This window comes from Capricornis sumatraensis, chromosome 2 (assembly GCF_032405125.1).
Source record: "Capricornis sumatraensis isolate serow.1 chromosome 2, serow.2, whole genome shotgun sequence".
In the NCBI taxonomy this organism is placed as follows: domain Eukaryota; kingdom Metazoa; phylum Chordata; class Mammalia; order Artiodactyla; family Bovidae; genus Capricornis; species Capricornis sumatraensis.
Window position 1 is genome coordinate 220,564,018 of NC_091070.1, and position 268,912 is coordinate 220,832,929.

A 268,912-nucleotide genomic window follows, 5' to 3' on the forward strand; every position below is an offset into this window, starting at 1 on the left:
TTTGCGCCTGTGGAGTGTGTGTGTGTGTGTGACTGTGTTTGAAATGTAATGCCCAGCGTGGTGGAGCCTCCTGTTAACTCCAAGTCTCCCGAAAGGGACGGCACATGGCCCAGGGAGGGCCAGCAGGCCTGTGCCTGGGACGTACAGCCTTGCGGGGTTCTGCCTGCCACTGGCCCCACCCAGACCAAGCGCGCCAGCTCTCCGGGGGGCCCAGGCCTGGGCATCTCACAAACTGTGAGAGGACTCCCTTGGGAGGCGGGTTGAGGCCCTGTCTGGGCCAGCCGTTCCCACTGAGCCTGGAGAAACAGTCCTTCCTGGGCACGTCTGCTGAGCACCATGGCGGGCACCCCGCTCCCATAGGCGCCCAGGTCAACCCAAAACTTAGCCCCGAAGTGAGCCTTTGCTAGGGTCCCCGGCACCTCAACCAGAGCAGGAAGTGCAACAGGGGCAGGGGCTCCCCCTGCACCCCCTGCAGGAGGCGGGCAGGTCCAGCAGGGGTCCAGGGTCAGCCTGGACGGCCACCCCCACGCCAGCCACCTCCCTGTCAGGGTGGGGTCCCCGGCTCTCCCCACTGAGGAGACAAACAGGAGCAGGCTTCTGCTGGGCTCCCCGCCGGGCTCCGAGCCCACCACGCAGCTGGCAGACGCTGCCCAGTTCCCACCGAAAGCCACACATAGAAAAGCACGTCCTCCTGGGCTCCTACCACGGGGACCAGTCTTCTGGCCCCTCTGCCCTCCGGTGACCCCGTGGGGGTCGTGTCCTGCCCCCTCCGTGCCTTTGCCAGTGAGGCTCAGGAGCCACCTTCCTGTCCCAGGAGGGCAGGGCTGCCACACCCCTCTTCTGACCTTGGCCGTGACCTCTGTGCTACTGGCCTCCGGGCTTCCCCCACCTCCCCACTCTGCAGCTGAGCCAGCGGGGCGCCAGGGAGGGGTTCATGAAAATCCCCCTGTGTGCCAGGGTGAGTGTGTGTGTGTGCCAGGGTGTGGGTGTGTGTATGTGTGTGTGTGCACCAGTGTGTGTGTGTGTGTGTGTGTGTGCGCGAGCGCGCACGCACTGGAGTGTGTGACTGTGTGTGTGTATGCTGGTGTGTGTGTGTGCTGGTGTGTGTGTGTGCTGGTGTGTGTGTGTGGACATGTGTGTGGGGTGTGTGTGTAGGGTGTGTGTGTATATGGGTGTCTGTGCTGGGATGCATGAGTGCGTGTATGTGTGTATGTGGATGTGTGTGCATGTACGTGTGTGTGTGCCAGCATGTGTGTGTATGCACGCTAGTGTGTTTGGGGGGGTGCATGTGTGTGTACGTATATGTGTGTGTGATGGTGTATATGTGCGTGTGTGCCAGCATGTGTATGTGTGCTGGGGTGTGTGTGTGTGTGTGGACATGTGTGTGTGCATGTGTATGTGTGTGTGTGTGTGCTGGGTGTGTGTGTGTGTGTGTGTGCTGGTATGTGTGTATGTGTGTTGGGGTGTGTGTGCGCGCTGGTGTGTGTGTGTGTTAGGGTGTGTGTGTGTGTGCTGGTGTGTGTGTGTTGGGGTGTGTGTGTGCACACTGGTGTGTGTGTGTGCGCTGGTGTGTGTGTGTGTTGGGGTGTGTGTGTGTGTTGGGATATGTATGTGTGTGTTGGGGTGTGTGTGTGTTGGAGGGTGTGTGTGTGTGCACTGGTGTGTGTGTGTGTGTTGGGGTGTTTGTGTGTGTTGGGGTGTGTGTGTGTGCGTGCTGGTGTGTGTTTGTGTGTTGGGGTGTGTATGTGTGTGTTGGGGGTGTGTGTGTGTTGGGGGTGTGTATGTGTGTGTGTGCTGGTGTGTGTGTGTTGGGGTGTGTGTGTGTGCTGGTGTGTGTGTGTGCGCGCTGGGGTGTGTGTGTGTGCGCTGGGGTGTGTGTGCGCTGGTTGTGTGTGTGTGCGCTGGGGTGTGTGTGTGTGCACTGGTGTGTGTGTGTTGGGGTGTGTGTATGTGTTGGGATGTGTGTGTGTGCTGGTGTGTGTGTGTGTGCTGGGGTGTCTGTGCATGTGTGCACACTGGCATCCCCCCACCCCCACCCCCGGCGCCCGCTGAGGGCCGTGTGACACCGGGAGTCTGCCCCCAGGGCAGGGCCTGCAGTTTGGTGTCATCTCTGAATTTCTCCTACAAACATGTACAGCCTTGGCCTTTCTCATCCCGCATTCCTTGGAGCAGCAGTTGTCCTGCTGCCCTGGGGGTCTCCAAGGCAGGAGCCTGACCCGGGGCCGGCCTCACACAACCGAGCAGGGTGGGGCTACAGTGGAACTGGAGGGACGGTCCCTCTCAGGGTGGTGCTGGTGGGGGATCAGCAACAGTGGGCGCCTCCTGAAACTCGGCACCTGACCCTGATACCAGCCTGGAGGGCACGAACATCACAGGGGTGCTGTGTAAGCCTGTGACCCCCAGTCATACGCTCACACACACGGGACCCCTCCACTAGCCCTTAAACATCACACTTAGTGTGCCTCGCTCTGACTACAAAGCAACACGTGCTTGTTGAGGACGCTTGAGAAAGTACAGGGGAGCGCAAAGCCGGGTGTGAAACGGCCCAGCCGGCGAGAGCGGCAGTCCTGCTGCTCTCTGCTCATCTCTGGGCCGCGCAGCCTGGCCTTCAGGGCCCCAGGCGTGGCCTGTGGTCACATTCAGCCCACACCAGGACCCACCGGCAGGGACAGGGAGAGGCGTGGGCTCCGGCCCTGCACTGAGGGCCCAGATGCCAGCCCCTGTGGGGACAAACACTCAGGGTCTGATTCTCAGGGCAGTGGGCCTGGCGGCGGGAGGAGGGCCAGGGTGGCCGCAGACTGGAGACAGAAGCTCAGTTGTGGGCCCTCCAGGTCCTGCCCCTGCCCACGCAGCATCGTGCCCGCAAGCCAGCAGGGACCAGCCACCCTGGAAGAGGGCTGCTCCCCCCAGGTTTTGCCCCAGACTCCCCTGCTGTGAGGTTGCCTTAGGTCCCCAAACTATCTCCACCAGGATTCTCCTGACGAGGCCACGCAGGGCGGAAACTTTTCTTCATGTCCTGCATTCTCCCAGGCCAGGTCCTCCGCTCATAAAACCGGATGGCAAGCCTCAGGGCTGGGTTGCAGGGTGGAGTGTGGGGCCAGCCTCTGGCCGCTTCCGGAGGAGCCCATCCAGGCACTGGCAGTCAGGGTGGCCCCTGATCCACGACACTCTGGCAGGACGGTGGCCAGGTCCCCTGGGGTGCAGGGGCCTGAAAAGGCCCCCCCAATCCCAGGGGAAACCTGCCCCCCAGGCCCAGTAACCCATGCAGGCCTGAGGGTCTGTTCCAGGACCGTTTTGTGGACAAGGCGCTTCCTCTGGGCTGGCCCCACGCGGGCGGCAGGGGACCCACGGAGGAGGAAGGGGTGGGCCGCTCCGGGGGCGCTGGGCGAGGGCTGGGCCCGCCGCCGGACTGACGCTTTAAGAGCCTCCTAATTTGCATGGCCCGGCCCCGGCCCCGCCCAGGCCCGAGTGACCGCCGGCTGGATATTTAAATCGCGGCCACAGGGGCGGGTCTGGCTTCCAGCGCGGTCCCGCCCGGCGCCTTCCTCCGAAAGAGGCGACCCGAGCGCGGCCCGGCAGGGCGGGCGCGACCCGGGAGTCCACCTACCGACGGCGCGGCCGCGCTGCCCGCACGCCCGCCCGGCCCTGCGGGTCACTCCCCACCGCGGCCTCGCTCCGGCCCCCGCTGACCGCAAAGCCCCGTTCCGTCCCCCTGCGTCCCTGCCTCGTCGCCTTTCTGTCCCCGCTCCGTCCCCGCTGTGTCCGGCTCGCGTCCCCGCTGTGTGTGTCCCCGCTCCGTCCCCGCCCGCCGACCCCCAGCGATGCCGCGCGGCGCCACCTGGGCGCTGCTCTTGGCCGCGGCCCTGGGGCTCGGGGCGCGCGGGGCGCGCGGCGCGGTGGCCCTCGCCGACTTCTACCCGTTCGGCACGGAGCGCGGCGACGCGGTCACCCCCAAGCAGGACGACGGCGGCTCTGGGCTGCAGCCGCTCTCCGTGCTCTTCCCGTTCTTCGGCGCCGAGCACTCCGGCCTCTACGTGAGTAACCCGAGCCCGCGGGGGGCGCCAGGGAGGGCGCTGCAGCCCGGCCGCTGCCCGCCACCCGCCGCCCCGACTCCCGCCGCCGCCAGCAACTTGGCACCGCGGCGGCCAGAGGTGGAGTGAGGACAGCGCTTCCTCCTCCGGCGGCCAAGGCAGGACAGCGGCCCGAGGGAGCGGCGGGCGGGGCGGGGATGCGAGCTCCGGCCGGCCACCTGGGCCCCGCCGCTGCCTCTTTCCCTGCCCGACCGCCCGGGGCTGGGGTCGCGGGCCGACCCTGCGCAGCGCGGGCCGTCGGCCGTCCTGCGTACTTCACCGACAGCGCTGCGGCAGCGGGCCGGCGCGCCCTGCATTTCCCCGTGGGGCGCGCCCCCCTTCAGCTCCTCTCTTGGCTGCCAAGGTCCCAGCCCCTCTGAGGACCGCACGGCCCGCGCGTGCTTGGCACCTGAGGCCCACTGCCCCGAGGCTCGGGCCTGCCGGGACCTTCAGGGGCGCTCTGGGGAACCGGCAGGCTGGTCCTCTCTGAGCCCGCGGTCACTCTCCTGGGCCTGGGGAGCACTCAGGCCGACTGTCACACCGGACACCTGGAGGGAGCGCAGGAGAGTGGGGGCCGCTAGACCCAGGGACAGCACCTCCGCTCCTGGGGCGAGGGGCCCAGGCCACAGAGGGAATGAAATGTTGCGCCTCACGGCTGCATCGAGCATTCACTTGGGGGACCCATGCGCCAGCACCCCACTGTCCCCCAAATCCTGGCTGGAAGAGTGCTAGGCGGGGCTGAAGTCCTGTAACCTCCCACCCCGGCGCCTGCCCGCCCTTTCCAGCACCCCCTCCACCTCCAGCCGCCCCCACTCACCCCCATCAGCAGCCCCACCCCCCCGTCACTCACCCCCATCAGCACCGCCCCTCTTGACCCCAGCTCAGCCCACATCCCCTCTTCCTCTCCCCTGCTCGGCTGCTCCGACTCCGTGGGTGGGAGGGGACAGCCATTCTCTCTCGGTGCCACCCACTGAACGTCCCTCTGGGCCCGGCCTTGGACAGAGGGGCCGAGCTGACCTCCGGAAGTACGGGGCGGGCGGGCAGAGCTGTGCTCCGGGTCTCTGGGAGCCAGGGAGGCCCATACACCCTAGAAACGGGAAAACCCATGCTGGCACCGTCTTTCCAGGGCATTCTGTCCAAGTGCTCCTTGAGCATGCGGGCCAGGCTCAGCTGCCTGGCTCCGAGTCACAGGTGAAAACATGATTAAAACAGTTGACTCTCTTAACCACCTCACCAAAAATACCTACCCCTGCCAAAACAACTGAGAGAAAGGAGAGCTCTGCTAGCAAGACCCGTGGGCTCAGGAGAAACCAGCACTGTGGTTCATAACAAAATATGTGTCTCCAGAGGCTCTCTCCCAAAACTGACATAACGCAACACCTGCCGTGGGGATAGGGAGCCCGCTCCACACTGCCTCTGCTCAGTGGGGAAGACAGTCGGACCCTCGAGGACGCCTTGCCTGAAATAACTGCCTGCGCCCCGTGACCGAGCAGGGAGCGAGGCAGAGGTTAGGACTGAGGGCAGAGAAGGGAAGGGACAGGAAATGAAGGCGTTTATTCTGAAGCAAGTAGGTCAGACTGCTGCGTCCGAGAGGACCCCGCTGGGCCAGCCCCCAGCTGTGATCTTTGTCTGGCTGGGCAGCGGCCAGCCTCCAGCCCAGGCAGTGGGCTGAGGGAGAGCCCTCCAGGGCTGGGCCCCCGCCCCCGGCCTCTGCCCCCTCATCCCCAGCCAGTGCTCCGCAAAGAGCCGGTGTGGAGTGGGAGCATGCGTGGGTGGGTGAAGGCAGGCCCCAGCCCCTGACGCTGCCCACACTGTGACCCTGCTTTCTGCTGAGAAACAGACCCGGTGCCGCTGCGTACTAGGTGGCCCCCTTCTGGGAAGCCCCCTCATCTTGCCACAGCAGCTGTAGGTGGCAGTTGTCAGGCTCTGAGAACTGTCGAGAGTCCTTTCTCAACACAGACCAGGCCAACACTGCCAGCGGGCATGGTGGTGGCAGCCGCCCGGCGGAGGGGAACCCTCCTCACCAGGAGCCGGACAAGAGGCTGCGCCGTGGCCTGCCAGCCTGGCCGAGGGGCAGGGCCCACTCGGGGAGGTGTGAGGGCCCGGTGGCAACCGGAGGCCCTGTGCCCCTGCAGAAGCCCCCAGCTGCAGCCCCCCGAAGGCCACAGAGGGAGATCTCGGCTCCTCTGGCATCAGGAGCCCACTGGTGCCTCAGGCCGCGATTCTTTTCCCTCCCCCGGGGGGAGTGGCAGGCGGGCAGTCTGCTGCCAGGTGCACTGGCTGAGGTGTGACGTGGGGTCTGGGCCATGTCTCTCAGACTGAGCTGTGGGGGGTGGTGCCTGAGGTGGTGCACCCCCTACCTTGGTGTGCCCCCACTCACCCCTCAGATGCTCTTCCAGCCCCTGCTGGCCACTCACCCATGGAGTTGTGACCCCCTTGACTACTGAATGCAGGTCTTCCTCGTCCTGGTCTCTGGGGCACCCTGGTGCCAGTGCCCGGGGACCAGCCCTGGGTGGGAGCTGGAGCGTGTGGGCGAGGCAGGCAGTGAGCCCTGCGAGCCCCAGGTGAGTCCTGCTGGCCGTCAACCTGGCCTGTGCCCTGGCTGGTGCCCCAGGAAGTGCTGGCTCCATGCCTGGCATCTTCTGGCCTGCTGGCAGCCCCCCCTGGGGCACAGTCCCACCCGGCCTCTCCCGGAGCACCCACCCAGGGAAAGGGCTTCAGCCGAGAGCCTGATCCCCCAGCTCTGCAGGCCTGTCCCGCCAGTGACAGGTGCCCAGCCGATCCTGTCATGGCGTCTGCCCACCAAACATCTGCAAGGCCCACCTGACCCCCAGACGAAACCAGTGAGACGGAGGCAGAGCTGGCCGCTGTTCTCTGCTTAGAAACGCATGAGCCCCCAGTGGGCAGGGAGGGTCCTGGCCGGGCCCCTCCCGATGCCCCCTTCTTGCTGGTGCCCGGGGAGGACGAGGAGCCAGCAGCGGTCAAGGGAGCGAGCGTTGTGGGGCAGCCCGGGGACCCCGCTCTGGATCAGGACCGCCAGAGGGCTGCCACACAGAGGGGCCGTTTATCTTTGCACTGTGAGGGGGGCGTTCTTGGAGGTGTGTGGGGACACCATGCACTGAGGGAAGTGCAGGCAGCCGTGACCCCCTGGCCACTCAGAGGCCCAGTGCCCGGATCCTGGCTCCCAGACACCCGCAGGAAAAGAAGGAAACGAATCTGGGAAATCTCCCTCCAGAGAGGAGGCGCGTGACCAACGCGTGATCAGGACTCAGCGACAGGGCACAGAGGCCGTCGGCTGGGGGCTTTCGGCGGCTGCAGGGCAGGGGACGAGTGAGGCGTTAAAACAGTGGAAGCGTCAGCCTTGAGTCTGTTAAGTAGGGAGAAGCAGCGGGTTCACACCGGCGGGAGTAAACGCGCGACGCGGCGTGCAAGCGGAGGACGCTCTGCATGCCCGGCGCTGGGTCACCGTGCGTGTCCTCGGCAGGGATCGTCCCTGCCGGGGGATGGACACACTGTCGGCTTCGGGGTGAAGCCGCCTCTGCTGCAAGCTCCTTTCACACCTGTCCGTGCAGCAGGAGACGGAACGTGGGCAAGCAGGCAGGGCAGAGTCCTAGCGTTTGCTGAGTGTGGATCCAAAGTGTGAGCTGTGTCTTGTAGGGTTCCTTGAGTCTGACTTTCTACCAGTCACCCCGTTCCCCTGGGAACGCCTTCCCGTGGGAACCCCGGAGCCCCGGGCACGCACCTTGCCACTCTCACCGGGAGGCAAGCCTGCCCGGCTTGGGAGAGCTCAGGTGGCCCTGTCCCAGCTCTCGGGGGCTGTGATGCTAACAGTGGCCAGCTGGCCACACTGCGCCCCGGACAACCCGCCGTTCACTCACTACGGACTTGTTGCTAATTCACTTTTATGCGTTCATCTCGAAACCTTGATGGAGCCCCAGAGCTGAGTCAAGGAGGGGACACAAACCCGCCGCACTGTTTAATTTTCAGTTTTAAGATGACTTTCGTCCTGTTTGTTCACCGTGCTCGCCCAGCCCCTGGAGGAGAGTTAGCTCCTAGAAGCAGCCTTGTAAATGTCGGCTGTTCATCTTCAGGACAATACACCCCAACCCCATCATCCCAAAACGAGCACACTAAATGTTTTGGCAAAATCCCTCCTGGTGTGTTGTCAAATATATCTGGGGCTGTCTGGGGCTGCCTGTCATGCAAGTTCCCATTCTGCACACTCCTTTCAGTGTTATACCATGAGCATTTTCCAGGGCCTCAAACTTGCTGTGAAAACCTGCTTCTGCTGACAGTATAATATTCCATCCTGTGGCTATGAGTGCTAAGTTACTTCAGTCGTGTCTGACTCTTTGCGACCCTATAGACTGTGGCCCCCCAGGCTCCTCTGTCCATGGAATTCTCCAGACAAGAATACTGGAGTGGGTTGCCATGCCCTCCTCCAGGGGGTCTTCCCAACCCAGGGATCAAACCTGTCTCTTATGTGTCCTGCACTGGCAGACAGGATTGTTATTGCGAGCGCCACTGATCGTAATTCTTGTAACCGGTTACGAGCTGTGGACTGTGTGGCGGCCTCAGTGTTTCCTGGGATGCTCGAGTGCACGTCCAGCTCACACACCTTTGTCCAGGCCTTTGGTCCTTCCCTTTTCTTATAACAAGTTCCTCATCCACACCCTCCTCTGGGGTGAAGGGGGCTCCTCGCCTGAACTGAGTCAGCCTGGAGGGCACTGCTTCTGGCCCCCCAGATTCCAGGCCATGCAGGGCACCTGTGGTCCAGCTGATGACGGCGTGGGGGCAGTGGGCAGGCCCAGGGACAGAAGCAGGAAGACACCACGCCTATAGCTCCGAGACTGGGCGGGTGCCCAGCTGGACACCCCCCATACCTCCTGCGTGGGGGGCCCAGCCTCAACACTTCAGGGTCTGTAATTAGCCCTCTACAAACTAGGCATGTCGCTCGTGAAATGCCCACTGTGTGCAAAGCAGTGCTCTCCTCCCAGCCCCAGGACTCAGTCTGAGCGCCGGGGGCTGAGTCCGGGGCCACAGGAGGGGCACGGTGTCCTCTGAGCTGCTCCAGGGTCTGAGTCTGGAGCCAGACACGCCCCCTTGGGCCCTGCCACCTGCTCCTGGCAGAGGGGGCACAGCATAGGCAGCCCAGAGGCCTGCTGGAGGTGGGGGCTGGGATCCGGAGGAGTGCGCTGTCCCGGGTGCACCTGGCAGGGTGTGGGAGCAGACACCCCAGGTCTGCACTCAGAGACGACATCTAGTGGGGGGTGGCTACGGAGCTCAGGGCAGCAAGGTCAGGCTGTGCTGGGTGTGGGCTGCTGTCCCCGCGGTGTCCAGGGCCCCCGGGGACTTGGGGTCTTGTCCTGGCGGACACCTGGCCGAGGGATGGCAGGTGAGGAAAGAAGGTGGCTTTGCGGGAGGAGGTGGAGCAGGAGCTATGGTCTGGTGGGGGGGATGGGGGCAGGGGAGGGGCGGTGAGGCCTGCGGGAGGCTCAGGACAGGGCCTGGCCCTCCTGAAGGGGCCACCCTGGTGGAGGGGCTCAAGGGCCTGGGCTCAGGGCCACAGGCAGGGCCACGAGGCCCGGGAGGAGACCAGAGGGTAGTCACAGGGAGGCCCTGATTGGCAGCGGAGGAGGAGCAGGGCGTGCACCCCAGCTGTCCTCCAACCCGCCCTCTGGGGGACTCTCTCTAACCCCCCACCCCCACGGGGCCTGACACCAGCCCTCTGCCCATCCCCAGCCCTCACCCTGGTTCCATGGCGGCAGCACTCCTGGGGCCAGGAGAGGCCCGCCCAGCACACGGGGCGCTTGGGGAGGGCCAGCCTGTCCTCTGCAGGTTCTGGTATCCAGGGCCCCACCTTGCCCAGGGCCCCGAGCCCAGCCCACACTTGTCCTGTGAGCAGGACCCCAGTCCCCAGCTGTGCTTATGGAAGGAATCCTGGTTCCCTAGAAAGCCGCCAGGAAATAAAAGACATGCCTACATTTTTCAAAACAAGCTTATAAAGGGCCTCGGGGCTTTATTGTTTTATTTCTGGCAGAGACGTCAAAGCAGGAACCGAGGCCGCGCCCTCTGTGATCTGATGTTTGCAGAGCTGGGTGCTGCAGCCGAGGGACCCCGGCTCCCCTCCAGGCCGGCCCGCCCAGCCCGGAGCAGCCCCTACCCAGCAAGGGTGGCTCCAGCCAGCCCCAAACTGCCCGGCTCAGGGACCAGCCAGACACACGTCCCACACTTTCAGCTGCAAGTGGCCTCTGAGAGAGTCTCCAGGACATTTCCGCTCCTTCCCCACTTTATCCAAGTCGGAAATGCCTCCAGGCGGTCTCTGCACTTTCTCCTGGGTCAGGCGAGGGCCAGCCCTGCTGCCAGCCCTCTTCCTGGCCATACGCACCCCCAGTCAAGGGCAGACCTCCTCCACGCCCCACGGGCCACCTTCCTGCTGCACATGGCCCTGGGTCTGTCCCAAGGGACCAGCGACTCCCCCACCAAGATCCTCACCTGCCAGGGTCCTAGGCGAGGAGTCAGCACCTGCGGCTGCCCGCTCCACGTGGTCGGCTCCATCCACACCACCTTCAAAGGGCAGCCGGGGAGCCAGCCCCACCCCAGGGGGCCAGTGCTCAGACCCCCCGAGAGGAGGACCCTACTGTGGCCAAGCACAGCAAAGCCAGCACTGCCCCCAAGGCCCGGGCTTGGGAAGACCGGAGGGTGGCCACAGGGAGGCCCTGAACGTCAGGAACTGCAGGGAAGTGGGGGGCAGAAGGGGCTTCGGAGCCAAAGTCCTGCAGGCCACTCCCAAGTGTCCTGCTCCCTTCCTGCCCCCGGGGTGTCTCCCTGCCTTTCTGCCAGCATCCCAAGGTGGGGGAAGCCGGCAGACCCCCCCCCCCCCCCGCTGGCTTCAGGCCCTGAAGGACGGTGGGTGCAGGACCCCCAGCAAACAGCCAGTTCCATGTTGGGTTTCTGATCCATCGGCGGCTGAGGAGGTGCGGGCTCTTGCAAGGGGTCCCGGTCGAATTCTTTCTCCTGTTTTCCTATGTCTGTTGTGTGTTTGACCAAGTGCTAGCGCAAGTAGAAAAATAATAATAAGACTGACCTCTTGTGGAGGCCCCTAAGAGGAAGAAACACAGGGTGGGGTAGACAGGGCCTCCCGCAGGGGTCCCCGCACCCCCGGACCCTGCCCCGCCCGGGGATGTTCTTCTCTGAACAAAGGAAGTCCGAGAACGGTCCTGTCCAGGTGGGAGCGCTGGCCAGCGGCCTGGCCGCTCAACACGGGGCCCGTGCCTCCCCACCGCGGTCCCGGCCCTGCTGGGCCCTGGCAGCGGAACAGGGCCGGCTTGTTCTGCCTCCTTCCTGGCCCACACCCCGTGGGAAGGGCGGCAGCCATCTGAGGCGGGCCGAGAGGGGAGCCGGAGGCGGCCAAGTGCTGGCGGGCAGGCCGGAGGCCTCTGCACACGCCGCAGGCACCTGAGCCCAGGCTTCAAAGGCAGGAAGGAGACTTGGCGGAGCGGTCGGCGGAGCCACGCGGCCGGGCCAGCTTGGGGGGTGCCGGATGCGGGCCGGGCAGGCGGGCAGGTCCTCCGGCAGGTGGCCCACCACCGGGACCCTGCGGCCACGGCCTTGGCCTCCTGCCCTCCTAACTGCGTCCCCCCTCCAGCGCGGCTCCTCACCCTGCATTCCGTCTACCTAAACGCAGGCACAGAGCCGGACCTGCGCCAGTGCGCGGCTCCGAGTGCAGGCCCCGCCCCAGCAGCCAGCCACGCCACGCCCCCACGCTCTCCACGCCCTCCAAGACCACGCCCCTCACATTCGCCCTGACCACGCCCCCGCATCCCTGCTGAGGTCATAGTGCTGCACCTGCCTTCCTCCAAATTGTTTAGGTTCCTCCATCCATATTCTGTCTACCTATTTATAATTAAAATACGTTCAAGCTACCGCACAATTGCACTCACCTCACATGCTAGCAAAGTAATGCTCAAAATTCTCCAAGCCAGGCTTCAACAGTATGTGAACCAAGAACTTCCAGATGTTCAAGCTGGATTTAGAAAAGGAAAAGGAACCAAAGATCAAATTGCCAAAATCCGTTGGATCATCGAAAAAGCAAGACAGTTCCAGAAAAACATCTACTTCTGGTTCATTGACTATCCTAAAGCCTTTGACTGTGTGGATCACAACAAAGTGTGGGAAATCCTTCAAGAGATGGGAATACCAGACCACCTGACCTGCCTCCTAAGAAATCTATATGCAGGTCAAGAAGTAACTGTTAGAACTGGACATGGAACAACAGACTGGTTCCAAATCGGGAAAGGAGTGCATCAAGGCTGTATATTGTCACCCTGCTTATTTAATGTATATGCAGAGTACATCATGCTTACTTGATGAAGCTCAAGCTGGTACCAAGATTCCTGGGAGAAATATCAATAACCTCAGATATGCAGATGACACCACCCTTACAGCAGAAAGTGAAGAGGAACTGAAGTCTCTTGATTAAAGCGAAAGAAGAGAGTGAGGTGGCTTAAAACTCAACATTCAGAAAACTAAGATCATGGCATCTGGTCACATCACTTCATGGCAAATAGATGGGGAAACAATGGAAACAGTGAGAGACTTTATTTTCTTGAGCTCCAAAACCACTGCAGATGGTGACTGTAGCCATGAAATTAAAAGACACTTACTCCTTGGAAGGAAAGTTATGACCAGCCTAGTTAGCATATTCAAAAGCAGAAACATTACTCTGTCAACAAATGTCCGTCTAGTCAAGGCTATGGTTTTTCCAGTGGTTATATATGGATGTGAGAGTTGGACTATAAAGAAGGCTGAGCACCAAAGAATTGATGCTTTTGAACTGTGGTGTTGGAGAAGACTCTTGAGAGTCCCTTGGACTGCATGGAGATCAAACCATTCAGTCCTAAAGGAAACCAGTCCTGAATATTCATTGGAAGGACTGATGCTGCAGCTGAAGTTCAAATACTTTGGCCACCTGATGCAAAGAACTGACTCATTGGAAAAGACCCTGATCCTGGGAGAGATTGAAGGCAGGAGAAGAAGCGTATGACAGAGGATGAGATGGTTGGATGGCATCAGTGACTCGATGGACATGAGTTTGAGCAAGCTCCGAGAGTTGGTGATGGACAGGGAGGCCTGGTGTGCTGCAGTCCATGAGGTCGCAGAGAGTCAGATACGACTGAGCAACTGAACTGATAATTAAAATATATTATTTAATATTTAAAGTAATATATTTTAATTATTAATACCTAGATCATCTTCAAATTGTTCATCAGTTTCACCGCGGTGGACTTTTGGGGTTGTTCCTACTTTTAGACCATTTTTACTGGTGCTGTTTGCAAAAATCCCTGAACACGTGTCCGGGTGCACGTGGGCGCTGGTGTAAGAGTGGGCGCTGCAGGGAAAGGGGCCCACCCGCCACTCCAACCCTGACCCAATGGTGTGGGTGGGTGAAAATGCGGTCCTGATGTCCTTTTTCATTCCTGAGGCTGAGCGCTGGATTTCCTCATTTGTAAATGCACTAAGTCTTTTCTCTTTTCTACTGAGTTTGCTTTTTTCATGTTACTGTATGGGAGTTCTGTATCTTCACTGGGTCACAATTGTTGCAAATAGATTTTCCCTTTTTTTCTGCACCTATTTCACTCTCTATAGTGGCATCTTGGGTAAATAGACACACTTGAGTTTAACGCGGTAAATGAACCCATCTTTATTTTTATGGTCTGTGCCTGATTTTAAAAATTCCCCGCAAGGCATGAATACATTTCCAGTCATCCTCCCACCTGCCAACAGCCTCACGGCTGTGTGGCTTGGTCGCTCACACCTGTGCCCCTGCACACGCACACATGAAGCAGGCACATGACTCCACTTGAAGGAAAGCAGCCCTTCGGTCGCCTCCCTTGCCCAAGCCTCCCTGGCCTGAGCCTCCCTGGCCTGAGCCTCCCTTGCCTGAGGGTGCACATGCCCGGGCACTTTTCTGTGTCATCTCCGATATTTTCAGGACAGTTTTATAATTGATGGCAGGGAAGACCTGCATGGTTTTTGTTAGGCTTACCCTTGAGGACGTGATGTTTTCTGTACTGTATAGATGGTGCCTTTCCTTCATTTCTTTTCTGCTTACTTCTGTTAATGCAGAATCTCAGTTGAGCTCTTACCTTTTCTAATATTATAGTTCAAACCAGACCAAACCTCTGATTAATTTCACCACCTTATCCAGATTCTTTTGGGTTTTCCACACTCGTGTTCATCGCATCTGCAGCTGGTGACTGTGGTGTTCCTTCATTCCTGGCCGTTTTGCACCTGGCCTCACTCTTTGCCTTGCTGTGCTGGCTGGACACCTGTATTCAGCAGATGCAGTGTTGGCAGGATCCCGAAAAGGAAGCGGCCCGAGTTTCACGACTAAACGTGCTGCTTCTTCCTGTTTGCTCTCAAGAGGCCCTTTTATCAGGTTAGGATGTCCTTTCATGGGCTTCCCTGGTGGCGCTAGTGGTAAAGAACCTGCCTGCCAATGCAGGAGACAAGAGATATGGGTTCGATCCCTGGGTCGGGAAGATCCTCTGGAGGAAGGCAAGACTACCAACTCCAGTATTCTTGCCTGGAGATTCCCAGGGATAGTCATATTCCTATTCTCATATTTGGGGAATTTGTATCACATGTGGATGTTGGCTATTACTAGAAGGCAATGGCACCCCACTCCAGTATTCTTGCCTGGAGAATCCCATGGACGGAGGAGCCTGGAGAGCTACAGTCCACGGGGTCGCAAAGAGTCAGACACGACTGAGAGACTTCACTTCTTCACTTCACTTCTTCACTTCACTTCACTTCTATGCCTACAGAAATGATTGATGATTATATGATTTTCACATTTAACCTGTTAAATCGGTCATTTAAATTAATATTTTGTAATGTAAAGGCACACTTGTATTCCTAACAAAAATCCAAGTTGGTAATGATTAATTATTTATCCAATTTATATATTGCTGGATTCACTTTGCTAATAATGCATTAATATTTCAGCAGATTTTATATGTGCAATTGGCCCATTATTGACTGGCCTTGTTAACTTTTACCATCAAGGTCATGCAAGCCTTGTAGAATGAGCTATTCTGTCTGGAAGAATCTGTGCGCCTCTGGGCTGACCTCCTAGATGTTTGGTAGAACTCACTGGAGCTGCCACCTGGACCTAGATCTTTCTTGGCGGGAAAATTTTGAACACTAATTAGATTCTTTATGATTATATATTAAAAAATAGGTTGTCTGTTTCCACTCACATGTGGTAAGCTGTTCTTCTCGGGGGAATATCCATTTTTGTATACAATTTCAAGGTTATTAACATGAAACTGTTGAGCTCTAGGGTCTGATGGTGGCTTCCTGACACGCCAGCATCGCCTGCCGCTGCTGCGTGGAGGCTGCCCAGGCCTCGGGCTCCCCACCGGCTGTTGGGGGCTATGGCGAAGCAGCGCACACCATGTGGTTCGCATTGGTGTCCCTGGCTGTCTGAGTCCCACGAGGCCACACAGAGGGGCCCAGGCAGATGGAACCCAGACTGTGGGTTTGCATCACAGCCAGGAAACCCTGGGCCCGGGAGCTCCACCTCTCTTGTGGCAAGCCTGCCTTTGTCCCCAAGGGAGACCACACTTTGTCCAAGGCCAATCTCTACAAAGACAAACTCAAGACCCAGCCCAGGCGGGCAGCAGACCGCCTCCCTCCTGGCCCACCTTTGCTCTGGCTCCACCCGAGTCTGCCCACCGGTCTGACTTCAGGCCAGCAGAGGCCAGGACTGAATCCAGGTCCGGTCTGACTTCAGGCCAGCAGAGGCCAGGACTGAACCCAGGTCCGGTCTGACTTCAGGCCAGCAGAGGCCAGGACTGAACCCAGGTGGTCTGCTGCCCTCAGGACTCCGAGCAGCGGGGCAGGTGCAGGCGGCGAGCGTGGACCCCACGGGGGCCGGAGTGCTCCGTGGCCAGGCCTCCATCCACCAGGACCCACGACTGCGTGCAGACCGCCTGCTGACCTCAGCCACCCTCCCCAGGGACCACAGAGGAGCCCCCCGGCACAGGCAGACCCCTGCCCACGCCCACATCACCATCCCTGCCTGCAGACCTGGGGGGACTCGGGCTCTCGTCCAGGGTCTGTTAAACTCGATTCAGACGTCCTGGCCCACTGGTGTGGCTAAGGACCGAGGCCATGTCACCCAGCACTGTGGCCTCAGCCACCACACACAGCGGACCCCAAGGCCAAGTGTGCGTTGCTGTCCGGAAGAGGGACGCAAAGGCGCACAGGCGTGCTTCCCGGGGGGCGGGGCCGGCTACACGGGGGTCAGCAGCCAGGCTGGGCGGCACTGTGGTCAGGGAGAGGGGCGCCCCCGTCGCCCCGGCCCCTGCCCAGAGGGCCACCAAAGGGAGCCAGACCATTCCCGGGGCCGCGTTCTGTGAGCAAACAGGGCCAGAGGGGTGGACGGGGCAGAAGGCCTTGGGGTGATCTTGAGGCGGCTGGCCGCAGGCTCGTGACACCAGGTGCCCCCAGAGGGTGGGGAAGCAGGGTGCCCATCGGACTGCTGACTCCAACCTCTGCAGAGGCGGGGGTGCCTGTGAGAAGCGCCCCTGTCACTGCCAGACACAGAGTTCCAGGGGGTGGATGGTGGCAGTGCCGTGGCCAGAGCAGGCAGGTGAGGCTGCAGGGCAGCACCATCGTGGAAGCGTATGGACAGCAGTGAGCACCCACCCTGGCCGCGACGGGCCAGCGTCTGTGCCCACAGGCCTGGCAAGCGGCGGTGGCTTTGCTGCCTGGCGTAGAGCCCTTCCTTTTGCTGGGTCCGTGGTGGTAGCCGTGTCTCTGGCCCCAGGAAGGCCTTGGGGCATCCCCACCAGTCCCGTCAGAGGACAGACACCCCCGGGGTACCCGCCCGAGGACCGCAGCCACTGCCACAGCAACAGGCCCAGGGAGGCCCCCTTGGTCCAGCAGCAACAGCCCCAGGACACGGCGCTGCAGACCTCTCTGCAAGGTCAGGCAGTGACCCTGGGTGTGTGGTGGCCGCCAGGGCTCTGAGCAGGCAGTCGTCATGTGAACAAGTGGAAACGCAGCTGGGTCCCCTAAAGCATGGCCACGGAACCCGGCCCAGGCCCGTCCGGTGCTCAGAGCGCGCTTGCCTTTTGAAAGGGCTGTAAAAGCAAAGGAAAGGAGCAGTGCAGCCCAGCGACGGAGACTGCAGTCCCGGATGAGAGTATTTACCGTCTGGCCCTGCGCACAAGTCAGCAGACCCTCCTGCAGGCCCTGAGCAGCCCCCGCCCCCCTACCGCCGCCGCGGATCAGGACAAACCCTGCGTGTCTGGACCCTCAGAGTACCCTACGCAGTCGGGGCTGGAGCGGGATGGGTCTGCCCATAGCCCTTCCCCAGAAGGGGCTGGGGCTGGATGGCTGCTGCCCCCCAGTGGACACCATCGGGTCCAGCTTAGCTGCACCGTGTGTGAAACAGGCAGGCTTTCAGGGGACTCCCTGAAACTCGAGGTCCCGCCAAGCCAGGGCTGTGCTCCGGGTGCTGGGGTGGGGCAGCTGCTGCTGTTCTCGATGGAACCAAGCCGGCCCTTGGCCCGTCCACCTTCCTGATTTGGCCACCCTGCTGGCCCTTCCAAGTCGGCCCGCCCCAGTGTGGGGGGTGGGGGGGACAGAGTCACAGACCCCACGGGTCACGCTCCGCTCCTGCGAGCTCTCACGGGGAGCGGCAGTGCCCCAAGTTTACACAGGATGCAATGGGCGCTGACTCGGGCAGGGGGCGCGCTGGGCAAGGACGTGGGTCTGCGCTGGGCTCCCGGCTCCAAGTCCTGCTGCTGCAGGCGCGGGGGTCGGGGTGGGAGGGGTCTGTGCAGCCCGCCAGCCCCTCTGCACGTGCGGGGCCCCTCAGAGGAGACCCCAGACACTTCCCCGACAGACAGACGTGCAGGGGCGGTCCCACGTTCGCACACGGAGGCCACGTGGCCCAGATCCACCCACGGGGTCCTGTCCCCGCTGCAAACCCGTCTAAGCCCCAGTAAACGGACTCAGGCATCTTCTGCTCCCTCGAGAGCGCGGCAGTTAGGGGCCCGCAGCGGTCCCGCCCTAACCCCAGCGCAGCGCAGGGGCTCGAGGGGGCGGGCAGAGCGCGGCCGCTGCTCCCCGCTCCCCGCGAGGCCGCGCCCCGCCTGCCGCGCCTCCGTCTCACGTCTCTCTCTCCTTCTCTTTCATCTTCACACTGAGGTAGAACTCACATACCCTACAGCCGCCTTCATGGAGCACAGGCTTGTGGCGAAGGGACTTGAGCGGTGTGTTCAGTCGCTCAGTCCCGGCTGACTCCTTGTGACCCCCTGGACTGTAGCCCGCCCGGCTCCTCCGTCCATGGGATCCTCCAGGCGAGAACACTGGAGTGGGTTGCCATTCCCTCCTCCAGGGGATCTTCCCGACCGGGGGATCCAACCCATGTGTTTCGTGTCTCCTGCCTTAGCAGATGGACTCTTTGCCACCGAGCCACCTGGGAAGCCCCGTGAAGGGACGCATGTAGCTCAGGGAAATTACGGCCATGCCGTGCAGGGTCACCCAAGCCAGACAGGTCGCAGTGAAGAGCTCTGAAAACTCATGGTCCAATGGAGAACGAAACGGCAATCCACTCCAGTATTCTTTCTTATTCCAATCCCAAAGAAGGGCAATGCCAAAGAATGTTCAAACTACCATATAACCACACTCATTACACGTTAGCAAGGTTATGCTCAAAATCCTTCAAGCTGGGCTTAAGCAGTGTGTGAACTGAGAACTTCCAGATGACAAGCTTGCTTTCAAAGAGGCAGAGGAACAAGAGAGCAAATTGTCAACAGTCACTGGATGATGGAGAAAGCGATCGAGTTCCAGAAAAACATCTACTTTTGCTTTCATTAATGACAGTAAAGCCTTTGACTGTGTGGATCACAACAAACTGTGGAAAATTCTCAAAGTGAAGGGAATACCAGACCACCTGACCTGCCTCCTGAGAAACCTGTATGCAGGTCAAGAAGCAACAGTTAGGACTGGACATGGAACAACAGACTGGTTCCAAACTGGGAAGGAGTACATCAAGGCTGTATATTGTCACCCTGCTTACTTAACTTGTATGCAGAGTACATCATGAGAAACGCTGGGATGGATAAAGCTCAAGCTGGAATCAAGATTGCTGGGAGAAATATCAATAACCTCAGATATGCAGATGACACCACCTTAATGGCAGAAAGTGAAGAGGAACTACAGAGCCTCTTTGCCGGGGTCCAGCCCCGGTGGATCCAGGGTGATTTGAAGGTGGGGACGGAATCGGCGTCCTGGAAAAAACTTATTTAATTGCAGACATAGAGGGAGATTAGAAACAGATAGTGTAGCAGGAGAATTAGTGGAGAAAAGGGGCTGAACACCTGGTTTACATGGAATACCAATCACCACCTACGTAGGCCACAGGCTTCTTTCCGTTCTCCCGAGGGAGAGGAGGCACTGAGGCCTCCCCGGTCCGATCTTAGAAGCTCCGGCAAAGTCAGTAGGCTTGGTGGGTACCCTTGTACCAGATGGGAATTCAGCCAGGAAAACAGGGAGCAAGAAAGAAATGACACGGGGGAATCAGTCTTTCCAGAAACTGATCCGATTTCTTTATTTTTCAGGTTTGTTTATATACCTTTCTGTTATACATAGGGATGAATACAGAGTCACACGGGGGTCAGCAGACCTGACCCTTGTCACAATCAGGTGCTTCATATTAAATTATACAAAGGTCTTATGAGTTTCATCATCTTCTGGCCATGAGGTCTGCTGACATTTTATGGCCCTTTCTGATACTGGTCAGTTAACCAGAAAACTTATTTTTCCAGGGGTGATTTTTTCTTAAATCAGGCGCCACCCTCCAAATAAAGTTGCATTCCTATAGGGTGAGGGTGTAGTGAGTTACAATCAAGAAAGGAATTTACTTAACCTAAGGTTTAACATGATTAATCTTAAAGGTTAATACTTATTTCTCCTATATGCTAGTTATATTCATTATAAGGGCAGGGAATATGGAGATTTAGCAGCAAACATCAGTCCAACAAATGAAAACCCTTCACCAATGTTTCCCTTAAGATCTATTTAGTCTTAAGATAGTGATAAAGTTACATTTTTGCATAGCATAGTGATTTATAACAAAGTACAGTGATCTATAACAAAAGAGAAGATTCATTAACTCAAAAAGTCTAGCATTGCTAACATCAAAAAACTACTATATTTCCTTTTCTATATTCCAAATACATTGATTAATATATTCCCAGGTGCCTAAGGATATGGAGGCCTGATGGCAATCATTGACTCATCAGTGAAAAAAGCCCTATGCTAATACTCCAAACTCTCTGTGCTGTTTATGGTTGAGGGGTTGTCACACAAGCTAGTCTGTCAGCAGAGAGGTTTGACCTGAGACATCCTTGTCACACCCAGGGCAGGGAATTAGCAGTAATTATTGGCAGGACAAATGAAAAAACCCTTCACCAATATAATTCCTAATAATCCTACTAATACTATACTAATGATCTTCTGACTTCTCAAAAGAGTCTGTATTAAGAAAGTCTTAAAACATCCCGTGCCTCTCACAGTTGGGAGGCTGTAAACAATCACATGCGGCCGGACGAGCCTGATCAGGCAGGCCAGAGAACCTCCAGAGTTCCTAAGTTGAAACACTCTTGTCACGCCCAGGAATTTTTATTAATTGGAGCTGCAAGTTAACTCCTTCTCTGAGAGAAATGGTTATGGGGGAGAGCTCCCCGTAAAATACTCTGGTTTTGGGGGTAGATGCTCGGGAACAGGGGGTTTCCTGAGGCTTGATCACGCCTTTGCGTATGCCAAGCTTCCTTCCTCATGACCTTTGCCATGGGCGGAGTTCCTCACGCTGACTCCCAACACCTCTTGATGAAAGTGAAAGAGGAAAGTGAAAAAACTGACTTGAAACTCAACATTCAGAAAACTAAGATCATGGCATCCAGTCCCATCACTGCATGGCAAATAGAAGGGGGAAACAGTGACAGACTTAATTTTCCTGGGCTCCAAAACCACTGCAGATGGTTAGAACAGCCATGAAATTAAAATCTACGCTTGTTCCTTGGAAGGAAGGCCATGACAAACCTAGAGAGAGTATTAAAAAACAGAGACATCGATTTTGTCAATAAAGGTCCATATGGTCAAAGCTATGGTTTTTCCGTTAGTCACGTATGGATGTGAGAGCTAGAACATAAAGAAGGCTGAGCACCAAAGAATTAACGCCTTCGAACCGTGGTGTTGGAGACCATGGACTCTTGGGAGGCCCTTGGACAGCAAGATCAAACCAGCCAATCCTAAAGGAGGTCAATCCTGAATATTCACTGCAAGGACTGATGCTGAAACTGAAGCGTGAATACTTTGGCCACCTGATGTGAAGAGTCAACTCATCGGAAAAGACTCTGATGCTGGGGAAGACTGAAGGCAAAAGGAGAAGCGGGTGGCAGAGGATGAGATGGCATCACCAACTGAATGGACATGAATTTGACCAGGTTCCGGCAGATGGCGAAGGACAGCAGAGCCTGGCGTGCTGCAGTCCATGGGGTCACAGAGAGGCGGAGGTGACCTAGCGGCTGAACAACAGCAAGCCTACAGCTCACCCTCTTACAAGGCAGCGGCTTTCCACGTCTTTTCAGAACTGTGTGTCCGTCACCACAGTCGCTCTTAGAGTATTCTCTTCACCCCTAAAGGAACCTTGCACTCCGGGTTACCGCCCCCAGCTTCTTAGCGCGCCCCTGACCTGGGCAACCACTGACCTACTTTGCGCCTATGGATCTGCCTATTCTGCATGCTCTGTATAAGCCGAACCACACAGTCTTTTGCGACTGGCTTCTTTCACGTAACGTTTTCAAGGTTCACTCGTGTTGTGGACAGTGTCAGTACTTCACCTCTTTAATTTGCCAAGAACGTTCCATTTATTTTTAATTTATCCGCTCCTTCAGTGATGCAAAGCCGGGCTGCTTGCTCCTTTGGTTGTTGTTAATAGCGCTGCTATGCACATCTGTGTACACACTGGTGTGCGGACATGTTTTCAGTTCTCTTGTATGTATACAGATAGAGTCCCAGGTGTAGAATCGCTAGGGCATGGAGTTATTCTGTGTTTAACCATACTATTTTTCCACAGTGGCTGCACGATTTCACGTCCCACCAAGGGTATGTGAGGGTTCTAGTGTCTTCGCATCTTCACAAACATTTGTTACGATCCCTTTTTTCCCCATGGTCACCATCCCAGTGGCTATGAAGTCGCATCTCAGCCGGGTTTTCCTTAACGTTCTACTGTTTTGTTTCTATTTATTTGGTTGTGCCAGGATCTTAGTTGCAGTCTGCAGGATCTTCCGCTGTGGCAGGTGGGATTTAGTTCCCCGACCAGGGATTGAACCTGGGCCCGCTGCATTGGGAGCACAGAGTTTAAGCCACTGGACCACCAGTGAAGTCCCTCTCACTGTGTTTTGAGTTTCACCTCCCCGACAATTAATGATGCTGAGCATCTTTTCATGTGGTTATTGGCCATTTGTATATCTTCTTTGGAGAAATGCCTAGTCAAGCCCTTTGACTTCTTTTACTGGGCTGTCTTTTTCTAAAGACCATTTTTTACAGCAGTTTTAAGCTCACAGAAAAACTGAGAGGACGGTGCAGAGACTTCCCATATGCCCCTTGCCCCCTCGTGACCACCTCCCTTTTATCTGCAGCCTCCACCAGAGGGCACCTTTGTTGTAACTGATGAACCTACACGGACATGTCGCTACCCCCCAGCACCCGCAGTTTGCATTCAGGCCACTGTTGGTGCTGGCGTCCTGTGGGTTTGGACAGATGTCTCGGGACGCTGTCCCTCGATTCGACGGCAGCATCCCTCCGCCAGCCCCTGGCGACCGCCGATCCTCTTCCTGTCTCCATGGTGCTACCTTTTCTAGAATGTCTTATAGTTGGAATCACATAGTGTGTTGCCTTTTCAGGCTGACATTTTTACTTAATATGCATGTAGGTTTCATCTGTATTTTTTCATGACTTCACAGCTCATTTCTTTTTACTGCTGAGTAATATCCTGTTGCCTAGATGGACCACAGTTTAATTATTCATTCATCTACTGAAGGTTATCCTGGTTGCTTCCAGGTTTTGGCAGTTATGCTAAAGCTGCTGTAAATATCAGTGTGCAGGTATTTGTGCGAACCAAAGTTTTCATCTCTTTTGGCTAAATTCTAAGAGCGACAATTACTGGATTACGTGGTAAGAGTACGTTTAGTTTTCCAAGAAACCGCCCTCCTGTGTTCCGAAGTGGCTGCGTCATTTGACTTTTGCTCCATGAGCAGTGAGAGAGAGATTCTGCTGCCCCACATCCTCCCAGCACTCGCTGCTGGCAGTGTTCTGGGTTTTGGCCGTGCGAACAGGCCTGCCGTGCTGTCTCACTGTTGTTCCGACTTGCATCTCCCTGGTGGCCTGCGAGGTGGAGCACCTCTTCCGTGTGCGTGTTTGCCATCTGCACGTGTACTTTGGTTGAGGGTCTCTAAGACTTCTGGCCCAGCTTTTGACCAGGTTGTTTGTTTTCTCATTGTTTAGTTTTGAGAGTTCTTTGTATATTTTGAATAAATCTTTATCATGTCTGCAAATATCCTCTCCAAGTCAGTCTTGATACTAGCCTTCACAGAGCTGAACTTTTTATTTCCTTTATTTACTGCTTTGGTAGAACTTCCGGTACAATGCTGGGAAGGACTGATGAGGGGGAAATCCCTACCTTGTAGCTTATCTTAGTGGGAGAAGGTCTAGTTTCTCACCAGTAAGTATGATGTTAGCTGCAGGTTTTTTATAGACATTGTTTATCAAGTTGAGCAGGTTCCCCATCTTCCTAGATTACTGAAAGTCTTTATCATGAATGAGTGCTGGATTTTGACAAATGCTTTCTATTCATCTATTAATATGATCATGTGATTTTTCTTTTTGAACCTCTTAGTTAGTGAAAGTCATTCAGTTATGTCTGACTCTTTGTGACCCCATGGACTGTATAGTCTATGGAATTCTCCAGGCCAGAATACTGGAGTGGGTAGCCTTTTCCTTCTCCAGGGGATCTTCCCAACCCAGGGATGGAACCCAGGTATTTCGCATTGCAGGTGGATTCTTTACCAGCTGAGCCTCGTAATGCGATCAATCAAATCAATTGATTTTTGAATGTCAAACTAACCTTGCATGCCTGAGATAAATCCCAGGTGTGGTTGTGGTATATAATTCTTTCTATACAGTGCTGGATTTGATTTCCAATATTTTGTTGAGGATTCTTATATCTATATCCACAAGAGATATTTGTCTCTAGTTTTCTTTTCTTGAAATGTCTCTGTCTAGTTTTGATCTTAGGATGATGCTGGCCTCATAGAATGCCTTGGGAAATATTACCTCAGCTTCTGTCCTCTAAGAGAGATGGTAGAAAGTCTGTATCATTTTTTCTTAAATGTTTGGGAGAATTCATCACTGCGCTCCTCTGGGCTTGGTGCTTTCCACTGGAGAAGGCTGTCCTCATTGATTCAATATCTCTAATAAACATGGGCCTATTGAGGGCAGGAGAAGAAGGGGACGACAGAGGATGAGATGGCTGAATGGCATCACGGACTCGATGGACGTGAGTCTGAGTGAACTCCAGGAGTTGGTGATGGACAGGGAGGCCTGGCGTGCTGCGATTCATGGGGTCGCAAAGAGTCGACACGACTGAGCGACTGGACTGAACTGAACTGATCCAGATTGTCCACTTCTTCTTGTGTGAGCTTTGGCAGATAGTGTCTTTCAGGAATCAGTTCATTTTACCTTACCGAATTTGTTGTTGTTGTTTAGCTGTTAAGTCATGCCCGACTGCCGGAGTCCAGCTCCAGCAGCCAGGGAGTCATCCTGAAGGGATGAGCGGTGTCGGCGGGGAATGATGCAGCCTCTGACTCGAGGTGCGGGGCCACATGTTTATTTCAAGCATCAGATCTTTTATCCTTTGACAAAAGCATTAGGTCAGAGGTCTGACATTTTCAGCTCCCCCACACCCAGATTATTGTCTCCTTGTTGCCCTTCAGAGTTCCTGCTTCAGCGATTCTCTCAGAATCGTGTGTACTTGTACAATGATTACATTTTCAGAGTTCCTGCTTCAGCGATTCCCTCAGAATCGTGTGTACTTGTGATTACATTGCAATTCATGCTAACGTCTGGGCTGCATATCACATTCCTCAGTTTATCTCTTATCTTTCTAAATCCTGCTTGCCCCTAGTATCCTAAGCTCACTATCTCCTAAAAAGGCTTCTAGCTATTCTTTATTATTCCTAAACCCTAAACTCAGCAAACTTCCTTTGCCATAAACATTTCCCTCACACACAGGTCCCAGATAACAATCCTTCCATGGCCTCAAGCTGCGGCCTATGTGCTCATCCTGGGACATTCTTTGTAAAAATCCTTGAACAAATGTCAATGGTTACTTTATAGATTAGTTCTACAGGCACAACTGTAGAAGGCTTTGTGCTTTCTCATGCTTCTCTCAAGAACAATAAGCACCTTAACATTCTTTCCAGCCAACTCAACTGAAGAAAGGAAAGAACAAGTCAGAATTATGAAAACTAACTCCTTCATCCCCGGACCGTGCCTGCGGAATGAGGAGAGGGGGTTAGGGCCGTGCCTCCATTTTGTCAGTAATGCCTAACGCAGCTCCCGACACCTGACTCTTTGCGACCCCATGGATTGCAGCACACCAGGCTTCCCTGTCCTTCACCAACTCCTGGAGCTTGCTCATTGTGACGATGACGCCATCCAACCATCTCATCCTCTGTCATCCTTTTCTCCCCTTGCCCTCAGTCCTTCCCAGCATCAGAGTCTTTTCCAATGAGTTGGCTCTTCACATCAGGTGGCCAAAGTATTCAAGCTTCAGCTTCAGCAATTGTCCTTCCAATGAATATTCAGGGTTGATCTCCTTTAGGATTGACCGGTTTGATCTTCTGCCTGTCCAAGGGACTCTCAAGAGTCTTCTCCAGCACAACAATTCAGAAGCATCAATTCTTCAGCACTCTGCATTCTTTATGGTCCAACATTCACATCTGTACACAACTACTGGAAAAAACATTACTTTGACTAGATGGACCTTTGTTGACCAAATGATGTCTCTGCTTTTTGAAATGCTGTCTAGGTTCCTCATAGCTTTTCTTCCAAGGAGCAAGCACCTCTTAATCTCATGGCTGCAGTCGCCGCCTGCAGTGATTTTGGAGTCTCTTGATCTCACGCTACAGTCGCCGCCTGCAGTGATTTTGGAGTCTCTTGATCTCACGCTGCAGTCACCGCCTGCAGTGATTTTGGAGTCTCTTGATCTCACTCTACAGTCGCCGCCTGCAGTGATGTTGGAGTCTCTTGATCTCACAGCTGCAGTCACCGCCTGCAGTGATCTTGGAGTCTCTTGATCTCACGCTACAGTCGCCGCCTGCAGTGATTTTGGAGTCTCTTGATCTCACGCTGCAGTCGCCGCCTGCAGTGATTTTGGAGTCTCTTGATCTCACGCTACAGTCGCCGCCTGCAGTGATTTTGGAGTCTCTTGATCTCACGCTACAGTCGCCGCCTGCAGTGATTTTGGAGTCTCTTAATCTCACAGCTGCAGTTGCCGCCTGCAGTGATTTTGGAGTCTCTTGATCTCACGCTACAGTCGCCGCCTGCAGTGATTTTGGAGTCTCTTGATCTCACAGCTGCAGTCGCCGCCTGCAGTGATTTTGGAGTCTCTTAATCTCACAGCTGCAGTCACCGCCTGCAGTGATTTTGGAGTCTCTTGATCTCACAGCTACAGTCACTGCCTGCAGTGATTTTGGAGTCTCTTGATCTCACGCTACAGTCGCCGCCTGCAGTGATTTTGGAGTCTCTTGATCTCACAGCTGCAGTCGCCGCCTGCAGTGATTTTGGAGTCTCTTAATCTCACAGCTGCAGTCACCGCCTGCAGTGATTTTGGAGTCTCTTGATCTCACAGCTACAGTCACTGCCTGCAGTGATTTTGGAGTCTCTTGATCTCACGCTACAGTTGCCGCCTGCAGTGATTTTGGAGTCTCTTAATCTCACAGCTGCAGTCGCCGCCTGCAGTGATTTTGGAGTCTCTTGATCTCACGCTGCAGTCGCCGCCTGCAGTGATTTTGGAGTCTCTTGATCTCACGCTGCAGTCGCCGCCTGCAGTGATTTTGGAGTCTCTTGATCTCACGCTACAGTCGCCACCTGCAGTGATTTTGGAGTCTCTTGATCTCACAGCTGCAGTCGCCGCCTGCAGTGATTTTGGAGTCTCTTGATCTCACGCTACAGTCGCCGCCTGCAGTGATTTTGGAGTCTCTTGATCTCACGCTACAGTCGCCGCCTGCAGTGATTTTGGAGTCTCTTGATCTCACAGCTGCAGTCGCCGCCTGCAGTGATTTTGGAGTCTCTTGATCTCACGCTGCAGTCGCCGCCTGCAGTGATTTTGGAGTCTCTTGATCTCACGCTGCAGTCGCCGCCTGCAGTGATTTTGGAGCCCGAGAAGACGACATCTGCCACTGCTTCCACCTCTCTTCTGTGTGCCATGAAGCGACGGGGCCGTATGCCATGATCTTTTTTGAATGTTGAATTTCAAGTCAGCTTTTTCACTCTTTCTCACCCTCATCAAGAGGCTCTTTGGTTCCTCTTTATGTTCTGCCATTAGCGTGGTATCATCTGTATATCTGAAGTTGTTGATATTTCACCTAGCAATCTTGATTCCAGCTTGTGCTTCATCCAGCCTGGCATTTCATGTGATGTACTCTGCATATAAGTTAAATAAGCAAGGTGACAATATACAGCCTTGTCATACTCTTTCCCAACTTTGAACCCAGGCCATTGTGTCATATTTGGTTCTAACTGCTGCTTTTTGACCTTCATATAGACTTCTCAGGAGACAGGTAAGATGGACTGGTAGTCCCATCTTTTTAAGAATTTTCCACAGTTTGTTGTGATCCATACAGTTAATGGGTTTAGTGCAGTCAATGAAGCAGAAGCAGATGTTTTTCTGGATTTCCCTTGCTTTCTCTATGATCCAACAGATGTTGGCAGTTTGATCCCTGGTTTCTCTGCTGTTTCTAAACCAAATTTATGGTTATAGACTTTTTTCATATTGCGTGTGTGTGTGCTCAGACATGTCCAGCTCTTTCGACCCTGTGGACTGTAGCCTGCCAGGCTCCTCTGCTCATGGGATTACCTAGGCAGGAACACTGGCATGGGTTGCCCTTACCTCCTCCATGGAAACTCCTCGACTCAGGAATCAAACCCACATCTCTTGCATCTCCTGCATTGGGAGGTGGATGGGTTTGTTTTTTTTTCACCACTGTGCCACCTGGAAAGCCCCTATCTCTTTATTATCCTTTCAATCTCCATGGCCTCTCTACTAATACCCTCTCATTTCTCATATCTGTAATTTATGTCTTCTTTTTTTCATAGATAGCCTGGCTAGAGTCTTATCAATTTTATTCATCTCTTCAAAGAGCCAGCTTTTGTCTTTGTTGATTTTTTAAATGGATCACCCATTTTCAATTTCATTGATTTTCCCTGTAATTCTTATTACTTCTTTTATTCTGCTTCTTTGGATTAAATCTGCTCTTCTTTTTCTAGCTTCCTAAGGTAGAAACTTAGATTATTGATTTTAGACTTTTCTTATTTTCTAATACACATTCAGTGCTCTAAATTTCCCTCTTGGTACTGTTTTCACCGACTCTCACAATTTTTGATAAATTACATTTTTAAATTTTCATTTAGCTCAAGTATTTCTTAACTTCTCCTGACATTCTTAATGCCCCATGTGTTGTTTAGAAGGGTGTTGTGTAACTGCCATGTAATTGGGGCTTTTCCAGTTATTTTTGCTATTGACTTCTAGTTTAATTCCAATGCGGTCTGAGAGCAGATATGTAGAATCTCTATGCTTTTCGGTTTTTTAAGGTGCATTCTATGGCCATGGATGTGGTCTGTGAACATTGGTGAATGCTCCTTGTGAGCTTGAGGAGAATGTGTATTCTGCTGTTGTTTGGGGAAGAGGTATGTTGATTATATCTAACGTTGATAGTGTTGTTGAGTTTGGTTAGGTCATTTCTGATTCTCTGCCTGCCAGATCCATCCATTTCTGGCAGAGGAGCATTGAAATATCCAGCTATAATGGTGGACTTGTCCATTTCTCCTTGCAACTCTGATAGCTGTTGCCTTGTGTAGTTCAATGCTGTGGGGTGTGCACACATTCAGTTCACTTCAGTTCAGTTGCTAGTCATGTCTGACTCTTTGCGACCCCATGAATAGCAGCTCGCCAGGCCTCCCTGTCCATCACCAACTCCCGGAGTTCACTCAGACTCACGTCCATCGAGTCAGTGATGCCATCCAGCCATCTCATCCTCTGTCGTCTCCTTCTCCTCCTGCCCTCAATCCCTCCCAGCATCAGAGTCTTTTCCAATGAGTCAACTCTTTGCATGAGGTGGCCAAAGTACTGGAGTTTCAGCTTCAGCATCATTTCCTGCAAAGAAATCCCATGGCTGATCTCCTTCAGAATGGACTGGTTGGATCTCCTTGCAGTCCAAGGGACCCTCAAGAGTCTTCTCCAACACCACAGTTCAAAAGCATCAATTCTTCGGCACTCAGCTTTCTTCACAGTCCAACTATCACATCCATACATAACCACTGGAAAAACCATAGCCTTGACTAGATGGACCTTTGGTGGCAAAGTAATGTCCCTGCTTTTGAATATGCTATCTAGGTTGGTCATAACTTTTCTTCCAAGGAGTAACCGTCTTTTAATTTCATGGCTGAAGTCACCATCTGCAGTGATTTTGGAGCCCCCAAAAATAAATTCTGACACTGTTTCCACTGTTTCCCCATCTATTTCCCATGAAGTGATGGGACCGGAGGCCATGATCTTCATTTTCTGAATGTTGAGCTTTAAGCCAACTTTTTCACTCTCCACTTTCACTTTCATCAAGAGGCTTTTTAGTTCCTCCTCACTTTCTGCCATAAGGGTGGTGTCATCTGCATATCTGAGGTTATTGCTATTTCTCCCTGCAATCTTGATTCCAGCTTGTGCTTCTTCCAGCCTAGCGTTTCTCATGATGTACTCTGCATAGAAGTTAAATAAGCAGGGTGACAATATACAGCCTTGACGTACTCCTTTTCCTATTTGGAACCAGTCTGTCGTTCCATGTCCAGTTCTAACGGTTGCTTCCTGACCTGCATATAGGTTTCTCAAGAGGCAGGTCAGGTGGTCTGGTATTCCCATCTCTTTCAGAATTTTCCACAGTTTATTGTGATCCACACAGTTAAAGGCATTGGCATAGTCAATAAAGCAGAAATAGATGTTTTTCTGGAACTCTCTTGCTTTTTCCATGATCCAGCAGATGTTGGCAGTTTGATTTCTGGTTCCTCTGCCTTTTCTAAAACCAGCTTGAACATCTGAAAGTTCACGGTTCACATATTGCTGAAGCCTGGCTTGGAGAATTTTGAGCATTACTTTACTAGCATGTGAGATGAGTGCAATTGTGCGGTAGTTTGAGCATTCTTTGGCATTGCTTTTCTTTGGGATTGGAATGAAAACTGACCTTTTCCAGTCCTGTGGCTACTGCTGAGTTTTCCAACTTTGCTGGCATATTGAATGCAGCACTTTCACAGCATCATCTTTCAGGATTTGAAATAGCTCAACTGGAATTCCATCACCTCCACTAGCTTTGTTCATAGTGATGCTTTCTAAGGCCCTCTTGACTTCACATTCCAGGATGTCTGGCTCTAGGTGATTGATCACACCATCGTGATTATCTTGGTCATGAGGATCTTTTTTGTACAGTTCTTCTGTGTATTCTTGCCGCCTCTTCTTAATATCTTCTGCTTCTGTTAGGTCCATACGATTTCTGTCGTTTATTGAGCCCATCTTTGCATGAAATGTTCCCTTGGTATCTCTAATTTTCTTGAAGCGATCTCTAGTCTTTCCCATTCTGTTCTTTTCCTCTATTTCTTTGCATTGATCGCTGAAGAAGGCTTTCTTATCTCTTGTTATTTTTTGGAACTTTGCGTTCAGATGCTTATATCTTTCCTTTTCTCCTTTGCTTTTTGCCTCTCTTCTTTTCACAGCTATTCCCAGACAGCCATTTTGCTTTTTTGCATTTCTTTTCCATGGGGATGGTCTTGATCCCTGTCTCCTGTACAATGTCACGAACCACATTCCATAGTTCATCAGGCACTCTATCTATCAGATCTAGGCCCTTAAATCTATTTCTCACTTCCACTGTACAATCATAAGGGATTGGATTTAGGTCATACCTGAATGGTCTAGTGGTTTTCTCTACTTTCTTCAATTTAAGTCTGAATTTGGCAATAAGGAGTTTATGATCTGAGCCACAGTCAGCTCCTGGTCTTGTTTTTGTTGACTGTATTGAGCTTCTCCATCTTTGGCTGCAAAGAATATAATCAATCTGATTTCGGTGTTGACCACCTGGTGATGTCCATGTGTGGAGTCTTCTCTTGTGTTGTTGGAAGAGGGTGTTTGCTATGAACAGTGCATTTTCTTGGCAAAACTCTATTAGTCTTTGCCCTGCTTCATTCCATGTTCCAAGGCCAAATTTGCCTGTTACTCCAGGTGTTTCTTGACTTCCTACTTTTGCATTCCAGTCCCCTATAATGAAAAGGACATCTTTTGGGGGTGTTAGTTCTAAAAGGTCTTGTAGGTCTTCATAGAACTATTCAACTTCAGCTTCTTCAGCATTACTGGTTGGGGCATAGACTTGGATTACTGGGATATTGAATGGTTTGCCTTGGAAACGAACAGAGATCATTCTGTCCTTTTTGAGATTGCATCCAAGTACTGCATTTCGGACTATTTGTTGACCGTGATGGCTACTCCATTTCTTCTGAGGAATTCCTGCCCGCAGTAGTAGATGTAATGGTCATCTGAGTTAAATCCACCCATTCCAGTCCATTTTAGTTCGCTGATTCCTAGAATGTCAACGTTCACTCTTGCCATCTCCTGTTTGACCACTTCCAATTTGCCTTGATTCATGGACCTGACATTCCAAGTTCCTATGCAATATTGCTCTCTACAGCATCGGACCTTGCTTCTATCACCAGTCACATCCACAGCTGGGTATTGTTTTTGCTTTGGCTCCATCCCTTCATTCTTTCTGGAGTTATTTCTCCACTGATCTCCAGTAGTATATTGGGCACCTAATGACCTGGGGAGTTCCTCTTTCAGTATCCTATCATTTTGCCTTTTCATACTGTTCATGGGGTTCTTAAGGCAAGAATACTGAAGTGGCTTGCCATTCCCTTCTCCAGTGGACCACATTCTGTCAGGCCTCTCCACCATGCCTGCCCGACTTGGGTGCCCCCACAGGGCATGGCTTAGTTTCATTGAGTTAGACAAGGCTGTGGTCCTAGTGTGATTAGATTGACTAGTTTTCTGTGATTATGGTTTCAGTGTGTCTGCCCTCTGATGCCCTCTTGTAACACCTACTGTCTTACTTGGGTTTCTCTTACCTTGTCGTGGGGTAACTCTTCACGGCTGCTCCAGCAAAGCGCAGCCACTGCTCCTTACCTTGGACGAGGGGTATCTCCTCACTGCTGCCCCTCCCGACCTTGAATGTGGAATAGCTCCTCTAGGCCCTCCAGTGCCCACGCAGCCATTGCTCCTCGGGCGGGGGTAGCTCCTCTTGGTTGCTCCTGCGCTGTCGCAGCCTGGCACTCTCAGCTGCCGCCCCTGACCTCGGATGCCGGATAACTCCTTTCGGCTGCCGCCCCTGACCTGGGACCCGGGGTAGCTCCTCCCGGCCGCACTGTGTGCGTCATTGCAGCCGCCCACACACACATTAAGGATTGTTATGTCTTCTCGGAGAGCTGACCCTTTCATCATCATGGAATGCCATTCTTTATCCTTCATAACTATGCTTGAAGTCAGATCTGTTTGGGATAAGCACAGCAACTCTTGTTTTCTGTTGACCAGTGTTAGCATGGTGTAACTTTCCCCCATCATTTCCCTTTCATCTATATGGTCTTCACATTTAAAGTGTGTCTCTCGCAGGCTGCTTGTGGCTAGGCCTTGTTCCTTGGCCCACTCTGGCGATCTGTCTTTGCACTGGCGCTTTTAGACTCCTGATGTTCAAAGTGGTCACAGGCACGGCCAGCTTAACATCTGCCACGTCTGTCACTAGTTTCTATGTGTTACCTTGGTTCTTGGTTCCCACTTTCTTTTCCACGCTGGCTTTTGTGTGTGAGGGTTTCTAACTGAACGATTGACCTACAACAGTGTTCCTTCCATATGCAACATGGTGACTCACTATTTCTGTACATTACAAAATGATCGCCACTGTACGTCTAGTTACCGTCTGTCTCCACACCAAGTTATCACACGATCGCTGACTGTGTGCCCCATGCCACGCATCTCATCTCTGTGACACGGTACTTTGTAGTGGAAATCTGCACCTCCTCGTAGCCCCCTCACCTAAGCCACTCATTGTCCCGCCACGCCTCCCCTCTGTAACCACCAAGCCTCCCCTCTGTCCTGCCACGCCTCCCCTCTGTAACCGCCACGCCTCCCCTCTGTCCCGCCACGCCTCCCCCTGTCCCACCACGCCTCCCCTCTGCAACCGCCACGCCTCCCCTCTGCAGCCTCCTGTTTGCTCTCCACGAGTCTGATCATTTAGGGTTGTTCATTTGCTTCTTTTTTTAAGTTCCACATACAAGTGAGATCATACAATATTGTCTTCTAGATCTGACTCAATACCCACTAAGTCCATCCACGTTGTAACAAATGGCAAAGTTTCGTGCTCTCTTGCGGCTCAGTAATGTTCAGTCACATACGTATCTAATTTTCCTTCGTCCGTTCAGCTATGAGTGGCTAGTTTGCTTCCATCTCTTGTCTACTGTAAGTACTGCTGCTGTGAACTAGGGTGCATTTATCTTCAAATTAGTATTTTTGTTTTCTTTGGGAAAATACCCCGAAGTGTAATTGCTGGATTACATGGTAATTCTATCTTTAATTTTATGAGTAACCTCCACACTGTTCTTCATAGTAGCTGCATCAGTTTAAGTTCCCAGCAGCAGTACACATGGTTCCTTTTCTCCACATCCTCACCAAAACACTTTATGTGTTTTGACAACAGTCACTCTGACAGGTGTGATGGAGGATATCTCACTTTGGCTCTCTTTGGTCATCAGTGAAGTTGAGCATCTTTTCGTGTCTACTGGCCATCTGTCTATCTTCTTTAAAACCATCTATTCAAGTCCTCTGCCCATGTTTTAAATCTGGTTTTGTTTTTTGTTTGATTGTTTTCAACACTGAGTTATGAGGTCTTTGTATATTTAGGATATTAACCCCCTTGTTGGATGTACAACTCGCAAGTATCTTCTCCCATTCAGTAGGCTGCCTCTTCATCTCGCTGATAGTTCCCTTCACTGTGCAAAAGCTTTCTAGTTCAAGTCCCATTTGTTTATTTTGGCTTTTGTTTCCCTTACCTGGGAAGACAGAGTCAGAAAAGAATCACTGAGACTGATGTCAGAGAGTGTGCTGCCTGTGTTTTCTTCTAGGAGTTTTGTGGCTTCAGGTCCTGCATTTAAATTTTCACTCATTTCGAGCTTATTTCCATGTGTGGTGTGAGAAAGTCTCACTCATTTCAAGCTTACTTCCATGCGTGGTGTGAGAAAGTGGTCCAGCCTGAGTCATCTGCATGTAGCTGTCTAGCTTTCCCAGCATCATCCATTGAAGAAGCTGCCTCTCCCCTGTATTTCGCCTCCGCTGCTGTGGACCAGTCGGCCCTGTGTGTGTGGATTTATCTGGGGACTCTCCACTCTACTCCATTGATCCGAGCGTCTGCTTCTGTGCTAGTACCATCCTGTTTTGATCGCTGTAGCTTTGCAGTGTAGTTTGAAATCAGGGTGTTTGAAACCTAGAGCTTTGTTCTTTCCAAGTTTGTTTTGGAGATTCACAGTCCTTTGTGTTTCCATACACATTTTAGAATTACATGATCTGGTTCTGTGAAGTTTGCCATTGCTGTTTTGATAGGAATTGCACTGAATCTGTAGATTCCCTTGGGTCATGTAGTTATTTTAACAATATTAATCCTTCCAATCCATAAGCACAGTATGCCTTTCCATTTGTTTGTGTTGTCTCTAGTTTCTCTCATGTCTTATAGTTTTCAGCATACAAACCTCTTACTTCCTTGGTTAGATTTGTTCCTGCCTATTTTATTCTTTTTGATGCAACTATAAAGGGGATTATTTTCTTAATTTCTCTTTCTGATGGCTCATTGTCAATGCATAGAAACACAACAGATTTCTGAATATTAATTTTGTAACTTTCATCTTTATTGAATTACTTATAGTCCTCATTGTTGTGGGTGGCATCTTGAGGGTTTTCTAATATACAACATCGTGTCATCTGGAAACAGTGACAGTTTTCCTTCTTCCTTTCTGATCTGAATTCCCTTTATTTCTTTTTCTTGTCTGATTGCTACGGCTAAGACCCTCAAATACTGTATTGAATAATAAGGAGGGAGTGGCATTCCCTGTCTTGAATTTTGTCAAAAGCATTTTCTTCATCCATTGAGATGATCATATGATTTTTATTCCTCAGTTTATTAATGTGATGTATCACATCGTGTTGTTCGCTGATTTCGAGCCATGCTTAGGTTTTGGTTTGCTTACATAGGCTGCCAAGACATTAGAGCCACCTCAATCTAATGACTTCTTTGTTTAATTACTTTAAGACAACTAATCCCAATATATGTTCAAATAACACTGTAGTACTTCTCAGAAAGTGTGAATGCTTCTGTAACAACAAAACAATACTAACCGTTCCCCCCCTTTGTATCATTGCTGTCGTACCTTTTACATATTATATGATTGAATACATTATTGGTATTATTATTTTAGACAAACTGTTGTCTGTCAGATCCGTTAAGAGTAAGTTTTAATTTTACCTTCATTACTTCATTTCTTCTTTATTAAATATATTATTTGAAAATATTTTTCTGTTTTGTGGGTGGCCTTTTTACTCTGCTGATAGTATCTTTGACGCACAAAATGGTTTTAATTTTGATGAATTCCAGTTTGTCTATTTTTTCTTTTGTCGCCTGTGCCTTTGGGGTCATTGCCAAAGCCAACGTCATGAAGCTTTTGCCCTACATTTTCTTAACGAGTTTTATATTTTTTAGCTCATATATTTGGACCCTTGATCCATGTCAGGTAATTTTGTAATGGTGTTAGGGAGCAATCTAATTTCATTCTTTTCCATATGAATATCCAGTTTTCCCAGTACCGTTTGTTGGAAAGACCGCCCTTGCTCCATCAGATGGTCTTAGCACCCCTGTTGAGAATCACAGGGCCGTGCACGTGCGGCTCTGTTCTGGGCTCTCTGTGCGGCTCCCCTGATCTGTCTGCCTGTCTTCATGCCGCTGCCACACTGTCTTGATTACTGTAGCTTTGCAGTCAGTCTTGAAATCAGAAAGTGTAAATCCTGCAACGTTGGTATTCTTTTTCAAGATTATTTTGGCTAGTCTCTTGATGAAACTTTAAAACTTGCATTTTATTTCTCTGAATATAGTAAAGTTTGCTATTTTAGAGTCTCTGTCTGGCAATTCCAGTGTCTGCTCTTTCTCCTCCTTCTGCTTATTCCTGTTAGCAGTGTCTCACTTCCTTACATGCCTGATCTTCAACTGTGTCCTGGAGTTTGTATTTGGGCAGATATTTACAGGAGCAACTCAAGGCCTCAGATGATGCCATCTTCCTAAAGGCAGAGTTTTTCTTTACTCCTGCCAAGAACCTGGTTCCCTGTGAGAGGCCGCCCTAATCTAAGCCCCGGGCTTGCAGTGCCTGGATGGCCCAGGTGAAGGGAAGGTGGAGTGAGTGCCTGCATGGGGGCCATCCGCTCTGGGCTCACCCTGATCATGACGAGGGCCTTAGAGGCCCCAGCCTCATGTGGGGTTAGCAGACCCCTCACCTTGAGCTGGCTCTGTGGTTTGGCGCTTTCTCCTTCCCTCCACGAGGCTGCAGAACTTCAGGCATGGCTTCCGTCTGCTGCTTCCACAGCAGCAGCTGCACTCACCTCAAATGCCGGGCTCACCTCCAGCCTCCTCTTGTCCCAAACTCGGAATCGAAACACGTTCCCTTGTTCACTCTTTCTTGCCTTTCCAAGGTGTATTTATTAGCATTTTTGGTTGATGTGGGTTGCAGAGCCTGCCCTCACCCCAAGGGTTGTTTCTAAAGGCACAGTTCTGACCTACGTTTCCCAGGACAGGTCGTGCGGGTGGACAGCATACTCTGTGGTCATTAATTCACTCATCTTGCCCAGCCCAGCCTGAGAGGCCAGTTCAGTATTCACACCGTCCTACCGGTCAAAAGCCAGAGCACAGAGAGGCAAGGCTAACCTGCCTGCTGGCTGCACAGCTAGGGAACGTGGGGTTAGCACCGGACCCTCTTGTGTCTGAGCACAAAGATGCCGCTGTGCACCTCCTGTGTCCACCGTGAGGAGTCCTGAGCACAGGCGTCCCCATCTGGCCATTGAGGCCCTCCCACCCCTGGCCTCCTTCTCGCCCCTGCAGACCTGCTCAGAGTCTGCCCTGGGCTTCTGAAGCCCCTGTCGGCAGTGGGACCAAGGAGCTAGGGCCACTGGGCAGGTCTGAGCGCCCCCCCCCACCCTCCCAAAGCCAGGGCACACGCTGGAGGCTCCCCACCCTGCACTGACAGCCCCAGGCAGGGCACCATCGGCAGCAAACAGGTCAGAGCCTGCACCCGAGGAGGGCATGGAGCAGGCCCGGGGGCCCCCGGTCAGGAGCCAGGACCTGTCGCCATCCTAGAAACGCCCACGCAAGGCTGGCTCAGCCTCAGTGGGTGCCGGTGGCTGAGGCGTGGCCCCCCTCGCTTTCTGCCCCAACAGGTGAACAACAACGGGATCATCTCCTTCCTGAAGGAGGTTTCTCAGTTCACCCCCGTGGCCTTCCCCATCGCCAAGGACCGCTGCGTGGTGGCGGCCTTCTGGGCGGACGTGGACAACCGGCGCGCAGGGCACGTGTACTTCCGGGAGGCCACGGACGCGGCCACGCTGCGGAGGGCCACGGCGGACGTCAGGCGCTACTTCCCCGAGCTCCCGGGCTTCTCCGCCAGCTGGGTGTTCGTAGCCACTTGGTACCGCGTGACCTTCTTCGGAGGCAGTGCGTCTTCCCCCGTGAGTGCTCCATCCTGCGGGGGGAGGACATCCCTCTGGGGCCCAGGGTCTCCCTCCAGGCCCCTGCCTTGCTGGGCTGGGCCGGATGTCAGCCCCTTGCCATGCCCAGAGGGGACAGTGGGGCTCAGGGACAGAAGCCACTTGCCCAGGTCACAGGGCCAGGCTGCACGGCAGAGCCAGGACCTTCCTGGCCTCCTGGAAATCACCCGCGTCCAGGAAAAGGCCCAGTGCCCCGACTCGGCAGCTCACATACCCGGGAGACAGACGGTCTGTTGGGGCTTTTAACAGGAGCATGATGGCGATTCAGGAAATGTGCGCTCTTTTCTGTAAACATTACTGCGAAAGAAATTTCACACGAGTGAACTTCTGTTTACAAACGGCCCATTTACATTTCTATACTGCCTTTGTCTCTTATCACTAGTTTGTAAGAAAAATGTCTTTTTAACAAGAAGTAAAGAATCCACAACCCCGCCAGCAGGGCAGAGCCATTCAGTGTGTGCTGTTGTGTACGGACCCGCAAGATAGAGAGCAAACGGAGCCACTAGAGTCTGCCGCCCCGCGAGCGCCTCCTGCGGGCACTCTGCATTCTGTGTTCCTGCGCGTGTTTGGTTATAGCTTCACCTCCGCAGTCATTTCACCTATTACCTCTCCACCTGGGAGGAAGGAGGCGCCCAGGGTCCCTCCTGAGCAGACGTTCTCCTCTTTGCAAACCCAGTCTGTTCCAAAATGCTTGTCTTGTGAGACAGGGACCCGAGACTCTGGGCTCGGGGTGGAAGTTGGTCTGGGAGCTGGGAGACAGGAAGCCCTCCTCCCCAGGGGCAGCTGCGGCAGCAGGTGGATCCGCAGAAAGTGACAGTCCGGCTTCAGGCACGGCCTCGTCCTCCTCAGACGCCTGGACCTGCCAGCCTGCAGACCCCCTCCACCGGTCTCACCAGCTGGGGTCCTGCCCTCCAGACCTCCCCCCACGCCGGCCAGCAGCCGGCCCGTCTCCTCCCTGACTTCCAAGGCCTAAGTCTGCCTTCCTGAAGGCGAGCGCTCGGTCTCCATGTCACCTTTCACCGTGGGGCTCCCCACGTGCATGCCCCCCAGCATGGTGGCACCTGCCCTCAGGTGTCCCCCAAGCGTGCTGCACAGCCCCCAGTGGGTCGTGAAGTCAGATCCTGCACCCGTCGCTAGAAGGGAAATGGCTGCCCGCAGAAATCTAATCTCTGCTAAAAATGTGCCCAGTCACGCTCGTGAAAGCCACAGGCTGGTGCAATGCCACAGCCCTGCACCCGGCCACACGCACTGCTAGTCCTTGCCTGCCACCCAGACAGGGTTTCCAGCTCTACGCATCGTTGATTTCTAGCAATGGTGACTCATCGGCTGCTTGCATTCGACTGTGATGTTTCTGTTCATACCCGTAGCCAGTTTTCCTGTCATGTTTTTGTTCTTTTTCTTATTGATTCAAGGAAGTTCTAGTTGAATTAAAGACCCACCAGTGCTTCTGCCACATGTATTGTAAAAACATTTTTCACTTCACTGTTTGTCATTTGGTTTGGCCATATGGCACTTTTTTGGAGTCAAATGTATAAATCTCCTTTTTGGTTCTTACAGTTAACAAATGTCAGGCTTAGAAGTCCTTTCCCGAGATGCTCTATGTATTTGCCTATATTTTCTCCCAGGGGTGCCAGTGGTTTCATTTACAACCTTACTTGATTTGGGATTTATTTTCCTAAGCTAAGTGATGTAAAGCTCTGATTTGTTTCTCAGTGTTTCCTATTTGTCCCGCGATCTTTTCTTAAACAGTTTCACCCTTTGTCCAATCTGTAATAGAACCTCTTATGTATATTTTCATGGAGGAGGATTCCATGAAAATCAAGAAACTTAATGATTAAAACTGCTTTTCCTTGTTTCCCCTTTTTTGTTTTTACATTTTTTCTCATTCCACACGCGGTGCTTTGTAGGTTTGGTCAAGCAGGCACGACCCCTCAGTGCCCCCAGGCCTGCAGGCACAGGGCCTGCTCCCCACGTCTGTGGGCCCCCACACCCCTCAGTGGGCTTCAGGCCCTCGGGAGGCGTCAGGCCGATGGGGGCGAGGTCTTCGGTGGGCCAGGGGTCCAGGCCCCACTCAGGCCCCTCTTTGCAGGTCAACACGTTCCAGACGGTGCTCATCACGGACGGCACGCTCTCCTTCACCATCTTCAACTACGAGTCTATCACGTGGACCACGGGCACACACGCCAGCAGCGGGGGCGATGCCAGCGGCCTGGGGGGCATAGCGGCCCAGGTAGGGGCCCTGCTCCCCACCGCCAGGGCTATCACCCCTCCCCGCACACACACCCAGGGCAGAGCCTCTCAGGACCGGAGGCACTTGTCCTGGCCCACACAGCCAGCCTGACAGCACTAGCTGCCGCTGAGACAGAGCTCTGTGCGCCCCGCGGCTCCAGGGTGGCCTGGCCAACGGCCCTGGTCTGAGGGTCAGTGGCCAGCAGAAAATCCCAGGCGTGGAGGGAGGTCAAGTGCAACCCGCCAGGGTCTGTGAGCTCCGCCCTCTCCTCCCGGCTCTCTTCTTTCTTCTAAGATCACACTGGCCCCTGGCCCCAGGGGAGGCCCAGAAGCCCAGCAGCGAGCAGGAAGGGGTGGGGCCGGGGGGGGGGTGGCTGCCAGGACCCGACAAGGTCAGCAAGGGCGGGACCGCAGGTTCGGGTGGGGCCGGCTGGGAGACAGGGAGGCGAGGACACCCCTGACCCCTTAGCGCTCCCAGCTCGAGGCCGCCACGCGGGAGGCGGGCCTTGGGGGCTTTGGGGAGACCTGCAGACCTAGCCCGCCCCCGCCCTCCTTCTGCAAACCCGCCCGCAGGCCGGCTTCAACGCAGGAGACGGGCGGCGCTACTTCAGCATCCCCGGCTCGCGCACGGCGGACATGGCGGAGGTGGAGACCACCACCAACGTGGGCGTGCCCGGGCGCTGGGCGTTCAGAATCGATGATGCCCAGGTGCGCGTGGGGGGCTGCGGCCATACAAGTAAGAGGATGGAGCGAGCGTTGGGGTGGCGGGCGGGGCGGGGCGGGGCCTGGGGGGTGCTGGTAGGGAGAGAAGGGGCGCCCCAAGCGCCGCCCTAGGAAGGCGTGACTCCGGCCACCTCGGTTCCCCGCGACACCCCTGAGCCTGTCACCCTCGGGAGACTTCCTGCCTCTGCCGCGGGGTGGGGGAGGTTTGCTGGAGACCTCGGTTGGCAGTGTAAACAGGAGGCGTGGCGGTAAAGTCTCCCCAGGGCGTCCTGAGCGCCCTGCGTGGACGCCTGTTTCCTCAGGGACCCTGGGAGCAGTCCTTTTCCCACCCAGTCCCCAGCCTTGCTTCTTGGTGGGACTTGGTGCTGGGCGGGGTGGACGGGTCCCCTGACGGAACTCAGACAGACGGGAGCAGGGTCCATCCCAGGGTCGAGCTCGTGGCCAGTGGAAACAGCGGGACTGACCACAGAAGTGTGTGTTCCCGCCACACACCTCCCCCCAACTGTGTGACCCTGAGTTGCAAATCCTCCTGCAAACCTACTTATAAATGGCAAGGGCGGGGCGGGGCGGGGCTCAGACGACTGGTTCAGCCCCTCCAGCATCCATGGAGGGCTGTTGATCACTGACCCTGCCAAGCCTGGGGCCGGTGAGCCAGGTGCTCGGACCCCCGCCCCGCCCCCCCGCAAAGACCACCTCCCACTCCCATGGGGACCAAGGGCACAGAGAGGGGCTGCTTCTCCTGAACGCTGTCCCAAGGACAACCCTAGCACAGAGCAGCCCCAGACCCGCCATGGGGGCAGGAGAGCACCCGGGGTGGGGCTGGGAGGGGGGCAGGCGCGCACACACGGTTGTGGGGGCTGGGGCAGGAGCAGGCGCGCGCACCCGGGGGAGGGGGCTGGGGGGGCAGGCGCGCACACCTGGGGGGGTGCTGGTTTGGGGGGAGGCTCTGACCCTGAGGAGTGGGGTCCTCAGAAGAGGGTCCATTCAGTCCGGGGACCCTGTTCCCATGTGGAGATACTTACCCCCCATCCCAGGCCTCTGTGGGCAGCAGATGCGGGGGCCATTGCTGGGCCCCGAAACTCACAGGTGCAGAGGCCCCAGGAGTGCAGTGCCGTGAGGGTGGGGTGCAGGGGACCAGTCCCCTGGGGTCCCCAGCACACCTCAGGTCCAGAAGATGAAGCTTGTACCCATCAGTTGGGGTCGCCAGGAAGGGAGGGTGGTCCACCCCTGAGAGGCGGGGCATCCACCCCCGAAGAGACGGGGCATCCACCCCTGAGGAGGCGGGGCACCCACCCCTGAGGAGGCGGGGCACCCACACCAGGCAAAAGGGCCGGCCCAGAATCGGCTCAGGCAGCCAGCCAGCAACTGCCACAGGGCAGCCGAGCCCCACTTGGCCTGAGTGCCCGGGCGGCTGGAGAATGGCCAGCGGGGAGGGGCGGGCCTCGGAGACACCCACAGCCTCGGCGGCTCTCGGGACCAGAGGGCCCTTCCAGGAACGTCCCCCTGTCTCTGGACGCCAGCTCTCCCTGGGGCCCTCCTAGTATTGGGAGAGCAGAAACCCTGGGACACTCCTGTACCTGCACATGTGTGCGTGGGCTGGTTTTTTTTTTTTTTTTTTTTTGGCCAAGCTATGCAGCTTGCAGAATCCTAGTTCTCTGACTAGGGACTGAACCTGCGCCCCAGCAGTGAAAGCACAGGGTGCTAGCAACTGGACCGCCAGGGAAGTCCCCGAGTGTGCTTAGTAATGGTGGGTTTTCGTGCCTTGCCCCTGCAGAGCGTGGGGTCCCCCAAGCTGAGCTCTGCCGGCTGCCTGTCCCCCAGGCCGGGGAAACCGTGGGTGCTCTCTAGGCAGCTGTGGACAGCGCAGCACCTCCCCCAGGAGGGGCCCCGGGCGGGGCTGACGCTCTGCCCTCCGTGTGTCCGCAGCCTCCGTGTGCCAGGCCCTGCGTCCGTGCCTCAACGGCGGCAAGTGCATCGATGACTGCATCACGGGCAACCCCTCCTATACCTGCTCCTGCCTCTCAGGCTTCACGGGGAGGACCTGCCACCTGGGTGAGCTTCTGCAGGACCCCCCCATACCCCGCCCCTTGGAGGGACCAGCCCCGGGAGGAACCCCACCCCCCACCACCACCCCCCCCGCCCCAGAGAGACCACAACCTGCGGCCCAGGGTGTCCGTCCCCGTGTCCTGGGTGGCGTGCACGGATACCACGGGGAAGCCAGACACAGCAGCTCCACGGCCATGAGCACCGCCCAGCCCTGGCGGGCCCGGTCCTCCCAGGCGTCCCTCCACTGAGGCTTCAGCCGCCCCGTTTTCCAGATGTGAACGAGTGCGCTTCCCACCCGTGTCAGAATGGCGGGACCTGCACACACGGCATCAACAGCTTCAGCTGCCAGTGCCCTGCCGGCTTCAGGGGACCCACCTGTGAGACAGGTAAGAGGAACCCACCCGGCCCCACGCACCAGGGGCCACAGGGCGCCCGGAACGGTCCTGCCAGACCTGGGGGGGGGCAGGGCCATCAGGTTAGCATGCTGCAGGGGGCCTTGCCCCAGATGCGGGTGGCCGGAGAGGGGGGAGGGGGGTGCAGGAGCCCAGAGCCCAGAGGAGGGGCCCCGGGGTGCGGCAGGAGCACCGAGCACAGCACTCAGCCCTGCGAGGCCTGGGAGCAGGGTGGGGCCTGGGAGCGGGGCGGGGCCTGGGAGCAGGGCGGGGCCTGCTTCCAGACCGTCACTCTAGGACCTGTGCCCCCAAGCCCCCCAACCCCAGGGCTGCTGGCAGGAGTGGAGTCTGGTTCTCCACGGCCCAGCCGTGGGTTGAGGTCTTTCTCAAGAGCCTCCTCTTGCTCCCAAGCTGCAGCCCACACTGCGGTTTGCTGAGCGATGGTGCACACCCCCAGTTTCACCACGGGAGGCTGCTAGGGCAGCCCAAGAGATGGAGCCCTTAAGATCAGAGCGTGGCGGCCCCTGACCCCCATCGGCTCAGCCAGAGACACTCCCCCGAGACCTTCAGGGATGTGAACTGTTATTTAGAAACACAACACTGGTAAACGGGTAGCACCCTCAGCTAGAAAAACGTTCCTGACGGAGACTTAGCGCCACAGGGCACATTTCCAAGCCTCTGACTCTGGTGTGTAGACACGTATCCAGGCCAGCCAGGCCCCCGGGGAACTTGGGGCAGCGCCGGCAGCCCGCAGCCTTAGCCTCTCCGTGGCCAGCACAGCAACACCTGCAGCAGCGGCCCTGCCCACCAACAAGGCTCCCTGGTCTCCAAACCCGCCTCGGCATCCAGAGTCCATGCCAGCAGGGGCACCGGGCCGCGTCCAGCAGGGACGTGGGTGCTGGCTGCCTCGAGTCTGCCCACTCCCACCAGCATCCACCCCTGCTCTGGTGGGGTCAGGGTCCCAGCGACAGGGATGCCCCAGGAGGCTGGGAGTTGGGCCCCTTCACCCCCGTGCCCCTGCCATCTGCTGGGGTAAACCCAGTTCAGACGAGCATTCAATGCCAGTGGCCGGGGACGGCCCTGCACTCCAGGGCCCGCTGCCCCCTGGAGACAGCCAGGTCCACCCACGTGCAGCCCGAGGTGCGGGGTGGGGCTCAGCGGGAGACTGGGTCGCACAGCCAGGAACCCCCACGGCCTCACACACTGTGTGCCCACAGCACAGTCTCCATGCGATGACAGAGAGTGTCAGAATGGCGGCTGGTGCCAGGCGGAGGGCGGCCCCGCAGCTTGTGTGTGCCCGACCGGCTACACAGGGGCGGCCTGCGAGACAGGTGAGCGTGCCCTCGGCCAGCGGTGGGGCGAGGCGGGGTGGGGGGATGCGGGGGGGTGGGTGGGCAGCGTGCCAGTGGGGCAGGGTGCGGGGTGGTCAGAGGCTGGTGTGGAGCCGAGCGCCCACCTCTGCCACCCGCAGACGTGGATGAGTGCAGCTCTGACCCCTGCCTGAACGGAGGCTCGTGTGTCGACCTGGTGGGGAATTTCACCTGCCTGTGTGCAGAACCCTTCGAGGGACCTCGCTGTGAGACAGGTAATGGCTGTGTCGCAGCTCCCCGTGGGTGACGGTGGTCAGCTGCCCCCCCTTCCTCGGGTAGGCTCTGGTCTGGGCTCTGCTGTCTAAGTGCTGGATGAGGCCCAGGGAGTCTGCTCCCCTCTCTGAGGTGGATGGCCACACTCCCCAGGCCCCGCCCCCTCAGCAGATTCTTGCCTGTTTATTGCCCCGTCTTCCTGCCCCAGAGCCCTCGCCATGCAAGGAAACAAACCTTGGGCTGATCTCTACCACACGTGATGAAGTCTGCTCATTTCTGTTCTGTTGCATGTTGTTTTAAATGCTGGTTGCTCCTTGGAAGAAAAAATATGACAAACCTAGACAGCATATTAAAAGCAGAGACATTACTTTGCCAACAAAAGTCTGTATAGTCAAAGCTATGGTTTTCCCAGTGGTCATGTATGGATGTGAGAGTTGGACTACAAAGAAAGCTGAGCGCCAAAGAATTGATGCTTTTGAATTATGGTGCTGGACAAGACTCTTGAGTCCCTTGGACAGCAAGAAGATCCAACCAGTCAATTCTAAAGTCAATTCTGATCAGTCCTGAATATTCATTGGAAGGACTGATGCTGAAGCTGAATCTCCAATACTTCGGCCACCGGATGTGAAGAGCCAGCTCATTGGAAAAGACCCTGATGCTGGGAAAGATTGAAGGCAGGAGAAGAGGATGACAGAGGATGAGATGGTTGGACGGCATCACTGATTCAAAGAACTTGAGTCTGAGCAAACTCTAGGGAATAGTGAAGGACAGGGAAGCCTGGCGTGCTGTAGCCCATGCGGTCGCAAGGAGTCAGACATGACTAAGCAACTGAACAACAACAACAGGACTCAGTAGGTCAAGTAAAAGACCAGCTAGATTTTATGTCCCACAGAATAAATTATGACTTTGGCATCTGACACCCCCTGGCCTCCCAGGGCCTCCACCCTCGAGCCAACAACAGCTGTGCACCCGTCTCCCCGGGGCTTGGGGGTGCTCAAGACAAACTCGTCAGAGTTACTTTGAGTCTAAAAACTTAAGAAGGAAATGAGGTTTTGCCTACAAGTAAGGTGCAGGTGGGCACTGTGCCCTCCACTGGCCTTTCACCAGCAGGCCACACACAGGGCAGGCTGTGTCACAAAGGGATGGTGAGGCTTCACAGTGCAGAGCGTGGGCAGGTGGCAGCCCTAACTGTGGCCTGAAATCATCGTGCTGCACAGGACTGCCTCGATTGGCATCTGAGCATCAGCGTACGTAACTAAACTCGTGTCAGAAAACAAAGTGATTTCAGAAGATTTTGCAAAGAAATCATGTTTTGTACAAAGAGTAATGCTAACAAAAGCGAACTGTAAGAAACAACCACTAACATGTCTACCCCAATACAAGCTCGTGGGCCACATTTCAAGGCACAGCAGGATGCTGGCCCCACCCGGAGATCATAAAAGAACGTCATGCCTTCTGCTTCCGGCCAACAAGGATGGACCACTCCGGGACTCTCCCTGTCACTCTCAGCAAGAAAACCAGACCAGACACAGGAAACAACTGTCCTCAGCCACTGGACAGCTGAAAGCCATGAACTTCATTCCTGAGAGAAGAGAAGGAAGCCAGGTGGAACCCACAGCTGCCTCAAGGCTGTGTCAGAGCCATTGCCAGGCTGCCCTGTGGGTGGGGAGGGGGTTCCAGACTCCAGCAGTTCCTCTGAGTCAAGGAGCAGAGATCCCAGTTCAGTGGCTGGAGTTTGTGCTGGTGCCACCGACAAGGACAGAACTACTCGGGGGTGGCAGGGAGAGGAGAAAGCGGGAGACGAGCCCTGGACAGCTGCACTGGGGCCCCTTGACTCTGGGTGGGGTGAGAGCTGCTGGGCTGGGGAAGAACCACTGGGAGTGGTTAGTCAGTTACTGAAACTCAAGCCCATTCCTACCAGCCAGAGTGGAGCAGGCTCTTCATACCCAGGGCCAATACTGAGTAGAGTCCCCAGTAGCATCACCTTAGTGGTGGGGATGAATACATGCTAAGCTAATGGCAGGTCTGATCTGCCCCAAGAAAACTTAAAAGAAAGCTTGAAAGGACCAAACAGATCTGTTTAGTCAAAGCTATGGTTTTTCCAGTAGTCATGTATGGATGTAAGAATTGGACCATAAAGAAGGCTGAGCACTGAAAAATTGATGCTTTTGAACTGGGGTGTTGGAGAAGACTCGAGAGCCCCTTGGACTGCAAGGAGATCCAACCAGTCAATCTTAAAGGAAATCAGTCCTGAATATTCACTGGCAGGACTGATGCTGAAGCTGAAACTCCAATACTTTGGCCACCTGATGTGAAGAACCGACTCGTTGGAAAAGACCCTGATGCTGGGAGGGATTGGGGGCAGGAGGAGAAGGGGATGACTGGAGGAGGAGATGAGATGGCTGGATGGCATCACCAACTCGATGGACATGAGTTTGATTAAGCTCTGGGAGTTGGTGATGGACAGGGAAGCCTGGCATGCTGCAGGCCATTGGTTTGCAAAGAGTCGGACACAACTGAGTGACTGAACTGAACTGAATTTAACCATATGTCAGAATAAAATCCTAAACTCTTTAGATGAATGTAACAGAATCCAGGACCCCAAAATACCCACCCAAAAGTTACCAGACATACAAAAGGCTGAGAGTATATGACTTACCGCCAGAAGTAAAATAGATCAAAAGAAGCAGTGGCCAGAGATGGCCAGAGAATCGGCAAATACAAGTGATCGGTCATCCATCATGAACACGCACGTGCCACACGTTCAAGACTGTTGAGGGAAAAGACAGAATGAGAAGTGGAGGACGCAACAGAAAAAGTTTCCAGAGATGAAAGCCATGATATCTGAATTAAAAAATAAAGCCACTGGATGGTGCTCGCAGCAGGTTAGACGCTGCAGAAGGAAAGGTCAGTGACCTTGAAGAGGGGAATGGAAGCAGTTCGACAAGCAGCCCAGAGAGGCGGAGCCGGAAGGGCAGCAGTGAGGCGGGGCCTCTGCAGGGACGCTGTGCGCCCACCAGGTGTGACCCTGCTGTCCCTGCAGGAGGGATGGTCTGAAGGGGTGCAGGAAGAGAGTGTGAGAAAGCAATGGCCAAACAGTTTCTAAGTCTGATGAAAATGAAAACCCCAAATTCAAGAAAAACATGAAGAAAGCCATACAAAGCCCAACATAAATCAAATTGCTGAAAACCACTACATGAACCGAGGAGTTCCAGATGCACAAGCTGGATTTAGAAAAGGCAAAGGAACCAGAGACCAAGCTGCCAGCCTCCGCTGGGTCACAGCAAAAGCAAGAGAGCTCCACAGAGACCAAGCTGCCAGCCTCCGCTGGGTCACAGCAAAAGCAAGAGAGCTCCACAGAGATCAAGCTGCCAGCCTCTGCTGGGTCACAGGAAAAGCAAGAGAGTTCCATGAAGACATCTACTTCTGCTTCATTGACTACACTAAAGCCTTTGACTGTGTGGATCACAACAAACTGGAAAATTCTCAAAAAGATGGGAATACTAGACCACCCTACCTGCCTCCTGAGAAACCTGTATGCAGGTCAAGAAGCAAAAATCAGAACCAGACATGGAACAACAGACTGGTTTAAAATTGGGAAAGGTGTGCATCAAGGCTGTATACTGTCACCCTGTTTATTTAACTTATATGCAGAGTACATCACATGAAATGCCGGACTGGATGAATCACAGACTGGAATCAAGATTGCTGGTAGAAATATCAATAATCTCAGATATGCAGATGATACCATCCTTATGGCAGAAAGCAAAGAGAAACTAAAGATCTTCTTGATGAAGGTGAAAGAGAAGAATGAAACAGCTGGCTTAAAACAACATTCAAAAACTAACATCATGGTCCCATCACTTTATGGCAAATAGATGGGGAAACAACGGAAACAGTGACAGACTATTTTCTTGGGCTCCAAAATCACTCCAGATGGTGACTGCAGCTATGAAATTAAAAGACACTTGCTCTTTGGAAGAAAAGCTATGACAAACCTAAACAGCATATTAAAAAGCAGAGACATGACTTTATTGACAAAGGTCCACATAGTCAAAGCTGTGGTTTTTCCAGTAGTCACGTATGGATGCAAGAGTTAGACAATAAAGAAAGCTGAGTGCTGAAGAACTGATGCTTTCAAACTGTGATATTGGAAAAGACTCTTGAGAGTCCCTTGGACTGAAAGGAGATCAAACCAGTCAATCCTAGGTGGAATCAACCGTGAATATTCACTGGAAGGACTGATGCTGAAGCTGAAGTTCCACTACTTTGGCCACCTGATGTGAAGAGCTCACTCATCAGAAAAGACCCTGATGCTGGGAAAGATTGAGGGCAGGAGGAGAAGTGGATAACAGAGGAGGAGATGGTTGGATGGCATCACCAACTCAATGAACATGAGTTTGAGAAAGCTCCCGGAGATGGCGAAGAACAGGGAAGCCTGGTGTGCTGCAGTCTACGGAGTCACAAAGAGCCAGACCCGACTGAGAGCGTGAACAGTGACAGAGAGGAGACGTTAACAGCAGCCGTAGAGAAAAGACGCAGAGACACAGGAATGACAGCAGACTCCTCGTCAGAGTCAGTGCAGGTTGGGCGACAGTGGGACGGCACCCTTAACGCCCTGAAAGGAATGAGCTGTGACGCCAGTGCTGTGCACCCAGAAACACCGTCTTTCAGAAACTAAGGCTACACAAAGACACTCTTCAGACGGCCTCTCGGCAGCTCCGAGGACACAAGCACAGGGACCAGCCAGGATGCAGGGACATGTGAAGCACTGCTGGCTGACCCAGCCTGACTGATATTCACAGAGACCCGCGTTCCCTCCAGGGCTGGCAGAGCCTTCACCGTGACAGATGACCCCACCGGCCATAAAACGAGGCTCAATAAACTGAAAAGGGCTGTGTTCTCTGACTGCAGCAAAATTAAACTAGAAATCAACAGGAGACAGATACCTGGAAAACCCCTAACATTTCAGTAACAGAAGTGCTTGACGAGCACTGCTTGGAGCCTCTGGCCTCAGCCAGGCCCTTGGTGCACCATCGGCCCCTCTGCGCCCCGGCTGCTGCTTCGGCTCCAGAGAAGGGGTTCAGGGCTGAGGGCCGCTGGGGGCCAGTCTCCAGGCGCTCAGCACGAACAGCAGAGGTTAACACGCCTCCTCGCTGGCCCAAGGCCCTGTTAGCCCTTTTCAGAGGGCCAGGCCTTGGGTGACCACTGCCTTTCTTGCAGGACACCCCCCCGTGCCCGACGCCTGCCTCTCGGGCCCTTGCCAGAACGGAGGCACCTGTGTGGATGCAGGCCAGGGCTACGTGTGCGAATGCCCTGAGGGCTTCATGGGCCTCGACTGCAGGGAGAGTGCGTGTGGGCCGGGCCGCCGGGGGGGGGGGGGTCCCCTGGGGTGTGCATGTGGATGCCCATGGAGGGCAGCTGCGAGTGGGGAGAGGGGCTGCACGGCCGGTTTTATGGGACAGTGGTCAGGAGGGTGCCCCCATACTGAGGCCTCTCTCCCCTCTGTCCGTGGCAGGAACCCCCAGCGGCTGTGAGTGCCGCAATGGTGGCAGGTGCCTGGGGGCCAACAGCACCCTCTGCCAGTGCCCACCAGGCTTCTTCGGGCTCCTCTGTGAGTTTGGTAAGTGCCCAGGGTTGGGGCAGGGGCTCCCGTCCTGCCCTGCCGTGAGAATCCCTGAAACCACAGCAAGCCCCGGGTGTGGAGGGCACCCCCGCCTGGTCACCCTAGGGCTCACATGGTCCCTGGGCCTCCCCCTCATGTGCAGAGGTCACGGCCACGCCCTGCAACATGAACACGCAGTGCCCCGACGGCGGCTACTGCATGGAGTACGGCGGGAGCTACCTGTGCGTCTGCCACACCGACCACAACGTCAGCCACTGTGAGTGGGGCCCGCCTGGAAGCTGCCAGGGAGGTGCTGGGAGGGCCTGGGTGCAGCAGGAGGAGGCCCGCGAGGGGACCTGGGGGTGGACAGCTTGGCCACACACCCTGCTCCGCCCGCTGCAGCCATGTGTGGGCATCACCTGGTGCCTTCCAGCTCAGCTGCTGGGACGTGAACGCCTGACAAGTGCCCGCGGAGAAGCAGGTCCGCCGGCGTACGTCAGTGCAGACACCGAGTGACTCGGGTAGTGAGTCATCACGTGTGACGGTGGTGACGTGCTATCGGGGCCCTGATACCAGGACTCCTGTGACCACAGCTCAGTCCCAACTCAGTCCCAACTCACGGGAGAGCGAAGGCAAAATCTGGAAAATTCAAAAATGTGATAGAAGAGGTTCTAGGGGGGCCTCCGAGCCAGCGTGAGGATGCAAGCCTGGCATCAGTTCTGCCAGGACGTCAGGATGACCGCCCTCTGTCCCACAGCACTGCCGTCGCCGTGTGACTCCGACCCCTGCTTCAACGGAGGGTCCTGTGACACACATGGAGACTCCTACACATGCGAGTGCCCGCGGGGCTTCCATGGCCGCCACTGTGAGAAAGGTGGGGCGCGGCAGCTTACGGGGCGGGGCTTCCACGGCCGCCACTGTGAGAGAGGTGGGGCGCGGCAGCTTACGGGGGTGGGGGGCATCCCGCCTGTTACAGCGCGCCCCGCGCAGTGCACTCCCCTTCCCGCTCACCGTTTTCCCCATGGATTTTAGAATCCCTGATTCATAAAATAATTCAGTCTTGTCCAGTCGCTAAGTCGTGTCCGACTGTCTGTGACCCCGTGGACTGTAGCACGCTAGGCCTCCCTTTCCTTCACCATCTCCTGGTGTTTGTCAGATTCACGTCCACTGAGTCGACTTTATAAATGTAGTGCAATTAGAGAATGTCGACATTTTACAACACTTAGCCACTTAAGAACGTAAGCGCTCTTAAGCAAATACACTGCGGGCGTCATTGTGCTCACCTGGCCCGCTCAGTTCAGTCTTTCCAGCAGCTAGAAGCAGCAGTCAGGACTCTTTTCAGTGACCCAGGCATCCCCTGGTCAAGGTCCAAGGTGCTGGCCGCCTGGCCCCTATGCCCACGTCTGTCCTATGCCCAGGCTTGGCACCTGGGCCCCGTCCAGCCCTCCTGCTGCCTCACGTGTCCAGAGAGCTGAAACCTGAACCCCTGCCTCTGCCGCTCCCACAGGGCCCTGAAACTGGGCCCCTGAGGCTCCGACCACAGCGCCCACAGCCTCCACACCGCTTCGGGGGAGGGCTTTCCAGAGAGCAGGCTGATTCTGTGCAGAGCCACCGAGGTCCTGCACCCTTGGCCAAGGCATCCCCAAGAGTGGGCAGAGGGACATGGTGGGGGGTGGTGGCCGGAACCTGGACAAGCGTCCTGTGAGGCCCCACGGGGTGTTGGGGGGGAGGCCCCTCCTGCCTCACATTCCCCCCAAGAACGTCAAGCAGGCCGAGGGTCTACACTGCTGGCTGAGCTGTGAAGGTGCGACATCCACCCCGAAGACCAGGGAAGGCCCCCAGTGCAAGAGGGTGATGGGCCCTGCGGGCCAGGGAAGGCCCTCAGTGCAGGCACATAAACACGCAGATCTGAGTGGAAGTGCCTACTCAGCGGCTCCCCACTCAGCAGGAGGGCAGCAGTGGGCAGCGCTCCAGCGCTTCCCCAGCAGAGCCCAGGCAGGGCAGGGGGACGGCGGGCACAGGGGGTCTGGGCGGTGGGCGCAGGGCCCCCGGGCCAACTAGGGAGCACCTGAGGGGCTCGGCCCTGGGCAGCAGCCTCAGGGGCTCCGCTGACCAGCAGCCGTGGCCTGCGGGCGCTCTGGGCCGGGAGGCTGGCCCCAGCTGACTGGCCTCTCTGTCTGTCTGTCTGTTCCTGGCAGCCCGGCCGCGCCTGTGCAGCTCTGGGCCCTGCAGGAACGGAGGCACGTGTAAGGAGGCGGGCGGCGAGTACCGCTGCGACTGCCCCTACCGCTTCACTGGCAGGCACTGCGAGATCGGTGCGGGCCCAGCGGCGCGCCAGCCTGGGGAGGGTGGGGTGGGGCTGGCCTGGGACCCCTGCCCCGCCCCCTGCATCTGCTCATCAGGAGCACCCCACAAGCCCCCTACCGCCCCTGCTGAGGGTGTGGAGGGACGAGGGGAGGGACCGGAGTGGGGGGTGCATGCGACCCCCCGGCCCTGCCCTATGGGTGCCTGTGTTTCCAGGGAAGCCAGACTCGTGCGCCTCGGGCCCCTGTCACAACGGCGGCACCTGCTTCCACTATATCGGCAAATACAAGTGTGACTGCCCCCCGGGCTTCTCGGGGCGGCACTGTGAGATAGGTAAGGGGGAGCTCCCCACAGCCCCGTGGCCCGGAGGCACAGCTGGTGCGAGAGGCAGGACGCCTCTGCCGCCCAGAGGCCTCAGGGGGGACAGTGACGGGCAACGGGGTCCCCGTGCCCTTGCAGCCCCCTCCCCCTGCTTCCGGAGCCCGTGCCTGAATGGGGGCACCTGCGAGGACCTGGGCACAGACTTCTCCTGCCACTGCCAAGCAGGGTACACAGGACACCGGTGCCAGGCAGGTGAGCAGGCCGGGTCAGGGGTGGGGCGGGGCAGGGCCCAGCAGGGGACTGGGGAGGGAGGGGAAGAAGGAAACCTTCGAGCAGCCCGCTCTGGGGGCTGGTTCTGTCACCCTGGGACAGGCTGCACGAGGAGCAAGGGGCCCGGGTCAGAGCAGCGGGAGGCCAGGCAGGGGCCGGCAGTGCAGGACGTGGCTGCCGTGTCCTTGCAGAGGTGGACTGCGGCCCCCCCGGCGAGGTGAAGCACGCCACCCTGAGATTCAACGGCACCCGACTGGGCTCGGTGGCCCTGTACTCGTGTGACCAAGGCTACAGCCCAAGCACCTCCAGCCACGTCCGGGTGTGCCAGCCACAGGGCGTCTGGAGCGAGCCCCCGCAGTGCCACGGTGACCGGGGCCCTCTGTGGGGTGGGGGGAGCCACGCCCCATTCCCCTGGGCCACGCCCCACTCCCCTGGGCCACGCCCCACTCCCCTGGGCCACGCCCCACTCCCCTGGGCTGAGCAGGAGAGCAGGAGCCGCAGTTCTGACCCTGGCCTGTGTCTCCTCTGTGACAAGTGAGGCCAAGACCTGGTGCTGATGGTGGTGACGACCAGTCCCCTCCATTCTGGACCCTTGTCTAAGGGCTTCCGGTCCTCAGAGCAGCCCAGAGCATGAGGCCCAGCACCCACAAGCCCACTCTGCAGAGGAAGCCGCAGAGGCCAGGAGGCAGCCCAAAGGCAGAGCCCTGCAGAGGCAGACCAGGGCTCAGGTCTCAGTCCCGCTCCCAGGCCTGCCCAGGCCTGCGGGACCAGACCCTGCATTTGAACAAGGCCCCCACAAGTCCCCATGGGCATTCAAGGGGTGTTGCCCTGCAGGCAAGGCCCCCCCTTGATCCAGGCACCTGGAGATAGCGATGCCAGCAGTGCATTAAGCCAAACAGAACATTCCAAACTGTTCAGCCCATCTGTGTAATGGTAACACAGTCTCAGAAGACAAAGAGCTTTCAGCCAAGCAGCTTAGGGACAGGACAGCATCCAGAGAAGCGAGGCGCAGAGCACACCGCCCCCTCCCAGATGCCCTGCAAGGCGTCGGGCCTGGGCGGCCCTCTCAGGGGCAGCACCCCAAAACACAGGTGCGGTCACCTGGCCGCAAGCCTGCTCCTTTACGCCTGCCCTTCCACACCCCCCAGGGCTAGTGGTCACTGTCTAGGAGGCCACCCCGGGCCCAGTGTTGCTTTTCCTCACCGTGCCATCAGAGGAGGAGTGGGGAGCGCCAGGGAGCGTGAGCCCACGAGCCAGGACACCAGGACACTCGAGAAATATGGCCACCTCAGAGACAGTAGCAGAGCCCAGACAACATATTCTCCTGGGAGGAGAAACGTAGAAGATGAGTGAGAATACAAACGAAGCAGGACACTGGCCATAAAATAGAATCAACAAGTAATGTTTAAAAGAAGGCAGGAATAAGATGATCGAAAAATTGTAATAGTGGAAGTAACAGACACAACTTACAAATGGGAACAGACAAAGACGAAGCTAAGGAGTTGGAAGATCAGTGTAAGGAGTTGTCCCAGAGAGAAGAAGGGAAATACTCATAAATTAGAAAGGAGATGTAGGCTCTGAGGAGTGTATAAGTGCTGACACTGAGGTAACAGGACTCCAGGAGTGACAAAAATTAGGATGGAACGTTGCAACAACTATGGAGCTAAATTCCCAGAACAGCTGATAAGTGATCAGAGATTGAAAGGGCCTGCAGAATGTCCAACAGGAGGAAAGAGAGACATTAGACACATTATGATGAAATTTAAGAAAGTCAGGAAGAAAAGATCCTTAGAAAAAGGGACAAGAAGCCACAAAGGAGCAAGAGTCAGACTGGCACCAGACTTCTTATGGAGACATCAGGAGTGAGATAATAAAATGGCATTTTAAAGATAGTGAAGCGACCCATTCAGTTAGGGTCTGGACAGTGAGAAAACACCATCACTCTCACTGTAACATCAAGGAAGCTCCAGAGAGCCCATAAAATCGTACCTTTTAACTCATTTGAGAGCTGAGGATGCAAAGTTTTCTCACAAGGAAGCACCAGGCCCAAACAAGTCCGTGGGTCAGTCCCACCAAACTGCCAAGAAGCAGACTGCCGCAGTGTTACACAGGCCCTCCTGGGGAGTAGAAACGAGTGTGTGCCACCCACTCCACGAGGCCAGGACAACCTCAAACCAGCACCAGACATGGGCAGGTGGAGAGAGGAAAGTTATGGGTCCATTCAATGTGGAAACAGATGCAGAATGCCGTCTATCAAAACTATACACCATGATGGGGCTTCCCCGGTGATGCCAGTGGTAAAGAAGCAGCCTGCCAGTGTAGGAGACCCAAGAGACGTGGGTTTGATTCCTGGGTCGGGAAGATCCCCTAGAGCAGGAAGTGGCAACCCACCCCAGTATTCTTGCTTGAAATGGCAACCCACTCCTGTATTCTTTCCTGGAAAATTCCACGGACAGGGGAGCCTGGTGGGCGACAGTCCCTGGGGCCGCAAAGAGCCAGACACAGCTGAGCACGCACACCATCCTTAAGCTGGGTTGTTACAGAAAGTGTGATATTAGAAACATTTGCTACACTGACCAACTAAAGGAGGAGAGTCATATAAGAGTCTCAATGACTGTATGATAAGCATCTGATAAAATTCACACCTATTCAAGTAACAAATGCCTACCAAGCACGAACTTTAAAAGTACTCCTTATCCAGATAAAAATAATATGACACACACACACCTTTCTAGTACCAGGTGGTATAATACAGGATTTACTGGAGGGAAGACTTAGAAACAGCAGAGCCCACAGAGCCCCCCAGGTGTTCATTAGCCCACAGGGAGATGCGCTCAGACCAGGCAGAAGCCAGGCCGAACACACAATTACACTGAAGCACACCTATTATACTCCACGTATTTACAGAGGAATGAGGACAGGTTACGTCAAGAGGGCTACGGGATCTGCCTGGCGCTCGCGGTCAAGGCTCTGGGCTTCCACTGCCGAGCGCACAGGTTCAGGCCTGGCCAAGGAAGTTCTGTGTGCTGCATGGTGAGGCCAGGAACAAGGAGAGGAAGCTGTGGGCCAGCGCTCCCTGACCCGCATTGTGCAGGAGGGGGGTCTGGAGTGCAGAGCTGCTCTTCCACTGAGCTGACTCAGACATGCTGAGCTGCCGACAGGAGGAAGGGAAGTAGCGTCTGAGGCAGTTTTATGGTGGGTCTCATCTAACCTAGAACAGTCATTATCCTAAGTGGAGAGACATTCCCTAATAAGGATGCCCATTATCACTAAGTCTAGTCAACATTACATTGTCAGTAATAGCCTACGCAATAAAGTAAGAAAAAGAAAGTAAATTCATGAAAATGCCAAAGGAGGAAGTAAAAATGTTAGTATTCACAGCCAATATGGTTGTCTTTCAACCAAAAGAAAACTGTATAAATGATAGGAAATGTAATATGTTTGGTGAATATAGGTTATTATAACAAAATCCATTGCATTTTTATATATCAACAATAAATAATGATTAAATGACATATTTTTTTATAATTTATAATGAATTATAAAAAAGACATGTGCAGATGAAACCAAAAACTGGTTCCTTGAAAAGATCAATAAAAATAACAAGCCTCTAGCTAGACTGATCAGGGAAAAAATAAAAATTAGCAATATCAGAATAAAAAAAAATATCACTAAAGACTATATGAGCATTTAAAGGGCAATGGGATATTGTGAGCAACTTCAGGCCGACATATCTCACAGTTGAGAACAAACGAAGAAAGATGCTAATGATCGCAACTGACATGAGAATAAACAGAAAACGTGGAGAGCCTCCTATCTGTTGAGGGAATTTACCTTGCGGCTGAAACTTCCCTGCAAAGAAGATGGCAGGACCAGACTGCTTGACTGAGTTCTGTCAAACCTCTCAGGCTCCTTCAGAGAGTGTAGGAGGAAGGAACCCTCCTCAGCTCATTTTATGAGACCAATATCGCCTTTATACCAAGACCAGAGACACTGCAAAAATGAAGTGACAGGCCAACAATATTCTTCATGCGCAAAGCACAAAAATCCTAACAAGACATTACTAAAATCCAACCCACTGTTACATCAGAAGGCTAATACAGCCTGACCTAGAGGGATTTATCTCAAGAACAGTTTAACATTTGAAAATCAGTAAATGTAATTCAGCATAGAAGAAAATAAAGGAGAAAACCATATGATTGTCTTAATAGATGCAAAAATAGTCATTTGACAAAATTCAGCTATTATTTTTAAAATTCTTAAACTAAGCGTAGAAGAAAATTTCTTTAACCTGATCAAAGGGCATCCATGAAAAAAATCAACAGCTAACAAAGTGCTTACGGGTGAAACACTTCCTGCCGTTATCAGTAGTCAGGCAAAGGTGTCCGTCCAGTGCCTTCCACCATTGTCCTGGAGGTCCTAGACCACGCCAGAGGCGAGAAAAGGAAGACAGCACGTCTATCGGGCAAGAAGTAAAGATGACACGATCGTGCACACAGAGGATTCTAGGAAACTCTACAACAGAAGCAACAGGACTAATAAGTGAATTCAAGTAGGTTACAGGACACAGGGTCAACACACAGGAACAATTATATTTTCATATTCCCGCAGGGGAGCCTCGGAGAATGAAATGAAATAACGCTGTGTAAAATAGCATCAAAATGATAATTTTTATATATGTGAAATGAATTATAGACATCAGTGTAAAAGTTAAAACTATAAACTTCTGTAAGAAAACATATGAGAAAGTCGTCATGACAGCTGGAATACAATGGTTGGGTACTCAGAAAATATCACATCGTTTCTCCACGTCTCACCACACCCAACAATTAGTCCCAGATGTGTTAAGGACTTAAATGGGTTTTTTATTTTAACTATGTAGTTTTGTGTAGGAAATGTAGGTTAACTATCTTTTTGGCCTTAAGGCAGGGAAAGATTCCACAAAAACCACTAAGTATAAAAGGAAAAAATGGACAAATTGACTAGTTAAAAATTAGGAACTTAAATTCCTTGGCCTTAAGAAAGTCGGGCTTCCCTTGTGGCTCAGCTGGTAAAGAATCTGTCTTCAATATGGGGGACCTGGGTTTGATCCTTGGGTTGGGAAGATCCCCTTGAGAAGGGAAAGGCTCCCCACTCCAGTATTCTAGCCTGGAGAATTCCATATACTCTCTAGTCCACAGTGTCACAAAGAGTCAGACATAAGTAAGTGACTTTCACTTATGTATATATGTTATATCTTATGTATGTGTGTATATGTTACACATGACTCATGTGTTATGTGTCATGTATATGTTATATGTACATATACATACGTTACATATAAATGTATACACACATGTATGCATGTAATCAGCCCAATGGGTACAACGCGTGAGGAGGACTTTCGCAGTAGTAAACAACACCCCGTTTGTCAGTGCTGTGCAAAACGCAGGCCAGTGGTACAAGGAGATACATTCAGTTAGCAAAACTTCTGAAGTCTAAAAAGCCCATAAATTGGTGAGAATATGGATAAACAGGATTTGTTCCAAATTGCTGGAGGAAGTGTAAACTGGTCCAAGCACTTTGAAGACAACGTAGTAATTTGTCAAGTTGACCCCCTTCATATAAACTGTGTCCTAGCAATTGTACTGCTCGATAATTGCAAATCTAGGGAAAACTCTACACCAGGAGAGGTGAAGGACACAGAAGTTTTGTTTCAACAGCAGGACATCTAAGTCCAACCCCAAACCCTACCAAACGAGAGAGAGAGAGAGTCTGGTCTAACCACACTGGGGACCATCACACAGCAACGAGAGGAGCGACCCACCGCACAGAGCACCTAGTTAATACGGCGCCCAGTGACGAAGCAGTGTGTGGCCGCAGCACCTCTACCAGAGTCCACAGCAGCAAATACTGCCCAGCATACTGATAAACACTTAAAGACTGCGGAGGCGCAGAGGGGATGGCCATGGAAATTCAAGTCACAACAACTGGGATGTGCGTGTGAGCAGAGGAGCCACCATTCTTAGCCCCTAGGTCAGGCGCAGCCCCCAGGGGTCATTCCGTCAGTACCGTTTATTTACTTATTTACATGCTAAGCATTAAAAGTAAACTGTTTTAAGCTGAACATTGTTAATTCAGGAGCAAAATTTCCAGTTTTTAAAAACTTCACAGTGAATATTTCAAAATGAAGGGCTAGCCCCCAAGTGTCTTGGTTTCATACACGATTGTCACCCAGTGGCGCGGTGGGGTCCTCGGGAGCATCCCCAGCCCCTTCCCAGAGGTGCGCCTCTTCCCCTCCAGGGCCCTCCTTGGGTTCTGGCCTCTCGCCGCACCTGAGATGTCGTGGACTTCTGTCCAGAGCCTCTTGTCAAAGCTCATGTGCGTCCCTCTTAGTCCGGCTTCGAGTCGTCCCTGCTAACAGCGGCAACACTGCTTTATTCTTGGGGTCTCTCCCGGCGCCTGGCACCCGGGCTTTCCTCGCTCAGAAATCGACGAGTGCCGATCCCAGCCGTGCCTGCATGGGGGCTCCTGCCAGGACCGCGTCGCCGGGTACCTGTGCGTCTGCAGCCCAGGCCGTGAAGGCGCCCACTGTGAGCGGGGTAAGAGGGCCCCAGCCCTCCGTGGCCCGGCCAGTCCCGCTGAGCTCCGGCGCCCCAGCACCGTCCCCTTGCCCAGCCGCTCCTCTTCCCGCGCTGAGGCCTGGCTGGGTGCTGCCCGCTCTCTCAAGCCCCTGCTGGCTCTGATGTCCACAGGGACGGCAGCTTATAGCTACTCTTGCCTCTAGGCCCCCGGAAGCACTGAGAGCGCAGCCGGCAGCCGCTAACCATGACCCTCCTCCCCGCCTCCTGCAGACCCTGGCTGGGGGCAGGCGGGGGAAGGTGGGGGTGAGGGCCCAGGGGCAGAGAGAGTGGGGTGCAGGGCGCAGATCCCAGCCCTGCGTCCGAGCCGGAGTAGCGGCGGAGGCTCCATGAAGCCTGCTCCCTCACACCTGTGCAAGCCAGGCGGCCAGAGAGTGAAGGCAGCAGGGGCCCGGACAGGCTCTGTGGGCAGAGGGAGGGCAGGGGAGGCTGAAGTCTGGGGCACAGGAGGCCCCGGGGCGGCGGCCATGCAGCCTCACGTCCGTGTCCCTCTCCTCAGAGACAGACAAGTGCCAGGCGCAGCCCTGCAGAAACGGAGGCGCCTGCAGGGCCCTCCCGGGGGCCTTTGTCTGCCAGTGCCCCCCCGGTTTCATTGGAGTCCAGTGCGAGACAGGTAGGGGCTGCTCTCGGGGTCCCCACGTGCCGGGCCCTCACCCACACTCATGATACCCTGGATGCCTGGGAAAACCTGTTGCCAACAAGCACAGACGCTGGGCTGCTCAGAGCAGGGGGCAGGGACGGTGCCCGGGGACAGGCTTCGGCGGGGGGGAGGGACCCCAGCAGGGAGGATGAGGGGAGGACCAGGCCCCTGCCCGCCCCCTGCCCCCAGCGACCTCGCCCCGCCGTCCTTTCCCTTCCTCCCGCTGTCCTCTCCTCCCTCCCCCAGACACCCCCTTGCTGCCCTGGCCGACTCTCTGGGTGTTCTCCAGAGGTGGACGCCTGCGACTCCAGCCCCTGCCAGCACGGAGGCCGCTGTGAGAACAGTGGCGGGGCCTACCTGTGCGTCTGCCCAGAGGGCTTCTTCGGCTACCACTGTGAGACAGGTGGGGCTCCCCGCTCCCCGCACCCCCGTCCACCCGGCTCCATGCCAGCCACAGGCCGTGCCGCCCCCGGACGGGCCAAGCTCACGGCCACCCCAGGGGCCTGCCGCTCCCAGTTCCTCACGGCGAGAGCCCCTCGCTCGTGAGCCTGTTCGGGCCCCTTGAGGACCGGGCGAGGGACAAGGCCTTCCCTGGCCACGGCCTGCGGCAGCGCCCACCGCACCGCCTGCCGCCCCGGCACCCTGTCTCCCTGCTGTGCGTCTCCCCAGGGTGGGGGCCTGACCTGCGCTGTTCGAGTGTCCCCAGTGTCCCCTAGGCTGGGCCTGACTGGCACCGCTCAGATGTGCAGGGTGGACAGGTCCTGGGCTCCGGCCCCACCGCAGGGCTTAGGAGCCGGCCCAGTGACGAGCGTGGTGTGGACGGTTTGTGGCCAGAGCATCTCTCCAGGGCAGGGGACCCTGTGGGCCCTGGCCTGGAAGCCCGGGGCTGGGCCCCAGCCCCAGCATACACAGGCTGCGGAAGGGCTGGTGTTCTCAGCTGCCGCCCAGGAGTGGTCACCTTGGCTTGGCTGGGAGGGGGCCAGCCTGGCCTCTCCGTGGTGCCTCCGGCAATCCCTGCCCCTCCCCCGGAGTGTCCCCCATATCTGCTCCCCAAAGGGCCACCTAGGACTGCCCACCTGCATCCCACAAACACACCAACACGGGACCAGCCCAGGGCCATCATCAAGGGCCCGGGGGAAGGCGCCTGCCCAGACATCCACTCACTGCTGCCTCCCCCAACAGTGAGTGACCCCTGCTTCTCCAGCCCCTGCGGGGGCCGTGGCTACTGCCTGGCCAGCAACGGGTCCCACAGCTGCACCTGCAAAGTGGGCTACACCGGCAAGGACTGTGCCAAAGGTGAGGTGGTGAGGGCGCCGGCGTGGGGGCTCCCCTCCCGCCCAGGGGCTGCAGACACCCCGCGGAGCATGGCAAAGAGCCGAGCGGGCCCCAGGCCCAAGGGCCAGTGGGCCAGACACCCACCTGGGGGCCGGGACTTGCCCGGCCAACAGCTGACACCCCCCCTTCCCTTGTTCTTGATGGAAACCCTGAAGAGCTCTTCCCACCAACGGCCCTCAAGGTGGAGCAAGTGGAAGAGAGTGGGGTCTCCATCTCCTGGCGGCCTCCTGAAGGCGCAGCCGCCAGGCAGGTGCTGGACGGCTATGCTGTCACCTACGCGTCTGCGGACGGCTCCTACCGCCGCACAGACTTCGTGGACCGGGGCCGCTCCGCGCACCAGCTCCGGGCCCTGGCGCCCGGCAGGGCCTACAACGTCTCCGTCTTCTCGGTCAAGCGCAACGCCAACAACAAGAACGACATCAGCAGGCCCGTGGTGCTGCTCGCCCGCACGCGTGAGTGACTCGGCTGCTCCCCGCACGCGTGAGTGACTCGGGCTGCTCCCCGCACGCGTGAGTGACTCGGGCTAACCGCCCGCACGCGTGAGTGACTCGGGCTGCTCCCCGCACGCGTGAGTGACTCGGGCTAACCGCCCACACGCGTGAGTGACTCGGGCTAACCGCCCGCACGCGTGAGTGACTCGGGCTAACCGCCCGCACGCGTGAGTGACTCGGGCTGCTCCCCGCACGCGTGAGTGACTCGGCTGCTCCCCGCAAGTGTGAGTGACTCACGCTGCCCGCCCCCTGAGGGCCCCACCATGGCGTGCCCCCAGCAGGGTGGGCGCCAGCCAAGTCACCCCCAGTGCCCAAGCCAGCCGAGGGCCCCTCCTCTGGAGGAGAGAGGCGGTGACAGGGTGAGGGAGGGGGCTGGGGAATGCAGGGGGGCCCCCTGAGAAGGTGCTGGGACTGCCGTGGGGTGAGGACAGAGCGTCCCCACAGGCTGGAGCAGAGGCACCCGTGGGCAGCAGGGAGGCCATTTGGGCATCCTGCCCTGAAGGGAGTTGTGCGGAGAGGCTGGGCTCGGCTGGCTTGTCTGCTCCTGGGGCTGTGCGGGAGGGGGAACCCCGGAATACTCCCATGATGGTGAGTTGGTGGGGGCTGGCCCTGGGAATCAAGAGATGGGGAGGGGAGGCTGGAGGATGGAATGAGAGCTGGGCAGTGGCATGACCACTGGGCATGTTGGGAGCCCCTTGAGGGTGGCTGGCAGGGCGGGGCGGGGCAGGGGGGCACAGGTGGGAACAGGCTGGTGCATAGACACAGGTGGGCATATATGGACAAGTGAGCATAGGCGGGCAGGTGGGCACGGCCAGTCATGAGAGCAGGACAAGCGAGGCAGGCATGGCCTGCCGGCCAGGTGAGCAGGAAGATGAGGGTCCTGGGGGGCAGAAGGGAGCACTTCTCAGGTCCCTCAGAAGTAGTGTGGCAGGCACCCTGCAGCCTGCGCGGATGCCCACAGCCAGGACGCTGACGGCCAAGTGTGAGGAGGGACGAGGCCTTGGGACGGGGTGTCCTGGGGAGGGGCAGCACAGGGGCCAGGAGGGTGGCCCCAGCATGTGACAGAAGAGCCTCGGGGGCTGGGGGCAGGCAGGGCCATCCTGCTTCAGAGCTCAGCTTGAGCGAGAAGCACTTTGGAGGCTGCTCAAGGTGGGCTCCGGAAGGAAGACAGCCCCCCCCCCGTGCCAGCGGGGTCGGGGTGAGGCACCACCTCCCGCAGACCAGGGCTCAGAACTCTGGGGGCTGGGGCACCCTTCTCAGCTCCCTCGGCCTGGGGTTCATCCCCTTCCCTGGCGTCAGCGAGGCCTCTCCTGGCTTCTCCCTGGCAGGCCCCAGGAGCCCCCAGATGGTGCAGAGTCACTGTCAGTGCCACCAGCCAGCCAGGGAGCCAGGAAGGTCCCACCCTGCCCCCTGGCAGGCCAAGACCACGCAGGGCAGTGCCTACAGCAGCCCCTCTGCAACGCCCCCACCCTGAGGCAGGGGTCCAGGGCATGTCCACCTGCGCCCGGTCCCCGCTGGACTGAGGGGCGCCTTCAGCAAGTCCAGGCTGGACGGGCGTCTCTGCAGAGGCCACTCTGCAGGTCCCCAGGGCCCCTCCCGAGCCCCCTCTCCAGCCCCGGCCCCGCCCCCCGGGGTGAGGAGGGGCCACACAGGCTGCTTGCCCGCTGTCCCCAGGACCCCGCCCCATCGAGGGCCTTGAGGTCGCCAACGTGACGGCCAGCGCCATTTCTGTGCAGTGGGCTCTGCACAGGATCCGCCACGCCACAGTCAGCAGTGTCCGCCTGTCCATCCGCCACCCTGAGGCCCAGGAGGAGCAGTCCACTGACGTGGACAGGAGTGTGGACAGGTTCACATTCAGGTAAGAGCAAGGGCGCCCTCTCCCCCCGCCCCACCGGGGTCCTGCCGCCCTCTCCCCCCGAGCCCCTGGAGGAGCAGGGCTGTGCAATCAGTTCCGGGCCGCACCGCGGCCTCGCCTCCCGCGGGCGCCAGCATGCCCGAGAGAGCAGGGACGCTCTGAGCAGGGACGCGGATGCCACCCTCTGCAGACAGAAGAAAGGCCACCGGAGGCCAGCCCAGAGTCCCTCCAGCCCAAGTCACCAGACTCCCTAGAAAGGGAGAAGGCAGGCACCCCTGGGCTGCCTGACATTTTTACTTTGTTCAAATATGTTCAAACCTTAAACTGGTGAAGGACAGGGCAGCCTGGCGTGCTGCAGTCCATGGCGTCACAGAGTCGGACACGACTTGAACAGCAGAACTGAGCTCAACTGAAATTTCTTATGCATATTACACATTATATACCAACAGAACTACAAAATAAAATTCAAATGAACATCAGTCATTCAGAATGACTGACGACTGAGACAGACGTTTCAGCGGCGCCACAGGGAAGCCTCAGATCCCCACCCCAGGCCCCCAGCTCAGGGACGCTCCCAGACAGCGGCCCACGGTGGGCCCGCGAGCCACCTTCTGAGCCAGGCAGGGAGGGTGGGCAGTGCTGGAGGGCGTGAGGAGGGAAGGCAGCAGCTGTGACGTTCCCACCACCTTCCTGAGCCTGGGACCGCAGCTGTGGAGGTGGGCTCAGGCACAGCTCTGCAGCGCCCAGCCTAGAGCAGCCACAGGCCACGGCTGGGAGGGGGGCTCTGGAAGGCGGGCAGGCCACCGCGTCGCCGCACCAGCACATTTCCGGTTTGCAGTCTTCTCTCCACCATGTCTCCTGTGCCCTTCTGTCCAGCCGGATGGCCATCTGTGCTGGACACCACGCCCCCTCCCCTTGCCTGTGGCTCCTTCTGCCCACTCCCCAGGAGCAGCGGGGCAGAGACACAAATGGGGTCCCCAAGGCCATCCCCACATTCCCGAGGGGGTTCCCCAAGACTTAGGAGATTCAGGACAGAGAAAGGGTACAAAGCAACATCAATGAAAGGAAGAGGGGGGCGGGGCAAGTCACAGACCACGTGCGAGCTTCCACAGCCCCTCCCCACACAAGACAAGCTCCCCCCACATCCCCAACATACCCCATCCCTGCCACCAGCCAGCAGGTACTTTCCTGGGGAGCCACGCAGACAGACAGCATCCAGGGCTTTGACTGGGCAGGAAGGCAGGTGGAGTCACGGGCACCTGAGCCTGGAGAAGGTTCCAGAACCCCAGAGGAAGGGACGCTCAGCTGGCAGGAGCCTCTCTGTGCACAGACATTTAGGGGCAGGGAGACCCTCTCCCCCTGAGGGCACTGGGGACCCTCAGAAGTCCCACCCCAGGGCCAGCCTCGTGGGCAGCCCTCCCCAGGGCGTGGGGGGGGGGGGGCGGCCTGTTAACCCTTTTCCTTCAGTTGCCCTAAGCTGGCCTCTGCTGTCTGAGCACCAGCTTCCGGCCACACTGCAGCTACCCTGGGCCTGCGTCCTGCCCAGCACTGGACAGACAGGCCAGGGAGGAGCTCAGCCCAGCTCTCAGGCCACAGCCTGGCCTCTGTGGAGGCTGCCTGGCCACCAGCCCTGGGATGACTCCCACCCGGGTCACACCAGCCAGGGGACGCCCCCCACCAGCCCCAGAACACCCCCCGCCCGGGTCACACCGGCTCCAGGACGCCCCCCTGCCCGGGTCACACCGGCGCCGGGAAGACCCCTGCCTGGGTCACACCACACCAGCCCCGGGACGCCCCCCATCCAGGTCACACCGGCCCCGGGACGCCCCCCGCCTGGGTCACACCAGCCAGGGGACGCCCCCCACCAGCCCCAGAACACCCCCCGCCCAGGTCACACCGGCCCCGGGACGCCCCCCCGCCTGGGTCACACTGGCGCCGGGAAGACCCCTGCCTGGGTCACACCACACCAGCCCCGGGACGCCCCCCATCCAGGTCACACCGGCTCCGGGACGCCTCCCGCCTGGGTCACACTGGCCAGGGGATGCCCCCCACCAGCCCCAGAACACCCCCCGCCCAGGTCACACCGGTGCCGGGAAGACCCCTGCCCGGGTCACACTGGCCAGGGGACGCCCCCCACCAGCCCCAGAACACCCCCCACCCGGGTCACACCGTCCCTGGGACGGCCCCCACCTGGGTCACACTGGCGGAGCGGCGGTCTGAGCAGAGCCATCCTGTTCCTCTCCCCTGGCCTCCGTTCCCCACAGGGCCTTGCTGCCAGGAAGGAAATACGCCATCTGGGTGACGGCCCTCAGTGGGCTCGGGGGGCAGGAGCACCGCACAGAGAGCCTGGCCTCGGCCCCAGTGCACGTGTGGACCCGTGAGTAGAGGGCGGGGCTCAGCTCCCTTCCGGAAGCTCCCCAGCCCTGCACTCGGGCTCTGAGTGGCCGCAGCCCCAGAAAGCTGTCCTGGCCACCGGTACATGTGCCCAGAGGTGCCTGGGAAGGCAACTGCAGGGGGCTGGGCAGGGCCCCTGCTGGGATGACACCCCCTAGGCCGCCCTCACTGTGAGTGCTCCCGGGCCCCTGCCAGAGCAGGGTCACTGAACAAGGGCCGGAGGAGAAGACCGCGAGGATGGGCAGGCTGTCCACCCGGGCGAGGACACCCGGCCCTCACCGCCCCCCGCTCCCCAGCACGTGGGCTGTCCAGGCACAGGAGGGGCAGTGAGCGGGGGTGGGGAGGGCAGGGCCTCGCCTGGTGGGACAGGCAGACAGCAAGGGTCAAGTCCTCACTCTGACCCTGGGTGTGGGGTCCCTGGCCCACCCTCTGCCCATCTAGCCCACTCCCCTACCTATATCCCGGGAGAAGGTGTGCGTGGCCAAGCTCAGGGGGATGGAAAATGCCATGCCGGCGGGCAGCCTGATGGAGTGAGCTTGGGGGGTGCTTCACAGGGTGCCTACTGTTGCCGGCCCTGAGCAGCTGCCAATGCCCCTCCACCCGTCCTCAAGGACACAGTGAGGTCTGTGACAACGCGGTCTGGCTTCCGGCGAGGCTTCAGCACTCCGCGTCAGATCTTTAGAGTGTGCCCTGGGCAGAAAACCCCACCAGCCCCCTTCACTCCCCTCCCCTGCTCCATGCTCACCCAGGGCCTCTGCCGCCAGCCAACCTGACTGCCGCCCGAGTCACGGCCACCTCTGCCCATGTGGTCTGGGACACCCCCAGTCCGGGCACCTCTCTGGAGGCCTACGTCATCAACGTGACCACCAGCCAGAGTACCAAGAGCCGCTACGTCCCCAGCGGGAGGCTGGCGTCCTACACGGTGCGGGACCTGGCGCCTGGGCGGCGGTACCAGCTCTCGGTGACGGCCGTGCAGGGCACCGGGGCCGGCCAGGTGCACAGCGAGCCCGCCCGCCTGCACTTCATCACCTGTGAGTGTGCCCGCCCCGGAGCGCCACCCCCCTCCCCGGCCCAGCCGCGCTGCTCCAGGCACGGACAGGCTGCCCGGGGACAGGCTGTGCTGGCACGGCACTGCGCGTGCACGTGGGGCAGCCCTGCACGGCTGAGCTGGTGAGCTGGCCAGCGTCCCGCCTCCCCCCGTGCTGCCCGCCCCGGTGGGCCCCGGACGGTGGGCAGTAAATACAGGCCTCACCAGTGGCAAGACCCACCAGGCTGGTGGCGTGGAGGTGGGCCTGGGGAACAGCACCCCAGGGAAGAGGGCAGGAAGGGGGCGCATGTGGACGGAGGGAGGCGGGAGCAGCTGGGGAGAGAGGCCCAGGGCCACGGTGAGGACGCGGGTCTGCTCTCGGGCGCCCGGGAGGCCCGCCTGCCCCACGGGGGTCTGCACAACCCCCTTACCTGTCCCAGCTCCCTAAACAGTCTGTCTGGACAGTGAGGTGCTGCAGGGAGGTGGGCAGCAGGCTGGGCTCCCTTGTCTCCCGACCCAGCAGCCTGCCCGTGGGGCACGAAACACACTTGCCCTGAGACACTGAGACCAGCTCAGCCCCAGACCCACCGCCAGGCGGACAGGGGAGGTGGGGCCCTCTGTGGGCTGGTGGGGAAGGGTGTGCAGCTGAGAGGGCAGCAGCCCGGGGCTGCGGCGGGTGGCACCCACCCACAGAGGAGCTGCCCCCTCTCTCGGGGTGTGAGGACTGTGGGCCTCAGCCCAGGTGAGTCTGGACGGGGCCCCAGGGCCTTGCCTCACCCGCAGGTGAAGAGCCTGGGCCAGGGTGAGGGCTGGAACCAGCGCCTGGACAAAACCCAGGCAGCAACCACAGCTCCTCCGTGAGCAGAGGTGGGGCTGGGCTGGGGTGGGGCACCCCCTCTTCAGCCATGCACAGGGGAGCCCCAGACCAGCCCACACGGCCACCCCTTCCTCTGCCCGCCCGCAGCCCCAAGGGACAATGCTGACAGACGATGGCACCGTGACAGCCTCCCCCAGAGGGCGCTGAGAACCCGCCCGGCCCCCGCACGCCTGCCCGAGCTGCGCCTGCTCAATGACCCCGGTGCCCCCACGACGCCGACCCAGGCCCCCAGGTGCCTGCCTCAGCTGCTGCCCCCAAGACCCCGGCCCAGAGCCCCTGCTGACCCGTGCTGACTCTCGCAGGTTCTCAGAGCTCGTGGACGGCAGAGGACGAGTGAGGGCCAGGTTCACCAGCTCACCCAGCAAGCGGGTCACTGTGAGATCACGTGAGTGGTCAGGCTGACCCGGGTGGCCTCCTGTCCCCAGCTGGACAAGGGACGAGGCCCCTAAAACCTGGGCTTTGAGACCACCCCCAGTGCCCAAAGTGTCCCCAGCAGGGGGACCCAAAGGGGTCAGAAGCCCAGGACTCCAGGGCCTGTGTGAAGAGCCCATGCCATCCGCAGGCTCCCAGGGAGCCTTCCCAACACAGCTGTCCACGCAGAAGGGACAGGCTGCCCGCAGGCACTGGAGGGGGCAAGAATCCTGTTAGGAGCGCGTCCGCATGAGGACAGCCCCCAACGGGTGCTGTTGCGGGCGTGCACGGTCCTTCGACCACCGCACCAGCCTCACAGGCTCTATCAGGGCCGAGCACGTGGCCTGGCTCGGGGCAGAGAAGATGGGGAGGAGGCGCTGTGGCCCCTAGGGAGCGGGAGGCGCAGGGAGAGGGGAGCAGGATGCGACTGAGGGGCCTCAGGGTGAGGCAGCACGCTCAGCTCTCTCGAGCCGCAAGTGACCTTCAACCGGCAGCGCCTGCTGAGGACGGGCAGGACGGGCTGGGCTCCACCCGGAGAAAAGCTGATCCTACCCGAGGCGGTGCCGAGAGCCACTCGGTCCCGGCCACACCAGGCCCTGCGGACATCCCTGTGCCCTGAGAGAAGCCCCTTTCCAGAGGGAAGGCGGCCCCAGGATGGGCCTGGCCGCCAGGCAGCGGCTTCATGGTCAGCACTGTGGCGTCCTGATCTCTCCTAGAGCCCACAGCTCTGGTGCAGCTGGAGAACACGGATGCGGTCCCCACGCCGGCCAGCCTGGCCCTCCAGCTCCCCGAACGTGGCAGTGACAAAGACGTGGAGAGCAAGTCAGCAGGAGCGGGCTACAGGGCTGACCACCCTCAGGGGCCTGAGGACGGTAGGTGAGGAGGGGGCTGCCCACAGCGAGGAAATGGCCAAGCACCCCACCTGCCAGGGGACCCAACACAACAGGCAGGCAGACGGGGCTGGGCCTGGGGACTGCAGCCGCTTGGACGCTGGGTGCTCTCTGCAGAGACGCCTGCCTCCCCCAGAGATGTGTGTGGGGCAGACGGCAGGAAGCCAGCCGCGGGGCGGGCTCTAGCTGGAGCGTCACCAGGAGGCGGCCGCTACCCGCGCTTGGCAAGCAGGGCCCATCCCCCCGGGCATGCATGCTCACAGGGTAGGCTGCGTTCCTTCCTCAAACCCAGAGCCCCACTCTGCCTGTCCTCCGGCTCTAAGCGTCGGGGCTGTGTCCCTCTGGGGACAGCTTAGGGGCACGGCCCTTTCTCCTGGCCACACCACAGGCCCAGACTGGGTTCACCCATCAGCCAGCGCTCTGAGAAGGCGGAGCGCCAGGTGCCCAGGGTGCCGAGGGTGTCTGCCAGTGGAGGCTCCCGGCCCCACAGTCCAGCACTCACCCGATGAGGCCTGGGTGAGCTGCTGAGAGGCGGTCTGTGGCTCAGACGCAGAGGGAAGACACTCGTGTGGCTGGTGTTTTCTAAGTGAAAAACATTTTGCCCAAGGGTTTCTGTTGTGTCAGCCCTTTTAAATATTAGATGCTTCATTTCACAAAACTCAGAAACCAGAGGGGCATGAAATGGCCTCTCCTGGGTCCCCTGGAGGAGACCAGGGTGCTCCAGGCTGGCCCCAGATGCCACTGCTGCCTGCAGTGTTCGCTGACGTGGAGGACGAAGCCTTAAAGGTGTGAGATGCTTCCAGGCGACAACAGCGCAGAAGCTCGCCAGTGGCCTCCAGGGGACAGAACTAGTCCTGGTCTCTGGTTCCCCGGTGGCTCAGACAGTGAAGAACCTGCCTGCAATGCAGGAGGCCTGGGTTTGATTCCTGGGTTGGGAAGATCCCCCTGGAGACAGGCATGGCAACCCACTCCAGTACTCTTGCCTGGGAAATTCCACGGACAAGAGCCTGGTGGGCTACCGTCCATGGGGTCGCACAGAGATAGACAGGACTGAGTGACCGACACTTTGGCTCCAGGCAGGCTTATGATCAGACAAGGCCAGCCCCGTCTCAGTGAGTCTGGCTGGTTAGCTTTTGTTAAAATAACGGCCGTCACCCCAGGCACCCACCTATGACCCAGAGCCCAAGCTGCGAGCAGCCTCCTGCTGCCGTCCTCCTGGGGACCCGCGAGCCCCGTTCCGTGCTGCTGTCCTCTGCTCTACCAGAAGCCAGGTGGCAGGGAAGGGTGGGCTCTCTGCCCGCGTGGTGCCTCAGCACAGCGGGCTCTCCTCGGCGGTGGCATCTCGCCCGCCTCCCGCGCACGCGCCCTCTCCACCCAGCACCTGGCCCCCCAGGAGCTCACTCCAAGGGCTCCGGGCCGGCCTGCTGCTGCCAGCAGCTGCTCTGGGCCCTGCCCACGGCTCCTGCCTTGGGATGTGGAGGCGCCCATGTGGAGAGCCTGCGCAGTCTTCTGAGGGGGCCACTGGGCTGGCTTCCGTCCAGCAGTGGGCAGCGGGCAGGGTTGGCTGGGTTTTGGGATCCTGCCGGCAGGCTGGCTGTGAGTGCACACTGGGCCCTGGTGGGTCTCCCCAGGGCCGGCACGGTCAGCGGCTCACCACGGCCCCTCCTGTGTCCCACTGCCTGTCTGCCCTGGGCCTCTCTATAAAAGGCTTGCTGTCCCGTGGGGCCGTCTGGGCACTGCCTGCGAGGGCCTGGGCTGTTCCTGGCGCTCTCAGCCTGCCAAGGTCCACGTGGAACTTTCTGTGGAACTCTACAAGCCCCCGAGCCCTCGGCCTGGAACACACGCGAAGGCCGGTTTCCCTGGGTGCAGGACTCGGGGCTCACAGTCCCCTCTCGGCTCTTCGGCCATCAGTCCACAGACGTCTGTGCTGTCCGTGCTATCAGCTGTGCCCTTGCCTCCTTCTAGAATAATCTGCCCGTTCTCTCTGGAAGCTGTCAGACTTCTTTTTCTCAAGGAAAGGATGCCAGGTGCCCAGGGTGCAGCTCTGGGCACAGCTCAAGCCCGTTTGGCATCTGCTCACCAAGCAGATCTCCAATTCAGGGCCCCTCCTGGAAGAGTCCCAAGATGGCAACCTCCCGTTCTGGGAACATGGAGAGAATGTGGGGGCTGGTTGGTCTTCCTGTTTCCCGCTTCTTGCCCAGGACAGCTTCTGGACTGTGTGGGTCACATCCCACGGGAGCCACCTCTGTCCCACACACCGGTGGTCTGCGGGCAGGACCTAAGCCTCCCGACTCCGTGATCTGTCCCTGTACAGGAGCCCACTGCCCCACCGCAGGGCACAGCCGCGTCCTCGTCCCTAGCCTGTTCAAAACAGCCTTCACTTTATTTACTTTAGTGTGTGAGATGATGAACTCGGGAGTCAGTAGACCGAGGTCACAGAAGGCGGGACTCTGGTGAAAGCCCCTCTGCTGCACACAAGCCCGGGCCCAGGGTCCCAGGCATGGCACAAGCCTCGGCCAGCCTCTCAGAAGCAGGCACGCGGTGACTCTGCCACCTGGACTTGGCAGCGAGGAGCGGCCGCTGTGATTCTATAGCAGCAGCGCTGTGCTTACGTGAGAAGTCACAGTGTCTGTGTACTAGACGCTTGCTGACGCATTTACAGGTGAAGTGGCTTCTGGGAACTGCTTTGAAATTCTCCAACTAAAGGCAGCAGATAGAAAGCGGCAGTAAATGAAGCCAGCCTGGCAGATGCTCCTAGCTGAAGTCGAGGAGCGGTCCACAGGGTCCTCCACGCCCGCAGCTCCCCTTAGCGCACCCGGAAAGACGAAAGAACGTGGAAAGCTGGAGGGCAGAAAGGGGCAAAGGAAAGTGAAGTAGACCCGAGGGGGAAGGGGAAGCAGCCGACAGAACCCAGGAGGCCACGGCGGGGGGAAGCGGGGGGCGGTGGGGTCTGCCCAGGCAGCACCTCACGGGGAGGCTGCTGAGGGGACAGCAAGGGAGCGGCTGGATCAGACGGTGGATGCTGAGGGGGCAAGGCCAGCTCCGCCCCTCCCTGGCAGCACCACTGGCCGGCCTGCCTGCAGCTCCCGCCATGCCGTGCCGTCAGGAGGCAGACAGTGGCCGCGACACAGAGGCTGCCTGGTCGGAACTTGGGGACATGCACTGGAGAATGAGGAGGGCTCTCAAAGGTTGGCCTCTGCATTCCAAGCAGAAGAGTCCCAGGCACAGGGTAAAGTCGGTGGAAACATGGGGCGCGGGGCACAGACCAGCAGGGGGCAGAAGCCTCTCTGGAAGTGAGCAGAGCCCAGCCGTGACGGGAGCCGCGGGCCCAGGCTCCTCCGTCGTGCGACAGCTCGGCACTGAGGCCAGAGGAACCGCTCCGCCCTGCCTCCTCCCCTCCCCGGGCTAAGGGGCTCAGGGCAGGCTCCCCTCGGCGCTGAGCATCCCTTGGGCCCACTGCTGTCAGGGACAGCAGGAGGCAGCAACGGTGATTCTTCCTGGCCCTCCGGTGGGGCCCGAGGCTAACAGCTCATGACCCATTTGCAGACGCCCCTGGGAACTGCTCAGAAAACCCCTGTCAGAACGGAGGCACCTGCGTGCCCGGTGAGGATGCCCACAGCTGTGACTGCAGCCCAGGGTTCAAAGGCAGACACTGTGAGCTCGGTGAGTTCAGAACCGCTCCCCCTTGCCTGTGGGCCACCAGGGCCTGGCCTTGCGATGCCTGTCACAGTCGGTTCAGACAGGGGCCCAGTCACAGCACCCAGACCTCCAAGTGCACGGGCAGTGAGCCCCCAGGCCTCCCACTGCCCAGATAGCAGGGGGCTCCTGGGACAGTTACTCCGCGGGGACGGGAGGCAAGGGTGGGGGAGAGGGCCCTGCCACCCTCAGACTTCCGGGAGCAGGACGAGAGGCGGATGGACATAAGTTCCCACACCAGACACACAGACCTGAGGCCCATCAGGCCGAGACTCTGGCGAGCCCAGAGGGAAAGCAGCCTGCAGGCTCCCAGGACCCCAACCCAGAACAGCACCCGCAGCTGCTAAGCAGCCGGGACAAGGACCCAGCCCAGAGAGCCAGAGGGCAGAAGCCGGGACCACAGTGGCTGCAGGGCGAGGGGACGCGGCTGCGAGCTCCTGGTGAGCCGCGGCCCTCCTCCTCTGTGCCAGCAGCCTGCACGAAGGTGCCCCAGCCCTGCACACGGCTGTTCTCAGAGACCAAGTCCATGCCGGTCTGGGAAGGAGGCGTCTGTCGCCACGTGTAAGTCCCTGCTCCCCGCCTTCACCACGCCTGCAGCGTGCTCCTGGCCCTGAAGTGCTTCTGCCCCGTCCTCACAGCACCCTGAGCTCTAACACGTCTGACACTGGCCCCTTGCAGGTCATACCATTTGTGAACACTTCCCCCTGTTCCACAGGCTGTCCTTTGGTTTTGTCGCTCGTTCCTTAGCTGTGCAAAAGCTTTTAAGTTTGACTAGGTCCCATTTGTTTGTTTGCTTTTATTTCTCTTGTCTTGGGAGACTAAGAAAATATTGTTTCGATTCTTGTCAAAGATTCTTTTGCCTGTGTTCTGTTTTAGGGGTTTTATAGTGTCGCGTCCTACATTCAAGGCTTTCAGCCTGTTTGAGTTTATTTTTGTATGTGGTGTGAGGAACCGCTCTGTGATTTAAATGTAGCTATCCAGCTTTAGCAACACTGCTGGCTGAAGAGCCCATCTTTGCCACTATCTGCTCCTGCTTCCTTTTTCATACATTAACGAACCACAGTGGTGTTCAGTCACTAAGCTGCGTCCGACTCTGTGACCCCCGTGGACTGCAGCATGCCAGGCTCCCCTGTCCTCCACTATCCCAAGTTTGCTCAAACTCACGTCCACTGAGTCGGTGATGCCATCCAACCATCTCATCCTCTGTCCCCCAGTTCTCCTCTTGCCTTCAATCTTTCCCAGCATCAGAGTCTTTTCCGAGTCAGCTCTTCACACCAGGTGACTAAAGTATCAGAGTTTCACTTTCAGCATCAGTCCTTCCAATGATTATTCAGGGCTGATCTCCTTTAGGATGGACTGGCTGGATCTCCTTGCAGTCCAAGGGACTCTCAAGAGTCTTCTCCAACACCACAGCTCAAAAGCATTAATTCTTCTGCACTCAGCTTTCTTTATGGTCCAACTCTCACATCCATACATAACTACTGGAAAAACCATAGCCTTGACTAGACGGACCTTTGTTGTCAAAGTGATGTCTCTACTTTTTAATACTGTCTAGGTTTGTCATAGCTTTTCTTCCAAGGAGCGAGCATCTTGGAAATTTCATGGCTGCAGTCACTATCCACAATGATTTTGGAGCCCAAGAAAATAAAGTATCTCACTGTTTCCCTTTTTTCCCCATCTATTTGGTTGAAGTGATGGAACCAGATGCTTGAATGTTGAGTTTTAACCCAGCTTCTTCACTCTCCTCTTTCACCCTCATCAAGAGGCGCTTGAACTCTTCTGTTCCTGCCATTAGGGTGGTGTCATCTGCGTATCTGAGGTTGTTGATATTTCTCCTGGCAGTCTCGACTCCAGCCTGTGAGTCATCCAGCTCGGCATTTTGCATGATGTACTCTGCACAGAAGTTAAACAAACCAGGTGACAATATACAGCCTTGACGTACTCCTTTCCCAATCTGAAAACACTCCATTGTTCCATGTCCGGTTCTAACTGTTGCTTCTTAACCTGCATACAGGTTTCTCGGGAGGTAGGTAAGGTGGGCCTGGTATTCCCATCTCTCGAAGAATTTTCCAGTTTGTTGTGATCCACAGTCAAAGGCTTTAGCGTAATCAATGAAGCAGATATTTTTCTGGAACTCTCTTGCTTTTTCTGATCCAGCAGATGCTGGCAATTTGATTTCTGGTTCCTCTGCCTTTTCTAAACCCACCTTGTACATCTGGAAGTTCTTGGTTCATGTACTGCTGAAGCCTAGCTTGAAGGATTTGAGCATTACCTTGCTAGCATGTGAAACGAGTACAGCTGTACAGTAGTTTGAGCATTCTTTGGCACTGCCTTTCTTTGAGATTAAAATGAAGACTGACCTTTTCAGTCCTGTGGCCATTGCTGAGTTTTCCATATTTGCTGGCATACTGAGCACAGCACTTTCACACCATCATCTTTTAGGACTTTAAACAGCTCAGCTGGATCCCGTCACCCCCACTAGCTCTGTCTGTAGCGATGCTTCCAAAGGCTCACCTGTCTTCGCACTCCAGGCTGTCTGGCTCTAGGTGAGTGAGCACACAATCGTGGTTACCTGGGTCGTGAAGCCTTCTCTGTACAGTTCTGCTGTGTGTTCTCGTCAGCTTGTCTTAACCTCTCCTGCTTCTGTTAGGGCCGCACCGTTTCTGTCCTTTATCAGGCCCGTGTTTGCGTGAAATGTCTCCTTAGGATGCCTACTTTTCTTGAAGAGATTGCTCTCTAGTCTTTCCCATTCTACTGTTTTCCTCTATTTCTTTGCATTGTTCACTTAAGGCCTTCTTATCTCTCCTTGCTATTCTCTGGAACCCTGCATTCAGTTGGGTTTATCTTCCCCTTTCTTCCTTGCACCTCTTATCAGCTATTTGTAAGGCCTCCTCAAACAACCACTTTGCCTTCTTGCATTTCTTTTTCTCGGGGATGGTTTTGGTCACAGCCTCGTGTACAATGTTACAAACCTCCATCCATAGTTCTTTAGGCACTCTATCAGATCTAACCCTTGAATCTATTTTCATTTCCACTGTTTAATCATAAGGGATTTGATTTAAGTGATACCTGAATGGCCTGGCTGTTCTCCCTAGTTTCTTAAGTCTGAAGTTCACAATAAGTATGTGTGTGGGCTCACTTCTAGGTTCTCTATTCTCAACTGGCCTGTATGTCTGTTGCTGTGCCAACACTACACTGATCTGATCGCTGCAGCTGTAGAGTGTAGGCTGAAGCCTGGGTTATACTTCCAGCTTTGTTCATTATTCTCGGGATTGCTTGGCAATTCTTGTTTTGTGGTTCTACGTAAAGTTCAGGATTATCTGTCCTAGTACTGTGGAAAATCTCATAGATATTTTGAAAAAGATTACGTTGAATCTGTAGACTGTTTGGGGGAGTATAGCCATTTTAACAATATTAATTCTTCCAATCCAAGAGCATGGGATATGTGTCCAGTTCTCTGAATCATCTTCAGTTTCCTCTATCACCGTTTAGTTTTCAGCGTATAGGTATTTCATCTCCTTGGCTAAGTTTATTCCTGGGTGGTTGTTGTTTTATGATTTTAAGCAGGTTTTTTTTTAACTCTTTCTGATATTATTAGTGTAAAGAAACACAGAAGACATCTGTGGATCAATCTTATATTCTGCTGCCCTGCTGAGGGCATTTACTGGTTCTAATAGCTTCTGTGTGGAGACTTTACAGTTCCCTACAGAGTGTGATCTTATCTACAGACAGGGGCAACTCCCCCTCTCTCCTTCCAACCTGAACACCGACTTCATCTTCTTGTCTGAGTGCTGTGCCCAGCGTTTCCAGTACTGCGCTGAATAGGAGCACTCGGAGGAGGCCGTCTGTGGCTCCTTTATTGTCTGACTTTTGCAAGGCAATTCAGGCAGACCCTTTGAGGCCTGTTTTAGGGTGGCTTTAGCACAGCTTTATTCCGGGGTTCATCCTGCCTCACTTTTAAAGCAAGGCCTTTCCGGGGTTTCTGCTGCTCTGCAACAGCCTACTGTTAATCCAGACCTCCCCACTCTGGCTCTGGGACTGTCCAGCTCCTCCGTGTTCCCCACTGCCCACCTCTGTCCACCCTGTGCACGCACAGCTTCATCTCCAAGGGGAGCCCTCTCCAGAACTCTGGAGCTCTTCCTCTGCACAGCCCCTCCTTGCTGGACTCGGACTCACAAGTTCTTGCCATCTCTGCTTCCCCAATTCCAATCTCTTGTTTCACCAATTCAGTGCAACCACTGCTTGGATTCCCCCTCAACCCACCTCAGCCCAAAAGTGCCCGCAGGCGGAGTTTTAGCACAGCCACAGCGCTCGTCCGCCCCCCTTCTCTCCAGGCCAGTCCTGCACTGCTCTCTAACATCCGAGAAGACTTACTTCCTATATCTTGCCCAGTGCTTCAGTTGTTCACACGTGGTTAATTCCAGATCCTGCCACGGCCAGGTGACTGGAAATGGAAGTCTTAGCTAAGGCTTCAGATCCTAAAGGCTCTCCTAGACTGAGCTCATGAGCTGGGGTTTCACCCACTGAACTCCCTGGATCTCTTTCAAACAGCTCCAACATTCCAAAAGCTTTAATGTCTCATTTGTTGTTCTCTATAAACTTGTCACAGAGGCAGGATAAGCATCCCGTTTTATCTGAAACAGGCTGAAGTTCCAGAGGCATCTCAGAGTACACTAGTTACCAAGGCAGGGCTGGGGTCTCCTGTCCTACATATCGCCCACAGCTAATGCCTGCATCTCCAAGGTTTCTCCATCAACTTCCCAGAAGAGGACAGTCTTATTGTCTCAAAGCTCTAGGGCCAAGTAGCCTGTCTCATGGAGAAGGAAATGGCAACCCACTCCAGTATTCCTGCCTGGGAAATCCCATGGACAGATGAGCCTGGAGGGTTACAGCCCATGGGGTCACAAAGAGTAGGACACAGCTTAGCAACCAAACAACAACAACGCCGCCTATCTCAAGCAAGACAGGCCTCTGGAACAGCAGGCTCCGTCTCCTACATGCCTCTGTCAACACTCCTCAGGATGTACACTTAAAATGGGCGTATCTTATTTTATGAAAATTATACCTTGATAAAGTGGTTTTAAAATTACATAATTGTTATGCTGACATCTTAACACATCTACAGGAGAAAGTTTTATTAGGAATGAACAGCGTTCCTTAGTAACAGCCTTCCTCGGAGGCCTGCCCAGTTCCTGGGGGCTGGTGCGGCCCAGGTGGAGGAGCTGGGCAGCATGCCACTGAGCCCCCGGCTTCACAGAGCTCTCTGGTGACGCAGGTATAAGAGAGTCTACAAGGTGCACCCGGACACCTGCTTCAAGGAGAGCTGTGAGAGCACCCGCGCCAGGGCCCCAGACAGGTGCGTCCCAGGCAGGGGCCGAGCTGTGCCCACGGTGGTCACTAAGCAATGGGGCCAGGGTGGCCCTGCTGACTGGGGCTGGGGGATGCCACAGGCCACGGCTAAGCCCGGCTGCCAAAATGTAAAGCCCGGCTATGTGCACAGCAGCACAGAGATGGGCGCCGTGGGCATGGGGCGTGCTGGTGGGTCACAGGGCGGGTGCTGTGGGAGCTTACATGGTGGGTGGGGGTTGGGAAGATCACAGGGCAGGCGCTAGAGGGAGGTGCTGGGGGAAGTCACAGGGTGGGTGCTGAGGCATCACTCTGGTTATGGAAGTTCACACAGTATCTGGCACTAGTATTAAGAAGTGTTACTGACAAGCCCAATTATATAAACACAGTAAATCTCTATTTACTTTTTATTCACTTTCACCCAGGTCTTTCCCCAAAGGGGTCAAGGTAGCCACAGAATTATTATACAGTGCACTGCCTGAGCAGACAGCAGAGTCCAAACGTCAGCCACATTCTCCACAGACCAACCAGGCGCCACAGGCCCTGGGTCTCGCGTTCTTGAGTCCAGGCGAAGCCCCGCTGCCGCCTGACCCGAGCGCATCGCCTGCCTCCCAAGACCCCGTCCCCCACAACCCCATTCACTCAGGCCCAGCAGGCCCCCGCCTGCCTTCACTCCACGACACCCACGCCAAGCCAGGTGGGCGCAGAGAGTAAGACGCTAACCTGTGTGCTCAGCTCACTGGCCGCACTCCCAAACTGCAAAGCGGATGAGCTAAAGACAAGACAGTCTCAGGACCGAGAGCCGCGGCTGAGGCAGCTGCCAGGTCACAGGGACACGCTCTTTTTCATAAACCACATTTCTCCAATTATTTCAGGAAACAAAGTAACAGTCCTACACTGAAGAAACCCTAAGGTATGTTCCCTGGGCCCGCAGAGCTGCTGGGAAGTCTGAGGAGCGTCCCCAGCACTGGGTCCTCGGGCGGGCTGCCATCTCCCCATGCAGCACTGTGTGAGAGACTCTCAGACCATAAGGTTCCAGAGCTCCCTAAAGGGGCTAAGATGAGTGAGGAGAATAATCCTTAAGGCCTCCCAACAGACATAAATTTAGCCCAAATACACTGAACCCCTCTGTCTCGAACAGCAGACACACGCCCTCCCCAGTCACCAGCAATGGCAACGGAGGGCTGGCTGAGCTCTCAGAGGCTGAAGACCACCTGCCTCCGGGAGGGAGGACCCCGAGGCGCAGCCTGGAGCCAGAGGTGGAGGGGCTCCAGAGCACCCAGCCCTGCAGGGGCGGCCGCTGGGGGGACCTGACCTCACAACGGGGGCTCTTGCACTGGGAGCCCAGGGCTCGTGCACGGGACCCTAAGCGTCCAGAGAACCTGAGACAAAAGGGACCTTCTAACACTATTGTTATTTATGCCAGCATTTTCCAACCTCTTTTGGCAATTCAGCCCCCTGCGACTCCCACCTCCCCACATGGAAACTCTGAGCAGGTCTTCTCAACAGTCTAGAAGATGCTGGGCTAACCCAGAGACCCACCCAGCGCCTGACACAACTTCTTGTCAACATGACGCCACTGGGAATGAAGGAGGCATTCTGGCTGGGCCAGGGCAGCTCGGCACTCGAGAAGCCCGTCTTCCCGGTGATGCAGGAGAGGTGGGAGGCAGCCGGGGCAGAGCAGCTGCACACACAGCCGCCTGTTACTCAGCGGCCTTTCCAAACACCAGGAGCAGCAGAGCCCTGCAGGCCCAGGCTGACACTAAAGCAGACCGTGGAGGGAGGGGCTGGGCCCGCGGGCGGGGCAGCCGCACGTGAGCAGGAACACGTGACCTCAGGCAGGCGTCCCACTACCCCCTCCGCCACAGACTCAGAAGATGCACTCCAAGGCTTGCACAAAGTTCACCACCCACAGATACAACTGGAGTGTGAATTATTGATACTGCAATAAGTCACCTGAAAAATAATATATTGTATTAGAACTCATCCAATGAATCCATTTCTATAAAAACAAATCAGAAATCCTCAACTATTAACTTATCAGATACTAGCTTTTAGAATACCTATTTTTAATACTATTCTTAGAGGCTTCCCTATAGCTCAGACGGTAAAGGATCTGCTTGCAGTGCAAGTGAGCTCGGTTTGATCCCAGGGCAAAAGGAGTGAGAATCCACTTCAGCCTTCTTGCCTGGAGAAGTCCATGGACAGAGGAGCCCGGTGGGCTGCAGCCCAGGGGTCACAGAGCGTCGGACACGACCGAGAGACCAGCACTGCACCACACGACCACTGCTGTGCTTAGCACGACGGGAAGCACACCGGAGCAGGGACGTTTACTCCTCTGCCGCAGCCCACTGGGCTGCAGTCCAGGGGGTCGCAGGGCGGGACACGACTCAGAGACTCAACCACACAATTCACACACAACAATTCATCCGAGACCCAAGGGCAAGCACTCATTTCAACAGAGAGAGCAGGGACAGCCCATCTTCAGAGGGGATCACGGCATCACCAGCTGAAGGGAGCAGCCTGCAGACCTCGGAGCCGAGCTGTCCCGCACACCAGGGCGCAGCCGGTCCTGCACAGGCCTGCCCCACCCCCCACGTCAGAGGGGACAAACCCCACAGCTCGAGGCAGGGAGGGGCGAGCTCTTTAGGTCCTCTGGGGGCAACGGCCCAGAGCCTCTGTGTGAAGAGGAGTGAGTGCAAGTACCTTCCTCCTCACACCCGGTCTGTTTTCTCTTCTAAGGACTCAGGATGTTCCTGCTGCATTCCATCAACCTCACGCATTTCTAAAGCCCAAGAAGATGAGGTCTAAAATCGGACTGAAAACAGCGTCCTGGCTGGAGTCAGTGGCCTGAGCAGCTTCTCTCCTCTGGCCTCTGGAAGACAGTCGGCCAGGCCAGGCAGGCATCAGCCATAGGCAGGGAGACCTCCAGGACAGACCCTCACCAGACAGAGCCCAAGCTGCTCTAAGCAAACACTGCACACACGTCTGCCCCAGGGGAGCAAGGCTGCCCACCAGGAATGCTTCTGCAACCTTCAGAAACCAGCTTTCAGATTCCAACATCAGAAAAGGATTCTCCCCTTAGGAACCAACCACCAAACTGAGGAGGAACTGCTATCTACAGCTTCCAAAGCAAAGACCACGGTGCTGGGAGGAGGCGCAGAGGTGAGGCACACTGGAAGCCCTTTGGCCGGCTCTCCCCGGCCAGCAGTCTGTGCTGACCATTTGCAAGTAGTGACCCACCGTATGGACCAGCTGATTTTGAAAGAGAAAATGATAGAAAACATTAAGGTGGAGTTTAAACACTTTTTATCTACAACTTTTTCCATTAAAGTCAGACAGTATTTCGGGTCTGCGAACCAGACGGTCACTGTGGCAATGACTCAGCTCTGCAGCTGCAGCACAAAAGCAGCCACAGGCGTGTGACTGATGAGGGATGGCTGGGTTCCAATAAAACTTTATTTACAAAAACAGGCAGAGCCAAGTCGGCCCAAGGGCCATGCTAAGTTCAGCCCTGGTCTTTGAGGCCATAGGCTTCAGCCTATCCCTAGGATGACAAGTCCCACCCAGGCACCAAAGACCTCAAGGGTTGCAGGGAAACCTCAATGTTTCAACCCCACTTGGAAAGCCACAGCAGCATGCCCACCAAGCACAGTGGGGCTCCTCCCACAAGCCAGGCGATGTGGAGAGGCGCGGCTGGGGAGGCTAGACTAGATGCTGGGAAAGGGCCCCCTGAGGCCACGACTCAAGCAATGCCATTGGGGGCTACCAGGCAGTAGGCACCATGTTGCACGGCCTCCTCCTTCACACGCCGACCACCGCGGCATCCTGTCACCCCGCTCTCCAGCACACTCCTGACCTGCACTCCTCCTCCTGCGGATGAGGTGAAACCAAAGCCGCAAAGCCCACCTCACATCCTGCTATGCGTTCTAACAGCCAACCCAGGCTGGAGCTCAAGCCCCGGGCACCTCCCAGTGACTCGGCTCTGAGGCAGCATTACAGCCCAGAAAGGCCTCCTTCCTTCCAACTTTCATAAAAAGCTTTTCACAGAGCTGTATTTTAGCCTCTTAGTCACATTAAAGTTCTGTGTGCACACGTCTGCGTATCATGCATTCTGTCATTGTCAGCAAGGACGGCTCCACTGCACTCCCGAAGGTGCCCCGTCTCCAAGGCCCACCTGGGGAAGACGGCGGAGAGCAGTCCCAGGGCCGCGGCGCCGGGAGAACCGGGAGGAAAGCGCACACGCACTGCTGACCTGCGCTGGCGCCGGGCCCTGCCGCTGCGCCCACAGAAGGCACGGCGCCACACACCAACGGCGAGACCACTGGCACGTGCATGGAACGCTCCACGGCCACGGAACAACCTCAAGCCCCTCAGCCACAAGGCCAACGTGCTTCTGTTCTGACCTTAGAAGCCTTTGTTCCTACAAGAAACAGTCTACTGAATCCAGAGCGTGGTGCTGTGTTCTTATGATTAACCCATTTTTATGTCTTATAAATTATATCTCTAATAGAAGACTTCCTGATGCTAAAGGAATTATAACTTATCCTTGAAACATTACAGATGAGCCACTGCTTTTTCCCACATGGCTCCTTCGTCAAACTCTAATGTCATCCTTGGAAATCCTCAGAGTCCACCCAAAGAAATGAGTAAAACGGAATCAGAAAACTGTCAGGGGCATACACAGTTCTGTGTGGACATAAAAGGAGCAATCATGGGCTGCAAGGCAGTCTTGTGTTAATCAAAATGTGGATCAACTGACCACACAATCGAGCTTAAATTTAAGATTCTGTTAGCCCCAAATGGGGAGCACAAGAGCAACCCCCCAGGTTCCAGGGACAGAGCCAGCCACCAAAAGGCCATACAGCGCAAGAGCACAGGAAACCTCCTTCCCACAGCCAGAGACGACGGTAAAGACAGAGCCTCCCCTTCCCCCTGCACGAGGGCTGACACGCTGCAGATGGGGAGAGTACGCAGCACCTCGCTGCCCCCCACCGGCACCCCAGTAGACAAGACTCCACCCAGCGTCAGCCAACCTCCGCAACTCTGCTGGGTCAGAACTGCTGCCGCCGCTTGCTGCACTCCCGTGTGGAGGAACTCGCGAGCCGCTGGCCTTTGCAGAAAGCGGCTCTGTGCAGCCGTGCTCCGGCACGAGCCTGGAGGCACAGCCCTCTGCTCCAGGCGCCAGTCCCCAGAGTAAAACGTGGCTCCAATCTCCCAACGACACCCCAGCACAGGGCGGAAAGGAACTGTCGTAAAAAATCTTTTACATAAAAGAGAAACAACACAAGCAGCCCATTTAGAATCTTAAGTTCTCACTAATCAACACAGTCGCGTTTGCTAGAGGCGTCCTGAGAGCAGCATCTGAGCCTCAGCGCTACTGCCTCTGGGCTGGCTCAGCCTGCTGCGGGCCTGTCCTGAGGCCGCACGCACGCCCTCTGGTCCTAACAACACAACTGACCCCAGATGGTGCCAGGCCCCCCCAGGAGTCAGGATCACCCCAGTGAGGACTGCCACCCGACAGGACTTACAGTCTCTGCAGGAAAAATGAAGCCAAGTACCACGAGTCTCAGGTTTGGGGCACATCGCCAAAAATGTCTTTTGTAGCATCAATCCTGTGCCAGCCAGCCCGTCCCCAGGGAAGGGCCCCCAGAACATGTAGTGACCCCCCATTAACCCCTCGCCAAGCTTGTGCCCCCAGGGCTGGGCCTCTACCTCAGAGATGAGCCCTGGTGCATACACCCAAGCCCATTCCCCAACCCCAGCTCTTCAAAGTTGCTCCTCAGAACCTCTGGTCTCCCCGAGGGGCCACCTCTGGTGCCATGGAGCTCCCTGCAACGATGCCAAGCCCAGACCCCAGCCCTGGCTCCAGACCCCAACACCCCACGACCCTGGCAAGCGCGCGTTCTCCTCTGGCCTCAGAAGCCCCATCTGCACCGTGTGCTGGCATGCTCCAGGCCAGCACTCCAGAGCTGCCGGAGACGCCAGGACTGGATGTGGCCCCGGGACCGAGCTGGCACAAAAGCAGGTTCCTCCACTGGTCAGAGACGGGCCTGTTATTCAGAAATGCAAAAAGCGCCCCTTCACAGTGCCGGTATCAAGAAACTGTGCAGAACAAACCATATGTCACCAGTCAACTTTCTTTACCCTGCTGTACACTGAACGCAGTTACAAAGCAATAGTTTTATTTAAAAACATGAGTATTTTTGTGGAAAATCTGCTACTTGTTGTCGTTAAAATAAAGTGTTGTGATGTACTAAAGCTTCACTGTCTTCTAACTCTTTGTCACTAGAAGGATGTAAAACGACTCCCGAACCAGAAGAAACATCCCCACCCTGTCACAGAATTATCACCAACAGATGACAGAGAAACAGTAAACCCCTGACTTCAGGAGCTCCCAGCCTGTGACTCAGGATGGAGCGGGCCCTCCACACCAAACCCGACCCATCGAGCAAGGCATCTGCTGCTTAGCTTGGCCTGTCTACCTCTCAGCTGATGGCTAAACGTTCTCTCATCAAAAGACCAGTTTAAGAATAAAAGATAACCTGAGAAGAATGAAGTGAAGCTCCCAAGAGCTTTGAGGAAATTAAAATACCCTCTCACCTCTCTGGGCTCCCTTCACTCCAGTCCACCCATCACAGCTCCTGCCCCTCCTCCTGCCCCTCCTCCTCCTCGTCCGGACTCTCCTCGTCAGCCACGCAGCCCTCAGACTCCTCTTCCTCCCGGGCCAACAGTTTCTTAAAAACCTCAAACTCCTCAGCAGAAGAAACCGCTGTTCTGGCCAGAAACTCAGCTTCTGAAACTCTGAGGATGTCCTTCAGTAAAGGGTTGGGGACCTGTGTCTGCCCCTTCTTGTCAGGGGTCTGGTACCGGCCCAGTCGCTCCAAGAACACATGCCTCTGCTTGGTCTTGGTCACGGGGTACTGCAGCAAGTCCGTCTTCACGATGTCCACGTGTTTAATCCCCATCCTGAAATAGGCATACTGGAGACACAGACGTGGTTAGGAAGGCAGCTGCAAAGAGCCTGGTAGGTTCCTAAAGCGCAGCCAACTGCAACTGTCCAAAAGCACTCGGAGAAACCTGACTAGTCCACAACGGCAGAGCACTATGATCCCCAAGATCTGCCTGATGGCCGACAGCTTTCAAAGCATTTTCAAATTTATATCAAGAAAAACGCAGTAAAAAATAAAGGGCAGGAATGAGAAATTAAGTTCCGTTTTTCTTCATGGGGTAAGAAAAACGGGGAGCATGAAAAAAATAGGTAACCAATTCAGAAAACATCTAGGATCTGACCTAAGCCATCAAAATTGTTACCAAAAACTTTAGAACAACCTTCATGCTCATGTTACTAAGATCAACACGCAAAACAGATCCGAAAGACAGAAAGGCTCTAGCTGGTTTTAAATCAGGTATTTCAAGCAGAGGTCTCACGAACTCTAAGAATGGGCTTGAGTCTCCATTATTAATGGCAGAAAAGTAGCAAAAAGGTCTTTTACCTGCAGCAAAGAAGACTCAAAACTGCATTCTCTGGCTGGTGTGAGCCAAGCGGGTCTAATCTTGACCTTGTCCGCTTGCCCAGGTGAGTCAGCTGACCCTGCCTACACTGAAAACCTGCTGCTACCCATCACACCGCCAGTCAGTCTTACCTGAAACTTGTACTCCAGCTCACCAGGGTCCTCCCGAAGAACATATGGGCACCTGTGCAAAATCTCGGTGACTTGCTTTACAGTGAAAAGGCACTTCTCCTTAAGGACCCCAACGATGCCTTCGATGTCCCGCTGACGCATGGTGAAGACGTCAGGGCAACAGTAAAGCATCCTCTTTAATTTCCCTGAAGATCATTAAAAAGGGCAAGTACATCATTTTAGGATATTCCAGAAACCCAAGGGGCCAACCACACCTAAATAAGCCAGAATTTAAAAAACAAACAAGGGTCCTCTCCTCCACAGAAGGAGTGCCAGCTTCAGATATGTCTTCCCAGGAGCACTGTGGAAACAGAAGGGGCCAGAATGACTCAAGCCCCCAGTGACGCCCTCTCACTTCTCACTCCCCAGCCCCCTCGGGGAGGCCTCTTTCTGGCCCCCAGCTGACAGGCACCTGCTTCATATGCTAGGGCTCCTCTTGCCCTCCTCGCCTAGAAAAGACTTTCACAGGGATGCACTGGGAAAGTCAGACAGGAGGGTGAGACAGCAGTTTCTCCCACGCTGGGGCTTTGAATTCATGTTTCCTCCTGCAATAAAATAGTCCTTGAAACATTCACAACCAACATCTTTAGACCGAGGAGCTGGAACGCAATGAAAAGTGGTTCCACAATAATAGTGTAATAATAACAGTAAGAATCCTGATGCACAACCACAAAGACTGATCTCCAGGTTAGCAGAGTGATCACAGGTTTTATCCACACTAAGGCACTTCTGAGGGACAGAGGCTCTGTTAGTAACTGCATTAGGAAAATCGGCGTAAACTGAGACTATCCCAGGCAAACTGGGGCATGTGACCGTCCTATAGATAACTGAGTAAAACTCAGTACCTAGAAACTGGAAACCACTTAAATAAACTGTTAAATCTCCCTAACAGTTGAGTCAATGTCTTGATAAAACATACTCAGGAATGAATTTCAGTGTTTATCTTTGCAGCTTAAGGTCACGCTGAGCTTGCTAACTGATAATGAAGGCACGTAAGGTGTTAGGATTTCCCAGGTGGTGCTTGTGGTAAAGAACCCACCTGCCAATGCAGGAGACAAGAGATGCGGGCTCGACCCCTGGGTCAGGAAGATCCCCTGGAGAAGGAAATGGCAGCCCACTCCAGTATTCTTGCTTGGAAAATCCCATGCACAAAGGAGCCTGGTGGGCTACAGTCCAAGAGGTCGCAAAAAGTCGGACCTGACTGAAGCAACTGAGCGCAAGGATGGTGTTAAGCCGAGCCTTTCAGATTACACTGCAGCAGGTACTCTGTTGGGGGAAACACACACCATTCCCTTTTGCTCATCTTCTAGAGAAGAGGAGGCCTGTAGAGATCCTCTGAAATCTGGATTCCCAACCTTCTCTCCCCTTTCCCCATCCCCAACAGTATTTCACCAACAAGAGACAAGAATGAACAAAACAGTGGAATTCCTCTGATGAAAGTAGGTAGGGGTCCTTGGAGATCCTCATGAGCCCCTACCCTCCTCCTCTAGAAAAGCCCAGAAAGAGACCCAATGGGACTTCCCTGGCGGTGCAATGGATTAAGAATCTGCCTGCCAATGCAGGGGACATGAGTTCAAATCTGGGAAGATTCCACATGCCTCGAAGCGACTAAGCCTGTGCGCCACAACCACTGAGGCTGCGCGCTGCAGCCTGCACACCTAGAGCAGAGCTCGTGCTCTGAAACGAGAGAAGCCGCTGCAATGAGAAGCCTGCGCACTGCAGCCACAGAGCAGCCCACGCAGCGGCGAAAACCCAGCGCAGCCAAAGAGAAAATCAGTCAATCAATTTAAAGAGAGAGAGGGAGCCAGTGAACTTCTAGGATTTGGGGGGAGTGAATTCTGGGGGCGGGGGTGGATGGTGGCTGGGGAACGGCCACTCCACCTGTGTCCCAGGAATCTGGGAAGATTTCACATTTCCCATTAAATGGAGACACCTGACTGGAATCCAAGCCTTTACGGGGAACTCTAAGTCTCTGGCTTCATATGACAGAGACACAAAGCACTAAGCCCACCCCGAGTCAATTAAGCACCAAAGAGCACATACAGACACATGAGCCAATGCCACACCTTAACGTGTGCTGGGCCCACACCACGCGCCCACCACCGTTCTAGATGCCAGAGCCCCCACAGTGAACGCACCAGACAGGAGTCCAGGCGGGTCACTCAGCTCCCCACTCCCTCCTGTAAGGCCCTGTGCAGAGGCCACTCTGCCTCCTCACCTCTAAGCCAAATCACACATTCCTCTCAAGGACTTTCTCCCTGCAGAAACCTCCTCAGTCCACCTCATCAGGCTATTCAGACTCCAGCTCTGACTCCTCAGCACTACATATAAAATCCCCACCACCTCATACCTTCTCCAAGGCCCAGCTTTCGCAGGTAACTGGAGCGCTTCTTCATTTGCATCACAGGCAGTTTCAATAACTGAGGACTTTTCTTCAAGGCCACACACACAGGCTCTGGATTCAAACCCAAAAGTATTAATTCTGAAATGATGTCCAGCATCTGTTGAGGGTGAGTACCTGGCTGTATGCTGAGCAGTTCATTAACATGGACATCACTAAAACCCATGTCCAGGAGGGAACTGACAAACTTCTCTTGCAACACAGGAGTTTTCTGCTTCTCGAGGAGGCGCTGAATCAGCCCTGTTCTGTGCTCTGGTTTCTGCGCACATTCTTGGGGTTTGACAAAGGATGACTCCTCAAGGCCCCCTCCATTTGAGACTGTCATTAGTTTACGCAACAAAAAAGCAGTCGTCCTTTTCTGTCCTCCAGGCTGAAGAGTCTGCCTAGTGAGGAGGGCCCAGGTAAGGGGGGTCAGGCGGCGCCAATCAAAGACCTGTAAGACACAAAGGGAATGAATTCCTCATCACGCTACTGCAACGGACACCACGGGGTTTCCGGGTCAGGGTCTTTAGCTCCTCGGTCCAACACGAACATAAGTTTTTATCAGCAATCTGCAAAGTTGTAACTGAACTTTAAAAGCCTGCAGAGAAAGAAGTTCATGTACAGAGAAAGAGTTTGCAGAAGCACAGATTTGGTTTTGCTGCTCTGAGGGCACAGGGACAAGGAGGGATGGGGAGAAAGAACAATCTTAAGGCCCCCGGGTAAAGTATGCCTAGAGGGGTGGGGGGTCCTCTACCTGTTCAGCGCCTTGTGGGGGAGGGGGGTGGCTACAAATTTAGCTGAGAGATTAACAAAGAAAAAGTTTACTTATATGCGTATGTTGATTCAGCAAGGAGGTAGCTCCCTAAATGCCTACAGCTGGGGGCAAATGGGGGAGGAAGGCTTCTAGGAGAAGAGCAAACGGGAGGGCTCTTCGGGGAACAAGTGGGAGCCCAGAAAGTCTGTGACAATGTTTATGTTGATACCAGGGGTCGTCCCTCTTTTTTTTTCCTGCAAGGAGGTAAACTCCCCAGCAGAAAGGCTCTACGGCGCCCTCACTCCAGGAAGGCTCTGCGTTTAGTGAGATAAGGGCCGCTCCAAGCAGGCTTCTTTCAGTCTCTGCTGAATCTCAAACGTCTTTAGTTTAAAATCATTTCTGTGCCAACGCTGGGGTCCGAGTCGGTACCCACACCTGAAAACTCGGTATCTCGTACTAGTCTCCAGATTCACCTAACTGCATTCGTTCCACAAACGGAATGCTAACCCTGTCGGCAAGCTACACAGAATTCCCGTTGGCCTCAGAACTCTTCAGGGGTCAGGCCGGCGCGCCACCAACGGGGCCCATCCCCAGGTCCTCAACGCCCCTCAGGACGCGTCCCAAAGCCCCGCCAGCGCCCTCAGCCAAGCCCGCCCGCTCGGAGCGCCCGCCGCCCCTGCCGCCCCTGCCGCCCTGCCTGCGGGCCAGCCGCGGCTCCGGCCCAGCGCCGGCGGCAGGCGGGGGGGGGGGACAACGGGCTAAAACCGCACCAACGCGGCGGAGAGCGCCGGAGGCCGGGGTGCCGCTCCAGGTCGGCAGCGCACACGTGCGCGACCCGCCAGGAGCCCCGGAACGCGCCGGGCCCTCACCTGCCGAAGCAGCGCCGCCATAGCGCGGAAGCGGCGCCGCCCCGCGGACGCCGGAAGCGGCGCTCCCAGGAAGCGGCGCCCCCGCCGCGGCCGCCCCCCGCGTCCGTCGCTTCCGCCCTCCCCCCCCGCAAGCGCGGGCGCGAGGGAGGCAGTTCCGCCCGGGCCTCCTCCCCCGGTGTCCGGCCGTGGGCTCCCGGGCCGCGGCTTCCCTGCTTCGTGCCCGCTCTGCCCGGCTTCCCGCTTTCCGGAGCTCCCGGCTGGCACACCAAATGAACAGCCCCTTCCCCACGCGCTCGCCTTCCATAGAGAAAACTGTAACCTCGGCTCTAACCGGCCGCCACCCTGGGCCCGCAGTAACCTCCTCGGAGAAAGCAGGCTAACGCAGAGACTGGGCGGTCTGAGTAAAATGGAACCGTCCCAGGCGAAGTTATTTAAGATTCGATGTGGAATCTGTATCCAGTAAGAATATTAGTGTCGAGTTGAAATGAGGATGGAGTGACCACCAGGTTCACATGGGGTCTGGGGGCCGCGGAGGACCGGGTCTCAGCCCACCTCCGCACTTCTGAGAAGTTAGAACTGGGCCAGACCCAGGGACGCCCCCGCCTTTCCAGAACAGCGCTTGCCAGGAACAGCCTTATGGTCTCAGGAGTTCCCCTTACAGCCGCAGCCCGTCCTTTGTTGACAAGCACCCTGCCTTCTTGCCAGCTCGTTATAATTCTTGATAAAAACACACATATTCTAGATGTGTTTAAACTGTCCAAAGGAACTCCAGAAGTCTACGGTTTTTCTTTCAAAAAGTTCCTCCCAATAGAGGTATGGTTTCCTTCTGGGATGAAATCGTTGCAGCCTAATTTGCATTTGTTCTTAAATTTTGGATATAGACCTGTAATCGTTCAAGTATAGAAACTGGGCATCTTTCAAAAGGGGATAGTGGTGAAGAAGAAAAAAAGGGTGTACTTTCTCAGCTGCCTAAATTCCATCAATTTTAAGTACAAATCTTAATTTGTAAGCATTTCTTGTTTTATCTACTTGTTTCTGAACTGAGGAAAAGAACTTGATTTTTGTATGGATACAGTTTATACAGTACCTGCTCTGGGCCAGGCACCAGATGGGGTGCTAAAAATATATGTTTTCACAAAAGGATTATATCAAAGAAGAGGAAGGTTGTAAACCGTGTGGAGCTCAAGAAATGGTTCTGTTTCTGTTGATTTGCTTTTTCACCCTGGTTTTCTCCTTGAAATATGCAGCTGTCAGCACTGCAAAACAAATCATGTTAATGCTTTTACACCCAAAGTCTAAGAACATCCTTGTGTGCCTCTCTGGAGTCACAGAACCTAAATAGGAGTCTAGGCCTAGAAAGAGTAGTGGCTGGCGTGCAGGGGTCACTCCAGAAAGTTGGCAGCAACGTCGCTGCTCTGAGAAAGCCTTGCTCTTTGGAATCTACTGGTAACATGGGGAGGCAAATTTTTCAGCAGCTGCCTCAAAACTTTTCTGCCTGGATTCTTTCTGCAGAGAACACTCTCAAAGTGTTCAGACTTTCCTCTGCCAACAAATCAGGTGAGTTTTAATTATTTTTCTTATACAGAAGTAACAGTTCTTGGAGACCTAGAGCTTTACATTTTCAGCCCATTGCACACCTGTCTGAAAAAAGCATTCTGTAACAACTTCTGTTATTATAAGCATCATAGAAACGACAAAGGAAAATATTTGGGGTTTTTTTAACCTTTGAAGAGTTCTTAGAACATCATAAGACTTACTTGATTCTGAAGAGTAAATGTCACTAACTTACTACAGACTTAAAAAAATACACTTCTAAAAGTCCTGCCTCTACTATCTCTGCTGAACAGAGGAAGGGCCCTCGTCATTCTCTCGAGACATCAGAGAGACTCAGGCAGCACTTCCTAAAGGGAAGGGATGGTGACATCCTATATCCCGGAAGTTGAGAATAAAATGAACTGTCATCAAGACAGCCGCATACCTCCGACACGAACACTGGAAAGTGGGCGCAGGATCACACCAGGGGCAGGCTGGCCCTAGGCATCTTCTCGGTCCTCTGGGCAGGAGCCCCGGCCCGGCAGAGACTGAGGACACGTGGGAAAGGGTGCTGGGGCCTTGCGTTTGGCTTTGTTTCCTTCCTGCTATTTGAGCAGGGGGAAAAATGAAAGGTTTCCTTCTGACCCCAACCACTCCCCTCCCTCCAAAACAGATACAAAATAGAGGCTGAATTTCAGGTTAGGGTGGATTGGAGCCTAGAGGGGAGAGGTTATCTGAGTGTGTGAGAGCTGCACTGGGTCCTGATCAGGACTGGGAGAGGGACACTCAGGGCCGGACGCCCCTACATAGGCACAGGGGGCTCCCTGGGGCCAGACGCCCCCACATAGTCACGAGTGGGAGGTCCTGGGGCCGGACGCCCCCACACAGTCACGAGTGGGGGTCCCCGGGGCCGGACGCCCCCACATAGTCACGGGTCGGGGCTCCATGGGGCCAGACGCCCCCACATAGTCACCGGGTGGAGGAGACAACCCCCACATAGTCATGGGTCGGGGATCCCTGGAGCCAGACACCCCCACATAGTCACGAGTGGGAGGTCCTGGGGCCGGATGCCCCCACATAGTCACGGGTCGGGGGTCCCCGGGGCCGGACGCCCCCACATAGTCACGAGTGGGAGGTCCTGGGGCCGGACGCCCCCACATAGTCACGGGTCGGGGCTCCCTGGGGCTGGACACCCCCACATAGTCATGGGGTGGGGGAGACAACCCCCACATAGTCACAGGTTGGGGGTCCCCAGGGCCGGGCACCTCTGCATAGTCATGGGGTGCTGAGGCGCTGGGAGGGGTCAGGGTGGCAGCAGAGCAGAGACAGATGATGGGCCAGCCCTGCTGAGCTCTGCACAGGAGAAGGGGAATGGCTGGCACACCATGCCCTCCAGCCTCGCTAGACTGGCCAAGCTTCAGAGACTTGCTGGGCACACCCACAGGAGGGGCCCCCAGCTGACCAGGGCGGAGCCTCTCTCCGCCTGTGGCGCACGGAGACGCACAGACAGGAAAATAAGGAAGTGAAGCGCTTCCCACACCAGCGCTGCCGAAGTCACATGGTCCAAGTCAGGGTAACTGTTTCCTAATAAAACTGCTTTAATTTGGAAAATGTTCAAGGACATAAACAGTTTGGCCATTTGGCGAACAGCTCTCCACACTCCACGCAGCAGACCGGCACACGCCAAGTCAGAGGAGGCAGAACGCAGGCACGTATACAGAAGTACAGAGAACTGAGAACCTCCCACGCTCCTCTTGCAAATTCACAAGTGAAAAGCCCTTTAACAGTACAGAACTCAAGCACTAGCATGTTTTCTCAAGGCCATGAAAAACAATGAGTTCCGTGTCTACTGTGTAACCCTAAAATAGTACAGCATCACTGGCTTTGGTTCTAACACATGAGTTTTTAGAAAGTGAGCCAGGCCTAATTCTTGAGCGCTTACTCTCTGAATGGAAGGGGCCTGAGAATGCCATGCTCCCTAACCGAGCGCCGGAGAGCAGCAGGGAGCCGGGTCAGCCGGCGCTCTGGGTCCCGCCCTGCTGCACAAGGGCCGGTGGGGCTCTGGGGCTCCTGCCGTCCAGCTCCAGACCGACGGTGGACAGAGCTCTGCTGTCTGAAGGGAGAGAGAGGTAGGCCACGTCACCTGCCCGCGACAGCGTTCTGAAACCCTTGGCTTCCCTGTGGAGGCATTCTGAAGAGCAGAAGGCACCAGAGGAACCCTGCAGAACCCACCCGGCATCATTTGAGGCTTGCTGGACCCCGCCGCTGTGCCAGAGCTGCACGTCCATAGCCACGGACACGGCCCCTGAGCAGCGGGCTCCGGACACACAGGGCCGCCAACTGCCCCCCGCTCTCCCCCTCCGCTTCAGCCTGCTCTGGCCATAGGCAGCCGCACTTCACAAGCCCTCTCCCTTGGCCTCCACCTCATCTGTGGGTCTGTCCTTGCCACGGGCACCCACGGGCGTTCGCCCACCTTCTGAGGCCCCTGGGGTGTTCAGGGCCTCTGGAGTCCGGCTCACAGGCAGCAGGCTAGCCCTGGGCCCCACCTTGGTGTCCAGGACCCCCTCGCCCCGCGGTGCACAGGCTGCGCCGCTCACCTGACTTGTTTAGCCGACACACCTCCTCCCAGGTGTAGTCCGCCAGGTTCACGGGCTGTGTCACCCAGGGGTCTGTCACCAGCTCCTCCAAGGTGGTGCGCTGCTCGGGCACAGGCTGTAGCAGCCCAGACATGAGGTTCATGAGGTCTGGGGACAGAAGGGCCTGTGGTCAGAGGGCTGACGGTGGCCCAGCCTGGGGGCGGGTGGCGTGCACTGCTCGAGTGCCGGGCCTGGGCCCCCACTTCTGACCAGCACCGCGGGGCTTCTGGAAGGCAAGGTCCCCAGCCATGCTTCCCGAAGCGCTGCGGGAGGTGTGTGTGGCCCCTGAAATGAAAGAGCGCTCAAGCTCCCACGCCGCTCACGACACCAGCGGGCGGCGGCCCTAGCGTGGGCTGCCCTCTGGGGCTCTGGAGACACAGAGCCATGGACACAGGCATCGTGTGGCAGGAGGGGAGGGAGGGGGCCAGCTGCGGAGCCCCGGCCTCTCCCCACGGGGAGCGAGCACGGGTACTGAGAAGAGCCCTGGGCCTGGGTCTCCATCTGGCTCCCACTCTCCTTACCGGTGTGGGCGTCACCGCACCCGGGGCCACTCCAGACCTCAGTGCCCGGGTGAGCGTCCTGAGAGCCCAGGGGCAGCCCACGCCCACCCCGCCGCTGGTGGAGCAGCCCCCCCAACCCCAGGGTGGACCAGCACCCCCTAGCCCCAGGGCGGGGCATCCCCGGAAGGTGGAACAGACCCCCAGGGCGGGGCGGCCCCGGAAGGTGCAGCAGCAGGCTGCAAGAGCCCCGCTATCACAGGATCCAGAACGTCAGGAAAGGTCTACAGCTCTTCAGGCCGCTCTGGACTGCACTGTGCCCCCCCTGCAGATTCCCCGCATGATGATAATAGGAAGTGCGGCCTTTGGGAGGTGAAGAGGGTCAGATGAGGTTGTGCGCCCCACCCCCCCAGCATCAGTGCCCGTATCAGCAGAGGCACCAGAGGGCCCGCTCTCTCCTGTCTCTGCCCCGTGAGGACACAGGAAGACGCAGCTGTCTACCAGCCGGAATCCGCCAGCACCCTGACCTCGGGATCTCTGCCTCCAGACTGTGAGAAATAAACGTCGGTGCTGCAAACCCCGGCCTGTGATGGGCGGGCATGGCAGCCCGAGCGGACTGGGACTCGGGCCTCCAGCCTGAGCGAGGAACCCAGGTTCAGGCCTGACGCCTAAGAGCACGCATCACCTCACCACCTGTGACGATGAATGACTACTCTGGGATCACGTGGCACGACTGGGAGACCTCAGAACCCCGTGGCCCGGCTCCCTGGAGCTCCTCCAGGCGTGGGTCTAAGGGGCCATGCAGGCCCGCTGGCAGGGGTCGCACAGCGATGCAAGCCGCTCTGGTAGCTCTGCAGGAAGCCAGCTCACAAGGGCTCCAGGAGGGACAGAACCCTGGTCCCACACGAGCGGTTGGGGACTCAAGTCCATCCTCCCACTCCCAGCGGCCTTGCTCAGAGGCTGCCAGTGTCCCTCAGAAGACAGCCCGTCCAGTCCAAACTTCCCTAAGATCAGTCACGACATCAAAGTCACCTCCAAATCGCCCTTCCATTCAGAGCAAAGTCTGAGAGGAACGGAAGAGAGAGTGAGCCGGCTGTGCCTGTGTGGGTGACACCGTGCGCTGCTTGGAGACGGGAGCCGGCCCAGGACATCCGCCCGCGCGAGCTCACCTTCCGAGACCAGATATGGGGGGTTTATCGCAGCCTCCATGGTCTCCTCCAGCTCGCAGAAGGGGTTCTCCTCGAAGATCAGTGTGTACAGCGTGACCCCCATGGACCACATCTCCAGCTCTGGCCCCCGGTACCTGCCAGAGGAAGAGGAGGCACTCGGGGCACTGGGCCAGCCCCACAAGAAAGCTGGACCCCGCACGTCACCCAAGAGCAACTCCCAGCGGGACGTACCACACTCCTCGACCACGTCCGCCCTCCGCCAGGCGCCCACCACCCACTGGGGATAAGGCGACAAGCAGAGGCCCACTCAGCAGCTGAGAGAGCAAGTCAGCAGGTGGCAAGGGGCCAAGCACAGTGTCCCCCGGGGGGCTTCCTGGAGGAAGAGGAGGGAAAACCCGGGAGTGCAGGCAGCACACAAGCCCCCAGGGACCTGGGGGGCCACGGCGGCTTCAGAGCAGGGCGGCCCGCCCTTCAGAAAAGACCTGAAGGAGCCCGAGGTGAGACTGGCACAGGCGAGCCTCTGTAAGGATGAAGCAGCCCTCAGCAGCGGGAAGGAGGAGACGCTGGGCAGTGGAGTCCAGGCGGCTGCCGGCGGGAGCAGCAGGCCTTGGGGATGGCGCCCCGGGGTGCTCTTGGTTCTCCTCTGTGCTTACAGATCCCCTCCTCCCAGCTACTCTTCCTGGGCTCTGAGAGGCCGGCGCTCTGCCAGCCGTCTACATGGTTCAGCCCTAATGCCCACAGCAGACCAGCAGGGTGAATCCACCTTTGTCCTGCACAGAGGGCCAGGCCCCATGCTGCCAGCGTGCTTGGTCCCTCGGGTCTGGAGCTGTGGGTGGGGGCGGGGGCAGCCTGGCCCCCGGAGCCCTGGGGAGCAGCTGTGTTCATCCGACAGGAGTGCAGACGCGGCGGCTGAGGGAGCCGGTGAGCAGAGGCCCAGGAGGAGCCCTCTGCCTTCCAGGGGCCACAGAGGGCCAGGGACACCAGGAGGCAGAAGCCAGGGGCAGGGGGGCAGGAGGCAATCGTAACGGCAGACCTCAGGGAAGTGAGAGGAGAGAGAATGCCAGAACGAGAGAATCAGACTCCCGTAGAAGGAGACTGCAAGGAGTCTGGAGGCCAAGGAGAAACTCCCGTGGAGCAGAGCAGGGCTCAGCACACCTGCTGTAAAGCACCAGTGACTGGCGCAGGCTGGGGCCGCGTGGCCTCTGGGCACTAGCCCTCGCCGCCACGGCTGCACAAAAGCAGCCGCAGACACCCGGGAGCCCACAGGCGTGGCCCTGGGCCAACAGGACTGTCCCTGTGACAGCAGTGGGGGCCCGTCTCCCACCCAGGGACGGAAGGGTGTGGCAACGAGAGGGAAGACGCGTGCAGAACCCACGGTGAAGGTCCTGGATGCTCTAACCACGAGCTTGCCTGGGAGACACGTCAGAGCCACGCTTCTCCAGAGGACGTGTTAAACAGGTACAGTGAAGCACCCGCAGTCAGACCCGCCTGGAGCTCAGCTCACACGGGTAAAGACCAGTTCCATCGTATGTGGACAAGACAGAAATCTACACATTCGGGGCGCAAACACGGAGCACCATTCCCATGCTCGGTGGAGCCCTACAACCCCTGAGCTTCGTCTCTTCCTTCCCTCTCCTGAGCTCCCTGAGACCAGGCCCTGCCCTGGCCAGGCCCCCAGCACAGAGCTGGACCCGCTTCTCATCTCAGCAAGAGCGGGGGGCTCACCCCGTGCCCAGCTGGCACGGAGGCGAGCAGGTCAGCAACAGCGCCGCCCACAGCAGCGGGTGCGCTCCAGCACAGGCCCCCTGCGTTAGCGCTCCATGACTCACGCGGCCAGCCCAACCGCACACTGCCACACTAGACTGCTAGTGCTGGCATCGAGATAAAACAAACCAACTAAAAAATTCTCTTCATTCCTTTGAAGAGTCCCAAATTCGGGGACTCTTTATCTTCTCTTAACTTTTGATTATACTGAACTCCAAACACAAAAGGTGAGAAGACAGTCTAGTGAACCCCTGGCTTCCCTTTCCCTGAGTTCCTGACTGAGCTTCCTTTTCCTGCCCACTGACCTCCCAAAGCATACTTTGTCACTCAGCACCCTCATCACAAAGAGGCACAACCTGAAGCCGCTTCCCTCTGCTACTGCGGAAGGTGTGAGCACAGGCTGCCAGCCCGGGACACCTACGGGTTCCCCATGAGGACCTCGGGCGCGCAGTACTCGATCGTCCCGCAGAAGGTGTAGAAGAGCTTGCCCCGCTCCAGGTAGGCGGCCGAGCCGAAGTCGATGAGCTTGATGGAGAAGTCCTCGGCAATGACAATGTTCTCGTCCTTGATGTCCCGGTGGACGATGCTCTCGGAGCGCAGGTACACCACGGCCGCCACCAGCTGGAAGAGGGGCCACCGCTGTGATAAGGACACTTCACACGAGGCCTCAGGGAAAGAGAGTGAAGCCGACTCTTTGTGACCCCCCGGATTGCAGCCTGCCAGGCTCCTCCATCCCTGGGATTTTCCAGGCAAGGATACTGGAGTGGGTTGCCATGCCCTCCTCCAGGGGATCTTCCCGATCCAGGGATCGAACCCGGGTCTCCCACGTTGCAGGCACTCTTTACTATTTGAGCCACCAGGCCTGCCCCTCGGCAAATCCCCAGGAATGCCAAGCGGCACCGTCAGCTAGAGGGACCGCACGTACGGCAGCTCTGCAGGACCCACTCACCCGCGGCTGTGCCCTTCCAGGGACGCCCCACATAAACACAGCTTCTCAACAGTTTCTAGGTCTCGGCCTGTGTGCCACCAGTGACCTCCCCGGCAGACATTCACTCACCCCACGACAGGCAGAACGATCCTCTAGGGAGCACAGACACACGGCCGCAGAAGCCAGAGGGCGCATGGTGGACGCCTGAATGAGTGTGGGCTGGGCTGTGTGGCCAGTGGCCCAGGAGAAGGCCCAGAGGGGCAGTGATTTCCACAGAGCTCATTGGGCAACTCGAGCAGGACTGGGAGCAGAAGCCTAGCTCCAGGCTGCAACTTCCAGGCTCTGACAGCTTTTCAAAGAGCAGCGCAGAGTGGAGCCGTGCTTTCCCCATGCGTGCAGCCTTTCAGCGGCGCAGCCTCAAAGGAACTCCCCGGGAAACGGGCCAAGCGCGGTGTCCGCTGTCTCCACCGTGAGAGGGTAGTTACTAGGATGTGCCGCTGCCTGCCCGCACTGCACGTGTGGTGAGGGAAATCAACAGCAGTAGCAGCTCAGTGAAGTTTAAGTAAAATTAGTACGACTTCTGACCCCACTCATAACGTGGACACCAGCTGTACCGATCAGCACAGTGATTTCATGGACACAGTCGTTCACATCGTTAGAGACAATTTTACATTTAAAAATGAATATCTTTGAGTCAGAAGCAACAATTAATGGCAGACAAACTAAGCTGAATTAGTTAACTTTAAATAAATAAAGAGGGCTTCTCCACTGGCTCACCAGATAAAGAATCTGCCTGCAATGCAGGGGACACAGGAGACACAGGTTCAGTCTCTGGGTTGGAAAGATCCCCTGGAGGAGGAAATGGCAGCCCACTGCAGTATTCCTGCCTCGAAAGTCCCAGGAGCCTGGTGGGCTACAGTCCAAAGGGGCGCGAAGACTCAGCACGAGCAAAACTGAACGTTCTATTGGCTTGGCCAGAATAAATGAACGAACGCATGTTTACATACACATACATGCAAACGTGTGCATGCCTGCACATGTGTGTACAGACGACATGTGTGCAAATGCACGTGCAACGCTGCACAGATGTGCGCGCACACACACATTCACATATACACATACACTCACACGTGTATGTACATACATTGACATACACACATGCACAGTACGTACGAGGCTCCAAGTGGGGAGCAGAAACCGCACGTTGCACTGAATATCGACGACTTTGAGGGTTATTAACTACAGAGAACCAACGAGCCCGGATGCGAGGAGAAGCTGCTCACCGTGGAGAGCCGCTCACCGAGGGGGCCGCGCACCGCGGAGGAAAGCCGTGCACCGCGGAGGCTGCTCACCGCAGAGAAGAGCCACGTACCGCGTAGGAGAGCCGCACACCACGGAGGCGAGCCGCACACCGCAGAGGCGGGCCACGCACCGCAGAGGCCGCTCACCGCAGAGAAGAGCCGCACGCCGCGCAGGAGAGCCGCACACCACGGAGGAGAGCCGCGCACCGCAGAGGCCGCACACCGCGGAGGAGGGCCGCGCACCGCGGAGGCAGGCCGCTCACCGCAGAGAAGAGCCACGCACCGAGGGGGCTGCTCACCGAGGAGGAGAGCCGGGCACCGCGGAGGAGGGCCGCGCACCGCGGAGGAGGGCCGCGCAGTGCAGAGGCCGCACACCGCAGAGGAGAGCCACGCACCGAGGGGGCTGCTCACCGAGGAGGAGAGCCGGGCACCGCGGAGGCAGCGGGCCGCGCACCGCGGAGGCCGCACACCGAGCAGACGCGACCTGGGGCTGGAGGCAACGCACACGCTTACACGGGACACTGCCGTCCTGTGGAGCCCTGAGGCCATATTTACACTTGATGCCCACTGTGCACACTGATTTACGAAAGGGCCGTGGAGACTTCCTGCAGAAGGTAAGCAGTGCCGGTCATAGAGTCAGAGGCATCAGCAGCCCTGAACGGCAGTCGGGCAGCAGCTGGGTAAGCGAGCCCACATGCCGTGTCACACGGGAACCTGTTTGCCAGGAAGATTTCAGAAGCAGACCTCCACTCTCGAGTAAAGGAGACGCCTATATACCCTTCCAGAGGAGGACGACAGGCAGAGGTGGCATTCTCTGGACAGAACTGTGATGCCCAAAACTTACAAGTAGGTGCCTCAGAAATTTAATTTCAGAAATCCAGTGATTTCTGGGCGTTCATAGCTTTGGGGAAGAAATATCAGTTCATGGAAGCTGTTATTAGAAACCAAGTCAGCTCCAGGAAACCAAGAGCAAACCTGTGGACTGGTCACATCCCCCTACTCCGCACCCCCTGGCATCCCTCCACCTTTTCCAGGGAGCAAGGAATCATCTGGAATGAAACTCCCACATTCCCCAAACCAAAGAACTGTTGTCTGCCCCCGCCCCACCCCAACACCCAATTTCTCTCTCACAGGACACCTTTCTACGTAGCTGGCTACTCTCCCTTTCCAAAAAATAACGAACAGACTGAGATCAGTGCACGGAGAGACACGAAAGAAGCCAAGACAGATACTCAGTGTAAACCGAGATGGCCAGAACCACAATCTTTGCAGGTTAATTAACTGGACAGCTCCATCCACTCAGCACCTCCCGTGCGCCTGCCTCGGGCGTGCTGCACAGGGGCCTCTGCACTCTCTGATTTAGTCCCAGCAGTCCTGTGAGACGCTGGCTCGATGAGGTCCACATACAAATGAGCAGGGTCTCCCCGTGGTGGACAAGGATTCAGATCAGATGCACAGCCTGCAAGCCCAATCTGAGAGCTACACTGGCTCCTCTTGAGGCTGGGTGGGTATCATCTGAATATAAATACACTTTAATCTTCACCCCACATCCTCGGTCACCCCAGGGTGACGCCTGGCCTCACTCTTCCTCCCCAACCCCAACCTCACTCTCTCTACTTCAACAGCAGAATTCTCTTCTCGAAACACGTGTCCTACTCAGTAACATCCCCAAACCGGAGGCTGGGTCCAGCATCACTGACTCTGGAGTCCTGGGCCCAGGCAGCCAGGCCTGTTCTTACCTGTCGAAAGATGTAGCTTGCCAGGGGCTCATCGAGGCTGGGATGGCGGTCAATGAATGCAAACAGGTCCAGGCCAGAGCCGTGCTTTTCCATTACCAGCTGAAAGAAGCCTTGGTTCTCAAACACGTCCAGCACCTGTTGAGAGAGAGAGACAAGCTGGGTCCAGCCCTGCCAGGACACCTCCAGGGCAGCGCGCTCAGGCACAGACATGAGACAGCACCCCACCTTGATGATGTTGGCATGCTCCACCTTGCACAGGATGGCTATCTCTAAAGTGACCTTCCCAAGCTTGGGGTCCTCAATCCAACAGTCCTCCAAAACCTTTTCCTTCTTAATAAACTTCACCACCACCTACGAGAGAGACAAGGGATGTCACTGCAGCCCTTCCCACTGGCCCCCCAGCAGCTGTGGAGCCTTCACCTCCAACCTAACCCCCACCTCCACCCCCACGAGTCCTGGGACGTGAAAGAAACCTAATAACAACCGTCCAACGTGAGGGGCCCAGGAGCAAGTCAGAAGCCAGCCCGAAGTCCCGAGTGGACCCGCGCGACCTGCACAGCGGGAGGATGGGGTAACGGAGGAACCGGGCGGGCTGATGACAAGACCAGCCCTTGCAGGTCTCGGGGCGGGTGTTCCCCAGATACCCCATGTCACCCCTATTTCTCAACCAAGGACTGGATGTCCCGGCCAAGAAAATGAAATAAGAGGCCTGAGAACTGGCAGAAAATGAACAAAAATGTCAGTCATGTTGGTTTTGAGAACTAACCAGAGAATTCCACAAGATGGGCGGACACAAGACAAATACGTGGAAAAAATGGTGTGGTGCAGCCACAAAAAAGAAAAAGGAAGCCCACAGTGCCCACTGGATTGCTGACGAGAATGAGATGACCGCCCTCAGATAAATAAAGATGGCAACAGAAACTTAACTCGAGTCCGCCAAGAAGCACGCGACGCCCGGAGCAGTGTGTCTAAACCTCTAGGAGGTGTGAGCCCACTCAGAAAACGCCACACAGCACAGTGCTCAGTATTAAGTCACAGCTTAGAAACACACACTCAATCCAAGAAGCTAGAAAAATAGCGAAGTTTACAGAAAGTACCAGAAAAGCAACATAAAGAAAAGAAACGCTTGATGAAAAGCGTGAGCAATTCTCTGGCAAGTCCGGCGAAGAGGAGAGCGCGTGCACACGAGAGTGAGGTGAGCAGAGGCAGCAGCTCTGGCCAGGAGCACCTGCGGATGTGACGCCACGGCACCAGCCGCCACCGGCGTCCCCAGCTCCGCAGGCCCCACAGGACTGATGCAGACGCACGCATATAAATGAGAAAACCCCAAACAGAAAGGTTAGCAAGCCCAGGGGCTCCCCTGGTGTCCTCGGGCTTAGCCTCTGCACTCCCAATGCAGGAGGCCCGGGTTTGACCCCTGGCCAGGGAACTAGACCACAAACTGCGACTAAAAGATCACACGCTGCGACTAAGATCCAGAGCCGCCAGACAAACAAATATAAATATTAAAAATACGCATTAGCAAGCCAAGTTCAGCAACACACTAAAAAATGTTATAAGGCAATAAAGGATTGAGTCTATGTATAAGAGTTGACTGTGGTTACTCACATATTAATAAAAGAAACAAAACATGATCATTGCAATAGATGCTGAAAAGCCATTTGGCCTAAGTCAACATTTATTCCTTAAATTTTAAAAAAAGTGAACTGAAAATGAAACAGCCTCAAACAAAAGGTATCCATCAAGAGATGGAAGGAGTCACTGGAGTGGGCAGAGGACCACCAGGAGGCTGGGCGGCATACCTGTTACTCCTCACGGCTCTGCAGGTCCGAGTCAAGGTGACGGCAGGAAGGAAAAGAAGGCGACGAGATGTGAGCAACAGAGAGAGGGGCACAAGCGTCAGTGCCCACAGAGGGCCAGACAGAGCGACCGAAAATCACTAAAACCAACACAGCTTTGACACAGACTCCCCGGCTGTCAGCCAAGCACGCGGCTGTGGCAGATCCCAGCAGTGATGAGAAGAGTGGCGGCAGGTCCCACGTGGGCCCTCCCAGGAAGCAGCGGGCCAGGCCTGGGGTATCCGGGCAGCCTGGGGCTTTGCAGGGACAGGCAGCATGGTCCCCAAACACCCCGGCAACTACAGGTCTATCCACAGTGGGACTGGGAGGGAGGCTGCGAGTGCATCAGAGCCACCCCCAGCACCCAGAGCCCCCACCTCTCAGGAGCCCAGTACCTCCTTATTCGCCTCCTTGTCCACCGCCGTCCACACGAAGCCAAAGGCCCCGCTGCCGACCGGGCTGAGCGTGCTGTACTTGAGAGAGTACGCCCCCTCGCAGGCCGCCAGCCCCTCTGGCTCCACGGCCTTGGGGGGCTCCTCAAACCAGGGCTTGGTTCCAAGCACCTGCAACCACAAAGGCAAGTCTGAGGGACCACACGCAGCACGCTGAGGGAAGGACAGTGGAGGCGGCCGTGGCCCCCTGCCCGAGAGCGGCAGCCACTGCCCCGCCCACTCCTCAGGCCCCTGGGGTCCCCAGCCCGAGACTGCTGTCCAGAGGGCACACCCAGGGCCTCAATGTGCCAGTCCAAACTGGCGCTCACCCGGCCCCACTGTGCGCATGGAGCACGCGCAGAGTTGAAAGCCCACGTGCGGCTCACGCCTCACCCAGGAGGTCGGACAGCAGTGTGGGGAGCCACGCAGAGCCACTGCCGCCCTGGAGGGCACGGGGTGCTGACAGGAGGGGACAGCAGGCGCCGTCCGCAGACACCCACCTCGCCCAGGCTGGCCGTGGGCAGCTCGCAGGTGGAGTGGGCAGAGCTAGGCAGGCTGGCCAGCAGCAGGCGGGTGCGCAGCAGGTCCTTCACCAGCCAGCAGCAGAAGAGGGTGGCCGGGCCCTGGAGCTCCACACGCCGCACCTCGAACTGCACACCTGTGGAGGGCGGCAAGACCGGGCCCCCACTGAGCCCCACAGCTGCGTGGGCAGGGCCCCCGTGCCCGCAGAAGGGCATGGCTGAGGCCAGCAGCCACACCTTCCCGGCACAGGGCCCGGGGCCGCCCTGTCCTCCAGGGCAGCCAGAGGCCAAGCAACTCGGGAGACCCGCCCCTAGCCACCAATGCAGATGAGCCTAGAGAAGCTGCCCCAGCGCCCTCCACGCACACAGCCACGCACACAGGTGCCACCCGGCTCTGTACACTGCACGCCACAGCACACCACCGGGGCACAGGCGTTTGCTGACACAGCCTCCTGGGGACACAGCAAAGCAAGTGTAACTGTCTTCTTCCCGGCAGGGGGTTTACAGGTCATTTTACTTTCTTCTTTTTAGTCTTTCATTTCTAGTATTCCTACAAATAACATATGTTACTCATAAAACTCTTTTAAGGTTAGGAAAAAAGCCCTGTAGTCAACACTAGGAAATTGGCAATGAGGAAAACAACTGGCTGAAATACAGCACCGCTGGAAAATTAGGAAAATAAGGGACAAGCTAAAGGGCTGACTGCCAGCCCCAGAGTGGAGGTTCCGGGAAGGGCAGCCTCCTGGCACACGGAGCACACGCACACTTGAAATCCCACACCTGGCAAACCTCACCCAGAAAGTCAGAAGACAGTGTGCAGAGCCACACAGAGGCCCTCCCCACCCCGGGGGACATGGCGCTGACGGGAGGGCGGCTCGGTCCTCACCCAGACCTGGCTGCCCCTGAAGCCCAGCAGCCTGCGGAGATCCGAGCCCCGCCTCCTCGCCCGGCGGGACTGCCGAGGCCAGGGCTCTGGGGCCCCACCCCCTGCTGCACTGTACAGAGCGGCCGGGACCCCGGGCTCCCCCCAGCACGCGCGCTTGAGGCCCTTTCAGGAGGCAAACTATAACTTCAGGTTCTTTTCTTAAAATAATTCATCATTTCTGCCACACTACTCTGGGGATGAAGCCCCCAAGACACCAGGAGGAGGAGGCCCCCCACCCCCACGGAGCCCACTCTGGGGGCAGCAGGGCAGCAGGGCAGCAGGGAGCAGGCCCCACCAGCCCCGCCCGCCCACACATACTCAGCTGCGAGCCGTCGCGGTGGTAGCAGCTCCCCGCGTAGGTGCCCTCCTGGATCTCCGGCTGCAGGTCGGCCGCCCTGAGGGGTGCAGGGCCGGGGCCCTCAGCTCTCACGGGCGTGGAGGTGACGTGGAGGCTCAGCCCAGGTGCCTCCAGTGGGCACTCATCCTCAGGGCCGGCTGCCAGCACGGGGAGTACACAGCTCGGGCTGTCGCGGCCATTCGCATCCTGGTGCTCGGAGGACACCAGACAGGTCTGGGACGGCTCTGTCTCCTCCAGGCCCAGGCGGCTCTCACGGAAGCGTCGGCCCCCACGCAGATCAACACAGGTGCCGGTCAGCAGCAGCAGCTCCCGGTCGTCCAGCACATCTGACCGCTGCCTGTGCAGGACACCCACGTCTGCGTCCGAGCCCACCAGCGAAGGTGAGGGTGTGCCCCCGAGTTCAGACGTGGCGCACGAACAGTTAGAAGAAGTTCGGTCTGTCCAGTCCCTGAAAACAAGCTCCTTGAGGTTCCAGGAAAACGAATTCTCGCTAGCCTCTGGGACCTCCACAGCCTCCAGGGCGCCGGGCAGGTCGGTGGCCAGGGCATAGCAGGCCGAGGAGCTGCCCGAGCGGCCGCCCCATGGTTCTGTGGCTCTCAGGTCCGACAAGGACGCAGGGGCAGAGAGCGGGGGCTGCCCCATCAGGACCAGCTCAGCGTAGGAGACGCCCCAAGGCCCCGCGAGGCTCGAGGCGGACAGCTGCTCCTTTATCAGGCACGTATGCAGCTCCTCTCTGTCCTGCCGCGCCTCCAGCCAGGGCTCGTCCAAAGGCGGCGTCGAGGACAAGAGCTGCAGCGTCCCCGGGGAACTGGGGGCCAAGCGCGGGCTTCCTGGCAGTGCGCTCTGCTCCCCCTGGGGGCCCTGCCCAGCCAGACGACCCTCGGTGTGGGGCACGGCCGTGGCCATGTCAGGGCCCTGGTCTGAACCGCTGGCGCTGCCCCACTCCGCCCGTGCCTCCTGACACGGGCCGTGCGTCTCGCCCCCACTATTCCTGTCTGCACCGGGGATGGCAGCTTCTGAGTCTTCCTGGGAAGCAGACAGCTTCGTGTCCCCCAGCTCGGATTGACTCCCCCGCTGAAGGCCCCGGCTGAGGTGCTCCGCTGTCGCTGGCTGCTCTTGCTCTGAGACGGAGCGCTGCTGGCCCTCGGGTGACGATGGGCCACTGCGGGCGGATGGGCCTCCCTCAGGCACATCTCGCGGGCGCTCGGGCGGTGACCGGCTTCCTCCTGGGATGCTTTTCCCCCTGCAGGTTGTGATGCGGGACAACACAGTCACTTAGGAGCCACAGAGATCACATGGATTCCCCCTCCAGCAGAGACCAGCACAAAGCAATTACCACCGTGAATAGGACAGGAGAGAAGATGAACTTCTATAACAAAGTTAAAAAATGACACACGAAGGCACATGTTCTCCAGACAAATCCACTTAGCAGTGGTTCACGCAGGCTCAGTCGGAGCGCTAGGGCCCTCTGCACAAGGCTGCGGTCCCCCCGCTCGCCGGGCCCAGGCTCAATCGGAGCACTCGACCCTGTGCTCATGGCCGCGGTCCTCCCGCTCGCCGGGCCCAGGCTCAATCGGAGCGCTAGGGCCCTGTGCGCAAGGCTGCGTTTCCCACGCTCGCCGGGCCCAGGCTCAATCGGAGCACTCGACCCTGTGCTCATGGCTGCGGTCCCCCCGCTCGCTGGGCCCAGGCTCAATCGGAGCACTCGACCCTGTGCTCATGGCTGCGGTCCCCACACTACCCGGCCCGCGGGCGGCCAGGCGCCCCGCATGGCGGGAAGCATGGGGAGAAAGGGGAGGAACCGTGACAGCCACAAACGCCACCAGATCCACAGCGCAGAGCGGGAGGCCGAGAGGAGTCGGGGCTGGGAGAGCTGGGCGCAGGGTCGTGGGAGCCAGAGCACAGAGGCGCAGCCCGCTGGGGACGAGGGGCACAGAGGAAGAGGCCACCACGGCCCCAGGTGACTGCGGAGCCACGGGCAGGGGTCCAGCCCGGCCATTAACACCCACACAGCAGTGCTGGGCGCCGCCCCGGGTCAGCCCAGGCCAGACAGCAGCCCCGAGGGCAACAGAGAGTGGCCGTGCCTGGCCTGGCTGGGGTACAGGCATGCAGCGATGGGTAAGCACTGCAGCAGAGGGCCAGGAAGAGGCACCGAGAGGCAGACCCCGCTCGAGGACCGCCGCAGGGGAGGCAGCTGTGAGCGGGATTCTGAGGAGCTGCAGGACTCTCCAGGGGAACCAAGGAGCAAGGGGCCCTCCCCTCCTTGCCCCGTGTGCGTGAGCGCTCAGCCGGGACTGATGGGAGGGGAACCAAGGAGCAAGGGGCCCTCCCCTCCTTGCCCCGTGCGCGTGAGCGCTCAGCGGGGACTGATGGGGTCGCGCTGCTGCAACTGCCGAAACGAAGCCAGAAGCCAGGGGCGGATGCAGACGGCAGGGGCTGCGTCCGCAAGCCATGGTGCTACGTGAGGGGCAGGCTTGCTCTGGGGATGCACGGCGCCTCCAGCACGTGCACACGTGTGGGAGGGCGTGTCCGAGAACACACATCTGTATAGCGAGGGCCCACCCTCAGGGGCACAGGGAGGTGGCCTGGCAGGAGCTCGTGGCTGGCAAAATTGGGGCACTTTTGCTGCTCACCATTTTTCTTCAGTACTTAAACACACACATTCTCATAGCACGACTTTAAAACATCATTTCAAGAAAACCAGAAAACTGTGTGGTGTCCATAAACCCCACACAATGGCTGGCAAAAGAAGCCGGAGGCAAGGAAGTGCATCCGGCCGAGCTCAGGACAGGCCTGCTGCCCCGTGTCCTGACCCCAGGGCAGCGAGGGGCGCCGAGCAGAGCGGCAGCAGCCCGTCCCAGGGCAGAGGAGACAGGCCCGCCAAGGTTGGCGCCTTACTGTACATTCAGTCTCAAAGTGATTTTTCAAAATGAGAAACTGGTTGAAAACACACCAAAACACTGCACACAACACAAGGGGACTCTCACTTCTACTTTCCTGAGTTTTCCAAACTGAACCCTCCTCCTCTAAATAGAATACTATGTTATTTAAAAACGTACAGCAAACAGAGTCGAGTGATTTCTGGGACCAGTTCCCTGGATCCTGCCTAAATGCTTCCTTCCCCGAACAGCAGGCCAGCGGCACGGCAGCAGCAGGGCCATGCCGGGGCGCCGGTGTCACCTCCATCGTTGCGTCCAGAACGCCCTCCCCTCCCACGCGCACCTGCCCCTCCCTCGGAGGGCTTACCTGGGAGCGGGCGGCGCCAGCGGGCAGGCGGGGAGGGAGCCCCCGGGGGCCGTGGGGCATGTGTCCTGGCTCTCTGCTGGCTTTGGGGTCTCGGTGTCCACCTTTGGATCTGGCAAAAAAGAGTGTTTCCCACTGGCTTGCACATACCACTGAAAACCACCTCCTGCCCACTGGGCAGGGGCCTGACCTGACCGCAGAAACGCTGCCAGACTCACGCCCACAGTGCAGCCCTGGCTCCCAGCCAGGCCTGGGCCCCTCACTGCTGACAGCCCCCAGGAGCTCCACTCTCTGACTGCGGGGGAGAACCAGAGGCCTGCGGCCTGAGGCTGCTCCTCTCCTCAGGGTCACTGGCCTCCCCGCCATGCCCAGCCTGCTCCCTTGCCCAGGAGGCCGCCCGCTCCTTCCGGCCTGGGGGCCCGAGAAGGCAAGCATCCCCCCTCTGCCTCCCTCTGGAGCGCAGGGTTTTCTCCGCCTCATTGCTATACTTGCGCCACCTGGCTCTGCCCAGGCTCCAGAGGCCAGATGGAGTGCCAGCCTACAGCAGGGCCGGGACACCACAGTAACCGGGGCGGCAGGGGCGCAATGTCCGTGCTGCTCAGCAGCCTGCACGGGGGAGACTCCCAGGAGGAGTCTGGCCCCCACGGGCAGGAGTGGCGGACAGGCACCACGAGCAAGCGTGCGATGCCACAGGTCCACTCTAGAGACCATGAGGGCAGAGCTCCTGTGAAGCCGCCCATCCATTTCCTACAAAGAACACGAATCACACACACACTGAAAGAACTTAGATTCTGGAAAAAGAGAAAAAAGTATCGGTGACAGAGAAAAAAAAAAAACAGAGAAGAAAAAAGGAATCTTTCCAGAGAGAAAAACCCAGATACAATGAAGGAAATCGCATGTTAAGAAAAGGGGTCACTCAGAGAGTCAGTAGCCTGACAAAGCACCTTTTAAAAAACAGAACACCAGGGACATCCCTGCTGTGCAGTGGTTAAGAGTCTGCACTTCCAAAGCAGGGAGGTGGGTTTGATCCCCGGTAAGGGAGCGAGATCCATGCGCCACAAACCAACTAAGGCCACAACCACAACTACTGAGCTTGTGCACACTGGGGCCGGTGTGGCACGAGAAGGGAGGCCCTGCACTACAGAGAACCTGCATAACACGGGAAACGCCCCAACACTGCAGCCGAGGCACGACAAACACCCCTGACAGGGAGAGCTCATGTCCCGTCAGACGCCACAGAGTCACGCCTGAGGCCGGACACACACCACCTGACAGTGAGCACTCACGTCCTGTCAGACACCACACAGTCACACCTAAGGCTGACACACACCATCTGACAGGGAGCACTCACGTCCTCTCAGACACCACACAGTCACATCTAAGGCCTGACACACAGCATCTGACAGGGAGCACTCACGTCCTGTCAGACGCCACAGTCACTTCTAAGGCCTGACACACACCATCTGACAGTGAGACTCACGTCCTGTCAGACACCACACAGTCACACCTAAGGCCTGACACACACCATTTGACAGGGAGAACTCACGTCCTGTCAGACGCCACACGGTCACACCTAAGGCCTGACACACAGCATCTGACAGGGAGCACTCACGTCCCGTCCGACACCACACAGTCATAGGTCCCCTCACTGACTGTATTAAACCCACTGGTGTTTCCTCCAAGTCCAGGTCTTTCCACCGACTCGCCCTCAGGTGACAGCACCCGTGGGTGCAGGCCTGAGAGGGCCCCCGAGCCGACACTGGGGTTGCCCGGTCAAGCCTCCTGGAGCAGAAGTGAGCCCCCTGGAGGCTGCTGGAGCCTCCGCTGGCCTTTGCTTCCCAGGGCTCTACCTGCAGAGAACAGAGAAGGGTCCACACAGTGGGAGCCCCACACTGCGCCCCAAACACGGTCCTGCAGCGTCCCAGTGTGGACTTGGGGCTTTTATTGGCATCATCTTAAATGCTGAGTTAAAAGCGCTGGAAGGCCTCCCTCGTGGCTCAGGGTAAGGAATCCGTCTACCCATGTAAGAGACGCAGATCCAGGGTCTGGGGCAAGCCCGCGTGACGAGGGCGGTGAGGCCGGGCGCCACCGCTGCTCCCCAGCAGAGGCCCCTGCAACGAGAAGCCCTCCACCTTGACTAGAGAGGAGCCTCTGTCTCCACAGCTAGAGAAAAGCCTGCCCGGCAACAGGGATTCTGTCCAGCTAAAAATAAGTAAGTCAGTTAAAAAGAAACACTGGAAATGGACGAAACTAAACAAATCCTACGAGACTGCCCACTCAGGGACGGATCTGACATCAGTCCTGCCTTCAGCTACTTACATAAAGCTACGTCACCTACTCGCACAGAAAGACTGCCAACTAGCCGTGGCGCCGGACGCAGGCCCACGTGACTCACTCGGGCATCTCCTGGCCTGCGCTCTGCACCAACACAGCTGTGAGACCCACACAAGCGTCCCATCCCCTGGGAATGTGGAAGGCCCACAAGAGACACAGAAGACCACCAAATCCACAGAACAGGGTCCCCACGCCACCACCGGCCCCCCATCACGCCCACGCCCACCCCCAGCTCCAGCCCCTCTCCTGTGGAGGGGGTGGCCCAGGAGGAGGAGGGGGCTGTCCTCACCCTGGGCTGTGCCGGCAGGCTCGTCTCCCCTGCTGACCCCAGGCCCACTCTGGCTGCCAGCGTCCAGGCAGCTGGCCAGGTCCCGCAGAGGTAAGGAGCTGTCGTAGGCAAGGTCCATTTGGTGGTAGAAACCGGGAATCAGAAAGGTGATGTTCTAGGAAACAAAGGGTGCTTCAGAACTCAGCGAGGCCCCGCCTGGGCAGAGAGTGCAGAGGACGTGAGCAGGCCTGGACGAGGTCCGGAACAACCCCAGGTCAGGCTCTTCTCAGCAGTTCCGAGCACCCCCGATGCCCATCATGGAAATCGTAACTAGGTCCTCTTTCCCTTAGCAAACCCTAACCAGCCTGCGTAAACATACTCCCTGCAAGGACTCGGTGTCCCCACGCTCCTGCAGGAAGCCCTTGTCCAGAAAGTACTCCAACTGTGTGATCACCGACTTCAGTTGAACTATTTCATTTAATTCAAACTAGCATTGCTGTTAGAAAACAGGGAAGGATCTCTTTTGAGGCTCTGGTTAAAGTTCTGGCGGGCTGGCTGGCTGGCATGCAGTGCTGGCCCCAGAGAGGGTGGTGAGAGGGGATGGCTGCCCATGGGCATCAAGGTGCTCAGTGGAAAGTGTGGGGAGCCCAGGCCAGCACCCACCTCAAGAGCCGGGCCAGCCAGGCGTGGGGCAGGGGCAGGGGGCTGCTCAGATGTCGAGTGACACGGCACACAGCAGCCTCTCCCTCCAGCGTGAACCACCCCCTCAACCAAGTGGGGGCCCGCGCCCCTCCCCAGAAGCCCTGGAGGACCGCTGAGACCACCAGGGAGGCCCCTCTCAGGCGGCCTGAGAGGCTCGCCTACCCGCAGAGTCCAGCCCAGTCCAAGAAGGAGGTTACAGAGACGCCTCCTCCAAGCCGACCCACAGCCGCCCCCAGATGGTGGGAGGAGGCGTGGAGGCTATGACACCACCCTGCAGTAACTCAGACCAGACCTCGTGTGGGACAGGCTTTCAGGCAGAGCCCCTTCCCTCTCCTGGGGGGCACCCAGCAGGCAAGGGCTCTGCCGGAGGTCCAGACAAACGGGCACAGGCAGGGCATGGGACCAAGGCAGAGGTCCCGCTCTCTGGGCCCAAGTCCCCAGGGAAACCGGCCCCCGCAGCAGCAGGCACGGCGCACAGGCCTGTGGGGGTCACGCCTGGCCCCCCGGCCCACCTTGCCCAGGAGCTCAGCCCTTCCGTAACCAAACAGCATGAGGGCAAAGCTGTGGTTGATGCCGTAGATGGTCCCGTCCGGCAGGAGCGTGATGAGCCCGCTGATGGTGGAGAACACCCAGACGGACGCTGAGTAGCCCCCGCTGGGGGCCACCTCGCCATCTGCAGCCTCCTTGCTGCCAGGCTGGGACTTCAGCTTCAGGCTCACAGGGAAGGTGGCGCCATCCCTGGCTCTTCCAACGGACCTCTGAATCTTGAGGTGCTGGAAGAAAGACACGTCACTGTGCCCACTGCGGCACCTCTGGTAGCCCAAGCTGTGAGGCTTTGCAGCTCGGCGGGCACCCCCGGGACACCCACCCTCCACCCTGCTCTTCCTGCCTCATCTCCCCACCGCCCCCCAACCCTAGTGAAGGCAGAGACCTGACCAAGAGCCGCGGCTGGGCCGGGACCCAAGCCAGCACGGCCGCTCCCCACTCCAGAACAGCCCAAACACGGTGCACACGGGCCGTCAAGCCACGCTCCAGGACCAACCTGGCCCCTCTCCCAACCCTGCAGGAAGCGAGTGCCTGCCCGCTCCCCACCTGGACCACCAGGCCCCTAGCACCCGCCTCTGCAGCCATGGGGCGGGGGCTCCCCAGACTGCTGGCCTCCGGGTGGTTTGTCCATCTCCACTCTCCCTCCACGGCCCCCCATCATCCACACAACCAAGTCCTCCATCATGGTTCTCTGCTTTAAATACTCAGAACCTGTCCGCTCTCCCAAGCAAATCGCACAAGTGTCTAACAGGCTTTCCAGGTCAGCTCCTTTCTGCTCTCGAGACGGCCGGTCCCCAGGCCTGTGTCTACCTACCCCTCACCCAGTGCTGCCTGCCTCCTTTTTAAGGGTTCCCCCCAAGATCTGCAGAGGCCCGAGGCTTCGAACATGGGGGAGCTCCCTGCACCAGCCCTGCACCCTGACCGGGGGCGGAATCAAGACCTCAGGCTTCCCCGGCCCCCAGTGAGCCCTGAGGAAAGAGGGGCACAGCCTCTTTTGCGGCAGAGGTGACAGGTGGATCCAGCATAGAGCTGCTGGGAGTGCGCCTGCACATGCCTTTTGGCACACACACACGCGCGCGCGTGCCTCCTGGCACACACGAACACATGCCTCCTGGCATGCACACCTCCTCTGGATGCGTGCCTGGGGTGGGGCAGAAGTGTGCTTATGTTCAGAGTTAAGCAAGGGCTTCCCAGGTGGCGCCAGCGGTAAAGAACCCACCTGCCAATGCAGGGGCCAGAAGAGACGTGGGTTCGATCCCTGGGTCGGAAAGACCCCCTGGAGGAGGGCATGGCAACCCACTCCAGTATTCCTGCCTGGAGAATCCCATGGACAGAGGAGCCTGGGGGCTACAGTCCACAGAGTGGCGAAAAGTAGGACACAACTGAAGCGACTTAACGTGTCCAAAAGGACTTACGCCAGCACGCCAGAGTTAAGCATAAGAGGCTGCCGAGCAGTCCCCTACAGTGGTTGCACCAGCTGAGCTGCATAGCGTCGGGCTTCAGGAGGTCCGCTGTCTTAGGACAGAGCAAGGGGCATAAAGAGAGGAAGGTGCGGGAGGGGAGGCTTCCCGTCAACCTAGAGGGACTGAAGCCAGCACCCCATTGCCCAGGAGGGCCCGGCTCTCAGCCGGAAGCCAGAGGAGAGCCAGGGAGAGCTCACGACGCCCCGGCAGGGTCCATCTCCTGCAGCAGCAGAGCCGACCTCACCCCAGCTTGACCACCCGACTGTCTGACCCTGCAGGCTGTTGACTGTGACACCCGATGAATCCCAGCAGCGCGATCACTGTGTGAAGGCCGTGCACTAGTTGTAAAACAGGGCCCCTGGGGACTGGGGGGTCTGGCTGAGGAGAAAATCACCCCTGCCCGAATCCCCACCGCCCTCCAGAGCTGCCGAGCGACCGCCACCACCTGACCCACAGTCCTGACTTGGGCGAGACACGACGCCCACCAGTCACTCCTGCTCCTTGAGCCCCCAGACCTCTCAATAAAGAGGCCACAACAGGAGCTCCAGGAAGGGGACCAGGGGCAGGAGTGGCCAGGCGGGCGCCGCAGAGGCTCTGAGCCTTGGTCACGACTGCAGTGCAGACACCCCTGCTGGCAGGCCATGGAGCTGGGCCTGAGAACTTGACCGACAGGGGCCAGAGAGACGCCAGCGGCCACAGGGCCCAGCCTCGGCCGGGCAGCACCGGTGGCCCGGGCCCTGCCCTGAGGACCTACCGTGGGGACGTGCTCGCCAGGAGCGGGGAGCTGCAGGGAAGGGATGAGGTCTGTGATGCGCTGCCCAACCACCTCCTCTCCAGACGCAAAGCCATGCAGGTGTGCGAAGAGCCCGTCGCAGGACGTCACGGTGCCCTGGGGGGAAAAGCCGGTGTTGAGCCTTGTGACCCACGTTTCCTGCGCTTCAGCTTTCAACCTCACTGAGCCTCCGTGCCTTCCAGCAGAAGGCAAGGCTGTGGATGCTCCCGCCGCCCCACCCTTGGAAGTGCAGGGGCAAAGGGAGCCGCCCTCAGAATGCCATCTCCCGCCCCCTGTCAGATATTCCCAAACGCGTGTTCCCCCAGGCACCCGCAGAAGCCCGGCTCACGCTGGAGGCTCACGAACCACACACACAACCGGCACACCTGCGCAGGCCTTGAGTGCGGCCTGCGTGTCAGCCACCACCCAGGGAGCGATGTATGACTTTATCCAAGTGTTAACACCATCCTGTGGGGGCTGGGCTCATATCCCACGTGTATAGGTGAGGGAACAGAGGCCAGGGAGGCCGATGCCCTGCCCAAGTGCAGCTACCAGGAGGGCAGCCGGGCACACCCTCCAGACCCCAGGCCCTCTTCCTGCCCAAAGGCCCCGGGGGACACCCCGTGCTGACGTGCTGCGGTGGGGGGGGCCCCGAGTGGCAAAGTGACACACAGCTGGAAACCCAAAAATGACTCACGTCGCTCCGGAATGCCACCCAGGCTGAGACCCGCTCCACGGGCTCCAGCATGACCACACAGCAGAGGCTGCGCTCCTGCTTCACCCTCTTCATCCACACGGAGACCGGGGTCCTCTCCCCGCTGCGGCTCACAATGTCCACCTGGGACACAGAGGGGCTCAGAGTGGCCCGAACCCAGCCCGCGGGCACACCTGCCTGCTGCTCACCCGCCTCCCGTACGGAAATTAATCAAAGCGCAAACAAGGCCTCCAGCGCCTGAGCGTACGGTCTCTAAGTGAGTGGCCTATCAGACATACTCCACTCCGCGGTAGTAAAGCGAGGGGAGTGTGCGGCCAGGCTTCAGAGGAAAGTCACCCCACACGCTGAATGTTTACATTTCCTTCTCGGCACTCGTGCCGTGGACGGGTGATTTTCTGGGTGTACGTGGTCCTACCTAAGGTGTTTCAGGGCCTGAGGCTCAGGGCTCAGCATTTAACACGCAGGTCAGCCTGTCAACGTCCAGCCTGGATACACACACACGGGAGAGCCCACAGCTCCAGGGAGCCCCTGTAGCCACGCCAGCCCCCCCACCCCACCACACCAGGGGGCATGGAGACGGAGATGTGGCGACGGAACTGCAGCTCCCGGAACCCGGCCTGGGCCCTGCAGGCTTGCCAGTGCGCTCCTCCTCAAGGAGCACCAGGAAGGCGCAGCGTCTCCACTCTGACGTGGCCTCCCCCATGCCCACCCCGTTCCGAGCCGCGCCCTACGCCAGGGCCAGGGGCGGGACGGCCGACCATGAGCGCCGGCAGCCCAGAGGCCCATACTCACCACGGAGCCGAACGCGACGGCGGCGTGCCCGTCGGCCTCCACGTGCTCCTCACTGAGGGCCTGCACCACGTCGGGGTCCGGCTTCAGAAAGAACTGCGTGAGCTTCTGCCCGATGAGGTCGTGGCTGCTGTGGCCCAGGAGCCGGCAGGCCCTGTCGTTGGCCACCAGGATCTGCGGCCACAGAGAGGAGGGCCCTGAGTCGCCAGCAGCTCCTCCGCCCCCAGAACAGCCGAGGGGAAGGCGGCGCAGGCCTCCCTCTCCGCCCTGCCGTTGGCAACTCTCAGCAGAGCCGCTCCGGCTCCTCCAGAGAAACAGAAACCACCGCTGGCAGTGCAGCAGGCAGCAGAGAGACTGCAGCCAGGCCGGCTTCCCCCAGCAAGACGGGCGTGGAGGTGGGGGCCAGCCCCACACCCACCCACCTGAAAGCCTCAGCTCTGTGCACACAGACACGCATCCTGCAAACGCATTTGCTTTAAATCCTGGCTCTCCACGCTCGGCAAATAAGATTACACGACGCACTACCCCTCTCCTTGAGTCTCTGCATCAATGGGGAGATTTGATCTGTCCAGACAGAGTCACACTGAGGTCTCCTAAGTCATCGCTCTCGCCGCTGCAGAGGCAGACCCGGCCGCCCTCCTAACTGCACTGGCACGCTCGGGCGCCCGCCTGAGGCCGTAAGCTGAGGCCACAGACCCCAGGCCGTGGCTGGGTCACACCCCGAAGCACGCACCTCTGTGGTCTTGGCGTCCACGGTGAACACGGCCTTGTTGGGGTTGCACACGGGGGCTGGGAGCAGCAGCGTGGACCACCCCGAGGACCAGGCCCGCAGCAGGGAGCAGCAGGACGTGCTGCCCAGGGACCCCGTGAGGTCCGCCTGCCCGGGCGCGGCCGAGCAGTGCAACTTGCTCGTGCAGATGTTCTGGGCGGCCAGTGATGACAGGCAGTAGGAGCTCCACCTCTCCTCTGGAGAGCAAAGGGACACGTTAGACCCCACCCGGCCCCCGCCTCGAGCTCCCGCAACAGGGCCAAGGACGAGGTGACTGCAGGGATGACGAGCACTCGGACATGCATCCCAACACCCCCTGGGGTCCGCCAAGACCCCCACACGGCAGCATGAACGCTGAGCTCCCCGCTGTCCCACTGCCCTCCCCGGCCCCCCGGCCGCAGGGTCGTTCACCATCACTCCAGAAAGTCCACTCCGGCAGCGGGACGTTCTCACCCAGCCCCTCCAGGTCCTCCTCTGCTTTCCACACCTCCCCGCCCAGCCTAGCCCGCTCCTCCAGCTCCAGCCAACTCCCACCTGCCGACCCCCAGGAGGACCCTCCCACAGGCCTTTCCCGCTTCCCGTCAGAGCAGAGTCGCCAAGCGAGGAGGCCAGCGTGGCCCCCGTCCTGCACAGGCGCCACCTGGCTGGCGGAGAGAGGCTGCTTACCTGACAGCGCCATGCGGCTCTGGCAGAGCTTCGATAGCCCGGTCCTCCTGCTCACGTGTCTGTGGGCTGAGGACCCGGACTTGCCGGGCTCCAAGGCAGCGGGCGCGGTGGGGCCCTCCGGGGGCACCGGCAGGGAGGGGCCCCCGCCCGGGCCCTGGTGGTCCTCCACGGAGGCCGTCGAACCCCCGTCCTCCATGAGGAGCTAGCGAGCCAGCAGGACCACTGTCCACCAGAACACCAAGGACACTGACCAGCGTCTGCCAGGCAGGGACAGAGGCAGCTCAGCCAGCGCATTCTATAGCTCAGCCCCAAACAGCCGTCGGGGGTCAGAACCTACGATGCGAGGGCCGTCGGAGCAGAGAGGAAGGGGTGGGAAAGAGAGAAGGGGAGAGAGGAAACCCGAGCGGAACGGGAAGGACCCAGGAAGGCTGCTGCAGTACGGACCCACAGGCAGGGGCCCAGCCAGGGGCCCCCAGGGCCAGGGCGCCGTGCCCCTAGGGCCAGCACCCCACTTCTGCATTACCGCCTTGGCGTGCAGAACCAAGAGCTGGCAGCCAGGGTTACAGGAAACAGCCTCTGCTCCCAGAGGCCGTGCACAGACCTCTCACACAGTCTGAACTCCAGCAAAGAGGGGCCTGGGCCGGACCATCTGTGGGTCCCCGAGAGGCTCCCAGAGAAGCAGGCGGCAGCGGGGCCCTGGGGGCTGGGATGCTGGCTGCAGTCATTTCTGTGATCTCGATCCCGGGGCTGACACCAGGGCTGGTGGGCACAATCCTGGAACCCTCCCTCTAGCCCAGTAGCACCAGGGGGTCTGCCAGCCCACCAGTGTGCCCACAACAACGCCACGAGGCAAGGCCTCCCAGGCAGCTGGGCTGGGTCCAGTCCTGCACACCAGCACACCCACAGCAGCCGGCCCCAGCGCGACAGAAAGGTGCACATCAGCCCCACAGGAAACAGCCCTGACGCCTCGGGTCCTGCTGCCAGGGCGGGGCATGCTGTTGGGCCCCACAGGACCCCACAGGACATTGTTCACACAAGGCCACTTCTGCAAGGCTAGGAGACATAACCAAGCTACCTCGTATGAAGAAATAAAGGTTAGCAAGATGAAGAGATGGAAGAATATGTTCCAGATGAAAGAGCAACGGAAAACCTCAGAGAAAGAACGTAACAGAACGGAGATGAACAGTCCACCCAGCTGGCTCAGTGGTAAGGAATCCACCTGCAGGCACAAGAGGCCCGGGTTCGATCCCCGGATCAGAAAGATGCCCTGGAGGAGGAAGCAGCAACCTGCTCCAGTATTCCTGCCTGGAGAATCCCACGGACAGAGGAGGCTAGTGGACTACAGTCCATGGGGTCGCCAAGAGTCAGGCGTGGGTGACCAAACACACACACCACCCACCTGATGAAAGGGCCCAAAGTGTGAGTCACTCAGTCGTATCCAACTCTTTGTGACCCCAGGGACTGTAGCCCCAGACTCCTCTGTGCATGGGATTCTCCAGGCAAGAAAACTGGAGCGAGTTGCCATTCCCTTCTCCAGGGGATCTTCCTGATCTGAATATCGAACCTGGGTCTCCTGCATTACAGGCAAATTCTTTACCAGCTGAGCCCCCAGGGAAGCCCAAGAGTCCAAGATCATGACCATAAAGATGCTCACAGGATCCAGGAGGGCAGAGGGATGGGCACAGTGAGAGCATCCACTAGGAGGTGAAAAGGGTGCGAAAGAACCAGTCGGAACCAGAGGAGACGAGAGGTGAAAACACGCACCGGAAGGAGTCAAGCAGATCAGACGACAGAGGAGCAGACCGAAGGCCAGGAAGGCTGAGGAGCAGAACAGGGACCGCCCAGGCCGGGCAGGAAGAATACGCAAGAGTCAGGGAGAATGAGACTAGCTGCAGGGACGCCCGGGACAACATCAAGCACGGCAACATTCAAGTTAGAGAGGCTGCAGCAAGAGTAGAGAGGGAGAGAGAGCAGAGGACTCACTTGAGAAAACAGCAGCAGAAAGGGGCAGACCTCCAGGCCCAGGAAGCACGTGGCAGCACAGGAACAATTCTGTGGGGTGACAGGCAGTTCCCAGACTCACTGCGGAGATGGTTTCCTAAGGTGCATAACAGTCAAACCCATATGATGCACACCTGAAACCAACTCTGTAAGTCAACTATATTTCAACTTTAAAAAAGGAGTAAGGAAAATTGGCCAAAGACAGGAAGAAAAATTCCACAAGAGAATATCCTGTAAACCTATGACAAGAAGCTGAATCATGACATTTGCAAAACCATGACAACTTGACACCTACTAAATCAGCAAACATAGAAAACTCAGCAGTGGCCACAGGACTGGAAAAGGTCAGTGTTCATTCCAATCCCAAAGAAAGGCAATGCCAAAGAATGCTCAAACTACCGCAAAATTGCACTCATCTCACACGCTAGTGAAGTAATGCTCAAAATTCTCCAAGCCAGGCTTCAACAGTAGGTGAACTGTGAACTTCTAAAGATTCAAGCTAAATTTACAAGAGGCAGAGGAACCAGAGATCAAATTGCCAACATCCATTGGATCATTAAAAAAGTGGGCGAGTTCCAGAAAAACATCTACTTCTGCTTTATTGACTCTGCCAAAGCCTTTGACTTTGTGGATCGTAACAAACTGTGGAAAATTCTTCAAGGGATGGGAATACCAGACCACCTGACCTGCCTTCTGAGAAATCTGTATGCAGGTCAGGAAGTAACAGTTAGAACTGGACATGAAACAACAGACTGGTTCAAAATTGGGAAAGGAGTAGGTCAAGGCTGTATATTGTCACCCTGCTTATTTAACTTACATGCAGAGTACATCATGAGAAATGCTAGACTGGAAGAAACACAAGCTGGAATCAAGATTCCTGGGAGAAATATCAATCACCTCAGATATGCAGATGACACCACCCTTATGCCAGAAAGTGAAGAGGAACTAAAAAGCCTCTTGATGAAAGTGAAAGAGGAGAGCGAAAAAGTTGACTTAAAGCTCAACATTCAGAAAACTAAGACCATGGCATCTGGTCCCATCACTTCATGGCAAACGGATGGGGAGACAATGGAAACAGTGAGACACTTTATTTTTTGGGGCTGGATGGCATCACTCACTCGATTAATGTGAGTCTGAGTGAACTCCTGGAGTTGGTGATGGACAGGGAGGTCTGGCGTGCTGCGATTCATGGGGTCGCAAGTCAGACACAACTGAGTGACTGAACTGAACTGGGGAAGTAAAAAGTGTCAAAAGTTGATAAACCAAGAAGTGGCCTCAGAAAAAAACCACCCCTTCTCCATTCGCACCTTCTGTCCTGAGCACAGTCTGTGGAGCCAGCTCAGCCTCACACAGCACATCGGGGCCACAGCCCCAGGGTGGCCCCTGAGGGCACAGAGCCCAGCTTCACGAATCCTTAGATCACTTCCTTTCTCACCTGTTCAAGTTTGACTCAAACTCTAATCAGAAATGCCTGCAAATCTAGGCCAAGGTTTTTGGAATAGGTGGGGTGGTTTTTAAAGGGGCAGGGGGTGTATGATTGTTCTGCTTTGTATCCCCTCTGAGCAGAAGCCACAGGAAGCTGGACACAGACAGCACCTGATGGTGCCTCAGAGTAAGCCTGCTCCTGGTGCTGGTCCTGATTCCAGAAGGTGTGACGCTCCCCACCCCCAATCAAACAGAAGAAGAGGTTTGCGGGGAGCTTCTGGAAGAGTACTCCTTGCTCTTACAGGTAAACATCTGGAAGCAAGTGGCTTTCTCTCAGGAGAACAAACGCTAGGAGACAGTTGGTTCCAACTGCTCCCCCCACTGCTGTACAAGCAGAGCGGTGCAGCATGAGGCTAACAGGCTGGCGGGCAGAGCTGAAAACGGCAAGATGTCATTTTGAGCCACAGGAGACCCTACCCTAACACCTGCCTTCCTCTGGACGTCAGGTGTGGGGCCCATCCTGAGACGGTCTGTTTCTCGCGTCCAGGCCCCCTCCAGCATATCCAGGGTGACGCTCCTGTGATGGAGGGTGTGAGCCAAGGGCGCCTCTCAGACCTGAGAGGCCAGCACAGGCATCCAGGAGGAGGCACCAGCAGAGCTGAGCCAGCAAAGCAGAGTGAGGAAGCCTTTCAGGCAGAGCTCGAGGTAGTCCCACAGGGCCCCTGGGGAGGGGTCCACCCGTAAAGACGGGTCTGGAGAAGCTGGGCTGACTCCCAGGGCCTCCTGTTGCCACAGACAGTATGGTTCTTATCCCAAAGACTGACTTTCAAGGCCTGCTTGGAAGTGACCTGACCAACAGAGGGGAAGGGGGGAATCACAGTCATTCACGCAAGAAATTATAAGGTCTTAAAGCAATAGCAGGAAGACACAGAGGGGAACCCGCAAGAGAAAGTAAGACACAGAATCAACATAGGTTTACTTTGCCAGATGTAGAAGGTAAGGGAACAGAAGGCATCAGACCGCACCGCAAGGCCACAGTCCCTGTCTAAGAAAAGAAACGCTTGCGAGGAGGTTAAAGACAAAGCCCAGGTATGCAGTGGGGACGTCGGGCAGCATGGATGAGGTGCTACAGCTCACGGCTCTCCGCACACACGTCCACTGAGGGGCTCCCGGGTGTCAAGCTCCGCGAGCCTCCTCCTGGCCCCTTCCAGTGGTGGGACAGGCACAGTCCCTCTGCGGGCAAGGACCGAGCGCCGGGTGGGGCCAAGCCCAGGCCGAAACCCTGAGCGGCGCTGAGGGGCGGGACCGGCCAGGAGCGAACAGCCACAGGGCCGCAAGGGGGCCGCCACCGACCGGGCGGCGCGGGGCGGGCAGTGGAACAACGTGGGGAGCTGAGCGGTGCTCCCACGCGGGTGGCTCACCTGAGGTCGCCCAGTCACCCGCCGAGCTCTCAACGCGCCGGGAAGGCGCCAATCCGCGCCGCTAGCGCCACCAGCCAATGGGAGAGCGACGGGCGCCGATCGACAGGTCCCAGGGGCCAACCGCCAGCGCCTGTGGGCGGGGACCCAGGGAGCCCGCGAGGAGACGCCCGCGCTGACGGTTGCTAGGGACGCGCCGAAGTCCGTCTACGGCGCCTCGGAGGAACCAAAAGAGACGGCACCTCCGCCAGCGCGGTCCCCGGACGCCGTTTCCTCCGGTCTCAGGATCGAGAAGATTGAGGACCGCGGACCTCGCCTCTCGGAGGCCTCGACCTGAAGGCGCGGAGCAGAGGGCGGCTCCCTCACGGCCCATGATGCCCGCGGGGCCGGGGGCCTTTTCGGGCTGCGGCTCCCGCAGTAGCTAGATCGGCATCCAGGTCCGACCAGCTCTCCCGGACCCGTTAGCGGACAGGCCCCGGAAAAGAGAGCGGGCGCCCCGCGCTGAGCGTTAACTGGAAGCGGCCCCTCTGTACGGGCTCAGTCCACACCGCGACAATATCTGCCCAATTCTGCAGACGCCGCCGCCGAGGCTCGGAGGGACTGGGGAGCCGCCCCTCCGTGTCCCGCCACCAGTCCACGAGCGCAGAGCGACCCCAGGCTCCTCTCCGCTCGCCTGCAGGCTCGGCTCCGTGCTTGCGGCCCCGATCATCCCTGCCCTCATCCCGCTTCCCGCCTCCAGAGCCTCCAGTTCGCCCATTACCTGCCTGGCGGGCGGGGAGACCGGCGGCGCGGAGGCGGAGGCCCGCGCGGCCTCGCGGGTGAACTACAACTCCCATGAGGCTCTCGAGCCGCGCAGGAGCGCAGGGCCCCATTGGCTGGGAAACTTCCGAGCTGGGAGCCCTGATTGGCTGAGGGGCCTGAGGCGACAGATTCCGGAAAGGGAAAGAGCAGCCAACATGGCGGCGGAGCGCGGCGCGGGTCAGCAACAGTCGCAGGAAATGATGGAGGGTGAGCGGCCCCGCGGGGCGGCGACCGAAGGGCCCGGCGGGCGGGGGCGGGGGCGGCGGCCCGTGCCAGTCATGCCCGGGAGAAACGGGGCGGCCCGGGCCCAGCCCCGCGCGCCCCGTGACATCTGCCAGCCGGCAGGGCGGGGGTGGCCCCGGACAGCCGGACGCGGACCCCGGTGCTGAGGCGGCAGTGGCCGGGAGGGCGCGGGCGGCCGGGGCGGCGGGGGCCACAGGGCCGGGGCGAGCGGCAGGAGCGCCGGGCTTGTGGATGAGGGCTGAGGGCGCGGCGGTCCCGCGGCGCCCTGCGCCCGCCCCAGCTGCTGGGAGCCTCGCACCGAATCCCTGAGCTTGACCCGCGAGACAGGTCCCCAGGCAGCTGACCGGGAAACGAGGCGCGGGCTCGCTGGGACCCGCCCGGGGCAGCTCATTGGTGGACGCGGCGGGGGTGGAGAAGGGTCCTCTGGAAAGCGAACCGGTTTAGGGGAACGGCTGACCCCAGGCGAGAGCTGAGTGATAGAATCGACAGGCTCCTGTTTCCAAAGCTATAAAGACTAATTTCAACTCTTTGGCTTTGTAGAAAACCAGTCTGCATGCGTGTTATGTATGTATATAATTACATGCACACCCAGCCCCAGTGGAGAGCCAGTCGTGTCTTTGAACGCTCATTGTACTTTTGGTTCTGCTTGTTTCCTGAGCGCTCCCTAAGAGAAGCCGGGGTCTCCAGTGTCAAGTGTTAGGGAAGGGGTGGAAGAGGCGGCAGCATGTTTGGGAGTGATGGCTGCAGCAGTCAGAACCAGCTCCCTGCTGCACCTCGAAGGATATACCAGTCAGCCAGGCTGGAGACCAGGGTGGGGCGGGGGGCAGGAAAGAGCAAAGGCTGCCTCCGGTGAAGGAAAGCACACACAGGCATAGGGGTGTGAGGGAGTGTGACCTGTCAGAGTGACCAAGGGTGACAGTGGTCCTGGAGGGGAGTGTGCCGGGTGAGGCAGGCAGGGCACGTGGTGGAGGGCCTGGGTGGATGGGAGGCGCTCGGGAAGGGCTTGGACCTGGAGACCTTTGGGTCTTTCTAAGCAGGGAGTGACCAAGGGTGACTGGTCCTGGAGGACAATGTGCCGGGTGAGGCAGGCAGGGCACGTGGTGGAGGGCCTGGGTGGAGGGGAGGCGCTCGGGAAGGGCTTGGACCTGGAGACCTTTGGGTCTTTCTAAGCAGGGAAGCACCTCTTCTTATCCGCCTTCTCCCCGCCCTCCCGCCTTTGCCGCTTCCTCTTCAGCTGTCTCCCTGTCTTGGTAAATGGCAAATGGGAGGAAGCCTAGACAGTTCCTTCTCTCTGGCGGCCGCCCATTCCACAGATCAGCAAGCTCTGCGGCCCCCGCTTCCCTAGTATCTCCCAGTATTTGCTGCCTCTCCCGTCCCCCCTGCCAGCACCTTGAACCAGGCCACTGTCCCCAGGGCCCCACGGTCACCTGGTGTGCTGATCTGCTATCCCACATGTCACTTTGGCTGCCCTTCATGAGCTAACCCCCTCCTACCCTGGGCTCAGCTGCACCAGACCATTGCCCAGCAGACTTGCTGTCCCTTAGCCTGGACCGCAGAGAGGCTGTGCCGGGTGACGGCTAATTCATTCCATGTCTTCGTGCATGTCATGCACATGCTTTTGTGCCTGACAGTGACTCTGACATGTGGGTACTATAGTGGCTCCTCCTACTCATGAGGAGACTGAGGCTTCGAAAAGGAAACAACGGGCCAAAGCTGTGTCTGTCGGGGTAAGGTGCAAACTCAGGAAGAGTCACGGGCCTTCTAGACATTTGGGGAGTCAAAGATCAGATATGGATTCTGGGATCAGATCAAAGTCTCTGGAGAATAGATTTAAACAGACTGACAAGCCACTGAGACCAGTTAGGAGGCCAGGCAGGAGCACAGACCACAGGCAGTGAGTAGCTGATCCAAGACAGTTGCCAGGAAGTTTCAGGAAGAGGGAATGGGTGTGGTGGTGTTAGAGGTGAAGTATCAGGACTTGGCCAACAGCCTTTCCTTGGTGCTGCTTTACTGATCCCAGTGGAAGACTTGGAGTTGAAGCAGCGTCCCTCCCCACAGAACGCACACCCCTCTGTAGATGCGCTGTGGTCACAGAAGAGAGGATCCTTGCCCTGTGACTGATGATGCCACGCGGCCTGTGAGTGCTCTAGCTCTTCCAGACAGGCTTCCACAGAGGTTGCAGACAAATGAAGAAAAAGGAAAATTGTCTGACAGTCTTGCCAAAAGGTTTTCACCAGTCAGCTGTATTCAGCTGGGCTCCCCAGGCGGTGCCAGAGGTAAAGAGCCCCGCCTGCCAGCGTAGGAGGTGTGACAGATGCGGGCTTGATCCCTGGGTCGGGAAGATCCCCTGGAGGAGGGCACGGCACCTGGCTCCAGTATTCTTGCCAGGAGAGTCCCTTGGACAGAGGAGCCTGGTGGGCTGCGGTCTGACGACTGAGGCGACTCAGCCCTCAGGACAGGACTGCGCTGGGCTAGCAGTGCCCTGGTGCCTGGGGCCGTGACTCGTGTGGGGCGTGGAGCGCTGCTGGCTGTCTTCTCCTTTTCTAGAGCGCCCCACTGCCCACAGTCTGATTTGAGTTAGTCTTGATTTCTTTCAGAACGTGGGCCTGTGAACTGGGCTGGTTTTCTTGGCCAAATGGATAGTGGAGCCTGGATGAAGGTATGTGGCGGGAGGGTCACACGGTCCCCTCTGTGTGGATATCCAGGCAGGAGGGCGCGGACAGGAGGTGCTTCTCTGCGTGTTACCATTAGCACGTTCAGCCACGAGCCACCCAGGCCTTCCAGATACCTGGCGTTTCACGAGTTCCTTGAGAGCAGGAATAGTGTGCTCCTCATCTTTGTAACCCGTGGCCTCCCTGGTCTACCCTCTTCCCAAAGCCCAGCCCCCCTCCTCTGGGTGCCTCACATGGTGCCCAGGACACACCTGGAAAGCACTCAAATGTTTGTTGACCTGAATTCAACAAAAGTTCTTGAATGCAGTCCTTCTGACTTCCGGCTGGATGTCAGTCTGTTACACGTTCCTCACAGAGCCCCCTGGCGTGAATGTGCGTTCTTATCGGTGTGTGTGGGTTCAGTTGACAGGCGGGTTGAATCAGAAGAGTCGGGTGACGACGAAGGGAAGGCACAGAACAGCGGGATGGTGGCAGACCTCAGCGCGCACAGCCTGAAGGACGGAGAGGAGCGGGGGCAGGAGGACCCAGAAGGTACCGGGCCGAGGGGAGAGCCCGAGACCCGCTCGGCCGCTGGCTGCAGGCTCTGTCGCCTGTGCCCAGCCTGGGGGATGGGGGAGCGGATGCCGCCTGGCACATGCTCAGCCCACTCTGGAGGCCCACAGGGCCTGGTGGGCGAGGGCTCGGAGCAGGGCCCCCTCTGAGGTGCTCGCTGAGTCAGCTCCACAGTTAGGGCCCTTGCAGGCTAGATGGGTGGCTTCCTGATTTCACGGAAGGCAAATGCAGCCACTAGTGATACTGGTACAGATGTGTCCTCTGGAACAGAACCAGGAAATCGCTTATTCCCACGTGTTCAGAAAGTGAGATGGAAGTGCAGTGAACATCGTGTGCCTTCCTTTCCTGCCTCGGTCACGGAGACTAACTGTATCTCAGAGAAGTCATTTCTGAGTCCTGGTCCACCATGCTTGTAAGCCTGAGGATCAGCTTCTAAATTGTCTTCTTAGTGATTAAAAACAGCAAAATGAATTTAGAGGTGAAAAGAGTGTTCTCCGCCTGTAACGGTGGCTTTTCACCCCCTGAACCATGATCTAAACCTTTTTTCTTTGTTTGCTTAGAAAATCAGTTTCCATTGAAAGAAGTGAGAGAAACCATACACACAGAAGGATGTCCAAAATATATTAGGTGAAAAAAGCAGATTTTTTTTTTTTACAAACAATGTGCATGTTAAAATCCTATCTTTGTTTTTTAAATAGTGATAATAGCATGTAGTTTTATCCACTTGAGAGAGAAAACTCACCCAGTGCTTGGGGCGGGGGGTCTCTGAGCAGCAGGCTCGAGAGGCTCTTGTGCAGCCTGCATTTTCTGGGCTTGCCTCCGTTGTGTGGGTTTTTAAGGCGCCAGTATTCGTGCACTCCCCTTACGGTAATGAAAGCAAAACTAATCTTCAAAGTAGCATCGTGCTCTGTGCCAGCACAGATGCTCGGTAACTATGGCAACCTAATTTCAAGGCAAAAGGCGACTACCGCAAAAGTACCAGTCGCCTTATTTAGGAACTTCAGAGGCAACATTCTGGAAGCCACGTGGGTGGAGAAGCGCATGGGAGGGATGGGCGACAGCCCTCCCTGCGGCTGAGTCACAGGAAGGCCGGGGGGAGCGCCACCTGCCGTCACATCCTGCCGCCTGGCGTGCCGACCGGGCTGGCGTGGGCGCTCCCCCCGGGCTCCTGCCTCCAGGAACCTGGCTCGCAGTCCTCCAGGAAAGCGCGCCTGTGTAAGCCCTTAGCGGCCCGGGCCTGCTCCTTCCTGTGCTTGTCTAGGTCTTTAGGTTCCAGTGGACAAGCTCCTACCTGTCAGCTGTTCCTTTCGCTTGTTTTCTCTAAGTTACTGTTCTAACACTTGAAACGCATGCGACAGGTTCAGGAAGATGGCTGGTAGCTTCTGTCTCACAGGTTAAGCAGGTGTGTGCTACGTGGATTACAGGCAGAGCCCTTAGCCGTGTGGCCGCGTGTCCGGGTTTGGACCCCAGCTGGCCTGGCCACCCTGCCTTTGTGGTGGCATGTGTTTCTTTGCAGCTTTGAGTTCCTGGTATTGGCTGTGCTGCCTTTTGAAGACGGATCATTTGGGGCAGTCTCTTGGTTTTGCCCAACTCCTTTTATTTAATGTTTGGATTTGTTGACATTCCATGAAGCTGTGGCTGACCTAGAGTAAATGGCATGTTTTTTTTTATTTTTTAAGCAGCCATTGTTGACAGTGATGGAAAAGGTGGTCCAATGAAGTTGGCCAGTGTGGGGCCAGGAAGTCTCTCAGGCTGCTCCCGAGTTGGGCACGCCTTTCCGGGGCCTCCAGTCCAGCCTGTGAGCTGCCCGTGCTGGGGAGGCGCCGGGGCTATGAAGCCAGGATGTGGGCCGTGTTGCTGAAGGGGAGACGCAGAGGCAGGAGGCCGCTGAGCGGTGGTGGTAGCCATCGTCCCTGGGGCGCAGGCCAGACAGCAGGCGCGCCCACCAAGGACCAGGCGCTCTGCGCGCAGGCGGCCCAGCTTCTTCAGCAGCAGCTTGTGAGAGCAGAGGCAGGCTCCACAGAAGTGCTCTCCGGTCGTGTGTGTGGCCTCCTGCAGGCCCTGATGCCCCTGGCAGGCTGGGAGAGCGGCTCGCCCTCCTAGTCAGACACACTGGTCCGGACCTGCCCTCCTCGGCCCCGCCTGGGCCCTGGAGACCCGCTCTCCAGGGCGGGCTGGCTCCCAGCCTCCCCGGCTCCTCAGCAGGCGCTGTGTTTCACTTATTTGGCAAGGCTCTTTGATCCTGTCGGTTGGACTGAGCCTCATTTTGTTTTGCTCTGTGCAGAGAGAGGTGTCTGTAGATGCAGGGCCATTTTCCAAAGCAATGAAAGACACGTCCTAGAACATCTGATGTGCCTGGCGTGACCCACATTCAAGTGGCCTGATTCATTGCCGCAGACCAGAAGGGAAAAACTGGGGGCAGGCTGCCCCCAGGTGCCGCTGCAGGCCGTGCCGGAAGGTGGCGATGGGTGGCTTCCGTGCTGCTGGCTGCGGTCACCTGAGGCTCGCTCGCCCCCACGCCCTTCTGCCAACAGCTTCAGACCACATTTCCTTTCTTGGGGAGTTATAGGACGTAGGTGGAGTCTTGGAGACCTTTGCCAGTAGCTGAATTCAGGACCCAGAGCCTTGAGAGGTGCCGCTTGTCAGGTGTCGGCCCCACCGCTTGGTTGCCGCCCTTGGGTGTCGCCTGTGGGATCCTCCTCTGTTGAGCTGGCCGCGCGCTTCAGGCATCCCGCCCCAGCTGGCCCCCAACAGCCGGGCACCTGCTCCTGGAGACCAGAGCTCTGAATGGGCTTTTTCTTCTTCCTTCTCCAGAAGGACAAGAGTTGCCTGTGGATATGGAGACCATTAGCCTGGACAAAGACGCAGAGGTAACGCTGCCTGCTCGGCCACCCCAGGGGCCTGGTGGCGGAGAGCCCTGCCGTCAGGCCGTCTTTTATGAAGGTGCCAGATTAGTAGGTGATTCCCTAGAAGCAGCGGTGGTCGGGGCCTCCCTTGGCTGGTCAGAGTCCTTGTGTTCTTACTGTTTTTAACACCAGGGCTTGGTCTCACGTGGCGCTGTACACACCGAGAATTGTGTGGCAGAGGCAGCCGTGACCGCTGCACATGCGTCAGATGATTTCATCGTCCTGGTGTGAGGAGGAGCCGCAGGCGAGGGCGGGGCAGCCCCCAGGGGTGACGGGGCGCACGCAGGCGAGAGCAGGCTTCTCGCACCGCTAGTTCAGAGGGTCAGTCTCACGTCAGGCCGCTGCCTGTCACGGCAGCTGTGCCCGCGTCAGCTGTGCCCATGACTCCGGGCGGCACTGCTCCCCGAGCCCCGCCACCTCCCGGCCTCCTCGTGGCTCCAAGCCCGGGAAGCGCGTCTCCAGGTGCTTGTCTGCAGCTGAGCTAGGCTTTGTCTGTTTCAGGATGTTGATCTGAATCATTATCGCATTGGAAAAATTGAAGGATTCGAGGTGCTGAAGAAAGTGAAGGTGAGAGGAACTCGTCCCTGCATGGGAGGGGCCTGTGTGACCCTGCAGAGTGCATCCCCCCACCGGATGTGGATAGACCGGAACAGATCAGTTCTGCGCGGTGACCGTGCTCGGGAAGGTGCCACGCTGCAACGGGAGCGTCCCTCGGGCGCTCTTGATCCTGAGCCCTGCAGGGTGATAGGCCAGACGCTCGGCTAGCTGGCTCTCCGCAGGTTCGCGCGGTGGCTCAGATCTGTGGTGCCTCCATCGGAGCCTGCCTGCAGCCACATGCAGCCCAGATTCTATGTGCTTAGCTCACTGCAGTTCAGCGAGTTCCCTCTGCTGGAAAACAGCACCCCTCCCCTTGCCCAGCACCTCCCTCACACAGCAAGAACGCTCATCAGGGCCTCCCTCCATCCCCGCGGGTATCTGCCCGTCCTCTCCAGGTCAGCACCATACTAGAAAACAGGAGGAAAACCACGTCCCCACCCAGGCCCCAGGTGTGGAGGCCGAGTCTGGGACAGCGGGCACTTCCTACAGGCCTCCCCATCGCCTGTGTCAGCTGCCCTTTTTCTGTCCCCCAGACGCTCTGCCTCCGGCAGAATTTGATCAAGTGCATTGAGAACCTAGAGGGGCTGCAGAGCCTCCGAGAGCTGGACCTTTACGACAACCAGATCCGGAGGATTGAGAACCTGGACGCGCTGACAGAGCTGGAGTGAGTTGTGAGGCTGCAGGGGCCCTGGCAGCCGTCCCGAAACCAGCCCTGCAGCCCGAACTCGGGCCCGAGGAGCCCCCGCCCACGGTCAGGCCCCTGCCTGGCTCCGCGGGGGCACCGGCTTGCCCACAGTCCCAGCCTGCACGTGAAGCCTTTGACTGGAGATGTCAGGCTGAGCTCCTTGGGGAGAAGACGGTTTCCGTCCTCAGCCTCGTGCTGGGAGCCGGGGCAGCAGGCTTTGGGGGCCCTATGGGCTGCCCGCCCCGCCACGTTCCCCGGGCGGGCTGCTGCCTCTAAGTCAGCTACGTCCTGAGCTCGGCGTGACCTGTGCTCGTTAATAAATGCTTTGCCTGTTCCCAGGGTTTTAGATATTTCTTTTAATCTACTGAGAAACATTGAAGGAGTTGATAAGTTGACACGACTGAAGAAGCTCTTCTTGGTCAACAACAAGATCAACAAAATTGAGAACATAAGCAGCTTGCACCAACTGCAGATGCTGGAGCTGGGGTCCAACCGGATACGGGTGGGTGTGGGCGCGGGGCGCGGCCTGGAGGTGTGCAGGGTGTGCAGCTGTGTCTCGTGAGACCGAGTGCTCACTGGGGGTCGGTGTTAGTGAGAGCATGGCCCTTTCTTCCACACGCAGCATTCTCTTGCTCCTCATTCGAGTCACGATGTAACTCTTAGCAGACGCATTGCACTCTGCCCGACAGCAGCCCCAGCACTTTGCTTTTGAACATGCTGCTGGGTGTGGTTTTAGACGCACCTCTTGGCACAGCAGGGGGATGGGCCCCCACTCCGGCCATCGGAGGGTGGGCACAGCCTGGTGCGTAGTGGGCCCATCCGCCCCTGCTGAGTGGCTGAAGGCAGGGTTTCTGAGCCCTTCCTCCACCTGCATGCCAGAAATGCCCCTCCAACTTTTGGAGGCTTCTAGCACACTGGTCAGCTCAGGTTGGCCCTTGTGAGCTAGACAGGACGCAAACCAAGGAGAGTGTTTACGGCAAAGGGCTTCTTGTGACCGTTGGTGGTGGTGGTGTGGTCGAAAGTAGCAAAGCAACACGTGTGAAACTCGGAGTGGTCCAGGCATCAGCGTGTTCCGCAGCATCCCTGTGGGAGAGAGGGGCTGCGTCACAGCTGACGCAGGTGACGGCAGGCGGGGCTGCCCTGCCTCTTGAGTCCTCGTCCTCCCGGACCAGCCCCGGCCCATCCTGCTGTGAGGACTGAACAGGAGGCTCACTCTGCCCTTGGAGGCCCCGCTGCGGCCCCTGTAGGAAAAACGCAGCTAGCCTGTTGTGGGAGAGTGGTGTACCCGGGAGGCGGGGACCTGAGGCCTGCCAGGGGCGCTCACTAGCGCAGCTGCCCGTGGGGCCCTGGGGAGCACGGGGCAGAGCAGGGAGGAGCCTGCAGGCGTCCCAGGCCCGGGGCTCCCGCAGCTGCCACCCGCGGGACACCACCAGCGTCTGTTCTCAGGTTGCAGTCTGAAGTGAGGGTGCCTGGGGGATCCCAGAGTGGGCAGTACCTGCCCGACATCCAGGCAGCTCCGTCTGCTCACCCGAGGGGGCGGGCCCTCTCCCCTCCCGTGACTGCTGCCTTGTCCTGGTTTTCACAGGTGATTGAAAACATTGACACATTAACCAACCTGGAGAGTTTGTTTTTGGGGAAGAACAAGATCACTAAGCTTCAGAATCTGGATGCACTCACCAACCTGACTGTCCTCAGCATGCAGGTACGGACCGCCCAGCCTCCTGCCCCGTGGGCCCCCAGGGCAGGGCTTGGCTCCTCCACTGTCTCCACGCTGGGCAGCGCTTGGCTTCACTGTCAGTGAGGAGTGGAGACATCACACTGCACAGATCTGCAGCACACGTGACCCACGCGGGCCTGAGGTTTCCTTCCGTAACACGCCACGTGTCCTCTAATGAACACCCAGGCGGTGTTTAGCCAGGGCAGCTCGTCTCTCCACAGCTCACGCCGTGCTGGGCTCCTGGTGGGAGTGACCCCCCCCGTCCTGTCCCGTCCGTGCCCAGGAGTGTGCCACCTGGGCATGGTTGGGCAGCACCCACGTGGGGTGGACAGTGCCCACATGGCTGCGGCCCGGCTCCTTTCATCAGGAGCAGGTGCGCGGTGGTGGGCCCAGGGGCTTTGATGGCAGGCCATGGGGACAGGAACCCCAAGACCACCCATGCCTCTCGGAAAACAGATGTCGTGCAGATCTGTGTGAGAAGCAAGCGCTGTGCTCTAACTCGAGTTACGATGGATGCCAAAAGAAATGAGAACTAAGTGATTTTAAATATTCTGATTTTGACATTTTTGAGTTAATTAAATTATTTGAGGTAGACCTTTTTCAAGTAGATTTTGAAAAGTGAGTTTCGTGCATCAAAGCCTTTGGCCGTGTGCACGAGTTTGGCCCAGGACAGCGGACGCGCAGGGCCCTGGTCTGCCTCCCTGTGGGCCAGGCCCCTGCAGCTGCTGTGGGCGGCGCCCTGTTGTCAGGAGCCCTGTGTCCGCTGCCCTGCTCCCAGAAGCCCCCGGTCTCACGCGTTCTGACTCTCCCTGCAGAGCAACCGGCTGACCAAGATCGAGGGCCTGCAGAGCCTGGTGAACCTGCGGGAGCTGTATCTCAGCCACAACGGCATCGAGGCCATCGAGGGCCTGGACAACAATGTAAGAGCCCGCCGGCCGTGGGGCGGGGGCGCAGGGGCCGCGGCGGGCGGAGCCGGGCTGGCTGTCGGGCCGTTCAGCGCACGGCCTGCGGGCTTGGGGAAGATTTCTAAAAAGGAAACCCTAGGGACTTCCCCCTTGGTCCAGTGGTTAAGACTTCGAGCTCCCAATGCAGGGGACGCGGGTTCGGTCCCTGGTGAGGGAACTAAGACCCTGCATGCAGCGTGGCATGGCCAACAAAAATTAAAATCTTTAAAACGGAAACCGTGGGTGTCCCTGTACCGCGGACGACTCTCAGTTATCAGCTGCTGCTCTCTTTCTGCCCCTGGTCACCGACCTGTGGCCCCACCCCCAGCCAAGGGCCCAGATCCTGTACCGTCCTCGCTCCCTCCCCTCCCCTCCCCCCCCTCCCCCCTCCCCCCCTCCCTCCCTCCTCCCCCTCCCTCCCCACCGGCCCTGCCCACCCAGCGCAGGACAGCCTTAGGAGCACTGGCCAGGGGGGTAGCCCTGGCCCTGAGCCTGCAGGAGGCCCCTGCCCTCCTCAGCTGCCGCAGGCCAGCCTGCTCTTCCTCAGCGCAGTATTGGAGACAAATAGAGTGCTTGAGCTCACTCGGCTTCCCTGGGCATTTCTCCTGTTTTAACTGCCAGCAGGTGTGGCCCGTCCGGCTGCCTGGGGAGGGCTGCGCTTCAGTCCTGGCGAGGGCTTCTTCGGCGCTGGGCCTCATCGACATCAGTGAGGTTTTAGAGGAAACCCGCTTTATGGATTTTGTTTCACCACCATTTACAGAATTTTGGGAAAGCTGGTGGAATTTGCATCCAGTGGGTGTGGCCACCTTCCCCTGCCTTTCACTCGGGCTGTTTGCAGAGCTGGTGTGTAGCCTGGGTGCACGCCTGGGCGGTGCAGAACAGGAGGTTGAGGCCAGGCTCTGAGAGGCGGGGCTGGGCAGGGCCCCCTCGCCACACCAGTCCCCTCACACAGCTGCAGGGTCTGCGCAGGAGAGGGCGTGGCCCCCGGGAGCAGCAGGACAGGGTGGGAGCCTGGGAGCTGTCCCAGGAGGTGTGCTGCAGTCGCCCGGCCCAGCCCAGCCCAGTATTGGACCCCATGTGGGCCTTTTCAGCTAAACAGAACAAAAGAGTTGTGGCTTTAAAGTAATTACATTTTTGTAAGGTCTCCCTAATCAAATGCAGTAGGTTTTATTCAACTAGAGAGCAAATATTCTCCTGTATTTTCCTCTGAGCTGCATCTCCTAGCTTCCCTGGAGTTTCTCTCGTGGTGCGAGGCCAGGCAGTCAGTGATCTTTCTCCCAAACGGAGAACAACTGCCCCCCCAGCGCCCTGGGGCCGCCCTGCTCCGCGCTTCTCCAGGTGCCAGGCCTTCCCACTGGTCTGCCGGGGGAGACTGGGGTTGCAGGCACCGCGGTCTCTGCGGAGCTTGCTCTCCCCGCCCCACCTTACCCCCATCCCCCTCCTTACCTTATTTTAAGTAATTAGTACTGGTTTGCTTTTGAATGAGGTTTCAAAACACTGTCCAGCTCCCCAGAAAATCTCAAGGTAGCGTCAGGCACGTGACGGGGTCCTAGTGCGGAGGTTTGGGGCCATTCTGGCCGTTAGGCGCCCCGGCGCTGGTCTCCGCACGGGGCTGCCACAGGGACACGGCCTACACATGCCGGAAACACTGCAGCCCGGCCAGGTCCCGCCCTCGCGCTCCCCACGCCACCCAGCCTCTGAGGCGGGCACAGCAGGCCTGGCTGGGCATCCCCCCCACCGTCCCCAAGCCTCCTTCTGCGAGGTTCTCTTGAGTCCCTTTCCGCCCAAAGCCCCCGCACCCCGCGGGCAGGTGCCTGCTGGCCTGCTGCAGTCAGCAGCCATCTGAGCAGCACTTGGCAGAAGCAGCCCCTGCCCGTGTCAGCGCCCAGACGGGCTGCTCAAGCGCTCCTCTCTGCGCTGGAAGCAGGGCCCCTTCCAGAAGGGATGGTGTGGGGTCTGGCCCTTCCCCACCCTCGCTGCCATAAGTGAAGAGGGAATGTTTCAGAATCATTTGGGTTTGGATGTCTCCTTGGGACAGGCACTAGATAAACGGTGCTGCACCTGTTGCCCTGCAGGGCCCACCCCAGGGGCCCAGGCAGCCTCCCAGCCCCCAGGCCTCTTCTGCTTTGGCAGGGGTTACCTGCCCATTGGGGTCCTTTGGTCCAGGATGTGGGAGTCTGGGTTGTGGAGTCTGATGGCACTAGTTTCAGACCCCAGTGACGAGCTCAGTGAGGCAGCGGAGAGGATTCGGTGTAAACTAGGCAGGGGGCTGCAGGAGGGGGCAGGGCCATGCCCCCCACCCCTACCCGCCAACACCCCCTTTCCTGTGAGGGCAGAGGGCAGCTCACCTTGCACTGTAAGCCCAGCGCCCAGCACGGTGTGCGTAGCCACACAGTCACAGCAGAACCGAGGTAATGCAGGAAATTTTATCTCCTCGTTCTAGAACAAACTCACGATGCTGGACATTGCGTCAAATAGAATCAAAAAGATCGAGAACGTCAGCCACCTAACAGAGCTGCAGGAATTCTGGGTAAGTACAGCGCATGTGCGCTTGCTGGCGCCCAGCTGAGCGGGTCCCGGTTCCCGGAGTGTGTCTGCAGTGGCTCTGGGGGCCGGACCGGGGACCGAGGGCTCGGGGGGCTGCAGACGCGGTCCCCACGCTGCGTGTGGCCCTCCAGCACCAGCGTCACCAGGGAGCTGGGTAAAGTCATGACTGTCAGGCCCTGCCCCAGCCCAGAGGCAGAGCGGTCAACGGCCAGGCGCGTGAGAACATGAGAAGCCCTGATCCATATGGGTTCGTCCCAGGATCGCCGTGTGGCTGGAGGGCTTCCAGACGCAGCCCTGGGGCCATGCTTCCTGCTCAGATGGCTAGAACCACGGGAGGAGGTATGGGTGGGCCTCTGCGGTTGGTCACCTGGAACGCACCAGTGTTGGTCTCATGGCGATGGATGTGGTTCCTGGAGCCCACAGATGAGGAACGAGGCATGAGAAGCGGAGGTTGCAGGTCGACGCCCAGCTGAGATCCGCAGTGTCAAGGTTCCACACGTGTGTCCCAGGCGTGACTCCTGCAGGGAGTGCCGTGTGCAAAGCATGCGTCGTCAGAGATCTGTGCTGTGTCCACAGCCTGCCCCTTGCTTGGCCGGCCGTTCTGCCAACCCTCTGACGTCCTGTGTGTTCTCTGCTCCCCGTCTCAGAAATGACCCAGGCTTCCCTGACACACAGCGGCCCGCTGTGAGGACGCTGCTGCCCCTTAGTGACGGCGCTGGTCTTGGGTGCCATCAGGGCATGACGCCGGGACTGGCCACTGAAGGCTGGGGTGCTGAGCGAGCTGCGGGAACTGTGGTTTGGTGTGCAGCCCAGCCCTGCAGGAGGGCGTGGCCGGGGGTCGGCAGAGGATTGGAGCAGAGGGATCCGGTCTGAAGAGGCAGGGAGCCGCACAGCCAGAGCAGGAGCCCAGAGCCGGGATCCTGACCGGGCTCACCCCAGCCCGGCTGGGTGCCAGCCCTCGTGCCCCGGCAACCCTCCTGGGAGCCTGTGCTGGCCTGAGTGATAGAAGCCCAGAGGAGGCAGGGTGCCCCCATGACAGGGTCGCGAGCAGACTGGCTGTGTCTGGGGGGCTCGCGTGCTCTCGGACCCCTAGCTTTCTACGAAGTGACAGACTCCTAGTCTGATGCCAGCAGCCTACAAGTGATTTTGTTGCGTAAGAAAAATAGCTTGAGGATTCTCCCAAACCTTGGTTTTGTTTCAAGCGTTGCTGAATTTGAGGGCAAGTGAATGTGAATTTTGAATGTAAATGTCAACCACCAGAAACTACTGGAATAGACTCCGGAGACCATGTGCCTGGAGCGCCCTCCCAGCTGCGTCAGCAGCAGGACCCCAGCATGGGTTCAGGCAGGACGCTCACGTGCGAGCCCAGGATCACCCGCCATGAGTTGGCAGAGTCGTCGGGGTCACCGGTGTGCCCACGTGATCGAACATGCCCGGGAGAGAGACGGCCACAGGCTGCCGTCCCCATGCGCTCCGTCTGCGAGGGGTGCTGGTCAGGACTCTGGGGGGACCTCCGCTGTGTCCACGTAACGCAGTGGTCGAGAGTGGAGCGGCTGGAGAACAAGCTCGTGGCCACGGGGAGCAGCCTGCTGCATCCAGAATGTGGGCCCTTCTGCACGACCAGCAGCCAGCTTGCTTTAAAGGTCACTTCATCTGACAGGAAAAACTGAGAAGGAGGCGGGAGACAGTCTAGATCGGAAGGAACTAAAATGGTGCTTCCAGGAGGTTCTTTAAGAAGATGAGAGCACCAGGAGCTCACTCCCCACACCTTGCTCCTTCACGCCTCATATGGGAGAGCTCAGAAGGGAGACATACAGACAACCCCCCCCACCCCCCCGCGTGACCCTTCCAGATCTTCTAGAGTTTTTGTGGAGATGACACAGGTGAATGGTTTTGGGTTTCATTTTGAAAAAGCACAAAGACGCGTCTGGGAGCTTCCTTGCCTAAGCCGTCCTTTACAGCGCACTGTTGGCGCTGTGCAAGACCCCTAGGCCCACCTTACTGTATCCCAGAGAGACCCGCCCGGGGGCTGGCCGTGCTGTGGAACGCCCGAACTCATAAGACATGGGGCTTACGAACATAGTAGCTGCTGGGACAGCAGTGTCAGCAGAGCTCTGAGGGCTCCCGTGGGAAGCCTGTGGGGTGTACGTCTGGCTCGAATGACTGGAGGGGCGAGGAGGCGCGGGCGAGTCATGGACACCACCACCAGCGACACAGGAAAGGGGTCGAAGTAGATCCCGCTGCCAAGACCTCCCCTCTGAATGGGAGACAGGGCTCGGTTTGTTCAGTGAAGGTGTCTTTTCACTTCTGTGAACGTTATTGACACTCACGTGTCACAGACCCTGCGCTTAACACACCTTGCAGCGCTCCCCAGTTGCTGCTGTGTTTTGTAGCAGAAACACAGAAGCCATGCTTTTTAAGGGAGAAAATACAAAAAATGCTTATAAATAGACTCTGTTTTGCCAAAAAAAGGTAGAAAGTTGCCGGAGTCCAGCCCTGGTGGATCCAGGGTAATTCGAAGCGGGGATGGAGTCGGCAAGGAAAAACTTATTTATTTAGAAATATAAAGAGAGATTAGGAAAGAATAGTGTAGTAGGAAAATTAGTGGAGAAAAGAGGCTGAATAACTTGGTTTACGTGGAAAAGCAATAAAGTTCCAAGACAAGGAGTTTGCACCACCTGCGTTAGGCCACCGGCGCCTGCTTGAATAGCGGAGGGTACCCCGCCTTGGGCTCCCTCTCTTGTGGGTCTTAGAAGCCAGGGCAAATAAGTAGACATGGAGAGCCTCTGCATTCCAAGGGATCTGCCTGAAAAAGGGAAGGAGAGGGAGAAAGAGAGAGAGTCAACTCGGGGGAGGCCAAGCTTGTGCAAAAACCCCATAATTTTAGTTTTGAAAGGTGTTTATATACCCTGCTAAGTCACTTCAGTCGTGTCCGACTCTGTGCAACCCCATAGACAGCAGCCTACCGGGCTCCCCCATCCCTGGGATTGTCCAGGCAAGAACACCGAAGTCGGCTGCCATTTCCTTCTCCAGTGCATAAAGGGAAAAGTGAAAGGGAAGTCGCTCAGTCGTGTCCGACCCTCAGCGACCCCATGGACTGCAGCGTTCCAGGCTCCTCCGTCCTTGGGATTTTCCAGGCAAGAGTACTGGAGTGGGGTGCCGTCGCCTAAGTTTTACATAATGGAAGATACAGAGTCATGCGGGGGCAGCAGTCCTGACCCCTTCTGCATATCTTCCCGTACACAAAAGGTCTCCGGTGATTTACATTGTCTTCTGGCCAAGAGGCCTGTTAACGCTTTATGGCTCTCTTCCTTAATGGATGTTAATCTCATTTCCCCTGAGGTGTTCTTTAATCTGCATCTCCTTAAAGCACTAAATAAAGCTACATCTCTGTAGAGCAAAGGCGCAGTGGGTTACAACAAAGAAGGCGCTCACCTCAAAGGTCTATGTTGCTGCTTGTTTTTTCTATATACCAACTATATCAACAAATAAAAGATATGACAGTTTGGCAGCAAGTATTGGCTCAACAAATGAAACCCTTAATCAGTCCTGTTCTAATGATTTTGACTCCTTGGAAGCCCCTACATTCCTAGGATGTTTTAAGCTTCCTGTGCCTCTCGCAGTCCGGAGGCTGCAAACAGTCACATGCGCAGCTGTAAGAGTCCTGTGGGCAGGCTAGAAAGCCATCAGAGGGGTTTTTGGATTGAAACAGTCTTATTATGCCCGGGAGACTTATTATCTAAAAGCTCTCAATTAACTTTTTCCAGATAAAGGTGGTAGGGGGACAGCCCCCTGTTAATGTCAGAGGAGTTGGTGAAAGCATAATGCAGTAAGGTAGGCAGACTCTGGTTTTGGGGGTAGATGCTCGAGAATTTCCAGGGGGACCCCTGAGGCTCGACCCCACCTTTGCGTATGCTGAGCCTCCTTCCTAATGACCTTTGCCACGGGCGGGTTTCCTCACGCTGGCTCCCGGCAGAAAGTGCTGCTTAAAAAAAACCAAAACAAACACTAAAGACCATTTGGAGAACAGACCCTTCTTTCTGTCCAGTCTGGAAGGTGTATGGCACATAAGCTGTGGGTCCAGGGCCCCCCCAGGCCACTGTGGGAGCCAGAGCAGAAGGGTGGAGACAGCCAGTGCTAGCGTGCTTTCCAAGGGGCACGTGTTGAAGGCGTGCACCCTGTGCTCACGCAGCTCCGCTGTGGCAGCTCCTGTTGGCTGGCCATGGCCTCCTCCTGCCATGACTGCACCTGGCGGCAGTGCCTGGACGGCGCTGATGGACACATGGGCGGGGCACTGGTGGATGGGCGGGGCCTGATGGATGGGTGGGGCCTGGAGGGCGCAGGTGGACTGACGGGGCGGGCCTGATGGACGGGCAGTGCCTGGAGGGTGCTGGTCACAGCTCCTCCCGGAGCAGCCCTTGTCCCTTTGCGGTAGAGGCATCGGGTTCCCCCCCCCCGCCCCGCCCCCCTACTGGGAGCAGGCCTCAGGGCCTCCACAGCCTCCGAGTTCTGGGAACACGGGCTTCCTTAAGCAGGCGAGTCTGAGAAAGCCTGCCTCCCCGGGGTGGGGGCGGGCGCTGTGTGTCGGCTCCTTCGTCCCTCTGCGGACCCGGACATGGACTTAGCGGCGTCCACCGGGTTCATCCCAGGGGATGCGGCCCGGCCAGCACGCGCCCAGGTGGACGGCCGGCCTCTCTTCTGCATGGGGCGGGGGGTGCTGCTGTGGGGTCCTGAGGCTTCTCTTGACGTGCGCCTGTTCCCCCAGATGAATGACAACCTTCTGGACTGCTGGAGCGACCTGGACGAGCTGAAGGGCGCCAGGAGCCTGGAGACAGTGTACCTGGAGCGGAACCCCCTGCAGCGCGACCCGCAGTACCGGCGGAAGGTCATGCTGGCCCTGCCCAGCGTGCGGCAGATCGACGCCACCTTCGTCAGGTTCTGAGGCCCGCTCCTGCAGAGCCTCCCGGCCACGGTTTTAATCCACCCGTCGCTCCTGCAGCGTCACTGTATCAGCAGTCACAAACCCACAGGCAATAAAAAGGCGCTGAGTGAAGCTGTGTGTGCAGGGCCATCCGCGCTGGCCGGGTGTGGCCCCCCTCCGTGCTCCGTGGCCCTGGGCCCTGCCCCTGGCCCGTCTCTATGTCCTCCCCTCAGAGGGGGCTCAGAGCCCCCTGCAGGGTGAAACAGTGAGTCTGGGAGGGTGTCCAGGACCCTTGGGCCTTTCTGCCCACAACTCTGCAGTCTCTTCGGCCGGTAGATGCCCATTTGTAAACTGTATGTATTAGCAATAAACTGCAGGCAGAGGGCACCTCAGCCCCCAGCGCCCTTGGAGCGCAGGGGCCCCCATCGGTCCCCACAGCTCTCAGGCCAGAGGAGCAGCCTCCCCACGCATGGCATGGGACCTCTGCAGGGTCCAAGCCCACCGGGTCTCCACAGGACTGTGTCCAGGGAGCTGCCCTCGTCGCCACGCTTACATTGCCCCTTCTTACCCTATCAGTATGCTTTTCTGTATAAAACTCACAGCCACAGTCACCCTGGGTGTGACAAGGACCTTGTCATCTCGTGGGGCCTCAGACTTGCCCTTCTGTAGCCGGAGAACCAAACCACATGGTCCCCGGGGCTCCTCCTGCTTCTGAGGCTCAAGCTGAGCAGCCAGCGTGGGCCCCTCCTGCCTTGTGTGTCTGCGTCGGTTCAAGGTTAAGTTTGTTAAAATGGAATTAAAACTGCATGTCCTCGGCTGCTCCGTAGCCACATCTCACGGGGGCAGCCAGTCCCCGTGGTCACAGGGAGTCCTGCAGGCACGCTGCCCAGGAGCTTGTCACAGAGCCGGGCATCCACATGGGGGTTGGGAACTCAGAGGTGACCCTGCTCAGTGGGTTGAGGGTGAGGTCACGTCCAAGTCCTCACTCAAATCTGGACCAGAATGGGCCGTGTGGCCTGGATGGCCGAGCAGGCTGTGGGCCAGGAAAGCAGGCTCAGGTGCACCCTGAACCCAGAAAGAGCATGCATACTGTGCTGTGAGCCTGGAGCCCCGCCCTCAACCAGGCATGGTCTGAGGACCGAAGAGAAGCGCTGGAGACACACACGGGTTCAGGGTCTGAGTGCCCTTGCTGGGAAATGTGGAGGAGCCCATCCAAGCTAAAAATGAGCCCAAATGAAGAATCTGCAGCAGCACCGAAACCAGAAAACTCTGTAAAAGCGAGTACCTGGCTGGTGGCAGGTCTTGCAAACACTAGGACACAGTTGCCGACAAGACATAGAACTTGTGCCTAAACAACCATGAGTGGCCTGAACCGCGGCTTCAATTTAGTTCAGTCGCTCAGTCGTGTCCGACTATTTGCGACCCCATCAGTCGCAGTATGCCAGGCCTCCCTGTCCATCACCAACTCCCGGAGTTCACCCAGACTCAATGTCCATCAAGTCGGTGAAGCCATCCAGCCATCTCATCCCCTGTCATCCCCTTCTCCTCCTGCCCCCAATCCCAGCATCAGAGTCTTTTCCGATGAGTCAATTCTTCTCATGAGGTGGCCAAAGTATTGGAGTTTCAGCTTTAGCATCAGTCCTTGGAATGGACTTGTTGGATCTCCTTGCAGTCCAAGGGACTCTCATGAGTCTTCTCCAACACCACAGTTCAAAAGCATCAATTCTTCGGTGCTCAGCTTTCTTTGCAGTCCAACTCTCACATCCATACAAAACCATAGCCTTGACTAGATGGACCTTTGTTGGCAAAGTAACGTCTCTGTTTTTGAATATGCTATCTAGGTTGGTCATAACTTTCCTTCCAAGGAGCAAGTGTCTTTTAATTTCATGGCTGCAGTCACCATCTGCAGTGATTTTGGAGCCCCCAAAATAAAGTCTGACACTGTTTCCACTGTTTCCCCATCTATTTCCCATGAAGTGATGGAACCAAATGCCATGATCTTTGTTTTCTGAATGTTGAGCTTTAAGCCAACTTTTTCACTCTCCTCTTTCACTTTCATCAAGAGGCTTTTTAGTTCCTCTTCACTTTCTGCCATAAGGGTGGTGTCATCTGCATATCTGAGGTTATTGCTATTTCTCCTGGCAATCTTGATTCCAGCTTGTGCTTCTTCCAGCCCAGCGTTTCTCATGATGCACTCTGCATAGAAGTTAAATAAGCAGGGTGACAATATACAGCCCTCCTCTTTGGAGCCAGTCTGTTGTTCCATGTCCAATTTTAACTGTTGCTTGCTGACCTGCATATAGGTTTCTCAAAAGGCAGGTCAGGCGGTCTGGTATTCCCATCTCTTTCAGAATTGTCCACAGTTTATTGTGATCCACACAGTCAAAGGCTTTGGCATAGTCAATAAAGCAGAAATAGATGTCTTTCTGGAACTCTCTTGCTTTTTCCATGATTCAGCAGATGTTGGCAATTTGATCTCTGGTTCCTCTGCCTTTTCTAAAACCAGCTGGTACATCTGGAAGTTCACGTATTGCTGAAGCCTGGCTTGGAGAATTTTGAGCATTTACTAGCATGTGAGATGAGTGCAATTGTGCAGTAGTTTAAGCATTCTTTGGCATTGCCTTTCTTTGGGACTGGAATGAAAACTGACCTTTTCCAGTCCTGTGGCCACTGCTGAGTTTTCCAAATTTGCTGGCATATTGAGTACAGCACTTTCACAGCATCATCTTTCAGGATTTGAAACAGCTCAACTGGAATTCCATCACCTCCACTAGCTTTGTTCGTAGTGATGCTTTCTAAGGCCCACTTGACTTCCCATTCCAGGATGTCTGGCTCTAGCTGAGTGATCACACCATCGTGATTATCTGGATCGTGAAGATCTTTTTTGTACAGGTCTGTGTATTCTTGCCACCTCTTCTTCATATCTTCTGCTTCTGTTAGGTCCATACCATTTCTGTCCTTTATCGAGCCCATCTTTGCATGGAATGAACCATGGCTTACTGTTTTCTTAAAGCTGGAGGTGAGATCAGGGCACAGAGGCAGAGACCATGCAGGTTTTCACTTCGGTGTAAAAGGGGAGCGAGAACCTGCAAGTGAAGTCGGGGGAAATAGGGGCGGCTGCTCACGCCACACTCAGCCACTCAGGCGTGTCTGACTGTGACCCTGCGGACTGCAGCCCCAGGCTCTAGTCCTTAGTACTAGTCGCTCAGTCGTGTCCACCTCTTTCTGACCCCATGGACTGTAGCCACCAGGCTCATCTGTCCATAGGATTCTCCAGGCAAGAATACTGGAGTGAGTTGCCATTTCCTTCTTCAGGGGATCTTCCCAACCCAGGGCTCAATCCCAGGTCTCTGCATTGCAGGTGGATTCTTTACCATCGAGCCTCCCGGGAAGCCCATAGAACAGATAAATAATCAAATATCCAACTCACAAGTAGGAAAACACAAGCTTCAAGCAAAGAGGACATGATAGAGGGGCACACAGAGGTCCACAGGCAGACATGCGGACAGGGGCAGAGCTCGCCTGCCACAGCCCCTCAGAGGGCCGCAAATCCTGGCCAGCATCCATTTTTTAATAGAGACTTTCAAAGTTTTACAAAAAACAGTAGAAGGGATGGGAAAGCTGTGCTAAACCCAGCGCAATCCTAATGAAAATGCTATCTGATTTTTTTTAAGAACCTCCTTAAACGCTAAGATTTATGTGGAAGAGAAAAGATCCACATTGAACCTCGAAACTTTAAATAAGTTTAGTCAACTTTGAACACTAGTCAGGAGACATGATTCCCTTCCAGGTTCTAAAGCCTACAACCCCGCCCCCCCCCCTTTAGGAAGTGTACGGGCCAGCCGGCCGTCCCAACCCCTGGACAAAAGACCTGTGTCCTGGGCGGGGCTGGCAGGGGCCACGGCAGAGACTGAGCCTCTGTGGAAGCAGCACGAAGGCTGCTGGGGGCGCATTCACCAGCTACCGTGGCAGGAGAGCCGCTCCCCCAGAGCACAGCCAGCCACGCTTACAGAGAGGAGAAGCCCGGCAGACAGAGCAGATCAGGAGATTCCCGCCGAGCTGAGAGCCGCGAGGGCCCGACGCTGAGCAGCGGGACGCTGTCAGTCAGAGGGAAAGAGCACGGGCCCAGGACAAGCCGCTCAGAAGCCCAGGGCAGCCCCGGGGGGCTGCGGTCAGAGGGGTGCGGTCAGGCCAGGGGGCCAGTTAGCTCACGAAGCCCCTGCTCCACAAAAGGGAAGCAATGAGAAGCCCGCACACCACAATGAATGCCCCTGCTCGCTGCAACTGGAGAAAGCCCTGGCAAAACAGCAAACACCCACCACAGCCAAAAGCCTAAATCTTGAAAGAATTATTAAACAGTAATCTTAGTAAGACAGTGATATAGCTGGAAGGTGATCGGTGCTTTGGAAGAACGCAGAGCATTCTGGAGAGACTCACGGAGGAGTCATTTGGGAGCAAGAGTGGGGCGACCCTAAGGGGGGCCAGAGCTCAGGCCAGCACCCTGGGGCGGGGGCACACCTGAGGAGCGGCAGCCAGGGGAGGGGAGCAGAGAGAAGCTGCGGGCACAGCAACCTGAAAGGGTGGGGAGAAAGCAAAGGAGGCCTGGAAACCCCCAGTTCTCGGCTTGGGGCAAGGAAGGTGGAAGGACCGGGGGGCAGGGAAGGTGGGGGTCCCGGATGGGCCCAAGAGGAGGTAGGGGACACAGGGGCAGAGGGACAGGTGCCTGGACACACTGGATCCTGGGCTGAGGCTGGGGGACATGGGCGGAAGTGCCCTGTGCAGGCAGAGACCAGCAGGCCCGGTGGCTTCCTGGAGGAGGGTCCTCACTTTGGGCAGGGAGAAGGTTTGGAGGAGTCAGAGGAGGGTTCTGGGGGGCAGGGAGCAGGCTGTGCGAGTGGAGCCTCTCGTCAGGGCGTGGGAAGGCGTGAACATCTGTGGCCCACCCCTCAGGCTGTGTGCAGAGCAGGCAAGTGTCAGGGAGGCAGTCCTCCCCAGCCAGCACTCACTACAGCAGCCACTCGCCTCAGCTGTTTTGCTCAGATCAGCAATGGGTCCACACCCAGGGATGAGGTGCACTTGTTCCAAGCCAACTTGATGGATCTCTTGACAGACTGTCTCCTGGCCAGGAGTGGCCTGAGACTCATGCTGAGCTGATGACACCTGCTTTCCCGAGAAGAAGGGCCTGTGCAGCTAGCATGACACCTTGAATGTGGACTTGGTGGCTGGACCTGCTGCAGCCTCCTGCAACCATGAGGCAAAGACCCGGCCCTGACATCCACCCCCGAGCCACTGAACCAAGCTAGGTGCCAGCTCCTCCCTACTTCTTGTGAGGTGAGGAAGAAGACCTTCTGTGTTAAGCCACAGCAATTGGAGGCTTTTCTTTTCCTCCTTCCCCTGAAGGTATTTCTGAATAGTATATAAACATGCATTAAAAGTCATGGTCAAATAAAGCTGGCACGGCAGCCGATGCCCAGCCCGGGTCTGTCCTAGCACCTGGGACCCTGGGACACACCTGTGCTAGTTGCAGCTTGCTTGCTTAGTTTTTTAAACTGCAAAAGTAACCCAACTTGAAAAGCTTTCAAACCGTAAAACATTGTATAAAGTGAAAATTAAAAATTACACCCAGCAGCGTGCAAACCTTTATGCACACGTGTCTCCTGCCAAGGCCTCCAGCCATGCTGTTCATCAGCCTCCGGCAGCCTGCCCCCACGGCTCTTCCTGGGCGGACTCGCTGGGGCCCCCAGAGCTGCCGTGCCCCGAGAGTGGGGAGCCCGGGGCCCTGCGGACTGGCCGCTTCCTAGACGGTCCTTCTCAGGAGCTGCCAGCGCAGAGTGTCCAGTTGCCCCGGGCCGGGGCACTCAGCCGCGCCTTCTTCCTACAGGCCCTGCGGGGTCAGGCCGAGGCCAGCCTCTCCACGGACTCCTCCCGGCCCACCAGCCTCACACTCCTGTCCTGTGTCGGTCCCAGAGCCAGCAACCCACTCCAGGACCCCAGACCGTCCTCTGAACAAACGCGCTCAGGCCTGCCCCACCATCCAGGGTTCCCTGGGAGGCGTGTGGGGACTGGGGGCTCCAGCCAGGACAGGGGTCTGAGTGGGCTGGGACCCCCTTCACAGCCGAGCCCTGAGTCCCGGGATGCACCCAAGGTCACCCTGGGAGGTGGCGGAGCTGGTTCTCAGCCTGCCCCCCCCCCCCCCCACCGCCGTCTGCAGCCCCGCCTGCAGCAGGCGTGGACGCCCCCCTGCTGCCCTCTGCAGAGGCATCGCCTGCCCCAGGCCCCAAGCAAACACAGGACGCGGCGGGAGGCGGGGCGGGGGGGGGGGGGGCGGAGGCGGAGCCGGCCTCGCCAGACAGCACGGGCAGAGGGTGTGTGACAGCTGCAGGGCATGCCTCTGCAGACAGACCCGCGCCCCCTTCTCTGACAAGGGCGGGCCCTATGCGCAGAGGCCCTGTGCTTGCCCTGGCTGTGTCCAGGATGCACGGGGCCCTCGCTGCCTGGGCAGGGCCGTGAGGACAGGGTCCCCCAGCTCTCTGCCCTCAAGGCTGACCCAGACTCGGCGGCCAGACCAGGCTGCTGCTGGGGGGGTGGCCATGACCCTAGAGTCCTCTTCCGGAAGCCGCTGTGCCAGGTGGGAACCCATTCTGTGACGCGGGAGCCCCAGGAGGAAGTGGGGAGAGGGGTTCGGGGAGGCTGGCAGCACCCAGCCCGTGGAGGCTCCGCACCCTGCGGCCTGACACACGTGTGCCCCTGGCCAGTGGCTCACTGGGCTTCCCACAGGGCACCCAGCCTGGGCACCTACGCTCTCGCCGGCCCGCCGGACGCACCGCAGGGCGGCTCCCTCTGTGGCGCCTTCGCAGCTGGGGTATCCGTCTGCCAGCTCCTACCCCTGCTGCAGGGGGCACTGGGGAAGGACCCCCGCCCACCCCAGCCCCTTGCCACAGCAGGGGCTGCCGCCCTCCCAGAGCCCTCGGGGCCCCAGGCGGCCTGGGCGGAGCGGGCGGCCCCCCACCATCTGTGGCCCCTCCTGGCCCCCAGCAGCCCCCGCTCAGGTCCGCCACCCCTCCCGGCTACGGGCCCCCCACAAGGAGAGGGACTCAGGGTCTTCAGGCCAGGCCATCCTCCCGTCCCACCCAGGACCCTCAGGAGAAGCCTGTCTGTTAAAAGCCAGTCTGTCCTCCTGCGGGCGAGCAGAAGGAGGAGGCCTGTGCTTTAAGCCCACCCTCAGGGTCCTCCAGGCCCTGCACCCTGCCCAGGCGGGGTGGGGCAGGGCGAGGCGGGCACTTCCTGCACCGGGGGACAGACAGACAGACAGCTGCAGGCCAGTCTCCCGTGTTCCCCCTCCCTCACCTGGTCTGGAACCAGGGCCCGATCTGGGGGGCTCCCCGAGACCCTGCTGCCAGCCGTGTGCTCCCCTCAGAAGCGGGCTCTCTGCCAGCTGTGCAGGGAGGCAGGGGCCAGCCCTCACGGGACCCGGAGCAGAGGAGGGGCGGGCACCGCAAGGCCATCTCCTCCCTCTCCCGCAACCCCAGACCTCGCCTGTCCTGGCGCAGGGGAGAGGGAGTGTCTTTCACCCCTGACGGAGGGCAGAAACCCCTAGGACAGGGTAGGCGAGGCCAGGCGGGGTCCCCACCAAGGGGGGAGGAAAGGGGACACAAGTCCTGAAAGTGGGCACGCGAGCACCACAGAGGCGCCCGGTGCCGGGGCCTGCTTCTCGGCTCGTGTCCACTTCTATTTGCCAGTTTGTCAGAACCCAGAGGGAGCGGGCACCCCTCACCCCACAGGAGGGAGCCCGGCTTTAGAATCAGGCTCAGGGTCGTCTGTGCGTACGTTCCGGTTGGGTGAGGTGATGGTCAGAGCTCTGCACGGCTGAGGTTGTTGATTACAGTCAAGACCAGTGACAGGGTGGCAGTTACGGTGGTACAGAGGCCTGTTACAAGGTGCCAGAGTGGGACCCCCAGCCCCAGCTTGTCTCTGCTTCCGGCCAAGCCCAGGGCCCAGGTCAGCCACTCTGCGGGCCGCACGCCCACCTCAGGCTCAGATCCCCGGGGTCAAAGCCAGAGAAGGAAGCACCGCCCAAGGCCTGCAGGGAGCTCCCCCTGCATACACCGCTGAGGGCCCCTTTGCCCAAGCCCATCTCTGGGGCTCCCACCCCTCCCCTCGCAGACATCCTGGGTGAGGCTGTGGGGAGCTCCCCGTCCCACAGCCTGAGGGTAGACAGGTGCCGCCCTCCCTGCCCACTCGGCTGGAGCTCCTGGACCGCCTCCCGCCCGCCCACAGGCCACAGCACGCTGAGTGCCCCGGGTCCTGCCCCCTCTGCCTGTAACCCTGACTGTGGCCCAGGCCCTCAGAGTCCGTGCAGGCCCCCGGGGGGCCGCCCTGGCCCAGGACACACCTGTGCCCTGAGGCCCTGGGCCTGCGGGGTCAGATGCTACCATCCTGCTCCAGCGGGATGCCGGGCAGTGCCAGCAGCAGGGAGGGCCCCCCAAGCCCTGGACCCGTGAGCCCCTGCCTGCGTCTGCCAGCCCATGTCAGTCCCAGGGGTGGGGACCCAGACAGGTGCCCGGGGGTGGCCGGGGGAGCTGGGTCCCCCGCCAAGCAGCACCAGCTCCTAAGCCGGCCTGGGCCAGCCGTGCGCTGAGGGGAGACGGCAGGGAGGGGGCACCGCTGGCCGGGGCACCGCTGGCCAGGGCCCCAGGGCAGGGCACCCCTTCCCACCTGCTCTGACTCTGCCTTCAAAGTGGATCGGACCCCCTTCCCACACTGCTCTCCCTGCGGCTCCAGCTGCCCTGAGCCCCGGGATCCCGCCAGAGCTCTGACCCGTGCGCACCACGCTCCCGGGTCCGCCTATGACCCCGCTCTCCACCCAGCGCCAGGATCACAGAGCTAAAACCGGCAGGTGCCCTGCCCTCACACCCATCGGAGCGGCTCCTGTTTCAACAAGAACAAAAAGAAGGACATGGGGAGACCGGAGCGCGAAACGGTGCGGCTTCGAGGGGGCAGCATGGCGGTCCCGCAGAAAGGTGGACAGAGCCGCCGCGCGGCCAGCAGCCACGCTTCGAGGCCTGCGCCCCAAACAAGAGATGAGGAGCGCTTGTGTGGCTTCCGTTTCCAGGGGACTGTGGCTCACGCAGCAGTGAAGTCATGTGCTAAGAGAAGCGTCCGTTCGCGGGGAGGGGAGACGGGGACCACTGAGCGGAATCCCCACGTCACACAGCCACTCCACTTCCAACTCCCTGAGGCCCCACTGCTGCTTTCGCAAGTGACCGAGCCCGGGGTCCCCGGTGTCCCGGGACCAGTGTGGTGCTCACTGCTAGAGCCCCGGGTTCAGTGCCTGCTCGGCGAGCTAAACCCCGTAAGCCACAAGGTGCAGCAAAAGAATTTTTTTAACTTTTAAAAATTAAAAAAAACCAAGTGAGCCTATTTTATTTTCTTTCACTTTGCTGTTACTGTTGCTGTCCAGGCGCTCAGTCGTGTCCGACTCTCTGCAACCCCGTGAATCGCAGCACGCCAGGCCTCCCTGTCCATCACCAACGCCCGGAGTCCACCCAAACCCATGTCCATGGAGTCGGTGATGCCATCCAAGCACCTCATCCTCTGTCCTCCCCTTCTCCTCCTGCCCTCAGGCTTTCCCAGCATCAGGGTTTTTTCAAATGAGTCAGCTCTTCGCATAGGGTGGCTGAAGTATTGGAGTTTGAGCTTCAGCATCAGTGCTTTCAATGAATATTCAGGACTGATTTCTTTCAGTTCAGTTCAGTTCAGTCACTCAGTCGTGTCCGACTCTTTGCGACCCCATGAATCGCAGCACGCCAGGCCTCCCTGTCCATCACCAACTCCAGGAGTTCACTCAGACTCACATTAATCGAGTGAGTGATGCCATCCAGCCATCTCATCCTCGGTCTTCCCCTTCTCCTCCTGCCCCCAATCCCTTCCAGCATCAGAGTCTTTTCCAATGTGTCAACTCTTTTGCCAAAGTACTGGAGCTTCAGCTTTAGCATCATTCCTTCCAAAGAAATCCCAGGGCTGATCTTCTTCAGGTTTCCTTTAGGGTGGACTAATTTGGCCTCCTTGAGGTCCAAAGTCTTTTACTGCACTTTATTTTATTTTAACCATGCTACGTGCCTTGCAGGATCTTATATCCTCCAGGGACTGAACCCGGGTCACAGCTGTGAAAGCACCAAGTCCTAAGCACTGGAGGCCGAGGAACTCCCGAGACGGTACTATTTTAGAAAACAGCAGCAACAAACGAGAGTTCCAGTTTCCCCGCGTCTGAGGCAACACTTCCTTCTTGCCTATCTGGGCATCAATGGTGGGTACGGGGTGGCCACACCCATCAGGATTCTGACTTGTATTTCCCTAAAGATGGCTAATATTGAGCATAGTTTCCTGAGGGTATTGACAATCTGTATATCTTCTTTAAAGAAAAATCTATTCAGAGTCTTTGCCTATTTCAAAATCGTGCCATTTGTCTGCTCCTCGCTGAGCTGCAGATTTTCTTGACGCCCTGGAGGCGAGTCCTGCATCAGACACACGGTTTGCACAGAGTTTTCCTCCTGCTTTGTGGGTTGCTTCTTCACGTCCCTGACGACGTGCTTTGACGCAGGTAGGTCTTTAACGCTGATGAAGTTCGTGTTACCAATCTTTTATTGCCGTGCTTTTGGCGTCATGTCGAAGAAATCACTGCCTAAACCAAGTCATTAAGACTTACAACTATGTTCTCTCCTAAAAAGCTTCATCATTTTAGCTCTTACACCTAGGTCTGTGATTTTTTTTTATTATCTTAACTCCACTGTAATTTTTATATATGGTGTGAGATAGGCGGTTCAGATTTATTCTTTTGCAAGCGGAAATTCACCTGTCCCAGCATCATATACTGAAATCACTATTCTTTTCCCAATGGATTGTGTTGGCCTTTTTTAAAAAAAAAAAAAATTGATGTGAAATACGAGCTTTTTTCTGAAATCTCAGGGATATTCCGTTGTTCTGTATGCCTCTCAAGTCAGCGCTGCTCTGTCTTGATTACTCTTTCTGTAGTAAGTGTGAAAACTACGCATCCTGAAACTCTGTTCTTTTTCAACAATGTTTTGGCTATTCTGGGTCTCATGTATGTCCATGTGAATTTTGAACTTGTCAATTTCCGGAAAAAAAAAAAGCCAGCTAGAATTCTGACGAGGATCTGCCAGTCAGCTGGGGGTCGGCGTCTTCACCGTGTTGTCTTCGCATTTCTGCACGTGGAATGCTTTTGCCTTTATCTGGAGCTCTTCAGCTATTTCAACAACATTCGGCACTTTTCAGTGTATTAAGTCTTGCACTTTTGTTTGTTAAATTGATTTGAGTTCCATCTTGGCACTGCGGTAGGTGGGATTATTTCTCTCCATTTTATTTCCGGCTGGCTTCCTGCTAGTGTACAGAGACACAGGTGTTTTGTATGTTGACCTTCCAGTCCTGCCAAAACGGATGTTAGTTCTGATAGTTTCTGTAGTGACTTCTTTCGGATGCTCTATATACAGATTACGCCACCTGCACACAGACAGGGTCCTGTTTGTGTCTGCCTGTTCATTTCGCCTTCCTGGGCTGTCTGATCGTTCTTGCTCATCTGCGCCTCCACCTGAGAGGGCCTCCCTCAGCCCGGAGAATTCCCTGTAGCATCTCCTGTGGAGCACGTGCGTGGGACTGACTCTCGGATTTTGATTCTTTCCGCCTCATTTCTGAAGAACACTCCCGCTGGGTAGAGAATTCTCGTTTGCTACTCACCCCTTTCGTCCATCCTTCACTCCTCTTGGTCTTTAGCTCAGCAGCTGCCACTGTTCCACAGTTCTCTGCCAGCTCCACCGTGTGGTTCGTCTCTGGGTCCGTCTCTTGCTCTGTCGCCTTGTACGGTGGTGAGATGGTTTGGGGAGGAGGCACCCTGGACCTGCCGAGCGCGGTCTCGGGTGTCAGCTCAAGCCCACAGCGGTTCTGCGCTACTCGCCAAGGGGCGCTTCTCACCCTCGCGGTGAGGCCCTTACTCCCACGGTGTCGCCCAGCGGCCTCAGCTGGGAAGCCAGGAGGCCCACCAACCGCTCCCTCCCTGGAGGAGCTGCGGCGCTGAGCTCCTCCTGAGGTTCTGTCGGCCCCAGGCTTCTGGCAGCTGCCTCTGGGCGTGACCAGCTCAGGAGCTCCGAGCACCCAGGGGTCCCCTCAAGCGCGAGGCCCCTCGGCAACCCTGAAGTCTGACCTCCGCTCCCTCGGGCTCTGCTGCCCTGCCCCGCAGTTTGGAAAGCGCCCTTTGGGAGAGAGCAGAAGTGAACACAGGGCTCACCTCACAAGGGTCCCTCCTCTCGAAGGCCTGGGCTCCCCAGCCAGGGACTGAACCCGGGCCCCCGGGAGTGGACGAGCAGAGTGCTAACCATGGGACTGCTTTGTCCAGCCTTTCCAGTTTCCAGGGAGGGAGCTAAGGCTGGAATGACTCACACACGGAGGTGACTCCAGAGGAGCTGGGCTTCGCCTGCAGGGGTGGGAGCCTCGGGGGTGCCGAGGGCGACCCCGGCCCCTCCGCAGGCCTCCCTGTCCCCCTCGGCCACTGCGGGGCTGTCCCAGAAGCTCCCCTGGAGCCCTCCCACCCCGAGTGGAGGCTGGGAAGGAGACTGAGGAGGAGCCCAGCGCTCAGGAGCCGGGGAGGACTCCTCCCTGGGCTGGTGTCCCCCAGATGGCCCATCCCCGCCTCCAAGCCTGTCGGTTCCAGCAGACTCTGTCCTTGTTTGGAAGGAGGACCTGAAGCAGGGTTGGCTGCTGGACGCCACTCACAACAAGACCAGCACACGCGGGGCCTGGAGGGACAGACAGCTTCCTGGGCAGCCTTCATGCAGCCGGACTACACCTGGACCCAGTGCCAGGGGGTGGCTGTGGAGCCCAGGCTCAGCCTTCATTCCGTGACCTCCGACCTCACCCCACAGGCCTGTGGGCACAGTGCCCAGAGCCGCGGGTCAGATCAAGCCCCAGCACCTCTCTGGGGGCCCGGCCCTCAGTGAGCCCCAGTGGCTGCGGAACCACTGACCACAGGCTGGTGTAATCAGGCCCTACCTGTTGCAGGAGGCCAAGCTCCTCAGGGAAGCCAGAGCCCGTGGCCCCTGGAAACTCAGGAGCAACCCTGCGTTCACCCCCCCACCTCCGGCATTAAGACGTGACACGTCACCCTGACTCTGTTCACAAGCAGTCTGTCAGCTCTAATACTCGGTGTCACTTAGATGCTCCAGCCAGGTGGAGGCAGCTGTGTCCAGCTGCAGCACCCTCCCCTCACCCCCTCTGCCCCCACCCCCCGGGTCGCACCCTGGCCCTCTGCCCTCCTTTCCGACCACCGGCCTCTGGTCCCCGGGGCAGGCTCTGCCGTCAGAGTCACCGGCCCCGAGGTCAGCCACATCCCTGTGTTTCTTGGGTGTCTTTGCACACATTTCACGCCATCAAACACCACAGCCGGCTTTGTCTGTTTGAACCTGATGGAAGGACTTGGTGCCACGCCTCCTGACACGGTGGCCATGAGACCCACGCGCGTCGCTGGTGTGGCTGCGCTCACCCGCGGTCCTGGGTGAAGCGCCTCCGTCTCCCTCTGTCCTCGTGTGCACAGACGTCTGACCTCCTCCCGACGGGGGCTGCTGTGAGTGCTCACGTGTGCGTGTGCCCGCAGGGCTGGCTCTGAAGGGTGGGCTGGGCCACACCGGTGCCCGGCTGCGCTCCGCTGTCACCAGGAACCCCTGTGGGTAGTTGGTGGCCTCAGTCCCCAGTCTGCCGAGGGAACTGAGGTGCCGTCCGCATCCGCGTGGCCCCGATTCCTAAAGACGTGCGAGGTTTCTGCACACGCACGGGCTCTGCGTGTGCCCAGGAGTGGGAACAGCCTTCATGTCTCATCTGCACCTTTGCTGCTGGGCCATCCAACTTGTCATCAATACTGGACACTGGTGTCCTGGACGCTTCCGGCCTGGCCGTCCTGGGCACCAGCATCGCGCTGTCCTGGCTGATGGACCACGTGGCGTCCCCTCCGCCTCATGTTCTCTTTCCCACCCTCTGGAACAGGAAGGTGCCCCCACTGCCCACCGCCCCCCGCCTCCGGCTGGCCACACTCCCTTCCAGAGCCGCGTAGAAGCCAGCAGACACGCACGGGGTGGGACTGGGGCTGAGACGCCCCCTGGTGATGGGGACCCACTCGACAGTCTGATGAAGAGGGGATGAAAAGCCGCCCTGTGTCATGGGAACAGATGGCGCACAGGTATGATTTTCCTGGACCTCCCTCCAGACCTGTCGCCCCGAGCGGGCACGGGGGACCCCACGGGGGCAGCATGGGCAGCTTCCACCACCCGCTGCCCAGCGCCCTCAGCCCTCAGAGCAGACGGGGCCTCAGCTTTCAGCACACGTCTCAGCCAGCGGGGACGCGTGTGCCCACCTCCGGGCGCCTGGCCTGAGCTAGGCCTTGGCCTCAGCCTCGGGGGAGCCCTGAGGGCTATGGCGGGAGCCGCGGCTGACACTCACTGAGCGGGCCGTGTGGTACAGCCGGGGTGCTCAGCAGGGATGCGGGGCCCTGGGGTGGAAGGTCCCCAGCTCAGGGCTGCAGGAGCGCCTGGGACTCCTCTGCACGCGGCCACTGCCACACCCTTCCCTTCACACACACCCCGTGTGCACATTTCTTTCGTGCTTGCGTGACGTCAACACATGCCCCGTGGCTTGTCGAAGGCACAGGCATGCGGCCATTACCCGTGGAAGCTGGTTTTTGCCCATGAGATCAGGAGTGCTGGTGGCCCCCTGGCCTTGCAGGGACTGTCCTCGCTCAGCAGCTTCCAGAGGCAGGTCCACAGGCCACGCTGCTATTTATTACATAGGTTTAAAATGCCGCTGGTGAGTTTTTACCACAGCTACAGAAACACCTTTTTGTTCAGTGTGAATGAACACACACATACACTCATGCACACCCACAGTGCACCCACACAACAGGCATGTACACGTGTGCACTCACACATGCAAAGATGCCCACACGTGCCACGGGCACACAAACCTGTGCATACACGTGTGCACCCCAGGCTCTCACGGAGCCCGCGGTCCCCGCCGCGTGGTGTCCAGGACGAAGCTGCACGGCGCACCACCTCCTCCTTTGCACCCCCGCGCCGTGTTCTGCTACCACGCGGAGGACCTGCGTCGGAAGCTGCCCCTGCGGGTACGGGACGCCCATGACTGCGCCCCACGCTGCTGTTCACAAGCCTGGGGGCTCCTGCTCCGTGTCCTTGAGGGTGCCTGTGACCCCCTCCCCCGCTCCACAGTGCTCCCAGAAGCCCTGCTGCCAAGTCGGGTGAGGGGCGGCGCCCCCCGAGGCAGGACTGGGGAGGGGCGGGCAGTGTGTGCAGCGGCCAGGACCGCCTGGACCCCCGGCCTGGAGCCCCCAGGCCTCCCGCTGAAGGCTGGCCCGGCCAGCAGGGCTCGGGGAGGGGCACGGCTCCCTGCCAGCCTCGGGAGGGCAGGCCTGGGGCTGCTCTGCAGCCCAGGCTGTGGGCGGCCCTGGACCGCCGTGATGGCGCACAAGGGGAGGCCGCCGCTCTCTTGCCCCTCCCTGCCGAGACAGCTCTGGGCCTCACCTGGTCTGCACAGGGTCCACAGCCGGGCCAGGGCGGGCGGGAGCAAACCCACACACCCCCACAGCGCTGGCGCCCACGTTCCCTCAGGATGGGGGGCAGCTGGCCGTCCCTTCTAGGAGACGCCACCTGGGCCTCCACTGGCCGGCTGGCCTGCTGCAGTGGCTGGGTGCCGACAGCCCGCTGAGGCTGTGCCCGACGTGCCCGGAGTCACACTCCTGCCGGTTCAGTGAGCCAGCTGTACAGTAAGGGGCTCCGCCGGCCCCCGACAGCCTCAGGCGGGCCCCGGGTGGGTGAGAGAATCACCAAGCGGGTGAACAAAACCTGCCGCTCTCCCCGAACTCTGACCGACGGTGAGTCTCGGTGAGTCTTGGGCTGGCGGGCTTCCACCCACGTCATCTGCATCAGACAGGGAGGCTGTGCCGGGGGCTCATCCCCAACCAGGCCCTGGGTGCTAGGCCCACCCCCACCCAGCTCCGAGTCAGCGGTGGGCGGGCGGGCGCGCGCCTAGGGCTTCCTCTCACAGAAAGCGCAAGAGGCCGGTCCACACTGTTCTGAGTCCTTGCCTTGGCACGTGACTCCCCGAAGCCGGTCACAGCCTCACCCCGCATGCAGGTCACGGCGGCACCCAGGCCTGGGGGGAACCCGAGTGGGTGCCCAGCACCAAGACCCCCGCGCTGAGGACACCTCCCTTCTGGGCTGGGGGGCAGACTCGTGCCCCCTCCCCAGGGCTTCCCGAGGTTCTGGGTCCAGGGCAGGCCCTGCGGTCAGCCACCAGCCAGACACCGCCCAGAGAGAGGCCTTGGGCACTGCGCTTGGAGCTCCCGGGCACACAGACTGCCATGGGCTCGTCTGCCCAAGCACCGCCACTGCCCTGCCCCGGGGGTGTCCGTACCACCCAAGCACCTGCCGTGACCTCAGGAGAGGAAGAGCCCCAAGCAGAAGCCACCCGTGTGGCCGGGGGCAAGGCCGCCCTGTGGGCCCAGCAGAGGCCCAGGCAGCTGGGCCCCGACCCTTCATACCACAGGTCCCTAGGGGGGACAGCCAGCCCCCTTTCTTCCCCAGCACCCACGGGCACCAGACGGTGAGTGGGGGGTCCCAACCCGGCTCAGAGCCTGTGGCCCAGACCCAGGGCCCCCAGCAGGCAGCAGAGGCCCCTGTGGACACGGGAAGGCTGGCCTGTGCTGTCCAGGGCAGGGAGGCCCCGCGGCTGGGAGCCTGTCCCCACCTCGCTGCTCCAGGCCCGCAGGCCCGCAGGGCCCCAGTGGACATCACTTTCAAGAACTGGAGGGACTTGCCAAGGCTGTGGGGCCGGGGCAGGTGTGGGTCCGGTGGGTCAGTGAGGACGGAGGCCAAAGGGGTAGCAGGCCCACGGCAGCAGCGTCCCTGAGAACCGCGGGCAGGGGCGGCCGGTGGCGGGGGAGGGCAGGGCCACGTGGGCTGCCCAGCAGGGGCTGGGCCCCCCTCCCGACACAGGCCTCCTTTCGGGGGAACGGCTGCCCAGAGCGAGGGGCCCACGCAGGCTGTGCTTGGCAGGGGTGTGAGGTCAATCCCAGGCCAAACGCCACGAGCCCAGCCTCCCAGCCAAGGCCAAGGCCTGCCAAGTGTAAGAACACCCCCACTGGGGCTGGTGCCCGGGGAGCCCGGGAGGTGGCCGGTGCCCGAGGAGGCCAGGGGGGCCGATGCCCGGGGAGCCTGGGGTGGGGCTGGTGCCCAGGGAGCCGAGGCGGGCACGTCCTCACCTCTGTCACCAGGGCCCCAGGAGGCTGTCGTGGGCTCAGCCCGGAGGACCCGCGAGTCCCTGCTGCACCGTCACACAACCCTTGACAGGCCTCCCACTCGACCCCCAGCTGCGCGAGATCCTGGCCAAGGCCTCTCAGGGCCACTAGAGGAAAAGCCTGTTTGGGATCGACCAGCTGCAGAGGCGGGGGTCTTCAGCTCAGCCTCCCCTGAACTATGTGAGTCCTGGGGGCTGGAGGCAGGGTCAGGGGGCGGGTGCCAGAGGGGGAGCTTCCAGGCGAGGAGGACCCCAGGTCCTGCCCCGGGGACATGCAGCCGTGGTGACACCCCTGTGACGGGACAGGCCGGCTCCTTGGGCAGCTTCCCCTTCGGGAGGTCACCCGCACCCCTCACAAAGCCAGGTCACCCAGGCATTGCCGGGTGGGGGACGCTCACCACCCCAGCTGCAGCTGGACTGGACTCAGCCACCTTATCAACACCCCCGACAAAGAGTTCACTGCCTGGTCAGGAGGTGAGTGGGGGCCTGCCCCCCGCTGTGTGACCTGGGGGGGTCTGCCTGCCCCCCACCGTGTGACCTGGGGGTCTGCCCCCCACCGTGTGACGTGGGGGGGTCTGTCCCCCCGCCGTGTGACCTGGGGGGTCTGGCCCCTCGCCGTGTGACCTGGGGGTCTGCCCCCTGCTGTGTGACCTGGGGGGTCTGGCCCCTCGCCGTGTGACCTGGGGGTCTGCCCCCCGCTGTGTGACCTGGAGGGGGGTCTGCCTGCCCACCGTGTGACCTGGGGGTTTGCCCACTGTGCTGGGGAGCACCTCTCCCACTTCTGGCCAGTCTGCACACTCGGGCGGCAGGACCCCTGCCCAGAGACAGGGAGCCTGCTCAAACCGCAGTCACTGGCTCCCCAGGGCCGCCACTCCAGGTGCCTCCTCCGCCCATCACTGGACCCCGGGAGCCCCAGGACAGAGGCCCTCCTCAGAGAGGCCCTGCTGGACCGCTCACCCCAAAGGGCCTCCTGCCCTGGAGCAGCGGTCCTGCTCCCTTCAGTGTCCGCCCTCTGTCCACCAGGGCAGGGGGGACTGTGGGGCTCGCCCAGCCCTGAAGCCCCCACACCTGGACCCCTGCCTGGTGCGGGGAGGGCGCCTCCACCTGCCTGCAGTCTCCCCACCTGACAGCTCCTCGTCCCCAGCCCCCTGGCGACACCCCCGCAGGGTCCGCAGGCCCCAGGCCTCAGCCAGCGGCAGGTCCTGCTCCAGACTGGGCCCGCCGGGGCGAGGGGGCGAGCACCAGCCTGTGGGCCACGTACGAACGGGCTCTGGTGAGAAGGGGGCCTTGCACTTCGCCTGGCTCGGTGAGTCCCGTGCCTACGCCCTCAGGGCCTCCTGGACCCAACTTGGCCTTCAGGGCAGCGTCTGCTAATCGGTCCCCCCAGGGGCGAACCATGCTGGGGGGCTCAGCCCGCGGCCAGGCTGACCCCTCCAAGGCCAGTGCGCCCTGGCCGAGCTCCGCCCCGCCCAGCCGCTTCCCTGCACCATAAACCCTGCACGGGTAAACCCTCACCATGGCTGTTCTTGGGGACCCCCTTTCGACTCCCAATGCCCCAGCCCACCAGGCATGTCCCGAGAAGCCTGGGGCCACCCCAGGAACTCCCACCCCAGAGGAGGTCACCCCTGCCCGGGGCCCGGGGAGAACAGCCCCCTTGCCTCCTGCAGACAGGCTGACACCCTGGGGTTGGCCGTCTGCCCCAGGCACCCGGGCTCCTTGCTCTGCTCACAGCTCTACCCTGCCCTGCACAGCCATGCTCCCACCGTCCCAGCTGCTGAAACCCTTTCTTGCCCCAAGGACAGCAAGCGTGCAAGCCATGCTGGGGAGCTGTGCGTGCCCTGTACACTGACCAGGGGACACAGAGGAGAGGCCACCCACGGCCACGGTGGACTCGGGCAGGGGACAGGGCCCCAGGAGGGCAAGGGCCCTGGGGCACAATGGGTAGGGCCTCCTCTGGGTTCTCGACAGACTTGCATCTCAGAGGTCACTCTGGCCAACGCAGGGGAGGCCAGACGCCAGGCAGGGGCGGGCCTGGGGGTGACCCGTGGGAGGCAGACGGGGCGCTCATGAAGGACCTGGCCGCGGCAGGCTGGGTGCAGAGCCGGAGGCGTCAAGAACGACCCCAGCCTCCAGGACTGGAGTCCGCTGAGCAGGGTGCCTCTCCAGGAGGGGCCTCATCCCTGGCGTGGTGATGTGAAGTGACTGAGGCTCAGGAAACGGGGTTCTGGGAGGTGCGGGATCCCGGGGGTCAGCTGCTGAGGTCAACAGGGGGAGAGGTCCAGAGTCAGGGGCGAGGGCAGGGGGACGGAGCCCCCCAGAGCTGCCAGGAGTGCTGCCTGGGGGCCATTGCCTCACAGCCTCCTCCCGGAAGGCCCTGCACCCCCGCCCCCACCCCGCCCCTTCGGGGCTCCCTGCCGGTCATGAAGCTGTGCAGACCTCTCTGGGGCTCAGCCCAGCCCTGGAGACCAGACCCACCCAGATCACCCAGAGGCAAGCCCAGTGTCTCCCCTGAGGGTTCTACGCAGGTTGGCTCCTGCCAGTGGCGGCAGTGGGCACGTGGGTGTTCCTGGTGGGCCGCCTCATGGTGTCCTCTGCCCTCCGCTTGCAGGCTGGCCCCGTGTCTCCTGAGGTGGGTGTGTGGTCGGAGGGGCTCCCAGGTGCCAGGCCCAGGGCAGAGCTGGGGGTAGAGGTGAGCACGGAGCCTCCCCAGCCCTCGGGGGTCACGGAGGGCCCCAGAACTTGGCTGGAAGACTGACAGGTAGACCAGTGTGCTCCCAGGCCAACACAAGTGGGCAGGTGTGTCCTTAGGTTAGTGGTATTGGCACGTGCCCTTGTTTCTTACAACAGTGTCAACGCTTCTTATCATAAGCAAACGACAGACCTTGGCTTTTAAGCTGAAATTTCAAAAAGTGATCTCAAGAATTATTGCATACATTTTTTCAAAGAAATGCTGGGACTGGCAAAGACAGTGGGGAGACAGAGGGCAGGGCTGAGGTGAAGGCAGGTGCGTGCGTGGTGGAGACAGCTTGGAGCTGTGCCCCCTCTGCCCGGTCTGCCCCTCTGGCTGCTCTCCCATGCCTGCGTCCTGATCCAGGGAGGAGGGCGGGCTGGCGACGGCGGAGGGCAACCCCCTGCTCCCTGGTCCGGCCACATCCCTCCAGGGAGCCCCGCTTGGCACCATCCAAGGTTGAGCGCCCTGTGCGTTACTCACCCAGGAGGCAGCGTGCCCACCGGCTGAGGCCAGCTGGCCCCCAGCCCGCAGTGCTCAGCGGAGCAGCTGGACGGTGGACGCCGTGGGAGCTCTTCCTGCTACTCCTGCTATTAGGTATGGTGGCCAAGAAGGTCAAGTGCAGCACCCTGAGCACACAAACCTTGCCACCCTCAGGCACAGAGTCCTCAGGCTGCGGGTTTCGTCAGCCTGCACACTTCCAGGGTGGGTCAGCTTTTCCCTGAGTGCAGCCAAGAGGCCTGCACCTACAGTGCCTGGGCTGGAGCTCGGGGGCCCAGAACGGACCCACAGACAGACACACCTTCAACACCCTGCTGGGAACCTGTCTGTGCCAGTGGCCTAGGTCTGCCCTAACAAATGACCACAAATAGGGGTTAAAACAACAAACTGATTTTCTCACGGTTCTGAAGACAGAGACCAGTACTGCCGGTGCGGCAGCTGACTCCTTCTGGAGAAGGTGCGGGGTGCCCGTCCCGGGTCCGGTGGCTCTGGGAACTTGGCAGCTGACTCCTTCTGGAGAAGGTGCGGGGTGCCCACCCCGGGTCCGGGGCCTCTGGGAACTCTGACGTTCGCTGGCTTGTGGCCGCGCCGCTCCCATCTCTCCTGTCTTCACGTGGCCTCTCTCTTTGTGCAGGCCGTGTCTGTCTCCCCTCCTCCTACAAGGGCTCGCCGCTGGTTCCAGGTCCCCCTAATCTGGGTGCTCTCATCGGGGGCTCCTTATCCTAATTACACATGCTCCTCTGTTTATACGTTTCTCTCTCCCTGGGCCTCTCCTAGGTCGATTGGGCCAGCCGGGCGTGGTGCTCGTTTTCCCTGAGGTCCTCACTCCCCGGACCTTCTCTTGTTCCATTTCCGCGGGCTTTTCCCTTCCTCGTCTGTGGCCACCACCATGTTGGACCCTTCTCCCTGTTCTACCCGCCTGACAGAAGGAAGGGAAGGAAGGTCTCTGCAGGCCTCAAGGTGCCCCTGGCCCGTCTGAAAGGAATGTGAGGGCGTGGCAGGGGCCACTTTGGAGGCCTGGGAAAGGACAGGTGCCTTGAGGCTGGTCCCTCCCACAAGCTAACCTGAAGGGCGGGTGCCGCAGTGTGAAGCTGGGGGCTGCCTCGCCGAGCTGGCCCAGGAGCTCCTGGTCATCATGGCGGGCAAGCAGGTCACCAACACCGTGCAGGAGATTCCTGTCCCTCCCCTCCCCAGGGTGAGTCTCCCACCCCACCCCACCTGCCCGGAGAGCATCCAGGGACCGTGGGACCCGGGAGGGGCTGGGATAGCCAGCCCCCTGGGAGAAGAGGTTGTGGGGAAGGCAGGTCCAGCCCACCTGGACCCCAGCGACTCGGGCACGTGCAGAGGAGGCTCCACCCAGCTACCGGCCCACGGGCTCTCTGACGCCCCCACCCTGTGTCGCTGCTGCAGGAGCTCCCTGGGGCCTCTTGCCCTGGGGCTGCCTCTGGAGGGCAGGAGGCCTGGGCCCCTGGGCACTGCCCCAGCCACCGGTCCGTCCTGTCTGTAGCCCACTGGGGCTGGGCCAGGCATTCTTTGGGGAGGGAGGAGCAAGGGGAGGCCCCAGGCTTCAGGTGCCCTTAATGGGGACACTGGGGTCCCATCCCCTGGTTCCACCCACTGGCACCACTGTGGCTGCAATCAAGGAAACTGAGACCAACCCTCCACCCCCCCGCCCAGGCCAGAGCCCTTGCACTGACCTGCCCAGGGGTGGCCTCACATCCAGCCCAAGGCTGGGCCGAAGCTATACCCTCACCAGCCCCTGCACACCTCATCTCCCTGGAGACTCCCGGGCACCACAAACCACGGCTGTCAGACGTTGGCCCAGCCACATGCCCTCTGTGGTGTGGCCCTGACTCTCAGAGCAGGAGGGGCTGGGAAGCTGAACTCAAGATTACAGCAGACAGGGTGTAGCCAGACGAGTGCAAGTGTGGGCAGCGAAGCGCCCACACATTCATGTCCTGGGGTCCTCACCTGCTCCTTCCCTGACGTAGCTCCTGCCGCCTCCTCTGAGCAGCACTGACTTGCCTCAGGGAGCTTAGGAGGCTGGCACGCTGCCCCACCAGGGGGACGCGGGTGCAGAAGGCTCTGCCCACCCTGGGCCCCAGGGGCGGGCTCAGGACAGGGCTGTCTTCCTGGTGTTTCTGTCTCTAGGAAGCCAAAGGCTGCTGGCAAGGGTTCCAGCTCCGCTCCCAGAAGAGGAAGGCAGGGGTTTCCCTGGAGGCCAGCCAGGGGCCCTGGGAGGTGGACTACCAGCTTTTGCCATTCCAGGGCCTGTTTGACAGGTACCTCAAGATAGGCAGGGGCCACGGTAGGGGCCATGACCCCCAGTGACGTGGGGAAGGGTAACTGCACCACCAAGGGGCCTCCCAGACTCAGCATTCCTGTCTGCAGCTGCCTCGAAACACAATGTAAGGATGGGTATGACAGGGGGTCCCTGATAGAGCCGGGCCTGGAGAGATCAGGAAACGAACGGTGGGGGGCCACAGCTGGGAGCACTCAAGAAGGGCTGGCTGAGGGCAGGAGGGTCAGTGCCCCAGGTCCAGGGACTCAGAGAGGACCTGGGGCACCCGACGGGATTCGCTTGGAGTGGCCTTCATCTCCTCCCACCCCCGAATGCCGGGGCCAGAGCCCCGTGCAGGGTGTGAGGAGAGCAGAAAGGGTGCTCAGGCCGGGGCGAGGCTGCACGGAGGCGGCACTGGGGAGCTGGGCTTCTCCGGACAGCTTTTCAATGCCCACACTCCGCTGGACCCTCCAGTGCCCTTGCCAGGAGGGGGCCTGTGTTTGGGGCTTATCCCCCGCATGGATGGGGTGGCTGCACTTTTTGAGGCCAGGGTCTGCGCCTCATGCGGCCCTTCTGTTTGATGACAGAGGGGAGGACCGCAGCACAGTCAAAAGTGCTGCATCTGAGCAAGGCATTGCTCTGAGCCCCCGGCGGCCAGAGCAACAGGGGTGATGCCAGTGGCTTCGTTCTGCGGATGAAGAGGGCAGAAGGCACACAGGGAGGAACGTGCTTCTTCATGATACCGTGAGCGGGTGACCACTGGACGAAAGGCCGCCGGGCCCCAGGGTCTCCTTAGGAATCTTGCATAAGAGCAAGGAGCCCCTTCCCAGAATCTTGCCGCGAGTCCGCAGGGCGGGCGTGGCACTGGGAAGGACAGTTACAAATTCCAGACCACAGGCCGCAGGGGGAGGCCCGGGACGGGCCAGAAACGCACCCAGCTCTGTGAGAGCATTCCAGGGAGGCTTCCTGGAGAAGGGGGCCATGCCTTGGAGCCTGTGGGATGAGTAGAAGCAGGGACTGTGGGCGCAGCAGGGGTGGCCCCCCTGCCTCCCTGAAGGGCGCGGTGAAGGGTTTGCGGTGGGCAGTGTCTGGCCACTGGCCGCAGGTGCGAGTGGTCCTTATCGCCGGATGAAACCGGGCGCGCGGAAGTCAGGGTCGCGCGCCGTGGCCACCGGAGGGCCTGGCGGTGACCCTTATCCCCGCAGTCCTGCAGTTTGGCTTCGTTGCCACCTTCGGGGCCGCCTGCCCGCTCGCGCTGCTCTTCGCGCTGCTCAGCGATTGGGTGGAGATCCACCTGGACGCGCGCCAGTTCATCCGCCCGGTGGCCGAGCGCGCGCTGGGCATGGGCATCTGGTTCCGCATGCAAGAGGCATCCCGCACCTGGCGGGCATCAGCCGGGAGAGCGGGCCGGCCGGGGCGCGCGGCCCCGCGCTCACTCGCCGGCGGCCTGGGCGTTCCTGCTGGCCTTCTCAGCCTACTTCCTGCCGCGCGCCCACTACCAGTGGAGCCAGGCCAGCGACCTGAGGCCGCTTCGCCGGCTTCACGCTGGCGCCACCCCACCCGCCTTCAGCGCTGTGAGCAGCCGCCCGTGCAGGTGAGGCCGCCGGGGGCGGGGCTCCCACTGGAGGGGCGGGGCGGCATCGAGAGGGGCGGGGCGGCGCCGGGCGGGGCGGGGCGGCGCCGGGCGGTGCCGGGCGGGGCGGGGCGGCGCCGGGGCTCTTGCGGGAGGGGAGGGGCGGGGCGGCATCCGAAGGGGCCAGGCTGGGAGGGCCTGGCGCCCCTCAGTTCCGCCTCCGGAGCTGCAGTGTCGGAGGGGATCAGCCGGGGCAGGGACGGCGCTCTCGGCGCCCGCGGGCTGAGCCCGGCGGCGGGGAGCGGGCGGCAGGCTGAGAAGGGCGTTGGCACCTCAGCCTGCCCCCCACCACCGCTTGGCTCCCGCAGGTACCAGGCCTTCTGGGAGGTTGATGGACATTATTCCCGGACCTACTGGACTCTAGGGCCATCTGTTCGGCCTTCGTCACGGTGTTCGAGGTGCCGAGGCCCGCAGGATGCTGGGCCCCGCTCCCACCCCAGGGCTCCACCCAAGGTCAGCGCATGGTCCTCGGGGTGGGCGTGGCTGAGGCCGCGGGGCCGGCACCCCTGCTCTACCCCCGCGGGCAGACGGTGGCCCTCTGCGCGCCTCCCGGCCTGGCCTCTGTCCAGGGGGCCCTGGGCACTGCAGGGTCCGTGGAAGCTGGGGTGGTCTGCCTTGCGGCCTCTGCCTCTTCCGGAGTTTCCTTTCCTGCGCTGATACTTGCTGTCCGGCTCAGCCCACGCCTGCGGAGCCCTTGCCCACCTCTGGCCCCACTCTGGCACTTGTGCCAAGGGGTGGGGGTGCGTGGCCCCCCCCAACAACTCTGCTCCCACCCAGCACGTGGTGTTCTGCAGGTGGCTCCTCGACCTCGTGGAAACCGACATCCCTGAATCTGTGGCGATCAGGTGAAGCGGAAGTACTACCACGCCAAGGGGACGCTGGCTGAGAACTAGGTGAGCCCCCACCCCCAGCCCTGCCCACACTCTGCCTAATCACGGTCAGAGCCAATTCATGGTCAGAGCCTAATCACGATCCTCCTCCTCTGATCTTTCCTGAAAACAGGCTCTTCTTGGAACAACTGTAGCAAAAGAGCACCAAGCCTTGGGCTCAGAGACGAGTCCGGGCCCAGAGCCTAGGTTGCCAGGAGCTGGCATCACAGCTCACCCCACAGGAGGCGGCTGAGGGCCCTGGAGGAGGGGTAGGGGGTGATGCTGTCAAAGGCTTCCCACCTCAGAGGCCACTGCCCCCGTCCTGGCCCGTCTGCCTCCCAGGCCCTGGCATGGGTTGGCCCCATGGCCCGCTGTCTCCAGCCGGGGCACCTGGAAGGTGGGCACGTGGTGCCCAGGGGCAGCTTTCCCTGCCATCTCCCGCCAAGCCCAGCCTCACCTCCCCAATCACCCGGGCAGGATGGCTCCACAGCTGAGGTGCTGCCTCCCCTCACATTGTGCCCCCGCCCTTCACGGGCCTCCCCCGCCTTCGCCTGCCCCCCTACCCCTTCCCTGGCCTCGCAGGCACAGGAGGTGTCCTCCACAGGCTTCACACGTCCGCCCCCATCAGCCCTGGATGGGGCTCATCTCCCCTCAAGCTGGTGGGCTTGGGGTCCTCCGTATGGCCCTCCCTGTACCTGCTGCCCCTCAAATGGTGGTGTCCCCTCTCCAGCCAGCCCCGCCGCTTCTTACTCAGCTCAGGTGGGGTCTGGCCTGCCCTTCACATACCCCAGCTGGCAACCCCAAACCAGTCTGTTCTGAGCCACAGCTGAGTCTGCTCACCCTGCCCCGGGGTCCCTGCAGTTCCGTCCCCTCACTGCTCGGGTGCCTTTTCCTTCCAGCCTGTCCACAGCCTCCGAGCAGCCCTTTCAGCGCTTCCCGTGGCAGCACCTGGCTCCCACAAGCCTGGGGCCAGCAGCAGCCTCAGGGTGGGGAGTGCCTCAATGGGGAAGGTTTGGAGGGAGACTGAACTTTGAAGCAAGTGGAGGAAAGGACATTCACTCCCGTGACACTTGGTGGCTCTCCTTCTCCGAGCCTTCCCATCTGTCTGCATGGGGCCATCTTCAGGGCAGGGAGCTCCACGGTGCCTGCAGCTGGACGTCACCCACCACCCGCCTTTGTGAGCGCCCTGTGTCTGCCTCCTCTGAGCTCCGACCACACAGCACCCCCAGCCTCGCCGGCTGCTCCCTGTCCTCTGCTCTGCGGCTGCAAGCCCCGCGGCATAGACGCCAGGAGACAGTGCCCACTTTTGACTCCCTCGGGAGTGCTCCTTGAGGTGCACAGCACGGTCAAAAAGAACACGTGGTTTTTAAACTGCTTGGATGCACTGCAGTCCGCCAAGCTTCTCCCCAGAACTGCCAGTCAACGCCTTTATTAAACCCACAGATCCGGGCCTCAGGCAGCACCAAGGATTTCTTGACCAGGGGGGTTGAGACTGAGGGGCAGCTGCCTGCTCACCCACCGTCCAATCCACAGGTGTTTCCTCCCAGATGGTTGATTTTGTTGTTTCAAACTTTTAAAAGTAAACTTATGGAGACATAAGAAATCTTGGGCTTGCATGAAGTGAGCACACCAGCATGACCAGCATTCATACAAAGATACAGCCCTGGTCACTGGGGTGCGGTGCCTGGCAGGGCCTTCCTTTCCCGCCTGGAGTGGTCACACCCCTGGCCTCAGGGGCGGGACCCCCAGGCATGGCCTCTTCCACGGGGCACACCACCATGAGCCTTCCCGGCAGCACTGTGCCGTGATGCCCCAAATGAAGACCACTGGGCCATCCTGCCTGGCTGCCATCAAACTCTCGTCCCCACCCCCTGGTGCCCTGGAAGGTGTCGGATCACCGTCTGCCCCCAACAGTGACGCCTCCCAGCGCCCTGGCTCCTGTGAGGCTGTGGATTCAGGGCTGAGAACCCTGTGCCAGCTGGGGGGCCGCACCAAGCATCTGTGGGTGCCCAGTGACCCTTCAGAGCACGCCACACACGCCTGGTTCCCTGAGACTGAGCTCGGCAGGGTGTGATAAGACGAGTCTCAGCACACTGTATCCAGTTTGGGTTTTATTTTAGAATTTATAAAATTCCAGTGTCATCCATATTCACGAGCCTTCACATATGTTTGCATATAATCTCTAGATTTCAAACTTAAGGCCAAGGGATGGATGGTAGCTACGGACACATGTGACACGGAACACATCCGAAGAGGAGACAGACACACCCCGGGCCGTCAGGTGCTTGCAGCCCCGGAGGCCGCAGGGCACAGGCCGGGGCAGTCACCGCATGACCTTCAACCACCACCAGCACAGACACAGTGAAGGCTGGGGTTTGCAATGAGCGCACATGTGTGAAGTCTCTCATGGGAATTTAAAAAGGTCCTTTTGGGGAGGGCAGGGTGGAGGCGGCAGAGGACCTTGCAGGAAGGACGCAGGGAGCTGTGGGCAGACTCCCCAGGAGTCAGAGCAGCAGTAGGCAGGAGCTGACCGGGGGGAGGCCTCGAGACCCTACGGACAGCGGAGAGGCTCTCGGGCACAGGGCCCTCTGGGGAGGCAGGAGGGGACCCTTCCGTCTTCCCCGGCCGTCGGCTCCACCTCGTCTAGGGCCGCACACACGCGCCGTCAGCCCCGCCTACGGACGGGCATGTTCAAGGCCGCGTGGGCCAGCGGGGGCTTGCAGTGGGCAGACTACTCGGTCTGTCGGGGAACTGCAGTCAAGACGCCTGAGCCTGAGCTAATGAACTGAGAGAAAAGCCTCCTGTGGGGTGGGGGTGGGGGAGGAGGTGGGCCAAGCAGTGGTGACTCTCCCGAGGACACGGCCAGCTTCTCCAGGAGGTCGGGGACCAGGGACCGGACAACTCAGTGGCCCATCACCTCCAGGGGACAGACAGCCCAGGGCCCCACGTTCCCCTTCACCAAGCACCCTGCCCTGCGGAGACCTGGGGCTGCCGCCCAGACCACCCCACCAGACTCCCGAGAAGGATCCAGTCCTCTGCTGGCTGGGACAGCCTCTGCACCCCAGGGCCAACTGCTTACCTCTGGTACGTGCGTCTGAGGACGCCTGGGGGTGGCCTGTGCACTCCCCACTCTGGACTGCAGGGGTTGGGGAGAGCGTGGCCCCGAGGCCGCAGTGAACAGCAGAACCCAGTGGACGGGGGGCCGGGTGGGGGGTGGAGGGGGGGCTGGTGGGGGCGGGGGAGCTGAAGGTGGTGCAGAAGAACAAGCAGGCCTGCTGCAGGGAGGGGGGGCCTCAGTAGAGTGGGGCACCCAGCTCCCTCACCCCCACCTGTGTTCCTCAGAGCCCTGCCCGGCGGCCTCGGCTCTGCCTGCGGGGCTGGGTGGTCTGGGGTGGAGGCCCGACGCGGAGACCAGGCCTTCTGAGAGCCACCCCCCCCCACCGGCCTTCTGGTCCTCGGGCGGCCCTGGGCTCTCACTTGGGCCAGTGAGCACGCGGGGCCTCCCCCCGACCCCGGGGTCGGGGTCAGTGGGCTTTCCAGCAGCTGAAGAAGCAGGTGGTCCTCCAGGAGGACGTCTGCGCCCAGCAGGGGAGAGGGAGGTGGGAAAGGACGAGGGCAAACGTTTGGCTTTTATAAAGTCAAGGAAATTTATTTCCTGAGGTCATGACAGGAAGCAGGTGCGGCCGCAGCTGCGAGCTCTCCCGGCAGGCGGGAGCTTGGCCGGCGGGTGGGGTGACTCCGAACTACGGCCTCCTTAGTGTTCATGAGGTGCCGAGCGCAGGGCCGGGCCGGGGCTGCCGGCTTCGCTGTGAGACCTCAGGGCGGGCGGGATCGACACGTGCGCAGGGTCCGGCCGCTGGGTCAGAGTGAGACGGACCCTTGCGGGGCGGGTGCTGCTCCTCGGCCATTATCGCTTGGGGCCCCACGGGAGGGTCTTGGGGGCCACCTGAGCCCCGAAGCTGGGGAACTCCTCGGAGCTGCTCATGTCGGGAGCCTGTGGGGGAGCACGCGGCTTCAGGGACGGCCGCCCCACAGCAGCGCCCGGGACAGCACGAGCACGGGACGCCGGGGGCAAGGCCTCACCTTCTCGCTGCTGCTGGCAGTCCAGGGGGCGTCGCGAACGACAAAGCCCTTGGACGGCGCCTTGGACTCCTCGTGGGCAGGGGGCTTCATGTACAGCTGCAGCGCCTCGCTGTCCACCACGTCGGCCAGCTGTGGGCACAGGCGGCGTCAGTCTGCGGCAGGGGAGCCCGCCCTGGCCCGGGGGGCCCATCACCCTGGCCTGTTGGGGCCAGCCGCCCGTGCAGAACTCACGTATTCCTCTTCCAGGTTGAGGATGTGGTCGATGGCTTCCTCCACGTTCTCCGGGAGCCCCGTCACGGTCACGCAGTTGGGGTCGGGCGCCCCACTCTGCGGGAAGCGGATGTCCACCTGGAAGGAGTCCACACAAGAGCCCGGGTGGGCCAGGGCCCCGCTGTGCGTGTGCCAACGGCCCTCTTCCAGTGGGGGTCCCCTCGCCCCGTGCGCGCCTGGTGTTCAGAGCTCACGCTCCTCCGGACACAGCCGCCCGCCACTCACTGCCCAGCAGTGTCAGCAGTCCCCGCTGTGAGCCCACAGCACCTCACCACCTGAGCCTCGGGTCTCCGATGGTTTGGGGTGTGCAGCCCATCCCCCCACCTGCTCTGAGGGTGAGCCGCACTCCAGGCTCAGCTTGGGGACTCACCTTGAACTCATCCATGATTTTGCGGATGGCTTTGCCACGGGCACCGATGATGCGGGCATGAACGCGGTGGTCTAGTGGGACGTCCTCAGAAACCATCTGTTCAAGCTCACCCACGATCTTCAGGATGGCGTCCCGGGCAGCCTCCGTGTTCTTCTCGTAGCCTGTGATGGTGATTTGGTCCTGGGGCTGAGAGAGGATCTGGTCAGAAGGCGGCACCCTAGGGACACCTGACCGTGAGCACCGGGGGCATGTGCCACAAGGAGCAGCTGCTCACGGCGGGCTGAGGGCCAAGCGCGGACACTGTGCCTGACGGGGAGACCAGCGGCCCAGCAGGCTGGCAGCACCCCCACCTCCCCGAGGACAGTCGCCACCACGGGCTGAGGGCATGGGCACAGACGAGCAGATGCCGGATGGCCAGGGCGCAGGGAAAGCCCTCCCGCTGGAGACAGGTCTGGAGAGAAGGCGCAGACGCCGCGGCTGGCACCCCACCCTCAGCAAATGCTGAGACGCCAGACCCGAAAATACCAGCAGAGGAAGGGGGGCTCAAAGCAAAAAGGAGGAGACAAGAAACTCCAGCTCGAGGCCCTGACCCTCAGAACAGGACAAAATACTACAACCCGGAGGACACGCCGCAATGCCAAGGACCCAAGCACAAGAACGAACATCCGGGCGCTAGACAGGAGCAGGAACTGAGAACCGCCCAGGAGAGAGCAGACGCCAGGCCACAGCAGGGCAGGCGCCCGGCCCCTACCTGGCCCCCGTCGTCCTTGTCAGGAAACTGGACGCTCACGTCGTGCTGCAGGCGGATCTGGGTGATCACTGCCCCCTTCCTCCCGATGACCTTGGGGTGGTATTTAGGGTCCACAGTGACACTCAGCTTAAAGCTCCGTAAAGCCTGCCAACACGACAAGGCGCAGTGAGGCGGGAGCGCCTCCAACCCGGCTCTCACCATTGCCGCCGCGCCCCTCCATCCTCTGCCCGCGGGCATCGCGTCACTCTGCACCAAGAACGAGGCCCGGCTTTGCAGCTGAGCTCTGCGGCCTGCCCCTCAGCAACCGAACCAAGGGCCCGAGGATGCCGCTACCGCGAGCACAGGCCTTCAGGCGGACCGGGCACAGCGCCTGCCCGGCTCCACCTCCTGAGCTTGAGACACAGACGGACGAGCGAGTGTGCAGAGAGCTGGACTTTCAGGGCGGTGGGATGTCAGCAGGCCAAATCCCCAACCAAACAAGAACAGCAGACCCACAAAAGGGAACAAAAATGTGAAAGGACATCCACAGCAAGAGGCTCAGGCTGGGCCCTGGGCAGAGAGGGGACCCCAAGGCCGGCACCGTGTTCGAGGCCGACCTGAGGCGTGTGAGCTCCCATCACCCCCATACTATCCGCAAGGGGCTTCGGGTTGCACAGTGCCCGCCCTGCATCAGGCCAGCTCCAGAGGCACGGCAGCTTCTCGTGTCCCTCTCAGCAAGGACAGAGCACCCAGAGTGCTGGCGGGGCCTGCCCGGGACCATGGGCCCACGCTAGGGGTCTCTTCTGGCACTGGCCCCCAGGCCTTCCCAGCTGAACCCTCCCTGGAAGGCTGGCAAAGGTCTTCATATTTATTTAAGACACAGACAATGACACAAAGGCCAACTGTTCCTGTCTTCGTGAAAGAGCGCCAGGCCCCCGACACCACCCCCAATAGGAGCTCCCGGCTCGCGGGACCCTGGGCTGCGGCGCAGGGTCAGCCGGCACCGTCTCTGCCACCCGACCCCCTGGCTGAGGGGCAGCCTGGGTGCTGAGGGGCTCGGCCCCAGGACGCCCGGCCCTCACCCGGTCCTCCTGCTCAGCCTGCAGCTCCTTCACCCGCTCCAGCAGCCCCGCCTTGGCCCGGTCCAGGTTCGCAGCCAGGCCCGTGATGGCGATGATGTCAGACTGCAGCTCAGGCGCCGGGACGTGAATGTTCACCTGAGTGGAGACGGAGGCAGGCCTGCTGCAGAGAGCGTCCATGGGGACACAGCTCGGCCTCGGGACGGGGAGGGTGGGGGGAAGGGCTCGGCTCACGGCGCAGGCAGGAGCACGGCGCCCCCTCCCAGCACCCGGCCTCCGGGGAGACGACCTGCAGAGCGGCTTTACCTCAAACTCGTCCATCATCTTGCGTATCCCGCTTCCCTTCTGGCCGATGATGTAGCGGTGAAGGTCAAACGGCACCTCCACTTCAACGGTGACAGGGACCAGCGCCTGCGGGACAGGGCTGGGGTCAGGCCTGAAGGTGGGGGTAGGGAGCTCGTGGGCTCAGCAGCGGGCCGTCCAGGGGCACAGGGGAAGACCCCGTGGGGGTGGCGTGCTCTCTAGAACCCTCCATGCTGCCCAGCTTCCAGGGACACAGGGGAAGAGCCTGTGGGGATGAGGTGCCCTCTAGAACCTTCCATGCTGCCCCAGCTGGGCAGAGCGCCACTCTCCACCTGAGGGGACACGGGAAAGCCCCTAGGAGCAGCAGAGCTGTGCAAGCCCAGGGCCTTGGGGTCTAGGAGCCCACAGAGGGGCTGGGGCCACGCAGACACGCACCCCAATCCTGGCCTCAGAGACCCTAGAGAAGGTCAGAGCGACGGGACTCTGCCCGGGACCACGGCCCCCGCCTGGGGCAGTGCTGATGGCCCCTGTCGTCTCTGCAGCCTGCTCGCCTTGGGACCCGTCTGTCTCCCGCTTTGCTCCCGCATCACGACAGGACCCCCGTCCTGCCAGCTGCGGTGGGGCTGAGTGCTGCTCCTCGGGACCCTGCACACTGGGGGCCGGGGGGCAGGGCGGTGCCCGAGCCCCACCAGCTCTGCCTGTCCGTGGCTCCAGGCCGGCAGCTCTGCCCCTAATGTGAGCCCCGGTGCTCAGGTCTCAGATCTGCACCCGCTCCCTGCTGAGGGCCGGGGGCGGGGCTGGGTGGGGTCCAAGCCCACCTCCAGGGCTTCCTTGGCCGCCTCGCACTTCTCCTTCCGGCCGGAAATGAGGATGATGTCGCACCTCCTGGGGGAGCCAGGCTCGGCCTCCTTGCCCTCTCTCCCCTCCGCGGCGTCCTCGCCGTTCTCGTGGACAGCAGGCTCCACGCTGTGCCCTAGCGACACAGAGGGGCAGCTCAGGCCGCGCGCACCCAGGGCCCAGAACCCCCAAGGCGCCTCGGGAGGACGGGGGGCCAGGCCTCCACACCTGCCTCAGGGGCTGCACGGGGGGTGGGGCAGGACCCGCCGTGCCCGAGAAGGGAGGAGACCACCGCCGGGCAGAGGCGGCTTGAGAACACAGCACAGCAAGCAAAGTGGAAGCACGCTGGGGCTGAAAGCGGCTGGCGTGGTCCAGTCGGGCCACACAAGAACCAGGCTGAAGAACACTCATGGAGCAAGACAGCGTCCAGGAGAGAGAACACAGACGCACCGCTCCAGGCAGCCACGACCGGGCGGGGCTGGGGCAAGAGGACATAGGGGCATACGGCTCCGAGCGCACGGCCGGAGGGCACCCTGATGCCCCTGAAAGGCCTCGTCCTCGCGAGGAAGCCACGTGGCTGAGGCGTGGGCCTGGAGCGGACACTCAGATGACTCAGAAAGAACAAGCATGCCGTGTGTAAGCCAGGCGCTGAATGCAGATGTATCTCTACGTCCTCCCGTCCAATCCTTCTTTAATGTGAAGTTGTTTCAAAATTGGAGAGTAAACGTTCGAGTGTGAAAGATAAATGCAAGAAAGATGGTTGAACTTGTAGCCCAAGCTCTTCTCAGGAAGATAGGAGATCCACTTCCTCCCGCATGGGAGGCTACCAGCACTCTGCTCTCCCGGGCCAGGTCACTAGCCGCTGGGAACCCTGAGGACATCCGAAGGGCCCTTCATCTCCCTGCAACCAGGACACAGCCTACTCCGACAGACCAGAGCGACCCCGAGCCTCTGGAAGGCCCCGGACAGCCGACAGCCCCCACCTAACCCAGCCGGGACCCACCTGGGTTCTCGTCTCTGTCTGGGAATTTAATTTGGACATTATAGTCCCGGGTGATCTGCTGGATCTTGGAGCCTTTGGGGCCCATGACTGATCGGTGGAACTTCTGGGGTATGGTGCACTCCATGGTCACCTGGGCCTCCTGGGAGAAGACAGAGCAGGAAGGACAAGTGAAACCAAGGTCGGCCGCTCAGCCAAGTTCACGTCCACACCACTTCTGCCTATGCCCCCCAAGGCCACTGGTCGCAGTGCCCCCGCCCCGCCGCCCCGCCAGGGACCCTCAGAGGCTGCGTGCAGTCTGCCCTGCTGCGCCTTTCCCCGGGTCTGGCTCCCCACCGGGAAGGGGAGGGGGCGGCGCAGGTGGGGGCTGGGCCTGCGAAGCCCTCTGCTGTCGGCAGGGAGCCGCCGCCTGCCGGCCCAGGCCCGCCACCCGGGGCCCAGCAGGTCCTCGCTGCTGTCGGCAGGGAGCTGCCGCCTGCCGGCCCAGGCCCGCCACCCGGGGCCCACCAGGTCCTCGCTGCTGTCGGCAAGGAGCTGCCGCCTGCCGGCCCAAGCCCGCCACCCGGGGCCCACCAGGTCCTCGATGATCTCCTGGATGCGCTTCTTGGCCGCCTCCACGCAGTCCTTGGCGCCCTTGAGGGTGACCTTGTCGCTCTGCGTGCCGGAGCGCGGGAAGCTGACCATCACCCCGCCATACTCCTCGGCGATCTCCCGCAGCACCTGGCCTCTCCGGATGACGAAGTGGCGGTGGTGCTTGGGGTCCACCAGCATGCAGTCTTCAACCACGTTGTCCTGGGGGGTTGGGAAGGGTTCAGCAGGAGCCCCTGCTCACCCGCCTCCCGCAGCCCAGGGCCAGCCCCGCCCGCCCGCCTGTCTCACCAGGTTCTGGATGAGCGCCTCCAGCTCCCGCTGGGCCTCCCTGACGGCATCCTCCTTCCCGATGATGGTGATCAGGTCCTGCTCGCGGTCCTCGGCCGCAGGGAAGACGATGCGCGCCCCAGTGCTGTCCCGCACCTTGCGGATTTTCCCGCCCCCTTTGCCGATGAGGAACTTGTGATACTCAGGCTTGGCGCGGATGTCAACTGTGAAGCTCTTGGTTTGCTGCAGAAACCAATCCAGCTTCGTTGGCCTGGTGCCACCTATGCGGCCCCCAGGACAGCGGGATGAGGAAGTTCTCCTCACACTGCTGCCAACGACCTTCCAAACGGGGCTGTTCGGACCTCACCATGGACCCCAGGCTGGGCGGCAAGCGCACTCCCTTCCCTCCGTGAACGAGAGCCCCAGTCCTGCCCCCGACAGCAGCCTGCGCCTCTGTAAGCTGTTCCCACCTCTCCAGGCCTGGGCACCCCCACGCCACCTGGCCCCAGGGACAGTGCCTTGCCCAGTGCTCACTCCAGGGCTCCAGGTGACCTATGCCCCCAGGTCAGAGACCGCCAAGCCAACCAAGGCTGTATCTCACCATGAACCCGGAGCCCAGCAGAGGTCCCGGCCCAGTGACCTCGCTGAGCGATCCTCTGGCAGGGGGTCTGCAGAACTCAAGGGGACACACCCCCAGGCAGACAAGCCCACACTGGGCACTCTCTCCTTTCTCTTGTTGTGAAACCAGCCCCCAAGCTGAGCATCAAATAACTGAATTGTTATCTTAAGTGCTGGTTTCACAAACACCACTGAAAATCTTCAACTTTTCAGACACTCAAACAGCAACATTTAAAAAAACTAATAAACTGGAAAATTCTGAGAGAGATGGGAATACCAGACCACCTGACCTGCCTCTTGAGAAACCTATATGCAGGTCAGGAAGCAACAGTTAGAACTGGACATGGAACAACAGACTGGTTCCAAATAGGAAAAGGAGTACGTCAAGGCTGTAGATTGTCACCCTGCTTATTTAACTTATATGCAGAGTACATCATGAGAAATGCTGGACTGGAAGAAACACAAGCTGGAATCAAGATTGCCGGAGAAATATCAATCACCTCAGATATGCAGATGACACCACCCTTATGGCAGAAAGTGAAGAAAAACTAAAAAGCCTCTTGATGAAAGTGAAAATGGAGAGTGAAAAAGCTGGCTTAAAGCTCAACATTCAGAAAATGAAGATCATGGCATCTGGTCCCATCACTTCATGGGAAACAGATGGGGGAACAGTGTCAGACTTTATTTTGGGGGGCTCCAAAATCACTGCAGATAGTGATTGCAGCCATGAAATTAAAAGACGCTTACTCCTTGGAAGAAAAGTTATGACCAACCTAGATAGTATATTCAAAAGCAGAGACATTACTTTGCCGACTAAGGTCCGTCTAGTCAAGGCTATGGTTTTTCCAGTGGTCGTGTATGGATGTGAGAGTTGGACTGTGAAGAAGGCTGAGCGCCAAAGAATTGATGCTTTTGAACTGTGGTGTTGGAGAAGACTCTTGAGAGTCCCTTGGACTGCAAGGAGATCCAACCAGTCCATTCTGAAGGAGATCGGCCCTGGAATTTCTTTGGAAGGAATGATGCTAAAGCTGAAGCTCCAGTACTTTGGCCCCCTCATGCGAAGAGCTGACTCATTGGAAAAGACTCTGATGCTGGGAGGGACTGGGGGCAGGAGGAGAAGGGGACGACCGAGGATGAAATGGCTGGATGGCAGCATGGACTCGATGGACGTGAGTCTGAGTGAACTCCGCGAGATGGTGATGGACAGGGAGGCCTGGCGTGCTGCCGTTCATGGGGTCGCAAAGAGTCGGACACGACTGAGCGACTGAACTGAACTGAACTGAACGAGTCAGGGAGCCCATCCCTGCGATGTGATAAAAGGATACATCATTATCAAGTGGGCCCACCCCAGAAACTTCAAGGGTGGTCAAACACTAAATCAACCTTGCATTTATACTAGAGAAAGAAAAACCAGGCAAGCATCTCAACACATCCCACACCTATTCCTGATAAAAACTCTCTGCAAACCCAGCACAGAAGGGAACTTCCTCAGCTGGAAGAGCTGCCAAAGACCCAGCCCGCCCCGCGCCGCAGCCGGCCAGGCTGTCTGCTCGTCGCGCTGCCCAGCAGCACACAGGAAGAGTGAGCGGCCCTGTGAAAGAGGACGCACAGGTGACGTGCCAGCGAGAAAGAGCTGCAGCTGCCCATCCACACACGGTGTGCGTCACACGGAAAGCTCGCCAGAGTCCACAAGAAAGGTGCTGCCACTAATGAGCGGGCCGTAGACCAGAAGCACGGCCCGAACGCAAGGCTCTCGTCTGCTCCTATATACGTGATAAATGGAGACGGGTAAAACAGTGCCATTCATAATCTCACTAAAAATCAAAAAGCCACGAGCCAAACACGATGAACAAGATGTTCACGCTAAGAATGACAAAGCGCCAGTGAAAACCAAGCGGTGTAAACCCTGGAGGGCTCCAAACTGTCGGGGTGGCAGTCCTCCGGCATCTCATCTTCAGACTCAACACAGCTCCAGCTGGGAGTCAAGACAGACTTTCCCCAAGAGACTGACAGGCTGGTTCCAGTGCACATGGGAAGGCAGAGAGCCTGGAGGAGCCAGAGCAGTTTCAACAAGCACAATGCTGAGGGCCCTGAGCTGTCTCGCGGCAGTCACCCCGTCGCGCCGCTGAGACAGCGGAGGCCAGAAACAGCCGCAGGGGCGCTGTGACAAAGGGGCAGAGCGACTGGATCAGTGGAGGCCCATGGGAAGCGGCGCCTGTCAAAGGGCATTCCTGAGTGGGAGGGGGGGGTCCCCTGAATGCAGGCCTGCTAACCCAGAACCACGCACGGAGACTTCCTGTATGCAAAGCATGCTTAGGAGGAAAAAGCCCCACGTAACAAGCCCAGCAGCAAATTTTCTCCACTGAACATGCAGGTATCCGGCCTGGAGAGGCCCTTCAGGAGACACATGCGTGTGCACAGATGTGCTCTAACCTGCCGCAGAGACAGGCTGTGCAGGGCCTCCAGCGGGACGTGAGCACAGACCACCCCGACCGGCGCTCACCTTCTCCTCTGCCAGGTGCAGCAGCTGCTTCCGGGCCTTCTCCACGTCCGAGGACGGGCCCCTGATGACCACGGTGTCGCTGCCCGAGCCCTCCACAGGGAAGTGGATGTGGACGCCGCCGCACTCCTCCATGATGGAGCGGATGAGGCGGCCCTTGGTGCCGATGAGCGAGTTGTGCAGTCGCGCGGGGATGGACACCTCCACCTCGGCGATGTTGGCCTGGAATCCAACATGAGGGAGAAGGCCTGTGTGGCCAGAAGGGCAGGCCCGCCGCAGAGCCCAGGGCCAGCCTGCCCAAGCGCCCTGTAAGCCAGGACCCCGCCCTGAGTCAAGGCAGGACTGCACCCTCCTCCACTGGGCACAGTGGTGAGATGCTGGAGGCGGAGCCAGCAGGCCGCACCTGGCCCTGCTCCCGGCCAAGTCCCACACCAAGGATGCAGCGCCGACCGTCCAGGGAGCGCCGCAGGCTCACAGCGGGACGCTCAGGGGGCGGGCAGCCAGAGTACCGCAGGCTCATGGCGGGATGTGCAGGGAGCCAGGCTGCGCTGCAGAAGCCACTGGCTCTCGACTCAGCACTGTGACCCCACCTGACAAGTCTAAACAGCAAGCCCAAAAGGAGTAAAGTGCTGTGAAATAACAAAGCTTGAAGATCCATTATAGGAACGCAGAAAATACCTACTATACACCAAAGTAAACTTCATAACATTTGGCATCCAATAAAAACAAACAACAAGCAGAAAAACTGGGCATGCAAAGAAATGAGAAAACACACGCCATCATGGGACTGAATGATGGAAAACAGCCCGAAACGAGGCGGACGTGAGAGCCAGTGGCCCAGGACCCTGAAGCGGGTGTTTCCACTGCACTGCACGTGGTCCAGAAGCCAACAGCAAGGCTGACCGTGTCAAGCATAACAACAAAGGGCTGAAACTGAACTTAAGCGGTGAGGACGACATATGGAAAGTGGCATAAACACCAGGAGCTATTTGTTTCTTTGGCTGGATTTTCTTTTTTGGCCATCCTGCTCAGCATGTGGGAGCTTATCAACAGTGCCCCCCCCCGCCCCAAGGACTGGCCCTGCCCCCTCTCTGCTTGACGTGCGGTCTTAGCGCCGCCAGGGAAGTCCCCAGATCTTTCCATATTTCAGGACAACTCTAAACTCACATATACAAGAAGTCTGAGGAACTCCAAGCAAAGAAACATGAGTGAAATGACACTAAGACACATCAGAACTTGCTAGAAGACTGGCTTCATCATCAGACAAGCCAGAAGAGCAAACTCGCAGGGTGACACCAGCTGTCTCGTGGACCACACGGGAGACACGCAGGCAAAGGACAGAGCGAAACCCAGCAGCCGGAGGTGTGGAGGCTGCTGGGGACGTGAGGTGGTGCAGCCGCTGTGGAGGATGCCCCTTACAGAAACACGCCCTCCTCACACCACGCAACCCATCTCATCACCAAGTGAGAAAGGACCACATGCCACTCCAGCTACATGACAAGCCAACATAAAGGCCAACCGTGGGGCCAGCGAAGGGTCAAGGGCTGCATGGGCTGGGGAAGGGAGGCACGAACGGCTGGCGCAGAAGGCTCGTGTACGTGCTAAGTACGTGTGGCCTGACTTTTTCTTATTGTTTGAACCTTCCAAAAGATAACTGGACATTTAAACACAAAGGTTAAGGAAGCGTGTGGGGCTTGCAATGTGTGGACAGCACAGCGGCTGCGGGCCCACCGTTCTCAGGCCCTTACCCTGCATTCCAAGCAGCACTGAGCCAGCCAGATGCCCCAACCCCTGAAGCAGCCCCTGACATCAAACAGGGAAACAGACAGGCCCAAAGGGGGAAACGGAGCCACGAAACACGGGTCACAGGCCCAAAGCGGGGGTGGAGCCACGAAACCCCAGTCACGGGCCGAAAGGGGGAAACTGAGCCACGAAACCCTGTCACAGGCCCAAAGCAGGGGTGGAGCCATGAAACGCCAGTCACAGGTCCAAAGGGGTAAACGGAGCCATGAAACCCTGGTCACAGGCCCAAAGCAGGGAAACGGAGCCATGAAACCCCAGTCAAAAGAGGGCCAAAGGAAATGAGACAGCTGGCACAGAGCCGAGAGACAGCAGCAGCCCCCAGCACGCTGCCGGGCGTCACCAAGAGAACGGGGTGCGGGGGGCAAGGGTGTGTGGAGAAGTACAGCACGGGCACTGGACCCACAAGGGTGCTGTGGTGGGGACCCCTGAGGACCAGTCACACGTTACAACGCAAACTGCACTCTCTACACCGGCCATTTCTTGCCTTTTACTCTCTCAAAACACCCCCCAAAGAGAAAGAAGTGTGGGTTTCAACAGGCCGGGGACAGGTGGCAGGCTGCTGGCCCACCCGCCCCGCCCCTTACCAGGTCCTTCTGGATGGACAGGATGCGGCTGCGGGCGGCCTCGCAGTTGGCCCGCTTGCCAGTGATGACGATGGTCTCCGAGTTGCTGTTCTCTGCCGGAAGGTCAATTTTGGTGTTGCTTTCTTCCCGAATCTGCAAGGAGAGAGGCCTGTGAGGAGCTGACGACAACTCCCCAGCCCCCACCCCTGCATTAAAGCTAGGCCAGCTCGGGGCAGGGCGGGCAGAGGCGAGGTGAGGGGAGACGTGCCAGCGGGTCACCTTTTTAATATTTGCGCCTCCCTTCCCGATGATGTTCTTGTGGAACTGCTTGAAGATCGGAACAGAAATCGAATAGCTGTTTTCCACCTTAAAAACCAAGGATGGCACAATGAGTCGAGTGAAAAGACCCTCCCAGGCCCAAAGGCCAGACCAGAGGACGGGCTCCTGTGACACAGACAGGCCGGGGCCCACTCCCCTCCCTGTCTGACCCCAGAGTCTGCCAGGAGCCCGGAGGCAACTGAGCCCACAGCCGACTGACTGACCAGTGTGCCTGTCTGGCGGCCGCAGGGTCCGGACAGAGGCCCCCATCCCCCGGGAAGGCGCCTCACACCTGCGGCTCACAGCCTGGACACGCCCAGAGGCCGCAGCTCCAGCCTGGGTGTGCGTGAGCGCAGCACACATGGAGGAGGGCCGCGGGACCCACCACCCGGCAGTGCCTCCTGAGGGGGTGAGGCCAAGTCCCAGAAAACCGCCGGGAAGCCCCCGGGCACTGGCCACCCGCCGCCTTACCACTTTCCAAACCACTTCTTCACGTTCCAAGTTTCGAGAAAAACGACCAATCAGTAAATGATGCCTCATGCAACTCAGCAGACCCCTCTGCTTACTGGGTGGGAAAGTTTCTCTCACGAGGTATCTGAGGACCCCCCAGGAAAGAAAGCAACCTGCACGGCAAGGTGGTCCCCCACCGGACACGGAGGTCACAGCCCTTTCTGCCGGTCTGAACACTGAGGGCGGGCCGCCCCGGTGCCCAAGAGTGCTCCCTGAAGCGGGCTCAGGGGACCCCCAGCCCCACATCACCCTCACGCTGTTCCGACAGAAGGCGGTAGTGCCCCTCACCAGGTCGGCCACCATCTTCTGCATGTACTTTGTGCATTTCTCCACCTCGTTCTTGGGCCCTCTGAGCTGAACAATATCGCTTTTTTGTGCTGGGTCTGGAAAGTTGATGATAACCTAGAACAAATAATCGGGAGATCAAGTTCGATAATCAACACGGACTGGACCTCACAACACTGAACCCCTTTTCCAACTGCTGATGAGACGGCGGTGAAGGGCGCCGCTGGGGACGCTTTACCTCTGGGAATTTGTCCCGAATTTCACGGATCCGTTCACCCTTCTGCCCGATGATTGTGCGATGAAATCTCTGCTCAATGATTAGATCCTTGGTACGCTCATTTTCCTAAAAACACGACAGAGTACACTGAGGGGGACCAGGTGCAGCCCCAGGCGTCGCCCCGGGCAGAGCGCCCCTACAGAGCACCCGTGGTCTCCACCAGCGGCCACGCCGCACACTCCTGTGGGAGCAAAGCACGACGCGAAGCTGAGCAGGGCCCTTGACCCGGCAGCGCCCGCAGCGCTCATCCAGCGCGTCTGCCTGCGGTCGGGAACCAGGCCTCCTGCAGAGTGTGGCTCAGACGCTCCCCTACGTGGACCACCACGGGAGAGGCTGCAAGCCTCGTGGCCCACAGCCTCCTCTCGGGGCAGGCTCCCCCATCAGGGGAAATGCTGCATGGAGCAGCGAGCAGAGCTGGGACGCGGGGACACGCGAGCAGCCAGGGAGCCCTGTCCACAACGCCAGGGGCTCCAGACGAGACATGCAGAGCAGGCAGACACCTGTCTGCTCCCGCGTGGAGGCCGCAGCTTGGTCTGGGGGAGGGGAGAGACGTGCCCCCCTGCCCGCTGTGCAGACAACACAGGCCATGAGCCTCGACCACAGCTGCACGTGGGAACCACCAGGGTGCCAGCACACCCCTGCTGTTGGGCGCTGCGTCGGGGAAGGCCGCGGACCCGCTGTAGGGGCGCAGCGCGGGCCGGCCGGGCTTACCATGCGGGAGGCGAGCTCCAGCAGCTCCCGCTTGGCCTGCCGCACGCCCTGCGGGTCACCCTCGATGCGGATCAGGCTGCTCTTCTCGCTGTCGGGCGGGATGCGCACAGACACCTTGCACTGGTCCTTGATTCTGTTTACTGGGGACATGGCAGACACCGCTGGGCGCAGAGCCACCCCGGCCCCGACCCGAGCCACCACCCACAGGCAGGGCGAGAGGCCTTCCTGAGCCCCACGAGGAGCCCCGGCTGGCCACCACCCAGAGGGACCACATGCTGGTGCCTCCCTGAGAGCTCTCCCCGCCCAGCACCCGAGACACGGCCGGGCTGGGCGTGCTGGGGCGGCACTAATGTGGACCGAGACCACTGTGGCAGCTCACGCTCCAGCTTAGAAAAAACCACTCTCAAGAAAACACAGTAAAAAACCAGCCATGTAACCCAGAGGAGTCCACAGTGCCTGAAGATGAGAGCACCCCCATGGAGCCCCATGGGGCCACGCTGTCTAGACAGACTGCACCCCTCACTGTCTGCAAAACCAGTGGATTGTTCAGCCCTCCTGTCACCCCCTGTCAACAGAGGCCCAGGCTTGCCCACCAGGAAACAGGGTCGGCATTCTGCACACTGGATAGTCAAGGGGAACCGAGCTCCTCAGAGGGGCGCCAAGGAGGGGCTGTGCACACGCAGACACAGCCGGGAGCTGCCTGCTCGGGGCGGTCTCTGTGGGGTGGGGCTGCTCTAGGTTGGTCTTTGTAGGACAAGAACCAAGGACACAGCAGACAAGCAGCAGAGTTTACATGAAACAAAATCAAGGCGAGCAAGTGAACCAGGAGAAAGCACAGCAGACACCACAGTGGCCTGTCCTTCTGGGTACAGAACCCAGGAGTCAGCGTCAGGACCCGCCCCCATCTTCTGTGAAGGTGAGCGCAAGGCCTGGGCAGCCGCGACTCGCCCCTGCAGACTCTGAGCAAGCAAGGACCGCACGGGGTGGACCTCAGGAGCGCAGGCTCACGGGGTGGCCCCCTTCACCTGCAGCAGGGGTCACGGCCAGGGGCAGGCTGCTCAGGGCTGGAGAGCACCGTGGGGCTGCGCAGTCACACTGAGGGGAGGCCTGGGTTTTGAACCACGCCCGACACCTGTGGACGCGGGCAGAGCACTCTCTCGGCGGCTCCCTGCTGGCCCACTCAGGGCTCGGTCCTCAGCTGAGGCCGCTCGCCCAGCAGGCATGTGGTCAAGTGGCGTCTGCGAGGGCTCTGGCAGGCAGAGCCCAGCCCAGCAGGTCTGGCTCAACGCGAGGACACGGCCCGTGCACCTTCAGCGCCAGCCTTGGGGGGCCCTGTCCAAGGTTCTGCAGGGAACCCTCCGACCTGGAGCGCCCCCTCACTCACTGTTGGCTCCGCTCTTCCCGATGAGGTGTCTGTGGAACTTGTGGTCGATGTTGATCTCCACGTAATCCATCCGGTTAATCTGCAGGGGGTGCACAGAGCAGACTGTGGAGACTGGAGTCCATGACATGCGCCCAGATCTCCCCACAGACAGACAGGCCGCCATGACCGAAGTCTGGAGGCCAGCAGCTGCCACTGCCCTGCTCCCTCAGCTGCAGGCCCCCCAAAAGACCCTCCTTCCGGGCGCGGGCCCTCTCCCTGGGCTGTCCTGAACTCCGGGCCCTCCCCGGCCCCCCGAGGCCTTGATGGCTGTGCCCACTTGGCTGGCGCTCGGGGTGCGGCTGGGGACCTCTTACCAGGTCCTTGACCATGGCCTCGATCTGCTCCTGGGCCACGCTGACGTCCTCCGTGGGGCCTTCCAGTGTGATCCTGTCCTCGCCCTCCGTGAACTCGATGTGGACCTGCCGCACCAACACGCGTCCATCCGTGAGAACAGCGTGGCACAGAAGCCCCTCCAGAGCCCAGGCTGCCCTCGGGGGCCGCGGCCCACCCACAGGCTCCAGAACAGGTGAGGGGGAACGTGGGGACTACCGTGGCTTTGGCAGGAACCACCGTGTGCCAACAGCGAGGCCCGCTGCATGTCACCAGAACCACTGAGAAGCACCCCAAACCGCACTGCCCACATCCCCTACCCCACGGGAACCAGGACTCTGAGCAGAACAGAAACGAGACACCATGCGCAGGGTCCCTGCCAGGGTCGCTCGACCTACTGCAGCCCCCGGAGCACTGGGCACTGGGGGAGGGAGGGGCCTCCCCCGCTCCCTCCGCGGCCCAAGCGCCGGCTCTGCACTGCAGGCTTCTCGGACATAACTGCTCACAAATCATAACAGTGTCGTAGCTAAATGAGATGCTTCTCGAGACACTCTCCCAAAGGAACATGGATATTTGAAAAAAAAAAAAAAGTGTTCTGCTCTCCCTGGTGACCGTGGACCAGCTGACAATCACACAACAGCTCATCTCTACAATCCGCCAGCGGTCTTCAGAGGCAGCCACAGGACAGAACGAGTGCCGGAGAGGGGATGGACCATCCACCGGCACAGCAGAGCCCAGCCCCCTCACCTTTGGCATCTGCTGAGTGATTTTGGCCAGGTTCTGCCCTTTCTTGCCGATGATGAAGCGGTGGAGCCAGGAGGGAGCAGAGACCGCAGAGACGGTGAAGCTGTTGGCCTAGGGAACCAGGAAACAAGGGATGGCTCTGCGGAGTCTGCTCCCGTGCCCACCAGGCCGGGGGCGTGCCAGGAAGAGCGCCCCCTGCCCCCCGCCCCAGTGCTCTGACCCCCCGGAGGTCACCTTGGCATAGACTTCAGTCAGCGCCTGCCCCAGCTTCTCAGGCTCGCCGCGCAGTATCACTGTCTCAGAGGCGCTGTCCGAGGGCGGGATCTCCACGGAGACTCCGGTTCTCTCCAGGATCTCCTGCAGGGAGTTGCCCTTGGGGCCGATGACGTATTTGTGCTGGGACTTCTTCACCTCCACCGCGATGGTCGTGGTCTTCTTTTTCTGAGGAGGAGCGCCGTGCACAAGGGTGACGAGGGCAGGGACAGGACACAGGCCCCGAGTGCAGTGGCTGAGCCCCACGTGAAGGTGGCGCCCAGCCCGCCCCCAGGAACTCTGCTCGTCACCGCCCGGGGCCTCGCCTTGGGAGGCTGGCTGCAGAGTTTACGCCAAGCTGACTAACCACAGCAACCGGGCGGAAACCAACAGGCCACGTCCTGTCTCCAAAGAAAGGAGCCAGTTTCAGACCCCAGAGCCCACCGTCTCAGGCTCCCCGCTCCCTCAGAGGCCTGGTCAGCTGGGGACAGGGTGCCTGCTGCACGCAGGGCAGGGGAGCATAGGTGGGGCTCGGCCTTGGGAACCGGGGCATCACTAAAAGGCCATGGCCAGGGCAGCGCTGGTCCCCCTCCCTCCCTGGCCGGCTACCTTCTCCTCGTAAATCTTCTTGACGCGAGCCACGGCCTGGGCCAGCTGCTCCTTCTCGCCCGTGAAGACGATCTCGGTGCGGCTGACGCTGGGTGGCGGGATGTTGATGCGCGTCCCCGTCTCCTGCATGATCTCGCTCACCAGCCGGTTGTAAGGCCCCGCGATGAAGGGGTGGAAGGCCTTCTCCACCTCGAGCCGCTCCACAGCACGCTTGTCCTGGGTGGGAGGGGCAGACATGAGGGCCCGCCTGGGGGTGGACGGGGTGGGGTCTCTCTCTAATGCACACAGGAGGGAAGGACAGGCGAGAGCACCCAGCGAGGGGTCGGCGGGATCACACTCACACTATGATATACACACACCACACGCACACAGGTGGGAAGGACAGGCGAGAGCACCCAGCAAGGGGTCGGCAGGATCACACCCACACCACGATGCACACACACCACACGCACACAGGAGGGAAAGATAGGCGAGAGCACCCAGCGAGGGGTCGGTGGGATCACACCCACACTGTGATACACGCACACCGCACGCACAGGCTGGCCTCACCTGCTCCGCAGAGATAAGCAGCACCTCGTGGCGTGCCTTCTCAATGCCCTCCTTGGTGCCCGTGATTCTGATCTGATTGCTGGCATCATCTGGGCGTGGGATCTGGATCTTGGTTGCAGTTTTTAGCTCCAGGTCTTGCAGTTTCTCTCCATTTTTGCCAATTACAAAGCGATGGTGCTCTTTGGGAATGGCGACGGTTGCTGAAGCCTACGGCAGGTAAAGGACCAATGGAAACGAAGCCACTTGGAGGCTCTGGAAAAGCCGCTCTCCACGACGCTGGCCCGTGCAGGGATGCCCGTCCCACCGCCTCCTGCCTCCCGCCTCCCCGGCCCCAGGCCCTGCTTGAGAGCAGGCTCAGCTGAAGCGTCACCTCTGGGCAGCGGGCCCCAGGGAGTGTGAACACAACCGGCCTCCCAGCTCCAGCTGTCAGTTCTCTACCCGGCCAGCCCCGAGCCTGTTCCCGTCTCAGTGGCGCCACACAATAGGCAGGATGCAGCCAGAGGGCAGGCACGTGCTGACTAGCCAGGCTGGATTCTGTCTCTGCAGCAGGACGCTCTGTCAGACATGAGCCCGGCGTGTAGGTATGCAGGGCTCTTCCTCCCTCTCTCTCACAACCAGTTAAAACAGACAACTCGTGTGGGGAAAGAAAATGAACACAATCGAAATCTTCAAACTGCCAGAAGTTCAGCAGCTTTCTGAGGTCACAGGGGAAAACTCTGGGAGGAGACAGAGGTGGCCACTCTTTCCCAACCTGTACTGAAACCAGTCATCAATCAAGAGGACTGTGAAAAAGAAAACAGGAAAAGCACGGCGTAGGGCTCCCGACACCAGGGCAGCAGGAAACCCCAGAGCAGCCAGCCCTCCGCCACTCCAGGGGCTGCACCTCAGAGCGGAGTGAGCAACGCTCAGAAAAGGAGTGTCGGATCCTATCACAGGCAGTGACAAGGTCCTCACTTCGCAAACGGCGCAGAGAGTGGTGGGCAAATGAGGTTTATCCTAAAAATGGCTCAACGTTAGGAAATCCATTTATATAATTCATCGTGTTTCTAGATCTAAGAAGAGAAAAATCAAACAATCAACTCTATAAAATTTAAATCCTTTCGTGACAAAAATTTGCATGAAAACAGAAACCAAAGAATATCTATTTTTAACATAAAGCACACGTGCACGCTCAACCCTGTCTGGGGGAGACACGTGTGTCAAGGCCCTGCATGCCCACCCTCTGCCCAGAGTGTTTCCCTCGAGAGGAGACACGAGAAAGCGGAGCAGACACAGGCTGGACAGGAAGAGGCACAAGACTGCACACAAGGGAAGGCGGAAGAAACCACGACTTCACCCAACTCTTACTGACTGGAACAGAAAGAAAAATTAGCTCTAACTCATACTGACAACGTGTGGTTAGAAGACGCGACAGGAAGACCACTCGTCTCAGTGGCTGGACATAGAACAGAGGTGGCAGGACACGTGCTCCCCAGGTCAGGGCACAGCCCTGGGGAGTCTAGCGCCGCTCGGAGCAGAGAGCTGATGAGCATGCACACAGGGCAGAACAGAAGGGGACAGAAAGGGTAGGACATCCTGGAGGCTCGCAGTAGCTGCACCTGGTGCCAGTCTAAAGCCACCGCCACTAACACAGAGAGCGCCAGCACATGGAGAGACGGGCTAGCTCAGAACCCAGGGGCAGGCTGAGGGCAGCACGGAAACGCAGGGCGTGATGAGACCTGCCGCCGCGGGAAAACTGCTAATCCACACAAATTCCCAACAGACCAGGAAGGGAAACATAACAACGTCGTTACAAGCATCTGAAAAATAAGAATAAACTTCCTTACAACCCAAAGGAAAAGGAAACCTTCCTAGCAGCAACAAAAAAAAACTTAATGAACTTGACTACGTAAGAATGAAACTCATACAGCAAAACATACCAAGATCAAAACACAGATGGCAAACGGGCACGCGCTACTGGGAACATACATTCCTGAGGAAGGGCTCTCAAGAGCACCTCGAGCAAGACGGACAACTTGAACTTGACAGCAGAGGGAAGAGAACAGAGCGTGCACAGAGAAAATGTAAATTAAGAGTATTAGCAGCCTCCTTTCAGAGTCCAAAGCCTGAGCGTTTGACGGCCCTGGCAAGGCTGTGAGAAAGCCAACAGGAGGGCACACACACAGTGCCGAGGGCAGGGGTGTCTGGCTGCTTCAGCACAACTCCAGATGCAGGTACCCTCTGAACCAGCCTCTTGCTGCTGGGAGAGCTCCCCCAAGATGCACTGGGCAAACCGGCAGACCGTACGTGCACACAGCGCTTGGTGGGACACAGCCCCACATGCCCGCGCTCACCCCAGCACACCTGAGCCTGGCACCGGTCTGGGGGCGGGAGCCACGGCCTGCCGTTGTGCGCACCACAGGACCCGCTGCACCAGGAGGCAGCCTCCCACCTCAGCGGCAGGACACACCCGCAAAGACCAAGCACGGCCACCCAGTGGGGAGAACAGGGCCAGGAGGGCCTTATATGGGGCTCACCTGGCGACCACAGGTTTAAGTCCTTTAAAAAAACTGAAAGCTTCCCAGGTGGCTCAAGGGGTAAATAAAAAAAGAGTCTGCCCGTCAATGCGGAAGACGCAGGAGACGTGAATTCAGTCCTTGGGGTGGGCGACCCCTGGAGTAGGAAGCAGCGGCCCACTCCCGCATTCTTGCCTGGAGAATCCCATGGACAAAGGAGTCTGGCTGGCTACGGTCCACGAGGTCACAGAGTCAGGCACGACTGAGCACGCACGGTTAAAAAACGAAAATAAACTAAAAGCAAATGAACCTAACTACGTATCAGATACAGCACAAGCTATGTATCAAGATGACAGCGTGACCTTGATAGACAGTTACTTGAGTGATCTCAGGGCCCAAACGTCTTTCACCCTAAAAGACACTTGAGTCTAAACTCCTGCAGCTTCCCACTGTGACCCTCCAGGGCTCTGGGGTATTCAGGCCTGTGGCAGCGGCAGTGAGGAGCAGGCCACACATCTCTCTGGGTGAGAAATCAGGAAGTGGATCAGATGAATGGATATGTCAGAAAGCGGCACGGTGCCCACTTGAGGCGTTCCCACAGGTCATAGACGAGGCAAGCTCTGCAGAAAACACAGCTCATCAGCACGCCGGAAGTTCCCGATGACACTGAAAGGATGCACAGACCCGCAGTGAAGGCGCCAGAGCGCCAGTGTGGTCTGAAAACCAAGGGGAAAAGGACCAACGACGGATCGTGCCTGTCCCGACGATTCGGGAGCCAAGGTTTCCGAGCCGCGTGAACCTGGGCAGCAGTAAGCAAGGCCGGCAGAACAGCTAGACAAGAGCACACCAGGCCACCTGCAGGCTGGCAGCAGGCACAGAAGCGCCACCCACAGGCTCGCTCACTGCACAGGATGAACGCGGAAGCAGCCAAGCCCCCAGATCTGACCCCACTGTTCAGGAAAAATGGGGGGCAGTGGAACCACCAAACATCTGTGTGTCCCCCAAAACCAACCAGCAGCACGAAGAAGAGGTGAGGAGGGCCCTGCTGGGGTATGAGCAGGCAGGCAGCCTCAGCTGGACACGGAGTAAAAACCCAGCGGGGAAGGAGCGTCTGAGATGCAGCGGGAAACCCTCACGCCGCCTGGGCTGGCGTGGGGACATCAGCAAACTACTATCAACTTTTAGAAGTGAGCTAACGACACGCGATTTTAGTCAGTGAAACAGGAGAGAGGGAGCCCACAGGAATTATTTGCAGGAGAACCTATCTGGGGCTTGCTGTAAAGTAAAACTGGGGGGCAGAGGGGAGCAGAGCGGGAGGAATGCCTCAGACACTGTCAAAACCCACGGGCCAGCAGACCCATCGGCACCAGCCACAACGTGCAGCGACGGAGACACACTCTCCACCCCCTACCCTGAACAGCTGACCAGCTCCCTGAACGTTCCTTTCAGCTTTGAGTGTGAGAGCCCAGGGTTCCACAGCACAGTGCCACCACGAAGCCCCCCATGCATCAGATTCCCATCTCGGAGCCCCTACACCGAGACCAGCTCCCCCAAAGCTCAAGAGACTCAGCAACAGGTTGGAAGAACCCTCATTTCTAACTGAGCCCACCCAAAGTTCCGTCCTACATTTTAATAAACATTCTCTGCATTCACCTCAGGGTTAAGGGAAAAACTCATCAATCACTGATTTACTTCTTTACGACAACAGTTCTCCAATCAGTTCCAAGTTCTGGCATCAGATGGCTAAGGACGACAGCACTGGTGACCTCCCAAGCCCGGGGTGGGGAGTGTGTGTTTAAACAGCTCACGTATTTGCTGGCCCCCAGAGCCAGAACCGGCTCACGTGGCTCATCTACACACGCGTGTCCTCACCCCGGCGTCTGGCCCTTAGCTCTCAGCTCCTGCACCTGCGGAGCAGAGCTGGTGGTGTCCCGGGCCTATGAGCGAGCTGCTGCTTGTCCACTAGCAGAGTCAGGGGTTCTGAATGCTGCTGTCCTACCCTGGACCCTCCAGCCCTGCCCCCTGGGGGAGAGCGTATGATGGCGTCGGGGCCGTGTCCACAGGGCCAGATGCCCCCCCTGGAAGGCCTGCCGGGAGCACGCACCTGAGTCTGAAGTCGGGCCACAATGTCTTTCCGGGCTTTCATGACAGCGTCCAGCTTCCCTGAAACCATGATGGAGAGGCCCTGGTCTTTGGCGAGAGACAGCTCCAGGTGAGCGCCAGTTCTCTGCATGATCTCAAGGCAGATTTTTGCTTGTTCACCTTCTCCAAACTGGTTCATGTCCTTGTATTTCCTCTCCTCCAGCGGTACATGGAACACCTGCTCAGAAAAGGTCAAAGAGGGAAGGTTAAGGGGACAGAAGAGGTGCCCAGGAACCGGACACGTGGAGAGACCAGCAGGAAGTGCCCAAGGGCAGGGGGCTGCTGTCCTAGTGAAGTGGAAACCCCCCACCCCAGGTACAAATGAAGACATGGGACACCACGCAGCAGGGGGCCAGGTCAGCAAAGGCAGTGAACTGGGAGGGGGGCGGGCTAGGGGCGTGGGCGACAGGGAGGGCCCGGCCAGCCACGTCGGGGGGCGCCAAGTGGAGGAGGGGCGTGTGCAGTGGGGGAGCAGTGGGGACAGCGGGCTCGGGCCCCCCGCCCACCCTGGGGTGGGACAAGAAGACGGCACAGGGTGTGCAGGAGGACGTGTTCTGACCCATGTCCCGGGCTGGGCGCAGGGTTGGGAAGAGACTGACTTAATCCAGAGGCCCCTTTTCATGCCCAAAGCAATCTCATATTTGATGTTCAAGAACCCTGGGATTTCTCTGGTGGTCCAATGGTCAGGCTTCTTTGCTTTCACTGCCAAAGGCCCAGGTTCAACCCCTGGTCAGGGAATGAGGAATCTGCAAGCCTCTTGGCCAAAACCAAAACCAACCAAGCCGCTTCCCATCAGCTGCTATGGCTTCGTACTTGGAGCGGCAGGTGAAGTGGGACGGAGCGTCTACCTGAGTGATGACGGAAGCCTTGATGGGCCGGATCTTGTTACTCCAGGCGCCAGCAGGCTCCTGGGCGTTTTCCAGGCAGGCTGCTTTCTCGGGGAGTGGGGGGAAGGCATCCTTGTAGGTTGGAGGGTCGCTCTCCTCTTCGGAAGTTAAAGTGGCAACTGGACCGGCCAACACAGATCAAGAGTATTAGACGGAGAAAACACAAGCAGCACTTCAATGCCAAGAGACAGCACTAGCGGCTGACAATGACCCCTCACTCAGCCACGGGGCAGGGGCCCCAAGGCCGGCAGGCTCAGCACCCTCAAGGTCAGCGTGTGCACTGGCCGGGCCACTCTGAACCTGAGGGCACCCCCGCCCCTGCACAGCCTCCCCGGGAGTCTCAGCTCTGACCCTGGGCCCCACAACTCCTTGTGGGGTGAGCTCCTGGAAGGCAGGCCTTGGCACAGATTTTTCATCCCTCAAGACTATTCTAATCTTGTATTCTTAAAAACAAATCCCACCCGCCCCCCCCAACGCCTGGCACATGGCCAGCTCTTAAACCTGCAGGAGAAAACAATGCTGCAGCCCAGACTGCCCGTGAGGACCCTGAGGCAGACTCCAGCCGGTGCCCAGTGCCACAGGCGATGCTGGAAGGGCTCTCGCGAGAGCGGCGTCTCTGCGCCCCCGCCACCCACAGGGGATACCCAGGGGAATCAGGGCCCCTGCACTGCCCGCTCCACCCACAGGCCCTCACCGTCCACATGCTGACCCAACACCTCTACACCAGCAGGAATGTGCCTGTCTGGGTCATGCCCGGAGGTCCCGGGCTGGGCGGTGTCTGGCAATGGCAGGGGCCAACAGCAGAGGGACAACCTCTGGGGTCAGGCTGGCCTGCGTCCGACTCCAAGGTCACCACTCCCAGCCATGTGGCCAGGCTGCCCTAGAGGCCAGGAAAGGCTCCATGTGAGCAGCTGCTGGAGCCCGGCAGGGCCTGCTCCCACCCCTAGTGGATTCGGACCCCACAGGGTCTTTGATCACGGGGCAGGCCCAGCCTGCAGGCACCAAGGACCAAAGCAAGTGGCCAGTTCTGGTCTCCACTGCCTGGAGATGAGCTGCTCAAAATGCAGTTGCTGTGACTAACGAAATACATCTTTAATTTTAATTAAACTTTGGAACTGATACTCAATTCCGTTACTGGAAAAGTTTTAAGGAGTGTTAGGAACAACAAATAGTAGAACAAGCTACTCTTTCAACTGAAGATTTTCTAAAAACGAGGTCCAGATGAAGGGCTTTGAATGGACATGGAGCCCTCAAATCAGGCTGTCCTGCAGCCATAAATACGCATCCGATTCTGAAGGGACAGAAAAGACTGTCAGGCAGGCGTCTGCACGTCTGCACCAGAGAGAGACGCCGCGGCCCGTGTGCCACGCCTGCATCTCCTGACAGCCCAGTGTCCGCCTCTGCCAGCTGCCCCGGGTCCAGTTCCACACGAGGGAAGGAGGCATGCTGAAAGAGCACCCGTCAGTCACGAAGGCCAGACCCCTGGCTTGCCACACTGTCCACATTTCGAGTCTGTTGTCGATCCATCCGCGACCCGTGGCCAATCTCACTCTGCAGACAAGGGCGGTGCAAACGGAGCCCACAGCACTGCCGGGCCCAGGCCCGCTCACAACACAGAGCGCAAAGGCACCTCTGCAGAGGCTGCATGGTTACCAGCAGAGTGAGGAGGCGCCTCACCTTTGATTTGCTGCGGAACCAGTCCACTGCGGTGCTCAGCAAAGCTCTCCTGGGTCAGAACTGCAACGGAGCTCATGGTTGGTCTCAGGGCGCCACTCGATCCGGGTGAGCCACTGCGGGGAGAGGGGGGTCAGAGGCAGGCCTGGGGCATCCACCCAGGGGTGCACGCAGCCAACGACGGCGCCACTTCACTGGCAGGGGACACCCGGCTTCCTGCGCCAGCACGGCCAACGTGAGGGGCCTCCCAGACTCCAACCAGGGGATGGAATGGAGAACCGGCTCCCTGCCCAAGGTGGAGCAGATGCAGGCTGTGGCCGACAGGTTCAGCACAGGACCCCGGGGGCCGCAGAGACCACGTCCGAACCCCCGCCCCATATGGCGCCCCTGGCCCCAGCCACAGGTCCCCCCCAGGGGCTCTGCAGACAACAGCCTCAGCTACGTGGTCAATCTGCTGTCGCCACACCTCCTGACGCTCATACAATGCACGGCAGGACAGGAGCTACAAGGGGCCGCGGGGGAGCAGCCTCCCTGCTCTGGGGACAAGCGTGGCAGCACGGGGTGGATCGCGGGCGCCTCCCAGCCGGGGCACTCAGGCGGCGGCGGAGAGGCCAGCCGAGGGCACGTGGCTCTGCTGTCGGGCAGGAGCCCCACAGTCGGCCTCCAGACGCCACCTGGAGCGGCCCCAGGACCCGGGCACACGGCTCTCAGAGCCACAGCGCCTGTGTGGAAAAGGGGCTCAGTGGCACGGGGGAGCCCCTCCCCAACTCCAGCTGCACGCCAACACTAACGCACAGAGAGGAGCAATCGCGCTCCCAGGGTTTCTGTGTCACTGAGGCAAAAAATGTAAGAGAGTCAAGTCATTTTCAGTGCGTTTTTTTCCCATCATTTTTACAATTCAGTAAGACCCCTCCCCAAATTAAAAAAAAATTAAGCTCTGGAAGCAAGGTCCAAAATCAGATACCCTCAGCAAACCCAAAAGGAGAAAAGATTGAAAGTCAATGGGAACCAGATGGCCCACCCCCCAAAAGGGCACAGGGGTACGCCCCGCGCCACACTGGGAGGCGGGCGGCAGGGCTTCCCGCTGAAGCACGGCGCGCAGCTGCAGGACGATGCGCAGCGAAAGGGCACACGCAGCCCGGGGCCAGGAGGCCGGGCACACTCACCAGCAAAACGGTCGGGAGCCGGAGGGTCCGTCCTGAGGCCGCCTCTGTCAGCCTGCCAGCTTTTGCTGGTGCAGGGCAGGAAGAGAGAACCGGCAAGGAGAAAACCAGAGAAAAGTTACTTATCTGCCTCCGACAACCCAGATCACTTCCCTCTCAACCAGAAAAGGTCGAAGTGTTATTTATTTACACTTTGGCTACTAACCAATACTAGGAAAATTTCTTGGGGCAGAAAAAAAACAAAAGGAGAAGCCCTTCCATTAGGCCACGTGCCTGCTTCAGACTGATACCCTGCAGCAGAGCCTGAGCTGCAGAGGCACCTTCCCGGGACCCAGGGAGTGACCCCTTAGGAACCGCAACTCTCACACGCAACCACTTGGAGTAAAACTCTCACAAAGCTGCTGTTTGTTCCCCTGCGGATAAGTGTTTTTCCCATCCTCCTGTTGCTCGTCTCCGCTGAGCCAAAAGGGAAAAGGTCTGCAACACTGTGTCCTGACGGAGTGAGTGCGCTGGGACACAGAGCTCCTCAGGAGGACGGAGGGCTACTATCTAAGAGCTCCGGTGTCTTTGGTGGTTACTTTGTTCTTGCTATTATCCTGTGAAAGTCCTTCAGTCCCTTGTAATCCACTGGGGATTTAGAAACCAGGCCATAAAACAGCAGGGCTGGAAAGAACCTTTAAAGGCCATCCTAGGAGGACCAAGAGCTGCTCAGTGAGGAAGGAGGTGTGGGTCACCTTGCCGTGGGGGACTTCAGGGTGGCGAGGCTGCCACATGCACGTGACGAAGCAGACTTCATTGCATGGGCGGGCACGGCCCACAACGGGGAAGTCACAACCGTGGCAAGAGCACCCCGCCGAATGGCGAGCAGCACCTCCAATCTCACTCACAGGACAAGTGTGCTCAGGAGCTAGGAAGCAGGTGCACAGCCACCGGGGTTGCGCCAGCGACTCTGGATTTGAAAGGTCTCAATGTCCCAGCTGGGGACACAGACCTGTGGTATTTCAGGATTTAAAAACTACAAAACCCCAAAATCCTCTAAACGTAAGGAAGGACTTGAGTCACATGGGGGAAGTTCTGTGAGCCAGAGGCCAGCCCCTCTCTGCAGGCCCATTCCCGTCAAATACATACAACACGTGGTCCTCAAGGGGTGAGGGTGGATACAAAACGACCGAGGCCATTTTATTTACAGACAGATTCTAACCTGCAGGTCTCAATGACTAAGGCAAGGAAAAAAGACTTTTCCATTAAATCACACCGACAGGGACGCTCATCCACACCGGGCAGAGGTGAAAAGTGAGCTGCCCTGGGCCCCCCGGGCGCTGTCAGCCTACGCACAGCCCACCCAGACCAGGATGCGGGTGCTCCCGGGAAAGCGCCACTGATGCCGGGACCCGGGGGCCCACCCACTCTCCAGGCAGCCCCGCGCCTGCTGACCTTCCACCTGAAGAGCCTCCCACGCCTGGTGTCGACAGCGTCTCAAAACCCACTCACACCCGCCCTCTGAGAGGCGGGTTCGCCCTCAAGACCGCTCCGATGCCAGGCCACCCTCCTGGCCCGCCGCCGACCAGCCCCTGCCTTCCCGGACAGGACAGGCTGCACAGCGGGGTGACCACCGCCACGTCCGCTCTAGCCACAGGGCTGCGCCAGCCCCACCCCGCACCTGGGGTCACACACCAGGCCACTCCTGCGGCTCGCTGCAGAGGCCGCTCATGCTCCTCCCAGCCAGCTGCCCTACTGACCCTCAGTCCACGAGGCTCAAGGAGGGACAGCCTATCAGAGCCCCGAACGCCCGCACGTGTGCACAGGCCCTCGGGCAGTTGAGCGCACAGAGTGGACCCACAGAAAACCAACCCCAAGCTGGTTTGACAGGATACACTGGTCTCTAGTCTCCGCATTTCGAGCGGCGGTTGTCACAGATGGCAGTGAATGGACCACAGTGAGCCTCAGATGAACATCAGGTCTGATCTCAGCAAAGCAGGCTGTTATTTTTCTTATAAACATCTCAAGATCCCGTCTTTAAAGAATCCACCTTAGAGCCGACCTGATGAGCCATGTGCAGACCTCAGCCCTGAGGCGCTGGGCCATCACCAGCCCTCCTGCTATGCCCCCTCCCAGGAAACTGCCCCCCGCAGAACGATGCCCATCGCCGGAGGTCTTTCGACCCCCTCTGAGCCTTCCTGGCGGGTGACACCTCTACCTGGGCGCCCTCACTGGCCATCTCAAGTCCCAGGAGACCTGAATGAGGAGCTGAGGCCAAACACAGCTGGTGCAGCTCCTCACTGGCTGGCTGCTGCCACTCCAACCAGGACTGGGAGGGACCCCAGTATCTGAGCAACGCCTCCAAAACGGCCTCGTCCCTCCATCACTGTGGGTGCTCTCAATGACCTTCCCTGCGGGAAGCATTCAGGCCCACCTAATGCAGATCTCAAACCACCCTTAGCCTGAACTTTACTCTTGTTTCTCAGGGTATAAATACCCACAGCAAAAAGCCACATTTCAAAATGGAACTTTGTAAGAAGCAGAACTAGAGCCACAGAAAGAAGGCTAGGCAGAAGCGGAGATTCCTCTCTCCTGCTCCCCCCAGCCCAGAGCGGGCTAGTGCTCCCACAGGATGGACGGTCAGCACCCACCTCCCCACGGGAAGTCATGGCATATGTGAAGATGTCACACAGGTTTGGTCCGAACGAAGGTACAACAGACAAATCTTTAAGAGAAAGATTTTGTTTTTTGCTTGTAACCAAGAAAATATAAGTTGATCCCCTTGTATATTTTCAATTACACATTCAAAAGAAAGTCTTCTGCAAAGGGAACTCAGGAGCGGTAGTTCAGAAGGAACTTTTTCTCAGCCAACGAATGCGACCTCAGCGCTCCCTGCGCCCCCTGCGCAGGACTGAGAGCGGAGGCGCCAGGAGACCGGGGGCGCCCAGGACTTCGGGCCTCCCCCTGCAGAGCCACGACTCTCCGCTTTGATCCCCACCGCAAGCTGGTGAGGACAAGACTGCTCAGGGTGCTTTCAAGAGACAGAGTGAACTTGAGAGCAAGCAGCCCGGCTCGCACGGCCGAGGCCGCGCTCGAGCCGCACCGGCCGCGGGAGGGACTCGCATATGCCACCTCAGCACGGCCCTCCCACCGGCCACGCGGGCCCGCGGGCGGGGACAGGCTTAAAGGGGCAGCGCGCCGGCCGCCCTGCCTCCCGCCCGGGTTCGGTACTTTTCCGTGCGGTCCTTCTCGTCCGCGGGCCCCGGGGCGCGCCCGAGCGGCGCTCCGGCCGCCAGGGGAGCGGCGCGCCCAGCCGAGCAGGCCGGCGGCCGCAGGTGGAGGTGAGGCGGCGCGCCCCGGGCCCGGCCCGCCGCCCCCGCCGCCCCCGCCGCCGCCGCCGCCGGGCTGGGGGAGGGGCGCGCCGGGCGCGAGCGGCGGGGGAGGGGGCGGCGGGTCGCCCACGTCACCGGCCTGGCGCAGGTCGGGGCGCCTCGCGGCTCCCGGGCCGGGGCGCAGGGACCGGGCCGGACCGCACGCGCGGGGGGCGGCCGGCGCGCGGGGGGCGGCGGGCCGGCGCCGCGGGACTCGGGAAACTTTCTCGCTCGGCCGGTGCCAGCGCCGCGGCCCATGCGCACTGGTGACACGTAGCCGCCCCTCCCCGGCCGGCAGGGGGGCGCCCCGCGGGGCCGGGGGCCGAGCCGGGGGTGCGGGGGCGCCCCGCGGGGCGGCCGCTGCCAGGGTCCCCCGCCTCCCCCCCGGCCGGTGCTCCACGTCGGCAGCCCGGCGCCCCAACGTCCCCGCGCGGCCCCGGCCCCACGCCCGGCCTGCTCACCCCGCGCAGCACCCGCCCGTCCGTGCGTCCGTCCGCTCGCCTCGGGAGAGGCCGGGACCCCCGCTCGCTCGCCGCTCCCGCAGGCAGGCTCCTCCGGCCGGCGCCCGGGCCCCCGCGGCTATATAGGGCGGCGGCTCCAATCCCGCCCGGACACGTCAGACCGCGGCCGCCCCGCCCGCCGCCGGCCAGCGCCGCCCCGCCCGCCGCGCTCCGCACCCGGAGGCTGCCCGGCTCCGGAGGGGCGTCGGGGTCGGGCACGACCGCCACCTGCGCAAAGCTCGGGCAGGGGCGGCCGCTCTGGCAGCGGGGTCCCCCACACCCAAAAAAGAAACAGGATACCTCCAGGGACAACACAAAGGGAATGAGCTGGCGGCCCCAGCCATTCACAACTTCCACAGGCAGGAGCACGAGCGGGCCTGACCGACTCGGAGAAACAGCCCACTGCCCCGACGTCTGGAGCCCACACACTCTTCCTCTGTCCTGCACTTGCATAAAATACTCCTCCTCGGGTCCTTGGCTACTCGTTCAATTCCCTACAGAAATGCAGACCCTCCTTCCTTGAAGGACTCTCGCAGGTAAGAAGGGGCCTGCCTGCAAGGCACCCAGCCCTACACAACAAACAGGAGAACAGAGCTCCCCCCCCCCACCCCTTTCGGGGGCTTCCACTCAGGGGCTGCGGGAGAAGCCAGGTCTGCACTCCTCCGCAAGATGCCTCCACAACAGCCTCTTTAGTCAGGGCTCAGCTTCCCTTGTGGCTCAGACGGTAAAGAATCTGCCTGCAATGAAGAAGACCTGTACTGGGAAGATCCCCAGGAGAAGGAGAGGCTACCCACTCCAGTATTCTGGCCTGGAGAATTCCGTGGACTCGATAACCCATGGGGTCGCAAACAGATGGACACAAGGATTGGGGGCAGGAGGAGAAGGGGACGACAGGATGAGATGGCTGGATGGCATCACTGACTCGATGGACTTGAGTTCGGGTGAACTCCCAGAGTTGGTGATCGACAGGGAGGCCTGGCGTGCTGCGATTCATGGGGTCGCAAAGAGTCGGACACGACTGAGCGACTGAACTGAGCCACTTTCACTCCAGGCCTAGAGGGACGGACATGTGCGGAGATCAAGCAAAATCCTCCCGGAGGTGAGGGGAGGCACCACCGATGCCAGGGGCAGGGCAGGGCAGCCAGTGCCAGCGGCCCTGGGCCAGGGCCCTCCTCAGCAGGCAAGACACAGGTGCTGCTCAGGGAGACGGAAGCCTGCGGCTGAGCAGGGGCAGGCAGGCCCAGAGGCACTGCTTCCTGTGGAACTCTGTCAGTATATACAGAATGGGGTGGCGGGGTCCTCCCAGCAGTCGTTCATTCAGTCTAAAGGTGACTACGGCTTTCCATTATCGCTGGCAATGGAGAATGCACTGAGTGGACAGATTCAGACAGCAGCACCAGAAATTCCCTATTAACTGGAGAAGGCCATCAACAGAAGTCAAGAAAGGCAGGGAGGCTCTTGGGTGCCACTCACTGAGATGGAGAGTCTGAATGTCTACACTGGTAAGGGGAACTGTGATGCAAAAACTTGGATACAATGTCTGACATGCCCACTGGAGGGCCAGGTGAGGACCTAAGTAGGCAACTGCACATGCAAGGCGAAGGCCAGGGAGGAGCCCAGCACGGCCGACAGCACACTGCGGCACTTCGTGACATCGCTAAGGGAGAACCACAGAGCTGAGGCCACGGTCCCCGGAGCCGTACCCTACGTCACCAGAGCACCTGGGCAGGGGGAATGACTGCAAGTTAAAAAAAAATCAAGAGATGGAATAAATCAAAGAGGTTAAGAACTTCAGATCAGAGGATGAGGAAGTCCAACACATGTCTAATAGGCAGTCCACAGAGGAAAATACAAAGGACAGAGAAGAAATATTGGAAAAATACTGGGAAAAATCTAGAATGTAAAGGTATACTTCCCTCCCCTCCTCAAAAGAGAACAGGGGCCCAGCAGTGTTTTGGTATAGAACAATGAAGCCTCAAAAATGCCCAAGACAAGAGTAGATTTTAAAACAACCAGAAAGAAATATCAATAACGTCAGATATGCAGATGACACCACCCTTACAGCAGAAAGTGAAGAACTAAAGAGCCTCTTGATGAAATTGAAAGAGGAGAGTGAAAAAGTTGGCTTAAAGCTCAACATTCAAAAAATTCAGATCATGGCATCCGGTCCCATCACTTCATGGCAAATAGATGGGGAAACAGTGAGACACTTATTTTGCGGGGGGCTCCAAAATCACTGCAGATGGTGACTGCAGCCATGAAATTAAAAGATGCTTGCTCCTTGGAAGAAAAGCTATGACCAACCTAGACAGCATATTAAAAAGCAAAGACATTACTTTGCCAAAGGTCCATCTAGTCAAGGCTATGGTTTTTCTAGTAGTCATGTATGGATGTGAGAGTTGGACTATAAAGAATGCTGAGCGCCGAAGAATTGATGATTTTCAACTGTGATGTTGGAGAAGACTCTTGAGAGTCCCTTGAACAGCAAGGAGATCCAACCAGTCTACCCCTAAAAGAAATCAGTGCTGAATATTCATTGGAAGGACTGATGCTGAAGCTGAAACTCCAATACTCTGGCCACATGATGTGAAGAACTAACTCATTTGAAAAGACTCTGCTGCTGGGAAAGATTGAAGGCAGAAGGAGAAGGGGACAACAGAGGATGAGATGGTTGGATGGCATCACTGCCTCGATGGACTTGAGTTTGAGTAAACTCTGGGAGTTGGTGATGGACAGGGAGGCCTGGTGTGCTGCAGTCCATGGGGTCGCAAAGAGTCAAACGCGACTGAACTGATTTGAACTGAGAGAGAAATGACCGGTAACTTATGAAACAACACCTAGAAACTGCGCTGAAGGAAGTAACTGTCAACTTGGAATTCTTTATCTTATTTAAGAATGACAGACATATTCAGACAGAAGTAGAGCAACTACTATCAATGGATAACTGCTGAAACAACTATCAAAGGACATATTTCACCAACAATAAAATGAAAGTCAGATTAATTTTAGTCCTTGTTAAATGAATGATAAAAATAAAAATTAAATCTATTAAAACAGAAACAGTTTTTAAACTTTCAAGCCAAAAACCAAACTCTCATTCAAATGGAAATGAAGTGTTAGCGGCTCAGTCGAGTCCCACTCTTTACGCCCGTGGGCTGTAGCCCCGTCAGGCTCCTCTGTCCGTGGAATTCTTCTGGAGAGAGTACGGGAGGGGCTGCCGTCTCCTGCACCAGGGAGTCACCCTGACCCAAGGACTGAGCCTGCATCTCCTCGTTACAGGCAGATCCCTCACCATCTGAGCCACCGGGAAGTCACTGGCAACGTTCTAGAACTTGTATCAGACTGTAGGTTCAGAAACAGTCATATGTTACTTACTGGTTGTTATTTTGTATGACTAATTACCAAGTAAAAGAGAAAAAACAAGACACTGGGAAGCAAGAGAAGTAAAACAAGAAGCAATGTAAAAGCAAGGTAAATCCAGCACAAAATGCAGCGGGAGAGACGGATCCAGATGGGGAGGCAGTCTGATGTCAGCATGTGCTAACTGCCCACTTACAAAGTCCAGCTGCAAGCTATCTAAGAAGCCCAAGCTATGAGGACACGGACACTCAAAGTGAGAAGATGGGAGTGGAGGAAGTACTCAAGGCAAGCACTCACCGAAAGCTGGGCAATCTGCGCCACTGTCAGGTAAGACAGACTGTAGGACAAGAAGCATTACTGACAACAGAGAAGGCCAAGAATAAAAACAACTCTGATTATGTATGTATCCAATTGTAGCTACAAAGTATATCAAGTAAAAACTGAAGGTTATTATAAATGTCGCCAAGATTACAAGGGAAGACTGACTCAACTCTTGGTAACAGATTATGGAGATTAAAAATGCACAGAAAATTAAAACAATGCAATTAAAACCTACTTTATTGGACTTATATAATCCTTTGCCCAATGATTAGAAAGCACATTCTTTCCAAGAATACATTTAACTTTTACAAAATTGACCAGGAGCTAAGGCCAAAAAAAGTCTTTTCCAACAAATGGCCAAAAAATTAGATATTCTGTGACCACAACACAATTAATTAGAAGTTAAAATGTTTGAAAGCCTAGAACTTTTAAAACCTGCTCCTAAATAACTCATGGATCAAAGAAGATCTGAAAATAGTATCTTAGCCATCATACTGGTGAAGAGGAAAATGTAAAAACTATCTAGTTAACCTCTTCTAAAATTAGAAAAACAATAAACCTAAAGGAAATAGAAATAAAGAAATCAATGAAGTTAAGGATACACAGCACAGAATAAACTGAGCTAAATCTAAAAAAACTAGTTAGATCTCCAGCAAAAATGATCAATGAAAAAAACAGAATATGCAAGAATAGGCGATACTAAGAATTCAAAGAATTTAGTTTGCTAGATTATTTTAGCAAATAAAAACTAAAGAGCCTCTTGATGAAAGTGAAAGAGGAGAATGAAAAAGTTGGCTTAAAACTCAACATTCAGAAAACTCAGATCATGGCATCTGGTCCCATCACTTCATGGCAAATAGATGGGGAAACAATGGAAACAGTGAGAGACTTTATTTTCTTGGGCTCCAAACTCACTGCAGATGGTGACTGCAGCCATGAAATTAAAAGATGCTTACTCCTTGTAAGAAAAGCTATGACCAACCTACACAGCATGTTAAAAAGCAGAGACACTACTTTGCCAATCAAGGTCCACCTAGTCAAAGCTATGGTTTTTCCAGTATTCACGTATGGATGTGAGAGTTGGACTATACAGAAAGCTGAGCGGCAAAGAATTGATGCTTTTGAACTGTGATGTTAGAGGAGAAGACTCCAGAGTTCCTTGGACTGCAAGGAGATCCAACCAGTCCATCCTAAAGGAGATCAGTCCTGGGTGTTCATTGGAAGGACAGATGCTGAAGCTGAAACTCCAATACTTTGGCCACCTGATGCAAAGAACTGACTTGCTGGAAAAGACCCTGATGCTGGGAAAGATTGAAGGCAGGAGAAGGGGACAACAGAGGATGAGATGGTTGGATGGCATCACCGACTCAATGGACTTGAGTCTGAGCAAGCTCCGGGGGTTGGTGATGGACAGGGAGGCCTGGCGTGCTGCAGTCCACGGGGCCACAATCAGACAAGACTGTGAACTGAGTGAACTGAGGGGACTGAGGAATTCCAAGTGAAGTCGCCCAGGCGTGTCCGACTCTTTGCGACCCCATGGACTGTAGCCTACTAGGCTTCTCTGTCCATGACATTTTCCAGGCAAGAACACTGGATTGGGTTGCCATTTCCTTCTCCAGGGGATTGTCTCAACTCAGGGATTGAACCTGGATCTCCCACATTGCAGGCAGACGCTTTACCATCTGAGACACCAGGAAAGCTGGTGGAAGAATTCAAAGGGGGAGGGGGGGTGTCAAAAGCTGCAACTACAATAGAGACTCTGAAATATCAAAAACTTACATGAAACAGGTAATTTTTAGGAAAATAAGTTACCCAAACTGAATCTGTTAGGAAAAGAAAGTTTAAATAACCAAACACTCTCCAACATTTGAAGACACAAACATAAAAGTCACAACAGAAAGGCAGACCCAGATGCTTCTGTAAAGGAGCCCCAAGAAATCGTCTTCCCAACTTACTCACTAAGCCAGGGAACTTCAATACCTCCCAGACGAGAAGAGGAAATGTGTGAATTTCATTAGGTACTTAAAAACAAAAGCCTAAAATAATCTAGCAAACTGATTCAAAGATGTAAGAGCAAATGTGTAATATATAAAGTCAGGTTCAACTCAGTTACGCAAGGTGGTAAGCTTCAGGAAAACAGATTAAAATAATTCACCACATTATTAGCACTGGAGCAGGAATGATTTGATCATCTCAAACCATTCAAATAAAGAATGTGGTTTACTTGAGGATAAAGAATAAAGAGACAGTTTGCCCATTCCTGGTAACAACCAGGAGTGCAAGAACACATTCCCTGACTCAACGACAGGCACCTCATCAGAGGCACTTGTCCTGGGGTCACGAGGAGACAGGCTGCTGAGCGTTTTCTATTCAAACCTGCAGAGGGAATCTAACCAGGGCAGTGAGGCAGGAAGATGGCAGGCATGACTGGACATAAGGCTGCCAGTGTCGGACAGTACATCTGTCCAGCACAAGACCCAGGAGGGCCTGTATGAACACACTGTTAGAGTTAAACCAAGACTCAGTAAGTTTTCTGGAAACAAGATCAGCACACAAAATCAATTATGTTCTAAAACACCACCAACAGACTGTTAGGAATAAATCTAGTAAGAAAGTAGGTTTTATGGAGAATACTGTAAAAACCTTTGTCAAAATACAGAAAAAAAAAAACAAAATAAATGGAGAAACGACCTACTCTTCTATACAGTAAAGCCAAATTAAACATACAGACTGCAATTCTCTAGTTAAGTAGAATAACTAGAAAAATAATTTCTATTTTCTTGCATAGAAATTCAGTGCAAACCCTACTTAAATCCCAAGAGGGCCATGCACATGCATGTGTGTATAATTTTGTGATCAGACTTTATACAATTTTCATTCATACAGTATTTCTATACATATGTACATAAATATTTTATAACTATCATAAAATAATATGTACATATATACAATTTTGCAAAGTCTAAAATACAGTTTTTTGGAGGCAGTACAATAAACACAATGTAAAACATCTTATTAATGACTTTATGTTAATTCCATGTGGAAATGATAATATTTTGCATTAGGTTAAACAATACATTATCAAACTTAAATTTCACTTGCGTCTCTTTACATTTTTAAAGTGGATACTAGAAAATTTTATATTACATATGTAGCTCTTACTGAGCAGCAGTGCCACACAGTTGGTTTTCCAAACCAAGGCAGAAAGAAACGTAACCTGACAAAATATTTTTCTTATTAATAAACTTTATAAAATACAGAATGAGTATTTGTCTTAGTCATGAAAATCTCTCCTCTCCCACAGCACCTGAGGGCAGAGGATGAGCCTCAAAGATCTTAGAGAGAAGTGACCAAGTGGCATACAGTATTTCTTCCACTCTAATAAACCCATTAAAAAAAAAAAGGCAAAAGATACAAAGATCTTTCACAGACATGCAGGAAACATTTAATTTGTAATTTTTAAAAAAGTTTGAAGGTAGGAGACTCTATATTTCACCTCTCAAATTGGCAAAAAAATAAAACTTTGAGGACAGCAATGGTGTGAGCACACTGGTGTGGCTGGAAGGAGGACTGAGTGGCCTCTCTGAGGACCAGTCTGATTACACATCGTAATTTAAATACAATTTCCCCTCTTCTCAGAGCTTCCACATATACACTCATTCAGTTCAGTTCAGTCGCTCAGTCGTGTCTGGCTCTTTGCGATCCCATGAATCGCAGCACGCCAGGTCTCCCTGTCCATCACCAACTCTGGGAGTCAGTGATGCCATCCAGCCATCTCATCCTTGGTCTCCCCTTCTCCTCCTGCCCCCAATTCCTCCCAGCATCAGAGTCGTTTCTAATGAGTCAACTCTTCGCATGAGGTGGCCAAAGTACTGGAGTTTCAGCTTCAGCATCATTCCTTCCGAAGAAATCCAGGGCTGATCTCCTTCAGAATGGACCAGTTGAATCTCCTTGCAGTCCAAGGGGACTCTCAAGAGTCTTCTCCAACACCACAGTTCAAAAGCATCAATTCTTCAAGGCTCAGCTTTTTTCACAATCCAGCTCTCACATCCATACATGACCACTGGAAAAACCATAGCCTTGACTAGACGGACCTTTGTTGGCAAAGTAATGTCTCTGTTTTTGAATATGCTATCTAGGTTGGTCATAGCTTTTCTTCCAAGGAGTAAGCGTCTTTTAATTTCATGGCTGCAGTCACCATCTGCAGTGATTTTGGAGCCCCCAAAATAAAGTCTGACACTGTTTCCACTCTTTCCCCATCTATTTCCCATGAAGTGATGGGACCAGATGCCATGATCTGAGTTTTCTAAATGTTGACCTTTAAGCCAACTTTTTCACTCTCCTCTTTCACTTTCATCAAGAGGCTTTTAAGTTCCTCTTCACTTTCTGCCGTAAGGGTGGTGTTATCTGCATATCTGAGGTGATTGATATTTCTCCGGCAATCTTGATTCCAGCTTGTGTTTCTTCCAGCCCAGCTTTTCTCATGATGTACTCTGCATATAAGTTAAATAAGCAGGGTGACAATCTACAGCCTTGACGTACTCCTTTTCCTATTTGGAACCAGTCTGTTGTTCCATGTCCAGTTCTAACTGTTGCTTCCTGACCTGCATATAGGTTTCTCAAGAGGCAGGTCAGGTGGTCTGGTATTTCCATCTCTTTCAGAATTTTCAACATACCCAAAGATACAGGTACTGTTTGCATTCTCGTAGGAGCGAAAGGCTGGCCGTCTGTGTTGTTCCTAGCAGGAAGAGAACGGTACCCTCCTGACTGACATCCACACAGGTCCGATTCTCCGTTCTCTCAGCAGCTATGCCTGACGCCACTGTGCCCACAGTCGGCCCTGACCCCAGTCCCACCTGCGACACTGCACGCGGCAACCCGCCCCCCTCCCGCCCCCACGCTCACGCCAGGCTTGCTTCTCATTTAATCATGTAATGTAAAAATAACACCGAACAAGGAAATAAAAGCAAAGAAAAAGGTTTCTTGAACACCTGAACACTGTTTCCACACTGACAGTGACTGTCCTGGACGACGCGCCAGGAGTCTGGCGTGTGTAGGACGGGGTCATGGAGAGCCGGCCCGCAGGCGCTCAGGCAGCGCCGCCCTGCGTCAGAGGGAGGCTCAGCGTCCGTGCAGCGCGTGCAGCAGAGGGGCCGCTCTCCGCTGTGCTGATGCTGCGTGCCCAGGCGTGTCAGAGGCACGTCTGTCCGCATGAAGCACCTCTAGGACACCCGGGCCAGGGAGACCAGGCCCAGCGCACGGTCGGACAGCGAACGGTGGCAGAGCGGAGCGATGGAGGAGCGCTCTCACCGACATGAAGAGACAGCAGATTTGCGGCTCTGGGAGCTGAGCGCACTCCTTACGCCTCTTACAGCGATGGTGCGCGTGCCGAGCTGAGCACGCAGGCAAGCACGCGAGAGAGGCCTTAGACTACACAGGCGCCTCTCTCCAGCGCAGACCCCTGCCTGGAGGAGGCGGAGGGGCTCTTCATCTGAAGCCGCTCGGATACGATAGGAGAGCAGAAGCCAGGGTCACAGGCCTTTCTCCTGTGGTCTTAGACCACGTTTACAGCAACACGCCTTCTCCGCGGTGGCGTCTGAGTGACGGGCTGCTGAGCAGAGAGGACCCGGCTCTCCCCTAACCCCGTGAAGCCTCGAGGACCGAGACGCACCAGCGCGCAGTCTCTCGGTGTCTGCAGCACAAACGGGCGAGCACAGACTCCCTCCGCCTCAGGCCGCGCCCTCGGGGCCTCGCGCCTGGAAACCAGGAAGAGCCCTTCTCACCAGAGACCGAGAAGCCGCCCCGCGCCTCACTGGGCGGCCGTCTCCATCAGAGGGACTCCTCGGCGCTCTTTGATTGTGTCATTAGAGAAAGCAACACCTGCTTCCAGGTGCAGGCCACGCTTCAGAGCAGCCCTTCCACACACAGGCTTGGGGACTCTGGAAAAGCAGGACGAGGAAGGTGACCGCAGGAGGGCTCGGGCAGGCTTCCCCCAAGTCCTGTGATTGAGCCACAAGAAACAAAATAATCCCAAATCTGACCTAGGGCTATATACTTGGAGGTGTTTTTCTTCCTATAATTTACAGTCGAAAGTTCCATGAGTTAGAATGAGCTTAGCTCAAATTTATAAGGAACTTTGCTATGAATATAGAGCTAGCTAAACCTACACTTGAATATATAAGAATTAGAACCAGTCCTGTCGGAACAGAAACGGAGTGCTTTTCTACAGCGGACGGAGCAGAAACACCTGGTCTTCAGATTTTTCTCCTCTCCAGCAGTGGCCTTGGCAGGCACTTGTCTGCTTGGCGACCCTGGGCGCATCCATCTCCGCAAAGGCCATTGTTTCCTCCTCTGTCAGGAGGAGATGGAGAATTCTGTCAAACCCGAAATCAATGGAAATCTGAAGGTGCAATGTCTGGTGGATACGAGGATGAACCAGAACTTCCCAGTCAGGCTGAAACAGTTACTGCCTGGTCATCAAATGAGCATGCGGCCCTGGCTACCCTGATGGAAGATTTATGCTGGACGCTCCTCATTAAGTGATGCTTTCAGCTGGTTTAATTTCGAGCAGGACTTGTTGGAATTAATGGTTTGGTTTTCCAGAAGAAGCTCATGATAGAGGACTCCCTTCCAATCCCACCATACACACAACATCACCTTCACTGGATGAGGACCGGCCTGTGGTGTGGCTGGTGGTACTTACCTCACCTGCCCCACGATCTCTTCTGTTCCACATTATTGTACCGGATCCACTTTTCATTGCCCTTCACAGTTTGTTTCAAAAATGGAGAAGTTTTGTTACATTTAAGTAGAGAACTGCCTGCAGCAATATGATGAAAAAGGTGTTTTGTTTTCCCCACTTAACTTATAGGGAACCCAAACATCAAATGGTGCAAATGATTTTCAATGCTTGATTTGGATATTTCAAGTATGTCAGCCATCTCCAGTGTGGTATAGCATTGACTGTTCTCAATTAATGTCTTGATTTGACTGCTGTCAACTTCAACTGGTTTACTCGACCATGGAGCGTCGTCCAGAGAGAGTCTCCAGCACCAGATTTCAAAAACCACTGTGATACATTCCATTAGTGGCAGCACCTTCTCCATAGCCTGCACTAATCTCTTTTTGTGTTTCAGTTGTGTGTTTACCATTTCTTTAATAATAAAGCATAATATGGCAAAAATATTGCTTTTCTTCCATCTTCAACATTAAAACGGCTACACAAATTCACCAATTGTGGTTTTTTAAATGCACACTGAAAGGACCGCTGTCCCAGTCTAACCTGACAGCTGTTCTGAATGAAGCTGAGGACAACTCAGCACCACCAGAGTCCCCACGCGGGGGAAACGGGCTGACTGACTGGCCGACCCAACACCACGCCTCTGCCTGCCTCTGCTGCTGCTCAGTGGCTCAGTCGTGTCCGACTCCTTGCGACCCCACGGGCTGCAGCACACCAGGCTTCCCTGCCTTTCACTGTCTCCCAGAGCTTGCTCAAGTTCATGTCCACTGAATTGGTGATGCCATCCAACCATCTCATCCTGTCATCCCTCTTCTCTTCTTGCCCTCAATCTTTCCCAGCATCAGGGTCCTTTCCAGAGTCAGCTCTTCACACCAGGTGGCCAAAGTACTGGAGCTTCAGCTTCAGCATCAGTCCTTCCAGTGACAATTCAGGACTGATTTCCTTTAGGATTGACTGGTTGGATCCCCTTGATGTCCGAGGGACTCTCAAGAGTCTTCTCCAACACAATTTGAAAGCATCAATTCTTTGGTGCTCAGCCTTCTTTATGGTCCAACTCTCACATCTGTACATGACTACTGGAAGAACCACAGCATTGACTGTATGGACCCTTTGCCTCTAGAACCATATAAATCAGAGAAAAATAAACTCTAAGAACAATTAAGTCCTGCTTCTTTATCTTGATGCTGGTTATATGGGCGGTTCAGTTACTGTTTATGGCTCCATGAATCTTCACTAAGGGTTTGCACAGTTCTTTGTATGTTTACCATACTTCATTAACAGTTTTAGTAAAAAAGTTGGAAAGCAACCTAAATAAAAATGTGACAACATGGCATAAGCATCAGAGAAATTTAAAACACAATAACTTGACAGTATATTCCAAGTGGGATATAACCTAGAAACATTAGTTACTGTTATTCTAAAACTATTTTATTTAGTTGGATAAGGTTATCATCCTTAAAAACCAATTTTTAGCATAAGTAAAAACCATGCAGACTGTGACCTGAATGGGAAACACCTGCATTCATGACTGCTTCCCAGGCCTGTCTGTTAGGAAAGCAAGGCGGTGCCTAAGCGCGTGGACCGTGGCCATGGACACCACTCCCCACCATGACAAGACGGCTGCATCCCAGCCACAAGGTGGGACATCGTGCTGCAGCAGAAAGCAAGGGTGCAGCCACAGACCAAAGGGGTCACCTCCAAAGAGCGCAGAAGCCAACCTGCGGGGACAACCTGGACATCATGCTGGCAGCACAGTGGCAACTGCAGGGGACACGAGTCTGATCCCTGGTCTGGCAAGATCCTGGGAGAAGGAAATGGCACCCCACTCCAGTGCTCTTGCTTGGAAAATCCTGTGGCCAGGGGAGCCTGGAGGGCTGCTGTCCATAGGGGCGCACAGTCGGACACGACTGAAGCGACTTAGCATGCATGCACTGGAGAAGAAAATGGCAGCCCACTCCAGTGCTCTTGCCTGGAGAATCCCATGGACGGAGGCTGGTGGGCTGCAGTCCATGGGGTCGCACAGAGTCGGACAAGACTGAGCAACTTCACTTTCACGCATTGGAGAAGGAAATGGCAACCCACTCCAGTGTCCTTGCCTACAGAATCCCAGGGACGGGGGAGCCTAGTGGGCTGCCGTCTGTGGGGTCGCAAAGAGTTGGACACGACTGAAGCGACTTAGCAGCAGCAGCCAGCAAGATCCCATATGCACAAAGCAACTAAGCCTGTGTGCCACACCTGGACAACACGGAGGACCCAGCACAGTGAAAGATAATTTCAGAAAAAACTGCTGCAGGGGGTTGAAAGACAACTCTATATGTTATACATATATATATATATATCTACAAGGTCATAATACTGGGGGGGAAGTAGCAAAAATGCATTGTTGCTTCAGAAGTTGCTAGGCCAAATATACTCTAAACATGAATAAATGAAAAGAAATAATTTCTCTTTTCTCTCCAATAGGAACTGTATTTCAAAGTCATCAGAATTAGTAAGAGAAAACTTCATATAAAAATGCCAATAAGTAAACGTAGAAACAAAACTAGAAAAACCCTCCTTTGGCAACTGTCACCTGTAGGCTGAATCACGGCCCCGAAGACATCCATGTGCGGAACCCTGGAACCTGTGAATGTAAACCACGAGCTAAGTGAAGGCCATTCAGACGGGAAGACTACGTGACAAGGGGCACTCACGCTTGCAGGGGGCACACGAAGTTGTGAAAAGCAAGAGATGGAGTCTCTCCAGAACCCCCCGAAGGAAGTCCTGCTGACACCTCAACCTGACCCCACAGAGGCTGATCTCAGCCAAGTTCCTGGTGACTTGTTACATCAGCAGCAGGAAACCAATACACCAACCAAACGGGGGAAACAAGCCAAAGGGCTGTGGACCCCATTAGATAATGGTTGATAAAAAAACAAACTTTACAAGGGGCAGAATCAGCCTGCTGACACTACATTCACTGATCGGCCTTAACACAGCGAACAGAAAGATAGCCCGATGCCGCGCCTCCTGGTGGAAGGCACACGAGAACGCACAGGTGGTGCCTGGCACAATCTGGGCTGTGCTCTTGACACCCTCCCTGCTCCATCTTGGCAGAAACAAACAAAACCCCCAAATCCGAAACACCCCTCCCCAACAAATTAAACGTCCAGATCTAGCTACCAGTTTACAGGAAATAATGAGTGTCAGTGGACACACCACCATCACAAACAACTGACCCAGTCCAGAACGTGGAGACCTTGTAAATATCTTCTGACATTTGGAGAAAACTGAACACAGGATAGATACTGGATGATAGTAACAAAATGTAGCTAGTTTTGTTAGGTATAATTAAAGCCCTCATCTACTGAAGATACATGCTAAAGTATTTACAAGTGACATGAAGAGTGCGCTTTGCCTTAAAATACTCAACGTTCAAAGTGTGAACAAGCAGGGAAGATGAATAAAAACGGCAAAACGTGACCACTGTTGAAGCTGTGTGACAGGTACATGAAGTATCCATATCCTCTCCTATCTGGGTATGTTTGAAGGGTTTTCTAACAATAAGGGGTTCAGAAAAGCAAAAGGTCGAAGAGCGCTGCCTAGCAGGGTGTACAGAGCTGTCCTCTGAGGATGAATCAAACTTGCAAAGTTTATAAGTTTTACAAGGAGAAATGAAGATAAACGAGCCAACAAGCATTTAAGACGGAAAACAGAAAAATCAAAGAAAGTACACGGAATAAATAAACTAAGAACTGGTGAAACAGAAAACAAAAACAAGCAAAATACAGCTGATCTGGTAAATCAAAACCAAAATCAGAGAAAGAAAAACTTAACTAAAATCAATTTCTCTAAAAAAAAGCAATTGACTCTTTCAAGCCTGTCAGACAAGGGAAGAGCAAACCAAAGACACAAGCTCACAGAGCCGGGAGCTCTGGGCACCTGGGGCTGAAGTGAGGACAGAGTTATAAATGGCAGTAGTTAGATCTTCCGGCAGCTCCCAAAGAAGAGCTTCTCTGCCCCATGAGAGCTCCAGGAATTACTTTTGTGTCTCACGGGCATTGGTTGGGTTCTGAGCCCGTCAGGGGCCAAGGGGATGGAGTATGCCTGTTAGCCACAGTTAATCACGGTGCTCCCACAAGCTGGACCACTTCATCCCCAACACATGGCCTGCTTATGGTAGAAAGGGTGGCTCCCCAAAACAATGAGAGGGCGCTGCAGAGAAGATTATCCACTGCAAACCAGTTTACAAACATAAAATTTAAAACACCAGCCCAGCAAATCCACTCTAAACTCAGAGAACAAGGCACCATGAGTAAGGAGGTCTGTGCTAGGGACGCAGTGAGGATCCGTTATTAGGTAATGTGATCTCACATGCAGAGCTCAGAGAAGGTGCGCAAACATACACGCAGGGCTGGAAGATGGCCACCTGAAAAAGCCCGTCTGGCTGATGGTGCTCAGCATCTATTCCTTGCTTCCTATGGAATCTAACTTCAGGAACAGAAGGAAATGGCCACGTGAAGAACATTTCCCGGAAGAGAAACATACCACATTTAGCGAAAAGCCAAAATCATCTTATTAAGTAACAAACCAGCAAAGATGTCTATTGACACTATGGTCAAAGACTGTCAAACATGCAACTTAAGGAGAAATAATTAAGCTAAGAGACAAACGCCAGTACCTGCAGATGACCATCTGTTTAGAAAACCCCTCTGCGACAACGAAGAGTTAGGAAACTGAAGGGAGGCTTGGTGTTGGCAAAACAAAGCGCTCGCTGGACGCCCGAGTCGCGGAGCAGCGCCACGCGCGAGGAGACTGACCTCCGAGATGCCTGTCTTCCCGAGTCCACCTACACCCCGAGAAATGCCGGATGACATCTGCGGTCAGCAGAACGACAGCCACCCAAAGATACCAGGTCCTGCTACTGGAATTTAAACATTACTTTACCTGGAAAAAGAAGTCTTTCCACTAGTGAGTGAAGACTACCCTGAATTATCTGAGTGGGTCCTTCTGAAAGAGAGGAAGAGAGAACACAGAGGTCAAGGCTGACACGAAGCTGGAGGCAGAGACGGAGCGCGGGAGCAGCCACGAGACGCTGGAGGCAGGAGCCCCAGAGGGAGAGCGGATGGTCAGGTGTCAGATTCCAGCTCCAGAACTGAGAGAATAAATTCCTGCTGTTTTGAGCTGTTAAATTTGTCATAATTTACTTTGGCAGCCATAGGAAGCATAACACAAGGTCGCAGTAGGTTTTTAAAAAATATAGATATGTACTGTAAAAAAAGGGGGGGCTTCCTAAATTCATCTAAAAATAAAACTGTCCCAGGTTATTTGAAAAAAAGAAAAAAAGTGGGGGAGTCAACCTAAAATTAGCAAAGCACACCATAAAGCAACAGTCACTAGTACTTGGGGTTTCGGCTAAGGAAGAGGAAAACGGATAAATGAAACAAACTCAGGTGTATCCGTGAGTTTAGCATTTGAAACAAACGCCACTTCAAGTCAGCAAGGAAGGACGGACTAGACAGTCAACAGAGCTGTGCCCACTTGCATGCCATTTTGAAAAACATATGAAGACTGATCCCCACCTCACAACAGACGCCAAAGCAAATTTCAGCTGGATTAGAAACCTGAAGGAAAAGAATTTAGCCTGAGGAACAGGAAGACTGGGGAGGAGAGCCTACGGCTGAGCCAGACTACAGAGGCCACCGAGGAAGGTGCAGCCTCCCTCGAGTCTCCGAGAGCTCCACGGTTTCACACGCTGAAGGCGACCTAATGCACAGGTCAGGGTCCACAGAGCTCTTTGGTTGGAAGACACCTGAACACACAGTTCACAGAAGACTAAGACACACTATAGACACACAGGGATTCATGCGCTCATCCTCACTCAGTCCTTATACCATGAGGTCAACAAGGATGAACAAAAGTGATGCCATCTGTTCTGAAATGGTGAGGGAAACAGGCTCCTGATCACCGAGGATGTGTAAAGTTAGAAGCAACTTAAACTCGTAAAACGCACACAATCCAGTTCAGTGGTAACAGTCAAAGCAGCTGCTCACCAGAAGCAGCAGCACAGAGCACAGGGGTAGGAGGCTCACAGCAGCGCCACGACACGCGGAGAGCGGCAGAGGGACCTGTGTGCCAGAGGGGAGGCAGTCACGGACTGCACAGTGACGCGCCCACGCCAGACGGCAGGTGCCCCCAGCAAAGCAGCGGGGGCTCAGGCGGCAGCCCCGGGAGGCCGCCATCAGAGCTCGGGCTGAGGCCACGTGAGGGCGCGCAGGGCTGGCCACACCGCAGGAGCTGCACGCGAGCAGCGGGGACTCACCAGAGCAGGACACGGGACTGGCTCTAAGGGGCTTCCAGTGGCCAAACCCAGGAGCACACGCACACCAAAATAAACCACCACAAAAGAGGACAACCAGCTGAATAAAATGGGAAAACGCTTGGCCTAGACTGATAGAAATAAACCAGTAAACTGAGAGGGCCTGAAAGAACAGATACTTAGTTTCAAAAGCACCTCCCCCCACACACTGGTTAACCACAAAGACTTCACAACCCAGAAGTGTGCAGACTCCACCTTCAAGTGACCCATCCCCAGGAGGGACAAACTGAAACTGTGCCGTCGGACACAAGGCCCAGAGAAGGCCCAGCACGCCTCTGTGCCATTCCAGCCGCAGACGCAAAACCTGCATCTAACCCAAAGAAAACCAACAAGCCCGCTCTGAGAGACGCCAGCGAAGTAGCTGCTTGTGGCCATTACGCGCCACGGTCAGGCGGGGCCAGTGTGAACCGGCCTGCAGGTGCTAAGGGCGCGCAGCAGCAGCTGCGCCAAGTCCTGTCTGCAGGACACACACCGACAGCCAGGGCTTCACGGCCCAGCCACCTGCAGGCGGTGCAGAACCCTGCTCTGCACCATAGCTGAAACTGCTCGGAAAGTACGAGCTAGAATGTTTTTTCTTAAATATCTAAATGGAGGATAGTACTACCTTTGTAATTAGAAAAAATAAACACCTGATTTGGAAGCAAACACACTGATGTAGGAGAGGGGTGGTGCACGACGCTGAGCACTCACTCAAAGTCAAAACCCAGTTTAATCACACGCATTCAGCTGCGCGCTCACTCCACCAACAAAGGGCCATCTAGTCGAGGTTGTGGTTTTCCCAGCAGTCACGTGAGGGTTAAAGAAGGCTGAGTGCCGAAGAATTAATGCTTTCAAACTGCAGTGCTGGAGAAGACGTGAGAGTCCCTTGGACTGCAAGGAGATCCAACCAGTCTATCCTAAACGAAATCAGTCCTGAGTGTTCACTGGGAGGGCTGACGGTGAAGCTGAAGCTCCAGTACCTTGGCCACCTGATGCGAAGAGCCGACTCGCTGGAAAAGACCCTGATGCTGGGAAAGATTGAGGGCAAGGAGGAGAAGGGGGCGACAGAGGATGAGATGGTTGGATGGCATCACCGACTCCATGGACATGGGTTTGAGCAAGCTCCGGGAGACAGTGGAGGACAGAGGAGCCTGGTGGGCCGCAGTCCCTGGCGTGGCAGAGTCGGACACGACTGAGTGACCGAGCAACAACCGAGCCCACTATTTAGATCAGTGCACTTCCACCCACAGTTTATGCAGCGTAACAAAGCTTCTAGCTGAATATGATCTACCGGAACGATACTAGAGCCTGTTACATGCTATTTGTTCAGAGTTCCTGAAAGCGGACTTTTAAACCATCAGACAGCGTCCAGGAAGCTGCTGACAGTACGTCGCCACGTGCTGAGCAGCACACCTCAGACAACGCCAGGGCCCCCACGGGGACGCCCGGTCCGCGCCCCCAGAGTGGCAGGAGGCCCGACGGAGTCCGGAGGCGCTCTCAGAGCTTTTCAGACACCACGTCCGGAAAGGATGCGCCCTCGGAGCCAGCCACCACCGACAGGCTGCTCTCTAACCAAGAAGCAAAACTGAGCCAGCAGCACTGGGCCAGCCACGCCGCATGAAGGGAACACCGCCCAGGGAGAGCACGGCCACATTCAGGCTGGGCAAGGAGGCCGCCCGCCCATCAGCAACGGCTGGAGGAGAGACCCACGGCACCACCGCTGCAGGACCGCGGCGAGGAGACGGGGGGCCAAGAAAAGGGACACTGGGGAATTAGAAGAGCCCTGTAAGAAGCCTGCTAACTCATAGAAGTAAGTTCTTAACAGGCTGAAACAAAAACCACGCACCTTTAGTGAAGCCACACACTAACCGGTAACAGGAACCTGTAACTATCCCCGTGGGACTGACGGGAAGCCCTCCCACGTCTTCCCCAGAGACCTAGGCCCGACCCGACGCACGGTGTGGAGCCGTCCAGAGGAGTCAGGGCTGCGGCCCGCGCCTGGGCGCCCCAGCCCCAGGCACACCTGAAGCCCCAGCGCCAGAGCGTGCCACGCCTCAGCGCTCCAGGAGCGGACGCGCCTCCGGGGCCGGGGGAGCCAAGTGTGCTTTCCGAGATCCCAGGAGGCTGCCACTCCCAGCAGCACCATCCTATCGCCTCTGCCCCATCTTTCAGAAAGAGCCACGAGCACCAATCTCAAGGGAACACGATGCTCACGTCCAGCACCTGTGAAATCACGGGACGGCCCCCAACAGCAGCAAGTCTGAGGTCACCGCCTGCGGTGGGATCTGGTCTGGACGCTGCAGAAACCGCCAGGCTAAGTGGAGCGGCCCAGGGGCCTGGGCCACAGGCAGCCTGGCAGCTCTGCTGAGCTCACTGCTGCGGTGACAGAGGCAGCACAGAGCCTTGGGCTCAGGGGCGGGGGAGTCCGCTCCAAGCAAAAGCACACGTGTCAAAACAGAACAGAAAGGAACACGTTTCTAAAGGAAAAAACTATTCTTCAAGTTGATCTCACACACACTAATTCAAGCCAGGGCGACAGGACCACCTAACTAATCTCATACTCAGGTGAAAAAGTCAAAACTGCCAACATAATTCAGCAATTCCATCTGAAAGATGCTTACAAATGAGCTAAGTATTAATGAAAGGAGAAGCTACCGCGTAACAGTGAGGTGAATGAATAGCTGCTGAGTCGCTGAGTCGTGTCTGACTCTCCGCGCCCGACTGCAGCCCTCCAGGCCCCTCTGTCCAAGGGGCTCTCCCGGCAGGAACACTGGAGCGGGCTGCCACCTCCTTCTCCAGGGGCTCTTCTCAGACCACAGATCAAGCCTGCATCTCCTGCACTGGCCGGCAGATTCTTTACCACCGAGCCACCAGGGAAGCCAGGAACACACACAAAACAAAACTGACGAGGTTTATGCGCGCTCTTTGATTTTGTTCACAGTGGCCAGCAAAAGCTGGGAGTCCACCCCAAATGGTCATCACCTAACACCTTACGTCCAAGGGTCAGGGCACCACCTTACAGTGGTGAAGAGTGAGTTCACAGTCCCAACAAAGCCCACGGCCTCCTGTTTGTAAGTGACAGGACACCACCAAGTGAAGCATGGCTCACAACTGTCAGAAGAGCACGTCGGAAAGGCCGAACGACAGAACACCTCATTCTCCATTCTTCCTTAATTTTAAAGAGAGAGAGTTAAAGCGAGGACGATGCGTTCTCAAGGCATCAGAACCCACACCCTGTCTGCTAAGAAGGGAGCCCTGAGGGGCAGAACCACTTCTCAGACATCACTCACCTCAACCAGAGTCTCAACAGCAGCAGAAACTGCCAAACGCACACCGCCTTTTCAAAACTGGTTTCGAACTCTACACTTCCACGGCTGTCTCTCCTGCTCTGGCCTCTCCTGGCGCTGAGGGGCCGGGCCCTTCTGGGGGCAGCAAGTGCTGCGCTGGGCCATCTCCCCCAGGCCGTCTGCTGTGGCAACCCCAACAGCAGCACTCTCCAGGGGCCCGGGGGGCCTCCCGAGGGGCGGGGAGGTTGCCAGGCAGGCGGCACTCCCCAGGCACCTGCGCGCGGCCTGCGCTCCCCAGGAGCACATGCCCAGGGTCTGCAAGATGGACGTGGGGGGCTGGGGCAGAGCCCCCCTTCTCTAACCCTAGCCGCCCAGGCCACACAGTACCCGGGGGGCGGGAGGGGCCCCCCTCCACGTCTGTGCCACGGAACTGCCCCGGAGCACGCTCCGGTTTATGCAGCAGAGCCAAAGCTGCACGCAGACAGCCTCTGACCAAAGTCGTTTCCTCTCTCCACAAAGAAACCAGCAGCAGCCTGGGCCAGGCCGTCCTGTCCAGAAGCTGGGAGCGGGGGTGCTGACCTGAGGCGAGCAGACACTGCGCCCTGCCCGCCGAGAGAGCGGCTGCCACTAAGACACAGGGCCCTCCCCGCAGATCTGGGCTGAGGCTACTGCCCCACCTCGGGAGCTCGGTCCCCACGCTCAGCCCTGCCCCAACCAGCTGCCAGAAACGGAAAGCGAAGGAGCAGATAAAGGTGAGAAGCACAGAAATCAGGCCGCAGGACACTCGGCTTCCGGGCTCCAGCGGCCCAGGCGTGAGCTGACCTGCCACACAGAAGGCTAAGGAGGCTGCTCCAAACTCTTCTGTGCAGGCAGAGCCCACACCAGCGCCACCAGGGGCAGCGGTGCCTGCAAGCCTCGAAAGCTGCCACAGCCTGCAGCAGCCCCTGCAACTCAGCAAAATGAGTCAAGGACATGGTGCAGAAGCCACACTGTCCTCCGTCAGGTCACCCCTCCAAACACACAGGGCGCCGGGCGGGCTTCTCCTGCAGCCCAGATGAAGCTGGGGATGGGGAAAACCAAGAGGCGGCGACCCCGGAGCCTGTGGAGTCCCAAGGTGACGTCGGGGGCAGCCACGGGTGGTGGAGCCGGGCGGCAGCAATGGAAGGTGGGAAGACGAGCCCAGCAGAGTGAGAGCTGGCCCGATGGGGCACTGCATGTCCCTGCAGGCGCAGGCCCTGTGCGCTCAGTGGCTTCAGGCCTGGGGACCCTGATCTGTTCACTTCCTCCCAGAAAATCTACTGACAGGTATGCACTTTGTGAAAAACAAATGCCTGACAATGGACTCAATGATAATCAAAATTCTAAAGCGCACAGGACAATTTTCCAGTGTCTCCTTCGAGGGAAAATGCCTACCTTGCTGCAGAGGCCTGGCTGGCCCCAGCCCTGAATGCTCTATCACCTCTGGAGACCCTGAGAGGAAACACCAGGTAAGTTGTCAAGGGTGAATGTTTAAGCGTGCAAACTTCTGAGAGTGAGGACCAGGGCAGACCCCAAACCCTTGCGGTGTGCCCCTCCCTGGCCTGCAAAGGGAGTGGACACTGGTACCCGCCCTCTCGTGTCATTGTGAGGATTACGGGAGCTCACGCGCGGACGCTTAAGCCGGCCTGGCAGAGCAAGCTGGGGGATTTTCTGTTACCAGGGCCTCCTCGCTGGCTCTGACAGCAGGGCTCTGACAGCAGGACTCCGGCAGTGCACACGGCGTGGCCTTAACTCAGCCACGCTTCCGTCTTCTTTTTCTTAATTTCTTTTAATTTTTTTAATCTTTTTTTTTTTTTAATTCAGTCACTCTTGCCAGGGGCTTCAACCCCCAGGCTCCTCTCTCCTAGACTGAAAAACCAGACAGCACATTAAAAAGCAGAGACATTACTTTGCCAACAAAGGTCTGTACAGTCAAGGCTATGGTTTTCCCAGTGGTCATGTATGGATGTGAGAGTTGGAACATAAACAAAGCTGAGCACCAAATAATTGATGCTTTTGAACTGTGGTGTTGGAGATGACTCTAAAGAGTTCCCTGGACTGCAAGGAGATCCAACCAGTCCATTCTAAAGGAGATCAGTCCTGAATATTCATTGGAAGGACTGATGCTGAAGCTGAAACTCCAATACTTTGGCCACCTGATGCAAAGAACTGACTCATTTGAAAAGACCCTGATGCTGGGAAAGATTGAAGGCAGGAGAAGGGGATGACAGAGGATGAGATGGTTGGATGGCATCACCGACTCAATGGACATGAGTTTGAGCAAGCTCCGTTAGTTGGTGATGGACAGGGAGGCCTGGTGTGCTGCAGTCCATGGGGTCGCAAAGAGTCGGACATGACTGAGAGACTGAACTGAACCAAGCTACTGAAACACCCCATGACATCTGGGTGTACCTGTACCCCTCACCCTCATCAACTAAAATGTTCATGTTTATTTTTCGCATCTGTAGGGGAAATATGATTTTAATGTCATCTTCGATCATGAGCAACTGAAATCTTGCTCTGCACATTGCCATGTGAACTTCTTGACTGTGGAGACTGACCTGTTCACAGCCTCCATCCACGCTCCTACCAGGGTGCCTGAGCATGTTTAAGACAAGGAAAAACGCGCAGCTGGGCTCCAAGCGACAGAGCAAACAGAGTAGGAAATGTGAGCAAGACTCTAGCTGTAGCTAAAATAGCGCTGCGAAAGGGTGCCCAGACAGAAGCAGTTAGGAAACACTATCAAAAAAGACCATTTTTTGTTTTGTTTTGCCTGTCAGGCCTCTTGGCCGAAGGCAGTGGCTCCCCTCCTCTGGAAAAGGGAACCTGAATCCCTGCCCTGGGGACGCCAGTAACAGCAGTGTTGGGAAGCCACTCTGCAGGCAGGGGAATGAAGTTCCTACACAGCCATTGCTAAGGTCCTGACCTTCTCCTCTCACTGGAGGCCCCTTAAAGACAGGAAGCCAGGCAAGAGTCTGGGAGGTATTCTTCCGGAGAATCCAAAAAGACCTGCACAAGCCAACAGGGCGCTGTATAGAATGGCCCAGCCAGGTGCCTCCACGGTGTGTGCCACCGGAAGCAGACCCCAACCAACCCCGAGGCCAGGGTCCCTCTGACATGTATGCAGGCAAGCAAACTTCACTGGAGATCTCAGAAAAGGCTCTAACCCCCTGAAAGCCAAAACCCCAACACAAAAAGCAACCAGAAGCAAGTGGTGACTTCAGGGAAAACTCTCCAACGTCCTCAGAGAGATCAGAGGACATCCAGGAAACAAACAGAGGAGGGGCTACAAGACACAGAAAGGTGGAGAGAAGCGCTAAGAAATAGAGTGAGGAGAGCTCAACAGGAGGGCCACAAGAATGTTTCCAGAGAGAAACGGGAAGCCTAAGAAGTCAGACTGCCAATCCAGAAGGTCCAACAGTTGAATTCTAGAAAGAAGTGTGAGAACGGAAAGAAATCAACTACATCGAGAAAAACACCCAGCACTGAAGATCAGAAGTTTCCACAATAAAGGGGCTCAAAGGGCCGGCAGGACATTAGACGAAAACAGACTCCAAGGGCCATCACTGCACTGGGTATTTTGCATTTCACACAAAATCCTGCAAGTTTCAAAGAAAACACAGTCAGACACAAAGGCTCAAGAATCAGAACTGCGAACACTTCAAGGGTGACACTCAGAAATGGAAAATGGGGGCAACCGATGTCCAACCTCTCACTCGAGTACAAGGGCCGAACAATGCACTCCAGATATCCAGGCTCTCAAAATTTATTTGCCAGCCAATTCCTTGAGGAAGTGCTCCATCAAAATGGGGGCTGGGGGTGGGGGGAGGGGGGATCAAGAATGAGAAAGACAGGGGTTCCAGGAAACCGAAAGCAGTGAGGCCTGCAGTGAGGTTCCAGCAGGCAGGAGGCGTGGGCCAGCAGAGCCTGACCAGATGAAAGACGGGGTCCCCTGAAGGAGGTTTAGACAACTGGTGAACTGGGGGCTGAATGCTAGCGGCAAATACATAGAAAACTAAGAAAACAACCAAAACCACTCATATGAACTTTAGGGAAAACAAAAACTCCAGAAGTGCCATTATACCATTTGGCACAGCTGTTAGCAGTATGCCAGTAGTCATAAAGACCAAACACCCAACAAGCGGATTAAAGGGGCACCTACTGCGGGCACTGTCTGTGCAGCAAAGGCAGAGGGGCGAATGAGAACAAGAAATGGTGCACCTCCTGATAAGTGAAGAGACGATGTGTGGGACAGGGAGGGAAGAGAAGTAAGTGAGCAAGTCAGGCATGGATGTGAGAGGTGGCATCACAGACAGGTGTCCTGGAACATGAGGCAGTTGGAATGAGGTGGATGAACCTAGAGCCTGTTATAGACGGTAAAACCAAGTCGGAAAGAGAAAAACAAGTATTGTATACTTACACAGACATATATATAGAATCTACGAAAATGGTTCTAATGAGCCTATTTGCAAGGCAGGAATAGACACAAAAAGGTAGAGAACAGACTTGTGGTACATTGGGGGTGGGAAGGAGTGGGCAGGACAGAGAGGAGCATTGAAATATATACTATATGTTATACAGCTAGTTTGCCAACATTAATTTGCCAACAAAGGTCTGTATAATCAAAACTATGGTTTTTCCAGTAGTCATGTAGATGCGAGAGTTGGACCATAAAGAAAGCTGAAGAACTGATACTTTTGAACTGTGGTGTTGGAGAAGACTCTTGAGAGTCCATTGGACTGCAAGGAGATCAAACACGTCAATCCTAAAGAAAAGAAACCTGAATATTCATTGAAAGGACTGATGGTGAAGCTGAAGTTCCAATACTTTGGCCACCTGATGTGAAGAGCCGACTCATTAGAAAAGACCCTGATGCCAGGAAGGATTGAAGGCAGGAGGAGAAGGGGATGACAGAGGATGAGATGGTTGGACGGCATCACCGATTCCATGGACATGAGGTTTGAGGAAGCTCCAGGAGATGGTAAAGGACAGGGAAGCCTGGTGTGCTGCAGTCCATGAGGTTCGCTAAGAGTTGGACACGACTGAGCGACTGAACAGTAACAGAAATAGCTGGAGGGAAGTTGCTGTGTGCCACAGGGAGCCCAACCCTGTGCTTCGTGACAACCTACAGGGGTGGGTGAGGGCCTGGGAGGGGGCGCAAGAGGTAGGGTTACATGTATACTCACCTGTGGCTGATCCACACTGCTGCTGTTGTACGGCAGAAACCAACAACACTGTAAAGCAATTGTCCTCCAAATAAAAATAAAGTTAAAAAATGAAAAGACAGGTGTTCTGCAGGGGAGGACACATGATCAGAGGAAGGAAACTGGTAGGTTTTCTTTCTTTCAAGTCTTTCCAGGTTTATTTGATCTTTTAAAAGGTGCATGAAGATATAATCCTGGTTTGAAGTAAAATTAATTTTTAACTTTAAAAACCATGAGTGCCAATAAGCAGTACTAAGGGAGAGCATGAATGGCCCATGCACAACTGCCAGACTGTCAGCCAGCGTCAGCAAGACGACTAACAGTGTGCCTAGGCAAGTCTGGTTCATCAAATGGCATCAACAAACGCTAATGCGCCTGGTAAACAGCAGCTGACTGGAAATATCACCCCTAAAATGTCTCTGATATTAAAATATAAAAAGGTAAAAAGAAATGAAAATCTTACTTCAGCTCGAAACAACTTATATAATCAAGTTTTCAAATGGCATATACATAAAAAAGTTTAGTTCTTTTTTTGGGTCTTCAAATGTTCAATGCTGTGGCACTTTTATGATTCAAGAGAAAAGATACGTTAAGATTCTTTCTATACTTGATCAGAAAGTTTTACAACATGTACCTTGGACTTTTTGCTACCAAAATTCAGCAACTGGACTTGAGCTGTGTGCTCTGCTTCTTCCAGGAACCAGGTTATTTCTTCACAGGAAAAGGAAGAACCTTTCTCTGATCATTAGCTCTGTGAGACGAATGTGTGCTGAATGGGCCATACCAAATATCTAAGCACTATAAAGGGTTCTTGTCATTAACAGTGAATCTGTGCGATCCACTCGTGACTAAATATCACCAAGTCATCTTGGTGGACACTCATCAGTTGAAATCCTGTCCAAGTCAGAGTGTTCACCAACCCTGTGACACCAAGTCAGAGTGTTAAAACCAGCAGTATACCAAATTCTCAACCTCTTGAGGGTATGCCACCTCAAATACCAGTTGCTTGTCCCCTTTGCATAAGCTTGTCCCTTCTAGCACAGTTCACCTGGAAAAACTCCTATTCATCTTCTAAACCCCAGTTTCAGGACAAGGTTCTTGGTGAAGATTTTCCAACAGGCAATCCCTGCCCCCTTTTCCTACTCCACGAAAGTGAAACTGCTTGTTGCTCAGTTGTATCCAACTCTTTATGACCCTATATGAACTGCAGCCCACCAGGTTCCACTGTCCATGGAATTTTCCAGGGCAAGAATACTGGAGTGGGTTGCCATGCCCTCCTCCAGGGGATCTTCCTGACCCAGGGATAGAACCTGGCTCTCCTGCATTACAGGCAGGTTCTGCACTGTCTGAGCCAGCAGGGAAGCCCCTTTCCTACTCCATACTTTGTAGGTACTTCCATTGCCACACTTAGAACACTGTAACCTACTCCTTAGGAAGGCGATCTCCCCTATTAGACCACAAACTGCCTGAGGAAGAGAAAACAAAGGTCTATGTCCTCCTTACTACGCATCCTCAGAAACCTTAAGAGTATGGCACAGTACCATTTCCAGTAAGTTTTTAAAATATATTTTCTACCCTTGAAGTAGTCATGAGGTGAAAGTCAAACCACCAGAAACCCCAAACAACAAAACCCAAGGAGAAACTAAATACTTGATGGTTCAAGAAGAAATTCTCCCATCAGGACAGTGAGAGGTCAGCCTGGCCGCTTAGAAGGCACGCTGTGACAAGGATCCAGCGGGGTCTCGAGTGCCCAGGAATGAGGGCCAGCGACATCTTAGGAGCGCTTTCCTTCACTCAGGTGACCTCAGTCTGATTAGAGAGGAGGTAAGCCCCGAAAGGGCGTGACACAGAGCGGAACTAACAGCAGTTACAGGCAAGTTTCATCTTCGCTGTTTCCAATGGCTTTCAAATGTCCTTCAAGACTTGAGGGGGTACGCTCAGTTTTCTCCAAACCTAAAACTCTCGTGATAAGCGGGTGGTTGATGTGTCAGATCCGGAGAACTGGGAGTTCAAACAACAGAAGCCACTCTGAACCAAATACTTTCTCAACTACTTTAGGACTCTAATATAAACCGTACTTCTTGAGCTTAGCGTGGGGGTGCTTCGTGCTCAAGAGTCATCAAACACCATCCTGAGCACTAGACTTCGTCCAACGTCTCATTAGATCAGGTTGCTCCCAGACCCACATGGAGCTTGTTCTGTAGAAGAGCACTACCGGCTGCCTCAGACAAAACCCTAACTGTGACGCACCCCGTCGTAACAGGGCCTCAGAAAGCCAGCTGCAGAGGAAGCGCCCGTCCCGTCGTGTCCTGCTGCGGACACCGCCGCAGGTGCAGGCGATCCTGAGGGCAGCCGAGGACAAGAACCGAGGACCTCAAGGGTAAACCACCCTGTTCCTGAGGATTCCGCTAAGACTCATCTACATTCCTTCGGACGGTGCTTAATAAGACACAGAGGCCGGCCTTCCACCGGTTTTACGTGGCGCCAGGACGCCACGCAGGGGCTGCCCTTCCCGTCCCCTGAGTGGGCCGGGAGGGGAAGCCGGGCCCTGAGCGCTTCACTTTTCAAAGACGTCTCGTCAGGACGCCCTTTGGGCACAAGCACCTTCCGGCTCCCCGCACCGCGCGGGCGCCCAATGGAAACTCCAGAGTCGTGTTTACTGACAGTTGAGGCATTCGCGCCCAGCCTCCCGGGCCTGCAGGTCGCGGGAGCCGGGGTAAACCGGCCAGACACGGCTGGCCCCCGCCGGGCACGTGGTCCTCCCGCCCCGAGCCGCGCAGCCGCAGTGGGCTTGGAGGAGCCCCCAGGCCTCACCTAGCGAAAGACGGGGGCCGCCGGCCCACCCTCCCTCCCGTCAGGAGCGGGCCCCAGCCCTGGGCTCAAGAAGGCCACGTCCCAGGGGACGGGCGCCCAACTCTATGGTCCGCGTAGGCGCCGCAGGCCCACGTGACCCGCGGCAGCCAATGGAGGCGCGGGCCCGACCACCGAGACGACGGCGGCCCGGGGCTAGAGCAGCCCGGCCGGGCCGCTCGCCATCCCTCCCCGGCCCAGCTCCGGCATTCCCTGCTCGGTGCTGCCGCCATCTTCCTGGAGGAGAGACTCAGATGTGGAAAGTCCCCCCTCCCCGTGGTCGTTCCGAACTCTTACTGCCACCTGCCCTCCCCCCGTCCGCCTCTCTCCTCTCTAGTCACTAAGCTCCACCTAAAAAAACTCTCTTCCCCTCATTCTAGTTATCCACAAGGCAAAGTGTTACATTACCTGTTCCTCTCTTATCAGTGTAAGGAAATCAAGCTCATAACGTAGGAACTGTGGCGAAACAGGGACGAGCCGCCATCTTGGTAAAGGAGAAGAGGCTACGCTTGACCTCCCCCCCACCCCCCAGCCTCTATATGGCCAACCGCCGTGGGAGGGGCACGGCGCCTGCGCAGAGGCGGAAACGGGGGAGGCCGAGGCTGCGCCTGCGCACTTGGGAGCTGGCGGGAGGGGCGGGGAGGAAAGCGTTGGCAAGGAGGCGGGGCGGCGTGATGACTCAATCCGCCCGCGCGCGCGGCGGGGCGGGGCGGGGCGCGAGCGCGCGGCGGGCGCTGGGCGGGTCTGCAGAGCGGTCGATTGGTGTCAGTTCTTCGGCGAGGCGGCGGTGAGTATGTCCCCGTGGGGCCCGGCCGCCTTGGAGGCGCGAGCTGGGGGCCGACGCCCGCTCCGGGCCGTGGTCGCTCCGGAAGACAAGGGGGCGGAGGAGGGGCGGCCGGCCTGGGCTCCTGGGCCCTCTCGAGTCCCCGGCCTCCGCCCACCTCCCCGGATACCCTACCCCCGTTCCCCGGATCCCCCCGGGCCTCCCCGCGCTCCCCGGATCTCTCCCGGCCTTCCCCATTCTCGGGTCTTCCTCCCTCTCCGGCCCTCTCCCGCCCCCCAGGCCTTCCCGCTCACCTCTCCCCTAGCCTGTGCGGGTCCCCGGCCCTTCCCGCCCCCGGGGCCCTGGCGCGGGCGGAGGCGGCGGGGTGTGTCCTCGGGGAAGCCGAGTGGCCCTCGCTAACCCCGGGGGAGTTGTGCGGGGCGTGGTCAGCAGTGGGGCCGGGGCGCCGGGCGCTCGCCGGCGGACGTAGTCCGGAAGGGACGGTGCGGGTCGGGCCGACGTGGGCGCTTCCCCCTCCCGCCCGCCCCGGCCGAGAGGAAGCGCGCGAGGCCCCGGCCGCCCCTCCGCTCGGCGGTGGACAGGACTGGGGGGAGGAGGCCCGTGCAGCGCGGACTCCGGGGGCGGGCGGGAGCGCCGTGGCTGGGGGGGAGGGGGTCGGTTCTCCCGCAGGCCCGAAGTGGGGCCGACCTGTGGCTCCGTAAGGCCCAGGGACCGCCGGTTGGCTTTCCGCCCAGTTTTCGTCTCCCCCACCTTGTCTGGGTCCCCTAGACGTACACACGGGCCCCTCCACGCTGAGTTGTTACTTCCAGCTGTCTGCCCTGGTACAGAGCTTGCCTCGAGTCTGGGGCCGCTTGTTTCCAGCGTTCGCTGCCTGGTACTGGCTTTGTTGCCCCGGACTCGGCCCGGATTAGACTTTCCCCGAAGGAGGTGTTGGCCCGATTTCAGCCTCTGCTGCTCCGTGTGGTCGCCGATCTGCGAGGGGCAGGGGCGCGGACCTGCCCAGCATTACTCGTTGCCTGGCACGGTGACCCGCACATAGCCGACTTTCGGAGCTCTCTCGAGCGACGCAGATCCTCACGATACCTCCAGACAAATTCAGGGCCCAAAGGGGCCCCGCCCCCACCCCCACCGCGTCCTGGGGAGAGCTGATAGCGGCGGTGCCGGTGCGGGGTCGTGCAGGCCCACTCCTGTTTGTAGGCTGAGGTTCTCCTTCCGGTTTCGGTAGCTCCCGCTCAGGCTTTCTTTGCATCATGCAGCCTCCTAACTCTCAATGAACCTTGCCAGTGATCTTCTCCACATTAACTTTATCCTAATTTTTATTTTATTTTTTTCATTTTTCTGTCCAATTTGCATTCTGACAGTTCTTAAACTAGCAGAGTGACCTACAGAAATGGGGATAGGACCCATAGGCACGAACCTTTCTGTGTGGTCTTTAATAAATGCGATTCAGGCCCTTTTTGTACCCAACTCCTAAAACAAAAACTGCTGGAAGAGAAAAAGTTGGTTTTGGCTTTTTTTTCAGGGAGAAAAGAATGTGAAAAGTCATCTGGAGGCAGAATTGGGATGAAGCCATTTTTGTAGTCTTAGTTGTCTCATTTTGTGCTAATAGCCGTACTGTCATTAGAGAAAAGGAATTTGATTGTGGAGTGCTGCTGTTGTGCGGTGAAGAGCGTTTGTGGTGTACTGTCAGACCCAAAGGCTGAATGCTGAGTGTTCCAGGGGCTCTGCAGGAGGGATTACAGACCCTGAGGTCCTACATTGCAGGGTCATTTGTACGTTAGGGTAATGTATGGAACTACAAGGATGACTTGCCAGTGAAGGGTGGTTTGCGGTGGTCCACTGATACACACACATGCCACTGAGCAAAGCAAGTTTATGTTGCCGAGAAGCGAGCTTTAGCAATCTGTTCTCTGTCTCCATTTGCTTTACAAGAATTGACTTCTGTGTGTTGGCGTGCTATTCCTGTCTGGAAGAGGGAAGCCGTGGGTCCAGGAGAGAAGAACGTTAAGCAATTTCTGTTATTTAGAATGAGTACAAAAAGTTTTCCTTTAACTGAATTTCTGAGGTTTGGGGATCTGATTGATCTTCTTCCAAGGTTTAAACTAATCACAGTGCTTGGCATTTTTTGTGTTGCTGGATTGAGACTTTCTCACTGATAAGCAGGTAGTTAAGAAGTTCAACAGAAGAATGTTGAACTTCTTTCAACTTTCATCTTAGAGAGAGTAATCAGTTAATAACTTAAACTGTTGGAAAATCATAGTGCGTCCAAATTGTATTTCAGGGGAAAAAAAATCCTTAGTATTGTATGAAAGAAATGCGTTGTGATAAGAGAAACTTGGTAGAATTGAAAATTAGACAAATGATTTTTAAGAATTCACATCCTGTTCCAGGTAGTAGTTGTCTCGTTTTCCCCATGTGTGTCCATCAAGACGAGTCTTAGTGAGAGGTGGCCGGTAGGGGTGATGGTCCCCTTCTTGCCTGTGGGGCAGCCCAGTCCAGGGCTCACGTGTGCTCCAGGTTCAGTGTTGTCAGGGTGCTGCCTTGAAGTTGGCCAGAGCACAGGCAGGGGCCCTGAGTTCTGGGAGGGCGGGCCTGCGGAAGCTCCAGAGAGACTGGGCAAGAGTCCTCGGCCACTCGGGGTCGGCTTGAAGCAGGTGTCTGTGACAGCTGGTCTTCCTATCTGTCCTCAGGCGTTCATTCTTCAGGTGAACTTGAAAGCCATTTTATCCAGTCCTTACAGGAAAAAAACATTATTAGGAAGTCCACCTGGGATTAGACCACGTTTACGTACTAATTTAGGAAAATAAAAACGAATCGCTTCTGCGAGGCCTGCTTTCTTTCTAGATTTGTTCCCGCACTTGCTCTGTTTCTCCTCTGTTGTCAGTGGCATCCCCTCGCTCCTGCCATTCCCCTTTCTCAGTGTTCAGCGCTAGCACAGAACAGAACTTTTTAGAATTATCTAGTATTCATAATCACGGATGGGAACAGCAGCTGAGGGGATACTTGAGGGTGTTATGTGGGGTTCTATTTTTGTATATGTCTGGAATTTTTCATAAGTGTTTTAAGACAGCTATGGTGGTAACGGGCATCCCTTCCTAATTAGTGGTTGCAGTTTAAATAATTCAGCATCTACTGTTTAGAGATCTGAAAGGTATGAAGCAGCTTCCTCGCTTAGTGTTTTTATTAGAGTTGGTTGCTGAGTTTTATCACCTTGATCTTCAGCATGTATTCACATATGGTTTTCTCTAATTTGTTGTAGCAGCTTGCATTAATAGCTGCTTTTGGTCCATTTCTGGCTTATAATTGCTAGCAAGTATTTCATTGAGGATCTTGCATTCATATTCTTGAGTGAGATTGACTGGCAGCCAGCCCACTTGCTCACCGTTTCTTCATCTGGGTTTGTTACTGGAGTTGTGCTGTCTCCGTAAAATAAATTGGGAGTGCTTCCTCTTCATCCGTAGCGGCTTAGGTCAAGGTCACGAGGGCGTTTATCTGTTCAGGTTTGGATGAAATTGAGTTCTGATTCTGTCTACTCGTGGTCCCTTTTTCATTGGTAGGTTCTTTATTCTGCTGTTCAGTGATGTTTGTCTAGTTAGGCTTTCAGCTCTTGGTTCAGGTTTGGTCCTTTGCAGTGTCGCAGAAATCACGCGTTTCTTTGGATTTCCAAGTTGGTGGCCATCTTCATACCTGTGGTCCCTGTGACTGTGTTTTACCTTCTTTGCAGTGATTTTTTTTTCCTTAATGGAACTTGTGAGTAGTTTGTTTCAGAGAACCAACTTTGGATTTGTTTACTATTCTGTGGGTTATTTTCCAGTTCTTTATTTTCATTGTTCTTCAGTAATGAAAATACGTAAACCCGAATCTCCTGAGTCTGTGAGAGCCTGTGCTGTGTCGCGTTCCTTTTGCGTTTGTCTTCTTTCCATGGCTTTCTAGATGACTTAGGGCTTTGCTTTGTTACCCTGGGTTATCCAGGAATGTTCTGAACAGCCAGGAGTTCCTTTCCGCCTCTGTTTCAGCGAGGGTGACCTGTGGACACTAACAGCAGCAGTCCCCGGCCCGCCTCACACTGTGCTCACTGGCGTCTGTCCAGCTCTGGGAGAAGCTGTTAGGCCTTCCACCGGAGCTGCACTTCCATTAAGTTCGCATAGTCTCTGTTCTGTGTGTTTATCTGATGTAAGTGTTCATGGGTGCAGGTTTCTGAATGTTTAATTTTTATAAACTGTTCCTCTTATAAATGCCGCTGCTGCTGCTAAGTTGCTTCAGTCGTGTCCGACTCTGTGCGACTCTATAGATGGCAGCCTAGCAGGCTCCCCTGTCCCTGGGATTCTCCAGGCAGGAGTACTGGAGTGGGTGCCATTGCCTTCTCCATAAACGCCGCGCTTCCCTTTAAACCCCGCCCTTATTAATACTAACAGTATCTCTCCCTGTTCTTTGTGTTTGCACTCGCTTCGCATCTCTTCCTTTGTTTTCAGCATCTTTTTTTCAGCTACTTTTTTTGAAGCGTGTTTCTTATGTAATGTACCCTGGGTTTCTGGTGTGCCTCCCCGCCACCCCACCCCAACCTGTCTCCTCTTTTAAGGAGAGAATTCACATTTAAACTGATGACTGATACTCTTGAATTTTTCTGTTTCTTTTCCACATTTTTACTGGCTTGATCAAGTTGGTCTTTCATCTTTTTCTCTTAATTTGGAAGTAAGTTTTTTTTAATGACTGCCTTCCCTTTTCTTTCATTGTCAGATGCTTATCTCTCTATTATGTAAAGCAAAGTGTCCGCTGCTTCTTTTGCCGGGACCATCTGAGTTCCATCTGACTGCTCCCTTCTCCCCCTTAAAGATTTCAGCTCTCCGGTCTTACTCCTGCCCCCAGCTCTTAGGTTTTGCTGCAGAAGTTCCATATTTAAAGTTCTGGACTGTGAGCATTGTTCGCCTAGGACGCCCCTTCTATTCAAGAGATCTTAATTTCACTCCTGCGTTACACAACTCCAGGTGGACCTGGGCTTGCGCTTCTTGGGAAGTGTTTCTTCTGTCACTGTTTTCTTTTATCCATCGGTCCCTCTCAGTCATGGGAGGAAGTCTCGCTGCTAACAAGTACATTTTCTCGCCGTTTCCTCTGAGGCTGTCCTCTACCCATGGTGTCTCTCTCTCTCTCTCTCTCTCTCTCTCTCTCTCTCTCTCTCTCTCTCTCTCTCTCTCGTTTGCCTCGTGCACTAAAGTGTTTTGTATTTGGTCTTCCCTGTCACATTTCAAGTCTCTACTGTGACCTTTCATCAATTCAGCTACCACAGTTTGAGTTTGGAAATCATGGATTTTAGGTCCAGAAAGTGTTATTTGGAAAACTGTAATTTGAAGCTCCAAAACTTTGGCTACCAGATGCAAGGAGCTGATTCAGTGGGAAAGACACTGATGCTGGGAAAGACGGAAGAGGTTGAGGGCAGGAGGGGAAGTGAGCAACAGGATGAGATGGTTGGATGGCATCCCAGACTCAGTGGACAGGAGTTTGAGCAGGCTCCGGGAGACGGTGGAAGTCGGAGGAGCCGGGCGTGCTGCAGGCCACAGGGTGGCCGAGAGTCAGATACGACGTAGTGACGGAGCGGCAACTTGCATCCTCATCACGGTGCTGCAGCTTTCTTGGTTCCGATCGTTCTCCTCCCTGTCGAGCTCATCCTGGAGGCCGGGAAAGAGGGCACACTGTCGGGGGCCCCGGCTTCCTACCCTGGAGTCCTCACACCCACGATCTGTTCCCAGGCTCTTCGACGACTCCTTTCTGGTTCTTCCTTCCGAGGGGCCCTTCATCTCCTGCTTCTCTGCTTGCCCAGCGTCCCTGCTGTCCTGTAGGTTGGCGTCGGCTGGGCTCCCTTGGCTGAAGTGTTTGGGGCAGCCTGGATGGAGCTTCGCCTGTCTCCTTGGTCACTAGTGGTCCTTCCTGTGCGTGCTCGGTTCACCCAGTGTCCCCCACTCTCGGTGAGGACCGGCCCGAGGAAGAAGCGCCTTCCAGCCGCCTCCTCCCCTCTGGTTGGCTTTTCAAGGGCACCTGAAAGGGAGAGCCCAGGCTCTGCCCTTGTCTTCTGTGACATCGTGCCCGGGAATTAGAGTTACAATTTCTAACTGTCTTAACCTCGCTTCACCATTTTTTCGGGGCTGGTTGGACCATTTCCATTCAAAAAGGAAACTTTGTGCTGTATTCAGGAATGAATATATCCATCTGGGGGATATGGAGAGTCAGGAAAGTGAAGGTTGTTTTCTAAGTGCCAGAAAGAGTCAGATGGGAGGGCATTCACATCTCTGACTTTTTACCAAGGCTGGCCAGCACAGTCCCTGTCTTCCAGGGTTCAAACCCTCAGGCACCTTCGGTCCTTTCTCCTTTACTTATAACCGTAGCTGCTGGCTCTGTGTGCCCCAGGATCAGAGTCTAGTCTGAGGAGCTCAGGCACCCTCCCCAGCAGGCAGCAGACAGATAGACTCCGACAGGAATCTCTTCCGTGTGCAAAGTTTTCAGAGAAAGAAAGGAAATCACACAATTCCAGAGGTTGTGGGACTTTGTCTTTTTTTCCTGCTGCATATCTAGTGCCTAATGCATAAGCAGCAGTAACAAAGGTATTTGTGAGGACATGGAATACATATGTATGTGCGCATATAAATGGTCACTTTCCATAGCTTAATTTTTTATACCTAACTTATCCAATGAGAGGTGAAAATTTCATCATTTCTGGGGAAGTGTTTGATGTAATGAGAAGCTGAGTGAAACAGAAGCTGTTGGCGCCTCATGTGTAGTTGCATGTCAGTTTGTACTATATTGAATATGTGTGTGTGTGTGAATGTACTTTTTTTTTTTTAACAGATTGACAAAACTTCATCAACTTCATTAGTAAAGATGTCTAAGGTAAGAGATCGTACTTCATCATGTATCCACAGTATAAGGAGAAAAACTACTTTGCTTTCAAACCTTTGACTGTCAAGGTTTATATGAGTCATTGTATAACTGTGTGATTCATTAGGACAGTCCTAGTTTACCTGTCATCCTAAAAGGTCTGAGGTAGCTTTTTCCAGATTTTCAATATGTTTCTAAAAGCATTAATGATCTGTTTAGCCTCCTTAGATTATACCTGGCAGACCATTCAAATAATAATTTTAAAATTGTAATAATTTATCATGATGGAATTGATGGGGTTCTGAGACTTGATAAATTGGCTTATGTCAGCTCTTACAAATTAGCCCAGAGCCCTGAAAGAAGTTGATTCTAAAAGACATGCTGAGAAAAGCAGAATTTGTGGTTAAAGTTGCAAGATTATTGTTTCTCTTTGCCTTTTATTTTTAAGTCTTTGGGTGTTTGTTACTGTGATACAGAAACATCATAGTAATTTTCATTTTTTATATAGGCATCAGTATGGATCTTTGATAAGCGGGAAAGAAAATAATAATTAACCATAATTCCGTTATTCAGAATAACCACTTGTACTGCTACTGCTGCTGCTGCTCAGTCACTTGAGTCGTGTCCGACTCTGTGTGACCCCAGAGACGGCAGCCCACCAGGCTCCCCCGTCCCTGGGATTCTCCAGGCAAGAACACTGGAGTGGGTTGCCATTTCCTTCTCTAGTGCATGAAAGTGAAAAGTGAAAGGGAAGTCGCTCAGTCCTGTCTGACTCTTAGCGACCCCATGGACTGCCACCTTCCAGGCTCCTCCGTCCGTAGGATTTTCCAGGCAAGAGTACTGGAGTGGGGTGCCATTGCCTTCTCCAACCACTTGTAGCATTGCAACATTTCTGAATATTGTTTTTATATCAGTGTGCACACACATGTGAATATGTTAATATATCTCAAAGGAAACACCATTCTAAATCTTGCCTTTTACGTTTAGTAAGTCTCTATCGCTGTGTCTTGCTTTCTTGGCGTGGTCAGTAAGCCACAGCCTAGACTCTTCAGTGTTAGCGACCTCGCGGTGTGGCATCCCCTCGTGAGAGGCTGTCGAGGGGCTCTCCGAGGGCCTCTCTGTCTTCTTTCTCTCCGTCTGGGGGGTGGGGTTCCCAGCATGGCGCCCCTCGGTGGCCTGCCTCACCCCTGGCTCCACTCTGGGGAGCTGGGCCTGCGCAGGAGACAGGGCTGCTTCCTGCTTCTCCTGAAGCTGCTCTTGAGCTGAGTTTGATGGATGAAACCACTGTCAGTTGGGCCTTACTTTGTAAGTTTGACTGACTTTCCTTTCACTCTGTAGACAGTTTCTCACGTCAAGATTGAAATGGTACTGAGATGAGTTAACGTATCTTTGGTGTGTTGCTTAACAGAAATGTTATTTTAGGTCAGCGTGTAGGTATGAAATGATACTGGATTGGTTTTTTAAATGGTGTTAAGCTTTCTGATAGCAGTGACTTTTTGGAAGTATTGATTTATGTGTATACTTTTTGATTTGTGAAAACTAATGATATCTATGTTTGTCACAGGTTTAATAATATGTTAAAAGCAACTAATAAGGTGTTTAATTGTTCTTTTTTTAGCAACAACCAGCTCAGTTTATAAATCCAGAAACTCCTGGATATGTTGGATTTGCAAACCTTCCCAATCAAGTTCACCGAAAGTCAGTGAAAAAAGGTTTTGAATTCACACTGATGGTGGTTGGTAAGAGACTCACTTATGCCCTCGGGTTGTTGAATCTGGGCGCCTCCCTTTCCCACCCTTGGGTGTGACAGTGTGGCCTCCAGAGCCACAGGACTCCTCTGCGGACAGAATCAAACACCTCGAGAATTTGGGGGAAACTCTCTAGAGAATTTTCCTGGAGTACGAAGGGAAAGCTGCCCTGTCATTCCCTCGCTTGTGTGCAGTGACAGGGTGTGCTCGCTGTGACAGCCTCTGAGGTCCCCCACCCCATCGGCCTTTCTGGTCCCTCCCCCACAGGGCAGGGCTTCCCCGGGCAGCCAATGGGACGTTGCCAGGTGAGGACACATGACCTAGAGAGACTGGCCTGTGCCTCGCTTTCTCTGAAGCAGTCCCTCGGGGGACGGTCAGTACCTTATGGAGAAGTCCACAGGCAAGGCACTGAGGCTCCCATCTCAGAACCGTCCTTGCTCCAGTTAGGCCTCCTGGTGACCACCACTCCTGGCTGACATCACTGTGACCACAGAGAGACCCTCAAGCAGTAAGGACCCACCTTAGATACGCCCCAACTTCAAACCCAGAGAGTCCATGAGGTGATGAATGTCTGGTTGGTTTAGCCTTCCGAATTTTACAGTAATTTGTTGTACTTTAAAGGTAACATATATTTTAACTAGAAGTGTTTGTTTATTTAATACTCATAAAAATAACTATAGTTTTTGTGGTAGATCTATTTTAAACAAGGGACAATCCTTACTATGCACATATTTTTAAATGAGTGCATACAGTCCTTTGAAGTCGAGTGCTCACCTGAAATTTCTTCCTGTTACATCAGATGCGTTTCATCGTGGATTGTGGCATGCATATCAGGGTTAGGGTATCCAGAGCAAAGCCAAGTTGATGAACAGTTAGTTCTCCTTGCTGTATCACTTTGTATTACAGTCTCGATAGCTGCAGAATTCTCCCCAAATGCTAAGATGCCCCTGGAAAACCTTGATGGGGTGGTCACGCAGGAATGGGACAAGCAGTTGTTTCCTAGGATAAACAGTTCACAGATCTGAGATGGAAAAAGAAGTGTGGGACCCTGGGCCCGGAGAAGTGACTAGCGACGCGTTTGAGGAGCATGGTTACACGAGGCTGGTGATCGCGCAGACTCAGGTTTCTAGTCGGGAGAGAGATGCAGTGCAGCCTGGGACCCGGGTCCGTCGCTTCGTTCAAGTCAGACCGTTACTTGTATTTCCGGCCCTGGTGGAATAACTCGCGTCGACAGACTTTCTGCAAAGGGTCAGACAGTGAGTATTGAAGGCACTGTGAGCCTCACAGCTTTTGGCGAAGCTGTTTTGTTTATGAGCTAGTGGGCTGGATTTCCCGGAGCACTGTAGTTTGCTGAATCCTGAAATGACTATACCAGACCAGTCCTCCTGGTGTGAATAACCAGATGGCTGGGCAAGATGCATGAAACAGCCCTTTTAAGACTTTGAACAGGAATGCAGGACTTGGATCCTTGAGAGAAGGAAAAAATTACATGAACTGTAAAGCTATCCCAACTTGCTGCCAGCCACCTGCCCTTCCCCAGGGAGGAGTGAACCAGAGCAAGTGGTCTTGGCTAAGGAAGACCACAGTTCGGGGGCTGAGGCCCCGGCAGAGTTCTGGAGACAAGGCCGCCTCCCTCCGCCTCTGTGGGGGCTCCCTCTCGCCTGGGGCTGCAGGTGGTCCGCGTGCCGGTAGAGGGTGGGGAGCTTCCAGGAAGTCCGGTAGAACACAGCCACCAGGAAGGAGCTGAGCAGAGCTGGAGGCTGCCTCGAGGGGCGTCAGGAGGCAGTGGAGTCCAGCCAACCAGGGGCGAGAGCGCCTGCGACGCTGAGCAGAGCCCTTGCGTGGGAGCAGGGGTAAACTCACGTAAAGGTTGGTCTACACCCTCCCTATAAAAACTTCTAAATGAACCTTAAAAGGATCAAGTTTATTTACAAATGATCCAGCTACTTGCCGGGACAAAGCCTACGACTTATTAAAGGACGTCAGTGTCTGGACATGTGCAGCGTAGCGCACAGCGCTGAGCATCCGGCAGAAAGCTGTTGGGTCTGCAGACAAGGGGGAAGAAAGCAGCCTGTAAGCAGGAGGGAGACCGAGCAGTGGAAGTAGATCCAGAAAAGAAGAAAACGGAACTTGTGAAGATTAAAATAGGTACAGCACCTGAGATGAAGAATTTCCTGATGGGCTCAGCAGCTTATTCACTGCAGAAGAAAGGGGATAACGGAGAGCATCCAGAGAACCAGGGAGAGTAAATACAGAAGAGCGCCAGGGCCCAGGGTCAGGAGGTGGAAACCGCTGACAAATGGGACGGTCTCACAGGCAGCCAGAAAAGAGAAGCAGTGCCCACAGAGCGCCAGAGGCAGGAAGGGTCACTGGCAGCTCTTCGGGACTGACGTAGACCCTGCAGAAGGACGGTTAGAAGTTCTTAACAGCGGAGAGTTCTGTGTTCCATCAAAAATCACCCTTAAAAACGGAAGTTGGAAAGAGAAGATAAAGACATTTTCTTGTAAGTTAGTGGAAAGAGTTGTTGAGTATCAGACTACACCATAAGAGAGATGAAATTTTCAGGTTGGCGGAAGAAGGGGAGCGCTGGGAATGGCAGGTGGGGCTGGTAAGTAAGATGTTTCTTTCAGAGATAATCCATAGTGTGAAACGTGCACGGGTCAGATGAGCAGGATCACACAGTGGGCAGGGGGTGGATAAAAGCGTGTGGCTGTGAGCTTTCATGATGGGTGAGGTGACAGAAAGTGCTCGAAAGGGAGATGCTGAGTTACCCGTGCACGCTGTGAACCTCAGAGCGGCCGCTGGGAAAATGAAGATCTGGCTGGCAGCCAGTAGGTTTGTTAAAACAGAATGTAAACAAGTATTTAGTCCAAAAGAGAGTGGAGAAAGATGAAAGCATAGATGAGACGAGAAGCAGGGCGGCGTCCGGGGGCGTGAGCGCAGCCCGGGTGGTGTGTGCACGTGGACTGCGGTCCCGCGGTGCCAGGAAGGCCCTTCTGTGCAGAAACCAGCAAGACGTAAAGGAGCGGGGCCTCGTCACGCACGCCCCAGTCGTAAGAAAGCTGAGGTGCTCTCGATCCTGTCAGAGCAGACTCTACGTCTGCCCCCGAGGAATGCCAAACGTGAGGAACGTCATATCCTAACGAGAAAGGGGTCTGTTCAGAGCGGCACCATCTTAAATATGCCTGATGCAGGATCTGAGGAGAGAGATACTAACAGGAGTTTCCAGCACTCCTCACAGTAGCTGAGGAAGCAAATAGAAAGTCAGTCGTGTAGAATGTTTAAATTATACCATCAAACTATGGCGCCGCTGCCAGGACTGCTGAACAGCTGCAGGGCAGACATCCTGTGAACGCACGTGGAGCGTTCAGCAGAGACGCTGTCCGAGGAGAGTGCCAGGCCAAGTGCTGCCCTGTTACAGGTGGCTGGAGACGCAGACTGACCCCCTAAGGAGTGTAGACGTGACACCTTACTGCGGTGGTCGAGTCCTGCGCTGTGAAATCGCTTGTTGCACTCAGTTCCAGCGTGATGCGGCATCTGCGTGTTCTTCAGCAGGCGTCATGCTGTGCGGCCGTGCAGCTTGTGGGGAAGCGGGCCCACTCAGAGCCTTCCTCTACTGCACGTTGAACAGCAGCGAAAACCACCTCCGTCTACACGTGAACTGCTTGAGAAAAGTACCGCACCAGACGAGCCCCTGGGCCCGAGGTGGTGGGAAAGCGGGCCTCGGCAGGGTGCAGCCTGCGCGTTGCTGTGAGCAGGGGTGCTGCCTGGCGGCGGCCTATGGCAAACAGCTAGCTGGGTGCCGTGGGAGCTCCTCGGGCTGGTTCTGCTGGCTGGACTTGGCTTCTCATCACCTGTAACAAAGTGTGAGGTTTGTATTATGTGGAAATTGTCCCCTAATGTATCCGTTGTGTTGGAACAGATTGTCAGTTTCAAAGCAAATGTCATATAGCAAGACTGACTGTACTTCCTAAACAAAGGGGGTTTTATTGCAGGAATGCATGGTTTAATATGGGAAAGCAGTCACTGGTTCTGAAGGGGAAATACCTGTAGTCAGCAGCACTCTCACTGCTAAAAAACTGAGAGCAGGAAGTAAACTCTCCTTAATTACAAATGACGTATTTGTGTCTATTAAAATCATCAGAACCTACACAGCTACTAGATCGGAACAGCAAGGGTGCAGGCTCCCAGTGAGTGTGTAAAAACCAGCTTTATTTCTGTGTGTTACCAAAAAGGAGTTTAAAAACAAAAATATAATGTCAAAGGCAATTACATTAATAAAATCTTCTTAAGAGACAGTACCATTTACAGTAATATAAGAGGTACATACTGCTGCTGCCGCTGCTGCTAAGTCACTTCAGTCGCGTCCGACTGTGCGAGCCCTTAGATGGCAGCCCACCAGGCTCCCCCGTCCCTGGGATTCTCTAGGTAAGAACACTGGAGTGGGTTGCCATTTCCTCCTCCAACATACTGCTTAGGGATAACTTAACAAAACGTTAACGTGTGCAGGACCTACACTGCCAATGCGCAGGCGCTGCCAGGAAAAACCAGGGGAAGGCTGAGGAAGGGTGAACCCTCACCCCTGCCCTGGTGCGCTGGGCTCCGCGGGTGTCCACCCTCCCCAGATGGGTCCATAGAGTCAGTACAGTCCCAGCCAAAATTGCAGGGGCTTTTGACAACAGGAATTAACCATTTGATTCTAAAATGCAGTTGTAAATGCAGAGGGCCCAGGATATGACAGCAACAGTCTGATTTCCAGCACCCACACAGTGTGTAAGGCAGGTGTGGAGGCGCTCAGCTCACGGTGGACAAAGGCGCCGAGGAGATCTGGCATGGGCACAGGTCAGTCTTCACAAACAGTGCTGAAACAACTGAAAGACTGGCAGAAAATGAATTCCAACCTCTGCTTCATACTGAGCATCACCTGTTCACTCAACCAGTTGTTGACCTAGTTGGAAAGCTATAAAAAGTTTATGACTTCGGAGTAGCAGATTGCTTAGGACATGAGGAACACTGATCACAAAAGGAAATGATACATTGTGCTTCATTCAAGATTTGCTTTCCTCAAAAGGCAGTGATACGAAAGTGGGCCACAGGCCGAGAAAGCGCTTGTAGTGTTTGCGACACAGGACTCCTATCTGGAATACGGAAGACCTCTGCAGCCTCAGTAAGAAGACGAGTGACCCGGTTACAAAGAGAGTCAGAAGGTGTGGACAGACGCTTCACAGGAATAAGCAGATGGCTGGCAAACGCACGAGGGTGTCGTCTCCTCGGGTCACAGTAAAGCGCCCCTAAAACCACAACCAGGGGGTCCCGCGCACCCCTCAGATAGCTGCTGCGCTGGGCAGGGGGTGGAGCAGCGGGAGCCGCCTCCCTGCGGGCGCGGTGCTCAGGCGTGGGCGTTCTTCACGGCCGCGCGCTCCCAGGTGTGTGCCCAGGAGGAATGATGGCACATTGCAGCCTGGGTGAGTGCTTGGGTCTGCCTCTCTGGACACACGCAGGCGTCGGCCCAGCACCACACGGGTTGTATCCGCTCGCGGAACGTTGCTCGACAGTGCAGAGAAATGGGCTACCAGTAGGGGCGGCGGCAACAAGCAGCCTCCGGAGCCGAGCGTGTGCTGCGTGAGAGCTGGAGAGCACAGTGCGCCCTGTGCTTTGTGTTCAGATGTGTTGGTGGCGATGGATTCACGCTGGCCCACGCCTCCTGTGTGTGTCTTGTGTGCCCATCGCCAGGTACCTGTCAGGGAAACTCTCAGCGGAGATGGAGATGCTGGTGCAGAACACAGCAGGGCTGGGTGTGCTCAGAGGTCAGCCTGGGGTGGCCTCGTCTGCTGAGCTAATGAGCACGTTGTGGATGTCACCCCAAAGTGATTCCCAGGGAAACAGTCACTTACACCCTTAAAGCTGAGACTCATGGTTCAGAAGTCGGGCACCTCTGCTCAGACGCCTTTGCTGAGCTGTCTTCGGGCCTGGGTCCGATTTCAGCTGGATTGCTCAGAGCTGTCACCACTCTGTTGGTAGCAGGGTGGCCGTGTTTGTCCGTCACCTCGCCTGCTGGATGGCAGAGCCCCACGGGGGCAGGGACTCGCCGTTGTGTCCCCATCTGCGCCTGGGCAGGTGCTCAGAGAGGGCTTGGCGAACTGGTCAGGGCCCCTGCACCTGTAGTGAACGAGCATCACTGGACACTTTAGTAAAAGGGTAACTTACCGCGAGAGCACGCAGTCGGCCATATTCTTACTCTCATATTTGGAAAGGCTCGATATGTGATTCTGCTTTTGCCCCTTTAATGTTACTTCTCATCTATGAAAACTGCACTCTAGTTAAAGTACAGTCCGAATTATGTGTCTGCCAATTTCAGATTCAGTTTTTTGTTCTTGATATTCCCAGAGGTAATTTTCAGATCAGATGTGTGCTCCTTCCCTGACTCTGTTACAGAGAGGGGGTGGAGCTGAGGTGCCCAGGGCCGGTCAGACCAACACGTACAAAACAGCCTTAGATGACGACCTCTGGCAAAGTGGTGGGGTCTGGTTGTTCTTCCTTGGAATATACATTTCAATTTCTTGGTGTTCTACATCTTCTTTGAAGTTAAGTTTCAAATATTCAGAATACGTAGTTAGTGGTTGAAGAGGAATTTTTAAATTTTTTTAATTAAATTTATTTTAATTGAAGGCTACTTTACAATATTGAAGAGCAGTTTCTAACTCACTAACTGCTTGGGGGAACATGTGCTGCCTGCCGTGGGGTGTGATACCCACAGAAGAGTGGGAAGCTGCCTGCCCTGCCTGTGGTGGCCACCAGCAGGGGGTGTGGGGCTGTGAGTGAAACAGGAAGGGGGAGGGGGCCTGCTCCCACCTTGCTGGCCGGCTGGTCACGTGACCAGTCACGTGACAGGAGTCTTGGGTGTCCCTGCATCCCCGCCCTGCCCTCACAGCTGGGGAAGCCGGGTGCCTTTGACACTGTTGTGTCTGTTCAGCTTTCTGAAATGTGGTAAGTCTAAAGGTTAGCAGAGCCCATACCTAAAAATCTGTGCATTCTGTTTATCAAAAAATAAGGAGCCACTTCAAGTCCATTCCACATATTTGGCAAAAGGTCAGATGGAGTTGGGTTTCCCTTGTAGCTCAGTCAGTAAAGAATCTGCCTGCAATGCAGGAGACTCTGGTTTGATTCCTGTGTCAGGAAGATCCCCTGGAGAAGGAAATGGCAACCCACTCCAGTATTCTTGTCTGGAAAATCCCATGGACAGAGGAACCTGGAAGACTACAGCCCATGGCAGGTCTCAGGGGTCGGATACAACTGAGCGACTAAACCACCACATATGGAATTATGGTCTTATGATTTCTCAGATTTCTCCAGATTTCTCTGGATTCCAACTGAGGCCTTGCTCTGGACAGCAGCCCGAGCGTGCAGGCTAGTGACCTCAGAGCCCCTGTTCTCATCAGTGGGACCAGGGCGGTTGTGCCAAATCCATTGTGGTCACACGGGATGCAGAGAAGGATGTTTGTGAGGTGCTTAGTCCTGGGCCAGGCCTCACGTCAGCACTCAGCGGGCTTGACTGTGTCGCACAGGTAACATCATGACATCACATTCCTTTTCATTTCAAGGTGAATCGGGGCTCGGAAAATCGACGCTCATCAACAGCCTGTTTCTGACCGACCTCTACCCAGAGAGAGTTATCCCTGGAGCAGCAGGTACGGAAGGCCCCGCGCTGCAGTGACAGCTCGGCGAGGTTGGGCCTGCAGAGCGCAGCCAGGGGCCCGTGCCTCGGCCCTGCTGCTCTGTGTGACTCTGGACGAAACAGCTGTTGGGCGGGGGAAGGGGCGCTGCACCTGGCATGCTTGCATGGCCTGTGGCCCGTCTTTCCCACACTTGATTTCTTTGTCTACGGGGTGTGATAGTTCCTGCCTGTATTACGTGTTTGATGAGGATCAAGTGAAAATGGTTGCTCATGAAAAAACCTGCATACAGAGAAGGTTTCGGTGGGCATGGGTGTCATCTGACCCCTTTCCCTTGGGTGTGTGTGTCCAGCACTGACCACTGGGCTTTGTGAGGCTGCTGAGTCAGCTGTGAATCCATCAGCCTGGGCCCTAGGCCCCCACAATGGGGCTGCAGTCCCTGGGCAGTCTTTAGATGAGGCATTCATTGTTCTTCCTGTCCCAGGAAAAGAAGCTGCAGTTTTCAATATTGACTTTTTCTACCTCACTACAGCCCTTTAATCTCAGCTACAATGTTTCTCTTGCTGTCCCTGGGATCCTTTTTACACAATCTTCATGTTACCTTCTAAGAACTGTCCTTAAAGAGAAATAGCTACTTCTGAGTCACTTGTTTAATAATAGGAAAGTAACAAGGTTGCTTCTGTTTTAGAGAAAATTGAAAGAACTGTCCAGATTGAGGCTTCCACTGTTGAGATTGAAGAGCGCGGGGTGAAGCTGCGGCTGACTGTGGTGGACACCCCGGGCTACGGGGACGCCATCAACTGCAGGGACTGGTGGGTCCCCAGGGCCCTCGGTGATGCGGCTGTGCCCCTGCCAAGCGTGTCTCCATGTGCTTCAGTCCGTCATGTCACTCACCAACGCTGGGTCTGGGGTAGCTGTGTGTGACAGAATGATAAGGCGATTTAAACCATTCTCATTATAGCGTTTTTAATGAGGAATTTCCCAAGGAATGAGTATTTTCTCTTAAGAGCATTCTAGTGAGATCTGATATCACAAAGTCAGCCAAACAGCAAATGCTAACATCAGTAAAGCACCTTGATTTGGACCACGGCTAGTGAACGAGATATTATAGGAGTCTTCCTCCTTTGCATATTCAGGAAGATGAGATCCCTGAAGAGACTTGCTCCAGACCGAGTGTCTGTAGTTGGCTGCTTATTGGCGACTTTGCACAGTAAGGAAGTGAGGAGGTGGACTGTGAGGGCAGTCTGGGCTGTGCCCCCTGGAGAGAGCACCGCTTTCACTGTACAGCCTCTCTCGGTCCTAATCCTGCAAACCCAAGGCAGCAGCTTTCCAGCACTGACGGGGAGAGGGCGGGAGGGGCAGGGGGCCTCCCTCATCTCTCCTCCTCCTGGGGCTCCTCCCTGGCTCCTGCCGACGCTGCTGCAGCCCCGTCTGCAGGAGTCCTGCTCCCACTCCCCCGGGGTCCCGTCTGTCTCCTGTCAGCCAGCGCAGGCTCTGTAACCTATCGCATCCGGTCGTAGAGATGATTCTTGGCGCAGTTTCCAAAAGCCACTGTGTTGCCAAACCTAGGAGTCGGCTTTCCGTTTCCATCCTGCAGTTGGGTTAAGTCACATCTGCTAGAGGGGCGGGGGCTAGAGAAACGTGTTTGTCTTCGTATCCCGTGATGGTTGGTGTTTGTGTCTCTCAGCTTTAAAACCATCATCTGCTACATCGACGAGCAGTTCGAGCGGTACCTGCACGACGAGAGCGGCCTCAACAGGCGGCACATCGTGGACAACAGGGTGCACTGCTGCTTCTACTTCATCTCCCCCTTCGGGCACGGGTGAGCGCCCGCGCGCGCGGCGCCGGACCCGCGTGAGCGCGCGCGCAGCCCCCGCGCCCGCGCAGCCCCCGACCGCCCGCGCGCCCCCCGACCGCCCGCGCGGCCCCTGACCTGCGTGAGCGCCCGCGCGGCCCCCGACCCGCGTGAGCGCGCGCGCGGCCCCCGACCTGCGTGCGCCACTGTGAGAAGGGAGGCGGTCCTGAGAAACATGCTTCCCTTAAACATGACTTTCAGACTGAAGCCATTGGATGTCGCGTTCATGAAGGCGATCCACAACAAGGTGAATATTGTGCCTGTCATCGCGAAAGCCGACACGCTCACCCTGAAGGAGAGGGAGCGCCTGAAGAAAAGGGTGCGTGCTGGGCTCCCGGGGTGGGAGCTGTCCCCAGCAGGCCTCCAGGGGGCGGGCCTGGGCCTGGGAGGGGAGGGGGCACCCAGCAGGCCTCCAGGGGGCAGGCCTGGGAGGGGAGGGGAGGGGGCACCCAGCAGGCCTCCCAGGGGGCGGACCTGGGCCTGGGAGGGGAGGGGGCACCCAGCAGGCCTCCAGGGGGCGGGCCTGGGAGAGGAGGGGAGGGGGCACCCAGCAGGCCTCCAGGGGGCGGGCCTGGGTCTGGGCCTGGGAGGGGAGGGGGCACCCAGCAGGCCTCCCAGGGGGCGGGCCTGGGCCTGGGAGGGGAGGGGGCACCCAGCAGGCCTCCCAGGGGGCGGGCCTGGGAGGGGAGGGGAGGGGGCACCCAGCAGGCCTCCCAGGGGGCGGGCCTGGGAGGGGAGGGGGCACCAAGCAGGCCTCCAGGGGGCGGGCCTGGGCCTGGGAGGGGAGGGGGCACCCAGCAGGCCTCCCAGGGGGCGGGCCTGGGAGGGGAGGGGGCACCCAGCAGGCCTCCAGGGGGCCGGCCTGGGCCTGGGAGGGGAGGGGGCACCCAGCAGGCCTCCCAGGGGGCGGGCCTGGGCCTGGGAGGGGAGGGGGCACCAAGCAGGCCTCCAGGGGGCGGGCCTGGGAGGGGAGGGGAGGGGGCACCCAGCAGGCCTCCCAGGGGGCGGGCCTGGGAGGGGAGGGGGCACCAAGCAGGCCTCCAGGGGGCGGGCCTGGGCCTGGGCCTGGGCCTGGGAGGGGAGGGGGCACCCAGCAGGCATCCCAGGGGGCGGGCCTGGGAGGGGAGGGGGCACCCAGCAGGCCTCCCTGGTGCTTGTACTGCTAGCGTCAGCGCGAGTCTGTGTCTCACGGTCGTGTAAGCTTAGGAGGAAATGGATGTGCGCTGTCCTTTGAAAGAGTGTGTTTTCCTCAAATGAGTTGGTATCTTGTCTGCCTCTCTGGAGCCTGGGTGTGGGCCTCCCCCGCAGGCCTTCGCCCCGTCGCTGGTCCGAGTCTCTTCCAGGCGCTTGAACCCCATTGGTGTTTCTCGGGTTTTAGAGCCTTGCTGCTCCATTGCGTTTATTACCGCCTCATAGATGGGCCTGTATTTTTAGATGCTGATTATCGTGTTGTAAAAGATTTCGCCTACTGACGTTTCTGTTCTTGTGTTTCTCCTGATGTCTTCTGTCAGCCTTCTCCTTTATTGTCTTAAATGCTGCCAGTTTTTTAGAAAACACGCAGGCCTTTGGAAGAGCACCTGAGAACTTAGGCACTTTCGTCCCTGACAGTAAACAGTTGAGCAGCTCACACTTAAGGGGACTTCACCTTAATAGGAGATATATTTCAGACATGCAGTGGAGAGAGCTGTCAGGGTTAGAACGCTCTATATACATCTCTGATGATGTGTACAGAGCTCATAGGTCTTGATCTCAGAGTCTGAAGTGAAATGGAATCTTGGGCCTTTCCAGTCCCCTCTTACCTGGCTTTTCTCCTGTGCCTGTCCACACGCTCCTTTCCTTGTCTACGGACGTCTGTCCCCAGACCTCTGTCCGCCCCTCCCTCCCTGTCAAGACGATCCCATGGTTCTTGTTGTCACCCAGACTGAGCTTGCACGGTTAGTGTTGATTTATCACTTTCTTCTCTCTTCCAATTCTGGGTGGCCTAGTTACTAACTTTGCTCTGTCCTCATCCCCAGCGTAAGCCTTGTCTTGTGGGGCAGGGGACAGAGCAGCTTCCGGCTCCCTGCTCAGCTTCTCCATCTCAGCAGGGAGGGAGGGAGCCGTCCTGAGCAGGCCAAGGCCAGCTTGCTGGGGCCAGGCTGCAGGGAGTCCTTTTCTTAGCTCGTGACCTAGTGTGGACCGTGAGTTCATCCGGGATCTTTGACTACGCGAGGTCCTAGTCACGTTAAGGAGGAACAAGCTTGGGAGCAGGTTTGAAGCAGAGCTGCTTCCTGCTGCCTTGGCCTGTGTTTTCTCTTCCGTTGAGAGCCCAGATTCTAGCATGAGGGTAAGCAGAGGGCCAGCCTGCCCCAGACCTGGTGGATGCCCAGCACGTGCGAGGGCTTGGGGGCTAGGTTTCTGGTAGACTGACGGGTGAATGCGTGCTAGCTTCCACTCCAGCCCAGTTTTTTTCCTCTAGGCAACTCTGCCACTTGGTTCAGCACTCTTGGCCTGTTAGATAAAATCGAGACCCTCGATCCCTTCCTGACACTGGGGACTTGTCCACTTGTCAGCCCCAGTCACACTCGGCCCTGCCTCCCAGCCCTCCTGGATTCTGTGTTGCCCTCCGGCCACTGGCAGGTGTCCCCCTGGCCCCTCCTGGCCCTGCCGAGCGGCCTCTTGCCGGGCTGCTTGCGTATGGCGCCCTCTGTGGCTGCTCGGGGACGGCTGTCAGTCTACGGCCTCGGCAGGGCGGAGGGCTGCATTCCTGTTGTTATTCTGACTGGAGGACCCCTCAGAGTGCACGCCAGGCTTTTGAGTGGTTTGTAAGATCATTTGAAAATGGTTTTAATCAGTAGGATTCTTTGTTGACATCTGGATTGCTCCGACAAGTTTCTCATACGGGGTGTTAACTGTGACTGGAACAGTACGCAGTTTGCTACAGTTGCTCCTGGTGTGGTCATCCTTTCAGATTCTGGATGAAATTGAGGAACACAGCATCAAAATCTATCACTTACCCGACGCAGAGTCCGACGAAGATGAGGACTTTAAAGAGCAGACGAGGCTTCTCAAGGTGGGCGCTGGGTCTCCAGATGTACAGGGTCGGTCCCTCTTACCTTCCTGTGGTGGCTGCTAGTTAGCCGCTAAGTCGTGTCTGACTCTTTTGTGACCCCTTGGACTGTAGCCCACCAGGGTCCTCAGTCCCTGGGATTTCCCAGACAAGAACACTGGAGTGGGTTGCCGCTTCCTCCTCCAGGGATCTTCCTGACCCCGGGGTTGAACCCAGGTCTCCTGCACTGACGGGTGGATTCTTCACCTCTAGTGCTACCCGGGAAGCCCGCTTCCTGCAGTCAGTGCATTTAACCTGGAAAGAGCTGGCGGAGGGCCAGATTTCTGGAGGCTTGACGTCTGGGCTTGCCCGGGCAGGCTCAGGTACACTAGTGGTTTGGCTCTCGGCGTGCTTCAGCATAGCTGTCACCCGAGGCTTAGAACCCTTCCTGAAGGCTGAGCTGTGTACACCTGTCCCCCGTGGAGACAGCCGCCCCTTGTAAGTGGCCTGTGTGCCTTCGGCTTTGCAGTGAGCCCTGCGGTTGGTGGCAGTGTGCGGGTTCTCTGCTCACGTCCCTGTGTTTGCAGTGAAAGCTGGGGTTCCCCGTGTGGAGCCAGTCTACCCCGTGTGTCTCCTTCTAGGCCAGCATCCCTTTCTCTGTGGTTGGATCCAATCAGCTGATTGAAGCCAAAGGCAAGAAGGTCAGAGGCCGCCTCTACCCCTGGGGTGTCGTGGAGGTGGAGAACCCGGAGCACAACGACTTTCTGAAGCTGAGGACGATGCTCATGTGAGTACCATCTGTCCCCGTGGCGGCGCCTGGGGGGAGAGCGGGGCTTCCAAGCGGGGGTTCCCTGCGCCCCTGAAGCGGGCAGTCCAGCACAGTGTGGAGGCCCGCCCGCTTCTGACTACCGCAGACTGGCCTCTCCTGCCCAGGCCTGTGCTCCACCTCAGGCTCGGACACCCTGACGGTTTTCTCCGCGGGTAACAGTGACAGGCTCCCTCTGGTATAAAGGTTAAGCTTGCGGAGTCACGAGCGTCTGAACTGCATGTTCTCATAAGTCCCTTCAGAGGAGTGTGCTCTGGTTTAGGCAGCGCTCACCTCAGTGGCGCTCCCTCTGACCTTGGGCGGTGGTCTCCTGTGGGAGGTGCCCCGGGGTCTCGTTCCTGGCGTGTGCTGCGTGTACGTGACCAGGTGTCCCCCTGCGACTCCGGTGCGTCTCTTGTCTTGCAGCACTCACATGCAGGATCTCCAGGAGGTGACCCAGGACCTGCACTATGAGAACTTCCGGTCCGAGAGGCTCAAGAGAGGCGGCAGGTCATTGCCCAAGCTGTGCTGTCCCCTCTGCTCCCGTGCCCAGCTCAGCTGGCCGCCAGCATCGCCGTTCGGTGTCCTCCCCAGAGCTATCTCCACATACTTGTTGCTAGTTTAATCGCTCGTGGGGCCGGGTGTGTTTTTGATCTGCTTTGCCTGTTGAAAGGCATCTCTAATCATTTAGATCAAGAACAGTTCTAGTCGAAAGGCCACGGGCTTGTGTTGGGTCCTTTTTCCATACAAGGTCCTTTGTACCCATGTATGAGGTGCACTTTGGAGATTACTTTAAGGTGGTGTTAATTTGGGGACCAGACGTTAAGAACGGATTTAGAGGCAGTGAGAGCATGTTGTCCGCGGACCGTCAGGCCGTGGTGCCGTGCAGCGGCCGTGCGGAGCTGCGTCTGCAGGCTCAGAGGCCTCCACGCCCGCTTCTCGGCCTGGACGCTTACAGCGTGTTCCTTTCACAGTGTGACGGCTGTAGTCTTTGTTCAGAACTTACCTTAGAAACCTACTCTTCAGATAAAATCTGCTGTTTTTTGAGTGAAGTTGGTAGTGTTCCACCCACCCATCCCCCCAGCTTAGAGTAAGAAAAATGTCTTTAATTTTCCATTTTGTGTTTTCTTTTTGACCATTTTTTCTTTTCTTATTCATTCATGTTGTTAGTCTGAAAAATAGTTAGTCTGTATGATTTCCAATAGATTTTTCTCAGAAATTGTATTTCTGAGAAGTTGTAAAGTGAAATTTTACTTTGGGTATCTCTCATCAGAAACGACCAGCCGTATTTGTCGTAATATTATACTTGTAATTTCTTTCAACTCTTAGGAAAGTGGAAAACGAGGACATGAATAAAGACCAGATACTGCTGGAGAAGGAAGCTGAGGTAAGTAGAAAAGTAACGTAGTTTCTAATGTTCAGTAGCAATTTAATGGGAAAAGTTGGAAATAGAGTTTAGTAACATGGCTGATTTGTATAAGGTTTAAAAAACAGCAGTTTTCATACACACAGACAGTGAAAATATAACGACAGAAGTTGTCACTCACCGTCATTAAGAAAAATTTGGGGAATACGCATGACTCACGCGGGGGATGGAGCTAGAGAAAGCTGCCCTGAGAAGTGTGCTCAGAGTCTGAGCCGACAGGAAGCTCCAGGGGGCGGGGGCGGCGTAGTCCCTGTAGAGCCTGCCTGCCGAGTGCCCCAGGGCCCCTGACGGGGCGGCCGCCCGCCCTGGAGACCCGGGGTGGAGGCGCAGGGCGCTCCTGAGGGGATGGGGGGACGGTCACCGCAGGAGCGGCCGGGCCTCAGGCCCCTCGAGGACAGTCACCCCGGGATTCGGGCCCCTTGGGGACGGTCCCCACGGGAGCGGCCGGGCCTCGGGCCCCTCAGGGATGGTCACCGTGGGATTCGGGCCCCTCGGGGACGGTCCCCGCGGGAGTGGCCGGGCCTCAGGCCCCTCGAGGACAGTCACCCCGGGATTCGGGCCCCTTGGGGACGGTCCCCACGGGAGCAGCTGGGGCTTGGGCCCCTGGGGGACAGTCACCTTGGGATTCGGGCCCCTTGGGGACGGTCCCCACGGGAGCGGCCGGGCCTCGGGCCCCTCGGGGATGGTCACTGTGGGATTCGGGCCCCTCGGGGACGGTCCCCGCGGGAGTGGCCGGGCCTCGGGCCCCTCGGGGTTGGTCACCGTGGGATTCGGGCCCCTTGGGGACGGTCCCCACGGGAGCGGCCGGGCCTCGGGCCCCTCAGGGATGGTCACCGTGGGATTCGGCCCCTCGGGGACGGTCCCCGCGGGGGGGCAGCAGCTGTTTCTAGCCTTTCTAGGTCAAACGCTCTCGTGCTGTCTTTCCTTTCCTATTTCTCCCGTTTCTTGGTCTTTTTCATTTTTCACTTGAATTGCCTTTTCTCGTGTGCTCGGTGTTCTGTTGAGACCGTGGGTCTTTCACTGGCTGGTCAGAGTCAGCTAGAGTTAGCTCGTGGGGCTGCAGTCACGGCCCATGAGGGCCCCAGGCTCACGTGCCCCGCTTGCACCCACAGCTCCGCCGCATGCAGGAGATGATTGCACGGATGCAGGCGCAGATGCAGCTGCAGCTGCAGGGTGGCGACGGTGACGGCGGGGTCCATGGGCACCACGTGTGAGGTAAGACCCGGCCTGGGGAGCGGCCGCGGCCCCTGAGGGAGGGTGGCTCCCGGGAGACCACAGCTTCCCACGCCCCATCTAGTGAAGGGCAGCCATGTTTTCTCAGTCTGGAAGCGTGGTCAGCAGCTGGAGTGGGAAGCCGAGCTGGTCCTTTCTGTGTAGGGAAGAAGGCCGCTCTTCCCTCCTGTGTTTCCTTCCACCTGGGACACCTCATTCCTGCTCCCAGATGCATGCAGGTCCCCACGCCTGCCGCCTGGAGCTCACATCCGACCCTGCAGCATGGGGCTCAGTCCCAGACTGGGCACCAGTCTGCCCCCACTTCAGATGCCAGTCACAAGTTGAGGTTGTCAACTGCCCTCGGACGGACTGGCTAGAGGTTAAAGGTTCCCACGCCACCCACACCCCTACAGGAAAATGTCCGACTTCCTAGATCACATTTGTTAAGGGTAAAATTCAGTATACAGATGACAAGACCTACAGGGTGAGGCCTGAAACGAGTGCAGAGCTTCTGTCCCCGAGGAGCTGGGTCTATCACCTTCCCGGTAGCGGTGGATTCACCCCCAAGAACTCTCCAGACTCCTACTTTAGAGATTTAATATCTCAACAGTAGGAGAAAAATTGTATATTAAAATAGCTTTTGTTGGTCATACAATTTGAAATTTATTAAGGCTCAAAGTATCTTTACAAAGAGAATTTTTTCCAGTGAAAGCTTTCCCGTGTTTCTTGCTAAGCCGCATGGACCACTAGTGAGAAAGCAGGAAGCACCGGGAGCCAAGCACCCCCCTCCCGTGAGCTGCTGGGCGGCAGTGGCGCGCTCGCTGCTGGGGCCGGGAGGCGTGGCAGCGCTGTTTGCAGCTCCCGTGTGAGGCCCTGACAGACCCACCTTGGCTCTCCTCCAGGATCTGCTCTCGGAGGGGTACCCGGGTTTATTCGCAGTTTTCACTCGAATCTGTTGAGGAATGGGACGACTCTGCTCTTGTTTCTTGGCCAGAAATCTCTTGATCCTAAAAGTCTTATGAGAAGACATGGTGAGGAGCAAACTCAACCGCATGTAGGATAGTGGAGGAAGGAGCCAAAGGGAACTTCATGTAATTGGCACAGCTCAGGCAGAGCAGAAGTAGAGGTGGGCTGAGGGGTCCCCTCGAGGGAGACCGCTGGCCTGGCCCCTCACTGCAGCTCCGCCCTGACTGCTCATCCTCGGTGGCTCCGGGGGTCTGGCCGGGCGGTGCGGCCTCTCCGCAGTGCCCTCTCCTTGCCCTTTGGACAGGGGACGCTTAGAGCTGTCCAGGCAGTGGCTAACTAGCTCCAAGAGGAGGGGGCAGAAGGTAAAGTCAGAACCCGGAGGAGGAGTGGGGTCGGGGTGGGGGCCGGCCCACTTCCTGGAGGAGCTGCCCAGGTCTAGGGAGAAGCCGGGATTTGGGCAGAGGGTCTCCAGTGTGGTTAAGGGGCCTGGGACTGTAGCAGCGTCACTCACGTACTGTGACAACGTGACTCACGTACTGTGACGATGTGAGCAGCTGCGGGCTGAGCTACCACATTGCAGGACCAGTGAGACAGAAGGTGAGGGGCCCTGAGGTTGGGCACCTGTCAGAGGTGAAGGACCTGGGCGGGGCCAGGTTGGGGGTGCTGGTCACCAAATAAAGCCCTTGCCCTTGGTGGCTTATTGGGAGAGGTTTCAGTTGTGAAATCGCTGCACAGAAAGACACAAGGAGGCAGGAGGGTACAGGCACTCACTTCCAGAGGGAGCATCCAGGGGACCCACCTGGGTCAGGGGTGACTGCTTCTCCGTGGTCGTTGTGTTGGAACCTTGGGAAGGTCCCAGGGGCCTCTCTGAGTGGGTGCGGAGGCCCCGCTTCAGCAGGGAGGATGCTGGCGCTGTGGTCACACCCTTGGCAGCTGGTGGACCTTCTGACACCGGGGGGCGGTGCTGCCTGGGCAGGTGTGCGCCTGCCGGGAGGCGGTGGGAGGGAGAGGGGCCTCGGAGCGCCAGGGCTGCCCTGGAGCGGGAGGGAGCCATGGCTGTTGGCTCACTTCTCTGTCCTGCCGCTCCTCTTTCCGAAGCTTTACGGAATTATGAGAATTCCACTTTGGGTACATAAAACCAATACATTTCTGCGTACTTTTCATCCTGGTTTCCAAGAACTTTGTAAATGAGGTTTTGCCTTTAGTAGACACTGTGGTCCTCGGGGCCCACTGTCTGCTCAACCTTTGCCCTTTGTTACTACACAGAAAAATCCTGCTGGTTGTGGTCTGAGTAGTGGGCAGGGCCTCACTCCCACATAAATGTCTTGTGTTTTGTCTTTCCAGGAAACACTTTGCAAGATAACTATTCCGATGAGTAACACAGCTGCGTGTTTTCAAGACTGTTGGGGGGGTGCCTGTCCACATTTCACAGTACCTGTGCCTAAGAATTTAATTTTTTTTAGAACTTTCAATGTGTTATTTTGTATGAAGTACCTTAACATTTGCATTTCATTGTTCTGTTATACTTTATATTTTGTGACGTGAACTGTCCATTTTCCTTATTCTTCCATTTCAAGTAACCACTAACGCTAGAACTGATTCCCAGGGACCAGTCAGCACGTATAGTTAATAGTGGAATTTCGTTTGACTGGCCTAACCGACTAATCGAGATTTACTTCTAGAACGTTCAGATTTCCGAGAACGTTCCTGTGCAGTAGAGACATGAACACAGAAGGATGAGCTGCCCGGGTACCAGGCCGTCTCTCCTCAAGCCATGGCACCTGCTCCCCTGCCTTGCTTTTGTTTGACCACAACATCCAAAACCAGTTTTGCTGCTATAACTCCATGCTGTTAATACATCTGCACATTATCTGTTTACCAAATGAAAAGGTATCTAATTGGATACATGCTTATGCTTAAATAGCTTTTTTACAAGCAGGCTGTTAAGGGTGAGTTTTTAAACAAGTCTTTGAATTGTGAGGTCATTTTTTAAACCACTGCAGAGGACTCAGTGCAAGCCACGTTCTACAGAGTCTGCCACGAAAGCCCACGAGCCGCCGTTTCCATGTCACAGCTGAGACCCTTACCTGTGTGGTGAGAGTCAGTGAGCTCTGTACTCAACTAGATTCAAGCATAACTTCTTACGGGGAGTTAGCAGTTGGTCTGTGCAGAAGCCTGCCGTTTTGGCAGGCTTGGCGTGTTTCCTGTGACTGCGGTATGGAAGCTGCGTCTGGGCAGCGCTGCCACGATTCCCAGCGCAGTTCTCCTGGTTTGGCTTCACTTGGACTGATCCCACTCTCAACGGTGTTCAGGCAGATAGCAGTGTGTGGCCTGTCCCGTTCATTTTCAGCCACCGTGGTTTCCTTCCTTACGTGTTAGCACAGACTTGTCCACAGGCGGCTTGAGAGGGAAGGCTCTTTCAGACTTGCTCTGTGGGCTGGCTGACGGTGCCACCGTGGGTGCCGCACTGGCTGGGTCCTTGCCCTGCGGTTGATAGGTCCCCAGAAGTGCCACATGGAAGGAGACTGGAGGGAGTGGCTGCTGGCTCAGCGTTCTCATCCCACTGGAGCACAGGGGCTGATGTGGAGAAGCGCTGCGCTCCAGGGCCAAGGCCACCCAGGAAGGAAGGGAGATGGTGGCAGCGTTAGCCAGGTGCGCTGCAGAAGGCCATCTAGTGTTCTCCCGACTGCCCTTCACTGCTGCCTGACTGTGAGTGGTCAAGAGCTATAGGTTTGGGTGCAGTGTACAGGTTTTATTTACCAAGAAGTGTTCCATTTTGGCATTTATCAACTTCGCTAGTAAAAGCTGTTTTTTAAAAGGGGGTGGGGTGGCAGTACTTGAAAGTGGTAGACGTTATAAGCCCAGTAAGTCTAGTGCCAGCTGCCACCTAATGGATGCGTGGGTGTGGGTGGACCTACACTTTCAAATTCCCTTCTGTTTTGCTGCCCCAATCTAAATACTTTTGCTAATAGATAATTGCTCTTTAGTTACTAAGAGATAAAACTTTACCTATAAAAATGTATTTTGAAAACTTATTTTACACAGCAATTTTGTATCCACTGAAACTAACCTTTCACCAATAAAGCACTATTGTTTAGATATTGAGTGAGTAGTTCTCATTATTGGCTCTTTACAAGGTAAAGGTGTAAGATCTCGGAAACACTCAGAGAAAGTTCTGCATTTCCTGTGTATAAGAAATGGGAGGAATTATTCGCATGAACATCAGTACATAACAGCTCTGTACTGGAGATCCCAGCTGGAAAGAAGGAGCCACGAAGCCTGGAAAGAAAGGATTTACAGGGGAACTGATAAAGAGGAGCTCTAATGAGAGCTCGCTGTCAGCCCTCCGGGTAGAAAACGTGAGAGAAGCAAGGTCTCATTCACGGTAGGGACAGCGACTGACTGACCAGGAGGAATGCTGGAAACCTGATCTGGGGGTGGCATCCGGTCCCCTGGCCCCTCCGCCCAGGACCGCCTGGGCCCCTTTCCTTCTGTAGTTCTCTCCAGGCCCGTCCCTCCCTCGGTGTTCCTTCCAGCTTATGCCCTGCAGCCTCTACTGGGTCCCCCGCCGCTCTGACCAGGGTCTCCCTGCGTGGCCTCCCTGGCAGTGTGCTCCTGTCGGGGTTCTGTGCCTCGGGGGGGGGGACGGGTGCGGGGTTCTGCGCTGGGGGCCGGTTAGAAAAAAAACCCGGCGGAAACAACGGAGGCAAGAGTGCCCTTCCGAGGCAGCCCCGTGGAAAGCAGATATTCCTCCTCCTTGTGTGAGATGTGCCCGGAGGCCAACCAACCAGGATTCTCCAGGATGGTTCGGGACTTACTCCCTAGATAGCCGCGCGGGGGCGCTCCTGGCCTGCCCGCGGGGACCGCGGCGGGGGTAGGACCGGGGCAAGTTGAGCCGGATCTCCAAGAATGCACAGGAGCTCACTCAACTGAAGGGGCGTGTACTCCTGCAAATCGTGGGCCTGGGCGCTCCGGAGATGGTGCCACGTTTCCATTCCCCGGTGGGGGACCGCGAAAGCTAGGGGGCCGCTGGGCTCCCAGCACGGCCCGTTTCCTCTACAGCACACCTTCGCCTGGCCCTCGGCGCCCCTAGGCCCACCCCGGTAGCCCCAGGAGAAGAGGACCTGGTAACAGCGACGCAGGCGGCCACGGCCCAGGGCAGAACGAGGCTGCAGACGGATCTGGGCCGGAGTCGCGCCCCGCCCCCCGTGCCAACGCCCCGCCCCTCCCCGAGCCGTAACCACGCCCCGAGCACGGATCTGCCATCCCGCCCCCTGAGCCGACGCCGCGCCCAGAAGCGCCCGCGGCTCCTCGAGCCGAGCTGGCCGAATTACATCCGACTCTGCGCGTGCCGTCTCGCCCTACAAATCCACCAATCAGAGCTCTGTGCCGCGCTTCCAGGCTGCGGCCGCGGAGGCCCCGCCCCAGCGGTACGGAGGCCCCGCCCCAGGAGCCGTCAGACCAATCGGCGGCGCATCCGCGGGGCGAGGGCGGGGCCCTGGGCGGGGCGGGGAAGGGGCGCGGGGCGCGGGGGCGGACCGCGGGCAGTGGAGAGCCGGGCGGAGCCGGCGCGGACTCGGAGGCCGCTGCGGGCGACAGCTCGGGCCGGACAGCCGGTGAGGGCGCGGGGCCGCGCGGCAGCGGGCGAGCGGGGGCCAGGCTGCGCCTCGGGGGCGGGCGGCGGAGGCCGCAGGCCGAAGCCTGAGGCAGGGCGGGCGCCTCCGGACAGCGAGCGGCCAGAGAAGTCTGCTCCTGGCCTGGGAAGGCCTTCGGGCGGCGGGCCGCGTGTGAGGAGGGCGCTGTTTGGGGAGCCTGCCCGCTGGGGGCCCTGGGTGCGCGTGAGGACCCCGCGTGAGGGCCCCGGGGTGTGCGAGAGTACCCCGCGTGGGGGCCCCGGGTGGGCGTGGGGGCTCCGCGTGGGGGCCCCTCGTGAGGCCTAGGCAGAACCGCAAGTGGAAGCTCGGGCGACTTGCGGCCATGCCCTTTTTGGCCTTTCCTTAAATGGTCTTAAGACTTATTAGGTGTTAATGCTTTTACTCCGGGAAACCTGGAAAGGCTCCTCAGGCAGTGAGAGCCTTCCAGAGCCCGCCCTGATAGCTGGGACCTGACCATGCCCAGCGATCGCTCAGGCCGGGGTCCACACCTACCCTGGTGGCCACGGCCTCCGGAGGCCTTCCACGTGCTGGTCGGTCGTAATTGCCGAGAAAACAGATTCCCAGGAGGTGCACTGAAGGAAATAGCCCGAGCCCACAGTGAAGGGAAGATTTACATCTCAGGGTGGCTTTTCCGTGCGCCTTTGCTGTTTCTGTGCGGAGCTTTGGGCGGAGCACTCTGGAGAGCGTGATGGCCGTCGGCACAGCGCCAGAGGGCTGGTGGGTGGTGTGCAGGGACGGCGGCGCACCTGGGAGCTGGGCAGGCGTGGAGTGGCCTTTGCTTGCAGGCAGATCTAATGTTCATCTGTATCTGCAGCTCTTTGAAAGTCCTGAGTTCCTTACACCACGAGACGTAACTCTCCGTGAGGGGTTATGAAGCACTTCACACCTGGTATTTGTATTTTGTTTCATTGTTCACTCCCTCTGACTGTCACGTCTCTTTGCAACCCCATAGACTGTGGCACACCAGGCTCCTCTATCCTCCACTGTCTCCTGGAGTTTGCTCAAACTTACGTCCACTGAGGGACTGTGGTCATCCAACCATCTCTTCCTCTCACCCCCTTCTCCTCCTCTCCCTCAATCTTTCCAGTGAGTCGGTTCCTCATATCAGGTGGCCAAAGTATTGGAGCTTCAGCATCAGTCCAATGAATATTCAGGGTTGATTTCCTTTAGGATTGACTGGTTTGATCTCCTTTTAGCCCAAGGGACTCTCAAGAGTCTTCTCCAACACCACAGTTGGAAGCATCAGTTCTTCAGTGCTCAGCCTTCTTTATGGTCCATCTCTCACATCCATACATGACTACTGTAAAACCATAGCTTTGACTTTCCAGGCCTTTGTCAGCAAAGTGATGTCTTTGCTTTTTAACATGCTGTCTAGGTTGGTCATAGCTTTCCTTCCAAGGAGCACGCGGCTTAACTTCATGGCTGCAGTTAAGTTGTCTCAAAATCTGCAGAGATGATGTGGCCAGGCCCTGGCCCCAGTTGGAAGCAGAGTGGGTGGCCGGTGCCGGATCACGCCTGGACCCGCTTCCTGGGCCAGGACCCCTGCTTTGTTGCCAAGCCTCAGTGAGCACTGAGCTATCTGGACCAGGAGCTGCAAGAGCTGCAAAAGTTTGCTGGCTCGTTACCTGCTTGGACCTTCTCTCCTGGTAGGCTTCCTGCTTCCTTCTATACTAATTCCTTTCCCAAAAGAGGAGTTTATATGATACATTCACGTATCTCTCCTTGGGTTCCTTAGCAACAAATGATGTTGCAGTTTACGTGCCTCATAGGCTTGTTGTGAGGATCAGGCATCAGTAGCTAGATGCCTGGAACCCACTAAGTGCTTAATCGGTGTTAGCCGTCATGTTGTCGGGCAGAAAAGCAGTCTGGGTGCACAGTCCAGAAGAAAGGAGGCAGTATTTCAGAGTTGTCCTGCCTGGGAGAAGGGCGTGGCCTGCGTTGACAAAGCAGAGGTGGAGGCATGGGTAGTTCTCTGCGTGTGCTTTTAAGTCCATCAGGCCCCTCCTCTCCTTTCCAAACACCTTGCCTCTCGGCACAGCAGTGCGCCCTCTGTCCTGAGAAGGTAGCAGGTGGCTGTCCCTGCTGCTTATCCTTTCAGGTTGGTTCCTGCTTTTCCTTCACCCACTGTTCCTGCCACCTCCCCTTTGGCTCAGTGGGTCGCAAGTTTCCTGCACACACCTTGGCGTTCTGTGCAGGAAAAGCCCTGTAAAGCTGAGTCGCCCAAGGTCGCTGGAGCCGAGGTCGCCCCGTCCCGCTGTCTGAGATCCACGTGTGGAGCATCGTTGGGCTGCAGCATATTTGTCAGCTCCGGGCTTTACCTTGGCAACCGGGTGTCAAAGGTGAGAGCTCCACAGAGCTTAACATGATGGAGGCCAGAATGTGATAGCTTTCTGGTGATTCTGTAAATTGGTCTAATCTTTATGGAGAGCACCTAGCAATAAGTGATAAAAGGTTTTGATTTTGGAATCCCGGTTTGAAAGCAAACTTGGGTACACACGGCAAGTGAGACTGGCAGCACGCTCTGCGGCCACAGACACGCCCCAGCGACCCCTCCTCGCCCTTCCCTCCCGACGAAATTTGAACCATTAGGATCCCTGGAAATACATTCAGAGACATCTCAACCAAAACAGCAAAGCAGCTTGTACACAGCCTTTCCACTGATTTAAAAATACGCAAGGATGTGGACAAGGACCGGAGGAGAAGGTGGAGTGATGTAAGTGGTTTTATTTTAGGGTCACAGGACTGTTTTCCAATTTACAGTCGTTTTAAAATCCAAGACCAGAAAGGCCCTCTGACACTGTCGGATGCAGTGATGAGCTTGGCTTCGCCCATCTCTCCGAGCTGCAGAGTACCAGGTGGTGAGATCCCACCCAGGCCTCCTAGGTGGGCTCTGAGGACCCCCACGGCCCAGTCCGTGGGTGCCCTCAGGGCCCCGCCCGTGTGCACTGCTCTGCCCAGCCGGCCCTCCACTCCGCCGTGGGCCCAGCTCCACTCCGTGCTGGAGAGCCGCCCGGCAAGGCCAGCCGCACCCCCTCCTCAGTGCTCCCTGGTGCTGCCTGCACTCCGCTGTGTGGTCCGGGCCACTTCCACAGGCGTCTCCCCTTCTGGCTCATCCCGTGCTCAGCACGTGGGGTCCCTTAAGCCCAAGAGGGGATGGCACACCGTGAGGGCGGGGGTGGGGGAAGGCTGAGGTCACACTCGTTGCAAGTCACTAACCTTTCTGAGCCTGGATTCCTTGTTTTGTGAGCCAGGGGCGGGCCTGGCAGCCACTCAGGACTCTTGAGGGGTCTGACGCAGACACCCGCCTTTCGCTGAGGCCTCCTCCCTCCCTCTCCACCCACCAGATCCCTAGCGGCTTCTGGCTTCACTCCTTGCAGCTCTTACCAGCACTTAGGAGACTGGCTTCTGTGTCTTCCCTGCTGTGATGGGGCAGTGGGGTGAGGGGGGCGGGGGTTTCTCCTCTCAGAGGCTCCTGTGCTTTTAGGGACTTGGACTTGCTCTTTTCAGAAGCAAGGTGCTCGCTGAACATTTGGGTGAGTCAGGTTTCATCGGGCAGAGTGGATAGCAGTTTTTATGGGACCTGAGATTTACCAGTGTAGGGGAGGGGACCTCTTTAAGAAACACAGTGTTAGAAATAAAAATTAACTTGGAGTGCAAATATTTATTTAGAATGAGAAAAAGTAAATACGTTACAGAGTTGAGAAAGCTGACCATTAATACAACAGTCAGAAAAGATCCAGAAAAATAGCGTATTTGCTAATTACCTGTCGCACCTTTGTTTCCCAGTGGCTCAGTGGTAAAGAATCTGCCAGCCATGCAGGAGACCCAGGTTCAATCCCTGGGTCAGGAAGATGCCCTGGAGAAGGAAATGGCAACCCACTCCAGAATTTTTGCGTGGAAAATTCCATGAACAGAGGAGCCTGGTGGGCTACAGTCCGTGGGGTCACAAAGAACCGGACGCAGCTGAGCAAGTTAACAGCAGCAGCAGCAGCAGATAAGAGTTGGTGTTGCTGTCTTGAGCCCTGACACCCTCTGTGCCACTTTCCACTTGGCCGTGTCCTTTTTAATTAGTGTGACAGAGAAGAGAGTGAGTTCAGCGGCTCCTCTAGCATGGTTGATCAGAAACCTCTATTGCTGACTGTTAGGAGACATGAAGCATGGTTTCACGCTTGCTGTTTCTAGCGCAGCTACAGACTGCGTCTTGGAACAGCAGGAGTCCTGATAAATTCTGTTTTGCAGAAGTCCATTCAAAGAATTACACATCTATGGCCTATCTATAAGCACACTGCTGCAGCGTGAATTCTGTTTTCTGACAGCAGGCAGTGCGGTCTTGGCCACTGAGTGCCAAGCTCTGCTTGCCTTTCCACGTGCCTGGTGATGACTCTCCAGTGTCTGGCCCCCTGCACTGCCAGCCTCGCTCCTTCCCCAGGCCCACACGCCCCCAGCACCTGGCGCTGCTGCTGCTGCTGCTGCTGCCACGGGGTCCGGCCTGCACTTGGTCCCCCAGCCCCGGGCCTGAGCACCCTGGGCGGCAGCGACGCTCCCAGAGCCAGGCCTGCGGCGTGATGGCTGGTGACAAGCTCAGTGTGAAGGCTGAAACGCGTCCCGTTAACCCAGCTCAGCGTGTCCTGCCCCTCGTGCAGGCACCTGGGTCCTCTGGAGCCGCATGGCCTGGGGAAGCAGAGCGCGGGCAGGGTCAGGGTGGAAGGGGCAGCAGGCTCAGTCAGTTGCCGTTGGAATATGTGTGTGAACTTTCTAGACGGCTTTGCCAAGGGCCCCTCCTTAGGACCTTGGAAGGGGCCGTGCCAGCGAGGAGCCCAGAAACAAGGCAGACGGGTGTCAGAGTCACACGGCCAGACTAGGGCAGGGTGTGGCCAGCACCTTGAGGACGCCTGGGATGCAGGTGGTAAGGGTGCTCAGCACCTCTTCTGCCAGCTGGTGGGGCGTGTTTGGGGGGAGGAAGCAGCTCTGGGTCATTTTACAAATCACTGGAGTTCTGTCTCCTGCGGCCTTCGGATCCTGGCTGCCTTGGTGACAGTTAACAAGATGTATGTTGGGGGAATGAGTCTCACTATCTGAACAAGAAACCCGTTCCAGAGGCTGTTTAAAAATGATCATTTTTACTTTAACTGAACTGTTTGAGAAGGAGGAGACACAGGTAGGTCCCCTGCTTTCTCCTTGAAGGTGAGCCATGCTCCGCTGTAGGACCCCTGCTGTCCTCCACCCAGAAGCCAGCTGATTTCAGGTGTAACATGTGTTTATCCCTGGAGACAACTCCAAAATGACAGACCCTCAGAAGGGAGGAAATAGAAACCAACTGTCTTCCCAAAGAGCGCCATGCAGACGCACTCTAGATGCCCAGGGGTCGAGTCCTGTTTCTGGGAAGAGGCATAAGCCCCCTCTGCCCCGGCTTGCCCACCACCCTGGCTGCAGAGCTGCACGTCTGTGCGGAGCAGCCGTGAGGAAACAGCGGCCAGCACAGCTGCATGAGCAGTGAGGCTCCTGCTCCTCCTCCACCTCCCCCAGCCTCCGCAGACTGCTCCCAGGGCAGCCAGAACCCAGAGACGGGCTCCAGGTGCAAACCGGGAGGGCTGCAGGAGGAGCTGCCCAGTTTGGGTTCCAGAGAGATGGGGAGACAGCCACCGTACCCCCCTGCTTCTCCCTGTCCTCCAGCCAGGCCTGTTGCCTGCAGACGCCTGTGACTCCAGGGTGCTCTACTCGCTCCTGCAGCCGGGGAAGCCCCCAGCGAGCAGGGCGTCAGCTGCAGGCTTCTGTCTGGAGAACTGAGGAGTAAGCCAGGGAGCTGTGGACAGGGGGCCGAGGGGGTGAGGCCGTGGAGAAGGGGCCTGAGGGGGTGACCCCAGAGTTGCTGATGAATTTGTGGGCCCAGCGCTGATCTGTGCCTACATGGGGCTGATCCTGCACCGTTTGCCCGTGGGAACTCAGCTAAGGGGGAGCCCACAGCCCGGGAGCCAGGCAGGCACTGGGGATGGTGCCCAGGGAGGATGGGGCCTCTGCAGGTGGGGCTGATGCTGAGGCCTCCACCCGGCCCTGGCAAGGTCAGTGCCGCTGAACAGAGATGCCACGATTTTGTGGGATTTAAGTGATGCCAGAGACTCACAGTGCGATGTCTTGTGTGTCTTGTTTACCTATTGGTGGCGACACTGGCTCTTCGTTGCTGCTCAGGGCCTCTGGTTCGGGCACACGGGGGCTGCTCTTCGTCATGGTGTGTGGGGTTCTCGCTGCAGGGGCTTGGCTTGCTGCGGAGCGCAGGCTGTAGATGCTCAGGCTTCAGGCCTTGCGGCCTGTGGGTCCCAGAGCCTGCAGGCTCAGTAGTGATGGCTCGTGGCACGTAAAATCTTCTGGACCAGGGATCAAACCCACGTGCCCTGCACTGGCAGGTGGATTCTTACCCACTGCATCACCAGGTAAGTCCAACACAGTATTTTAACTCTCCAGGACACAATCCAAAATTACCTGACATGCATAGAACCAGGGAAATACCAGCTTGCAGGAGAGAAGACAGGCTACAGCTAAGATGATGCGGATATTGGAATTACTGGACAAAGACCTTGTGGTCGGCAGAACTTTGTCCCCCAAGGCCATCACCCCCAGTGTTACTTCTGAGAACAGGTTATGTTATGTGGCAAAAGCACTTTGCAAATGTGAGACCATCGACGAGGTTCCCTAGTTGACCTGAGGGATGAGCGTTGCAGACTCCAGAAGCAGCTGCCCTCCCAGCCCTAGTGCCCCGCCAGAGGCGGTTGTTTGGGTGATTCATCCTCCAGCGTGCTTGTTTGAATGGAAGCAAATGCGTGTGTACATGGCCCTCCTCTTCACCAGAACTCACGTGCCATGCACCCGCTTTGCACCCTGCTTATCCACCTTCATACCAGAGAGGCAGACAGAGGCCTTCCTCTCGTGATGGAAATTTCAGCAGCTTCCTGTGCTGAGGACAGAGGGCTGCGCTTGTCAGTGAGCCACGCACTCATTTGCCAGCCAAGGGGGACGCAACTGGGGAGCAGACCTTTTTTTTTTTACATAGACTTCTTTAGAGCAATTTGAAGCTGAAACTCCAGTGGAAGTCCCACAGATTTCTCACATGCCCCCACTCCAGACGTCCTCAGCCTTCTCCATCGTCACTGCCCCACCCCAGTGGCGCCTCTGTTACAAACCTGAGTCGACACGTCATCACCCAGAGCTTCGGCAGACTTTTGAGCTGAATTGTTCCTTTAGAATGGAAATTACACATCACAAGGTGGTTTTGAAGTTTATTTTTTTATTAAATGACAATATATAGGAGCCAAGTTTGTAACACTAGATGTCAGTGGTGGAAATTGTATCCAGCCACCAGAAATAGTTTTAGGAATAAGACTGCAGAACATTTTGTTCAATTAGAGGAAGAAAAGAAAGTGAACCAGGGTCCCTCGTCAGTCCCTGGATTTTGGTAGATTCCCTCCAGGTCTCTGGAGAGGGTCCCCCTGAGGAGGTTCCCCTGATCCCTCTGGAGGGGGTCCCCCTGGAGAGGTCTCCCTGGAGAGGGTCTCTGGAGAGGGCCTCTGGAGAGGTCCCCCTGGAGAGGGTCTCTGGAGAGGGCCTCTGGAGAGGTCCCCCTGGAGAGGGTCTCTGGAGAGGGCCTCTGGAGACATCCCCCTGAAGAGGTCCCTCTGGAGAGGCCTCTGGAGATATCTCCCTGGAGAGGTCCCCCTGGAGAGGGTCTCTGGAGAGATCTCCCTGGAGAGGGTCTCTGGAGAGATCTCCCTGGAGAGGGTCTCTGGAGAGGGCCTCTGGAGAGGTCCCCCTGGAGAGGGTCTCTGGAGAGATCTCCCTGGAGAGGGTCTCTGGAGAGGGCCTCTGGAGAGGTCCCCCTGGAGAGGGTCTCTGGAGAGGGCCTCTGGAGACATCCCCCTGAAGAGGTCCCTCTGGAGAGGCCTCTGGAGATATCTCCCTGGAGAGGTCCCCCTGGAGAGGGTCTCTGGAGAGATCTCCCTGGAGAGGGCCTCTGGAGAGGTCCCCCTGGAGAGGGTCTCTGGAGAGATCTCCCTGGAGAGGGCCTCTGGAGAGGTCCCCCTGGAGAGGGTCTCTGGAGAGATCTCCCTGGAGAGGGCCTCTGGAGAGGTCCCCCTGGAGAGGGTCTCTGGAGAGATCTCCCTGGAGAGGGTCTCTGGAGAGGGCCTCTGGAGAGGTCCCCCTGGAGAGGGTCTCTGAAGAGGTCCCCCTGGAGAGGGTCTCTGGAGAGGGCCTCTGGAGACATCCCCCTGAAGAGGTCCCTCTGGAGAGGCCTCTGGAGAGATCTCCCTGGAGAGGGCCTCTGGAGAGGTCCCCCTGGAGAGGGTCTCTGGAGAGATCTCCCTGGAGAGGGCCTCTGGAGAGGTCCCCCTGGAGAGGGTCTCTGGAGAGATCTCCCTGGAGAGGGCCTCTGGAGACATCCCCCTGAAGAGGTCCCTCTGGAGAGGCCTCTGGAGATATCTCCCTGGAGAGGTCCCCCTGGAGAGGGTCTCTGGAGAGATCTCCCTGGAGAGGTCCCTCTGGAGACATCCCCCTGAAGAGGTCCCCCTGGAGAGGCCTCTGGCAGCACAGGAGCCGCTCTCTGCCCTTTTGAGCCCGCAGGACTGGGAAGCGCTTGCTGTGTGTCTCATCTAGTTTGCATACTCTTGCCTTTTTAATGTTTATTTCTAAGCACACAGAGCAAAACAAAGTAATTTCTGTTAGGCTGTAATTTATGTAAAGCAGATTCCGTGCGTACATTTTTCCTTTCTTCCCATGGTCAGGC

General features: G+C 57.1%; 8 protein-coding genes across 13 annotated transcripts; 3 read left to right on the forward strand and 5 right to left on the reverse strand.

The window, feature by feature from the left end:
* Nucleotides 1–3,821: 3,821 nt before the first annotated feature.
* On the forward strand, nucleotides 3,822–85,499 carry SNED1 (sushi, nidogen and EGF like domains 1). The gene is made up of 32 exons (XM_068962437.1): nucleotides 3,822–4,034; nucleotides 37,984–38,271; nucleotides 40,400–40,540; nucleotides 41,113–41,275; nucleotides 43,189–43,314; nucleotides 43,581–43,694; nucleotides 44,918–45,031; nucleotides 45,172–45,285; nucleotides 50,507–50,632; nucleotides 50,802–50,906; nucleotides 51,052–51,165; nucleotides 51,646–51,762; nucleotides 53,087–53,203; nucleotides 53,409–53,525; nucleotides 53,652–53,765; nucleotides 53,975–54,148; nucleotides 60,251–60,364; nucleotides 60,903–61,016; nucleotides 61,333–61,446; nucleotides 62,226–62,339; nucleotides 62,534–62,830; nucleotides 64,544–64,727; nucleotides 66,989–67,101; nucleotides 67,868–68,149; nucleotides 69,110–69,254; nucleotides 69,325–69,407; nucleotides 70,150–70,251; nucleotides 73,870–73,986; nucleotides 74,493–74,580; nucleotides 79,295–79,375; nucleotides 80,241–80,278; nucleotides 82,108–85,499. Exons 1-31 carry the CDS (start codon nucleotides 3,822–3,824, stop codon nucleotides 80,275–80,277), a joined length of 4,242 nt encoding a protein of 1,413 aa, XP_068818538.1. The 3' UTR covers nucleotide 80,278; nucleotides 82,108–85,499.
* Nucleotides 85,500–85,508: 9 nt separating this feature from the next.
* Nucleotides 85,509–91,132, reverse strand: MTERF4 (mitochondrial transcription termination factor 4). Its single transcript, XM_068962443.1, has 4 exons — nucleotides 91,057–91,132; nucleotides 89,401–89,884; nucleotides 87,012–87,196; nucleotides 85,509–86,348 (listed from the first exon to the last, which is right to left on the reverse strand). Exons 1-4 carry the CDS (start codon nucleotides 91,075–91,077, stop codon nucleotides 86,001–86,003), a joined length of 1,038 nt encoding a protein of 345 aa, XP_068818544.1. The 5' UTR covers nucleotides 91,078–91,132; the 3' UTR covers nucleotides 85,509–86,000.
* A 3,454-nt stretch (nucleotides 91,133–94,586) lies between these two features.
* On the reverse strand, nucleotides 94,587–119,159 carry PASK (PAS domain containing serine/threonine kinase). The gene is made up of 19 exons (XM_068962079.1): nucleotides 118,964–119,159; nucleotides 118,262–118,494; nucleotides 117,532–117,702; nucleotides 116,722–116,862; nucleotides 116,007–116,141; nucleotides 113,756–114,016; nucleotides 112,563–112,716; nucleotides 111,552–111,675; nucleotides 110,158–110,234; nucleotides 109,943–110,051; nucleotides 106,657–107,939; nucleotides 105,393–105,550; nucleotides 104,857–105,024; nucleotides 102,849–102,974; nucleotides 102,624–102,758; nucleotides 99,077–99,276; nucleotides 96,892–97,025; nucleotides 95,187–95,333; nucleotides 94,587–94,702 (listed from the first exon to the last, which is right to left on the reverse strand). The coding sequence occupies exons 1-19, from the start codon at nucleotides 119,157–119,159 to the stop codon at nucleotides 94,602–94,604; spliced, it is 4,053 nt and encodes a 1,350-aa protein (XP_068818180.1). The 3' UTR covers nucleotides 94,587–94,601.
* A 5,602-nt stretch (nucleotides 119,160–124,761) lies between these two features.
* On the forward strand, nucleotides 124,762–142,501 carry PPP1R7 (protein phosphatase 1 regulatory subunit 7). Of its 5 annotated transcripts, none has more exons than XM_068964976.1 (11): nucleotides 124,782–124,815; nucleotides 127,449–127,510; nucleotides 127,926–128,054; nucleotides 130,890–130,945; nucleotides 131,483–131,548; nucleotides 132,112–132,242; nucleotides 132,603–132,765; nucleotides 133,849–133,965; nucleotides 134,796–134,900; nucleotides 137,368–137,454; nucleotides 142,237–142,501. In XM_068964976.1, the coding sequence occupies exons 3-11, from the start codon at nucleotides 127,988–127,990 to the stop codon at nucleotides 142,411–142,413; spliced, it is 969 nt and encodes a 322-aa protein (XP_068821077.1). In that variant the 5' UTR covers nucleotides 124,782–124,815; nucleotides 127,449–127,510; nucleotides 127,926–127,987; the 3' UTR covers nucleotides 142,414–142,501. The 5 variants fall into 5 exon arrangements, with proteins under 5 accessions (XP_068821079.1, XP_068821075.1, XP_068821077.1 ...); XM_068964975.1 differs by lacking the exon at nucleotides 124,782–124,815 and adding an exon at nucleotides 126,932–126,988; XM_068964977.1 differs by lacking the exon at nucleotides 124,782–124,815 and adding an exon at nucleotides 127,094–127,127.
* A 28,886-nt stretch (nucleotides 142,502–171,387) lies between these two features.
* HDLBP (high density lipoprotein binding protein) lies at nucleotides 171,388–229,645 on the reverse strand. Of its 2 annotated transcripts, none has more exons than XM_068966762.1 (28): nucleotides 229,529–229,645; nucleotides 197,158–197,222; nucleotides 195,995–196,107; nucleotides 194,279–194,436; nucleotides 193,393–193,608; nucleotides 188,794–189,000; nucleotides 188,245–188,460; nucleotides 187,618–187,824; nucleotides 187,387–187,494; nucleotides 186,624–186,728; nucleotides 186,271–186,349; nucleotides 184,887–185,026; nucleotides 184,137–184,241; nucleotides 183,902–184,015; nucleotides 183,065–183,151; nucleotides 182,807–182,938; nucleotides 180,423–180,641; nucleotides 177,323–177,544; nucleotides 177,017–177,235; nucleotides 176,447–176,585; nucleotides 175,425–175,579; nucleotides 174,610–174,714; nucleotides 174,307–174,441; nucleotides 173,246–173,389; nucleotides 172,495–172,680; nucleotides 172,086–172,202; nucleotides 171,855–171,983; nucleotides 171,388–171,765 (listed from the first exon to the last, which is right to left on the reverse strand). In XM_068966762.1, exons 3-28 carry the CDS (start codon nucleotides 196,068–196,070, stop codon nucleotides 171,679–171,681), a joined length of 3,807 nt encoding a protein of 1,268 aa, XP_068822863.1. In that variant the 5' UTR covers nucleotides 196,071–196,107; nucleotides 197,158–197,222; nucleotides 229,529–229,645; the 3' UTR covers nucleotides 171,388–171,678. The 2 variants fall into 2 exon arrangements, with proteins under 2 accessions (XP_068822863.1, XP_068822862.1); XM_068966761.1 differs by lacking the exon at nucleotides 229,529–229,645 and adding an exon at nucleotides 200,966–201,048.
* A 212-nt stretch (nucleotides 229,646–229,857) lies between these two features.
* Nucleotides 229,858–258,555, forward strand: SEPTIN2 (septin 2). Its single transcript, XM_068964792.1, has 13 exons — nucleotides 229,858–229,907; nucleotides 236,742–236,783; nucleotides 238,390–238,510; nucleotides 246,121–246,207; nucleotides 246,881–247,004; nucleotides 247,880–248,014; nucleotides 248,249–248,366; nucleotides 250,998–251,099; nucleotides 251,717–251,862; nucleotides 252,307–252,390; nucleotides 253,210–253,267; nucleotides 254,419–254,521; nucleotides 256,829–258,555. Exons 2-12 carry the CDS (start codon nucleotides 236,775–236,777, stop codon nucleotides 254,518–254,520), a joined length of 1,086 nt encoding a protein of 361 aa, XP_068820893.1. The 5' UTR covers nucleotides 229,858–229,907; nucleotides 236,742–236,774; the 3' UTR covers nucleotide 254,521; nucleotides 256,829–258,555.
* On the reverse strand, nucleotides 230,205–231,153 carry LOC138070827 (proline-rich protein 2-like). The gene is made up of 2 exons (XM_068962092.1): nucleotides 231,034–231,153; nucleotides 230,205–230,876 (listed from the first exon to the last, which is right to left on the reverse strand). Exons 1-2 carry the CDS (start codon nucleotides 231,151–231,153, stop codon nucleotides 230,205–230,207), a joined length of 792 nt encoding a protein of 263 aa, XP_068818193.1.
* LOC138070834 (large ribosomal subunit protein eL39-like) lies at nucleotides 254,853–255,548 on the reverse strand. The gene is made up of 2 exons (XM_068962106.1): nucleotides 255,287–255,548; nucleotides 254,853–254,872 (listed from the first exon to the last, which is right to left on the reverse strand). Exons 1-2 carry the CDS (start codon nucleotides 255,546–255,548, stop codon nucleotides 254,853–254,855), a joined length of 282 nt encoding a protein of 93 aa, XP_068818207.1.
* Nucleotides 258,556–268,912: the final 10,357 nt, after the last annotated feature.

Excerpts from the sequence above, each read along its gene's own strand:
- LOC138070827 (XM_068962092.1), bottom strand. The coding sequence starts at position 231,153 with ATGCAAAGAAAGCCTGAGCGGGAGCTACCGAAACCGGAAGGAGAACCT. Across the intron at positions 230,877-231,033 it reads TCAGCTCTCCCCAGGACGCG|ATCGGCGACCACACGGAGCA; the intron begins GTGGGGGTGGGG and ends TGCCCCTCGCAG.
- HDLBP (XM_068966762.1), bottom strand. The coding sequence starts at position 196,070 with ATGAGCTCCGTTGCAGTTCTGACCCAGGAGAGCTTTGCTGAGCACCGC. Across the intron at positions 187,825-188,244 it reads AGAAGATTTACGAGGAGAAG|AAAAAGAAGACCACGACCAT; the intron begins GTAGCCGGCCAG and ends GCTCCTCCTCAG. Across the intron at positions 180,642-182,806 it reads TGTCCATCCAGAAGGACCTG|GCCAACATCGCCGAGGTGGA; the intron begins GTAAGGGGCGGG and ends GTTGGATTCCAG.
- MTERF4 (XM_068962443.1), bottom strand. The coding sequence starts at position 91,077 with ATGGCGGCGCTGCTTCGGCAG. Across the intron at positions 87,197-89,400 it reads AAAGCTGGGCCTTGGAGAAG|GGAAATTAAAGAGGATGCTT; the intron begins GTATGAGGTGGT and ends AATGATCTTCAG. Across the intron at positions 86,349-87,011 it reads AGCTGGAGTACAAGTTTCAG|TATGCCTATTTCAGGATGGG; the intron begins GTAAGACTGACT and ends CTGTGTCTCCAG.
- SEPTIN2 (XM_068964792.1), top strand. Across the intron at positions 248,015-248,248 it reads ATCTCCCCCTTCGGGCACGG|ACTGAAGCCATTGGATGTCG; the intron begins GTGAGCGCCCGC and ends CATGACTTTCAG. Across the intron at positions 251,100-251,716 it reads AGCAGACGAGGCTTCTCAAG|GCCAGCATCCCTTTCTCTGT; the intron begins GTGGGCGCTGGG and ends GTCTCCTTCTAG.
- LOC138070834 (XM_068962106.1), bottom strand. The coding sequence starts at position 255,548 with ATGTCTTCTCATAAGACTTTTAGGATCAAGAGATTTCTGGCCAAGAAA. Across the intron at positions 254,873-255,286 it reads AGGGGGGTGCTTGGCTCCCG|TTGACAACCTCAACTTGTGA; the intron begins GTGCTTCCTGCT and ends GTCCGAGGGCAG.
- PASK (XM_068962079.1), bottom strand. The coding sequence starts at position 119,159 with ATGGAGGACGGGGGTTCGACGGCCTCCGTGGAGGACCACCAGGGCCCG. Across the intron at positions 95,334-96,891 it reads CCCATATCTGGTCTCGGAAG|ACCTCATGAACCTCATGTCT; the intron begins GTGAGCTCGCGC and ends TTCTGTCCCCAG. Across the intron at positions 94,703-95,186 it reads GTGTCGGCTAAACAAGTCAG|ACAGCAGAGCTCTGTCCACC; the intron begins GTGAGCGGCGCA and ends CTCTCCCTTCAG.
- SNED1 (XM_068962437.1), top strand. The coding sequence starts at position 3,822 with ATGCCGCGCGGCGCCACCTGGGCGCTGCTCTTGGCCGCGGCCCTGGGG. Across the intron at positions 53,204-53,408 it reads TGGCAGGCACTGCGAGATCG|GGAAGCCAGACTCGTGCGCC; the intron begins GTGCGGGCCCAG and ends CTGTGTTTCCAG. Across the intron at positions 69,255-69,324 it reads ACGCCGACCCAGGCCCCCAG|GTTCTCAGAGCTCGTGGACG; the intron begins GTGCCTGCCTCA and ends TGACTCTCGCAG.
- PPP1R7 (XM_068964974.1), top strand. The coding sequence starts at position 124,764 with ATGGCGGCGGAGCGCGGCGCGGGTCAGCAACAGTCGCAGGAAATGATG. Across the intron at positions 128,055-130,889 it reads GGGGCAGGAGGACCCAGAAG|AAGGACAAGAGTTGCCTGTG; the intron begins GTACCGGGCCGA and ends TTCCTTCTCCAG. Across the intron at positions 131,549-132,111 it reads AGGTGCTGAAGAAAGTGAAG|ACGCTCTGCCTCCGGCAGAA; the intron begins GTGAGAGGAACT and ends TCTGTCCCCCAG.